Genomic DNA, 283,838 nt, shown 5'->3' with positions numbered 1-283,838 from the left:
GAACCCAATCCAAAATTTAGGTAATTTTCAAGGATGGGGGAAGGGGGCTCCAAGTTCGCCTTATCACCTCAGGGACAACTCACAGTAAATGGAGAACGGGACGGGGGGGGGGGGGGGGCACGTAGGGCAGCATCCTGGGTGGACGTCGGGCGTGCTCCTTCCCTGCAGCTATCCAATCATCCTCCGTTATAAAATGAAGGGGTGGGGCTTCTGATAGGTTTCCTGGAGAGAAGTTTCGCCAGTGCGGCGGGGCCACTGTCAGGACCAGGGTGGGGCTGAATCATCCATGGGCCTGTCACTCAAAATCAGGTATGGAACCGAGGAGATTCCGAGGAAGGACAGACAGGGTGAAGAAAGAAGACGGAAAGGCAGAGGGTGCCCGGGATGCTTTCGGAAACCAAGATTCTGTTTCCCGGGCCTGGCTGCCTACAAGTTTAGAACAATAGTGGAGAGACAGAGCTTCCCCTGAGACCATGAACCCACCTGCACTAGTAAATGTGCTTCAGACAAACCGGGCAGAATGGGCAGCCCTGGGCCAGGAGAGGGAGAACAATAAAGCAGTGACCAAAGAGGTCCCTGCCAGGATAACATAGTAATAATCATAACAATCATGGTAATAGTAGCTGGCGTTCGTTGGCTGCTTGCTAGTTCTTTTTGTTTTGTTTTCTACATTTTAAACGCACTTTCTCTTTTAGAATAGTTTTAGATTACCTAGTTATTTGATGCCCTTTAATATCTCATTTACTCCTGTCAGTAAAATTATTATCATTCTCCTCTTACAGATGTGGCGTCTGAGGCTCAGAGAGGCTAAGTCACTTGTCCAAGTCCACATAGCTCATCCATGAGGGAAGGGGACACAGGAGGTCTGGCTCCTGGTCGATGTCCTGGGTAGGAATGCCTGAGCCAGCCTGAGCAGTGCTGGGCACCCAGAACCCAAGCAGGCTCTGATCCTGTGGACGCCCTGAGCTCAGGGACTCTGCCTCACTGGGTTTTGTCCTGAGAGGTGTTTGGCTGTGTTCAGCAGTAGTGAGGAGCTGCAACTCTGGGTTTGAAACTTGACTCCATCAGCGATTAGCAGCATATTGGAGTGAGGGACCCCAATAGGGAGGAGTCCCCTTTCTGTGTCACTGCGAAGCTCCTCGCTATGGGGCTTCTAAATCGGTGCACAAAAGAGGAAGGAAGAGTTACTAACTGTCCTAAAAGTGATGGAATGCTGGGGCAGACAATATCCAATATCTGTTTCTCTTCTCTCTGCTAATGGAACCCTAATTTTGTTCAGAGCAGCCATGAACCCATCTTCCAACAACGGGTCATGGCTGGTTTCAATTATGACGATCCTGTTACACAGTTTCTCAGCCTCCCTTGCTGTTAGCGTTGATCTTCTGACCCATTCTGGTCAACAGGCATTAGCTGAAGTTGGCTGTGTGTGTGTGTGTGTGTGTGTGTTGGTGGAGAGTGAGGGTTGCGCTAAAAAAGTGTTTGCTTTCCTGATTAAAGGGGGCAGACACAGCTGCTACAGCACCAGCCCCCTTTTCTCCTTTCTGAACCCAGTCATGATACTTCAGGACTTGAGTGTTCATCTCGCAATGGAAGAGTCCAGCGTGAGGACAAAAGCAAGCAACTAAGAATGGACACTAAGTGGATAGAAAACCCTGGCCCGCTGATGGCACCAACATCAACCTACCTGTCCCAAGTGTAAAGCATAATAATGCATGAAACCAGCTCCATAAATACAGGTGATGGTTCTGTATGTTCTGCAACAGTATAAACAGAGGAAATATTTCACCAAAGTGGAATCTGAAAGCAAAGATAAGGTATGAATGCCACTTTCTGGAAAGTTCTATCAACTTTTCGGCTCTTGTGCCCCCACCAACCTCCCATTCCAAGTTTCTCGCCCTCCCTCTGCTCCCCACTCTTTCTCTCTCCATGTTATAACTCTGTCCAAGATTTACTAACCCTCTACCCTAAAAGATGACGTAGGATAGAAAAAAATAGTTTCGACATGAATTTCATGGCTTACAAGTTTTAAATACCTACTTTTTATTTCCTTACATTTCCAGTAGAAGTTTTTATTTGCACTCAACTAAAAAATTCCCATTTTAAAACAATGCTATTAATACTACTGTTGCAACATGGTTGCCTGGCACATATAGGCATTCTTATATATTTGTGAAGAAATGAATATCAACAGGGAAGCCCAAGCAAGATATGGCCAAGGTTGCCAGCGTCTGAGTCCCTTTCAACCACCAGATGGCAGCCTCAGCCACACTTCACTGCCTCACAAGGGTTATTCCCTTTGGACAAAGTCATCTGATGAAATGGACTGTTTCTGATACAACAGTTTTCAGTTTGGAGGATGAGTGGACTGCCCTTGACTCTTGACAGAGAAAGAGAAACGAACATCATTGGTACTTCCTCCTTGCCCATGAAATAGATCCAGGCAGAAGGTGTTATGGTTAAAAAATGGGCTCACCTTGGACCAGGGGCTCACACAGTGTAGGCCTCAACCACTCTAAGTCCACAGAAGACTTAAAAGAATCGAATTTTTACTGATGGTCCCTCAAGGGAACTGAGTGAGAGGCACATCACCCAAGGAAACTTTCTTAAAATTCTCTTTCCCCAGTTCTGTCCTCAAGAGTCTCACATTCCTGGGCTCCTGTTGTAATCTCTCTCCCTCTCCAAACTTCAGTGCTCTCCCACTTACAGAGCTGGGGCCCCCTGCTCACTACCCACACCCCCTACCCAGACAGCTTACTTCTTTCCACACAGGGTTGCCAAATTTAGAAAATAAAACTATAGGACACCCAGTTAAATTTGAAAATCAGATCTTGAAAAATATGTGTAAATCTGTAGTATAAGTTCTGACCTTATGGGCACCTGACTACCCTCTGGCCAATCAGAGGTTCCATGATTAGTTCAGAGGTGGTCACATGACCCAAGCTGGGCCAGTGGGAGAGTGCAATGTTTGGGATATACTTATGCTAAAATTTATTTGTCCTTTATGTGAAATCCAAATTTAACTGGGCATTTTATCTACCAACCCTACCTCCCTCTTCTATAAAAGCAATATTATGCCTTTTCAATTTTCCCTAAGCCCCAACCTGCAGGCCAATCTTCAACCTTCTTAGAAGGCAGGCTTCCTCTTTACATTTTTGTTTGATTGCGTGTGAAATATATACGTGTATAAAAATAGCCCACTGGCCTAGTAAGCAAGCTAATCACCTTTTCAAGCCCTCTAGTCCCACGTCCTTAAAATACTAATATTCATTGTTTGATGGGTGTCCTTCCACACCATTCCCCTTGCTCAGAAAAACACAAAAGTTTTTAGTTTTCCTCAAAAAAAGATAAAATTCTGCACCTTGCTTTTTTTTTATTGAGAGAGAGAGAGGGGACATATCTATCCCGGACATCTCACCAGGTCATTGCACAAAGCTCCAGCTTATTCTTTTAAAGCTGAGTTATAGCCCATGGGGTGTGACATCATAATTTATTCCACTTATCCCACAGAAATACAAGGCACCAGGGAGAGGATGCTTGTACAAGGTGGTTTATTGCAGCAGCATGTGTTGTGTCAAAAGCTAAAAAGAATGCCAAGGACAATCAGTAGGGAACCATTGTGCTTATTTATCTGAAAGGCTTTGCCAGCAGTTCCAGAATCCCGCTTTTCTTATATAAGTCGGGCTCTAACCCACGGTACTGCGGGATCCCACCTGCAGGGAGGCTCTTCTACCTGGACCTCTTCTCTACCGTGGATATTTACCCACTCTGCCTCAGTTCCCACCCCTGCCACACACACACCCCAGAGTCCCTCCTTCCTGAATTTCAACTATTTTCTACTGGAGGATTCTCTGAGCGGTTTATATAATCAAAATGATTTCATCAAATTATGTTGCAAGAACCATACTTTTATCCCCAAATCATGGCAACCAACCGTATGTCTCTTTAGGAAGACCCTGGTATATTTTGGTCTACATCCCAACATTTTCCAAAAGGAAGGTCCCTTTTTCGTTGCGGGCACGCCACATGCTGGTTGTAATGGAAATCTAGGCTCCCTTCCTTTAGTAATAGCGCCTCCATTTTACTTTGGGGAACCACGAGAGAGAGGGGATCTCAGTCCACGTGCTTGGGTGGAGCCACCCTACCAGCCTGACTCTGAGCACGTGACCACAGTCTGGCCAATCAGAGATTCCAGAATTAGCTCAGAGATGGTCACGTGACCCAATCTGGGCCAATGGGAAACAGGCTCACTCTTTGTGTGGGAGTTGCCAGGCTGCTGGAGGAATGACAGGACCTGCCGGCAGCCATCTTGCTGTCACGTGGGACAAGCCTGGCTGTAAATGAAAAAAAGACCAAGAAAAACAAATCCCAGAAATGGAAAAAAAGAGATTCCTGGTGATGTTGTTGAGGCTCTTGGATCCAACTGGACTGAAAGTCAGACCCACTTCCTCTTGCCTTTGCAATCATATGAACCAAAACTTCTCTTTGGGATAAAGCCAATTTGAGTTGGGTTTCTGTTCCTTGAAACTAAGAGGTATATTACTAATGGACTATTATTTGTATGTCGGGTAATTGAGAAAATATGTCTTGTGTAGGTGCCTCTCCCCCCAAACACACACCTGCAGTCATATTCACAAAGCATCTATCTACATCTGAAAATTTGTAATATTTGTGTAGTGTACCGACAATTCTATATTTAGTAATAACTTGTATACCGAATGTCAAGACCCACAGGTAAGAATTAAATACTCTACGTGGCTTACAGGGCATCTGGACGCGCTAGAGGGATATACCTGGGAGCAGTTCTCAGCCAATGAGGGATGGAGTTGAGGGATTACTATCCCAGCTCTTACTTCCCTTGGGAGGAACAACTGTGAGGTATGTTCTATGCTGTCCCCAGAGTTCCCAGTGCTCAATGACAATAATAAGACATTTTTATGGTCTTCCTTCCCTTCTGAGGGTTACTTACCCACTGTCCTTTGGTGCTTCCTGGTATCACCTCCCAAACAACCACTTTTAGTGGCATCTTAACTCAGGGTCTGCTTCTGGAGAGCGCCCACCAGGAAAGCTACATCCAGATGCAGGAGAATCAGAGCTCGCTCCCACCCCCAGGCTAAGAACCCCCGTTCCGGAGGACGTGACACATCCATCAAGTGGTGCGCGCGCTGCAGGGCAAACTGACACGGTGTGTTAGCGACTTCAGAGAAACAAACCAAACTTACAAAACCGTAATTCCTTGCACCGGATGCTTTCCCTACACATCAGATGCTGAATTTCTGAACTCTGCTCATTCCCGTGTCCCTAGGGCACAGGCAGGCTGTGCTTTTGGGGCCGTGATTTGTTGCTTCCTGCCAATTCTGCCCATACCCCAGTATGTGAAAACTCCTACATTTATGTGGAAGAGCCTTCCTCCTGTTTAAAGTCTACTCCCCTATTCATCCCTCTAATTTCCCTGCTCACCAGAAATCATGAAGCAGATGCTCCTTTCTACTGAGCCTCACTTTCTGTCTCCTGTTCCTTTCAGAAGAGCAATAGAGACAGACAGGCCTGAGAGTAAAGAATGAGGGCTCTAGGCCAACAGCCCTGGCTCTACAACTTAATAGCCCTGGGACTTAAGCCAGTGGCCTCAGTCTCCTCATCTGTAAAATGGGACTGGTGATAATAACAGCCATGCTGTCTAGTTATTAATGAGAATGAAATGAGATAATACACATAAAATGCTTAGCACAGAAAAGTACTTGAGAAATGGAGGGTTTTGTTGCCATATTTAAGACTGTAGCTACAGGCTAGCCGTCTTAAATATCTGTTGAATGAATGAATGGATGAATGAAGTTAACAGAGAAACCCAAGGTAGAGCCATTGCCTCTTGCCATTCCCAGAGGCTCTGGGGTCCTCGCTCTTCCACTCACTCGCATCTAAGTGAGGGGAGTAGGTGCCCTGCCTTTGGAAGAGCCCCATGCTTGGTTTAATGATCGGCTGTCAAGGTCTTGATAAATTTTGAACAAGAGGCCCCATGTTTGCATTTTGAAAATTATGTGCCCAGTTCCAGGCTGTCAGTAGCTCCCAGGGTCTTTCCAAAGTAGTGTCCTATGAACAAGCATTGAGTGCCTAGGAGAAGTGTCTACTTTGGGGCAGAAACTGGTGGGGAAAAAAGCTAGGACAGAATCAGATCCATAAACCTCTAACATAGCCTGGATACTGGGCTGGGGTTCAGGGCTTCCACAGGCATGAGATTATTGCTAATTTGGCGCTCCACCTGCCAGAGGAAAAATACAGGAGACAGAAATGGGGAGAGGTCCTCACTGGCTAATCAGATCCCTCCCGCCCCCGCCCACCTCCTCCCACCTCCTTTCTCTGCTCCCCTCAGCCTTTCTCTCATCTGTTTCCTTTTTCCTTTTAATCTTTGTCTCTTTCTCGCCTCAAGTTCTCCCTGCCTCCGCTCTTTCTCTCCGTTTTCTTGCCTCTCTCTTTTCTTTTCTCTTTAAATTAACAAATGTCCTCTTTTCTCCTTCTTTCTGTCCTCTCTCTCTCTCCTTCTGATTCTTTCGGTCTCTCTTTGTATCTCTGTCTCTTTCTGTTTCTCTCTCTGCCTTTCTCTGTGTGTTTCTGTCTCTTATTGTCTCTCTCCCTCTCTGCTTCTCTGTGTCTCTGTTTCCCTCTGTATCTATCTCTCTGTTCCTCCCTCTGTTTCTCTCTTGGTCTCTGTCTGTACCCCGCCCCCGTACCCACATCATCCCGGCACCAGCTCCGTCTCCCAGGGACCGGATTGTCAGGCTGCACACGTCTTGGGCTGCCCGGAAACCTGCCTTACACAGCCATCGCTGAATTTCTCCGGTGTCCACCTCTGTTAAAAATACCTTTTGACTTTTGAGATTCCAACAAAAAGAGCACATACACACAACTCATTCCTAAGCTTTGTGATTTTGAAAGACACACAACTGGAGGGTCTGGGAGGCCCCTGGAGGTCCCCATGGGTGTTGCCCCACACCCAGTCTTCCAGCTCCTCCCTTCCCACCCCCACTGTAGACTCCGGAGGTGAGCTGAGGTGGTCACAGCTTTGTTCTCTGGAGTTTGTCAACGTGTGCAGCAGATGTGCCCAGCAGTTGCTTCCAAATCCTGCTGAGCCATTTGCCACAAATCCCTCTTTTGTCACAATTTAGCTGTGAGTTTAAGAGAGTGACAAGAGTGGGGAAAAGGGGAGGAGATCTAGGCTGTGAAAGGATCCTGGGGAGGTGTTAAGAACACAGCCGGAGAGCTAGACATCCCTAGGTTCAAGGCTGGCCAGACACATAAGGTCTGGATAACCTTGGGCAGAGCGACAGCTAACAAGTGGTAAGCACTCACAATGTGCCTGGCGCTGTGATAAAGCTCTGTAGAGATGTTCTCATTTAAGCCTGCCAGCAACCTTGTAAATGACAAGCCAGTATAGGTAAGGAAGCTGAGGCTCAGAGAGGCTGGGTAACTTGCCCAGTGTCACACAGCTAAGTGATCACCCTTCAAACAGTCCGGTTTCTGAGCCCAGTGCCTGGAGATCTTTGGGGGAGGGTGGTTTCTGGGACCTCCCTCCCAGTGCCCTGACCACCACTGTAGTCCCCACAGGAATGTCTTGTCCATCACAGACCCGCGTCTGTGGGCTGTGTAGCTGCTTCTACTGCTGCCTCCCCCCGCTCACCCCCCACTCCCCCACTCAGTGGAATCCATGAAGTCTCTGCAAATTTGGGGACCCAAAGGACCCTGGTCGTCAGGAAAGATGAGTGAGTAGAGGGCATTTTCTGCAAGTGTTGGGGGAGACTGGGTCGGTTTCCTGAGCATCCAGAGCTTCAGCCAGCAGCCTCCCAATGCTTGTCCCTAGGTCACTAGAAAAGAGGAAAGAGTGCGTGGAGAGTTAAGCAACTCTCCCCAGGAAACACCTCTCCACTCTTCAGACAGGCTCTCCTCCAGGGAGGGCAAGATGGCCAGCAATGTAAGACATCTTTCCTTTTCACTTTTGAACATTTCTGAAATCAGGCTGTATCTGACAAATGGTGCCCTTTCATAACTACTTGGCAGTACTCTCTTTACGGTGAGTCCTACAGTCAAAGACATAGCCTTCTATTCCATGAACTGCGGTAGCACAAAGGCTGGCTCTCATTGGCCCAAGCGGATCACGTGCCTCTCGTTGGCCAATCTCTGCAACTCTGGTTGCTACGCCTTAGTCAGGGGCACCTCTGGTGTTAGGGGTTGCGGTCAGCAACTTCTAGCTGGAGGACCAAAGGAGGAATGGTGGTTTCTGAGAAGAAAATCAAAGTGTTGCGGCCAGAAGAGACAGCTGTGGATTCCAGGAAGGTAGAAACAACTGCTGCCTCCTCTACCCAGAGTCATTTTGAGATTCGGTAAGAATATGTGCGTGGAACAGTGGGCCCCTACTACGCGCCTAGTACTCCTGTCTGCTATTATTATTTAAAATGTTAAGTTGAGGGCTTCCCTGGTGGCGCAGTGGTTGAGAGTCTGCCTGCCGATGCAGGGGACACGGGTTCGTGCCCCGGTCCGGGAAGATCCCACGTGCCGCAGAGCGGCTGGGCCCGTGAGCCATGGCCGCTGAGCTTGCGCGTCCGGAGCCTGTGCTCCGCAACGGGAGAGGCCACCACAGTGAGAGGCCCGTGTACCGCAAAAAAAAAAAAAAAAAAAGTTAAGTTGAGATGTTTCACCTGAACCTATTCAGGCTTTTAGACAAAACTCCCAGTTTACAGAAAATACACAAGATGGACGAACGGGTTAAATGACAGCACCAGAAACTACTCCGGCAAATCCAAATCGTTGAAGCCAAGCGGAGGGCACACAGGTGTTCTGTGCTTTGTGTTCTTTCTTTAAACTTTTCCATGTGTTTCGGAACGGGCACACGGAAGAGGTATTTAGTGAGGTATTTCACACTCTCTAGGATAGGCATAATTTTAAACAGAAAATAGTAAGTAGTGGCGAGGATGTGGGGAAATTGAACCCCAGTATAACCACCGTGGAGATAGTTGGGCAGTTCTTCAAAAAGTTAAACACTGAATTATAAGATGCAGCAATTGCACTTCTAAGTAGTATAGGCCCAAATGAATTGAAACCAGGGACTCAAACCAGTTCTTGTACGTGGATGTTCATAGCAGCACGATTTACAATAGCTTAAAAGGTGGAAACAACCCAAATACCTATTAACAGACAAATGAATAAACAAAATTGGTGCATCTATACAATGCAATATCATTCACCTTAAAAAGGAATGAAGTACCGACACATCCTACAACATGAATCAACCTTGAAAGTATTATGCTAAGTGAAAGAAGCCAGACTCAAAAAGTCACATATTATACAATTTCATTTGTGTGAAATATCCGGAGTAGGTAAATACATAGAAACAGAATGCAGATTGGTGGTTGCCAGGGGCTGAGGAGGGGGTGGGGGGGAGTAACAGCTAATAGGTGTGAGGCTTGCTTTTGCACTGCTGAAAATGATTTGGAATCAGATAGAGATGGGGTTGCACAACTTTGTGAATGTACTAAATGCCAGGGAATCGCTCACTTTAAAATGGTTAATTTTATGTTAGGATGTGAATTTCACCTCATTTTTAAAAATTGGTGGGAAAATAAAATTAAATATATAAAAAGCCCTCCCAGGAACTATCCACAGGTCAGTAGGGAAATGAGTCAGGAGAAGAGAGGCAGTCAGTAAAAGGTGCAGTGAATAAGTGCATAACTTGCTTAATGAAATTCTCGGGACTTCCCTGGTGGTGCAGTGGATAAGAATCCGCCTGCCAGTGCAGGAGACACGGGTTCGAGCCCTGGTCTGGGAAGATCCCACATGCCACGGAGCAACTAAGCCCGTGCGCCACAACTACTGAGCCTGTGCTCTAGAGCCCACGAGCCACAACTGCTGAGCCCGTGCGCCACAACTACTGAAGCCCGCGCACCTGGAGACTGTGCTCCGCAACAAGAGAAGCCACCGCAATGAGAAGCTCAATCACCGCAAAGAAGAGGAGCCCCTGCTCGCCACAGCTAGAGAAAGCCGTGCAGCAACGAAGACCCAATGCAGCCAAAAATAAATAAATAAATAAATTTATAAAAAAAGAAATTCTCTTCCACCTGGGAACCCTTGGAGCCAGTGTAGACACACACCCTAACTTCCCCATTCCAAGCGGCGAGAGAGCAGAGATAATTGTCCCGTATATCCCTTCAGTTGGATGATGGCTGCTCTCAGAGTTTGTTAATTCCCTCACACACTGGCCTGTCACCTGTGCCAATAGCTGGGGCGCTCCAGAGAAAGCCTGCAGGACAAGGAACACAAGCACAGAGAAATGGTAAGAGCCTTGAGGATACGTGGCATCTCCTGCAGATTCTAAGTTGAGCATATCTGACAAGCAAACAGAGGTCTTTCTTCTGTGGCCAAGGCTGATAAAATCTAGAGTAAAATAAATGTAACAGTTTCTCCTTTTGCATTTGTGAGAGTGGCAAGGTGTTTGTTGAATCTCATTGAGGATTTCTTTTTTTTTTTTAAACACACGCCACACCCAGCTCCTTAGGAAGCTGGAGAGGGAGGTCACCAGCTCTCCTGCTGACAGTGCCCCATACCTAGCCCACATGTAATTGGACTTTTACAGGTGGGTCACACACCTACAAGGAATGTCTCCCCAAATCCAGCAGAATCTCAGGGTCTGAGAAATGTATGCCCCTCTCTCTCTGCTACATGCAACTATATAAAAACCATGAATTTTTTAAAATTTACAATGTTGTGTTTAATTTCTGCTGTACAGCAAAGTGACTCAGTTATACATATATATATATATTATTTTCCATTATGGTTTATCGTAGGGTATTGAATATAGTTCCCTGTGCTATACAGTAGGACCTTGTTGTTTATCTGTCCTATATATAATAGTTTGCATCTGCTAACCCCAAACTGCCAAACCTTCCCTCCTCAACCCCCTCCCCTTTGGCAACTCTCACAAGTTGGCAACTCTCACAACTCTCACAAAAACAGACCCACAAGAAGTCTTGTGGGTCTGTTTTTGTTTTGTAGATGTTCATTTGTGTTGTATTTTAGATTCCACGTATAAGTGATGTCATATGGTATTTGTTTTTCTCTTTCTGACTACTTCACTTCATATGATCATCTCTAGGTCCATCCACGTTGCTGCAAACGGCATTATTTCATTCTTTTTAATGGCTGAGTAATATTCCATTGTATATATGTACCACATCTTCTTTATTCATTCATCTGTCTATGGACATTTAGGTTGTTTCCATGTCTTGGCTATTGTAAATAGTGCTGCTGTGAACATTGGGGTGCGTGTATCTTTTTGAATTATAGTTTTGTCTATAATTTATACTCCTGGGGTATATGCCCAGGAGTTATATGATTTCTGGATCATATGATTGCTGGATCATATGGCAACTCTATTTTTAGTTTTTTTGAGGAACCTCCATACTGTTTTCTATAACGGCTGCACCAATTTACATTCCCACCAACAGTGTAAGAGGATTTCCTTTGCTCCACACCACCTCCAGCATTTATTATTTGTAGATGTTTTAATGATGGTCATTCTGACTGGTGTGAGGTGGTACCTCATTGTAGTTTTGATTTGCATTTCTCTAATAATTAGCGGTGATGAGCATCGTTTCATGTGCCTGTTGGCCATCTGTAGGTCTTCTTTGGAGGAACGTCTATTTACGTCTTCTGCCCATTTTTCGATTGAGTTGTTTGTTTTTGTTATTGAATTGTAGGAGCTGTTTGTATATTTTGAGAATTAAGCCCTTGTCGGTCACATCATTTGCAAATATTTTCTCCCAGTTCGTAGGTTGTCTTTTCATTTTGTTTATCGTTTCCTTTGCTGTGCAAAAGCTTATAAGTTTGATTAGGTCCCATTTGTTTATTTTTACTTTTATTTCTATTGCCTTAGGAGACTGACCTAAGAAAACATTGGTATGATTTATGTCAGAGAATGTTTTGCTTATGTCCTCTTCTAAGAGTTTTATGGTGTCTTGTCTTATATTTAAGTCTTTAAGGCATTTTGAGTTTATTTTTGTGTATGGTGAGAGGGTGTGTTCTAATTTCATTGATTTACATGCGGCTGTCCAACTTTCTCAACACCATTTGCTGAAGAGACTGTCTTTTCCCCATTGTATATTCTTGCCTCCCTTGTCGAAGATTAATTATCCATAGGTGTGTGAGTTTATTTTTGGGCTTTCTATTCTGTTCCATTGATCCATACGTCTGTTTTTGTGCCAGTACCACACATTTCAATGACTGTAGCTTTGTAGTATTGTCTGAAGTCTGGGAGGGTTATGCCTCCTCTTTTCTTCTTTTTCCTCAGGATTGCTGTGGCAATTCTGGGTCTTTTATGGTTCCATATAAATTTTAGGATTATTTGTTCTAGTTCTGTGAAAAATGTCATGGGTATTTTGATAGGTACTGCATTAAATCTGTAGATTGCTTTGGGTAGTATGGCCATTTAAACAATATTAATTCTTCCAATCCAAGAGCATGGGATTCCTTTCCATTTCTTTGAATCATCTTCGGTTTCCTTTGTTAATGTTTTATAGTTCTTAGCAATAAGTCTTTCACCTCCTTGGTAAGGTTTATCCCTAAGTATTTTATTTTTTTGATGTGATAAAAACCATGAATTCTTAAAGCAATGAACCCAATCTGAAATTTCCTAGCAAGACACATTAGGGTTCTTGGGAATGAATTCCACAAGGCAGGAAATGTCAGCCAATAGGCAAGTCACCTACCTTACCAGAGCTATCTCCTCTCTCTAGCCCAGTGATCACACAGGTTTCGCAGACAGCAGTCACCACATCTGCTCTGCTGGTGGCTTCAGAGTGGGAGTGCTGAATGACTTGGTGATGGAGAGAGGAACAGAATACAGACCCGAAATTCTGGGGGGTGGAGATGACTTTGTCATCATCATTCTGTTTCTCTTTCTTTAGAAGGTCAAGTTGGCCATGTCAGAGAAAGCCCCAGAAGGTGGTAATTTTGCCACTGACTTTAGCTGACATACTGACACACACTCCCCATGGTAGCTGGTTTGTGCTGAACCTGTCACCGCCTCTTCAAAACGTTGCTGGTTGCCATGGAAATAGAAAAGCACTTACTGAAAGAGCTGCTGGAAATTTCAAGTCAAGATGTCCAAAACTGTCCCTGCAATATATTTTTCTAAGACCTGATTCGAAAGAGAAACAATGGCACAACTTGGCAAAGAAGACAACGGAAGATGAATGATAATAAGAATGGCTTGACACAATTTCTAGATCCCGACATCCTATCTCGATTCTATCCTTTTAAAAATCGGTCCCAGGGAGATATTGGGTGAAGCAGATTCAGTGATCCATGGGCTCCTGACTTGAGACATGACTTTGTTATGGACGGCAAGCCTGTTTGCTGTTCTCAGCATTTAAATCTTGACAGGACAGTGTGGCAACATAACTCGGAATATACTTGCTAAATGAACCTCTTGCATGCCAATCTACCTCCTACTCTCTGAGCTAAAAAAGAGCCTTGCGACTCAGATGATTATGTATCTACTTTTTAAATCCAGTCTGTAAGGCGGTAATGTGAAACGAAAGATGATGCCTTTCTTGAACCTTTTTCAGATTGGCATACCAGAAGATGAGATTTTCTTTTAAACTCCTAAAGAAGATATTCAATTAATTTAAAAAATAGATTCAGAAAATCATTAGACAAACTGGAATTTTGGAAATTTCTCTTATGATATAAAAAGTGTCAACTGCATCCTCCTATTCTGGCCTTTGGATTCTGTTTGGGCCATTCAGAAACGATGGTCTTGTTGTCTTGGTTTTTCCCATGGTTCAAATAGTGGGAAACTTCTGCCTTCTCCATTTCACATGTTGGAATCGCCATCTTTGCTTCCAGTTACCCAGGGTAGAAACTTTGGAATCAACCTTGATTCCTTCTTCTCCCTCAACCCCCATGTATTAGTCAGCTCAGGCTGCCATAACAAAGTATTGGGTTGGCCAGAAAGTTCATGAGGATTTCCCATAAGATGTTACGGAATACCAATACCATAGACTGGGTGGTTTAAACAACAGAAATTCATTTTCTATTGGTTCTGGAGTCTGGAAGTCTCAGGTCAGAGTGCCAGCATGGTCGGGTTCTGGTGTGAGTTTTCTTCCTGACCTACAGATAGCCACCCTCTTGCTCTGGTCTCACATGGCAGAGAGGAGGGGGGCGGGGGGGGGAGAGGGGGAGAGAGGAAGAGAGACAGCTCTGTTGTCTCTTCTTATAAGGGCATTAATCCCATCATGAGGGTCCTACCCTCATGACCTCATCTAAATCTAATTGCCTGCCAAAGACCCCCATCTCCAAATACCATCGTGTTGGGGTTAACACGTGAATTGGGGGTCCACAGTGCAGTGGCAGATATCTATCAGGTTCTTTTTCTCCTCTCCATCACCACTACCACTATCCTAGTTGAGATGTTTATCATCTCTTACTAAGACAATTGAAGAGCCTCCTAGCTAATCTCACTGCTCCCAGACTTCAAATCTCTTTAAATCTACCCCTTTAAATCTACCCTCCATGTAGTAAGTAGCCTTGTCTTCCAAAAAAGTTGAGACCAGATATTATGGTCTGGAAGCCAGATATCATGGGAAGGCCTACGTATAAATGAGAAGTTCAAGAGGTAGATTGGACCACTCACAATTGATGCTCTGCTTCGTGGAAAGCCCAGCCACCATCACCACAGCTGAAGTTTCCACTGCCCCCCAGTGCTGGCTTCTCTGCCTCGCCTGGAGTGAGGCTGGGATCAGACACAGCGTCTGTTGTACCTGGCATGGTAGGAGCCCTGGCAGCTCTGGTACCCAGGTCCACGAGCACACCAGACTCTTGAAGACTCTGATCCTCCCATCACGTCGAGACTTGGATGAACCTCCATGTAGCAGGACTGGGGATCTGACCTCCCCAGCAGCTTCCCAAAAGCCTATGTGGGGACTCAATGCCCCGTGGGATAAACTTTGACCAATGACCATCAAGAGGCAGAAGAAAATTCCTCTCTCTTCCTCTCTTAGTGAACTGGTCTGAGGCACAGCGTTTCTGTACAGCCTGTTCACAAATGTCCCATGTGATAGAGCATCTGGCTGTGCTTCTCCACAGCCTCCTTGCACTTGTTTCATCTCGTTCGGTGGCTTATGGGCTGCCCTCTCATGATCACCTAACTGCCCACGTGTCACTCCCTCCATATCTGCTTCCCTGTCTTCCCACCATCCCTGCCCCACAAACAAGTTCAAAGTCAGGTACCCCTTCTCTCTACTTCCACAGAAATCTGAATTATTGAAACCATTAGCTTTATTGAATGCTCCCCCATCACTCTCCCCTACTAGACAGTGAACTCCGCTGAGAGCAGGGGCCGTGCTTTATTCATTTCTGTAATCCACAACACCTAGCACTGTGTCTGGAGATTCCGTGAAGATTGGCTAAACTGAAGAGCCCATTGATGTTCACTTGGTGAGGCCTAAAATAGTACACAAGATTTCTACAGACATGACACTAAAGGAGAGCGTCCCTGGACACAGAGACAACCTGAGAAAATGCCTAGATGCTGGAGTAGAGGGGATAAGCCTGGCCAGGTAGGTCGGGGCTCTCTTGCAAGGGCTTGACAACCGAGCCAGTGAATCTGTGTGTCTTTTCAGTAGATAAATTGGGAGCCTTTGAAACCAGGGAGTTGCTTTAGAAAGCTGAAATTGTCCATGATATATGGGGTGAGGGGGGGGAGGGGATACTGATTGGGGAATGGTGCGGATCGGAATTGCCGTGGTAGCCAAGAGAATGGGAAAGAGGGATGCTTGTGGGCGAGACAGTGGAGGTAGAGTCCACTGGGTGCAGCAAGCACTTGGGAGTGGAAGAAATCAGAGTTAGCTTCTAGTATTCAAAACAAGGTCTCTGGGAGAACAGTGGGGCCGGCAATGGAAATTGTAAAGACAGGAGTCGTCTTTGGTTTGGGGTTGGGAGGCAGAGCTGAAGGAATGTCAGAAGCATTTTCGTAAAAGATGAAACTGCTGCAACACACACACACACACACACACACACACACGCACACACACACGCACACACGCACACACACGCACGCACGCACACACACACACACACGCACACACACACACACACCCCCACCACCAGCAGCAACAGCGGACAGCAAGCCATGGTGGTTCTTTCATTTTTTGGCCACTGTTTTTATCATGAGCAATGGGCACAGGAGTAAAATAACATTTGTGCAAATTCAGAGGGCAAGAGCCATCTGCCCTGCAATTCCCCGTCTTTCCGCGTTGACCTAAACATTCATACTGTGGGCATGTACTTCCTGGGGCTAACTGAATAATTTCCTTTAGGGACAGATCATGTTATTGGGGCCGGAAGGAAAGCCAAAGAGTAGTGAAGAAACGTTTGGTGAAAGTCACATAACAATAGGAAAATTCCTCTTCTACCAAGTCATTGGTCTTCTAGAAAGGAAGGCACTTGGAGGCTTCATATCCAAGAAACCGTTACTGTTATCGCTGCCATCATTTTCATGTTTCAGGCAGTTATGCAGTGCCCAGCTGTGGCTGTTAATTGGCCAGTGAGTTAAAAGCATTCATAGAGCAGACTCTCGGACAGCCGGCACTAAGGGAAAAATGGAAAATAAAAGTTGCAGTCCCCGTCCTCCGAGAGTACTCTCTAATGTGAGTAATTCAAACACAGAAGATCATTTAGAAATAAGAGACTAGAGGCTTTGAAGTACTGAACAGTAAACAGCTAAAGGTTAAAATTTAGTATTTTTATAGTGTGCCAGCAAGTAGAACTCTTAGGAAGGAGTGTTTGGGGAGCCCAAGAGCAGCATCTTGGGATGGAGCAGTTTGGAGAAAGTTCTCTCTTCTTTTTCATCAAGTTATTCTGGGTGGGCTTCACCAAGGTGATGTATCAAGACATATATAGAGAGAAGAGCTATTAAGTCGAGTGCTTGGACATCACAGAGTGATTCTGAGATAAGTGAAGGGAGGATGATTCTAGGAGGGAGAGTGACTGGGGGGAATCCAGCAGTTTCTAAGGCCAGTCCAGCGCGTCTCCGCGGAGTCCTCAGAATATCTGCACCAGAACAGTCTGATTCAGCTGGTGGGAAGGGGCCAGACAACCCCCGTTCTAACCCGGCCCCAGGTGACCCCGAGGCACCCTAAGTTTGAGAACCATGGCAAGTCTTTCTCCCCGGCCCTCCCATCCCTGTAATGGCTCTCATGTATTCAATCATGTACGTATTCAAATATATGTACCGAGTCTCTGCTGTGTGCCATGCTCTGTTGTAGGGGCCGGCGATGCAGGAGAAAACAAAAGAGACCAAGTCCCTGCCCTCCTGGAGTTCATATCCTAGTGAAGTAGCCAAACAACAAACCAATAAATATACAATAAATATGCAATATGGTGATAAGCACTGCAGGGGAGCCAGGAAGGACAGTGGCTCAAGTGCTGTTGTATATCAAAGGACAAGGAGGTCCTCTCTGATCAGTGGCATTTGAGCAGAAACCCAGCCTTTCTAAGTGCCCTGAGACTGCTGGCTGATTTGCCCATTCCCTGAGTTCTTCCTCATCCTCCAAATTCATTCCTTCACCAATACTGAGGGCGTCTTGTGCGCCAGTAGGATCTCTGCAGCACCTGCTGCCCAGCCTCATCGGGGCTGCTTTGTTTTTGTTCCTGCCATTCTCAGCAGTTCCACGGTTTTTCACAGCCCCTGCTGATCGCCCAAGTCTCTCCCACACCCTCCCCACCCACTGTACTTCCAATCCATTGCTCTGAATTTCCATCTTCCCAAATCAACATGGTGCTCCAAACATCACACTCTGTAGGACACAACCCGCAGAAGGCTTGGCAAGGGGCTAGATGATGGCTGGAGCTCCAAGGAGTAGGGAAGTCTGTGAACAGCAATAAACTGCATAATCACGCCGGCTCCTCTTGTGGTTAAGCAAGATCCTGAAGGCAGCAGCCTGGATGAAAAGGGTTAAAATGTGTGAATAAGGAGGCTGGGAACAGGAGGACACCGGATACCTGCTAAACAAGACTGTGTAAAGGATTCATGTCATCCCATTGAATCCTTATAGCAATACTATGAGGTTGGTATTAAGCCCATTTTGACAGGTGGACAACTGAGGCTCAGTGAGCTTAGGTAACCTGTGTCTAAGGCCACACAGCCAGTGATGGATGGAGATGGGATTCAAACCTGGATCTGAGTCTAAAGCTCCTTGCTTTCTTCCATCAAGTGAAGTGTGAGTTTGTAAAGGAGAAAGTTCTCAACAGTGCATCTCAGGTTAAGGGAAATCATGACAACTTTGCCAGCTGAAGACTCAGAGGAACTTGGAATACAGCCCTTCAATTCTAGGTAGGTCATATGTGTCAACCAGCAGGTTGAGTTGATAACAATCACATCGTGACCTGACCACGCTCCCATGCCACTGCCAGATCAGCTAGATAGAATCTGGCAGGGCTGATAAATTTCTACCTTAGCCAGGTAGAAGCAAGGGAAAAATGCAGACCAAAAGACAGCAAAAAAGGAGCTTGCAACAAAACAAAACAAACCTAAACTAAACCCTAAAGCATCTGGTTCAAGCTGTTGCAGATTCCCAGATGCATGAAAACCAAGTTCGTTAATAAGAAATACAAAAAAGGGGAATTCTCTGGCAGTCCAGTGGTTAGGACTCTACACTCTCGATGCTGAGGGCCTGGGTTCAATCCCTGGTCAGGGAACTAAAATCCCACAAGCCACATGGCACAGCCAAAAAAAAAAAAGAAATGTGAAAAAGGCTTAGCTCCATGGAGCTGTCCTAAGTTCATTTACTGAGCCGGAGCTTGTAACAGTGATCAGGTGATTTCCAGTTGTGGCTCCACAGCACTCATCTCCTTCCTCTGGGAATGTGACCTGCAACGACAAGACGTCTACTGTCTGGACTCTTCCAACATGCTTCTTTTTCCCTGGAACCCAGGAAATCCTGGCTACCTGCAGTGTGCAAAGGCAGCTGGCCAGGCAAGGAAGCTGGCGCCAGGTCCCGGGGGCCCCTCCCTGGAGGGAGCAAAGTTTGCCTCTCAGGTTGCAGCTGCAGAAAGAGGGAGGAGACTAGGGGGATGGGTTGGAGAGCCGTGGAGGCAGTGGTTTGGACATCAACTCAGTGAGTCATGCCCGGGGCAGCTTTTTACAGGAGTTGCAAATTCCAGTAACAGCAGATGAGGGACATCTCTCGAGGGACTTCCAACCAATCGAAAGTGCCTCTTGCTCCATTTTGGCAGTCCTGAGTCCACATCCAAATAGCTTACCTTCAAAAGCAGATCCCAAAGTTTTTCCTTGCATGGGTCCCTGGGCTTCCTGAAACCAGGAGGCTTTTCTGCCCTGAAGTTGGAGATGTTGGGTGATAGCCATTGTCAGCAAACACTGCGCCTGAGTCTGGCCCCTCTTCCACATAGGGATGCGATTTCCATTTCCTGTGTCCTGGAGGGTGAACTGGGTGTTTTTCTTTTGCCCCTCCAGATCCACTCCCTGGCCTTCTCCCTGTTCTCAGCCCTGGGGAGGCTGACCTGTGTGATCTCCATCAATGGGCTCCCTCTCTTGTGGCGTCCAGTTGGTAGAGCCCCAGCAGGAGATGAGAAGGCAGGCAGAGAGTGAGGTCATTCTTCCCAGCTTCCTGTATGTGGGGTCCCACAGGCTGACAGGGTCCCTTATGGGAAGAGTACAGCCCTCTCTAAACAGTATCTCTGTCTCTAGATTCTGGTAACCACTCTCCGTGTCCTTTCCAGCCTAAGGGAGTAACAGCTCCCCCTGTTACTTGCTCTGGGTACTGCACCATCCTTGAGGTTTCCTTAAACTTTGCCCTCTCCCTTTATCAAACCCACCTCTTTATTCTGTTCCACGACAGTGATATCCACCACTCTGTCTTCCAGCTCACTTATTTGTTCTTCTGCCTCATTTATTCTGCCATTGATCCCTTCTAGTGTATTTTTCATTTCAATTATTTTATTTTTTTAAATAAATTTATTTATTTATGGCTGCGTTGGGTCTTCGACGCTGCACGTGGGCCCTCTCCAGTTGCCGCGAGCGGAGGCCACTCCTCGCTGGAGCACGGGCTCCAGGCGCGCGGGCCTCAGCAGTTGTGGTGCACGGGCCCAGCTGCTCCGCAGCACGTGGGATCCTCCTGGACCAGGGCTCGAACCCGTGTCCCCCACACTGGCAGGCGGACTCCCAACTGCTGCGCCACCAGGGAAGCCCCTTCATTTCAATTATTGTTCATCTCTCTTTGTTCTTTAAATCTTCTAGCTGTTTGTTAAACATTTCTTGTATCTTCTTGGTCTGTGCCTCCATTCTTTTTCCAAGATCTTAGATCATCTTTACTATCATTACTCTGAATTCTTTTTCAGGTAGATTGCCCAGCTGCACTTCACTTAGTTGTTTTTGTGGGTATTAAACCCAGTGGGAGTGTGCCATCTCCCCACTTCTGGGCACCTGAGTGATACCAATTATTTAGGTAAAAGCCATCTTGACCCACACCTCTTCTCCCCTGCTGTTACTGCTACTCTAACCTACCTCCGTCTACAAGGACTAATAACTAAGTGTCGTTCAAGAGCCTTTGGAGCCTTTGTGGCTGTCGAGCAGAACACATGTCAAGCCACTTAGAATAAAACCCAAGCTCCTTCCCAGGGCTTAAGAGGCCTGAGCCTGCTCTCCAAACCCCTCTCCCTGCACGCTCCCTCTCCCCTCCCCCAGCCACATGGGCTTTCTGCCATTTCCTAAACGTGCCGAGATTGTTCACACTTATAAGCCTTTTGCACTCACTGTTCCTGCCGCTACCAGGTCCCAAGGTTGTCAAGTTTAATCCTCACTCCTGCAAGTTCCCAGAGGCAGAAATTCATTTTTTAAATTTTTTAAAGTTTTTTTGGCATCGTTTCATTCCGGGAGCTACAAATTCAAGTGCCTGTGGAACATGTCAGGTAACATAAACAGGGGAAGTGGCCAAGGCTAATAAAAATCATTCAGCTCTCTTGGTCTGGCTTTTGTTTTCCCACTTTTGACAGAGACATGAAAGCAGAGAAACAGTTCTTACTATAAAAACACACACAGTGCAGAGTCAGTGATGGGGGCAAGTGACAGTCCTCCTTGGTGTTGGGGAGCAGTAGACAGCGGGTGGTGACTGCAGCAAACCTCCTACCAGCCAGTTTGCTGTTTTGCAGAAATCAGTCCCAGTATGACCAGAAATTGCCATTTTTCATGAGAAGCTGGAAATCCTGGTTTGTATGTGGTGTCTCCTAATTTTTTAAGGTTGACAATTCTTTAAAATTAAAGTGTAGTTGATTTACAATGTTGTGTTTCTGGTGTACAGCAAAGTTTCATATATGTGTATATATATGTATGTATACAGTACATATATTCTTTTTCAGATTCCTTTCCATTGTAGGTTATTACAGGATATTGAATATAGTTCCCTGTGTTATCTAGTAGGTCCTTGTTGTTTATCTATTTTATATGTAGTAGTGTGTATCTGTTAATCCCAAACTCCTAATTTATCCCTCCCCACCCTTTTCCCTTTGCTAACTATAAGTTTGCTTTCTATGTCTGTAAGTCTGTTTCTGTTTCGTAAATAAGTTCATTTGTGTCATATTTTAGATTCCACATATAAGTGATGTCATGATACTTGTCTTTGTCTGACTGACTTCACTTAGTATGATAATCTCTGGGTCCATCCGTGTAGTTGCAAATGGCATTATTTCATTCTTTTTATGGCTGAGTAATATTTATATATATATACACACCCCACATCTTCTTTATCCGTTCATCTGTTGATAGACATTTAGGTTGCTTCCGTGTCTCGGCTATTGTGAATAGTGCGGCTATGAACGTAGGGGTGCACATATCTTTTCGAATTAGAGTTTTGTCTGGGTGTATGCCCAGGAACGTGATTGCTGGATCATATGGCAACTCTCTTTCAGTTTTTTAAGGAACCGCCATACTATTCTCCATAGTGCCTGCACCAATTTACATTTCCACCAACAGTGTGAGAGGGTTCCCTTTTCTCCACACCTTCTCCAGCATTTATTCTTGGCAGACTTTTTGATGGTGGCCATTCTGACTGGTGTGAGGTGATACCTCACTGTAGTTTTGAGGTGCATGTCTCTGATTATTAGCGATGATGAGCATCTTCTCATGTGCCTGTTGGCAATCTGTAGGTCTTTGGAGAAGTGTCTACTTAGGTCTTTTGCCTTCAGTTTGACAATTTTTAAAAGCCCCTTGTGGGCCACACTGAATGTATATTCATGCTGGATTTAACACAGAGGCCACCAGTACTCAATCACTGCCATATATTCAGTGGGCACAGCACAGAGTATATGTTCAACAATTCTGTGTAGAATAAATAGTCTTCCCAGGTGACTTCTCAGCTTCCCTCTGTTGGGAATGTAGAAAAAGTGGGTTCAGAATGAGAGGACGCTTCTCCTTTCTAGCTGGGAGTTTCAAGATATGTCTGCTCCTGAGCTCAGAGGCAGCCTGGATGAGTTCCATGAATATGAGATTTCTCTACCACTTGGTCTGAGGCTGATGTGGCATTGATATGGCCGTGCCTGTATTTTAATAGTCTGCATGCATTCTGATGGTTGGTGCCATGATGTACTGGTTGTTAAACAATTTTAGTATCAACCCCCACTGCGTGCACAAATGGAAGGCTGTATTGGCCACAGTTTGTGTCCACCAACAAAGACTCTTAGAGGTGGGAAAGGAAGCAAAACACATGCTAGTTCATTTAGAGGTTGAAGTCTATTCCAGGTTTGGTAGAGGGCTGATTCTCCTAAAGACCTTATAAACCTGCTCATGCTTCTAATGGCTGTTTTTCCATCACAGAGGCTGATAGGTTCTCACACCTACCTTCCCTGCCCAGCCAAAGCTACTCCAGAGCTTCTGGAGATTGAGGAATGACTGGTGTAGTCCAGTGAGCCAGGTCAAGCGGGGGCTGGGTGGTGACCCAGTGGAAGACAGTGGCAGAAACAGGTGATGGCTTTGGGAAGAAATTTTAATTAATTCACTTACTCCAATGTCTAAGGCAAGCTATCCCAGCCTTCACAGCAGCAGGCTCACGCCTGGTTCTACCTGTTTGCACTGTAAACAGAAGTTCACCGTCTGTTCAAACGCAAAAGAGATGTTAGCGGCACTTCATTGGATCAGCTCAAGGTGATTTAGATTTCTTCTTGGAATCCATTAAGCGTTTAATAACGCGGAAGTGTGGCTCTGCTTTCTGGACAGATAGAATTACTCCTCTGTATATGCTAACCAACCAAAGTGTATCATCCAATGTGATAAAGCTATTTGGAGAGATATGCAAACTCATTCCCTAGGATTTCTGACTCAGGCTTATCCTAATGTTGCTCAGAGCACAGCTTCCCAGCTTTTTTTTGTTTTGTTTTATTGAAGTATAGTTGATTCACAATGTTGTATTAATTTCTGCTGTACAGCAAACTGATTCAGTTACACACATATATATTCTTTTTCATATTCTTTTCCATTATGGTTTATCACAGGATATTGAGTATAGTTCCCTGTGCTATACAGTAGGACCTTGTTGTTTCTCCATCCTAAATGTAATAGTTTGCATCTGCTAATCCCAAACTCCCAATTCTTCCCTCCCCCACTCCCGCCCAAAGCTTCCTAGTTTTTATTTGGGGTAGCCTAGGGCAATGGTATACAAACTTATTTTAGTTTTAGGAACTAAAATACAAGTACAGAAGCCAATGAAAACCCAGCTGCTCAGAGGCAAGCAACTAAGAGACCCTGGGAGTGTGCCTGTCACCCCACTATCTTCATCCCCTTTCTCTTGTTGCCCCTACCAGGGCTACTAGGAACCTCAAAGTTGGAACACAGTTGAAGCAGCTGTTCTGGAAAACCTCCAAGTAGCTCAAGTCATGTTGGAAACCTGTAACCCAGACCTTTAAAAACAAAGTTCGTTTTACCTAATCAAATTGCCTCCTTGGGCTTCCCTGGTGGCGCAGTGGTTGAGAGTCCGCCTGCCGATGCAGGGGACATGGGTTTGTGCCCCGGTCCGGGAAGATGCGACATGACGCGGAGCGGCTGGGCCCGTGAGCCATGGCCACTGAGCCTGCATGTCCGGAGCCTGTGCTCCGCAACGGGAGAGGCCACAACAGTGAGAGGCCCACGTACTGCAAAAAAAAAAAAATTGCCTCCTTATAATTTATAATTGTGTAATAGTTCAAACATTCATAGGGATAATAGGACAAACATTTATGTACCTACCACTTTCCTTTGCAAACTTAACATTTTGCTTTGTTGCTTTGGTTTTTGAAAGGAATAAAATATTTAAAATATTGTTGAAGCCCCCCCCACCACATACCCTTCCCCAATCCTACTCCCTCTCCTGTATGCTCCCTCCCTAGAAACAACCACTATCCTGAATTTGCATTAATTGTCCCCATGCAAGATTTTTACTATTAATACATATATTAATATATGCATTTTTCCTGAATGTATATATGTGTATATGTACACATATGTAACATATAATATTACACACATATTCCCCAAACAGCATATTGTATTCTTTGCATGAGTTCACACTTAATATCAGTATTATGCTATAATACCAATCTGTTGTTTCCTTTTCCAGCTCAACATTATATTTTGGAGATTTATCCATGTTGAAACATTTAGCTCTGTCTCAAGCACTTTACCTGCTATATCATATTCCTCTGTATGAATTTATGGGTGCATTTTCCTCTTGATAATGTTTGTTGCCTCCAATTCTTCACGAAATGTTGCAATGTATATCCTTGTATGTGTCACACTCTGCAAACTTCTCTAGGGCAAAGGCTTTCAAATTGGCCTGACTGCCACCCACTATCAGAAGTGCATTTTACACTGGGACCCAGTGCGACACAAACACACAGTACTCTTAGGACACTTTCAGAAACACTCTTTGTAATTTTTGATTGTCTGTTGTCTATTTCGTTGTTGCAGATCGTGGTCATGACTCACTCTGTCAATTCTACAACCATCAGTGGAACCCCCAGTTTGAAAATCAGTGCCCTGGAGCATATACCAGGAAGTAGCATGGCAGGATTGGGGGATGCGCACACCTTCAAACTTTACAAAAGAGGGCCAAAGTAGTTGTGCAAATTTACACTCCACCAGCAGTGTACAAGAGCACCTGTTGCTCCACAGCCTTACCAATACTTGGCGTCAACTGGCCTTTCCATTTTTGCCAAGAGGATGAAAGCAAAACAGCATCTCACTGTGGTTTTAGTTTGCCTTTCCATGATGAGCAATGGGCACGGCACCTTCCTAGTTGTTTACTGGCCATTTGTGTTTCCTCTTGTGTGACTTGCCTGCTCTTATCCTTGGCTCATTTTTATTAGATAATTTTATTTTGTCTTTAGCTTTCTTGGCCCTTTGCTTTTCTCTATAAATTTTAAGATCAGTTTATCTCGTTGCATGAAAAACATTGGGATTGTCATAAAAATTGATTTAAATTTTATAGGTCAGTTGGGGAAACTGACATTTTTGTGATGTTGTCTCTTTGGGAGTTTTTGCATACATTGTCATAATTCACAATTTATTCTGTGCCCTTCAATATTTTTATTTCACTTTTTTCCCCCATCTTTCCCATTTTAGTTAAATTCATTCCTGAGTTCTTTACAGTTTTGTTTTGTTGCTACTATGAATTTTTTTTTTCAGTTACTCTTCCAAATGCCTCCTATTTCTTTTTCTTGCCTTATTGCACTGGTGAGAAGGCCCAGTACAATGTTGGGTAGGTGTGGTGAGAGTGACCATCCGTGTCTTTTCCTTTTTTTAAAGTTAAAATACTTCTGTATATTTGCAAATGCATAGCATTTTCCTGGAAAAATGGGTAAGAAATTGGTTATAATGATTTTCTCAAGGAAAAGGAACTGGGTGGTTGAGGGATAGGGAAGAAGGGTAGTCCTAATAAGTCATTTGTCCTTTTTGCTTTTTGTTCCAGGAGCATTTAAATCCTTTTGAAAATATTAAATGAAGTTAAAACATTACAGAAAATGCTGGAATTCCTTTTGTCCACTGTGTCCAATTCTCATTCCTTCTTGACGTCCCTCTAAGTTGCTTTCTTTGAGGGATAGTCTTTATATTTACAAACATTGTATTACTTTAAGTTTTAAAAAGGAGGACATACTAGGGTATTCTGCCAGTGCTTTTCTCCTGCTTTTACATAAATATGTGTATACATCCACAGAAACCATAGAGTAACGTTTTGTGTATATGTGCATATTATGTAAATGAAATTATACTGCACGTAGAATTCTGCTTTTTTTTTTTTTTTGCTTTATCATTTGTTCAGGAGCTTTATATTGTTATACATACATCTAGCTCTTCCTTTTTAATAGCTGCCCAGTATTATATAACATGAAGATGTTACTATTACTTTATCTACCCTAGAATTTCTCTAGGGCAGATATAGAGGAGTGAAATTATTGGTTCTTAGGAGAAACAGATTTTTTGTTGTTGTTATTTTAGCAAATACTACCAAATTGCTCTATAAAGTGACTATACCAGTTTCTTTCACCCACCAAACAAGTATTTTGTCGAGGGTTTACACATTCCCCTACTGACTTGCTGTGACCTTGATTGAGCAGGGCATGTTTTCTCTCTGGACCCCTAGTGACTCCATCTGTAGGAGGAGGGAGTTGGGTGGACCCCACGAGTGTACGAGATGGTGTAATGATAGGCTGTGCAGCCTCAGAGTGGGTCGGGAATGACTGCCCTAGAGACAACGGGGAGAGGAGGAGGACGCGGGTAACAGCCAAGCTGAAGCCAGGCAATTTATAAGCACTTGGCCCTTATCTCAACTCCTCCATTAGCACAATGAACATTTATCATGAGCTTTCACCCCAAAGCCCCCTCTGGAAGGCCCGGATACCCTTTTCTGGGGGGAATTCACCTCCCAGGGTCCCCCAGAGGAAAGAATGGCAAGCAGGGTTAGCAAAACGTGTGTATGGTAATTTTGCCGTTGAACAAATAAATGCTCTTAACAAATACAGAGCGATATAATTGCACTGGTCAAAGATAATTACAAGATTTATAGACAATATTAATTCATAATGTACTACAGATGGTGTGGTCCAGCAATGGAACACACATTTACAACTGTATGAAGAATATTTTTCTTTTTCATCCCTGTCAGTGTGATGCAGTGACTGAGCATATGTGTCTTTGGAGAAGTCTAAATTTGAGCAACTTTCTGAATATGAGATGCACCAAATACCCTCCCATCTTCTCCACCCTACCCAGGCTCAACCATTCCGAGGCTGGCAGTGAAAAGATACAACATGTTTAATGTTTCTAAATCTGATGCCTGTGTCGATTACCCACACTTGGAGCAAATCCATATGCATTTTATGTTTTCCTAATGTATGCATCCGGAATAAAAGAGAAAAAAAGAAAAGTTCTTCCTCCTTTGGACTTAGAAAAGGGGGGAGATGACAGGGATGAAGTGGATTTTAAGACATGGTAAAGGTAGATTCTGGGCCACAGTAGATGTGGATTCTGAGCAATAATAGAGATGGTAGAGGTGGTTTCTGAGAGAGACAAGGTGGATTCTGGGACATCCTAGAGCTAGGCTCTGGGACATCCTAGAGGTAGGCTCTGGGACAAAGGTGAGGTGGATTCTGGGGCATGGAAGAGGTGAGTTCTGGGACAGGGACCAGATGGGTTCTGGGAAGGGGCAAGGTGGATTCTGGATCAGGGAGAGGTGGATTCTGGGTCGGGGGGGTGAGAGGTGGATTCTGGGAAGGGGCAAGGTGGGTTCTGGGACACGATAGAGGTAGGGTGTGGGGGTGGGGGTGGTGGGAGGTGGGGTCTGCGAAGGGGCAAGGTGGATTCTAGGACAGAACGGATGGACTGTGGGCTGGTCCTCCCACTCCGTGTTCCCAAAACCCACTCATGCATAGTTCCCCCGGAGCCCACAACACGACCCGTGGCCCCTGTTATTTGTCTCCCACAAGCCTTCGTTCGAACATCACTTGCTCAGAGAGGCCTCCCTGGAGACTCCAACCCCGCATTAGGCCCCCCTGTTACACATTCTCATCCTGTCCTGTCCTTTCTCTTGGTAACCACTCTGCCTGGTAGGTGACTGTAGATGTGTACCTGTGATTACTTGGGCACCGCCTACTCCTGGCTAGCCGGTGACTCCCTGCGGGCAGGGGCCACGTCTGGACTGCTCGCCAGAAAGCGCAGGGCCAGCCCCAGAGAGGTTGCCCAATAATCATTTGTATCAAGCGAATGAGTTTTTCTTCCATGAAACTTAAGGATCCTGTTTGATTTGCGGTTTCATTCGAAGTGCCTGCGAGGCCTCAAGTAGATGAATGAATCAATAAATAGGGTGTCAGGGCAAGAGGAAGTGAGGGAGGAAAGAAAAGGGAGGGAAAGTGAAAGAGAAGGAAAGGAGGAAATGTAGGAGGGAGAACCAGAGAAAAGAGAGAGACCAAGGGAGGGAGAGCAGACAGAGGCACAGAGGCAGAACCAGGAGCGGGTGAATTAACGCCCGCCGGACTTCATGAATTACCCAACGCCCGCCCGCCTGCGCGCGCCCTGGGACTGGGCGGGCAATGCGTCTCCCCGCTCGGGCCCACGGCCGCGCCCGCAAAAGCCACGCGAGCGGGCGGCGCGATCTCGGCCCCGGGTCACCCCGTGTGCTAGTAGCGCCGCTGGCCGCTGGGGGTCTCGGCCCCGCCCCTCAGGCCGCCGGCGCTGGCCCCGCCCCGCCCGCGCCCGCATCCCCTCCTCGAGCCTCCCGGCCGCGCGCGGCATTGTGGGAGTTGTGGTCCCCGCGGCCCCGCGGAGCGCAGCGCGGCGTTGGCACCGGCTGGGAACCGGCTCGGCTCTGGGTCGGGCTCCGGCGGCGTGGGCCGGGCAGCAGCGGGGCGGTGGCTCCGTGGCGTGGGCAGGGGGCGTCCGAGCGTCCGCGCCCTCGGGCGGCGGCGTCGCCCCGGCCCCAGCGGCCGCCCCCGCCGCCCGCGCGCTCGGGCGCAGGTAAGCGGCTTCTCCGGGGGCTGCGGGGCAGGACGGCGGCGCAACGGGACCGACCCTGAGAGAGGGGGAGGAGGCGGGGGCCGGGCGGCTGCAGGCCCGCGGTCCCCACGCCCGGCGGCGCGGCCGCGGAGGGTGCTCAGCGCCCCGCATCTCGGCCCGTACGAGGGGCCCCCGCCGCCCAGCGCTCGCTACGTGCTGAGCGCCGCCGCCTTGGCAGTGTACGCGGCCCGGGCCGGGCATCACCCTCCTTGTCCCCTTGCTTCCTCGAGACTCTGTTCACCGTGTTAACATGCCCCATCACCATCACCTTCTCGGTCACCATCCTCCTTGGTCCCTTCTCTTGTTGCTCTTCCCCTCCCCCCCATCCCTGTGCATCACCCATTTCCCTTATTTCCCGTGGTGACCCTCCTCCCCTGTTCCATGAGCCTCCTTCCCTAATCGCCCACTTTTCCTGTCAGTACCTTTCCATCGTCCCATTCCCCCCACCCCACCCCCACTCCCGCCCCGACCTCCTGGTGGTCACCATCTGTATTAACCTATTCTGTGCACTCCCCTTTTCCCCCACTCTCCTGAGTGGGTGGATACTGAAAAAGCTGGACAAGAAAGTGAGGAGGAGAGGTCTCCGGTTCCCCGCAGCAGAGGGCTGGCCCCAGGGCAGCTCTCAAGCTCCTGGGTGCATGCATCACACTCCTTGCCCTGCTCCTTGGGGGGCTTCTAGGGTACCCTGAGAGTGAGCAGAAGCTCTCTGGCACTGGGCAGCCTCTCGACTGGCAATGTGAACTGGATTAGACAGGTTTGAGCCGAGTGTCTCTCTCCCTAGGTGTTCATTGTATCAGAAGTTATATTTGATTGGACTTGCTCACCAAAAAGTGGCCATGAATTCGGACCCTATTCCCCAGAGCTGGCTGACTTTGAAGATCTGGAGTTGCGTATTATTAAAGTGCAGAACTGCAATGAGGTGTCCCCATCCCTGATGAGGACAAGAAATGGAAACAGATGTGTAAAGGAAGCTGGAAGTTACTGTGGTCACAGAGACAAGAGCGGGGGGGGGGCGGGGGGAGTGGGGGGGTGGAATTCATGCCCTCGCAGCTGCAGGGCTGGGGTCTATGAGGGGCAGATGTTTGAACCAGTACTTGATAAACTGGCAATCACCCTGTAAAGGTAAAGGTTTAATTTAGTGTCACGTTTCAGCTGTGAGCTTGTTAATCCACCTCCGGGCTCAGGGTCCTGCCAGCGTAGTTTGGGTAAAAGTAAGTGGCAGATGTGAGAAGTCCTTACTTGAGCTCTCAGTGCTGTTTGTGATCTTGTGAGCAGGGTCTGAAGCTGGGGTCCAGGGCCTGAGGATCTTCTGCGTTTTGTTTATAGCTCAGCTTAGGGAGCGTTCATGGCCGGTGTTGTACAGAATGAGGCTTCCCTGGGGAGAGGGTAAGTGGTGTGACTGTCCAATGGAGAGTTTCCCTCGTCATCTACCCGGTACTCCGCGTCTTCATTTTGATTGACTTAAACTTCAAGCAGGGCTGATGGGAACTGAAACTTAACAGGTGTTTGTTAAATGATCATCATGTCACTCTTAGAACATTTAAGAGAAACCTCTCTTCCTGAGAGACTGGGTTTTCAAAGTTCCAGTTAGGGCTTCAGCTCAGTGATGGGGGAAATCCTTTTAGTAAAAGTGCTTGTTATCATACAGATGTTAGTTTCACACTGAGCTTCCAGAATCCTGGGGTTCTGTTTGGCAGATGGCTTGCAAACAAAATACCTTTTGTCATGATTTTCCTTCCCTTTTCCTCAAGAGGAAACAGCTGCCAGTTATGGGAGGACTAGTCAAGAACCGGGGCCCCGGGGTGAGTGGGGGAGGGGGCCCGTTTCCATCCAGGGGGCCCAGCCTTTCCCTCTTCTCCCAAACCTGTGAAGACATGGAGAACGTATGAGGAAAAAATTTAGCTTCTAACCTCCCGACTCTTGTATTTTTCCTAGAAACATAAAAACGTCCGTGAATATTCAGCATATGCGTTTCTGACTGAATATGACAGCCAAGCAATTCTTTATCCAACCTAAGCTGGGAAGATATAAGTAGGGAGTTAAGGACAATCTAAGGTTTCCCTTTAATTTTAATAGCTTTGCACGTCTGGGGACCCGCCCCCCCAAAAAGATTCCTTGAGATGTGTGGCAACAAGAGTTTACCTTTGGCTGTTGGAATTCTCTAGACCTGAGATGCCTTTCCCTGATGGCCCACCTGTGGTTTGCTGGCTACTAGAGATGGGAATCCACATGCCACAGCGGTCACTAGCACATTCTGAACTGTCACCATGATGTGATCATCAGTGCTTTCAACCCATCATTCCCCTTGATCCAGTGAGAGGAGCATTACCCCATCTTAACAGATGAGCAAACTGAGACTTAGAGAGGGGAGTGACCTGCCCAGTTTGGGTTCTTAATGTCTCTGCTACGTTGCAAGAATGTTGGGGCCAAATTTAGTGCCCGGAGAAGGGGGAGGGTACAGCTTTCCTGTTTTTGTTAGTTGCCTTCTCACATTCCTGTGAGACAAGGGAGAGCATGGTACCAAGTGAAATTTCTGAATTATTCTGCTCCTCGAGGTGAGGGAATGTATTACACATGTAGTTGAACATAGACCTGGCTGTTTTCATCCAATTAGAGCAGGATGGACAGAGAGTTTCACCTGGGAAACACAGCCGGGGTTCTATAGACACAGGCAATGAGACAGCTGGGCTTCGATCATCTTTTAGGTTGTTAGGATAATCAACATGCTGGACACCGGCCCAAACCATCGGCAGGATACATGGCAAAGCACAGCACTTCTGTGTGTTTTGGAGACAGACCGGAAAGGGCTTCTATTTTCATTCTATCCATCATTTCACTTTCATAATCTCATGGGTGAGGCCAGTAGATAGCCTCCCAAGCGAGTAGACAGAAAATGCCTGGTGTCCGCCACAAATGTGACCCCGGGGAGCCCACTTCCTTTTCCAGCTTGATTTAAGCCCAACCTATGTCAGAAGGGCAAGAGAGATTAAATAAGAATGATGAAGTGCTGTGAAAAGAGCAAGTAAAATGGAGAATATGCAGTTCCAAATTCCTTTACCATTTGTAAGATGCTTTTGAATCCAGATTTCTCTTTAATAAAAGGTACAGAGATTTAAGGAGAATAAACATTTATTACATACCTACTATGCAAGAACATAGCAAAATGGATAGATATGGCTTTGAAGTGAGATGGGCTCTGTGTCCCTGCCCCGGCTGCATGAACTGGGGTGAGTTATAGGACCTCTCTGAGCCTCAGTTTCCTCATCCATAAAATGGGGATCACAGCACCTCCTAAGGATGACACAAAACAGATGGGACTACTGTAATGATCAAACAGTACTTGATGCAGATTAAACACTACTGGCCTTTTGGGAAAGGGGGTGGTGATAAAATGGAAGGAGAAAGTACAGGATTGAGAAGCGTGTCCCCTTCCAACAGAGACCTGACAAAACGAGCTGGGGCTTTGCGTTTCACTTGAGGACTTTTCCAGGAGTAAAAATTTATGCCGGTTTATTATTATTTTTTTCATCTCAGGTTTGGACTGCCTAAAAAAGTCATTTCACGGTGACCAGCCCCACTTGCCGACGTGACCTAAAGCTGCTCCTTTGCCCCCACCCGCAGTGACTTTTGCCAGGAGCGGGGGGCTGGGCACAGATGTCTGTCCATGCCACCCTTGGCAGGACCCGAGGAACCGTGGCAGCCATGCCTCCGCCTGCCCCAGCCGCCCCTCACCCCCTACGCTGACCTGCATGGTATGCATGCCCTCGGGACTCCTGAGGACTGACCAGCTGACCTCGCTTTGGATCCCCAACAGCTCCCCCAAAATGTCACTCGAGTGGCTGGTGGCCTGGAGCTGGTCGCTGGACGGCCTGAGGGACTGCATTGCCACTGGCATGCAGTCCGTGCGGGACTGCGACACCACGGCCGCGGTCACCGTGGCCTGCCTGCTGGTCCTGTTCGTGTGGTACTGTTACCACGTGGGCAGGGAGCAGCCCCGGCCCTACGTCTCAGTCAACGCCCTGATGCAGGGCCCCGACGCCACGGGGCTGCAGAACGGGTTCGTGTACTGCCAGTCCCCCGAGTGCGTGCGCTGCAGCCACAGTGAGGGTCTCAACCAGAAGCTCTACCACAACCTGCAGGAGTACGCCAAGCGCTACTCCTGGTCCGGCATGGGCCGCATCCACAAGGGCATCCGCGAGCAGGGCCGCTACCTCAGCAGCCGGCCCTCCATCCAGAAGCCCGAGGTCTTCTTCCTGCCCGACCTCCCCACCTCGCCCTACTTCGCCCGGGACGCGCAGAAGCATGATGTGGAGCTGCTGGAGCGCAACTTCCAGACCATCCTGTGCGAGTTTGAGGCCCTGTACAAAGCTTTTTCGAACTGCAGCCTCCCACAGGGCTGGAAAATGAACAGCACCCCCAGTGGGGAGTGGGTCACCTTTTACTTGGTCAATCAGGGGGTCTGCGTCCCCCGGAACTGCAGGAAGTGCCCACGGACGTACCGCTTGCTTGGAAGCCTTCGGACCTGTATTGGGAACAATGTTTTTGGGAACGCATGCATCTCCGTGCTGAGCCCCGGCACCGTGATAACGGAGCACTACGGACCCACGAACATCCGCCTCCGCTGCCATTTAGGTACGTGGCGGGGACAGGGCCTCCCGGCATGCGCTGTTCTAGTAAATACATCCCAGCCCGTCTGCCGGCCGGGAGTCCAGACACCACGAGCTGTAGTCAGTGGCCAGGATTGGGCTTTTTCACATGCCTCACTGTACCCTGATCAAAAATGGATGGGTCACGTGTGAGCAGTGTTGGCAGCAGAGAACTGAGTCAAAAAAGAAACGTGCGGTCAGTATAAACCTAATTTGTGACAGAAACTCCGTCCAAAGGAACTGTCTGCCGAGATGGGAATGGTCTCCATCTACGCTGTCCAGTGCAGGAACCACCAGCTGCATGTAACTTGAGTGCCTGAAATGTGGCCAGTGCAACTAAGGAGCTCAATTTTTACTTGAATCCAAATTTTAAAATATGACACTTGGCTACTGCATTGGACAGAGTAGTTCTAGAGCCAAAGGCTATTGGGGTGGTTCAGGAGGCTGAAAGATACCCAAGTGCCTTCCGAATCTCCAAGGACGAAGTGACGCTTTGTGTGAAGTTGATTTTATTCGGCTTCTAGGGAGGTTGGTAATATGCGTAGTGTGTGTAGCAGTGGTTTTGAGAACAGGGTCTGGAGTCAGATTGCCTGTGTTTGCGTCCTCACCCCACCATGAGCTGGCTGTGTTACTTTGGGCAAGTCAGTCCACCTCTCTGGGCCTCAGCTTCCTCATTTGGGAAGTGGAGGTATTATAAAAAGATCATCTTTTACAGAGTTATGTCGAGGCTCTGGCGTGATAACGCGCGTCGTGAGGCATTTGTTCAAGCAGAGCCTGATAGTACTTGATAAAAGCAGGCTCAAAAACTACTCGGTGAAGAGGGATGTTAGTTCTCCAGAATGCCTCCTTCCTAGTGAGTCATGATAACATATTGGTTACCAGGGCAGTGGCACCACTGGTTAGCATCCCAGACTAGAGGAGCTGCCAAGAGCCTGAGCAAGGTCCCACTTTGGAAGTCCGCCCCAGCTTTGTGTTGGAGGGACGAGAGGCGCACGGAGGAGCCCCAGTATAGCCTGGAGAAGGGGGTTCATAACCATGGTCCACAGGGCAGCCTCGGGGCTGCCTGGGGGACCTGAGCCCGATGCCCCGGGCCCTCCAGCCCCTCTTTGCCCAGAGCCCTCTGCTTCTCCCGCTCTCTCTGTGGGGACTGGACAGAGGGCTTCACTGCTTTAAAAAAACAGAAGGAACTAGATTCGAGCAATTGACATCGTTTTGAGCATTTCAAGAGTAAAAGCAGGACAGGGTAGGGGCTCTGGAGGGAGTGGCCTGGCTTCGTGGCTGGCTGTGAGACTTTGGGAAATAACCACGTCTCTCTGGGCCTCAGTTTCCACATCTGTAAAATGAGGAGATAGTACTTACTCACAGGAATGTTGAGAGCTTTCAATGAAGTCATATCTGCCATGGCTACTTGACACGGCTCCTGGCATGCGACGGCATTCGATAAATCGTAGCTAGTAGCTTTTATGATCAAACACTGTGTCGGGCAGTGTGAAAAATGACCCATAAGACATAGTCCCTGCCCCTGGGAAACAGTGGAAAATGCACAGACTCTGGAAGCAAACATACCTGGACTCAGATCCCGGCTTAGCCCCGTTTGCCGGGTGACCCTGGGCAGGCTCTGAAACTGAGCCTCCAATTTCTCCTCTCTGAAATGGGCGTAACACCTACCTGGAGGGCTGTTTGGAAGATGAGAAGTATGTCCTGTGTGTGAAGTGCTTGGCAGGTAGAGGTCAGTCAGTTAAAGGGGGCTCTGGTTGATCTAAGAAATGAGACGATCGTCTTAGTGATGATTACTGTAATAAAATCTCTGTGTGAGGCACCAGGGCGCACTCTGAGCCCAGGGGACGCGGGGGCTGCCTGTGGGCTGCTCCGGGAAGGGGGTCTGACCCTGCAGGACCTCTGGGACCGCCGGGGTGGAGCAAAGCGGGAGGCTTCCCCTGGGGCTGGGGCGCCGTATCTGGGCTAGCTGGGGAGCCCGCTGGTGGGGCTGAGCTTGACCAGCTCAGTGGGAGCAAACCGCAGGGGGCCTCCCTGCCAGGCTGTGGGCCTCGGGGAGCAATGCTGTTCTTTTTAAAGGTTTCCCTTGTAAGTTTTCTAAAAGCTTCAGAAGGACATGTAGGGAAGGGCACTTGAGCTGGGTGTGGTAGAATTCCGGGCAGGTGTGTTGAGTAGGAAGGGCTGGTGGACCTGCCTCCTGGGTGTTCATGCCTGTTGTATATGTGTGCAGTGTACGTGTGTGTGTGTGTGTGTGTGTGTGTGTAAAACATGTGCCCACATGGGCCTCTTTATGACCCGTCATTCCCTTCCCGGCCCAGAGAGTCACTTGCCACCAGAAAAACTGGGTCATCTGTGTCACCCTGGACAGCAGGCGGTGTTGGAAGGCGTCCCACTAGGCGTGGGCTGTCCCCATGGCAAGGGTGAGCGCCAGGGTTGGGTTTGCTCCGTTTCCTCCTCTCCTCTGTCCTTCCACCCAGGAAGGAAAGAGAGGGGTGTGAGACTCACGTGACCTCGTGTGTTGACATAGGGGGTGTCCGGAGAATGAGGTCAGAGGCAGGAAGGGCCTGGTACGTGCCAGCAGCCACACCTCCGCCAGTTACCTGGCAGACGTGGGGAGGCACCTGCGTTCCAGAACTGTGTCCTTGAAGTGCCCCGCAGCCTCCCTTTCTGCCTTCCGTCTTGAGTGGGGGCTGGGGGCGTCGTCCCAGCCGCTGCTCTTCAGCCGTCAGCGCCTCCGGATGGCACACGTTTGCCGAGCCTGCTCCGAGCTTCCGCTAGAGGTGGCATCGCTCAGCACCCCATCCATGCGGCCCAGCCGTCACCCAGCATCCTGTACGGGGCTGCGAGGTCCCCACCCACTGTCACGAACCTCCAGGGAACAACCTCTGAAACTAATGAGGCAGGTGTTAGCCAGGAGGCAGATACCGGTCCAGTGGCAGACCCTCAGGAAAGGGTAGATGAAAGTGTGTGAGCGTATCCAGATTCTCGCTACAAAAGCCCGTTAGGCTCTCATTTTCCTTTCATGAGTGTATTGTTGGATTTCTCGGCCGTCTGGCTGGGTGACACAAGCTGGTCAGCTCCTGTCTGCCTTGCCCACCCTGAGTGCCAGCTGCCAGCCTCCTGAAGTGGTGGACAGAGCCCTTTCTCCACCCGTCTTGCGCCTCTGTCCATGGGCATTGGGGACAAAGCAGTGAGCCCTAAGCCAGAGGGGGCCTGGGGATATGGGACTGGCCGAGGCCATGCGTGGGGCCTGTCTGTCCCCAGGAGCTGCCCGAATGCTCTCTTTGGGCGAGTGTTGATCATATCTGCCAGCCAGGCTGGTTTATGGCAGTAGGCGGGGATGGTGGGCCGCTGGAAGGCTGGGGCGCAGTGAGGGGAGGCGGAGGCGAGTGAGCAGGGGCTGGGAAGCCGGCAAGCCAGGCCGTTTTTCTGTTGTACCATTGGGGTGGTGATGAATCATTTCGTGGCCCAGAAAAAGGGGAGCTTCTTTTTGGAATCCTGGGGTGTTCTCTCCCTGCAGAGAACCACCTATCCCTAAAGGCCTTCTCCACTGAACCAAGTGGTGAGGGCACGCATGGAAAGATGTGGTGTGTGGGGCTCTCTCCATCCAGGCCAGTGAGCGGCAGGCGGAGCTCCTTTACAGCCCTAACCTCCCCCAGCAGTTGTTAACAGTAGTGGGAGATCCTGGTTCCAGAGGCAGAACGGACAGTGTCAGCTGGTTCAGTGAAATGTACTATTGGTAGTTGAAACATATTAACTACAGGCAAGTGGACAACCACTTAGCCTCACTGCTACCGATGTAACAACTAGCATTTATATCCTACTGTCCAGTGTTGTAAGAGCCTGTTCCACGGAGCCAGGACTAAACAGCGACTTCTAGCAGGTCACTTAACTTCTCTGAAGCTCAGTTGCTCCATCTGGAAAGTGTGTGAAGTGATGTCCGTAAAGTGTTTACTTAACACAAACCTGCTCACAGTAAGTCTTCAGTGATTGGTAGCAAGGACAGCGGTCACACAGCCTGGAAGGCAGGTGTGCTCATGGCCTCTCTTTACAGATGAGGAGGCTATAGCTCAGAGAGGTTGAGTGACTTGCTCAGAGTCACCCAGCACGTAAGGGTGGTCATCTGACCTGAAGTCCTCTCTCCTGCCCATTACTCCACGTGGCCTCTTTGTTTGAATTCTTACTCCATATGTGCCTCCTGGCGCCATCCACTTCTGGTTCAGAGGGTGTGTTAAATCCTCAGGCTGTTAGAGAGTACGGTGTTTCATGTGTGTCATAGGGACATTAAATCAGAGCGGGGATGCTGACTGGCCCAGGGTCGTGATTGTCAGGGTGGGTCACTGAAGACAGACAGAACGCCATGATCCCAGGCCCTCTTGCAGGGCCCACTTCCTCCCGGCTCAGGGCCTACCCAGCCTCCTCTGAGTCAGTTAGGTGGCTGTGCCGGTGCCTTCATTCACAGATGACCAGGTAGTGCCAGGGGCCAAGCGTTCCTTCAGACCCTTGAGTTAGAAATGGGGGTGTGAAAGTGCATGCACGGCAGCGTTTGAAGAAGACCCCCCTTTCCGGGGTTATATACCCGAGCTCGGGTCCCCCACCTGCATTTTGAACATATGGCTCCCTACGAGGGTGGCAGTCCATTTCCTCTGAAAGCTCAGGTGTTTCTTTAGGGGTGTCACCATTTTCCCAGAATGAGGCTGGGGAAACTTGGACTGTGAACATGCCATCCTCAGGCCTCACAGTGGGTTTAAACGTTGGACCCTAAAGAGGAGGGCACTGTGTGAGTCTCCGAGTCTTTAATCTCGACGGAAGCAGCCTTTGCCTATTGGGCAGGCAGGGTTCTGAACCTGGCCTCCCTCGGTTTCCGGGGCCCCACGACTGGGCTTCAGGAGTCTCACACATGGAGCGCAAACCTTGGTCTGTGCTTTAATCAGAGTAGTCCCTGGCCCAGAACAGATTAAGCCACCAGAGGAATGAGTTTCTCCAGGGAGCACAGTGAGGGTGCAGGTGCACGGCCTGCACCTGTCCTAACGGACTGCCTCCACCCACCCACCAAGCGGGGCTCCCGAGGGGTGAGGCGCAGGGTCGGGGCTTTGGAGGTCGAGAGCTCCCTCCAAAGCCTGCCACTCCCGACTTCCGGCGTCCCTGGCCTTGCCTGCCTTCATTTTCTTTTCTCTGCTTTGCCCCCAGGTCTGAAAACTCCGAGTGGCTGTGAGCTGGTGGTGGGCGGGGAGCCCCAGTGCTGGGCAGAAGGCCGCTGCCTCCTCTTCGATGATTCTTTCCTGCACGCCGCGTTCCATGAAGGTGAGTGTCTGTGTGCCCCGTGGCCGCCTTTAAAAATATAAATATATATATTTACATGTATCTTTAAACTTTCTTTTTAGAGCAGTTTTTGGTTCCCAGAAAAACTGAGCAGGAAGTACAGAGTGTGCTCCCTGCCGTGAGCCCCATAAATTTCCCGTCTCTTAGCACCTTGTAATAGTGGGGCACGCTGGTTACAATGGCCGCGCCAATTTCGACACATCAGTAACTCAGGTCCGTAGTTTACATGAAGGTTCACTCTTGCTGTTGTACACTCTGTGGGTCTGGACAAACGTGTGATGTCACGCGTCCACCATGACAGGATCGCACGGAGTAACCTCCCTGCCCTAAAAATCCTCCGCGTTCCACCTACCACGTTTTCGCCCTTCCCTCCCTCTGCCCGTTCCCTTGCGTGCACTCTGCTCACAACCTTCTGGGGTCTTCTGATAATGTTGTTGATCAGAGAGAAGGAGAGCTTGCGATCTGTGCCGGGGTCAGCAGGGGTCCCTGCCCGAAAGCTGACCGCGTGGGTGTGGCTCTGCCCGGGTCCTGGCTCCGGGCGGTTTGAACCTCTCCTCTCTCGCCGCCCTCCCCCAGGTTCGGCGGAGGACGGCCCACGGGTGGTTTTCATGGTGGATCTGTGGCATCCCAACGTCGCAGCGGCCGAACGGCAGGCCCTGGATTTCATCTTTGCCCCGGGACGATGAGAGCATTGGTCGTGCTGCAGTCGCCGAGAGTGGCCGCGGTCCGCCTGGGCAGACAGGGGTGCGGCCCGGCCCCTGCCCCTGCCCCTGTTCCAATTCCATGCCTCGACAGAATGCTCTCATTTGGGATTTGGTTTTTAGGTCCTGTTGGGTCCCTCTTTCCTTCGGTTATTGAAAGTGGGAAATTTTCAGCTTGTATTTCCTTAGATTTTTTTTCCCTTCCAATCATTTGCTTCTGCGATTCCTTTCTGCCTAAAAGCGCATTACTTTGCTCTGTGACCAGAGGCTCGGGGTCCCTGTCGTCTGTGTCACGCTGCTACCTGGTTTCGTCAGTGCTCTGAAATAGGGTCGCCAAATGGTTACTTGTCTGGATGTAATAACGTAAATCTTCCTGTCATCTTAAAAGAAAAAAACAAAAACAAAACAAAACACTGCAGATCAGAGAGCTGGAGGACGTGGCCTCTGCTGCTGTCACGGTCACCCTGGGCCTCAGACGCCCGGGTGGGGGGAGCCCGCGGTCCACATCCCCAGCTGTCCCCTGCTGGCTTCCTCGGCAGGGTGGCCCAGTCAGGGCGGGGCAGACTCACCATTGCTCACCTCACCCTGAACCCAGTCGGGTCCCTGATGGCAAGAGCATCGGGCTGGTGGCAATGGAGGCTTTTCTGTAGACGTTGCTTTCCGACAGAGCTGAGGCTGGTGTCTTCGAGAGCCAAGCTGGGGCTCCCTCGGTTCAGCAGCTGAACATGTGATTCGATTACCTCACTGCCTACAGAAGCCCTACTGCCAAGCCGGGCCTGGAGAATTCCCCATTTGAGCTGTTTGGAGTCCAAGGTGATGAGCATTCAGACCACCAGGCTGGCTGATGGGCGCCGAGGTGGGATAAGACCTCACTCATCCAGTGACGTTCTGGAAAAGCCTTTCTCTGGCAAAACTGGAATCGTAGATCTGCCCAAAGTGTCTGTTTTGCTTTGGAGTTCTGTTTCCTATGATTTCCCATTTGTCTGTACATAAGTGTTCAAACGCTGGGCTCAGAGATCATGGCAGAGGCGGCCTTGTGTCTCTGTCAGTGCACAAGGGTGTGGTGAGGGCCACCTAAGCCAGTGTGTGCACGTGAGGACACTGGGGGGACCTACATACCCAAAGGACCCACGGTCGCGGCGCTGGGTCTCCTGTGAAGGACGCGGCCAGTTTGAGGCACTAAGTCTAGAAACAGCCCCCCATTAGCCGATGTGTGAAGGAGTCTCCTCCAGTCACACTAGAGATGCCTTTTTTGAATAATGTATTACGGCGGAGTCAGGTTTATAAAGCCTTGGAGCGGTACGGAACATACTGCTTGTCCCCCGTCTGGGTCCAGTGTTTCTATCCGAACGGAAACCAGCAGCTTCTGGGAGGAACAACCGTCAGAAGTAAACGCGGTCTGAAGCGCACTAGGTAGTTACTAGCAAGTGTGCAAAGAAACCGTGTCTACATTTGAGTACAGTTTCTACACAGATATTTTTCAGCGATTAGAATGCAGGAAAGGGCAGAAATGTCAAACACACCTGAAGTCTTTTTACTTGTTAAGTTTCTTATTAAAGAATCACTGAGGTGCATGATTTCTATATGTACTGACTGCTCTACGTTTACAAAGCCAGCAGCCCACACAGGTCCCTGGCTACCTGTGCTCACGTGACGCGGTTGGGGAGCAGGGGGTAAATAAAAGATCTTGCTGAAAACCAGAGTGAAGTGGTAAAGCGGTCTGTCGGAGAGGTGACGTGGGACTTGGGCAGAGGCTCTGAGAGGGCCACTCGTTGCAGGCTCTTGGTTTCTGGATCGTGTCACAGAGACAGGCGGGCCCCTAATGGTGATCATGTACAGGGAATGAAGCAAGATGTAGTTCTCAGTAATGGGCACGGAGTGGGGGAAAGGAGCAGATGCATGGAATGTTCAGGAACTGCAGGTGTCACTCTGGACAAAGAACAAGGACTGTGCTTCAGGAGGGTTGAGGATTCGGGACTCAGTGCCAGGAACTTGCTCCCACGTCACCTTGTGCAAGTCATGGAGCCTCTGGGAGCCTCAGTTTCCTTCACTGTAGAGACAGTGCCTGGCACGTGAAGCAGCGAGGTTGGTTCCCTTCCTGACATAGCAGTGGTTCTAAGTAGTTACAGACAAACAGGTGAGGAGGAAGGATGGGTGAGGAAGAGATGGACGAACCCACCGGGTCGGTGGTAGAGGCGGCCGGGGAGCTGCGGCTTCTTTCTGTTGTCTGTGTCTAACCTCGGGGAGAAAGAAGCAGGGCCCTTGGTGGCTCTGTTTTGAATGTTTCCCCTTGTCTTAGAAGAAGGACAGGGAGTTCTGGTGGCCTGGAGCCCCAGGAGATGCCTGGCTGCCAGGTGTTTTCATAGCAAAGCTGGCCAGGCTGCCACAGCAGGTGGGAGGGAAGAGCACCGTGCGCCCTGGGCCACGATATTTCTCGCTCTCCTGAAGCGCGTGTTGCCAGCTAGGCAACTGCTAAAGTAATTTACATGTTGCAGCCGGGGATGCCCAAGGTGAGAGAAGGGAGGCAGCATGCCTGCCCAGCTTCGAATGGGAAGCCCTGCCTTCCACCCAGAGGCAGCCTGCCTCGGCTGCAAGGCCGGATCGGTGACTCAGTTTGACAAGGTCACCTCCCAGGTCTCCCAGGCACCTGCTCATCATCCCCCAGAGTCGCCTAGATTGTCTGGGCTCTGAGCCCTCCTTTGCTGACAGCAGCCACCCTGAGCAGTGCCCTGCAGCGTGTGGTGGGGAGGAGAAGGGCGGTCCTCACCCACCGGCTCTGGCTCTGGACTTCGGCTGCACAGTAGAATCACCCGGGGAGCTTTTGAGAAACACTGATGCTCACACCCTGCCCCCAAGGCATCTCAGTTCTCTGGCCAGGTCTCGGTATTTGTTTCACCTCATCTCCTGGGCTGACTCTAACGTGTAGCTGGAGCTGAGGGTCGACGCCCTGAGTAGCAAAAATGGCAAGGCCTTTGAAATCAGCCAGCTGGAGGTTCAAGGCTCAGCTGTGCCCCTGTGTGATACTGGGATAGGCCACCTAACCTTGGCCTCTAGGGGATGGTCACTGTTTCAGCACTCTCCTCCAGCAGTACTCTGACGAGCCTCTTGCAAGACCGTAACATTCCCCTTTCTCAGTCCTTGGATTTCCAGGACCTGACCCAACCCCAGCTGCAGGGCTAGGCACATGACCCACACCTGACCAATCATCAGAGCCTTCCAAACTCCTGGGTACTAAGGGCTGGGCACATGATCCAAGCTCTCTCCTGGGACCATTGAGAAAGAGAGGCTACTTTTCGAGGGATGGGAGTGGGGGATCCAGTGTAAGAAAATCTGAGAGTGAAACCCACAGAGGAGAGCAGGCCTCTCATCTTGTGGAGATCATCTGAGTCCTAATATAGCTTTGCCTGGAACCAGCCCTACCTCTGGACTTTTCCGTACATGAGCCAATAAACTCCCTTTTAACTCTTAAGTCTGAGTTGTGGTTTCTGTCTGTTGCTACCAAATGTCCAAATCCACTCTGTGAGCTTCATCTCGAAAATGTGCCCAGTGCTTCCTCTCATAGGCTTAAAGTGAGGTCTGAATAAGATAAGATTATGGCAAGTTGTGGGTGGGTGGGAAGTGCTTCTTACATGTTTTTAAAATGTAAATAGCATTTACATTTTAAATTTTAAAATGAGAAGCAGAGGCTAAGTACAAAATGCTGTTTTTTAGGACCATCATGCCCTCCTGGCAGCCGCCTCCCCGTGACATGTATGTCCCCGGCTGAATCTTGCTAACCAGATGTAAACACAGGGAACAGGAGAGAATAAGGCTATATACTTTAGAGCTGCTGACAGATGGCAGTGAAAATACTCAAGCAGACTGTAGCATTGGGTGGCAGGAGGCAACACACACAGAGATTGATTGACTTTCCGCCTCCTTCCCAGGCACACACGTTGGTCCTAACTTCGGATCACCTACCCTTCCCCATGTTTCCCACTTCCGCCGCGTTAGCCACCCCGGATTCAAGGTGAGTGTGTTTCGTCCTCGAGTACAGACAGCACTGTTCCCTCTGGAAGATTCTATTGTATACATTATTATCCCATAATGCTTGTGGCCCCGCAGGGGTGGGTGCTGGGACAGTTATGCACACTTAACACGAGAAAACGTAGGCTCGGGGCAATGGGCGAGCACAAGGCTGTGGTGCCGCTGGAGGGCGAGCCGGAAACAGAAGCCAGGTGTCCTAGCTCACGGCTCAGCATCCCCAGGCTTCTGAACTCTGGTCATGTGTTCAGGCCTCTCTCTCCACGGCGGGCAGAGGGACCCCCGTGGGGAGGCCGTTTGCCTTCTCAGGACACACAGGACACTGTTTGCCTTCTCAGGACACTGAGCCCCACTTTCTGTGGGTCCACGACTTGCCACACTTTTACGTACATCGCCTTTCCTCTGCATTTTAAAGAAGATACTGAGAGTTTCCAAAGCACTAAGTGGTAGAGCTGCGATCTGAACCCTGGTCTCACACCAGAGCCACATGCTCCTACTGCCCCAGGAACCAGTTGGGGCTGGTTGGAGAGCAAGGACGCACCCTCTGAGCACACGGGAGATGGAGTGGGGAGAGGGCTCGTCTCACCGTCCCCGTGCCCCGTGCCCTTCCCGGGGATCCCTCAGCCCCGCCGAGTAGGAGGGCAGGGCAGAGAAGGGCTAGCACTCAGCTTGGACCCGAGCGCACTCAGGCTCTCATGACATGGCCTCTTCTTGGCGTCACTTGACAGGATTCAAAAGGCACTCTGGGTTTTGTTCCCCAGAGAAACACAGCTGGTTTCAAGTTAAGACATTGAAAATAAACAGAGAGGAAGTGTCCTTTTTCAGCCTTGAAGCCCTTGGAATCTTCACCTTAAGCTTCCCAGTTCAGTGGATGTACCGAGAAGAGATCCAGCATGCCTTTTCTTCCTGAGCTACGATGCCGAGTGTGGACCTTACACCCCGCCCTCCCCAGGGGGAGGGGACAGGGTACTTCCCCTCCCGCTGCTCTTTTCCCAGGACAATCCACAGTGAAGGGGGTGTGTGTGTGTGTAAGGTGGGAGGGGGTGAACAGATGCTAGCGTTGCACGCAGTTCGAGAGCGTCAGCCATCGGTTCCCTGCTCACCCCCGGGGACCCCTTATTAGTAGGGGTCTCCCTCTCTCCCTCGTGGCTTCCTCCGTCTGGAGACAGTGCCTATCATAAAGCAGGCACATCCCTCCATCTGCCCCAAGTGAGGCGCTTCCAATCTCCCAAGTAGTCCCCAAACCTGCCCATCTCTCTCAGTCACGTCACCTCCCTGCTCCGCGCCACTAACCCTTCCCACCTGGACAGCCGCAGCCTCCTGGTGGTTCCACTCCTGCCCTGCTTCTCGCCCATCTGAGAGCCAGTGACGTTTCCAACGGGAACCAAATTGAGTCACTGCCCTGCTTAAAGGCTCCCCTTCGCCCAGTGTCTCGGCCACCTTGCAAGGGCCTTCACGGTGCGAGCCCTTGCTCCCGGCCCGCGCTCCGTGGCACCGCACTGTTGAAAGACAGAGGCTTGGAATGGCCAGAAGGACAGACACATCAAGTTTGCAGGGTGGGTGTGTTAGTTTCCCATGGCTGCTCTAACAAACTACTATGAACCTTGTGGCTTAAAACAACCGAACTCGTTTCGCTCATGCTTCTGGAGGCCAAAGTCCAGAATTGGTTTCGCTGGGCCTAAGTCAGTGTGTTGACAGAATCCTGCTCTCTGGGGTAGAGTCCATCCTTTGCCCCTTCTGCATCTTGTGGCCGCATCACTCAACCTCTGCCTCCGTCCTCACTTCTCCTTCTCTTCCGTGAATCACCTGCTTCTGCCTCTCTGACAAGCACACTTGTGAGGGCACTCGGATGACCTGCATCTCAAGATCCTTAATCACACCTGCGCGACCCTGATCACACGACGTAACGCTCACAGGACCTGGTTGGTATCTTTGGGGGCCACTGCTGGGCCCACGACACAGGGCCTGTGGTCCGGTGTGAGGACGCACACTCAGTGGGGAGCAGCCGCACCCCACTTCCTGCAGGATGGGTGTGAGGAACGCAGTAACTGGGGGAGTGTGCAGAGCGTCTCGGCCACATGAGAAAGGCCCACCATGGGGCTTCAACGCTCAGGAGAGGGTGACTGCAACCAAGAGCCAGTCCCCACTGGCTATACTGTCAAGGTGACAAGAGCCATAAGCCCAGATGCTTCCCTCCAGCGGGAGGCAGTTTGATTAGGCTCAACATCCCTCCGGGGACCAGAGAGCCTTTCCCGGCAGGAGTCTGATTGATTGCCACTGTTAATCACACCATGGGACCTTTTTCCCTGAGGTTCACAGAGCCTCTCACTTCTCTCCGTCCTCCCATGTTCCCCGCTCACTGGCGGGAGGCAGTTGTCCTGGATGGGGGGGGGGTGCCGTAAACCAGGGCGTCCTGCAGACACGCCGTCCCTGGGGGGCACCGGTGCGGAGGAGTGGGGCTCGCCCCCGTGGGAAGGATCGGACTCTGGAACTGGCAGGAAGAAAGGGGAGGGAGCGCTCGGTTCCTTCCTTAGTGGTGTGGCCCGGTGGGTGCTGGTGGCTGGATACGGACCGAGGCTGAAGGGTCCCCGGGCCAAAGCTGCAGGGAACCTGGTCGGGGGCTAAGATGTGGGCTTGCGAGTGTACTGTCTATTGCTGTAACAGATCACCCCAAGAGTGGCTCAAAACAACACACATTTATCATCTCCCACACTTCCTGAGGGCTAGGAGTTCAGAAGTGGTTCGGCTTGATGGTTCTGGCTGTTTCTTACGAGGTTGAGTCACATGTCGGCAGGGGCTGCAGTCCTCTGAAGGCAACCGGGTTGGGGGACCTGCTTCCAAGACGGCTCACTCACGTGGCCGTGGGCAGGAGACCCTCACCACGAGGGCTTCTCCATAGGGCTGCCCGGATGTCAGCTTCTCCCCAAAACAGGTGAACTGAGAGAGAGGTGGCAGCTGTGATGTTTCATAACCTACTCTCAGAAGTCACACTGTCATTTGTGCCACATTCTAGTCATTAAAAACGAATCACTAAGTACAGCCCACACTCAAGGGGGAGAATCAGGTCCCTAATTTGTAGCAAAGAAATTGTGGACTTATTTTAAAATGGCCGTCGCATGCAGGTCTCACATTCTGCTGTGCGGACCCGAGATCACAGGACCTCATACCTGTGATCGCTGAGACTCAGCTCAGAGGGAAGCACCGGGCTGCCTCGAGCACTGATTCTCAGGAACAAGCATTTTGTATTACACACATTTTAGGCTCAACAGCAGCCCTGGGAAATTAGATGGGAAGAGAGGTTTCTGAAAGCAAAACAGAGGAGATTAAGCTCTGCCAATGGCCTGACAGCCAGGAAAGGGCTCAGAGACAGGCAGGAGATTTCCTTGTGAAGCAGATCTTGTTTGGAAGAGTCCTTGAGCCCAGGTAGTTAGCTGAGGTACCGGGGGCGCAGATGAAAATGGGCTCAGGGGCTCCAAGTTCTGTCCCTGTGTCAACACGTAACAGGTCAGAATTTCACCAAACTCAGGACTTGGAGATCTCACAATTCTGGAGCATCAGTGGCAAGAGGAAAAAAGTGTGGATGCTTGAAAATACCTCAGGACAGAAAGGGAACATGTTCTGTGTAAGGCAGTCACGGGAATGTTCCGTGAGAGCTTGGCCCCGGGATTTGTAAGGGACTTTTCCTTGGAGAATCAGGCAGAGAAGTAGGACACTGTACATTTCTCCTAGCTTGAGGTGTGGTCCTCCTCCATCTGGGAAGCTCACCTCTTAGGCCAGCCAGTGGCAGGAGGGACCCCAGAGAGGTGACAGAAAGGGTGACATGGGCCTGGTGTGCAGTCCAGCCACGCTGAAGCTGGTGCTCCCTGGAACAGCGCGCCACCCTCGCGCGGACCATTCTGACATGCGCTCTTCCTCACCTGGCCAGGCTGGATCAGGCAGGGCAAAGAGAAACGTGACCACGTGAAATACACACATATGTACACATATACATACATACCTTCATCCTTACTTTGTCACTAGAGATGTTACTGTTATTCAGAACTCATTAGTGTTTTTGGCTATTTTTATTTTTAGCCCTTAGAAACTTGTTTCAAGAAAAAGACACCATGTCAGAAACATGAGATAATGGTTCACTGACATGAAGTTATTAACATCACAATTTTCAAATGGAATCTCAGGTACTTCAGTAAACATCTGGTTAGGATTTTGCGAAATATTTTCATCCTGTGACCTGCATCATATCATCATAAAATGTCAGGCTATAACGTAACAGAACTGATGTTCTAGTACTACTCCAGCCCAGAAACACACAAACGAATGCTGTTCCCTTTCATGCAGCCACCGCTGAAAAGCACAGTCCTGCTTTTGCACCAAAACCTTTTAGAAACTCCCGTTTGGGACACTCGCTCGGGAGGAACCAGCAGCACAACCCACTTCCACCCGGGGGCCCAGTCTGGCCTGTCGTCACCCAGCTCTCGGTCCCGGCACCCCAAACTCCCTTCCACGTCATTGAGATCTGCCCCCACTGCGGCTGAGCCAAAGAACAGGCTGCTCCTTTTGAATATGGTTCCAGAAGATCCAGACAAGGTGGTTTCAGCATCCCTGACTGCTTCACCGCACGAGGCGCCCCGCCCTCCCAGCAGGACTGCCGCTCGCTGACAAATCCGCCTCCTGGCTGGGCACTCACACCTCAGACCGGCCCCCTGGAGACAGGGCTGGACAAATACTCTAGACAGGGCCAACCAGGTTCTAGAAAAGATGCCAACCTGGGGTTTTGTGGTCCTAGTTAAGGCTGGGGTGGAACAGCAGCAAAAAATGTCAGGCGCCCGGGGCTCAGTGTGACGGGGGGCTCACTGGCCCTGTGCCCCTTGGGTGTAAGGACCAAGGCGCCCAGTCTGGCCGCAGTGCTGCCCACATCATCAAGTTCTTTACCACGTGCTCTAGGTCTGCTGACCCGGAGAGCTACCTCCTCCAACGCCAATCTGCAGAAGGGGCAACAAACACTTAAATATCATTACATTCCTAAAAACAAGGGGCTATTCCAAGGAAAACAAAATAGCGGGACTTTTCCATTTAACAGGGCAGAGCTTCCTTTGCTGGGATTCGATGTGAGAGGCATCTGCTGGGGTCATGAACCCACGGTTCAAAGTAAGTTCACCCCGTGCTTCAGCAGCTTCTGCTTGGCTTTGCCCGGGAGGCTGAAGGCGCTGTCCTGCGGACTCGGGAAGCCGGAGCTCCGCCCCGCCGGCGCCAGCTGCTGGAAATAGGTTTCCTGGACAGGGCTGCAGCAGGCGTACACAGCCGTGGAGGCATTCCTGTTGGAGGAAGAAAGGAGACCACAGTCCGACGCTGCCTGTGAGCCTTCAGAGCTCGGAGACCCGCAGAGGTGCTGTCAGTGACCCGGCAGGACGAGTCATGGACCAGTCACTACGGCCTTGGAGAGGGGGCACCTTGGCCTTCAGGTAACGAGCATGGATCTGGAGTCACACAGACCTCGGTGCTCATCCCACCCCTGCGACTTCCTGGCTGTGTGCCCTTGGCTAAGCTGCTCCAGCTTTCTCGTCAGTAAAATGAATATGACAACAGTAAATTCCCTCACTGAGATTTTATAGAGAGTAAATGAGTAGGAATATATACAAATTGCTTAGCCCATGGTGAGCGGTTAAGAAATGGAGCCTGTTTGTTCCGTTTCTATTATTCAAATGAGCTACGTATCCCAACGCTAAAACCCTCTCAGCTCCAAGGAAGATGAAATACTACAGGGCCACAAGGTGGGTGATGGATCTAGGTTGCCAGCGTGGGGCAGCTGTGACTTAAAGCCAGAGGAGACACATTTATTACGGAAGGATATACAGAAATATTGGCTGGAGGTGGCGCTGGGCAGCAGAAGTGTCCGCATTCCTGTGTGGCCGGTGACAGGCATTAGAACCTGGTCAGCACCAGAGCCGAGACCAGAGCCCACACGCCTCCTTCTCAGCCACACTGTCCCCGGAACTGGAAAGGTGTGCGGCCGGGGCATGTGCTTAGAGCTGAGACACCTGGGCTCAAATCCTGACTCAGCCTCTGAGTAAGAATGCGACCCTGGGGCGAGTCGTTCATTCTGTTTGTGCTTCAATCTCCTCGTCCATAAAATGAGGTTCAAAAGAATGCGCTGGACCAAATCATTCCAAGGACTTAACTGAATGATATACACAGAGCAGGCACCCCCCTTCTGACCCTCTAACTTGCCTTCTTTTCTGCTACCGGTTTCATAAGGGAAGCGTGTAGAGAGAAAAAGTAGAAATTCGGTTGGTTAAAGACTGTAAATGACAATAATAACAATAATCTAGATCTGCTGGTACAGCAGCGTTCAGGACATGCAACAAGGTGAAAAAAGGAAACCTGTAAACCAGCACATTAGTATGCTCCAGTTTTCTAGAAGAAAGACCATTAAATAGTCAAAAATTCGAATCGTCTTTTATATGCAAAAAATAAAAACGAAAACCAACGAAACCTGGAGTAACGTACACCGAACTATTAACTGTGGGTGTCTTTGGGCCATATTGCCGGCGAGGGGAGGGCAGCATTTGACTTGGGAGACTTGGTCATGAGCACGTGGGGCTTGTTAAGTTAGCAGATGGAAGACAGCACTTCAGCATCGTTTATGGCAGAGACCGAGGCCCCTCCTCCCTCCCCAGTGACGGATGGAAGCACTGAGGTGGTGACGGCCTTAGGTCTCCTCCCTGCTGTACCCCAGTGTGTAAAGCAGTCCGAACCCCAGGATGGGACCCAGCAAATACATGACATGGGAAGCATGGGGGCAGATGACAGCAGCCACCGGAGCAGATCAAAGAAAGCCCTGACTGGTTCCTGGACTGTCCTTCATTTGGTTATGAATGAGGCTCTGCCCAGACCCCGGGAAGGCGGCTCCTGGCGCAGGGCTGTCAGTGAGCTGGGGACGCTCACCTGATGGTTACTTCGTACAGCGCGGGCAGCCGGGCGAAGTCGGAATGCATCAGGCTGACGGCCTGGAGGAAGCGGCGGTCCTGGGCTGTGGCCACCTGTGGCAGGTTGGCTTCCAGAAGAGGACACAGAAGTCGTGAGTGGCAGACCGCCCCCCTCCAGCAACATCCCCCAAACCCAGAACCATAAACTGGGACAGGGTGAGGCCCCGGCCTGGGGTACAGGTGCCCAGGGGCAGCGGGACAGAGGCCGGGGTGCTGGGCCCTCCAGCTGCGCCCCGCCACGGAGCACACGCCGCCCCCGATGGTGGGCAACACCGGTCTCTGCACACGAAGGTCCGAATCGGGAGGCGGCCTCAGCACAGACATTTGAACGTGTGTGCTTCTCTCAAGATGTTGGAGAAACGGCCAAAATAAGATAAACGAGAAAAGGAGTGTTTGCCAAGAGAATTTAAACCCCGTGGGAGCTGGGCTCCAAGTGAGAAAGCAGCATCCTGACTGCAGGGCACTCACCCCGTGCGCTGGGCCCCGGTTCCCACTCCCACCCACTGGAGGCGCCCCTTACCCGCCAGCACGTTCTGGACGCGGTCGTAGTGCGCGAAGCCATAGGTTCTGGCCGCAGGGGCCGCCTGGTCCCGGGGCAGCGTCTCGTTCAGGTGCACCTCCAGCCCATTGAGGGACGCCAGGCTGCCGTGGTACTGCGGGGCAGGGAGGGGACAGGCCGCCGCTGAGCAAGCCACCCAAGGGATATCTGCGTGGCTGCCTGACTTAGCAAGAAGGACTCTGACCAGTGCTTTGACCTGTTGTTGGAGAAGTCCTGACTTCGGCCCTTATGTCCTAATGCATTTCAAACTTGTAGAAAAATCAGAAAATAGGGGGGAGCAGAAAAATAAAAGAAAAAAAAAAAAAAAAGCAAGGAAAACTGGCCCAGAGTCTCACCATCCAGGCAGAGCCACTGGTGGCGCCCTGGTGCATCTCCTATAACCAGGGCTGGCGTCTGTGCCCCGCTCCTCCCCCACCCCGTGCTTCTTGACTGTCTGCAGGGAGGCCACCTACCTCCCGTGTACCTAGAATGGTACCAGCCACTGTTCTCGAAGGACTGAGAAGTGTGGGTGAAATGGTTTTCTGTGCTCTCTGGCTCAGAGGAGGAACCCAGCTGAGGAAGGCTGTCCGGGAGGTGAGGCCCAAACACCTGTATTTTAAAACACCTCCCAGGGGATGTCACCTGCAGGTGCAGTTGGGAACACTGGACTGTCCCATTTTGTACGATTTGTTGTTTATAAACTAAAGATGGAGTCAGACCATAAATAACGACTGATGCTAGTTCTGTGACCTAACGATACAGCATGAACTTCGTCCTTCATCCGTGAACTATTTTCCCGCAACGTCATTTTCAAACGGCTGAACTCCATCTTGGGCCCCGCCAAGTACGTCCGTCACGTCCAGATGGACTCAGCCTGAAACAGGGCCTCCTGGGGCTGCCCCGGGCTGCTAAAGCCACAAGGAGGCCGCGGGCCCTGGGCAGCAGCTGGCGCCCAGGTGAAGGACCTCCTGGCTCAGCCTCTTCCCGACTAGATGACCCGGGGCAAGTTACTGGCTTTTCTGCGCCTCGCTTTTTTTCATCTGTGAAATAGGGATACTACAGGGCTGCTGAGTGGCTGAGGTCAAATAGCATCTATCCATTCTGTCCGCTCTGAAGTGCCGGGAGCGAAGGCATTTTCTTAAAGTCAAGAATATGAAAACTGTCGTTATTAAAGAAGTGGGACCTCTTCCATGAGCACTCGTCCCTGGACTAATACGACTTGTCTGTGGGTTGACTTATTTCACGACAGCTGTGTATAAAAATAAGCTCACACAAAAGGACCAGAGATGTAAAGAGAATGTTCTGAGGTGAATGTCATGAAACTCAAGTGTTATTTTGGGGAGTGTCCTGGACTTAAAATTAGCATTTCTATCCCATGTCGTAGAAATGGTACTTAAAGCCATTAGGTTTGGCACCAGGGTTTACGTGACACCCTCATCTCTGCGTCCCCAGGGCCCAGCAGCGAGCCTGGCTCCCAGGAGGTGCCAGTCAACAGCCACTGGGTGACTGGACAGCGAGTGTGACCGACACCAGGCACCGTCCACCACGAGCTGTGCGGGCTGAGTCGAGGGTCCATAGTAACGGAACAGGAGGACAAGCACACTGTCCCCTGCTCAGATCCCTGGAACAGCCTCACCAACGCAATTAACAGAGGCAGCTGAGGCTGTGTGTGTGTGTGTGTGTGTGTGTGTGTGTGTGTGTGTGTGTGTGTACAGGATTTACCACGAAGTCAAACCACAGCCTCGCTGAAAGTTTCTGGATCTCAGGAATCTGCAACAGTCATCCCTCCATCCCCAGCGGGTGCCCAGGGAAAGGGAAAACGGGGACAGAATGAGCCATGCCAAATCTTGAGCTTTCTCTGTAGGCACCGAGCCACTTCTGGAATCTTCTGCCTAACTTGTCCTCAGGATAAAATCACTTAACCATCAACGCAGTTAAATCACAAGACGCTATACCAGATGACACGTGGGCAATTTTCTACTGGTAAGCAAGTGCTTTCATATATACGAGGAGTCAGCAAACCATGGCCCGTGGACCAAATCCAGCCTACTGACGCTGTTTTAGATAGCCTGAGAGCTGAGAATGGTTTTTATATTTTTGTATGGTTAGGGAAAAAAAACTCAAAAGAATAATATTGTTATGTGAAAATTATATCAAGCTTCAATTTTTGTGTCCATAAACAATGTACTGGAACACAGCCACGCCGTTTATTTACATATTGTTTATGGTTGTTTTTGTACTACAACAGCAGATTCCAGGAGTTGTACAAAGCAGAAAACACCTGCTATGTGTTCCTTTACATTAAAGTTTGCCAACCCAAGACACACTACCACATACGAGAGCCTCACAGCAGCCCTAGGAGACACGGAGCCGGGGCTGTTCCTGGATCCTCCGCCTTCTAGTCCACAGCAAAGCAAGCGGCTCAATGTCAGTGTGTCCCCAAACACGCAGAAGAAACGATGCAGGAACCCACATTTACTCAGAAGCACCAGTTTCACGGGAGAGGGGTGCTTTTTTGTATTTTATGCTAACACACTATACCCAGGCTTTGTCTACTGTACCCATAGCTCCGTGTCCTACTGTAATGATGAATAATTGAAGGTCAGTGAGAGGATTATCTTGGGTTTTGAGCAGGAAACTATCAGCGGCTCTCTGCTGCCCCCTGGCGTGAGCCTACTCTGCTCCTCTGAACCAGTGGGTTGGCTTTTTCTAGACAGCAAGCAGCAGAGGGTCTGGAGGGAAATCAGGTCGACTGTTTTGTGTGCAGAACCGGGACAAAAAGGCAATGAAAGCTCTCTGCTGATTATAAAATAGACAGCCTTTGGGTCTGATCAACCGACTCCACTCACAAACCAGCAAGCTGATCAAAGTTCGTTAACGCCCTACTCTTCTTAGAAAAGACTAGTTTTCTTTTTCCATAAAATTGCGTTCTCTTTCCTGCCCAACACCAAACCCTACTTTCCATGAAAGCCCAGGGAGGTCGTTGCCCTGACAACAAGGATGGGCTGTGACAGACCAAGTCCCATGTCCGAGTATCAAGGGCCACAGAAGGCAGGGCCTCTACTCCTTCACCTTCCCACCTACCATGCCAAGGTCAGATCCGCGGGGGACAGAGGGTTGAGGGTGGGAGACAAGAAACAGGCAGAAATCCTGGGCCCCACCATGTGCATTAGGTCTTGATCTCAAAGAGGTGGTTTTCTTAAGGGCAAAATGGGAGTTACCGTGCCTGCCCCCAGAGCTAGCTGTTCCAAGGTTTGGCTAAAGTAGCAGATGTAAAGTATTTACATACAGCAAATGCAGAATATATCTTAATTTACCTTCTTCTCCCCGCGCAGCCTGCACTATTCTTTTTCTTTTTGGGGGGGAAAGTAAAAAAAGAGGGGTGGTATCCACTGTACTGCATGCCAACACTGGGCCTGCAAAATGCCGCATCTAAGCTCGGTGCTAAGCAGGACAGACCATGAAACTAAGGCATCGGCCGGGAGATGGATGCACAGAACTGCAGCCCTGGATCCCTGAGCTGTTGTGAGGAGGTGGAGATGTTGCTCAGAGCCTTGGGGAAGGAGGTGGCGGGAAGCCGCCACTCGGGGAGGGTGCTGCGGGGCCTGTGGAAAGGGGAGAGGAGCCAGGCAGGTGCGAGAGGCGCAGGCTCTGTCTCCAGGCTCCGCGCGGAGGACCCGCCGCCCTCCTCCACTGCGTTCCAGGGGACCCGCTCATGTACGGAGGGCCACGGGCCTGCCTGCTAATACGATGGGCTTAGAATAATATAGATTTAAGAACAGAAACAAGGCAAGCCCCAGGACACCGTTCACCCTGCAGCAATTTTAACCTGCTGTTTTTATCGCTGCCGTTGCCCGGCCAACTAAAGCAAGGCTGTTACTATGGCGACTGGATCCAGCGTGGGCCCAGGCCCCAGAGAAGGTCAGCTTACCACTCGAAGTGGGGAAGGGGCTGCAAAGGTTTGAGAGGAGCCTTCTGGATCCAGTTAGCATTTCAGACGTCCTGGGCCTTCTAGGAAGGAGCTCCAGATGGACGGAAAGTCAGGGCTGGTGGAAAACTCCCAATCCAGGCGGTGACACGCACAGACTCCGGCCTTACAGAGTCTAGAGCTGCCGGGCTAGGGAGTGAGGCCGTGTGTGGTCATGGCCTGCATGGCTGCACTGCACCCCACACTGCTGATGACGAACCAGAGGCGCTGAGAAAATGGAAGAAGCTGGAAAGGGCAACACTTGTTGATGCCTTTGCACTTGGCTCTGTGCTCAGCACTGGATGCTCACTCACCCCCCCCCCCACAAACAGCCGAGGAGGTGGGCACCACCGGCACCCCACTGCATGGACAAGGATGTTTGGCACGAGGTCACACAGCTGCTGGCCGAGCGCCCCTGCCTGTCCCCACTCCGAGGAGGCGGGGACGGGCTGCCAGGGGCCAGGGGATCTGCACACTCACCACGTCCTCGACGGCCGCGCCATCTCCCAGCAGCGGCTCCTCGGCCAGCAGCAACAGCGCCAGGCCTCTGACGCTGTGAGTGTAGAGGTTCATCCGCACGAGCCGCGCGAGGGACACGGGGGTCGCCCTGGATCCGGTTCTGTCTGCGGAGGGGCCGTCGCCTGGGGGGTCTGCTGAGCCCGAGGCGCGTTCCGGGCTGGAGGCTGAGCGGCCCTCAGGAACCCCATCGCCGTGCTGCCCCTCGCCTTGTTCCCCCACGGGCAGCTCAGACCCCGTCTGCCTCGAATCCAAGCAAGGCGACGGCAACGGCCCGCTCGTCGGGCTGAGGAGGTGGTCCCTGGGGACGGGGGCTTGGCTGCTGTTGCCAGGAAGGTCTCTGGGCCGTTCTAGGGCTCCATTCTGGGTGAGCATCTCAGCAGTGGAGGGAGGGAGGGGGCCGCCCACAGCTGTGCCCACAGGCAGGGCCTCGGGTGGCTGGCTTCCGGGGTTGCCAGAGTCACTGACAGATGCCCTGCAGCCAGGAGGCCCGCCATCGGAGGCAGAATAACCCAAGGATGCTCCCGTGTCCTGAGCTTCTGGAACGTGGATTTCAGACAAGTCCAGTTCCTCTTCCCCCCTGGACAAACCGGTTTCCTTCACCAGGGAGAGGCCGAGCCCAGGCCCCCGGCCCCCGGCGGCGTGGTGCGGTGTTCGGGGCTTGGTGCTCTTCACATCACAGCCTGACCAGTGTCCGTTCTCCCCCCTGCCATTTGGCCAGGTGACGTCAGGAGACGTGGGCTCAGGGCTGGTCGCTGAGATCCGAGCCGTGGATTCCACGTGTCTGGGGGCGTTTTCTTTCGGGGCAGATGTGTTCAAACCCTTTGGAGGGCGCTGGGCTGGGGGCTCCGGGAGTCTGGCTGGAGATGCCAGAGTGCTGGCGAACAAGGCGGGCATGAGGAAGGGCAGGCGACTGAGCGTGGGCAAGGGCCCTGCCCTGGGGGAGACTAAAGCAGTGCTTCCCTAAAAAGCATGGGCATTGGTGACAAGTGGGTGCTGAGGCCACAGAGCCTAAGAGGTCATGGTCAAAGCACAGGAGGAAACCTAGGGCAACGCCTAGCCCTCGGGGCTTCACACAGTGACACTGGGATCACCTACAGGAAACAGCAGAACCCACTGAATCAGGGACACCCACGTTTGGAGGCCGACTGTGAGTCAGGCCCTATACTGGGTGCTACACACATACTATTCCCAACTTTCGCAAGGAACCCGTGAAGTAGACATTACTGGGTCCATTTTACAGTTGAAAAAACTGAGGCTCAGGCAGGGAATGTACTTGCTCAAGGTCACACAGCTGATAAGCAGCAGATCTGGGATTTGAAACCTATGCTTATCTCACTCTGCCAGATACCTCTGATCTCTATACTGAAGCTCCAGATGCCCCTGCCAAGGCAGAGCATGGAGAAGACGGAATCAGTTATCAAATGCCAGGGGCTCACCTGGATAAATCCTTGAGAGGGAGTGCCCAATGCATGGGTTAAGAGGAACCCCTGTGAGCTCCCTTACCTGGTCGTGGGCTCCTGGGGGAACTCACGGAGACTGACAGCTTCCTCTTCCGTCAGGAAAACAGGCACAATCTGGACGTTTGGAGGGAGTGCTGCTCCTAGAATTGCAAAGCGGTGTGGCCAGGGCCCTCCCCTGGGCCAGAGAAGACAGAGGGGCAGGGACTGTTCTTGGGGTGACGCATCCAACCCAGAGGCGGGCTCAGAGAGCAGCTCTGGGCTTCGTTCCTCAACCCAGAACAAAAGCCACAAAACTGCAGCTACAACGTCAGCCATCAGCAGGGAAAAGCCCGTGTGGGCAACTCTGCACCCAGGGTGACGTTTGGTGGAAGAAGGTTTAGTGGCACTTAAAAAAAAGACAGAAGCTGGAAAAAAGCACTTCCACCTGACCAAACGGGTCTGCCCTGACTTACGATGCAAAATAAAACAAATCCCCCTCTTGGGGGCACCTGCACTGCTGCAAAAGGTCTTCCTGGCAGGGGCTGCCGATGGCAACCATTCCTAATCGTGACCTTCTGGAACTCGTCTGAGTAGTCTCATAATGGGGAGTTAAGGAGGATCTGAAAACGGGGATTTAAGAGGTGTGCCTAAAATTACGAGCTTTACAACTGGGATTTTGATGGGTAACTTTGTCCTTGAAGCTCTATATATTTTCCTAATCTCACGAGCTGATGGAATTACCATATAGGACTACTCGGCCTTTCACGTGACTTGGATAGGGCCAGGCAGCTTAAAGACCATTCCCAAGATGTAGCAAGGCACCTGATTGCTTACCATGTTCCTGCAGGGCATCCCCTCCTAGAGGTTTTCTCTGAAAATAAACACACAGAGAAGTTGGTGCTGGGCACCGCGTTCTCCCCCCCCCACCTAACCATCAGGACCGTGCGGTGCCATCTGTTCATGAAATGTAGCCAGGCCCAGGATGCTGGTCCCAGCCGCATGCCAACAGCAAAGCAGATGGAACAGAAGCTCCCCCAAGCTGCCTGCCCCCCGCCGTGGCTGGGGTCAGCCAAGAGCCAGGCCCACGCTGGCTGGGGCGGCCACACCACCCAGGCTCACACCAGGCTTCTTCCCGTTCTGATTTCTCAGTTTCTCCTCTCTGGGAATAACAGCAAGCATTCATTCATGTTAACCTCTCAGACCTCCAGGGAAGTCATCTCCTGGAATAAAGCCACATCTACCACAGCCCTGGCCTAGAGCTCACACAGATCCCATTATAACAAAAGTGTGAAGGGCCTGTGACCCTCACAAGGGAAGGATTCAACCTAAACCAGATGTGAGGTCAGATCTCTGGTTCTGATTTACAATCAAGGTGAGAAACCCAGGAATCTCCTCAAAAGAGCTTTCCAGCCATCTCCACCTAAAGGTTCCAAAAGGACCCACCAAAACAAAACAAAAACTGCTCTTCTCACCAAAATGACTTTCACTCCTAAGAAGTGTTGTGGCTTTCTTTTTTTCTTTACATAAACTAACTCTAGACAAAAATTCTTTTCCAAAATATCACATATAATTCCCTCACCCGCAAGCTAATCCTGTTAACATTGGGCACATTTTCCTTTAAGTCTATGCATTTTTTTTATACTCTGAGGCCACATTACGTAAAACTTTCTTTTCTGCTTGAAAGAGTGACACAGTTTCTGTCATGAAGGCATCTTTGGCCATTTGCAACGGCTGACCACAATCTTATGAAGTTTACAGTGGTGCAGGAGAATTCATCGTTTCCGAAAATAGTGAATATCTTCGGCTTTGCGGCCATACAGTCTCTGTCCAACTGCTCAACCTGCAGATGTGGCTCAGAAGCAGGCCAAGAAAATTCTGTCAGTAGGCGACTGGCCCACAGCCCACGGTCTGCCAGCTCCTACCGTAGACATTTAAGTTATATCTGATTTTTCACTTTCGTAAATCCTGTTGGGATAAATTTTGAGTATAAACCTCCTTCAGCGGTCAGATGATTTCCTTAGTATGGATTCGTAGTGCTGAACAATGAGGAAAAAGGAAAGGGCATCCTCAAGCCTCTCATTATCAAATAGTTTACCAGGAAGGCTGTTCTAAGGACCCCTGCATCACGGTGGGAAGGAGCCGGCTAGAGCCACACACGTGTTTTAAATGTCTACTGATTTAATAAGTGTAAGAAGGGCTTCCCTGGTGGCGCAGTGGTTGAGAGTCCGCCTGCCGATGCAGGGGACGCAGGTTCGTGCCCCGGTCCGGGAAGATCCCACATGCCGCGGAGCGGCTGGGCCCGTGAGCCATAGCCGCTGAGCCTGCGCGTCTGGAGCCTGTGCTCCGCAACGGGAGAGGCCACAACAGTGAGAGGCCCGCGTACCGCCAAAAAAAAAAAAAAAAAAAAAAATAATAAGTGTAAGAAGCTAGCCTGATGACACACTTAAAACCAGAGTCTCGCACAGTAAGAATCAACTAGTAAAACAAAAGAAAAAAGAACTCAAAGGAAATATGCCAGATGCTAGCAGTGATTATCTCTGTGCAGTCCAGTTGTGGGCAGTTTTATTTCCCATGAGCACATATGACTTTTCCTTCATTATAAAAACAGTTAAGTAAATATAAGAAGGAAGTATTTTTAAAGTTTCTGTTGTCCTAAGCCATCTTTTACAGTCTCTCTCTCTCTCTGAAAAATCCAACATCTCTTTGACATAAAGCCCATCCTTGAGGGAAGTCAAATTCTCATAGCTCCACTTGGATCGAAGAAAATCCAACCAAGTCTACCACGCAGAAGACAACATTTTCTTTCGGCTTTGCCAGTGACCTCACTCGAAGGAAACCACACGGATGGCCCTGGGGTCCTGAGAAGGACAAGGCAGCAGCAGCTGCCCCCATCCATCTAGCACGGGGATCAGCCTTGCCCGATATAAAGACAGACTCGCCGGATGAACCATCCCAGCCAGCAGGGTGGGCTTTGCGATACCTGGTCCCGACGTGCAGCTCGATGAAGCAGAACCTTGGCTGTGACAGAGGGTGGGAGCTGGGTACTAACGATCCTGGGGGGTCAGACACAGGAACAAGGACACCGTGAGAAGAAACACACTCAGGACTCTGAATTGGAAACATTCCTGACACCCTGTGGTGGCGAGGATCTCGGGGACACAGCTGGTGGGAGTTTCAACTGGGAGAGCCCCCGTGGAGGGCTCTTGGGTGCTCAAGCTCACTAAGAGGCCCTCCAGCTGTGTGAAGAGCTGCAGTGAGACCTCAGAGGCCAACTGGAGATGGACCCAGCCGAGAGGCTGCAGGAGCCTGAGCTGAAGCTATGGCCAGCACACCCGGGCCCTGGGCAGCAGAGGAAGGTGCTGTGGGCCTCCTCCATGCCCTATCTGAGAATTTCACGGATCTCTTCAAAGCTGCCTCTTATATTCCCAACTCTTTTCTGGACACAACAGTTTGCAATTTCCCAGCTCTGCCCAAAGACAGGCAGGGACCCTATATCAAATCTAAACTACCCGCTAGTTGCCCAACAAGACCACCTGGAACTGGCCACACACAGAGCTCCCCGCCCCCGATCGGGGTGGTCAGTTCTGCAGCAGGGGCAGGGCTGGAGGGGCAGGACCCGGCATTACTCACAGCCCCTTATAGAGGATGCAGCCGGCTAGAACATGGGGCGAGCGCTGGCAGGTCTGCAGAATGAGGGCCGCCTTCAGCAACAGCAGGGGCTCCACCTGTGCCGGGCAAGAAGCATGCCACGAAGTCAACACGCTTACCATCAGCGAAGGAGGAACAGGAAGGGGGCTCTGGAGAGCAGATGGACAGCTCAGAGCCCAAGCCTGGAGGGAGAGTGTGCCGCACAGTGACAGCTATGTCACGCCTCTGACACCCAGAACGGCTGCCACCACAAATGCCAAATTCTGGGGACAAGGAGGCCTCTCTGGAAGCTGGAAGGTAGAGCAGATATGGCATATGGCTCTTCACAGGCGACAGTGCAGATGGCCAAGGAGACCCTGACGATCAACGCTGAGACCAGAAGGCAGCAGGAGAGGAGAGCCTACCTCTCAAATTCAGGTCATGGTGTCGGTGAACCCACCCACCCGTCCTCCACCGTCGCCCTGAAGCCCAGGCACCCCTGTGACGCAGCTGGCTTGATGTCTGACCAGATCCCGTAACTCTGTTGCGTAACAGAAAATGATAACATCATGGCCTTTCACTCAGGAGTATACGCCTCAGTCCACGGTCCTTGTAAAAAGTCCCGAAGACCAGAAAAGGATCTGAGCCTGGTCAAGAATGGCCAGCAATAACCAAAAGCCTCTTCCTGCTTCCTGCTGGGCAGCGGTTAGAACCCAGTGCCAAGGAGCCAAGCATGCAGTTCATTCTTTCACGCCCTCAAGACGCGCCCAGGCCCAGCCAGCCAGTCTGGAAAGCTCTGGGCCAACTCCAAGAAGCCCTCCAAACAGGAGCGGGAAACCCGTCCCTGTTTCTAGCAACATCCCAGTGCCACATCCCTGTTAAAAGGGACACAGTCAACGACAGCAGCGAGAGCCAGCCCACACATAGTGGAAGGCTCCCGTCCCCCGAGATGCTCAGGGCACGGGCCGGCGGTTCTCGAGGGGCAGTGCCTTGCACCTCCCTTTGGCTACCTGACTGTGAGGATGTGATACTCAGCCAGATCAAGGCCACTGAGCAAGGGGCAGTGCAGGCGGCCGGGCCAGCCACGCAGGTGGCCTCCTGTCACCGCGTGCCAACGGCAACAGTGACAGCTCAGGGACAGAACGCCTCCCAGCCCCGCAGTCCCAGATATGGCAACCCTGGTTTTAAAATGTCAGCCCTGGGCCTTTTTGGATGTCGAGAATAATTAAATCACATAATGGTACTATCGAGAGGGGCCTTCAGATTACTGAGTTCAACACTCCTGGGCATTAGCAAAACAGTAACACCCTTTACTGAGTATCTGCTTCCTGTCATTTACGTACTGTCCCATTTCATCATCACAACAGCTCTGGGAGGCAAGCCTTATGCTGTGGCCATTTTACGGGCCAAGCCATTTTACTTGTCCAAGCCCACACGGCTCGTGAGGGCTGCATGGAATCTGAGTACAGGTCTTAACAACTATGCGCCCTGAGATACACCTCATTCAAGGGGGAAAACGTGTCCAGAAGCCCTATTCCTATCCATGCAACGAGCAGGGGGCTGAGCCTGTTACTTTCGTTCGGTCCAGGTTCCAGAGGGAGTTGAATATCTTATGCAGGTCACCGGTGTTTCTCAGGATCTGGTCAATGAAGGTGTCCCACTCCCCGCTCAGTTCTTCCCGAGAGCAGCTCTGAAACAGAACAGCTGGAAGTCAACACCCAAGATTCCAAGAGACACACTCTTCGGCAAGGACTCCAACCACCAACAAAATTGTTCCTACACGAAAAACTGGCCAGAAGGGAGGGCCTGTTCTGAGCTTCCCATCCAGGCGAGGCCTCACCCCATGCCCCTGATAACCTGCCCCCCACAGACCAGGGCCCCTCGGGGCGGGGAGTGGGGGGAGGGCGTGACCAGGCCCTGCTCTTCCCAGCCATCCTAGGAAGGAGGGAACGGGCATAAACATTTGGGTGAATGGGACTCAGGCCACCAGGGAAGAAAGGCATCTGAGAGGGGCTCCAAGGGCCCATGACCTTGTCGCTGACACGATATGTTTCTGTCAAGTGTACCAGACCCCTGGGTGAACGCTGTGTTCTGCCGATATCGATTTTGCTGAGGAGGTTCCTCTTAAGACTCCTCAACACCATACCTTGTAGGCCAGAGAAACAGGCCCATTGTAAAAATTAAAGAAGCCGATGAGCTGATCCAGAAGCTGCTTGCAGCTGACATCAGGGAGCTCAACAGCACAGCCCAGCACCTGTAAAGGAGGACAGGAATCTTCCTTTTCTCTGAGGCCAAGCTCAGAATCCTGGCATCCAGGGCTCACTAAAGCTGGACTCCACTGGCCCATCAAAATCCATCTTCTGCTGTGTGACCCCACACCCTCCGCCAGCCTTGCTGGTCTCCACAGGAAACAGATACTTTTTGTACCTACTCATGTTGCCCAAGCTGAAATCCCCCCGCCTCCCATTCTTGTTCATTTGCCTGGGACTCCCCCCTGCCTTCCCCCCGACCCCGTGCCCGCCCCCCCAGATGCCAGCCCCCGCAGGATGCCTGTTTTCATCACTCCAGACAATGCCGACCTGTTTCCTGATCCCTTGTATTGTTAGCACTGTTATTTGGACACTGGATGTTTCATTTGGGTTTCACAGCAAACACTGGACCCAGACCGTTTCATGAATGGCCATCCCGTCTCTCCAGCTGGATGGAGTACTTCCAGAACGGGGACCGACTGCATCATCGCGCCAGCCACAAAAGATAAACACTTGCTCAGTTAGGAAATAATCTGGGCCTATGTTTAAAGCGCCTGAAAAACCTTCGTATTCTTTGACTCAGTAATTCTGCCTGTAGAAGTCTTTCCTAAGGGACTTATCAGAAACTTAAAGCAACCCTGAAAGAAAACAAATAAACAAACAAACAAAAATGCTCTCTGAATGTAAGCTCCACCGAGGCAAGAATCTGCATTTTGTTCACTGATGTAATCCAAGTGACAACAGTCTGGCACCCAGTAGGTGCTTATGTCTCCCCTAATTAATCTATAGAGGGAATGAAATCCTAATAATCCCACCAGCTTTTCTTTAGAAACTGACAAACTGATTCTACGACAGAAATACAAAGGACCTAAAATATCCAAAGCTGTCTTGGAGAAGAATAAGTTTGGAGGACTTCCACCATCTGATTTTAAGACTTATTATAAAGCTACAGACATCAAGACAGAGTAGTACTTGTATAGAATCTTCAGAAAGATCAATGGGAAAGAATATTGAGCCCAGAAGTAGAGCCACACTTAAATGGTCATTTGATCTTCAACAAAGGAGCCACAGGAATCTAATAGCAAAAGGAAAGTTTTCAACAATGGTGCTGCATTAACTGGACACCCATATGGAGAAAAGGACCCTTGACCTCTGCTTCGCACCATACACAAAGATATATCCAAGGTGGATTACAGACCTAAATTTAAAAGCTAAAACTGTGAAACTTACAAAACCAAAAATTGGAGAATGTCTTCTCCAATGGGGTAGGCAATGGTTTTAGACAGAATACAGAAAGCAATAACCATAAAAGATAACACTGATAAATTAGACTTCCTTAAAACTAGGGCTTCCCTGGCGGTGCAGTGGTTAAGAATCCGCGTGCCAATGCAGGGGACATGGGTTTGAGCCCTGGTCCAGGAAGATCCCACATGCCGCAGAGCAACTAAGCCCATGCACCAAAACTACTGAGCCTGAGCTCTAGAGCCCACGAGCCACAACTACTGAGCCCACGTGCCACAACTACTGAAGCCCGCCCACCTGGAGCCCATGCTCCGCAACAAGAGAAGCCACCGCTGTGAGAAGCCCGCGCACTGCAACGAAGAGTAGCCCCCCGCTCACCGCAACTAGAGAAAGCCTGCGTGCAGCGACGAAGACCCAACGCAGCCAAAAATAAATAAAATAAATTTATTTAAAAAAAAAACTAAACTAAAAACTTCCCATCAAAAGACATTATTAAGAAAGTAGGCGCACCACAAACTGGGAGAAGATATTTTTAAAATGTATATCTGACAAAGAACTGGTATCCAGGATGTATGAAGAAACCTATAACTCAAGAAAAAAAGAAAACCCAGTTTAAAAAATGGGCAAGGGCTTTGGACAAATACTTTGCGAAGGAAGATATACAAATGGCCATGAAGCACACGAAAAAGCCTTAATATCACTAGTCATTGGGGAAATGCAAATTGAAACCACAACGAGATACCGCTTCACATCCAGCAAAATGGCTAAAATTAAACGAACTGGCCACATTACTGCTGATGGAGATGTGGCAGTATCTGGAATTCTCATACACTGTTGGTGGGAATGTAAACTGGTACAACCGCTCTGGGCTAAAGTCTAGCAGTTTCTTGTAAGATCAACACACACCTACCCTATGACCCAGCAATTCCATGCCTAGATATTTACCTATGAGAAATGAAAACATATGTCCACAAAAAGACTTGTATAGGAATGTTTCTAGAGCCTTATTCCTTTTTTAAATTTTATTTTCTTGAAGTACTGTTGATTTATAATGTCGTATGAATTTCTGCTGTACAGCAAAGTGATTCAGTTATACATACATACACATTCTTTTTCAGATTCTTTTCCATTATGGTTTGTCATAGGATATTGAATATAGTTCCCTGTGCTCTACAGTAGGACCTTGTCGTTTCTCCATTCTCTGTATAATAGTTTGCATCGGTTAATCCCAAACTCTCAATCCTTCCCTTCCTCTATCCCCCTCGGCATCTAAAACTCCGTTCTCTATGTCTGTGAGTCTGTTTCTGTGAGTCTGTTTCTGTTCATTTGTGTCATATTTTAGATTCCACACATAAGTGATATATGGCATTTGTCTTTCTCTTTCTGACTTACTTCACTTACTATGATAATCTCTAGTTGCATCCATGTTGCTGCAGATGGCTTTATTTCATTCTTTTATGGCTGAGTAGTATTCCATTGTACATATGTACCACACCTTCTTTATCCATTCATCTGTCGATGGGTTTTCACGTCTTGGTTATTGTAAATAGTGCTGCTATGAACACAGGGGTGCGTGTATCTTTTTGAATTAGAGTTTTGTCCAGATATATGCCCAGGAGTGGGATTGCTGGGTCATATGATAATTCTATTTTTAGTTTTTTAAGGAACCTCCATACTGTTCTCCATAGTGGCTGCACCAACTTACATTCCCACCAACAACGTAGGAGGGTTCCCTTTTCTCCACACCCTCTCCAGCACTTATTATTGGTAGACTTTTTTTTTTTAATTAATTAATTTATTTATTTTTTGGCTGCGTTGGGTCTTCGTTGCTGCGTGTGGGCTTTCTCTAGTTGCGGCGAGCAGGGGCTACTCTTCCTTGCGGTACATGGGCTCCTCATTGCGGTGGCTTCTCTTGTTGCGGAGCATGGTCTCTAGGCGCACAGGCTTCAGTAGTTGTGGCTCATGGGCTCAGTAGCTGTGGCTCAAAGGCTCTAGAGCACAGGCTTCAGTAGTTGTGGCACACGGGCTCAGTAGCTGTGGCTCAAGGGCTCTAGAGCGCAGGCTCAGTAGTTGTGGTACACAGGCTTAGGTGCTCCGTGGCATGTGGGATCTTCCCCGACCAGGGCTCGAACCCGTGTCCCCTGCATTGGCAGGCGGATTCTTAACCACTGTGCCACCAAAAAAGTCCCATTGTTGGTAGACTTTTTGATGATGGCCATTCTCACTGGTGTGAGGTAGTACCTCATTGTAGTTTTGATTTGTATTTCTCTAGAGCCTAATTCTTTTTTTAAAAAAAAATTTATCTATTTACTTATTTATTTATTTGGCTGCACCAGGTCTTAGTTGTGGCCTGCAGGATCTTTGCTGTGGTGTGTGGGATCTAGTTCCTTGACCAGGGATTGACCCCGGACCCCCTGCTTTGGGAGCAGGGAGTCTTAACTGCTGGACAACCAGGGAAGTCCCTCTAGAGCCTTATTCTTAAGTGCCCCAAACTGGACACAGTTCACGTGTCCACAAAAAGGAGAATGAATAAGTAGACTGTGATACATTCAGACTATGGAATACTGCTCAGCAATAAATAGGAATGAACCGCCGGTACACGCAACAATGTGGATGAATCCCACAAGTGTTAAAATAGAGGATAAAGGGATGAATATATAAATGTGTGATAAAGCAACTATAATGAAGTGTTCTGTAGAATCTAGGAGGTATGTGAGTATTCACCGTAAAATTCTCTCAACTGTTCAGTATGTTAGAAAATTTTCATAACAAAATGTTGGAAATAATACCTACGAAGGTGAAGATACTTCCTTACCCTTAAGCATCCCATCCCCTCAGGAATAAATTTAAAATAAGAGGAGGCATGAGACAACAGTACTTTAGAGTCTATAGTACTACCAGCTGTAAATTGTTCTTTTTTTTTCTTAATGGTTCTTTGAAACCTAACATATATGCACCAGTGTCTTCAAGTTTCTGGCTCCCTTCCCCAGTAAGCGTGGAGAGTATAGAGAGTAGAAGCAAGAAAAGATGGAGATTAAAAACTCAATTTGCATCACAGAGCAAAGAGAATTTCCAGAGGATGACCAAAAGAGAGGAGAAAGCAGGCGTGTGCAATGCAGGACGTGTTAGCAGTGTTTTGGAGAGAGCACTCAGTTCTGATGGGCACCTGCAGAAAGTGACACGAGAATCGCAGATGACCGGGGGTGGGGGGCAGCACACGCGGGGAGAGTAGGAGGTTCTAGGCTCAAGATCCATGGCAAGCATTATTTCTAAACCCTAGCATCGCAATACTTCTCACAAAGACAAAAGACTCTTGGTAGAGGCTACCCTGCAGGCACTGGTTCAGCCTGGTAAACTTACCCAAAGGTAATCGCCGTCAACCTTTATGGCGAACTTAAGTTTCCGCAGACGGACGATGGTGGGAGGAGAGCCGGAAATGTCAGAAATGCAGTGGACAACCCCGGCGATCTGTCCACAGAGCAGCTCCTGTTGGTCAAGCAGGGTCTAGGGAAAAGAGCCAATTCCAGACATTACGTTGAAGTTCCCGAACTCCTGTGTCATTCCTTAGAGCAGGGGTTGGCTAACTATAGCCTGGAGGCCAGATCGACTCTGCTGCCTGTTTTTATATAATCCGGGAACTAATGATGGTTTTTACATTTTTTTAAGGGTTGTCAAAATAACAACAAAGAAGAATACGTGATAGAGACCTTACACGGCTTGCAGAGACCAAAACATTCCCACATTGGCCCTTTTGAGACAAAGTTTGCTGAACCCTGCCTGAATTGTCACAAAACACCCACAGTGAATGCATAAGAACTACGTTTTTGTTCCTAGGATTATAGGCCTGTGCATGGGTAGAAGAGTGAGCCTTAATCCCCATTCAAATCCCCTGCAGAGTGGCCAGAGCAGCCTAGACTAATCCCCACTCTCCAAGTCAAGTGTGATCACATGAGTGAATACACAGGCCTCCTAATTGATCTTCACGTTGACTAAACTGTGGGGCAGACAGACATCATGTGATGCAACGGAAAACAGAGAACTCTTGACTGAAAGAGCTGAACTTGAACCGAATCAAGGCTCTAGATCTTACTACTAGTTTAAAGGAAATGCACTGGGTAGAAAGCATTAAATGATACCATCGTGAGGAAGTAATCAGCCCAGTGCAGAGTGGGGGACGTGCTGACATTCTGCTGCATAAGAGACCTGGTTTCTTCAATAATTCAGTGGCACAGGGGGAAAAAAGGACGTGGGGAGGGGTGAGGAGTGTTATATGATAAAAGGGACTTGAAACACAAAATAACCGAATGGGGTGTGTGGGCCTTGCTTGGATGCTGATTGGGAGAGGCAGGGGGAAGGAAGGAAGGACTAAGTAACATCTAAGATAATAAAGGCAAAATTTGAATATAGACTGTATCAGATGATACCATTGTTACTAATTACTGTAAATTTTGCTGCATGGGATGTTAACAAAATACACCCTTTTCAGTTAGAGATGTTACTTGATACTGGTGAGATGACACCATGTCTAGGATTTGCTTCAAAATACTTCAGGAACGGACTTCCCTGGTGGCGCAGTGCTTAAGAATCCGCCTGCCAACGCAGGGGACATGGGTTTGAGCCCTGGTTTAGGAAGATCTCACACGCTGCGGAGCAACTAAGCCCGTGCGCCACAACTACTGAGCCTGTGCTCTAAAGCCTGTGAGCCACAACTACTGAGCCAGCCTGCCACAGCTACTGAAGCCCCCGCGCCTAGAGCCCGTGCTCTGCAACAAGAGAAGCCACTGCAATGAGCAGCCCGTGCACCGCAAAGAGTGGCCCCCACTCACCGCAACTAGAGAAAACCCACGCGCAGCAACGAAGACCCAATGCAGCCAAAAATAAATAAATACATTTATTTAAAAAGAATACTCCAGGGAAAAAGAGTGGGGAGGAGTTAGGATAGCTCATATCACACTGGTCAAGTGTTGGTTATCGCTGAAGCTGATGATGGGCACGTGAGGGCCGATGATTCTCTCCTCTTTACTTTGGTATATGTTTGGAGAAAAGTTTTCAATCCAGCGGGGCAGACAGAAAATCATGACAGTAACAGAGAGCTAGAGAAGGTGGAAGTACTGGGCTGCCTGGGCACTTCAACACCAGAACAACAACAAATAATACAACTAAGAATAAGAGAGTAGAAGTGGCGAATGCCTGGACTACGCAGAGAAAGCTGTCCACATGTAACCCTCCCCAGACCTTTGGAAAAGTCACCACTTTGAGGCAGTGGGATCCCCACCAAACAAGAAAATGCTGTGTGGCTTACCTGAGGGGGGAAAAAGTAACAGATGGCAGCTCTGGTTGGATCTCCTTCTCCCTTCACCTTGGAACCATCGTAAAGGAAAAAATAATTCCACCTGTCAAGAGAACAGAAGGGAGCTGTGTTTCCTTCCATCCGGTGAGCAGGGCCTTGTAAAACAGCTTCCTTTTGCCCAGCCGGAGAGGGGCTCATGATTCGGCATTTAAAAAGCCCTCTGGTGGCCCCAGAGGAGAAGGGGCCCAGGAGCTACAAAGAGATAAAACCATTTCGTAAGTGCAGCCAAGTCAAACTAAAAATACGCCTCTATCCAGCCGCCAGACCATCTGCCCCAAAAGACAGAAGAGCAGCTAAGGAAAGACAGGGCACCCACAATGATGCCTCTTATTTGAGACACTGAACCTTAACTCCGTAACCATGTGGTTTGGTCAACTGTCTTTTAAGGCTCTGATAATGAAGTAAGTTAGGGATGTCTTAGTTGTCTTCATAACTGCTGGGCACAAGGTCTCTGGAAATTGCCCTTCTACCAGGAATTCATTTAACACACATTTGCTGAGGGCCTGCGGTGAGCGCTGCATGTGCCAGCCTCGGGGGCCATCGCGAGGAGAGGGAAACAGGACACATGCAGTTTGCCCGCAGGGCAGCGAGTCCATAACGGGAAAAGCGGGGACATCTGAGAGCTCAGAGAGGCACCACACCCCTCCTTTAACACAGTCCCTCATCAAACTTCTGATTCCCTCCCTGCAGAGGAAGCTCTCTCCTCAATACCCATAACCCTCTGCTCCTCCCTAAAGACTCGGGGTCTCCTCTCTGGTGTAACTACAATTACTTCTTTAAGACCGCAAAGCAGACTACCCAGGCTGGACCTGGGTTTTAACCTCTCGGTCTCCGAAAGCACATCCATCAGGCCAGAGCAGTGACTACTCTGTCACCTGCACTCTTCTCCCCTGATCTACGCCCTCCCCGGCTCCCACCTTATCTTCCTACGACAAGCACTAACTCTGTTTCTAGCACAATCCACTTTCCCGAGTTCTAGGTCCCAACGTGCAGCTGGCTGCAGGGCCCGGACAGATCAAAGAGCCTCAAAGAATGTTTCAAACCCAGCTTGGAAACCCCACTGCCAGGTGGTGAGCATACTGTAATGCATAGAAATAGCAAATCACTGTGTTGGGTACAGTGTTATAGGTCAATTATACTTGAAACAAACTCATAGAAAAAGAGTTCAGATTTGCAGTCATCAGAGGCAGGAGGTGGGGGAAGGGGGATTGGATAAAGGTAGTCAGGGCTTCCCTGGTGGCGCAGTGGTTGAGAGTCTGCCTGCCGATGCAGGGGACACGGGTTTGTGCCCCGGTCCAGGTAGATCCCACATGCCGCGGAGCGGCTGGGCCCGTGAGCCATGGCCGCTGGGCCTGTGCGTCCGGAGCCTGTGCTCCGCAACGGGAGAGGCCACAGCAGTGAGAGACCCGCGTACCACACACACACACACACACACACAAAAAGTAGTCGAAAGGTACAATCTTCCAGTTACAAAATAAATAAGTACTAGGGATGTAATGTACAACATGATAAATGTAATTAACACTTCTGTATGTTATATATGAAAGTTTTTAAGAGTAAATCCTGAGTTCTCATTACAAGGAAAACATTTTTTTTCCTTTTATATCTATATGAGATGATAGATGTTCACTAAACTTGTGGTGATCTTTTCATGATTATGTGTGTTACAGTGCTGTATGTCAACTATATGTCACTTAAACTGGAAGCTAGATAGATAGATGAATAATTGAATGAATGAATGAAACCCCACTGCTGGGCCCCATTCTACCGTTTCCTTATGTTACCTGGGTGAAAGTGACCCCACTCTTACAGGCACACAAAAGAAAACCTGAGTGTCGTTTTCAACTGCACACATATAATCAGTCATAAATCCTGCTCATTCTATTGAAACCATGCCTCTCACTTTCCTCTCCTTCATAAATGTTTGCTGAGCCAAATTAAGACACGCTTAACCCATTTGCGGTTGAGAAGGGAACTGAGTTTCAGGCAGACATTGTATAATACCCTTGAAGAGCCAGTCTGGCCAAACCTCTTCTCGTGGTGTAATTCTGCACCGCCACAGCTTCTTGTCTCTCAAAAGTGAAGACTTCAGTGCCCACGGTATTATCAAGGCCGGCTGCGGGATCCAGCCGTGGCTCTCTTTTCTACCTTCTACCAGAATGCTGGACTCGTCAAACCCTGCAAGAGGCTCGTGTGGTTACAGTACATCAGCTTTGGAGAGAAATGGCCCTTGATTCGCTGCTCTGAGGAAAATGGTTTTTTTTTTTTTTCTTAATAAAATCAAGACAGTCTGGCTGGGGATTCTCAGTTCACCCAAAACATCCGTGCGGCAGCCTGCAGGAACTAACCCCCTGCAGGCCCTGCTACTCACCAGGAGGCTGACGTGGTCTCTGTCGAGGTGGAGGTGGCCATTTACTCTTTGGTGGCCCTCATTCTCTTTATTTGGGTTTTCTTTTCCAGTCTGGCTTCTTTCTCCCCAGCAGTGACAGTTCCTCCGCTGAATCCGGATGTGGGACGTTTAGGTGTTTTCAGTCTCCAACAGTCACTTGTCTAGTTCTCATTCAGCATGAAAGTGCTTCTTCCCTTCCTTCCAGGCCCTTCGGTCCCGTCAATACCTCCAGCCTCTCAGAGCTCTGGGAAAAAAATCAATAAAGCAAGAGAATTCTACCAGAAAGTCAAATCCACCAATCTGGTTCCGTGAGCATCGTCTCCCTGGCCCTCTGCAGAACGACCCCTTCAAAGAACGACCCCTTTGCCAGGGAAGCCTGACAGGGCAGATGCATGCTGAAGGCGGTGCTCTGAAGCGATGTCTAGCTTGTCGGGTTCAAAGCCATTCTGAAGGTTTCTTTAAAAAGTTTTGAAGCTTTCCGTTCAAACATCAGTCCCTTGACCCTAAAATAAACACAAGGAATAGATTATTTCAGAATCCCATGAGTGAGCATGTGACCCAGCAGGGTTAAGCAAATGGTATGCTTCAAAAGAGTTTTCCAGAAAGCTGAAAAGTGTGTTTCAAAATCCAAAAGTGAGGGGAGCAAAACTTCAGAGTAAGTCCCATAGTTAATGTGAAGAGATATATCACACAGAAGATAGAATTAAATAACCGGTGTGAAAAAGCTCTGGGTGTCAAGGACAGCTATACAAATAAGGCGGTTGGTGTAGTAATAATGGAACTCAAATTAAGGAACTGTCACCTTGACAGCCCAAAATTAATCTTAACATGTAGAATCCCAGAGCTGGGCAAGTTTCCAAAAGTCAAAAAGAGAATTTAACAAGTGGCTTTCAAACTCCCACAAGAGGAAAGAGAACTCAGAGTATCAAGAAATTTCAGGCTCAGAAGGGACGCTGGCATCACACACTCTAATCCTTACTCTCCTTCAAAAACTACCTGGACTGGCTCTTGCTTACTCTCTCCAGAGACAGGCAGTTCTCAGTGTTCAATTTATCCTTCCACCAAGCTGAAACTGGCCTCGCAGTAACCTCCACACACTCTCCAGGAAAAAAAAACAAGGTCTCATCCTTCCACAAGTCAACCCTTTGGTCACTTCAAAACTGTATCCCTACTGTCACTTTCTCCAAGCTTAATGTCCCCAGCAACATGGTTTCGAAAGCTTGCTCACCATCTGCCATCCTCCTGGGAACACAAGAGAGTTTTTTTAAGCTCCTCTGGTAGAGGGAAGTCCCTAGAGAGGACACCACCGAATCTTTGATGGCCTGTAAAACCTCTGTCTTTTCTCAGCTCTGGATACCTTGGGGTGGGCCTCCCTAGGGTCATATTCATATTCGGGTGCCTGTGGAGGCGGCATCTAAGCCCGTGGAACCAAGGACTGCAATCTGAAACCCCCATCCCTTGTTCCCATAGGACTGGGCCCTGCACTGCCAAGGTTCACTCGCTTAACTCTGAAAGGTCCAGAAGAAGCCGCTAATGGTCCGTCGGGGACAGGGCAAGTGTTGGGATGTGGCCAGAGAAGGCTCTGGCCTGGGAAGTGGCAGTAACGATCGGGGGAGTCGAGACGTGGCCGGGGCAAAGGCCTGTGGGTGGTGGTGATGGTGTAGGAAGTGGCCTCAGTGTGTCAGCAGAGCAGGAAAAGGGGCGCTAATGAAAGCGATCGGTAACCGCCGGCAGCAGTGGGAAGTGTCTGGCCTCAGCTCCAGGGGGCTGGGACTGGTGGGCAAAGGTGCGGGGATCAATCGGGGCCGGGTCACAGCGCGGAGGGGCCGCCAAAAGGCGCTCTCGGCCGGGGTCCCGCCCTTTGGTGTCCCCGCGCCCCCGGGCGCCGCCCACCCGCCGGAGTAGCCAGGCAGCCTGGGGATACGGGGTCAAGGCTCGGGACTCGGGACCCTGAGGTCCCAGCGACTCCCGCCCGATACCTACGCGCGCGGCGGAGAGGCCCCAGGGTCACGCGCCACCTGCGCTTACCGCCCCCTAAAGTTCCCGCAGAGCTGGCGCGCGCCGATGACGTCAGAGACCAATGGCGGCGGCGGCGGCGGCGCTGGAAGCCTGGCAGGCGGCGTCTCGTCGGGGAAGGCGCTCGGCGGCTATGCGTCCGCGGCGTAGGGAGGCGGCGGCGGCGCCGGCGGCGGCGGCCCGGGACCCGGGAGCCCAGGACGAGGTGGACGGCGGAGACGTGCTTCGTCGCATCCAGGAAGCCAGGTGAGTACGGGCTAGGTCCTGGGTCCGAATCTTCACGTCCGTGGGAACCTCCCCAAGCCCTAGTCTCGCCATCTGTAAAGTGGGAATAACTGCAAACTCTTTAAGGGTTATGGTAGGATTTAACGGAGGTAAAGAGCTCGTTACAGACTGGAGCATAGTAAGCGCTCAGTAAAGTTTGTCATTCCTCTTATTGCAGTTGTAGCTGCGTGACCTTGGGCAAGGTATGTAATCTTTGTGCCTCAGTTTTCTCATTTGTGAGATGGATGTGGAAATAGTACCTATATAGGCTTGTTTTGAGGATTCAGTGAATTTAGTCAATGGTTTACCATCCCCAACAGTGTCTGGCGTGTGGTACGTGCAGTACCAGTGTTTGGTATTAATATTATGTTAATGTTGGTTATTAGCGGTTTTGCTCACACCGCGGCCGCAACCTGCACACGTGATTGTCATCTTCACGATTATCATCACGCGTTAATTGAGGAGCTGCTCCGTGCCTGGCGCTGGCTTGAGCTCTCTACACACTTTGTCAGAATGAACATCTCAGCCACGCTAGGATCCTGGCAGGGCGCCCATTCTCAGAGAAACATAGGTAATGTGTGGAACCAGGTTTCAAACCCATGTCTTCGGTAACTTCAAAACCTGTGCTTAAAAGCTCTCCGTTATTCTGGTTTATCCCACCCCTCCCGCCATCATTGCTCCGTGCCTTGCTGTGTACCTTACATAGTGTTGGGGAGGAAAAGTTTTTCCTCTACCCTTCTAGGTTCTTTTGGCTGGTCTAATAAGAAAATTGACACAAGACAGGTTAACAGGAGGGAAAACCAAATTTCATCAGGAATGTGCAGGAGTCCCATAATAACATGGCACCCAAGAAAGTGGCCAAATCAGGCATCTTTTATATCTTTCAGACAAGGAAACAATTATTTGTTAGAAAACAGAGGGGCTTGGACTTAGGGTAGCAAGTTCATGAAGTAACAAAGTGTGTTTATAAAGCGTCCTTAGCCTTGACTCATCTATCTCTGGCGATAAAGATGCCTTCTATTCTCCTGGTATTTGAGGATCCTTTCATATGCGAGATTTATTTCCTGCCCTCAGGGGAACAAAGTAGGGTCAAAGTGTTCTTGCAGTGAATGTTTCTCAAGTAACTATAATTCCAGATAATCAGTATGCCACAGTGGCATATTGGGGGTCAGCCTGCCCTGAACCCCATCAATAGCACTTAGAACAGTGCCTGACACCCAGGAAGCACTCAATAAATGTTACCCACTTTGGTTATTCAGCATTGTGCCTTTATTTTCAGTCCTTTAAGGGCTCAATCAATAATAGCTTTTGTTAGTGCTTCTTCGGATCAACAGCTGAAGGACCTTCACAACTGAGAGAAATGAGACTAATTTTATGTATTCCCCTCCCCCAGAATTACGGCCTAGAGTCAGTGGTGACTGAGCCTGAAAAAAAAAGCATCAGTGACTTTTTCTAGGATCTCAGGTGATGCCATTGAGAATGAGTGTGCCTCGGGGCTTGGAGATATCTTAAGAGGTGTCCTCCCTGTAGCCCCAGGTGTGGTGCAGTCCCCATTGCCCTGAGTAGAGAAGAGCCCAGCACTTTACACGCTGTCCTCCTGTGCACACACTCACCAGTTTACAAAGCACTGCCTGTACGTCACAGCCCTCCTTTACCCTCTGGGCAGAGCCTGAGGGCAGCCTCTTCAATTCTGTCTCCTCTCTGAGTCCCCTGAACACTGGCTTCTGGCTTGTCCGTTCAAATCCAACAAGTTCAGTTTTTTTTTTCTTTCAATTTTTTTTTTTTTTTGTGATGAGAGCTTAAGATCTGTCTTAGCAACTTTCAAGTACACCCTACAGTATTTTTTAACTGAAGTCGCGGTGCTGTGCATTACATCCCCATGACTGATTTATTTTATAACTAGAAGTTTGTACCTTTGGGACCCCCTTCACCTGTTTCACAGCGCCACTCCCCTCCCCCCCACTCTTAGCAACCACCAGTCTATTCTCTGTATCTGTGAGCTTCATGTGTGTTTGTTATATTCCTCATATAAGTGGGATACAGTATTTGCCTTTCTCTGACTTATTTCACTTAGCATAATGCCCTCAAGGTCCATCCGTGTTGTCACAAATGGCAAGATTTCATTCTTTTATGGATGAATAATATTCCACTACATATATATAAGTATAGTATGTGTGTGATATACATATATATGTATATATATATATCACGGTTTCTTTATCCATTCATCCATGATGAACACAAAGGTTGTTTCCACATCTTGGCTATTATAAATAGTGCTGCAGTGAACATGGGGGTGCATGTATATTTTCAAGTCAGTGTTTTCATTTTCTTTGGATAAATACCCAGAAGTGGAATTGCTGGCTCAAATGGTAGTTCTGTTTTTAACTTTGTGAGGAACCTCGTACTGTTCTCTGTAGTAGCTGCACCAATTGACATTTCCACCAGTGGGGCACCAGGGTTCCCCTTTCCTCCACATCCTCACCAACACTTACTATTTCTTGTCTTTTTGATATAGCCGTTCTAACAGGTATGAGGTGGTAACTCATGGTGGTTTTGATTTGCACTTCCCTACTGATTAATTATGTTGAGCATCTTTTCATGAACCTGTTGGCAATCTATATGTCTTCTTTAGAAAAATGTGTATTCAGATCTTCTGCCCATATTTTAATTGGATTGTTTGGGGTTTTTTGGTATTGAGTTGTGTGAATTCTTTATGTTTTGGATATTAACCCCTTATCAGGTATATGGTTTGCAAATATTTTCTTCCATTCAGTATGTTACCTTTTCATTTTGTCAATGATTACATTTGCTGTGCAGAAGCTTTTTAGTTTGATGTGGTTCCACTTGTTTATTCTTGCTTTTGTTGCTTTTACTTTTGGTGTCAGATTTTTAAAAATCATCGCCAAAAAAATAAAATTAAAATAAAAAATCATCGCCAATACCTATGTCAAGGAGTTTACTGCCTGTGTTTTCTTCTAAGAGTTTTATGGTTTCAGGTCTTATATTTAAGTCTTAAATCCATTTTGAGTTAAGTTTTGTGTATGGTGTAAGATAGTGGTCTAATTTTACTCATTTTTTGTATGTGGCTGTTGATTTTTCCAAACGCTATTTATTAAAGAGACTGTCTTTTCCTTTGTATATTCTTGGCTCCTTTGTCATAAATTAATTGACCATAGATGCATGGGTTTTTATCTCTGCTCTCCATTCTGTTCCATTGATCTGTGTGTCTGGTTTTAAGCCAGAACCATACTGTTTTAATTAATATAGCTTTGTAATAGAGTTTGAAATTAGAGAATATGATGCCTCCAGCTTTGTTCTTCTTTCTCAGGATTACTTTGGCTATTTGAGGTCTTTTGTGGTTCCATACAAATTTTAGGATTGTCCTATTTCATTAAAAATGCCATTGGAATTTTGATAGGGATTGCATTGAATCTGTAAATTGCTTTGGGTAGTGTGGACATTTTAACAATATTAATTCCAATCCCTGAGCAGGGATAACTTTCCATTTATTTGTGTCTTCTTCAGTTTCTTAATGTCTTGTAATTTTCAGTATACAGGTCTTTCACCTCCTTAGCTAAATATATTCTTAGGTACTTTATTCTTTTTGATGCAATTGTACATGAGATAGTTTTCTTTTTTTTCTGATAAATATTTTTTATTGAAGTATAGTTGATTTACAATGTTGTATTAGTTTCTGCTGTACAGCAAAGTGATTCAGTTATACATATATACACATTCTTTTTTTAAATATTCTTTTCCATTATGGTTTATCATAAGATATTGAATATAGTTCCCTGTGCTATACAGTAGGAACTTGGTGTTTATCCATTCTATATATAAAAGCTTACATCTGCTAACCCCAACCTCCCACTCCAGCCCTCTCCCAACCCTCGTCCCCTTGGCAACCACCAGTCTGTTCTCTATGTCCATGAGTCTGTTTCTGTTTTATAGGTAGGTTCATTTGTGTCATATGTTAGATTCCACATATAAGTGATATCATATGGTATTTGTCTTTCTCTTTCTGACTTGCTTCACTTAGTATGATAATCTCTAGTTGCATCCATGTTGCTGCAAATGGCATTATTTCATTCTTTTTTATGGCTGAGGAGTATTCCATTGTATATACGCACCACATCTTCTTTATCCATTCATCTGTCGATGGACATTTAGGTTGTTTCCATGTCTTGGCTATTGTACATAGTGCTGCTATGAACATAGAGGTGCGTGTATCTTTTTGGTTTTGTTTTTTATAAATTTATGTATTTTATTTTTGGCTCTGTTGGGTCTTCGTTGCTGCACACGGGCTTTTCTCTGGTTGTGGAGAGCAGGGTCCACTCTTCGTTGCAGTTCATGGGCTTCTCATTGTGGTGGCTTCTCTTGTTGCAGAGCACGGGCTCTAGGCGTGCAGGCTTCAGTAGTTGTGGCGCGCAGGCTCAGTAGTTGTGGTGCATGGGCTTAGTTGCTCCATGGCATGTGGGATCTTCCCGGACCAGGGCTTGAACCCTTGTCCCCTGCATTGGCAGGCACACTCTTAACCACTGCGCCACCGGGGAAGCCCCCACATGTATCTTTTTGAATTAGAGTTTTGTCCGGATATATGCCCAGTAGTGGGATTGCTGGATCATATGGTAATTATATTTTAAGTTTTCTGAGGAACCTCCATACTGTTTTCCACAGTGGCTGCACCAACTTACTTAACCACCAACACACCCACAGTGTAGGAGGGTTGCCTTTTCTCCACATCCTCTCCAGCATTTATTATTTGTAGACTTTTTAATGATGGCCATTCTGACCGCTGTGAGGTGGTACCTCATTGTAGTTTTGATTTGCATTTCTCTAATAATTAGCAATGATGAGCATCTTTTCATGTGCCTGTTGGCCATCTGTATTTCTTCTTTGGAGAAATGTCTGTTTAGGTCTTCTGCCCATTTTTTGATTGGGTTGTTTGGTTTTTTGTTGTTGAGTTGTATGGGCTGCTTATATATTTTGGAAATTAAGACCTTGTTGGTTGCATCATTTGCAAATATTTTCTCCCATTCTGTAGGTTGTATTTTCATTTTGTTTATCGTCTCCTTTGCTATGCAAAAGCTTATAAGTTTGATTAGGTCCCATTTGTTTATTTTTGCTTTTGTTTCTGTTGTCTTGGCAGACTGACCTAAGAAAACATTGGTACAATTTATGTCAGAGAATGTTTTGCCTGTGATATTTTCTAGGAGTTTTATGGTGTCATGTCTTATATTTAAGTCTTTAAGCCATTTTGAGTTTATTTTTGTTTATGGTGAGAGGGTGTGTTCTAACTACATTGATTTACATGCGGCTGTCCAACTTTCCCAACACCATTTGCTGAAGAGACTGCCTTTTCCCATTGTATATTGTTGCCTCCTTTGTCAAATATTAGTTGCCCGTAGGTATGTGGGTTTATTTCTGGGTTCTCTATTCTGGTCCATTGATCCATAGGTCTGTTTTGATTACTGTAACTTTGCAGTATTGTCTGAACTCTGGGAAGGTTATGCCTTCTGCTTTGTTCTTTTTCTTCAGGATTGCTGTGGCAATTCTGGGTCTTTTATGGTTCCATATGAATTTCAGGATTATTTGCTCTAGTTCTGTGAAAAAATATCATGGGTAATTTGATAGGGATGCATTAAATCTGTAGATTGCTTTGGGTAGTATGGCCATTTTAGCAATATTCTTCCAATCCAAGAGCATGGGATATCTTTCCATTTCTTTGAGTCATCTTCAGTTTCCTTTATTAATGTTTTATTGTTCTTGGCGTATAAGTCTTTTACCTCCTTGGTCAGGTTTATTCCTAAGTATTTTATTTTTGGGGGTGCGATTTTAAAAGGTGTTTTTTTTTCATTCCCTTTCTGAATTTCATTGTTGGTGTAAAGAGATGCAGCCAATTTCTGTATGTTAATCACGTATCCTGCTACCTTGTTGAATTCGTTTATCAGGTCTCGTAGTTTTTCTATGGAGTCTTTAGGGTTTTCTATATATAGTGTCATATCGTCTGCATATAATGACAATTTTACCTCTTCCTTTCCAATTTGGATACCTTTCATTTCTTTTTCATGTCTGATTCCTGTGCCCAGGACTTCCAATACTGTGTTAAATAGAAAAGGTGAGAGTGGGCATCCTTGTCTTCTTCCAGATTTTAGCTGGAAGGCTTTCAGCGTTTCACCATTTAATATATTGGCTGGGGGTTTGTCATAACTAGCTTTTATTATATTGAGATGTGTTCCCTCTATACATACCCACTTCAGTAAGAGTTTTTTTCATGAATGGATATTGAATTTTGTCAAATGCTTTTTCTGTGTTTATTGAGATGACCATGTGGTTTTTATCTTTTCTTTTTGGTTATGTGGTGTATCACACTGATTGATTTGCATATGTTGAACCATCCTCGTGAACTTGGGATGAACCTCGGTTGTGGTGTATGATCTTTTTTTTTAATTAACTAATTTTATTTATTTATTTATTTATTTATTTATTGGCTGTGTTGGGTCTTTGTTGCTGCACGTGGGCTTTCTTTAGTTGCGGCGAACAGGAGCTACTCTTCGTTGCAGTGCGTGGGCTTCTCATTGCGGTGGCTTCTCTTGTTGCAGAGCACGGGCTCTCGGCACACGGGCTTCAGTAGTTGTGGCTCGTGGGCTCAGTAGTTGTGGCTTGAAGGCTCTAAAGCACAGGCTCAGTAGTTGTGGCACATGGGCTTAGTTGCTCTGCAGCATGTGGGATCTTCCCAGACCAGGGCTTGAACCCATGTCCCCTGCCTTGGCAGGCGGATTCTTAACCACTACGCCACCAGTGAAGCCCATCTTTTTTATGTGTTGTTGGATTCAGTTTGCTAATATTTTGTTGAGAATTTTTGCATCTATATTCATCAAAGATGTTGGTCTGTCATTTTCTTTTTTTGGTGGTGTCTTTGTCTGGTTTTGGTATCAGAGTGATGGTGGCTTCATCAAATGTCTTTGGGAGTTTTCCCTCCTCTTCATTCTTTTTGGAAGAGTTTGAGAAGGATTGGTATAAGTTCTTCTTTGTATGTTTGGTAGAATTCACCTGTGAAGCCATGTGGTCCTGCATTTTGTTTGTAGGGAGTTTTAAAATTACAGATTCTATTTCACATCTAGTGATCAGTCTGTTCAAATTATCTATTTCTTCTTGATTCAGTTCTGGTGGGCTCTATGTTTCTGGAAACTTATCCATTTCTTTAGGTTGTCGAATTTGTCGGCATATAATTGTTCATAGTATTCCCTTATGGTTTTTTGTATTTCTGCCATATCAGTTGTTATGTCTTGTTTTTCATTTCTTATTTTGTTGATTTGTGTTCTCTCTCTTTTCTTCTTGTTGAGCCTGGCCAGAGGTTTGTCAGTCTTGTTTATCCTTTCAAAGAACCAGCTCTTGGTTTTACTGAGTTTTTCTAATCTCTATTTTATTTATTTCCTTTCTGATCCTTATTATTTCCTTCCTTCTGCTGATTTTAGGTTTTGTTTGTTCTTTTTATAATTCTTTTAGGTTGTAGGCTAGGTTGTTTATTTGAGATTTTTCTTGTTTTTTGAGGAAGGCCTGTATCTCTATGAACTTCCCTCTAAGAACTGCTTTTGCTGCATCACATAGATTTTTGTATGGTTGTGTTTTCATTTTCATTTGTCTCAAGGTATTTTTAAATTTCTTCTTTGATTTCATCATTGACCGCTTGGTTTTTTAGTAGTACGTTGTTTCGTCTCCATGTAATCATTTTATTCTCATTTCTTTTTCTGTGGTTAATTTCCAGTTTCATGCTTTTGTGGTCAGAAAAGATGCTTGACATAATTTCTGCACCATTAAATTTGTTGAGGCTTGTTTTGTGCCCTAGTATGTGGTCAATCCTAGAGAATGTTCCATGTGCAATTGAAAAGAATGTGTATTCTGGGGTTTTTTTGGATGTAATGTCCTAAAAATATCAATTAAGCCTAACATTTTCTGTGTTTAGGATCTCTGTTGCCTTGATTTTCTGGGTAGAAGATCTGTCCATTGATGTGAGTGAGGTGTTAAAGTCTCCTACTATTATTTTATTACTGTCAGTTTCTCCCTGTATGTCTGTTAGTATTTGTTTTATGTATTTGGGTGTGCCTATGTTAGGTGCATATATGTTGATGAGTTTAAAATCCTTTTCTTGTATTGATCCTTTTAAAATTATATAGTGTCCTTCTTTATCTTTCTTTATGGCCTTTGTTTTAAAGTCTATTTTGTCTGATATGAGTATTGCAACCTCTGCTTTTCAACCTGTGTGTGTCCTTTGCCCTAAGTGGGTCTCTCTCGTAGGCAGCATATTATAGGCTCTTTTTTTAAAAAAAAAATCCAGTCTGCCACTCTGTCTTTTGATTGGAGCATTTAGTCCATTGACATTTAAGATAATTATTGATAGATATGTATTTATTGCCATTTTAAACCTTGTTTTCCCATTGATTTGATGTTTCTTCCTTGTCCTTTTCATTTTTCCTTTTGTGGCTTGATGATTTTCTTTTGTATTATGTTTATGTTCTCTTCTTTTTGGTTTTTGTGAATCTATTGTATGTTTTTGATTTGTGGTTACCCTGTTTTTCATGTATGTTACCCCCTTCCTATATCTACTTGTCTTAGACTGGTACTCATATAGGCTCAAACACTTTCTAAGGAAAAAAAATTAGCATTTTCTTACTCTTCTTCCCCGCATTTTATGATTTTGATGTCCTCTATTACATCTTCACGTTCATCCTTTTGCTGTTCACTGTGGTTATCATCACTGTCACAGAAATTTTTTGATTTTTTTTTTAATCTGTGTACTGGCTTATTTAAGTGATTTACTTTCCCATTGTGATTTTTTTCTTTCCTATATGTTCTTACTTCTTTTCTATTTAGGGAAGACCTTTCAATATTTCCTTTAGGATAGGTTTAGTATTGCTGTATTCTTTTAGTTTTTGCTTGTCTGAGAAATTCTGTATCTCTCCTCCTGTTCTAAATGATAATCTTGCTGGGTGGAGTATCCTAGGTTGCAGATTTTTCCCTTTCAGGACTTTGAATATATCTTGCCACTTCCTTCTGGCCTGCAACATTTATGTAGAGAAATTGACTGATAGCCTTATAGTAGTGTTCCCTTGTAATTACCTCTTTGTTTTTCTCTTGCTGCCTTTAGAATCCTCTCTTTCTCTTTAACTTTTTTCCATTTTTATTATATGTCTTGGTGTAGGTCTGTTTGGGTTTATCTTGTTTGGGACCCTCTGTGCTTCCTGTACCTGCATATCTGTTTCCTTCTTTGTTTTTTTTTAATTTATTTATTTAATTTATTTATTTTTGGCTGTGTTGGGTCTTCGTTGCTGCGTGTGGGTGGGCTTTCTCTAGTTGTGGTGCACGGGCTTCTCATTGTCATGGCTTCTCTTGTTGCAGAGCACGGGCTCTAGGCACAGGCTTAGCAGTCATGGCACGTGGGCTCAGCAGCTGTGGCTTGCAGGCTCTGGAGTGCAGGCTCAGTAGTTGTGGTGCACGGGCTTAGCTGCTCCACGGCATGTGGGATCTTCCTGGACCAGGGCTCGAACCTGTGCCCCCTGCATTGGCAGGCGGATTCTTAACCACTGCGCCACCAGGGAAGCCCCTGTTTCCTTCTTTAGGTTTGGGAAGTTTTCAGCCATAATTTCTTCGAATTCATTTTCGATCCCCTTGTCTCTTTCTTCCCCTTCTGGAATCCCTGTTATGCATGCTGTATATTATCCTGTAGGTCTCTTATGTTGCTTTCTTTTTTTTTCATTTGGCTTTCTGTCTGTTGTGCTGATTGGGTGATTTCCATTATTCTATCTTCAAGGTCACTTATTCGTTCTTCTGCATTATTCATTCTGCTGTTCATTGCCTTTCGGTCAGCTTTCATATCTGTAAATGAGTTTTCTAATTTTTCTTGGTTCCTCTTTATAGTTTTACAGTACTCTGCATTTCTGTCAATAGCCTTTCTTAATTCCTTCCGTATTTTCATTATCCCATTTTTGGAACAGGTGTCTGTTAGACTGAAGAGGTCTGCTTCATTGTTCTCTCAGGGGAATTCTTTTGGTCTTTTAACTGGGAGTTGTTCCTCTGCTTCTTCGTTTTACTTACATTTCTCTTACTCTGTGAGTTTAGGAGAAGCAGTTGTCTACTGTGGTCTCGGAGGGCTATTTATATGTGGAGGCGTCCCTGTGTAGCTTGTGGGGTGTTCATATATTTGGTGCAAGGGTTGTTTTTAGTATGGATGCTTGTCGCCTCTTTCTTCAGCGTGTGCTAGGCATTGTCCCCTTGATAGGGGTGTACAGATGTGTGGTGGCTGATGCCTGGTCCTGGGGTTCTTGGTGGCAGTGTTGGCTTAGGCGCACCCCCCGAGCACACAGTGGGAGCGGAGGCGGCTCTCAACCGCTCCTGGCATCTGGGTGGGTGGCAGCGGCAGCTCACGACTGCCCCTGGAACCCATGCAGTGTCCTGCCCTCTGCGAACGCGCACACAGGGAAAAAGGCTACAGTGGTGGGTCCCGCCCCTCCCCTGTCACACCCCCCAAACAATGTCACCTGGCCTCTCAGGTGGTCTGGGCTTCCTCTGCATACACCCTCAGTTGTGGTCACACAGATTCCAGCCCCTCATGCCCCCGCCCCGAGCTTTTTTCCACACAGCCACCCCCAGCCCTCTCTCAGGGTCTGATTGAAGCCCAGGTTCCAGCACCCAGCCCTTGCCTCTGCCGGCGGATGCACATCTCAGGCTGGGGAGTGCAGGGCAACGGCACTGACCGTCTGTGAAGTCCTCTGTCTGCCACAAACCAGCTGCTGTGTTCTCCCCAAGGCTCTGAAGCTCTCTGTCTGTCCTGGCCGATCTCCCGACCGGTGAGGGGGCTTCCCAGGGTGTAGAAACCTTTCCTCATTCACAGCTCCTTCCCAGGGGCACAGGTTCTGTCCTGATTCCTTTCTCACTTTCTTTTTTTTTTTTTTTTCCTTTCGTCCTACCTGGTTACATGGAGATTTTCTTTCTCTTTTAGCAGTCTGAGGTCTTCTGCCAGCATTCAGTAGGTATTCTGTGAGAATTATTCCTCACGTAGATGTATTTTTTTTTTTTTTGTACTGTGTTTGGTCTTCATTGCTGCGTGCGGGCTTTCCCTAGTTGGCGGCGAGCGGGGGCTACTCTTCGTTGCGTTGCGCGGGCTTCTCATTGCAGTGGCTTCTCTTGTTGTGGAGCACGGGCTCTAGGCACGCGGGCTTCAGTAGTTGCCAACCCACCTGATCTTAAAAGGGCACTGGCCTCCCTGTCTTCCCCATTGGTCCTGGGAATCCTCAACTTCCAGGAAAGCCAGTTGGTCTCCAGTCACCTTTAGGACCTGGTGGACCTATTGGACCTGGAATGCCTCGTGGACCACCACCTCTACTGAGAGCTCTCTCTCCTTTTTCACCTGAGGGTCCAGGAGGACCTTGAATTAAAGTGATATTTTTCAATGTCTGAGAATGTTCCCAATCTTTTAGCCTGAAGTCATTAGTGATATTATTCAGTAGTTTCACTTCTCCTTTTATTTCCTGTTCCAAATGCACTTTTTTTCCCCCAGAGACATAATTTCTGCTTATGCATTGTACACGTGCTCCTTTAACGTACTCATCTCCTGCCACTATTCTGATGATAGGTACAAGAACTGCAAACACAAGGAGATAAAGGGCAATCAATGCAGCTGTGAAAGACTTAGTTTCTCTTGAAGGGCAAGGCCATTTTTAGGATTCAGAGGAAGCAAAGCTGCCACTGAGCAAGCATCAGACTTCACAAATTCTGAACAGCTATCAGTGTTCTCCTGTTGACTGGGAAAGCTATCCCACTGTGTCATACTTCTGAAGCAGAAGCCACTAGAGCCATAAACTGGTGAGGACACTTAAATGATCATTTTGATGAATTCCTGGAAGCTGAGTGAGGACTAGTGTGAGAGTCTCTGAGAGACTTCTGGGGGCTTCAGTCCTAGGGGCACCCCCAAACTTTCCTGGGCTTTACCTGCAGGAACCCAACCAGGGTCTTACAGTGAAGAGCCAAGAAAAATCACCTGGTGCCTCTGGCAGAGGGAGGGGAAAACTAACCATTTAAAATACATCCAGAGCATTCTTCATAACAAAGGCTTGCTCTCCAGTGAAAAAGCCATATGTATATAGCCTTTACTATGTTATGTTCCCTCTATACCTGCTGTGTTCAGAGTGTTTATCATAAATGGAGGTTGAGTTTTGTCAAATGCTTTTTCTGCATCTATTGATGTGATCATGTGATTTTTATCCTTCATTTTGTTAATGTGATGTATTACGTTGACTGATATGCAGTTGTTGAGCCAACCTTGCAACCCTGGAATATTAGATCCCACTTAATCGTGGTGTATGATCCTTTTAATGTATTTTTGAATTCGGTTTGCTAATTTTTTTAAAAGATTTATTATTAATTTATTTTTTGGCTGCATTGGGTCTTAGTTGCAGCACACAGGATCTTCATTAAGGCACGCAGGACCTTTCGTTGTGGTGTGCAGGCCCTTCGTTGTGTGTGGGTTTTGTCTCTCTAGTTGTGGTTCGCGGGCTCCAAAGCACAGGGGCTCTGTAGTTTGCAGCACGCGGGCTCTAGTTGAGGTGTGCCAGTTCAGTAGTTGTGGCGCACGGGCCCAGTTGCGCCGCGGCATGTGGGATCTTAGTTCCTTGACCAGGGAATGTGTCCCCTGCATTGTAAGGCGGATTCTCTATCACTGGACCACCAGGGAAGTCCCTGGTTTGCTAATATTTTTGATGAGCATTTTTGTATCTATGTTCGTCAGGGATATTGGCCTGTAATTTCCTTTCCTTATGGCATCCTTGTCTGGTTTTGCTAGGGTTATGCTAGCCTTATAAAATGAGTTTGGAAGTGTTCCCTCCTCCTCTATTTTTGGAAGAGTTTGAGAAAGATCAGTATTAATTCTTCTTTGAATATTTGGTAGAATTCACCAGTGAAGCTATTTGGTCCTGGACTCGTTTGTTGGGAGTTTGTTTTTTTTTGCGGTACGCAGGTCTCTCTCACTGCTGTGGCCTCTCCCGTTGCGGAGCACAGGCTCCGGACGTGCAGGCCCAGCGGCCACGGCCCACGGGCCCAGTCGCTCCGCGGCATGTGGGATCTTCCCGGACCGGGGCACGAACCCGTGTCCCCTGCATCAGCAGGCTGACTCTCAACCACTGCGCCACCAGGGAAGCCCGGGAGTTTTTTGATTACTGATTCAACCTCCTTACTAGCAATCAGTCTGTTCAGGTTTTCTATTTCTTCATGATTCAGTCTTGGAAGGTTATATATTTCTAGGAATTTATCCATTTCTTCTGGGTCGTCCAGTTTGTTGGCATGTAATTGTTCCGAGTGGTCTTTATATTTCTATGGTATCAGTTGTTATATGTCTTCTCTTTCATTTCTATGGTATCAGTTGTTATGTCTCTTTCACGATCTTCCTGGACCAGCCCTGTTTTTTTTTTTCTTGGTGAGTCTAGCTAACGGTATGTCAATTTTTATCTTTTCAAAGAACCAGCTCTTGGGCTTCCCTGGTGGCGCAGTGGTTGAGGGTCCACCTGCTGATGCAGGGGACACGGATTCGTGCCCCGGTCCGGGAAGATCCCACATGCTGCGGAGTGGCTAGGCCCGTGAGCCATGGCCGCTGAGCCTGTGCCTCCGGAGCCTGTGCTCTGCAACGGGAGAGGCCACAACAGTGAGAGGCCCACGTACCGCAAAAAAAAAACCAACCAGCTCTTAGTTTTATTGATCTTCTCTATTGTCTTTTTAGTCTTTATTTCCTTCATTTCTGCTCTGATCTTTTTTTTTAATATAAATTTATTTCATTTATTTATTTTTGGCTGCACTGGGTTTTTGTTGCTGCGCGCGGGCTTTCTCTAGTTGCGGACAGCGGGGGCTACTCTTCGTTGTGGTGTGCAGGCTTCTCATTGCGGTGGCTTCTCTTGCTGCGAAGCACGGGCTCTATCCATGTGGGCTTCAGTAGTTGTGGCGCATGGGCTCAGTAGTTGGGGCACATGGGCTCAGTAGTTGTGGCACACAGGCTTTGTTGCTCCGTGGCACGTGGGATCTTCCTGGACCAGGGCTTGAACCTGTATCCCCTGCATTGGCAAGTGGATTCTTTTTTTTTTTTTAATGTATTTATTCATTTAATTTTTGCCTGCATTAGGTCTTAGCTGCTGCACGTGGGCTTTCTCTAGTTGCAATGAGGGGGGGCTACTCTTTGTTGTGGGGCACAGGCTTCTCATTGTGGTGGCTTCTCTTGTTGCAGAGCACAGGCTCTAGGCGCGCGGGCTTCGGTAGTTGTGGCCCGTGGGCTCTAGAGCACAGGCTCAGTAGTTGTGGCACACGGGCTTAGTTGCTCCGTGGCATGTCGGATCTTCCCAGACCAGGGCTCGAACCCGTGTCCCCTGCATTGGCAGGCGGATTCTTAATCACTGCACCACCAGGGAAGTCCCAAGACTTTTCTTGTTTCTTGAGGAAGCCACTTATCACTATGAACATCCTTCTTAGAATAGCTTTTGCTGCATCCCATAAATTTTGGTATGTCTCTGTTTTAAAGTCTATCTTGTCTAATAGAAGTATAGCTCTCCCGCTTTCTTTTGGTTTATGTTTGCATGGAATATCTTTTCCTAGCCCTTCATTTTCAGTCTGTGTGTCCTTATGTCAGAAGTGATTCTCTTGTAGGTATGGGTCCTGTGTTTTAATCCATTTACCAACTCTATGTCTTTTGATTGGAGAATTCATTTCATTTAAATTAATTATTGACTGTGTTTTGCTCTGGTTTGTGGAAAACAGTTGACTTTAAAGAAAGCCGAGACACTTGGTTTTGTCCCTTTTACTTTCACCTTGGAATTATTTGTAATAACAAAGGCCATTTATTGAGTACCTGCTCTGTACGAGGCACTGTGTTGAGTGTTAACCCATTTCACTCCTACCGTAACCCTTTGTGATGGGTACGGTTCTTATCCCTATTTTAGAGATGAGGAAACTAAAGTTCAGAGAGGCTAAATCTCTGCATCTAACCACCAATTGTGGAGCTGCACCTGTGTGCCAAGACCCAGACCAACGTGTCCCCAGGGGTCAGGGGCCTCCTCCGGGAAGCCCTCTCTCCTGCCATCTCTGAGCCCCAGTAGCTCTGCTCTGGCCATATTCACCTGGTACCCTCCTCCAGTCTCACAGGTGGACTCTGTGTCTGAGGGTGCTCCACCATCCTCACATCCCAGCCAGGAGGAAGGTCCCTGTTAGGGCAGCCCTGAAAGGGATGAGAGATGACCACGCCATTTTTTCTCAACAGGGAGGACCTGCTTCTCTCTGATTTCTGGAGTTCAGCACTAGGTGGGTACCATCTGGCTCAGGCTGGAGGCAGTCAGGGTGGGAGGAGGGCCTGGATGTGGGCAAAGCAAGGAATCCAGCTCTCATTGGATGAGGTTTTGCTTCACAGAGTGGTGTGCATGCTGGGTTCTAATTCTGACTTCCCCCTTACAACTGTGTGTCTTTTGGCACTTAACTCTGGTCCTCAGTTTCTTTATCTGTGGAATGGACATGAAAGTGTGCATATCCTGTAGTGTAATTTTGAATATTAAATGAGGCATTCAGTAACGTGCTTACGACAGTGTGTGCCTGCTGCACAGGAGGCAGTAACTGTTAGTTGTCACTATCAGTGTTGTTACCTTCCCCTTGACTTTACATTGTAGACCCCACCCCCTGCTGTTATACTCTCTTCCTAAACATAATCTGTGGCAACATAAATATTAATACACAATGTGAATATACCATAGTTGTAATTTTTATTGAGGGACACCTAGTTTCCTTTTTTGTTGTTTTTTTAAAGTTGTACATAATTTTTCTTTTTTTAAACAGTAATCAAAACTTAAAAATTTGTTTTTAATTAAAAGAATTTTTTTAGCCGCACCGTGCAGCATGTGGGATCTCAGTTCCCCAACCAGGGATCAAACCCCTGCCCCCTGCGGTGGAAGTGCAGAGTCTTAACCACTGGACCACCAGAGAGTTCCCAATATACATAAATTTTCAATGAGCACCCTTATGCATAAAGTTTTTACCAAATTTAGGGTAATCTTCTTAGTATATATTCCCAGAGGTGGAAGTGATCAACCTGATATCCACTGTCAAGTTGTTTTCCAAAAAAAGCTTTTACTGATTCTTTGACCAGCATGGATGAAAAGAGCCAGCTTTTCGTGCAACCTTTCCTAGCCTGGGTCTTACATAAAGGTATCTTTGCTGATAAGTCAAAACTGGTATCTTATTATGGGAATATAGGGCTGTTTGCTTTTTGTTTTGTTCTACGTACAGATTTGTTCTGCTAAATTCAGTACCAGTATAAGAGGAGAGACGAGAACTCACCACTCTGTGAAACGATTTAGACAGAGTATTTTTCATTACTGTCTAGAAGCCCCAGCCTACCTTTTTTTCTTTTAGCTTTTTACACATTAAATATTCTTATTCCCAGTTATTTATAGTGTCATTTTGAGAGCTCTGCTCCTCTATTCTTTTTTATTGTAAAAAAAAAAAAAGTAGGTATTTCAGACCATCACTTGCATTTACCTGGTTGCCTCTTATTAAATTAGAATGAGTTGACAATGAGCGTTAGATGGAAACCATGCCCATGAATGAAACCTGATTTTTGCTTGAAACATTCTTTTCAGTTGTAGGCTGTGGGTAGCCAGGGAGTGGACAGCCATCAGTTCTGGGTGGACGTGGCAGCATGTCCCGGGCATGTTTGGGAGCGAGGCCAGCAGCCCTTTTCTCTGAGGAGCTGAAGCCTTTTCAAGCCTGCTCCTCTTCTCCCTGGGTCCATGGAGGATTTGGTTCTCAGGGTCAGAGCATGCCCTCTGACTGTACTGGGCCTGCTCTTTCAGAAACCATCAACAGGTGTCTTAGGAAGTATCTGGAACAGCTGAAGGCCCCTGTGGGGCCTCTTTCAGAAGCCCTTGGAAACCTGCATCTCGACTCATCACCAGGTGAGTCAGATGTGGCCCCTGGCTCCGTCCCAGAAGAGACCCCTGTCACAGGATCCTGCCGTTTGAAGTGTGTGTGTTACGGCGTTGGGAACTTCGCCACCTGCATCATAGCTAGAAACCAGCTCGCATTTTTGCTTCTCTTTCTGGAAAAGTGCCAGGTAAATCTTGGTATCCTTCTTTATTGTCTCTTTCCTTGGTCTTGTGCACACAGATGTTGACTAAGCCACTCATTTGCCCTCTGCAGATCCCCAGAAGTCACTGCTGGGTGTATGACCCTCTGTTTAGCCAGCTGGAAATTGCGGTTCTTAGCACCCTTGGTGTGGTTGTTCTCAGTGAGAATGAGGTACGTGGTTTAAGAGAGGGGAGCAGGGAGGGCTGGGCAGCTGCTCACCAAGCTGACCCCGGGCCCTGTCCCGGGGCGCCAGGCTCTGTGACTAGCGGTGCCTCCTCCCCAGGGCGTCCGTGTGTGGCTGGTCTGTTACCCCGTTTGGACCTATGTTGTGCCTGTCAGAAGAAAAAAATCACACAATGGCACAAACGTTAGGTTTGCAAAATTCTCGTTAAGAATTGTGTCCCAGTTTTATGCTTAGTTGGTAGTTACTGTTGCTGCAGGAGAATAGAAGGCACAGTCTCCGCACCTCAGACGAGGTCCTTCCGGTTGGAAGGTGCCCTGTCCTGGGGGAGGGAAGCCGTAGACCAGTCACACGCATAGCACCTGGCTGAGAGTTATGGCTAAGTCCTTGGCCTACCCTGCACCCCCTAAAAAGGCTGGGATTCAGATTTCTGAGACCTCTGGAAAAAACATCATTGCACAAGCCAAGGGCTGGAGCGACTCTATGCAGGTACCCCTACATTTAGTCAGGCATTGTCTTGGGGATCACAGAATCATCATTTTGTTCCTCTTGGTTCTGAAACCGCCATCTCATTGCTTATTATGAAACATGAAAATTAGGCCCAGCTGAGAGGAGAGTCAGTCTCTGATGTTGGCGGGGTCCTAAAACACTGCGGTTCAGCTCAGGTCCTCCCGAGCTCTGAGTGCCTGCTCTGTGCGAGGCAGGGAGCTCTGGGGAGCCCGAGGGCGGTGGGCGCTGCTCTCCGCCACTGCAGGGCACGTGGCTGTGAACAGGCGCATGACGAGTGGACAGCGAGCAGAGCCACGCCTGGGAACTGAGACGGAGGACACCTGTGCTCTTCCGGGGGTCCAGGAAGGCTTCCTGGGTCTGAGCTGGGATTTGAAGGTCTCCCGGGAGTTTGCTGAGGGCCAGGACTGCAGGCAGCCTGGGCGGAGCCGCTGCTCAGGAACCACGGCCAGTGTGTCATGGGCCGGGGAAGCTGCAGGGAGAGAAGAGAGGCCTAGGGTCGCCGGCGCCAGACAGCAAGGGCCAGGGGGCTTGTTCCCGCCAGAGAGGTGGCAGAGATGGCATAGAGCAGAGGTTCTCCAGAGGCGGTGACTGGACCCCCAGGGCACGTTTGAAAAGGACTGAGTTACGATAGGGATCTGCAGAAAGTGACTCAGGAAATCACAAGTACCTGAGGGACAGTGACCTCTGCTGTCCCTCCTGCCCTGCTGTCACGGACCCAAGCTGCCCCTTCATTAGTCCAGAGCCTTCTGCGTTCATGGGACACGCATTTGTTAAGTAAACACGCATTTGTTAAGTAAACGTGAGTTCTTTCTGGACTTCATGATTTCTTGACTTTTAGTCCCGTATAATCCTATAGATTTCACATGCACTGCTTATGTAACTATTCCACAAGAGAATGTAGTAGTTTTTTTCCATTCTGATGCTTCAACTCGCCTTCCCCTCAGCTCATCATTTGTCCAGCTACATTGACCTGTGGTGACATGTAACGTGTAAGTTGAACGTGCACTAGTTGATTTGATGCATTTTTTTGTAAGATGATTGCAAGCGAGCTAACACATCCTTCAGCAGCACCACACAGGATTACATTCATTTTTTGGTGGTGAGAACTCACAGCTCATTATCACTCTGCCCTTCCCTCTCCCTCACCTTGTTGTAAGAAGTGTGTTTACACCTGTGCACGTTGTACCCCAGGAAGGAAAACGGAGTGTGTACGGTGAGCCCACCGTCTTTTACATGCTCCACTGTGGGACGGCACTCTACAACAACCTTCTATGGAGGAACTGGTCCATAGATGCCCTTTCCAAGATGGTCATCGTTGGAAACAGTTTCAGAGGACTCGAGGAAAGGTAAGCCTGGGAACGCCGAGGTGCCACCAGGCCCCGACGTGAACCCATTCCTCAGACTGACCTGCAAGCAGGAAACGTTTCACACTTGGTGGAAAGGCTTTTCCACGGGAACCTGGACAGGGGGTTGGAGCTGGGAGATGTGAGCCCTGAGTCAAGCTGGGAAGCAAGTTAAGGAGTCTTTCTGCCAATAATTCCTCCCTTCCCTTAGGACAGGCAGAAACGGCTTTTTAAAATGGGGGAAAAAACGTTTGATTTCTCTTCTTAAAGCTGCATAACATCCTCCTCCTGCTTCACGATGCCTCGGTGTCTGCTGTCATTTTTCCCTGATGAAAATGGGCAGTGACTGGGGCGTTCACACCTTCTGCTAAATATTTAACCTACTCTGCATCCCACGTTTTTAAAAGATTTTTTGATCTATTTCAGTCACCTTGCCCCTCTGTGTCTTAAGTTGAATGAAACCACTCTCAAACCACCTAATCAGATTTTAAAAAAAATTTTTGTTCTAGGTTGTTGACAAGGATTCTGCAGAAACATTATCCGTATGTTGCAAAGGTATCTGCCTGAGTGAAGGGGCTGGGGTGGGACATCATACATACCTCTCCATTACCCTGGAGAATTCTGCCTTCACCTGTAGCAGCGGGAGCTCCCGAGGGGCTAACCGAAGGCACAGCGAGGTTACAGCACCGTCAGCTCTCGCGAGGGGTCTGTGTTCCAGAAAGCTAGGACGTTTTAGTGCATCGCTTCATTTTTTCTTAATTATTTCCTCTATTCTTAGTATCTGGTCTGCAGTAGGCACTGCCCTTGGGGCTTCCAACTCATTGCACAAAGCACTTAAAATACCTTACTCCTTATTTTTTAAAAAAAGGGAGGTGGGGGTGAATAGTAAAACGGGACTAACCCAGGAGGGTGGGCCTTACTGGGACTCTCAAGGTTTTGTTTTACTTCGAATTTTCCCGCTCAGGTTTTGAAAGGACGGGAGGAGCTGGCATTCCCTCAGACGTCACAGTACACGGACGTATTTAATGACACCTCCGTCCACTGGTTTCCTGTACAAAAGCTAACACAACTCTCCACGGACACTTGGGCCTTCCGGGAAGAACCGGATTACCAGGACTGTGAGGGTCTCGAGATCATCAGGAACAAGACAGAAGAAGACCCTTCAGCCACTGACTTGAACCCGCTGTGAGGTGTCGGCAGAGGCGGTCGCCATGGAGGGACTGCAGTGAGTCCCCGTTCAGACAGGGCAGGAAGTACGTCAACTGTGATTTAAAATACTGTTTGTTTATTCACCAGTCTGTCCGTGGCAGGTGCTGCGGTCTACTTGGCCATGTCAATCAGGCTCTGCAGGGAGGTGGGCACCCAGGTCTTCTCCCCCTGCACGAACACCACGCCCCTATCGATGTAGATGACGATGCGGCCGAAGGTGTACAGCTGCTTCCCTTCGTGTCGCTTCCCGATGACGGGCATGAAGACGATGTTGTGCTCCTCGGCCTTGGTCTCAATGAGGTCTTTAAAGTTCATGGGCACGGAGCTGGCAGCCACGCCGATGCCTCTCTGGGCCATGTTCTCAGCCTCTCGTCGTTCCTGCATGGCCTCGTACTGGAAATCCTTCCTCCGCTCCGTGTGGGTGAGGTAGGCGATGTTCTCCCGTGCTCCGGGCTGCATGTAGGCACCTGGCAGATAGAGGGGGGTGAGGGACAGGTCCCAACATGACAGAAATGGAGAGGCCGACTTGGCCTAGGGCTGGGTATGCCACAGGCGCCGTCTCCTAAGGCCTCCTGGTGCCTCAGAGCACGGGTTTAAAATGATCAAGCACCTTGGGGGAAATGTGGCCAGCTGGCTGCAACCAGAGATTATTAAATATTCCACATAATAAAGAAGCATCTATTCTTATGGGCCAGAAACCTTGACAGTCATTAGCCACTGTTCTGTTCCCTTCTTGCTAGAGTTTTCACTCCACACTTCCCCCAGGGCAGCTTTTAGAACCCTGAAGACAATGGCCTATACATTTAACTTACCCATACAGGCCCCTAGCCCTGGAAGAACTTTATATCCGGGGAGCTGAAACACAGATGTTTCAGCTTCACAGATGAAGGGATGATACAGGACCATATTTGCCTCATTAAATGCAGTATGTGTCTATGAATTCTAACTCTGTTTTCATGTAATAGGCTAAGTAGAAAGAATTAAAGCCTCGCCTCGGGAAATAGAAATTACAATCCCAGCTGCCACTCTGTAGTTCTGTGACCTTGAATGAGCTCTTGACCTTCTCTGTGAAACACGGCTAGACTAGGTGCTCCATTGGCCTTTGCTTTGAGACGTGAGCACACTCTTCACAGAGGACTGGCTGAGTGGCTCCCAGGCAGAGGGACTTGCCTAGAACTGAGTAGTTCGGGAATAGATTAGATAGTAAACGAACCAGCTGCCTACTTCTGACACACCAAAGACACCATCTACTGAGTGCCATCCACGAACAGTACGTACCTTGGTCCCCCTAGGTGCTTAATAAAAACCTGGAAGTGGGTCCTTACTACTGCTTTACAGGTGAAGAAAATGGGCTAAAGAAGTTAAGCAGCTACTAAGCGTTAGACTGTCGCCCAGCTCCACACCATGAGCTGTTACACTGGAGTGGCCACAAAATGCCGGCCGGGCAGACATGCCGAAGAGCCCAGATGGAGCTTAAGTGAGTGCCCATTCAGGAAGAACGCCCCTCCCAGCCCCAGGAGGTGGGGGAGTGGCTGCTAGCTAAATAAGTAATGTGATGGGTCTTGTGGGCAAGAGTCTGTGTGCCCTGCAGGCGACGGTGAGCCCACTGGTACCTGAAAACTCTGTCATTTCCATGCTCAGAAACGTGGAGCTGGCCCAGGATCTCCATAAAATGGAACCCTCACTCACCGACATTGGAGGACACTGCCCTGTTCATGATATCAAGTGCCTCGTTAAATTTGTCCTTGACGGATGGGTGCGCCAGCACTTGGTCTGAGAACATGGACTTCCAACCCAGGTACCACTTGGTGATCTCCTCGTAATTTGGGCTGTTACTGAGCCAGGAGCACAGCACCTGCCAAAAGGGAACAAATATGAAACCTGCATCCACAGTGGCAACGAAGGGGAGCAAAACTTCCAAAGGGGCCACTTGTTTTGTTTGGGTCCTGCTCCTACAAGCTGATGATACCTGCAGGGGGTCAGCTCGGTAGCTAAGTGCCCTGCATGTAAACTGCATCTCGGCCTCCCACCTACACACGCGATAGCAGTCCCCACATTACAGGGCTGTTGAGGAGGGGGTGGTAATCAGACCCAGTGCTTAGAACAGCATCGGGCACATGGCAAATGTCCAATAAAGTGGTGCTCGCTGTTCCTGCCCGCCTCATTCTTACCTTGCCGTGTAGTTTACCTTCATTGTGTGGCCACAGCACTGCCACCCAAGGCTCCAGTGACTCCCTCCCTGTCCCCAACGCACCCCAACAAAGCGAAACAAAGCGTACCTGAAGCCACTTGGGGAAGAAGTGCTTTTCAAGAAGCCCCACCAGGCTGGAGACAGAGATCATCCCTTCCCAGTCGATGACCCAGTAAAAAGCATCCATGTGCTGCTGGTGGGGGTTGATGACCAACTCCCCGAGGCACATCCCTGGAAGAGAAACCCAGCCTCTAAGGCAAAGCCGCATAGCAGTGGCATCACCAGACAATGTCGGCTTTCGATCTGCTTTTAAAGGTCAAGTTTAAGCTCCTGTGGCAATTCTTAAAAATTGTTTTCTTCTCTAATCCAGAAATAGCTCTATTTTTAGAATCCAGTACGACAGAAATTTCAGAATACCTGTGGCTATACTGTCAGAAAAGGCCCGAACCGGACCAATCAGGAGGCAGGCAGGGTCTGATGTGGTTAGTGCAGAAAGGGACCTGGTTAACATTTATATTCGGCCTCAGCGCACAAAACGCCACCTCTTATACTGAGAAATATGCGCTCAGAGCTCAAAGGCCATGTTTTTAAGCAGCACCGTCATTACCGCCAGCCACAGAAACCAGGCACCGAAGCTGCATCTCCCCGTTTCCTTACCCAGTTTGGGCACTATGTTCTTGACCATGAATGCTTCCCAGGAGCCGGGGGTGAAGACATCTTTCCAGGGCTGGAGGATGAGCTTGGCCGAGGAGTCGCTGGGGTGCCACTTCTGCAGGGCGCTGGCCAGCTTGCTGCGGATGGGGGAGTAGAGCGGCTCCAGGCGCGCCTGCATGAGAGGCAGCCACGGGTGGATCCACGAGTGGATGGGGACGGTGTCTGTGAGCGGGTTCCAGTTTTCCACCTGCAGGAGGAGTGGGGGAAAGGCAGCAGTGAGAGGATGAAGAGAAATGCGAAACGAGCCCCCGTGCTTCCTGATGACAACCGTTTCCCACACCCGGCCTCACCTCCTTCTGCAGCTTGGGGAAGACGAGCTGGTCCAGGATGTTATCCAGGATCCACACGGGAATGATGTGCACCCAGCTATCCAGAAAGTCCACCATCGGGTCACAGTTCCTCGGTTGCCAGTGAGTGACGATATTTCGAACAAACGGCATCCAGACTTCCCATATCAGCCTACGCGAGAAAGGCAGGGGGCGGCTGGCTAAAAGCACTGACTGGTTTCCATGTGTGCAAAGTACATCGCCACCTACTAGAGTAAGAAAGAAAATGGCAACAGCGGGGCAATCCAGTCACGGAAAACCACCGGACCGGCCCATGTGTTGGCCAGACGTGCGCCTGCCTCGACCCCGCTCTCCTGGCCGCCCACTCAGCCTTGGGGCCTGTAGCACCTGCCGGGTCCCACCCTCCAAGCGTCGTGTGCTTCCCCAGCTGGAGCTCTATCTGCACAGCCAACGCCCCTCATGCTTTAGGGTCACAGCTTCAACGTCACCTCCCCCGAGAGACCTGTGCCCCCCCCCCCCCACAGGTGTGCACCCTTGTCATTCTCTACTGCTGGACCCAGGTGGCAGCCTGGATTTATCTGTCCACTTCCTTGGTTACCACCTGCCTTTTCCCCTCACTGGAAACAGGCTGTCTCTTCACTCCCAGGGTAAGGCAGCACGGAGCACAGGCAGATCCTCAACGGCAACTTGACAGGTGTGGGGTGAACTAATGAATGAATTTAAATTCCCCGAGCAGCATCGGCACGTGGCCAGGGCTCATACAGGCATTGCCCCCCCGTCCCCCCCCCCCCGAGGAGCACCTGTGGAAGGCATCTGCAGAGAGGTCCTGCCCCCCGTGGGACAACAGCTGGTCGTTCTCCAGGAGGCTTTTCCACTTGGAGATGATCTCGGTGCCATACGTACAGTCCTGAGGAGAAACACAGCAGCTGAGAGGCAGCCGGCTGATGGCCCCCTTACCCCCGGGCCTGCCCCAGAGGAGAGGCAGCGCGGCGGACTCCCCGCCCACTCACCTTGAGGGGGTCCCACTCCTTGAAGTAGTCCTTCATGAGCGGGTAGACGATGGCCACGGCCAGGTCCACGCGGTCGGACATCCTGTACTCCTCGTAGTACTTGTCCTGCAGGGTCTCAAAGATGTGGGCGCACTCGTCCAGGGTGAGGGGGTCACCGCAGCCGGGCTGCAGGCGCCGCTCGCACTCCTCCACGAGCCCCAGGACCTTGCTCAGGTTGGAGATGGCCCGTTCCTCGTGCTCCAGGACCTCTGACACCTTTTCCAGCTCGTGGGACAGGTTGACCACCATGTCTCGCTCGTACTGCAGCTGCCGGTCATTCTGGATGATCTCCTGCTCTGTGAGGTCGATGAGCAGCTGCAGGTTGTGCTCCAGCTCCGGCAGTGCGAAGCCGGGGGCCTTGGCCTCCTTGCCGGGCTGGGGCGGCTGCTGTGACTGCAGCGGGAGCCCGTCGTCGGGGACGCTGTGCTTGTGGCTGATCTGGCTGTAGCTGTAGTAGACCTTCTGCTCCCGGCCCGTCATGTCTATGACCTTGGAGAAGGCGGCAGAGGGCACGTGGGTTAATGCTCACCGCTGCTGCCCCGTTAGACACACACCTGAGCCCGGGGAAGGCACAACGCTAGTGGGAACGTGTCAAAACCACACCGTTCAGCAGAGCTGGAGAAGGGCGGTGTTTCTCAAAGTGGGGCCTGGGCTGCGCTAGATTGGAAGAGACTCCAGGGACAAAACAACCAACCGGTTGTTGATTCGGTCCCTCTGGACCAACCGGATGAAGACGACTTTTTAGCAAAACTGATGAAATATGAATGTGGACTATTTAGTTGAGATGAAAATCTATTTTCATGGAAAAGTAGAGGCTGTACTGATCAAAGCAGAAAAAAATGCATATTTAGACAAAAACACCTGGAAGGACGTACATCACAGGTGTGAAAACCAGTCATTTATGGGAAAGGAAAGTTATTTCCTAATTGTCTAAAACGTACTGCATACTGCTCTGTAGTAATAGTTTTTTAAATTTAAAAACAACATGAAACATACAAAAGGCAACCGAGGAAATGAGCTAACTTCAATGTCTGAAGGAGACTGAGGAAACGAGAACGTGGCTGTGCTGAAACAGAAGCATCGCCATCACCTGAGGTGAGAGTGTAATCTCTGAACCACCTGTATTACAAATACCTGGGGGAAAATAACGGAGCATGAGGCCTCAGGCCCCATCTAGATCTACAGCCTCAAAATCTCCAGCTGTGACCTGGACATCTGCGCTTCTCACCAGGTCCCCAAGTAACCTGATACACAACACCCTGACCTTTGAGAACCCACTCGACTTTCTGTAATACACACACACTGTATCTCCTACGCTACGTCCCCTACAACAGACATCTGTCACCAATGTTCTCTGGCCACTAGGGACAGTAATGGAAAAGCTCAGAGACTATCCGTACAGAACAGTGGTAATCATCTTAAATGCGATGCTGGGACGCCCTGAGGGCCCACTCCTGCTCGAGAAGTGAGTTAGTGCAACCTTCCCACGATTTAAGAGCCTTGATGACTTTAACCTGTGACTGCACTTCTAGGACTCTATCCTTAACAGCTGTAAAACAAAGACAAGCCTTTATACACAAACTAACCTGCCCCAAACCAAACCGGAAATGTTAAAGGTCTAGCAACAGAATGACAGGAGCATCATTAAATTCACTGACAGCAAGCTCCAGAAAGCTGGGGACACTGTTCGATTTAGCACTCTCACGCCACAAGGAGCGCTTGGCACAGGGGTGGGACGGCGATGAGCCTGAGCGTGGGTGCGGGGAGGGGGCACAGGCTGCTTCATGCCACAGATGCAGCGCACACAGCCGGGATGGAAGGCCCGCGGGAACCTTACGAGCAAATGTTCGGTGACTGCTCTGGTGTGTGGGATAACTTTGTGTCTTCCAAGCCCCCATCCTGGACCAGGCATCCACGGGCCCCATACCTTGACCTGAGAAAGCTCCTTCTGGGGAGCAGCGAGCTTCTTGCTAATCCTGCCCTTGGCTTTCAACTCTTCCACTGTCTTGTAAGAGTATCTGGGCTTCTTCTTGCTTCCACTGGGGTCTTTCCTCCACTGGCTCAGCTCCTTCTGAAATTCCTGAGTCAGAGGGATACAGTCCATCACAAGAAGGAAGAGCCACTTTTTACCACAGGTGGGGTCGGTGAGACTTTCACAAGGTTCTGTGCTGAGGACCGTGCTGTGTTAACACTAAACCCAGCCAAGGACACTGCTTGACACCCGCTCCCCGCCCTTACCAATGCTGAGACCCCTTCCCCACACACCCAACCTTAAGTTCTCCCCAGGACTTCCTGCAACCACACTGCGGTTACTTGTTGACCGCGTCCCTGTCCACCAGGCTCCACACCCGTTCAGCGTGGGACACCAGCCTCCAGCACGGCGAGTGGCACGCGGTAGCTGGGCGAGTGAGCGAGCAGATGAACAAACACCAGTTGAAAGGGGCACAGACAGCACCCGGCCCGTCTCCTGACTCACCTCCTCGGCTTCTTCTTCGGAGTCAGCCATGGGGAAGTCTTGCAGGGGCTGAGTGGTGCGCTCCGAGCCGTAAGCCCCCACGGCGCCCTTCCCCTTTCTCTGCTTGGCTTCGATTGGGTTGATGATACCTGACAAATTTCAGCAAAAGACAGAGACTTCAGGTCACGGCAGTTGCCATGTGTGTGAGCCACTCAGGGGGACCACACTCCTGGGTCCTTACTCAAGACGACGCACCACCCAGGAAGGAGAGTGCACTTCTGCCCTCATGACGCTGTTCCGCTCCCGGGTGACCGGAAGTGTCTGTGCATTTATGCCGCCACAGAGCAGGGTGCGGATATCACCGTACGTATGTCCTGAACACAGATTTCCATTTCCACTTGGATTCATTGTTTTAGTGGATGGGAATATTCATTTATAACTGGAAACTCTGGCATACTAGAGTCTACACTTCGTTAATTTGGAAGCCTATTAATACAGAAAGGGCAGAAATTCAGATAATATATTAATTCTGATTAAAGTAAGGTGAATCTGCCGTTTAATATGAAACTCCATCTATTTTACTCAGTACTTCATGTCTCCCATGCTTAACTTGTTCTATAACATGTTTAAGCCTTGGAAATAAATGTGTCTTTCCTATAAAAAAGACACACAGGACTACAACATTTCAGTGAAGAACTGCCCTCACTCCAAACTTCCCACCACACCCCTTCCAGCTAGTACCATGGAAATGCCACGTTAGAACGTCCCTCATGCATTCCAGGTCACCTTTTCCATCTTCACTCAAGTCCATGGATTTTTCATACAGCTAACAGTTGCCTGTCCTGCCCCTTTGTGAGCAGGGACCACAGACTCCTATGCCTTCAGGGCCCAGAAACATTAACAGGAACAAGGAAAGTGGGCTGGGGTGTGGAGAAGGCTTCCAGAATAAGGCCGTGGCTGCTACCTGGGGCAGGAAGATTCACCGAAACCACTCACCGCCAAGCAAATCTAGAATTCAGATTTTTAAATACTGGCAACCAGTTTGATTTTTTTAGAAAACAATGGGCGGGCCAGAAAGAAGCCTGTTTTCAGCCTATCAGCCTGCAGCCTATTTGAACCCTAACCTCTCCCTCCTGCTAAAAATAAGTGTATTTTATGTGACTTGAGTTCTGATAAAGTGCAGTGGCTTGGAGCACAACTGTCACGTGCTGCCAGAAAAGCGAAAAGGCAGAGAAAAGGCAAACCACGCCCCAGCTGCTCTTCCGGCCTCTGCCTGGCCGCCCTTGTGTGAGACGGTGGAGTGGGGGTACCACACCTTGTGCATTCTTCCCGAGGCCTCTTCCAGGGACATAGCCCATCTTCTGAAGAAGCTTCTGTCCAATTCCTTTTGTGTGTCTTTCCCAGCTGCCAAAATCCATGAAAGACTTGGTTCCTCCTGCAAAACCTTTCTGGCTGGGTTTAAAATTGCCACCCTGAAAAGAGGAAGAAAAATCAAAAGAAGGAAAAATCTAAGGAAGAAAGGTTGGCTGATGGGAACATGGCTGGCAGTCACAGAGCATTGTGAAAAGTATCCTATTGTACAAACCAAACATATCTGTGATGTGTCTCAGGAAAGAGACAAGACTGCACTGCACATATCACCCCTCAGGGAAACCTACCTCACAGGGAGAGACCCACACAAGCGGCCTCCAGCTGAACCCCTCCCCCAGCAGATGCTCGGGCCAAAGTGATCTTCCAGGGGTATTACTAAGGTCACAATCCTTCAATAAAAATGCTACCGTTTTTAACTTCTTTGGTCCGAAATCCTTAGGAAATTCATCCTGCTTAACAGGTTTCTCCTCATCGTCGGAGCCGTCCAGCTCCGGCTCTTCTGCCGCCCCTTTCTTGAGCCCCGCGCTGATGAAGTTGACTGGCGCCGAGTAGTCGCGGGCCCTGCGGGCAAACACAAGGCCCCACGGGTCCATGAGAACTCTCTGCAGGCATCCCTTGGAGCAGCTTTGCTGGCCAGAGAACTTCCTTAGGGCGGACCTCGTGGGATCCACTTTAAAGACCAACCCATTGACTCGTATCAAAAGGGCCCCAGTAATCACGTTTGGCATTTTTGCCTGATGTGTTCAAGTCAACTCCGTGGCTTAAGAGTTACCAATAACAGAGTTGACTTAAAATTGTAAATATGATGTGACTGTCCACCTTCCTTTTACGTTTTTAAAAAATTAACTTACTTTAAAAAGCATTTGTGACATTGAGTCGAGATGGCATTCCCCCCAAGACGCCAGGAGCACATGTACAAATGGAGCGGCTCTCAGAGAACACCTGCTGGACACCAGCAGAGGACCTTGGACACCAGAAAGGACAAGAAGGAGCTCCGCGGAACCAGGGAGGACAAAGAAAGACAAAAAAAAAAAATGCAGCAGGACAGGACCTGCGCCCCTGGGAGGGGAGGTCTCGTCACAGGCGGAGACCTGCACCCCTGGGAGGGGAGGTCTCGTCATGGGCGGAGAGATCAGCCGGGACAGAAAGGGAGCTTCGGAGGCTCAGAGAAGAACGCGGCAACCGGTCCGTGACAGGCAGGACAGAGTGAGAACTAGGCGGACGGTCTGTGCCACAGCCCTACACACCCCAGCCTGAGGCCTGTGCCCGCTGGGACGGGCAGGGGCTGCGTGCCCGAAAGTGGGGTTTAAAGAACAGACCCGGGAAGAGGCCTGCTGCTGGCTGTGCAGAGACGGGCTGTAGGGGTGGGAGTGCAGAGCTCTGCAACCAGGAATGCTGGTTAAAGCAGCCCAGGCCACCACAGAAGTGAAGTGCCATTTTTAAGAGGCACACAAAGCGCAGGGCCACCACCGCAGCCTCTTTCCCCACGCACGGCCCCTGCCTCCCCGGGCTCTGGGAGGGGCTCCTGTCGAGGCAGCCCGCTCACCCGAGCCGGCTCGTGCGCTCCAGCAGCCTCGGGAGCAGATGCCCGTGGGTGGCCCGCACGCAGAGGTGGGGCTGAAGCCACAGCTGAGCCCCAGGGGCCCTGAAACTACGGAAGAAGAGCTGAAGTCTCTCGTTGCAGCTGCGCGAACTGGATTTACACCTCCGCTGGGGGCTTTATAAACTCAGCTCCTGCTGAATGTCCAAGAGGACATCCGAGAGGACAAGTACCCCCTCGGCTGAAACAGGCCTGGCTTCAGCAGCCGAGGGCTCCGTGGGCACATACACGCGGGGCGGGGTGGGGCTGGGCCAGGCCGGAGTCGGAGCTGCCCCCACAGCAGGTCCAGGTGCAGCACTGCTGCGGTCCTGGGACCTGAGTTCAGTGCATGTGCACTGCTGGCCTGGTGAAAACAATGCCTGAGCGTCACCGGGGCCAACTGCCGGCTCACCGCAGTTAAGGTGGGACCAGTGCCAACAACAGCGTACTTTGTAAGCCCACGCAGCGAGGGAAGAGTGACACCACAGAGCACATTCACAGGTGAAAGCTCCCATGGAGGAATACTCAGTGGCTCCTCTCCCAGTGGGAGTGCTCCAATCCCACCTACCTTGCACCGCAGATCAGAAACAGCTCAGAAACAGATCTGGGGGCTTCTACTCCAACAGCTAGGGAGTAGACCCTGCCCCTGACCCGGCAGTGACAACCACAGAGCAAAGAGGAGGCCTCACTCGACAGCCAGTGTAGGCTCTGGTCACAACATCAGTCACACCACCTATCGAAGGGATAACGGCCAGCATACACTGAGGAAAGAGGTGGCAGACATCCATACTAAAGGCAACACTTGCACTAAAAACATATTAAACCCACGCAGGCTACACAGGGACATTCCCACTTAAAAAGAGCCTTCCAGGGACTTCCCTGGTGGTCCAGTGATAAAGAATCCACCTCGTAATCCAGGGATGTGGGTTTGATCCCTGGTCGGGGATCTAAGATCCTACATGCTGTGGGGCAACTAAGCCTGCACGCCTCAACTACTGAGCTCACACACCTCAACCAGAGCCCACATGCTGCAAACTACAGAGCCCAGCCCTCTGGAACCCGTGCACCACAACAAGAGAGAGAAAACCCACACCCACAACTAGAGAGAAGCCCACGCACCACAACAAAGAGCCCGTGCGCCACAACGAAGATCCCACGTGTGCCGCAACTAAGACCCAACACAGCCAAAAATAAATAATAAATGAAATAAATAATAAATATTGAAAAAAAATTGCCTTCCAAGACAGTCTGAGGGCCTGGCGTCAGGAGGAGGAACCTCCAGGGCATTTAGCTTTGAAGGCTAGTGGGGCTTGAGTGCAGGAGTTCCACAGGGCTGGGGAAACAAGAGACTCCACTTTTGAAGGGCACACACAAGGTCTCACATGCACTGGGACCCAGCACCAAGCAGTACCTCCATAGGAACCTGGGCTAGACCTACTTACAGGTCTTAGAGGGTCTCCTGGGGAGGCAGGGGTCAGCTATGGCTCACTGGGGGGGCAAGGACACTGGTGGCAGAGGCCCCAGGGAACACTGGTCAGTGTGAGCTCTCCTGGAGGTCCCCATTTTGGCACCAAGACCTGCCCCCACCCAACAACCTGCAGGCTCCAGTGCTGGAACGCCTCAGTCCGAACAACCAGCCAGATAAGAACACAGCAGAGAGGCTGCCTAAAGTACTGAGCTTAAAGCCACCTCTTGACACAGCCCTCCCCACCAGAGGGAAAACACCCAGCTCCACCCACCACAGGGCAGGCATCATTCCCTCCCACCAGGAAGGCTGCATAAGTCCCTGGACCAACCTCACCCACCAGGGGGCAGACACCAGAATAAAGAGGAACCACAATCCTGCAGCCTGTGGAAAGGAGACCACAAACACAGAAGGACAAAATGAGATGACAGAGAAATATGTTTCAGATGAAGGAACAAGATAAAACCCACAAGAACAACTAAATGAAGAAGAGATAGGCAATCTACCTGAAGGAGACACTTCAGAGTAATGATAGTAAAGATGATCCAAAATCTCAGGAAAAGAAAAGAGGCACAGACCGAGAAGACACAGAAATGTTTAACAAAGAGCTAGAAGATCTAAAGAACGAACAGATGAAGAATACAACTAAAATGAAAAATACACTAGAAGGGGGACTTCCCTGATGGTCCAGTGGTAAAGAATCCGCCTACCAATGCAGGGTACACAGGTTCGATCCCTGGTCAGGGAACTAAGATCCCTCATGCTGCAGGGCAACTAAGCCTGTGCGCTCCAACTACTGAGCCTGCGTGCCTCAACGAGAGAGCCCACGTGCCGCAAACTACAGAGCCCACGCACTCTGGAGCCCATGCGCCAAAACTAGAGAGAGAAAACCCGCACACTACAACTAGAGAGAAGCCCACGCAGAGAGAAGCCCACATGTCACAACGAAAAGCCCGCGTGCAACTAAGGCCCAATGCAGCCAAAAAATAAATAAATAAATAAATATTAAAAAGATACACTAGAAGGGATCAATAGCAGAATAACTGAGGCAGAGTAACTGAGGCAGAAGAACAAATAAGTGAGCTGGAAGACAGAGTGGTGGAAATCAATGCCATAGAACAGAATAAAAGAATGAAAAGAAATGAGGACAATCTCAGAGACCTCTGGGATAACATTAAACACACCAACATTTGCATTATAGGGGTCCCAGAAGGAGACAAGAGAGAGAAAGGGCCTGAGAAAATACCTGAAGAGATTATAGCCAAAAACTTCCCTAACATGAGAAAGGAAACAGTCAACTCCAGGAAGTGTAGAGAGTCCCATACAGGATAAACCCAAGGAGGAACCCACTGAGACACATATCAATCAAACTGACAAATACAAAGAAAAAATATTAAAAGCAACAAGGGAAAAGCAACAAATAACAAGAGAATCCCCATAAGGTTATCAGCTGATTTTTCAGCAGAAACTCTGCAGACCAGAAGGGACTGGCACGCTATATTTAAAGTGACAAAAGGGAAAAAAAACCTACAACCAAGAATACTCTACCCGGGACTTCCCTGGTAGTGCAGTGGTGAAGACTCTGTGCTCCCAATGCAGGGGGCCTGGGTTTGATGCCTGGTCAGGGAACTAGATCCCACATGCAAGCAGAACTAAGACTTCACATGCCACAACTAAGGAGCCAGCAAGGCTCAACTAGGGAGCCCTCAAGCTGCAACTAAGGAGCCTACCTGCCACAACTAAGACCCAGCAGCACCAAATAAACAAACTAATTAATTAATTAAAAAAAAAAGAATACTCTACCCAGCAAGGCTCCCATTCAGATTTGAGGGAGAAATCAAAAGCTTTACAGATAAGCAAAAGCTAAGAGAATTGAGCACCACCAAACCAGCTTTACAACAAATGCTAAAGGAACTTCTCGAGGCAGAAAAGGCCACAAACAGAAACAAGAAAATTATGAATGGGAAAGCTCACCGGTAAAGGAAAACATACAGTAAAGGAAAGAAATCATCCACACACAAATATGATATCAAAACCAGCAACCATGAGAAGAAGATAGTACAAATGCAAGAAATGGGAAATGCATCTAAAATATCCTTGTGTGTGTGTGTGTGTGTAGGCTGCCATATCAAAACCTCATGGAAACTGCAAACCAAAAAACTACAATAGATCCACACACAATCCAAAGCAATCCGAACACAACATTAAAAACAGTCATCAAAGCACAAGAGAAGAAAACAAAAGGAAAAAGACCTACAAAAACAAACCTGAAACAATTAAGAAAATGGCAGTAAGAACATACATATTGATAATTACCTTAACTGTAAATGGATTAAATACTCCAACCAAACACTGGCTGAATGGATACAAAAACAAGACCCGTAAATATGCTGTCTACAAGAGACCCACTTCAGATCTAAGGACACATAGAGACTGAAAGTGAGGGAATGGAAAAAGCTATTCCATGCAAATGGAAATCAAAAGAAAGCTGGGGTAGCAATACTCGTATCAGATAAAAGAGACTTAAAACACTGTTACAAGAGACAAGGAAGGACACTACATAACGATCAAGGGATCAATCCAAGAAGAAGATATAACAATTGTAAATATTTATGCACCCAACATAGGAGCACCTCAATACGTAAGGCAAATGCTTACAGCCATAAAAGGAGAAATCGATTTTACAGCCCCCTTTAATCAATGGACAGATCATCCAGACAGAAAATCAATAAGGAAACACAGGCCTTAAATGACACATTAAACAAGATGGACTTAACTGATATTTATAGAGCATTCCATCCAAAAGCAGCAGATTACACATTCTTCTCAAGTACACATGGAACATTCTCCAGGATTGATCACATGCGGGGCCACAAAGCGAGCCTCAGTAAACTTAAGAAAACTGAAATCATATCAAGCAACTTTTCTGACCACAATGCTATGAGATTAGAAATCAACTACAAGAAAAAAACTGTAAAAAACACAAACACATAGAGGCTGAACAATATGCTACTCAACAACCAACAGATCACTAAAGAAATCAGAGAGGAAATCACACAACATCTAGAGACAAATGACAACAAAAACACAATCCAAAACCTATGGGACACAGCAAAAGCAGTCCTAAGAGGAAAGTTTATAGCAATACAGTCTTACCTCAGGAAACAACAAAAATCTCAAACAACCTAACCTTACACCTAAAGCAACTAGAGAAAGAAGAACAAACAAAACCCAAAGTTAGCAGAAGGAAAGAAATCATAAAGATCAGAGCACAACTAAATTAAATAGAGACAAAGAAAACAATAGAAAAGATCCATGAAACTAAAAGCTGGTTGTTTGAAAAGATAAATAAAACTGAAAAACCTTTAGCCAGACTATCAAGAAAAAAAAGGAGAGGGCTCAAATCAACAAAATTAGAAATGAAAAAGGAGAAGTTACAACGGAAACCACATGAATACAAAGGATAAGAGATTACTACAAGCAACTACAATTCAATAAAATGAACAACCTAGAAGAAATGGACAAATTCTTAGAAAGGTACAATCTCCCAACACTGAACCAGGAAGGAACAGAAAATATGAACAGACCAATTGCAAGTACTGAAATTGAAACTGAAAAAAAAATTGCCAACAAACAAAAGCCATCCAGGACCAGATGGCTTCACAGGCAAACTACATCAAACATTTAGAGAAGAGTTAACATCTGTCCTTCTAAAACTATTCCACAAACTTGCAGAGGAAGTTAACATTCCCAAACTCACTCTATGAGGCCACCATCACTCTGATATCAAAACCAGACAAAGATATCACAAAAAAAAAAAGAAAAAGAAAGAAAATTACAGGCTAGTTTCACTGATGAACATAGACGCAAAATCCTCTACAAAATACTAGGAAACCAAATCGAACAATACATTAAAAGGATCATACACTATGATCAAGGGGCACTCATCCCAGGGATGCAAGGATTCTTTAATATCTGCAAATCAATCAGTGTGAAACACATCAACAAACTGAAGAATAAAAACCATATGATAATCTCAATAGATGCAGAAGAAGCTTCTGACAAAATTCAACACCCATTTATGATAAAAAAAAAAAAAGAACTCTCCAGAAAGTGGGCATAGAGGGAACATACCTCAACATAATAAAGGCCACATATGACAAACCTACAGCTAACATCATACTCAACGGTGAAAAGCTGAAAGCATTTCCTCTAAGATCAGGAACAAGACAAGGATGTCCACTCTTGCCACTTTTACTCAACATAGTTTTGGAAGTCCTAGCCATAGCAATCAGAGGAGAAAAAGAAATAAAAGGAATACAAACTGGAAAAGAAGAAGTAAAACTGTCACTGTTTGCAGATGACATGATACCATACATAGAAGATCCTAGAAAACTACTAGAGCTCATCAATGAATCTAGTAAAGTTACAAGATACAAAAATACACAGAAATCTGTTGCATTCCTGTACACTAACAAAAGATCAGAAAGAGAGATTAAAGAAACAACCCCATTTACCATCATCAAAAAGAATAAAATACCTAGGAATAAACCTACCAAAAGACCTGTACTCCGAAAACTTTAAGATGCTGGTGAAAGAAACTGAATATGACACAAACAGATGGAAAGATATACCATGATCCTGTACTGGAAGAATCAGTATTGTCAAAATGAATATTCTACCCAAGGCAATCTACAGATTCAATGCAATCCCTATCAAATTACCAATGGCATTTTTCACAGAACTAGAACAAAAAATTTTTAAATTTGTACAGAGACACAAAAGACCCCAAATAGCCAAAGCAATCTTGAGAAAGAAAAATGGAGCTGGAGGAATCAGGCTCCCTGACTTCAGACTACACTACAAAGCTACAGCCATCAAGAGTATGGTACTGGCACAAAACCAGAAATACATATCAATGGAACAGGATAGAAAATCCAGAAATAAACCCACACACCTATGGTCAGTTAATCTACAACAAAGGAGGCAAGACTCTACAATGGAAAAAAGAGTCTCTTCAATAAATGGTGCTTGGAAAACTGGACAGCTACATGTAAAAGAATGAAATTAGAACATTCTTTAACATCATACACAAAAATAAACTCAAAATGGATTAAAGACCTAAACGTAAGACCTGATACTATAAAACTCTTAGAGGAAAACATAGGCAGAACGCTCTCTGACATAAATCGCAGCAATATCTTTTTCGATCTGTCTCCTTGAGTAATGGAAATAAAAATAAAATAAACAAATGGGACCCAATTAAACTCAAAAGCTTTTGCACAGCAAAGGAAACCATAAACAAAACGACAACCCACAGAATGGGAGAAAATATTTGCAAACGATGTGACTGACAAGAGATTAATCTCCAAAATCTACAAACAGTTCATGCAGCTCAATATCAAAAAAAAAAAAAAAATCAAAAAATGGGCAGAAGACCTAAACAGACACTTCTCCAAGGAAGACATATACATGGCCAAGAGGCAACTGAAAAGGTGCCCACCATCGCTAATTATTAGAGAAATGCAAATCAAAACTACAATGAGATATCACCTCATACCAATCAGAATGGCCATTATCAAAAAATCTACAAACAGTAAATACTGGAGAGGGCGTGGAGAAAAGGGAATCCTCCTACACTGTTGGTGGGAATGTAAATTGGTACAGCCACTTTGGAGAAGAGTACGGAGGTTCCTTAAAAAACTAAAAATAGAGCCATCATATGATCCAGCAATCCCACTCCTGGGCATGTATCTGGGGAAAACCATAACTCAAAAAGATACATGTACCCCAATGTTCACTGAAGCACTATTTACAATAGCCAAGACATGGAAGCAACCTAAATGTCCACTGACAGATGAATGCATAAAGATGTGGTACACACAATGTTCACTGCAGCTCTATTTACAACAGCCAGGACACGGAAGCAACCTAAGTGCCATCAACAGATGAATGGATAAAGAAGATGTGGCACATCTATACAATGGAATATTACTCAGCCATAAAAAGAAACGAAATTGAGTTATTTGTAGTGAGGTGGGTGGACCCAGAGACCGTCATACAGAGTGAAGTAAGTCAGAAAGAGAAAAATACCGTATGCTAACACATATATATGGAATCTTAAAAAAAAAAAAAAAGGCTCTGAAGAACCTAGGGGCAGGATAAAGATGCAGACGTAGAGAATGGACTTGAGGACGTGGGGAGGGGAAGGGTAAGCTAGGACGAAGTGAGAGAGTAGCATTGACATATATACACTACCAAACGTAAAACAGATAGCTAGTGGGAAGCAGCTGCATCGCACAGGAAGATCAGCTCGGTGCTTTGTGACCACCTAGAGGGGTGGTATAGGGAGAATGGGAGGGAGACGCAAGAGGGAGGAGATATGGGGATATATGTATAACTGATTCACTTTGTTATAAAGCAGAAACTAACACACCATTGTAAAGCAATTATACTCCAATAAAGATGTTAAAAAAAAAGATGTGGTACCTATATACAATGGAATATTACTCAGCCATAAAAAATAATGAAATAATGCCATTTGCAGCAACATGGATGGACCTAGAGATTATCATACTAAGTGAACTAAGTCAGACAGAGAAAGACAAATATCATATGATATCACTTATATGTGGAATCTAATTTAAAAAATGACACAAATGAACTTATTTCCAAAACAGAAACAGACACACAGATCTGGAAATCAAACTTATGGTTACCAAAGGGGAAACGTGGGGGGAAGGGATAAATTAGGAGACTGGGATTAACATATACACACTACTGTATATAAAATAGATAACTAATAAGGACCTACTGTGTAGCACAGAGAACTCTACTCAATATTCTGTAATGACCTATATGGGAAAAGAATCTGAAAAAAAAAGAGCATTTGTTTCAGACACTATTTCAAGTAGAAAAATCAAACAAGAAAGACATTCTCATAAATAAAAATCATAAATAAATAAAATATATTAAGAGAGATTATATGAATGTAAATTACATTAGCAATTATATCAATCAGATTCTTAGAAAATCTCATGTCCATTAAATTTGTTTATGAAAACTAAAATACCTAAGAGGGACTTCCCTGGTGGTCCAGTGGCTAAGACTCCGTGCTCCCGATGCATGGGGCCCAGGTTGGATCCCTGGTCAGGGAACTAGATCCCACATGCTGCAACTAAGAGTTCGCACACTGCAATAGAGATCCCACATGCCACAACTAAAATACCCCACGTGCCACAACTAAAAAGATCCTGCGTGCCGCAACTAAGACCCAGCGCAGCCAAATAAATAAATAAATAAAAATAAAATATTAAATAAATAAGTGAATAAAATACCTAGGAAATTAACTCCGTGAGATGGAAAGTATTGATTTTAATCCTGAATGCCTCAAGAACAGTAGTTACAATAAGTCATTAGCAACAGTTCCCTTCTGTATGAACTGGAGCTGATAGCTTTCTATTATGTAGTTAAAGGGAGAGAAAAGATTCCAAAGAAAAGCCCCGGGAATACAGCAAAATAAGGCGATGCTTTACAAAATGACTAACGTAGTAAATAAACATCCCCATGGCAGCAGTAAAATTCAGAGAATTTTTTCCTAAGAGATGCAATATAAGAGCCCAACTCTAGAGTCAGACAGGCCCAGATTCTCAGCTGAGCTGCGTGACTTTTGGCTGCTGTTTCTTAATCTGTAAAATGGGGTGATAATAATGGTACCGTTCTCGGACTTCCCCGGTGGTGCAGTGGTTAAGAATCCACCTGCCAAATGCAGGGGACACAGGTTCAAGCCCTGGTCCGGGAAGATCCCACATGCTGCGGAGCAACTAAGTATGTGCACCACAACTACTGAGCCTGCGCTCTAGACCTCGCGAACCACAACTACTGAGCCCATGTGCCACAACTACTGAAGCCCGCATGCCTAGAGCCCGAGCTCCGCAACAAGAGAAGCCACTGCAATGAGAAGCCCGCGCACCGCAACGAAGAGTAGCCCCCACTCGCTGCAACTAGAGAAAGCCCGCGTGCAGCAACGAAGACCCAATGCAGCCAAAAATAAATAAATAAATAAATTTATTTATTTAAAAAATAATGGTACCATTCTCATAAGGTCAATGAGACCAGGCCTGTTAAGAACCCAAAGATTTTGGCTGCTATTATTATCTTATGATCTTGCAATTCTTGACCCCTGATCTACTCATCGTCTGATGTTAGATTTCTTGCCAGAAGAAAAAAGGTTGAACTGATCTCTCCTCTTTCTCCCCAGTTTCTTTTGTGAAAAATGTACAATATCAATGGGCTGGAGCCTCCAAGCCTCAGGTGGGGACAGGGAGACAAGCCCAAATCTACTACCCACTCTGGTCAAGTGAGTTGCAGCCAACACACACACGACTTCACACCAAGGAGGAGGCTTTCAGCCTGAATCCTCATCCCTGTGCTGCCATCTTAGCCCAGGTCTCCCGCACCTCTGCCAGGACCACTGCCTGGGCCTCCTCACAGAGCCCCCTCTTCCACTGTGGCTCCCCGCCAACTTTGCACATGAGCAAAAGGGTCTTCAACCCTTCTCCCCAGGTCATACCCTCTCTACACAAACCCACGGCCTCTTCTCAAACTATACTCCCCACTCTCCCCCCGCTTCAGCCCACAAAACCTCTCATATCCTCGTGGGTGCCCTGCTGCCTCCCATCAAGGGCCTTTGCTTACTTGTGCCTCCCCTACCGGCCAATCTTCCCTGACCTCCCAGAACAGGTCATACTCCCTAAAATGTGTTTCCCCTCAGGTCCTAAATCAGTTACACCCTTCCATTGTGTGAGCCTGTCTCCATCCACTAGGGTCTGGGCTCCTGGAAAGCAAGGACTGGGTCGACAGCACAAGGCTTAATATACATAACTGCTCACTTAACACCAACTGATGATCAACCAGTCAGAGAGCAGCGCTCTAACCTAAAGCGGAACTGGGCTCCCGAGCTGATGCCCCAGCTAAGGGACTCAGTGAGGCTGGGAGAGAAATTTACTTAGCTGGGTAGCTCCCCAATTCTTAGGGAAGCAGCCCATGCCAGCCATACCGTTTGCCTCCAAAGCTGGGCCTCTCTTCATCCGAGTCTCGCTCTGCCCACACTCCGTAGGTGGCCTCTTCCTTGGTCTGCCAGTGGCGCTGCCGGTTGGGGTTGAATTCATTCTGGAGATCCCAGTCGGTGATCTCAAAGTTCTCCCGCTCGTCCTCGTCATCCATGAGGCCTTGGCCTTCCCCGTCCCGGTACAAGTGGGACAGTGACATGCCCTGTCACTAAAGGGAGGGATAAAAAAAGGTACAGTCTGTGACAAGTCCTGGGAGCAGCAGCATGCTCCCCTCTGAGTTCCCACTCCTTGCTGCCTTCAGAACTTCCTCCAAACTAAAATTCACTAACATCATTGTTACAATTCAATAAAGCAGACACTAAAAACATATTGTAGAAAACAACAGGTACTAAAACAGGTGGAACAAAAGACCGGTCACAACAGTCCATGTGATTCTTAAGCATGTATTTCCTTGTCAATGTCGTAAAACATCACACACACTCACATACACACAATCCACATAAAAACAACTAAGGAAGTATGTTGTTCTATGTATTATTGCCTCAGAAATGAGGCAGACATCTTCCTGGACCCCAGATTTTATTAGTTTTTTCTATTATCGAGTAAAGGGTTTCAACTGGACCTCTGACAGTCACAGCACAGTGAGTTTTTTTCGAAGACGCTTTCTGAAACACATTATTTGATGAAAGCCTCATCAAATGAGCCTTAGTTTTCTTCACAAAACATGAACCTCTTCTGAGGCGCCAGAAGGCAGTAGTAATTATGAACACGACCTTAACATTACACAGCTGTGAAGTGGAATACAGCTATCATCTCAGGGTAGCTGGGTGATGAGATTCAGCTGTCTCTTAAGTGGATTAACTGCAGTACCAACCTTAGAGCGTGCTTGTAAGGCAGATTCAACGAGATGGTGCTTTAAAATCACTTAGCTCACAATAAGTGCTCAAGGAAGAGCTTGTTATGGTAATTCCATGATTAGGTTCATAGCCCTTCCTATTACTGGATTCAGGAATGAGCCGAGCAAAGTGGCTGTGAAACCAGCTGCTAAAATCACAGCCCGAGTTCAAATCTCCACTCTACCAGGTACTCAGTGTATGAGTATTAAATGCAGATGAAGTGCCACGCATGGGCCACCACACAGCAACACATTCAATATATGACAGCACTGTGATTCGCCTCTAGCAGTTGCTGCAAACAGCCTTCAGGGACGCGGGGTGGCTACTTCCCCAGGCGGTGTTAAACTCTGGTCAGCTCTGTTTGAAAGTTTTCCCTGCTTACTCTACTCACTGGTGCACTGGTTGGGTGCTGCCGGTCCCAGCCTCATCCAGGAGCGCAAAAGAGGGAAACATTCTCAGAGGAGGCGGGGAGTCCCAGATACACGGGAGTCACTAACACCGCCGCCTCCTTGGGCACAGAGCATGGGGATAACCACATAGTTGTCACGAGTAATAGAGCCCCCGGGGGGTGCTAAGCACTTGCTGGACACTTCAGGCCGATAATCTCACATAGGAATCAAGACACTTCTACGAGGAAGGTACTACTAGCGTCCTCAAGCTTCAGATTAAGTAAAGTGAGGCTAAGTTAAACAATTTGCCCTAGGTTCCACGGCTGGCGGGGCTCGAAACCAGGTGGGCCTGAAGCCGGGGCTCGGGTGTCTCCCTGCCATGCTGTCCAGGCCCCGCGGCGGAGACTCGGTGCCTAACTCGGCCCAGGCCCCGACTGCCCGGTGACCCCGCGCGGCCCGTCCCTCTCCCCGCCTCGGCAGAGCCGTCTGCGAAAGGGAAGCCCAACTGGCGAGGCCGAGGCCCACCTCCCCCGAACCGGAGCCCCCACTCCCACCGGCACAGAATCCCCCGAGTCCCCTGCCCACTCCCGGGAGCCGCTCACCTCTCTCCTGCTCAGCGTATCAAACACAACTGCCCGCACCGGGTTAGAAGCGCGCCGCTTGGGGCCGGAACCCGGATGTGCCGGGACAGGCGCGCCGGAAATGACATTTCTCGACAGCGGAAATGTCGCGCAGGTTGCCATGGCAGCAGGGGAACGCTAGGGCGGCTTTGGATCTAGAGTGGCTGAGCTACCAGGGAGGGTTTTCAGGGCCCGGAATGGAGGAGGGCTGATTTCCCTGTTGCGCCCGCTTCGGGGCGACGCCCAGCCTGTGACGACGGGTGTGGACGTCGTCAAGCCACCCTAGCCTAGGGAGACTCCTTTGCCAGCCTGAGATTCTAAATCTGCAAAATGGGGATATAGGAGTAGCTCATGGGATAGCTGTGTGTGAGACATTTGCGGGGGGCGGGGGGGCGAGTTAGAGGTGGGGACGAGACATGGCATTCAAATAGAAATAATGAAGGTCAAAACTGTCTCCTGGATCTTTGGGTCTCTCAGTATAAGCACTGTCGTTGGCACAGATCAGTTGCCTTATACAGGTGTTTGAGGGAGTGAAGGAATGAATGGGCAAACTCTAGAATTCCCAAGTATTCCCGCCAGAAAATCTTTCCATTCTCTTCCTTTCCAACAGGTTGGCAAATAAATCCATTCAATGATCTAATAAAAATGTACTGAGGGCCTACACTGTGCTAGGCTCCAGGGATCCAGGGAACAAATAGGCACCAGGCACTCCCAGGGAATCCCTCACCAGCTCTGGACTCTGTGTGGGTACACAGACTCCAGAGTTCTGGTCTCAGCTCTGCCACTTACCAACTGTGGACCTCGGGCAAGGCATTACATACATACATCTTAAGCCTCAGTTTTCTCTTCTGCAAACGGTTGAGATAAAATATGTAAGCAATTAAAACTGTACCTGGTACATAACAGGTGCTTAGAGAGTGTTAGCTGCTAATTTTTGCTTTGTTTTCTCTCACTCTCTCTCTAAGATGAAAAGATCCAGGAGGCATTGTTAGAGTATACACAGAGCACTGGACTTGGAGTCAAAAGACTTGGGTCTAAGTTCCCATGGTTGTTATTAATTAAATGAGAACCTACATGAAGCCAATTACATGCCAGCCTCTTGCGAACAGGGACTGTGACTTAATGGTCTCTGTATCCCAGTGACATGTCCAGTCCATGTGCCTTACACATAGACACACACTTACACATAGTATGTACTCAGGAAAGAATCTGGAAAGTGAGGTTTTAGTAGAGGAGAAGGCGGGGGAGAGAGTCTTACAGACTGAAAAGTCTACTACGGAGCAGAGTGAGGGAAACACGGAGACAAGATAAACCATGTTGAGCCTGGGCCTGAAAATGTGTATGCTTCTATTTATAAGTCAAAGTCAAAAATAAAAATAAGCCTGGCTTCTCAGTAGCTATGTCCATAGCTCTACAGCAGATTTTATGGATCTGAGTTACTTTGCTCTTGACAGACGGATGCTAGTGGATTTGTTTCACCAAATGGACCCTACCATGTGGCTTCTGGAAAAGGAAACCTTCTGGATGGTTGTGGGGTCATTGAGAATACAGGCTCTGATCAAGTGTGTGTCCCCTAGAATGGGGCAAATGGGAATCACGTGATAGGATGTCCTGAGAAGATGGAAGCATCACTCCTGTGATTTCCTGCCAAGCTGCATAACCTGAATGGAGTCATGAGGATACAGAAGACAAACCCCATTAAAGGGACTTCTACAAAACCACCAGTCTGTCATCTTCAAAAGTGCCAAGGTCAAAAAAAAAAAAAAAAGTGCCAAGGTCATGAAAATGAAAGACCCTACAACTGTTCCAGACTGAAGGCGACTGAAGAGACATGACAACTAAATGCAACACATGACTCTGAACTGGATCTTTTTGCTATAAAGGAAGTTATTGGGGCAGCTGTCAAAACTTAAATGGGGTAAGCTGAGGTTTCCATGGTAGCGATGTGTCCATGTTCACTTCCTGATTTTGATGGTTGTCCTGTGGTTACGATGGAGAATGTCACTGTTTGTTGGAAATACTAAAGTATTTGGTGCAGGGTGGAGGGGCATCACATAGGCAACTAAGTCTCAAATGATTAAGAGAAATAATGTTTTCTCTATGTACTTAGAATTTTTTAAAAGTGAAGGTTCTGGAGTAAAACTTTAGGGATCCAAATCTCCACTTCGCTGCTTCCTAGATAGGGGACCTGGGGCAGGTTGCTTTGCTTCTCTACACCTCAGTTTTCCCACCTCTAAAATGGAGATAAAGATAGCACTGCTCTAAAAAGGTTGTTCCCAGGACCAAAATAAAAGGGGGAAGGCTAATTAATGCATGTAAAGCCCCTGGCATAGTAAGATCTCTTAAATGGTTGTGGCTATTTTCATTTAAAAGACCCAGTCTCGTCTCTCTGCATAGATGGTCTCTAGCCTCAAAGATAGTGGTTTTTCCAGATATTTGGACTCAAATGCACAGCCTCAGGAAAAGAAAGGAGAGAGGTGGCCAGAGGTGTAGTTTCATGATCTCATACCCAGCCTGGTCTCCTGGCACTGCCCAGATAAACCCTTGATTTGGGACCCAGGGACATCCAGGCCCATGTCTAGATTCCCAATGAGGTGCTCAGACATGTAGCCTTCCCAGGAGGGGGTTGCCAGGCAATAAGGTCCCTCAGCAGAAGCCTGGCAGGGCTCTCGGACAATCATTGGTCCAGCCCTCCCTTCTCACAGAAGAGGCAACAGAGGAGGCCATGCCACAGGGGAGGTACCAGGGACACACAGACGACTGAAGGACACAGTCAGACCAGTCCTTTCTTTGCTACACGGTGCATGCACCCACCCACATCATTTCTGTCCACTTACTTGAGCTAATACTTATAGGGTGACTACTGTCTGTTCAGGGTCACAAAGACCTCTGCATATGTCATCTCTTCGATTCCTCAACCTTCCAAGGTCGTTTCTAAGCCGAATCCACGCTCCTAATCACCCCTTAGGCAGCTCACACCGTACAGCACTGTTTCCGTATCGCCTTCAAAAGATTTGGGGGGGGGATCCTCACTCAGTTACAACTTTAAATAGGTTGGTACCATAGAAACAATCTGTAAGTGGCATTTCAAAGATGATATATTTAAAGCCTAGCACAAGTACCTTTTCTGGGACATTGACATTCTACAGTTGCACATGGCTTAGTCTTATTTTGAGTTTTGTTCAAAAAATATATATATCATGTCCTGAACTTGGCAGAATTGAAGATCCAGATCAACTGAGATTAGCAAATTTGGTTTCCTTTCAAGTGTTTCTTACAGATGGTTTCTACCCTACTTATCTTCCAAGAATTTGTGAACACTATCCTTAGATAGCAAGCTGGGACAAGGTTCTGCAGGCCTGGGACATTATCTGTAAAGCAAGCGTCCTCAAAAGGACACAGGTGAGGTGAAGTGACACTGCACCAGCTCCAGGCATATCCCTTAACTGCGTGGCATCTACTCTGGGGGAGCCCAGCCGCCATATAAGGAGTCTGCCTAACCATGCTACAAGGAAGTCAAGGCTCGCCATGTGGAGAGGCTACATGATAATGACGCCTCCAAATCCTCCAACCATCCCCAGCCCAGGCACCAGACATGTGACTGCAGGAGCCTTCAGTGGACAGAAGCCCCAGCCACCATCTGACTGTGAGAACCACTGAGCTCACTCTAGTTAACTCCTAGAACTGAGAGATTCAACAATAAATGCTTTTAAGTCACGAAGCTGGGGGCTGTTGAGTCATGCAGCAATAGATGTGTAGAGCAGTGAATGAGGCCGGATGTCTTCTGCTAACCCTTGAGGGGTGATCATGAGCTTCCTGTGTCCATGACTCCATCAGCTACCCAGCCCACCTCTGTCTCAAGACAAGGAGAGACAAGAGCTGCCTCACACTGCGGGCTCATCACACACCAGGCACCACAGCCCACGTCACCCATCGGCCCCTCCCAATAAACCCAGGAAGTTCTACCTTCCTCATTTTACAGATGAAGAAACAGGGGAGCCAACCACACAGCTGGTACTTCGGCCTGACTCCAAAACTCCATACCCCACGCCACTGTGAGTCTCACTACCTTCCCAAAGCCTCACTACTGTCAATGAGAGCTAAGGCAAGGCAGTGTGGGTAAAACAGTTAACCCTTAAAGGATAACAAACTATTCTGGGCCTGGTTGATCCCTAAGCATCTGAGCAGCCAAGGATGAAGTCAGCAGGCTTGGAGAGTTCCAACAAACCCTGCATGTGACAAAGGACCAGCCTGGACCAGCTCCTGGGAGCTCACCTCTGAGCCCTTGGGATGTCCTCACTAGAAGGAGTGCCTTCGAATACCTAGGACCCTGGACCACAACAGGCCACAGAGTCTATGTTAACAATGTGATTTATGGGGGGTCTTGGATCACACTGTACCATTTGACCCCTGGAAGGGCTGGAGACCAAGTAACTATGGTCAGTTGCTGCATACGTTTGTGACTGACGCCAAGTAAAAAATGCTGGACACTAAGCCTCAGGTGAGCCTTCCTGGCTGGCAATACTTCATACGTGTTGTCACACATTGTTGGTGGGAGAATCGAGCGTGTCTGTGAGACTCCAGTGGGAGAGGACATCTGGGAGCTTGTGCCTGGGCTCTCCTGGACTCTGCCCTATGCGCCTGTTTCCCTTGCTGATTTTAATCCGTATCCTTTCGCTGTAATAAACTGTAACTGTGAGTCCACCAGGTTTTCTGAGTTCCGTGAGTCCTTGTAGCAAATCGCCAAACCCAAGGGTGGCCTTGGGGCTCCCTGACACAGGAGTTCAGCTGTGCCCTTGTGTGGACCTATTCTCCAGCCTTTGTTCATCATCAATCCACCTGACAACACTCGACATGGAAGAAAAAAATCTATTCACTCTGTAAAGTAAGGCACAGACAAATGAGTCCCTGTTCAGTTTATTCAAATAATATATATATATTTTTCTCTGTGAGTAAAACTGAGGAGGAATCAAAGAAAGTCTCATATATTAAATTCTTAAATAGATTCTTTGAATTCAAAAGTAAGGGTCAACAGGAGAGGCACGAGTGGTGGGCCTTGTCCCAGCAAACAAAGCCACCAAGGCAGTCCTGCAAATTAAGGAGGATGGCAAATCCATTTCTTAAAAAAAACTTCTCGAGGGGAAAAATATAAAATACCTAAGTTTCAAAAGCCGGACTACCTCCACACTCTTGGTTCTCTACCCCAGACTATCCTAAGATAGAATGTTTCAAGGTTAAGTTTTCAATGATTCAGCTTTTGCAACCATATGCAAATAGATTCCTCGTGAGCAGTCCTGTTTTGGCGATTAATAGCAAGCAATATGCTTGGATTTGAGGTCCGATTTCCACTCAAATGCAAAGATTCTTCTCTTCTGGCAACAAAGCCACTTGCAAAGATCTGAAAGGGGAGAAAACGGGTGTTAGGCCCAGAGTCGCAATTCTGAAACAGATCTTGTATATTTATATGTGTGATTGCAGGACAGATGGTCTTCATGCATTCATGTAAGCATGTGAGATTTTCTATAGCATCCAGATGGCTGGAGAGAATTTACCTTTAAAAATGTTTCTTGGGTCCTTACCCACATCTCAACCTGTCGCCACTTGACCTCAAAGATATCACTTTTCTGATTTATGAAGAGCAGATGGCAATGATTAGCTAAAGTACCCTGTCTCTGGGCCCTCATCTAAAGAGTAAAGCGAGAAATAGATCCTGGTTTTCGTCAACGAGAAGGTTCAGGATTCTACTAATGAACCTGCAGAAAGAGAGAGAGGGAAATCGAGTTGGGGAAAAACTTGGAAAAAGACTGCTTTCAACGTGAGACTTCTTAGGAATTAAACGGAAGTCCTGGATCTTAGCACAACTCAAGATGGGAATGCTGAGAGTCAGGGTGACTTCGTGTCTCCAGCCTTGTGGGCTGGTGCAAAGTGGATTTCAAGAAAAATGAAAAAATATGCTGATTATTTAAAAATAAGATAAGGAAACTAAACATCGACTAGAGGCTAGAAGCTCTTTTACAGTTTAAAAGAATAGGCCAAATACCCAGGCAAGTTGGTCCTGGCCTCTCTGACTCCCCCAGGTTTCCCTGAGCCTGATCAGAGAGGCTGGGGAGCATAAGGAAGTGAGCTCACTCGCTGGAGCCTTAACTCCAGGGCCCACGTCTGCCGCGAGGTCCCAGCGCTCCCACCCGGGCCGGCTCACTTCATCTCACGACCACCCTTGGAGGCGGACAGTGATGAATCCCCATTCTCCAGATGGGGAAAACAGAGGCCAACAGGAGTTGAACCTCGAGTGAGTCCTTAAATCTTTGACTTCCCAAGTTCAGAACCTGTTTCCCTGCCCCTTGGCAGAACATGGATGGATAAATATGCACTTAAAATCGTTTGTTAAAAGCAAACTCTGGGGGAGATGACTTTTGGTGGCCCTGTGGCCTTAGGCCAGTCAACGCCCTTCTCTGGGCTTTGGTTTTCTCCTACATAAAATGGGACAGTCATGTCACCTGCCTCCCAGGGATGCTGAGGGTTAAAGGAGTAACACAGGAAGAGCACTCAGCCCAGTGCAGTAGGGGTTATTCTTAGACCAGAACTGCTTGCGACTATTACTACAACATTAATTGCTTTGGGCCAACCTGATGCTGTTTATAGAAGCTGGGTTGGCAGACAGCATTCTGTGCAAAATGGTTGTAGAATCCCCCCATCACACCTGTCCTCTGTACCCCCTCCCCAATGCCAGATAAACCTTTTTCTGGCTGGTTCAGCATTGATCCCTGCCCACACCCCCGATCCAGAGCTAGGAGACTAAGCCTTGATTCTATAAGTAGCTCCCCAGGCTGGGGCCAGGGAAACCTCCTGATGGGGCTGGGTCAGCCCACCTTGGTGGCCACTCCTCCCCAGGGAGGCTCAGGAAGGACAAGCTTTTCAGAAAAGTGACTCCTGGGCTCAGAAGTGTCGGAAGGTCCCGGCAAAGTCCGCAGGCCTACCTGGAAATCATGAGCTTCCTAGGTGGGAAGAGGTGCTATTCTGGTTCACCTGGAGGAAGACAACACACAGAGGAAGGGTCACAGCCAAGTGGTGGTACCAGGGCCTCACTGCCCTGAGGTTCAGCCCTCAGCATCACTGAATCGGGCACACTCCTCACCGAGTAGCTACTGTACACCTACTATGTGCCGGGTGCTGGGGCTACTGTGAACATGATAGACCCTATCCTATCCCCACCCAGCTCACATTCTAGTGGGGAGAGCCTGCTCCACAAACATATCCGTAAGACACTATTAAGTCCAGGCAATACAATGGGCTGATATGAGTGACTGGTGTTGGGGCTCCTTCCGATAAAGTGGTTCGGAGAGGCCACTACAGGGGGATGACATTTAAGGTGGAGTGTAATGAAAAACCTACATGTGTTTGCCCTTGGGTTCCTGGCACCAAGCTCCTAGAACCCTTGGAATCTCCCTAGTGAGAAAAAGCATCTTTTGTATGCAAATGAGATGACTGATGGCTGGGGGCCCCTGGCTTCAGGATGTGGGCTTGGTAACCAAAAAGGCTAAGGCATGATTAAAGGGCTGGAAATTTCAGCGCCCTCCACCCTAACCTCTGGGGAAGGGAGGAGGCTGGAGGTTAATAACCAACAGCCAATGATTTAATCAACCATGCCTACTTAATGAAACCTCCATAAAAATCCATAAGTGATAGGGTTCAGGGAGTCGGGGTGGGAGATCACAGGGAGGTGCCGGGAGGGTGGTGCACCCAGAGAGGGCATGGGAGCTCCACGCCCCTTCCCCCATACCTCGCCCTACACATCTCTTCCACTGGGCTGTTCCTGAGTTACAGCCTTTATGATAAGCTGGTGATCTAGGAAGTAAAGTGTTTTCCTGAGTCCTGTGTGGTGTTCTAGTGAATTACCAAACCCGAGTGGGGGTGGGGCATGGGGACCCCGCAAATGTGTAGTTGGCTGGGCAGAAAGGTAGGTAGCCTGGGCATCTGAAGTGGGGGCACTTTTGTGGGACTGGGCCCTTAACCTGTGGGGTCAGAGGCTATCTCCGGAAATCAGTGTCAGAATTGAACTGAATTACGCAACACCTAGTTGGTGTCCAGATAATCAGAGAATTAGTTGTTGGTGTTGGAAAACACCCCATAAGCAAAGAGCTAAAAGATGAAAACGAAGCCGGCCATGCACGGATGTGGGTAGAAAAGCATTCCCAGCAGAGGGATTAGCAAAGCCCTGGAAAGGAGAGGGTGTTTGGAGTTTAGGGATTGAGTATACATTTTTGCATGAGTTGCCATTCTAACGTGTGAGCAGCTTTGTTTTGCTTGCTTCCTATCTTCCTATTTTTGGGGTTTCACGATTACCATTTTTGGATGGCTACATAATATTCTATACAATGTACACACCACCATTACTCAACTGTTGCCCTAAGATTGTTTCCAAGTTTTGCAATATCCTGCAGGAGATCACGTGCACAGTGGGGGACAGTGGAGGAGAAAAGGGCAGAAAGTAGGGGTTTGACGTAATTTGTGGGTCAGCTCTCCAGAGGGTGGGACTGCTCACGATGATGGAGCATATGCTATTCCTCTACATTTTGCTCCTAAGAGAGCAAAAAACAGTCCCAGGCCAGCTTGAATACGCCACACAGTGCAGGAGAGTGTAAACGGGTCCAACTCTTCTGTAAAGCAATTTTAACCTTGTAGTTCAAGAGTCTCAAAAAAGACCCTCCCATGGGGAATGCCCCGGTGGTCCGGTGGTTAAGAATCCACGATTCCACTGCAAGGGGCACGGGTATGATCCCTGGTCCAGGAACTAAGATCCCACATGCCGCACGACCAAAAAAAAAAAGACCCTTCCATCCTCTGATTCCACTCCTTAAAAATGTATCTGGGGACTTCCCTGGTGGTGCAGTGGTTAAGAATCCACCTGCCAATGCAGGAGACACCGGTTTGAGCCCTGGTCTGGGAGGATCCCACATGCCGCGGAGCAACTAAGCCCGCGTGCCACAACTACTGAGCATGCGCTCTACAGCCCGTGAGCCACAACTCTACGGAGCCCGAGTGCCACAACTACTGAAGCCTGTGAGCCTAGAGCCTGTGTTCCGCAACAAGAGAAGCCACCGCAATAAGAAGCCCACGCACCGCAACGAAAAGTAGCCCCTGCTCGCTGCAACTAGAGAAAGCCCACGCGCAGCAATGAAAACCCAATGCAACCAAAAATAAATAAATTTATATAAAAAAATTGTATTCGGAGGGAACAATTCCATAGAGGCGCCCCCAGCCCTCGCCCCACAGAAGAGAGGCAAAATCAGGATGATAGGTGCGTGACATCATTTGAAATATCGCAAAATATTGCAAAAATTACATAGGGCAACAGTTAAGTAATTGGTGGCACATAATGGATTCCAGAGAAAACTATGTAGCCATCCGAAATGGCCACGTGAGACCCCCAAGATGGAAAAACAGTAAGAAAGTAAAACAAAGCAGCTCATACAATGGAATTGCGAGGAACATAAAAATGGATATCCAGGTGGGCAAAAAAAAAAGACTGTATGTAAAAATGAAAAGAGTTTCAGACTGTGGCTAATTCCCCTTACCCCACTTCTGTTTGTTGTTCTTGTTACATCCTCTTTGGGCTAAAACAAATAACAGATTAGTGCTGATTAATTCTGGCAATATTTTTTCACAGTGGCAAGAGATGGGTTTCTGATTCCCACAAAGGGAGTGTGGACTCGTCCCCAAAGGACCAAAATCTCATTGCCCGACCCGTCAGTCTTGTGAGTTAGATGATTAAACTGGGGATTAGCATAGCGTGACCCCAACCTTTCCTGGCCAAGTTAAATAAAACACACACACGAACTGAAACTACTGGTTGTAGCATCACCACCCTTCATTTAAAAAGGAGCACTTTGGCACCAAAAGGAGGATGCTACGTCAGTCCTGGGAGCGGTTCTTCTTGACAAGATTCAGGGACAGCCTCCATGGACACGCCCAGGATGCATGGGAGGACAGCCTGTGGGGATGCGTGTGGGGACACAGGACTGTATTATGTCTACATTTGCACACATACCTGCATCACATGACCCTCATTTTCTGGTAGACTGATGAAATTTTTGTGCTGGGCTGGGAACTGCCACTTCATACTTTTTTATTTTGGCCACACGGTGCGGCACACGGAACTTCCCTGACCAGGGATCAAACCCACACCCCTGCAGTGAAAACACGGAATCTTAACCACTGGACCTTCAGGGAAGCCCAGGAATTGCCACTTTAAATGAAGCTGAATTTAAGGCTAGAGGCAGAAAGTTTGACAGCAAATCCCCACTAAGTTCCTCCAACTGCTTTCAAGCCAGGGGACAAGGAAGGGGCTCAGGCTGAAGGGCTACTGAGATGTCGCTCCAGGTGGATCAGACACTTGAGAGCCTCTGACCGGAATCCCACCCCCATCCAATTTTCTGATGGACAAACCATCAACCATATGAGAGAAGTGAAGCGTTCAAGGGCACAGAGGAAGCTAGTGGTGACGCAGAATTCCCCCTGGGGTTTCTGACCTGAAGATAGCCTTTCAGATTGGCTGGTGTTTTATAGTCCCCTTTCAAGACCTAGGAAAGAAAAAATTATTGCTATTGTAGAAATGATCAAAAAATAAAATTTAGTCCATCATTTGCACACCCACCCATCCATCCGGGTACCCATCCATCCACCCTCCCATCCATCTACCTCTCCATCCACCCACAACCCCCCCATCCACCCTCCCATCCACGCCCCCCATCTACCCTCCCGTCCACCTACCCACCCATCTACACACCTATCCATCCATCCACCCAACCCACCCATCCACTTATCCACCTGCTCATCCATGCATCCATCCAACAAACATGTATTAATAAGCTCCTCTTATTCCGGCATTATTCTAAGCTCGGGGGTGGGGAGGGGGTTGGGGGCCATTACAACACTGCCCAGACAATTAGAAGTCCCATCCTCCTGGAGCTTCCGTTCTGGAGTGGGGAGGGCCAGACAATCCACAGGTGACAACAAACACAATTAAACAAGAACATATCAAACCATGGGAAGTACTACAAGGAAAGTATGTGATTAGGAGTGCCCAGGGGGCTTCTTCTGAATGGGTGGTCAGAAAGGGCCCCTTGGAACGCATGGCCTTTGTGCTGAGACCTGAGTGACAAGGAAATCCTGCCAGGCTACGCTCTGAAGGAGAAGCATTCCAGCCAGAGGGCACAGAGAGGACAAAGGCCGTGAGGTGGGAACCAGAAAATTCCAGGCCTTTCCACTGTCTCTCGAAATACAAGGCACTGGATAGACCAGCACTGTCCAATAGAATATAATGTGAACCTAGTCTGTAATTTAAAATTGTCTAGTAGCCACATTAAAAAAAAAAGTGAAACAGGTGAAATTAATTCTAGTGGGTTTTTTTTTTTGGCCACACCGTGCAGCTTGTGGGATCTCAGTTCCCCAACCAGGGATGGAACCTGGACCCTCAGCAGTGAAAGCATGGAGTCCTAACCACTGGAACTACAGGGAATTCCCTCTAGTGGTATTTTTTATTTAACCTGATATAGCTAAAATATTAATACCTCAACATGTAATTGATGGGGTTCAGGGCAGGTCGCCCCCAAATCTACCATTTTGGCATATTCATTATTTTGAATTAAAGTTATTTAAGAAACAGCCGGTGCCAAGACACTCTGACCCTCCTTTGTGCCCTTGAGAGCAGGGAATAAATCTCCCAGGTGAAAGGTACCCTCCCCACAACAGGAGGTAGAGAGCCATCCTTATCACCAGAGATGGAGAAATCAGGGCCAAAAGGGCTGTGTACACAAACCTTGTTACTTCTTCAGTAATTTACTACCCCAAGCCCAGATGTCTTTGTCTTATCAGTACTTCACAAATGTATTCTTTCTTCGTCTAAAAGGTATGAAAGATGCCGGCTTTGGCCCCTTCTTATGAATCTCCTATTTTTATGAGCCCCTGTATGTACGATATTAAATTTGTTTTGTCTCCTATTAATCTGTCTTATGTCAATTTCATTATCAGACCAGCCAAAGAACCTAGAAGGGAAAAAGGGAAAAGTTTTCCTTCCCTATGTAATCAATATAAAAATGATTAAGGAGAAGTTTTACATGCTTTTTGGGGGTACGAGGACCTCAAAATCCAGTGTGTGTTTCACACTTACACGGCAGCTTTCAATTTGGACTCATCACATTTCACTGGCCACACAAGCCTAGTGGCTGCAATGAACAGCACAGGTACAGACAGTTTCATTAGCACTGGGATCATTTCAGAACTGAGTGTACTGCCTAGAATCCAATACAGGAACATTCTGTGCCTTCAGTATACACACACACACGCACACACACACGCACACCCTTGTGGCTTTCAACGAGGGGACTTATCTTTGTAGTTACAGCAAAACCACTGTAAAGACTAAATAAGGTGTCTGGCACTTGTTAAAACTTGTGGAACCCCCAAGGAGTAAAGCTCTTTTGTTTTGTTTTTGTTTTTCCTTTTTTTGCTTTCTTGATTTTATTTTAAAAGTACACAGGGTCTGGGCTTCCCTGGTGGCGCAGTGGTTGGGAGTCCGCCTGCCAATGCAGGCGACACAGGTTCATGCCCCGGTCCGGGAAGATCCCACGTGGCGCGGAGCGGCTGGGCCCGTGAGCCATGGCCGCTGAGCCTGTGCGTCCGGAGCCTGTGCTCTGCAACGGGAGAGGCCACAACAGTGAGAGGCCCGCGTACCGCAAAAAAAAAAAAAAAAAAAAAAAAAAAGTACACAGGGTCACAAAACTAGAGCAAGTTTTTGGCTTTTTTTAAACCCAATTTAGTTCTTACAAATGTAAAAATCTGCACCGTTGGGTATTTAAGCCAGAAACTTGAAATGCAAAAAATCACTTTTGAAAGTGACCCTATCAATTCTCTACTTGCATAGATAGATGAAGTGTCAAAATATTTCTTCTCAGTAGTACAAGTGTATTTGTCACAAAAATTCACAGTTAGGGATGAGAATAAGTGAATCAGGGAATTGTGGTTCTCTTAACACTTGTGTCATTAAATAAGTTAGTAGAAAACAGAGTTTTTCTTTGGGGAGTAAACCTCTTTGGAAGAAACCCAGAGACATCTGCTGTTTTAAATAAACAACAGAGCTCCAAACAGCTGTTCCTACCCATCACTGCTCATCAGAATTTTTTTTATACAACACTCAAGGTCAGGCCTTGCTCTGGGAGCTTCTGACCCATAGTCTAGGACCTGCCAGGGGCCTCTGCCTTTTAGAGGGACTTCAGAGGAGCTGGGCCCCTGGCTTAAAAAAGCAGGTAAGGAGAGGCCAGCTTTCTCTGATGCCCTCATCCTGTCCCAGCCACCCCTTCTGAGAAGCATTTGGGGGCTGGATTTCAAGGTCATCACCAGTTGCTGCTGCTTTTTTAAGCCCGTTAATGAATTTTTAAAAATAATATATTTATTTATTTATTTTTGGCTGTGTTGGGTCTTCATTGCTGCGCGCGGGCTTTCTCTAGTTGCAGTGAGCAGGGGGCTTCTCTTCGTTCCAGTGCGCGGGCTTCTCATTGCGGTGGCTTCTCTTGTCGTGGAGCACGTGCTCTAGGCACGCAGGCTTCAGTAGTTGTGGCGCACGGGCTCTAGAGCGCAGGCTCAGTAGTTGTGGCGCATGGGCTTAGTTGCTCGGCAGCATTTGGGATCTTCCCGGACCAGGGCTCAAGCCTGTGTCCCCTGCATTGGCAGGTGGATTCTTAACCACTGCGCCACCAGGGAAGTCCCTAATCCCGTTAATGAATTTTTTATTATGAAATATAGCATATATACAGGAAAGTATATAAAGCACCTAAGTACAGTTTAAAGAATGATAACTATTATTAAATAGTAAACATTAAAATTAATAATAAATATTTAAAACAAAAATAATAAAATCATAAAAATAAGCCACATCCAGGTTGCCAACACCTACGCTCTCCATGCACTCTGGGTATCTACCTTGGATCCCTGAGTATTTCCACAAGTAGATGTTTACAAAATCAACTGATGTCAGGGCAAGAGGAAGTAATGAGACCTATAGATGGGCTTGCATTTCAAGGACAAGGGCAGAGCCGCCTACGCTCAGTGTTAGTAAATTCTCTCCGTTAAAAAGAAAGCTTGCAGGAATTCCCTGGTGGTCCAGTGGTTAAGACTCCGCACTTCCAATGCAGGCGACACGGGTTCGAGCCCTGATCAGGGAACTAAGATCCCACATGGTGCACGGCGTGGCCAAAAAATAGAAAAAGAAAGAGAGAGAGAGAGAGAGAGAGAAAGAAAGAAAGCTTGCACATGTTAAAGACTTGTTGGCATCAAATGGAGTCTTTCTCCTTGAGTCCACTGAAGAATTAAAGGAGAATAAAGAGTAATGACTCTCTTCCTTTCTGATTCAATACAAGAACTGTTGGGTTGGGGGGGGAGGTGAAATGGGTGAAGGGGGTCAAGATAATATACAATAAACAAGCCACAGGGATGTAATGTACAGCACAGTGATTATAGTTGGTAATATTGTACTGCATATGTTGTAAATTTGTACAGTGACAGACAGTGGGTAACTAGACTCAAATTGTAGTGATCGTTTTGCCATGTGCACAAATATCAAATTGTTCTGTCATACACCTGAAACTACAATAATATAATAAGTCAGTTATAAGGCAATAAGAGAAAGAAAAAAAAGAACTGTTTACTTTCTAAAATCAGCATGTGCTCGTAAATGCCAAACTCGGGCTTCCCTGGTGGCGCAGTGGTAAAGAATCCGCATGCCAGTGCAGAGGACACGGGTTCGAGCCCTGGTCCAGGAAGATCCCATATGCCACAGAGCAACTAAGCCTGTGAGCCACAACTACTGAAGCCCATGTGCCACAACTACTGAAGCCCGTGCGCCTACAGCCCGTGCTCCGCAACAAGAGAAGCCACCACAATGAGAAGCCCGTGCACCGCAAGAAGAGTATCCCCTGCTCACTGCAACTAGAGAAAGCCTGCGCGCAGCAATGAAGACCCAATGCAGCCAAAAATAAATAAATTAAATAAATAAATTTAAGATGCGTGCCCTTTCTTCTCTAGTTCAACAGACCAAACACAAAGTAGTTCTCTGAAAGTAGAATCAGAGGACTTTAGAATTAATTTTTAAAAAAATGAGAAAAAAAGAAATGCCAAACTCAGCCTAAATTAAAACTCTGGGTCTCAATGACATAAGGGGTAGGAGGGCTCTTCCTCAGGCCTGGGTCCCATTTTCAGATATTTTCATTAACTTCGTGTCTCTGAGGAAGTCAGAACACAGCAACCAGAGTGAAGGAGAAGCTGTGACAGTGACATGTAAATAATATCGACTTGGTAACTGTTCCACACCCAGGATTAGCCTACTTTTATGCTCCAAAAACATCTTCTCAAAGTCATTTCCCCTTGACCACCTACACTAAGGACAACTTAAAAAGTAATTTAACCACCCTAAACTTACATTTGTCTGAGAAGTAAATATTAAACCTTATGGGGGCAGGGACTTCCCTGGCGGTCCAGTGGTTAAGACTCTGTGCTTCCACTGCAGGGAGCATGGTTTCGATCCCTGGTTGGGGAATTAAGATCCCACATGCCTCGAGGCAGGGCCAAAAATAAATAAATAAAATTAAAAATTAAACCTTACGGGGGCAATAAAGGGACCCATCGTTGATTTATTCACACCCAGTCTCAACAGAGACTTGAAGTGCTTTACAAACAGACGAACAAACAGCCAGGGAAGCAGGGGGAAAAGGGTAAATCAAAGTAGAGAAATAGGATGGAATTAGTGCATGAATGGGCCTGCCGTGAGATGCTATACAGTGTGAGAGGCAGCCTACCAGTTGGTTTTGAGCTTCCTTGTGGCCCAAGCAAAAATGGAAATACAAGCAGCCGTACAAACCACCGTGTCCCTGAGACAGAAACAGACCAGCTGCATAGGAATCAAGAAACTGTTTTCTGGGGTAGCTGGAGCCTCCACCCCCACCACAGCCTGAGCACGCATCTCCCTGTGTGCATGTGCACTCACCCGGTGTGTGTTGTTGATGACGATGGGATCGGGGTTGCCGTAGTTGGGCGGGTTTGCATAGGGGTCATAGCCAAGCCGAGCCAGCATGGGGGCGATCTGGGCCATGTCCCTCAACACATCTCCAGGGATGTGGCCAGTCCACTTGGAGAGAGCTTCCAGGTTCACGGGCTTGATGACCTGGTCTGTGGATCGCTCGATCCTGGGGAGAGAGGACGGGCTGGACGGGGCACGGGCAGACCCAGGTGGTGCTCAGGTGGGCTCCCTGCTCAGGGACTCTGGGGCAGCAGGAAAGGTTGGGGGGACTGGTCCCCAGGGCCCACTCGGCTCTTATCAAGTATAAGAATGTGGGCAAGTCATATGGCCTCATCATACCTGCTCTGTACAATGGGGATAAAAGCATGGGGTGGGAAGCTGGGAGAAAGGGCTAGACAATGCACACCACTTCAGTGGTGTTGAAATTCTGCTTCCTTGACCTCTCTGACTTTTTAAAAATTACTTTTTATTTATATGACTAAGATGAGTATTTTGTTCTTGGGAAGTAATTCTAAGACACAAATGGTAAGGCGAATAGCCCCTGGGGTCACCACTCTGAGTCCTTCAGCTCCCTACAGGGACCTGAGCATAGCATTCTGAAGCGTACCCTATCGATCTGTTTTCTGTACTTTTAAAAACAGAGTGGCTAAGCGCAGACTCAGGGGCCAGACTGCCTGGGTGCAGATGCCAGCTCTACCAACACTGGCTGTGTGGCCTTGGGAGACTGACTGAACCTCTCTGAGCCTCAGTGTCCTCACCTGTAAAATGGGAATCATAATAGTACTTACCTCACGGGGCTGTTCTGGGGAGTAAATGAGTTAATAATAAAAGAGTATCTGGTACATTTTAAGGTCTCAGTATTAGCTCTCTCTTTCTCTCTCTCCCACACATGTACACACTGAAAATCTGTGGTTTTGCTTGCAGATTTAAAAACAGAAATTATATACTATACATAGTACTGGTTTGTAGGTGGGGTTTTTTTTTTTTCCCCGCTCTCTCAATACCTCATTCTTTTTCCATTCCCCTAAAGATGGATATTTACGTTGTTTTCATTTTGCTGTTAGGATGAAACGGTCATCATCTTATATGTGCTTCCTTGCTCTCCCATACAACAGGGTTACCAAGCTGTGTGAATCATGATGATCTTATCAATTATAGTTCAGAGGCTTTATAGGATACAGGGTGGGGAACTCCTAGGATCGAGGACCTATTTCTAGATGCTTCCATCCCAACTAAGAGATAACTTGGGAACAAAGAGCAGAAGCAAACAGATGGAGCAAAAGGAAGATGGGAGGGGGGGGTGAGGGGAACTGGGGAGGGGAGAGGGTGTGGACTGGTGGGGAGGGCATGGATCTGGAGTCTGAAGACCCGGATTTAAATCTCAACTCTAGCCAGTGTGTCAAAAAATCACAAATACGGTTCTAGGTATTTTCACCATAAACATCCTCACTGCAAACAGTTTCACCCCACAATTGGCCATAAGGCCATTCTGCCATAAGGGATAAAATCACTGGTTGACAGCTACGTTACACGAGAAAGTGATAACATATCAGTTTCTGCAAATCCTTCGGTGAGCTACTCTAAGCCAGATTCTGTTAGAATTTTCACCGTTTTCAAGGCACATCAGGGATCAAGTAACCATTCCTTTCTGAGGGGATAGGAGGAGCTTGGTTCTTCTTTTGCCTCTTTTTTTTTTTAATTGAAGTATTTACAATGTTGTGTTAGTTTCTGGTATACAGCAAAGTGATTCAGTTATACGTACGTACGTGTGTGTGTGTGTGTGTGTATTCTTTTTCATATTCTTTTCCATTATGGTTAGTACAGGATATTGAATATAGTTACCTGGGCTATGCTGTAGGTCCTTGTTGTTTACCTATTTTACATACAGTAGTGTGTATCTATTCATCCCAAACTCCCAACCCATCCCTCCCCTACACCCTTTCCCCTCTGGTAATCCTAAGTTTGTTTTCTACATCTGTGAGTTTGTTTCTTTTTCATGAATTAAGTTCATTTGTGTCATATTTTAGATTCCACATATAAGTGATATCAGACGGTATTTACCTTTCTCCGTCTGACTTAATTCACTTAGTATGATAATCTCTAGGTCCATCCATGTGGCTGCAAATGGCGTTATTTCATTCTTTTTTGTGGCTGAGTACCATTCTATTGTATATACGCCACATCTCCTTTATCCATTCATCTGTCGATGGACACAGGCTACTTCCATGTCTTGGCTACTGTGAGCAGTGCTGCTATGAACACGGCCTCCAATGTCTAATACTGTGTGATAAATCTGGCAAAGATGGCCGGAGGGAGAAAGTAAGTGTATCTAAATTAGCTAAAGAATCATCATTAACGCTCTCAAAGGCAGCTGTCCCTTTCCTATGAACCACAGCTCAGTAACCTTTTGGTTTTGACAGGTGGGAGGGATAACTGTGCTCAATGAAGTATTTGCAGAAACTGATACGTTAACATTTCCTAGAGTAATGAAACCAGAACTGTCAATCAACCAGTGATTTCATCTTTTATAACAAAACGCTTGCTGCAAAGATGTTTACAGTGGACATACCAGACATGATCAAACACGTACCTGGCCTTTGCCACAACCCTTGTGTCTCCAGGGCTTCACAGGACAGAAATCACACAGGTACATCCCAGAACTTGGATAGGAGCCAGGCTTGATACGAGTCAATAAACGAAGTGTCCAAAAGTAGATGTTAAATAGAATATGGTGATCGTGTAGTGGAATATTATGCAGCCATTCAAAATGATGTCACTGCAGAGTGCTGGGGCCCATGGGCAAGCGTCCCAGATACAAGGTGAAGAAAGGTTACACAGGAACATGACCAGCAGGACTCCAGTTTTATCAATATGCCCTGATCAAGGACGAGCAAGCCACAAATCAAAATCTGGGTGTTGGGATTATGGGTGGGTTTTCTTTCCTGTTTTATGGATTTTCCCAATTTCCTGCAATCAGGAGGTATTCCTTTGGTCATCTGATGTCTTGTCATGATGATTTACAAAAATCCCGGCTCCAGCACCAACTGGTGGGGGTACCCAGCCCATGGGCACTTCGCTGCCAGGAGCTGCTGAGAGCCTCCCGCTCTGCTCAGGGATCAGGAGCTCTTGGGGGCAGAGCCTGGGAGGGTCCAGCCATGAAAGAAATGGGAGGCGTTGTCCCAGGAAGGACCGCCCTTCCACTGGGCTGTTAAAGATGCTTGCAACTGACCAGGATGGAGACATGGGGATGGCACACTCTGGTGCTGCACTGTCTCAGGAAAGGGACAGCCTCCTCAAAGGAAGAAAGCAGACAGCAAGGGACAGAAAGGGAGGGAGGATGGGTCCCAGCCACGGAGGGCTTGAGAACACAGGCACTGGAGTCCAACAGACCTGCGTTCAAATCCTGGCACCACCCTTTGCTAGCTGTGTGGCCTTAGGCCAGTAACTTTCCTGAGACTCAGTTTCTCCATCTGTAAAATGGGGATAAGAGCAGTTCCTATGTTCTAGGTGGCTGTGGGGATTAAAGGAATAATGATTGTTTGTGGCTGCACTCAGTGCTGGCCACACAGCAGACACTCAATAAACGAGAGTGAAGGTGAGCCTGATGAGTATTCCAACAAAAGCAAGATCAACACTGAAACGATGATAACGGGAATAAACCACCTAACGTGTATTAACCCATTTGATGTTCACACGTGAACATAGGTAGATTCTATCCCTATGCTACAGATGAGGAAATGAAAGCACAGAGAGGGAGAATTACTTGCTCAAGGTCACACAGCTAAAAAGTGGCAGACCTGGGATTCAAACCCAGACAGCCTGGTTCCAGAAACTATACTCTCAACCTTTACCTGCTACAGCTCACTACAAAGCATATTCACGGTTTGGAGAGGAGTGACTGCCCCATTTTTTGGATAATAAAGCCGAAATTCAGAGAGGTACAGTGACTTATTCAATGCCACAGAGCTATGAGGTGGGAGATCTGGTTCAAGGCTGTGCTCTTAACCACTCTCTTCCCAGATCTTCTCCAGTACAACAGAGGAGGCTCAGAGAGGCACAGTGACTTGCCCAAGGCCACACAGCTTGGAGGGGCAGAGCCGACCTTCCCACTGAGCGTCTCTGACTCCGGGATCAGGGGTCTGAGCGGAAGGTGGGGGCTCCACTCACTTGGACAGGGAGACGCCGCCGGGCTTGCCGATGAGGTCCTCATGGTGCAGGACGGCGTCGCTCCAGGAGATGCCGAGGAAGTCGAGGATGAGCTTGAGGGAGCGCCGGGGGTGCAGTACCAGCTGCTCGTAGTACACGGGCAGGCACTTGTCCTCGCCCACTTCCATGCACTGGGCGTACATCACCTCAATGGCCTTGTTCCACTTGGCAAGGCAGTCACGGTAGCTGCTGAGGTCGAAGCCGGCGATGGTGACCTTGCGGGTGATCATGGAGTGCACGGAGGCCCGGCCGTCCCGCACCATCAGCAGGAACTTGGAGTTGGGAAACAGGCGCGACAGGTAGACAGAGGACTTGAGCGTGAAGGGGTCTTTGTTGCAGAGGACGCGGGCCGGCTCTCCGTGCTTGGCGATCACCTCCAGGATGAAGGCCTGCATGGCGGCGTCCAGCACCTCGTCTGTCACACCCGCCTCGTCCAGCCGCAGCTTCTCCCGGCCCGACTTGGACCAGGCCTGGCGCATGGCCAGCACGCGGGGGATGATGCGGGTCTCCTCCCCGCAGCGCACCTCGGGGTGGGCGTCCAGCATCGCACGCATGAGCGTGGTGCCACTCCGGGGCACGCCCCCCACGAAGATGAGCGGCATGGCCTTGCCGTAGCGGTACTCCACGTGGTCCGTGCCCACCATCACCAGGTCCTCCTGCTCTGGCCGCATGGCCCGCCGGGGGCCCCGGGGGCCCCCCAGTGCCACCCGGCACTCCAGCACCTGCTGCCCCAGCTGGACCGCCAGCACCAGGGCCAGGGCGAAGCCGGCTGCCAGCAGTGCCCTCCGCACCGACAGGCGCATGCTGGGCCCGGGGCGGGGGGCGCGCTTCAGCGACAGGTGGGCGGGAGCCCCGCCGGGCTCACATCTGGGGAGAGAGAGGGACACGGACGGTCAGGGAGGCCTGCGGGCTGCAGGTGCTTTACCATCCAGACCCCAAGAGCGGCAAGTGTGAGGGTGCTGACGTTCAGAGCAGAACGCTGCGGGGCACTGCATCCATCTTAATTCATGAGATCCTCCAACAACCGTAAACGTAGCTGCTACTATTACCTCAGGGGGCCCGATGGCCTGGGTTCAAATCCCTCCTGTGAGATCTTGCCCAGTTCCTTAACCACTCAATGCCTCAGTTTCCCCAACTGATAAATGGAAAGAGTAATAATTCTTTCAAAAATGGACTTTCTTGAAATACATTTATGTGAAATTCTTTGAAATGTGAAAATAATAAAGCACTAGAACCTCAGATTTCAGCAGCACACTCGTTTGATAAAGACATGGGTTTTGCCTGTTTTGTTCACGGCTGTCTCTCCAGCTCCTAGCACGGTGCCTGGCCCCTAGTAGATGCTTAACAAATATTTACAGAACGTGCTTGGGTCCAATGAGCGGGGCCTGGCCCAGAGTAAGTGCTAGGAAATGATTATGGTACAGCGAGGAGGGAACCAAGGTACAGAGCGACTGTTCACCGTTGTCCAGCTGGAAAGCGGCCAAGCCAGGGTCCATGATTTTGACCCAGGCCAGCAGGCTCACCAGCCGGCTCTGTGTCTGCTCTGAGTGACCACAGTCTGCCTCTGCAGGAGAGGCTTTTCAGAAGGTGCAAAATATCCTGGTCTGGGCTTCTTCCAGAATCGCCGTCCGTTCGTTCAGCCTTCACTCGGAAGCAATAAAAAGGTTTCAGGCACCTGCTCGAGGCTGGAGACAGGACAGTGGACGAGACAGCCCGGCCTCTGGCCTCAAGGAGCTTACAACTGAGTGGGGGATGTGGACGGTACACAAGCTACCGCCAGACCGTGATAATGGCTTGCAAAGAAATAAGCTGGACACCATGAGAGAGATCAAGAAGGGGAAGGAAGAGGGAGGTTAAGGAGGACTTCTTGGAGGAGGTGACGTCCAAGCTGAGACCTGGATGAGAGGGAGCTGGCGGTGTGAAAATGTGTGGGAAGGGTGCTCCAGGCAGAGGGAACGGAGAGTGCAAAACCCCAAGATGGGAGAGAGAGGGTTTGGTGTGTTCAAGAACCTGAGAGGAGGCTTCTGGGGCTGGAGGGGAGGGAAGGGGAAGATGGGGTGCAGCTGCCAGGCATGTCCTCAGGGGATGGGGAAGGAGCTGGACTTACTCTACGGGCAGCCCCTGGGGAGAGGGCCTGCAGGGGTGGGAACGGAGGCGGGGAGGTCAGTCAGGAGGCTCCTGCCCGTGTCCTGTGGAGACTTGGGGATGCTCAGACTGGGGGGGTGACGTGCGAACAGGGGGAGGGGATGACTTACGACATGAATTATGACCCTGAGCCTAGCTCCTCACCCCTCCCAAATGTCACTAATAAAGATGATGAGACCTCAATGCCAATTCTTTAGGTAGGGGCTGTTTTCAAAGAGTAGGGGTCCACCCAGCCCAGCCACCCCTTCTCTAGTCACTCAAATGCCAGATCTATCCTCCTCCCCAATTCACCCTCAAGGCCCTTTGATTACGCAACCTCAGCCCAACGCAAAAGGTGCAGACCCAGATGCTGGTCAGACAGCCCACCTCCGACCACCCAGCCCTTCTCTGCCTCACCCCCGCTGTGTTTCAGAGCCTTCGTTTCCTCTCTCACCTCTTTCTAGAATCCAAGTGAGGGCCTGAGGTCTCTAGGCATTCAAGGAGTCAGACAGACCTGGGTTCAAATCCCAGCTCTGCCATTTCCTGTGTGGCTGTGTGAGCTTAGGCCACAGACTTCACTTCTCTGAGCCTCATCTGTAAAATGGGTCTAAGAGTGTCCACCTCAAAGGGCTATTATGAACATTAAATGACCCCCTTTAAGAACTTAAGAATGTGCCCGGCACATTGGGAGCATTTGAAAGAATATTAGCCATGATCACTGACTGGTTATTCATTTACCCCAACATTTCATGAGTTCCTACTGTGTGCGGGAGTTGGGCTATGGAGTTAAGAGACACAGCCTCAGCCCCCCGAGTCCACTCATACTGTGGACCCACACTAGGGAGGGGGTGACAGGTTCGACCTGTGTAGGTGAGGGAAGGCTTCCTGTAGGAGGCAGCCCTTGTGCCGAGTTCTAAGCAGTGGACAGGGAAGTTTTGAACAGCCAGGTGGAGAAGAGAGAGAAGGGAGTTCCTGGCAAAGGGAACAGCCAGTGCAAAGTAACAGGCAGGAAAGAGCCCAGCATGCCGCGGGGCTTCAGGTGGCTTGGCGAATGGGACAGGGTCTGAAGGGAAAGGAGTGGGAGGTGGCTTTCTTCTTTGGATGGGAGGTTTACCGGAAACCACTACAGGACCCGGTTGGCAGCTGGACCAATCCACCCACGAGGGCCTGGGCTGCCTGGGGCCCCTCAGGCCATAGCAAGTGGAAAATAAACATCAAAGCTGAAGAAGCACACAGCCTCGGGGCCTGGGGTCGAAACTGCTAAGAGGCCCTGGCATTTCCTGGCCATGTGTCTTTGGGAGAGTCACTTCCTCCATCTAAGCCACAGTTTCCTCAGCTACAAAGACGGGTGGGTCCACTGACCTCAAAGGCTGCTGTGAGGATTCTAGAAGCAACTGACAAAGCAAAGATGAGTCTCATCCGGGGGTTGCTGGCTTCTCTGAGCATCAGAAAATAGCTGGGGACCCTCTCCCCAGAAACCTGAGCCTCTCATATGCTGCTGAAACTGTTGGCAGTTAATGTGTACACTGGATTCATGTCTGGCATGGGGAAATCTAATTCCAGGGCTACTTTCAGCGGGGAAGCAGGCTGGACAGGACACAAAGTCCCTCAGAAATCCCTCTATGGAGCTCTCGGCTTCTTTAAATTCTCACTGAAATTCTCCCCTTAGACCTGAGAGTAGAATTCTGCCAATGATTATTATTTCAGTGTCAAAAGCCTGGGGGACTGTCAATCACACTTGAGCTTGAATTAGTACAATCACCCTTTCCTCCTGACACTTGGTGGGGCGTGAGAGACTGAAGCTTTGGGGAACAGATGGCGATGGGGGATGCAGAGAAAGGGAGAAAAGGGGATAATTTGGGAAAGTGGTTTCCAAAAAGGATAGACACAGTGTGCCTGCCCGTGTGTGTGTGTGTGTGTGTGTGTGTGTGTGTGTGTGTGTGTGTGTTTGTGTTTATGTACTCTTCGAGCTTCTGTTTGGGGTTGGAAGTGACTTGGATACTAAATACCAGGGGAAAAGGCCTGGAAGAAGGGATAGACAGAATTTTTTTAAATGTTATCAACTCATGAGTTTTGCTTAATACAGAGCATTCATCTGGCTACAGCACTTCAAAACAAAGCAGTGAGTTGTGTGTTTTTACATTGACTGAGCACGTCCTCTGCTAAAGCTTATTCCATGCCTCACGTAGCGGGATCCGCTCCGCCACCTCTGGGGTAGGGATGCCTCCTGCCCAGCAAGCAGCTCAGAGAGAAGAGGCAACTTGCTCGAGAAGGATGGCATGGCTGGAGTGGCAGGCCTGGGTCAGACCAGGCTGAGGCTGAGCTGTTCACTTTCCTTGGACAGCACCCAGCGAAGGGCTCATCTCAGTCGCCAGGAGAAAACAGCTCAAAGCAGGCAAGTCAGCCGTGAGGAGGAGACTGCACAGACCTGGAGGATGGCTTGAGAAGCAAAGGCAGGGCCACGTGGCAGAGGGAAAGCAGCTGGGAGCCTACGACGCAGAAGGTGGCTTCCTGACCACCCAGAATCAGAGACTCCGCCCATTCCAGGAAGGGCCAGAGGGCCCAGCCCAGGGACTCCGGCCTGCCCTCCGTCCCCACCACCCTGTTGGACCCTGTTGAGGGAGGTGTCTCGGCATCCTGGCAGTGAGGATGGTGGCTAAGACCCTCAGACTTGGAGTCTTACAGCCCCAGGTTCAAATCCAGCCCCTGCCACTTGCCAGCTGGAGAGCCGGACAAGGGACTTCGCCTCTCTGAGCTTCTGTTTTCTCCTCCAAAAAAAGGGGGGATGATAAGAAGCTTTTCTCAGGGAGCTATTATGAGGTTCAGGGAGCTTTTGTGTGAAGGGCAAAGCAAGCACGCCAAGAACACTGAGGCTGGAAGGTGGCACGCAGAGGGCTGGATTCTGGCCGTGCTTGAATCTGCCCACTAATGCCGGGTAAGTCCTGCCTGCTCGGGGACTCAGCCTTCTCCCATCACCAGGAGAATCACTTTCCTAAGGGGTGAGGAAGAACAGAGGCCTGCCCTCTCCATGCTGCTGGGATCCAGCTTTGTCTGGATTTCTAACAGAGGAGAGAGCTGCCTGGGGGAGTTTGCTCGGCTGCCCAATCAGGAGGCTGGGGGCTGTCCCTGGAGAAGCCGGGTCTCTGGGGGACCTTCGGGAAGCACTTACCTCCCCTGGACACTATCATCCCTGGGATCTAGCCCTCGTGGCTGCTTGCTAAGACTCTCCACGGGTTGAGCCCTGCAGAGGCAGAAGAGACGCTGCATTAGGTGCATTAGGGGTGGGTGCTATGGAGAGGGGCTGGGCCCCCTCGGAGGGGCAGAAGGGGATGCTGGGCTTCCCAAGGGTGCCCGACAGTGACTCTGGGAGACAAGCGGCAAGGCAGGGACAGGCCACCTCCGCCCAAGATGTTGAAGCTGGGGTCTAAATTCACTGACTCAGCCAGGGAGTGAACTGGCCCACTTCTCAGGCAGAGGGGTGTCAGCTGAGAACCTAAGCTAAGGCACTGCTGCCTTAGGAAGTAATGGGTCTCTTACAACTGGGCTCTCCCTTCTTGGCCCAGGGACCTTGGGCTTCAGGAAAAGTAAATATAACAAGAAGCAACAACCACCACCACTGTACCACGAATCACCATCTGAAATTGCTGGGTATGGTTGAACAGGCTGTGCACTGCTCAACTCCAAAGGGCACTGCGTACCCAGCCTATGACAAATATGGCGCCCCCTGGAGTTGGACAATGCCGTGCTGCCACTGCCACCTAACACTGACCAAATGCCTGCTGTGAGTGCCTTGTGCCATTTAATCCCCCAACGAGGAAAGTACGATACTCCCAATTTTACAGGTGAGGAAATGACACCAAGAGGAAGAGCAATTGACCCGGGGAACCAGGATCGCCATCCACATCTGTGAGACTCTGACGCCCAGCTCTTAACCACTGCATTAAAGGAATGGGCCGTGAACTCATGGGGTCTGGCATGAAGCCTGGCTGATGTGGAACCAAGGGGATCTTGGTGTACATGTCACTACTATGTCCTTACCATTTACTGGGGGAGGGGGTGGGTGGCAGATTTTTAGTCCAATTCTCGCCTTCTCCCATTTTACAGATGTGAAAATTGAGGTTTGGGAGCAAAAATCTCTTCACAGAGTCACAGAGTCAGGCTCATCTTCCCTCTGCTTAGTCCCAGCCCAAGAGGTGGGGTAGGGGGGTTTAAGGATGCAGCTCTGGAGTTGGATGATTCCCTGACTAGGTAGATTGTTGTTCTTCCGAGCCTCGGTTTTCCTATGCTGTAAAATGGGCTATCGGGAGGTTTAAACAAGACAATAGCAAATACTCAAAACTCTCAGCAATTATTTTATTTGTGCCATGATGCAAATACATTGGGCGTAGGACCATTTTTGGGGTCCTCTTTCCCTTCCTATTCGCTCTCTCCTTGCCTCCATACAGTTTTTTTTCCTCTCCCTGAAATACCAGGGATTAGTATATTTAACCCCAGGAGGAGAAGGGTTCCCAGACCCTCCCCCTCCTCCCAGCTACAGAATACACAGGCTTGGCATTCCCAGGGCACACGGGTGGCCAGTGAAGAGAAGCCTGGTTCTTGGAATAACAACAACAAACACAATTAGGGACCAGGGCCCTTGAAGCTTTTCCGGAGACGAGATGGCTCAGGCCCAGCTGCCCTCAGGCGGCCCTTGAAATGCCAAAGAGTTCAAGAGGCCTGCCAGGCGGGCAGCTCCCACGGCCCCTTTCAGGGCGGTGAAACGGGGCCGTCAGAGCCTTCAGTCACTCAGAACTGCAACGCCAAGACTCCGACATGACGCTTTAGCCACAGGTCAGTATTTAAATTTAAATTAAGTAAAATGGGGACCTCCCTGGTGGCGCAGTGGTTAAGAATCCACCTTCCAATGCAGGGGACATGAGTTCGAGCCCTGGTCCAGGAAGATCCCACATGCCACGGAGCAACTAAGCCCGTGCGCCACAACTACTGAGCCTGCACTCAAGAGCCTGCGAGCCATAACTACTGAGCCCACGTGCCACAACTACTGAAGCCCACGCATCTAGAGCCCGTGCTCCACAACAAGAGAAGCCACCGCAATGAGAAGCCCATGCACCTCAATGAAGAGTAGCCCGCGCTCGCCGCAACTAGAGAAAGCCGGTGCACAGCAACGAAGACCCAACGCAGCCAAAATAAAATAAAATAATTTAAAATAAATAAATAAAGTAAAATTAAATAAAATTTTAAATCCAGCTCCTCATTGGCACTAGTCACAATTCAACAGCCCAGTGGCCCCCTGGGGGCTACCATACTGGGCAGAGCAGATTTAGGATGGAGTCCTCACATGATGGCCCTTGGGCCAAATCCACCCCTCAGCCTGTTTTGTAAGGCCTGTAAGCTAAGAATGACTTTTACATATTTTTTTTTTTTTTAAGGGAAAGAGGAGGAAGAGGATGCAGGGCGGGGCTGGGGGGAGGGGGAGGGGGAAGCAGCAGCAATAAGAAAAATTCTACGTGTTCCGCAAAACCTGTAATATTTACTATCTGGTCATTTATAGAAAAAGTTTTCAGGCCCCTGATCTAGAATATTCCCATCATTCACACAAAGTTCTATTGGACAACGCAGACTTGGAAGACACATGAGAGGCATGGGGAGGGGTCACTGAGCCCTCCTTTTCTTGCAGGAGGAACATCAGCATTTATTAAGCACCACTGTATATTTAACACCTGACCAAGGGAGTTCCACACCGCTACCTCATTTTATCCTCACAATAACTCAATGGCAGGGCAGAGGGGGGAGGGGGCGCCTTGGTTCTCCGATTTACGGATGACAAAGGCCCATGGGGGTTCAGGGTAAGCATGACTGTACCAAAAAGCGAAACCACCAAGTCAACCGAACCAACCAGCAAACACAAACCCCATGTACGAAAAATGAGAAGGGAACAGACTCAAAATGCCACAGGGGTGGTAGGTGATAATATTTTTCTCCTAAAAACACATGGTGCTGGGCTTCCCTGGTGGAGCAGTGGTTAAGAATCCGCCTGCCAATGCAGTAGACCTGGGTTCAAGCCCTGGTCTGGGAAGATCCCACATGCGGTGGAGCAACTAAGCCCGTGAGCCACAACTACTGAGCCTGTGCTCTAGAGCCCGCGAACCACAACTGCTGAAGCCTGCGTGCCTAAAGCCCGTGCTCCGCAACAAGAGAAGCCACCATAACGAGAAGCCCGCGCACCGCAACGAAGAGTAGCCCCCGCTTGCAGCAACTAGAGAAAAGCCCCTGAGCAGCAACAAAAACCCAACGCAGCCAAAAATAAATAAATAAATAAATTTATTTTTTAAAAAAACAAACAAAAAGAACACATGGTGTTGTTATATTAGCTTGATCTATATAATAATAAAATGGCTAATATTTTTTGAATTGTATGCCAGCCATAGTAGGGGGTCAGACTGCTTGGGCTCAAATCCTGGCTCCACCAGCTACTGGCTGTGTGATCTTGGCAAGTCACTTAACCGCTCTGAGCCTCAGTTTCCTTCTGTACAATGGAGATGACAACAATAACTCCTAGGAGGCTCATGTACGGCCCCAGGGCACTAGAAATGTGGCCAGTGTAAATGTGGGACTAGCCTCATATGAGTATTGGGAAGTATAAATGTTAGAACGTGTTAGAACAGAACCTGGCACATAGCAAGTGTGCCTTACTAAGAGGGAAACCCAGTTTCCAAATCTGGTTCTGTCTTAACAATAACATCCTTGGTCTCGTGTCACATGGCTCATAAAATGGGGGCAGCAGGAGAGGATGGGAGAGGACTTCGCTCCCTTCCCACTGACCCATGGGCTGCCCTGAATGACCACTGAAAGGAAGGGGAGGGGAGGGGGGCTTGTCAGTCTTCAAGATGCTCTTAGGCCGGATTCATTCATTCCCCAAATGTTTACTGAGCACGTACTATGCTTGGAAGTAGATGCTGGAACACCTCAAGGGCGGCACACCAAGGCCTCTGCCCTTAACGGAGATGATGTTCTAGTGGGGATCCAGGAAACCAGCACATCAGATAATCACGACTGTGATTGTGTAATGCCCTCCGTGGGAGGGGAAGACATGCCCTAAGGGGTCAGACTCATTTGAACTTTCCAATTCTGCATGATTTCTCCAAGCTCGGCAGATCAAGAGGTTCCCAAGAACCTCTTGAGCATAAGAAGCACCATGGGGTGGCTCAAGAGGAAAGAAGAAAAGCCAGGCTGGAGCGCGGCCTTAGAAATATCAGCTCATACTTACCAAGCACTTTCTGTGCACCAGGTACTGAACTAAGGGTTTTACATATATCACGGAATTTTGTCCTCACTACCCTGTCCATGATCCCATCTGGCTCTCCCTTATTAACCATCTCTTTTTTTTTTTTTTTTTTTTTGCGGTACGCGGGCCTCTCACTGCTGTGGCCTCTCCCGCTGTGGAGCACAGGCTCCGGATGTGCAGGCTCAGCGGCCATGGCTCACGGGCCCAGCCGCTCCACGGCATGTGGGATCTTCCCGGACCGGGGCACGAACCCGTGTCCCCTGCATCGGTAGGCGGACTCTCAACCACTGCACCACCAGGGAAGCCCCCTTATTAACCATCTCTTTACTGGGGCTCAGAGAAGTAGGTTCACCTGCCCAAGGCCACACAGCTGGTAAGCAGGGGAGTAAAAGGAAAACCCAAATCTTCCTCTCTCTCCATAGCCCATGCTCCTAGATCTCTCCTTCCTGATGAGCTTTGCATTTTTTTTTAACCTAAAATGATCAAAGCTGGACCCCCACGTGCCACCCTGCCTCCCTCTCAGAGGCCCAGTTCAGCACCCTGTTGGCACAAGCTCAGGGTAGGGAGTGATGAGGGCGGAGGTTACTTCTTGTACTCAGAGGCTGGGTGTCCTGCGTCAATCCAGCTCTCCAAGCCTCAGTGTTGCCATCTGAGAAATGGGAGTAACACTTGGGACAAATAGAGTCATGAGGAATTCCATAACTTCATTGTGCCCAGCACGGACGTGCAGAAATGTCAGCACTGAATATTATGATCATTGTCATCACAGCACGCGGATGAAGACTGGAAGGAACCCGAAGACGAAGAAGCCAGTGGCCCGGTGAGGCAGGGTTGGCAAACTTCTGTGAAGGGCCAGGAAGCCAATGATTTTGGCCCCGTGGGTCAGAGGGTCTGTAACAGCTACCCACTCTGCCTCTGCACCGTGAAAGCAGCCAGAAACAGCACATCCAGTAACACACACGGCTGGATTCCAGCAAGACTATTAACGAAATCAGGCGGCAGCCTCGATGCGTCCCTCAGGCCATCGTGGGCCAGGCCCCTGCTCTGTATGAGCTCCCAGGGGAACTAGGACAAACTCACAAAACGCAAATGCCGTGAGTGACCGTGGAAGCCGGTGCATATTCGGGTTCTGGGCCCAATCTCAGAAGGCCTAGTGGGAGGACTCAGGCAGCCGGCCTCTGGTGAGAAAAATGGACAACTCGGGAAAATATTTGATATTTTTTAGAAAAAGAAATGCATGTATGCACACAGAATCATCCGGTGTCTGGCCTGTTGCCAAGTAAAGATTTAAGCAGAGACTTGTGTGTGCCTGGCACTTTGCCTCTAACAACCCGGGGAGTAGGGTGAGGCACGCTTATTAGCCCCGTTTGACAGAGGTGGAAGCTGAGGCTCAGAGAGGTGAAGCGTGCAGCCCGAGGTCACACAGATAGGAACGGTCTGAGCCTGAAGTGGAACCCAGCTCGGTCTGATGCCAGAGGCCAAGCTTTTAACCATCACCCCCAAACCTCTACCCTGCCCAACTCACGGATGGGGGCGATGCATGTCCAAGGTCATGCAGCTGCCCGGGGCAGTAACCAGCTCAGCCTCTTGGCTCCCATGTCCCAGCCTTGCCCCCAGTGCCTGGTGCAGCCCTCCCTCTGGGCTTCCTGTTCGGGAACACACGGGCCCCTGCCTGATCAAGAGTATAAACAGGAAAAGGCCAGGGTGACCTTGCAAGGCCCGGGCTTCCTTCACTCACGCCACACAACACACACACACACACACACACACACACACACACACACACACACACACACACACGACCTGTCTCCATTCCCCTGTCTAGAAGCTTCCAGAAGTAGGGGTTGGGGGGTGGGATGAGCACTGTAGTGGGAGTTGTACACACTGGGCTTGGAGTCCGGTTCTGGTGGTTACTAGCAATGCAGCCTTGGTTGGAGCAGGAGAGGTAAACAGCGATGTTACCTAACTCCTCTGTGCCTCAGTTTTCTCATCTGTGGGTGCTAACGTGAACTGATAGCGCTCAGAGCTTTGTTACTGTATCACTGTTATTTCTCCCCTTTAAGGTGGTTTGAAACCTCTGCGTGCATCAGAATCACCTGAAATTCTTAAAAGGCAGATTCCTGGGTCCTGCCCCCAAATATTCTGATTTGGAAGTTCCCCGACGGAGCCCAGGGATCTGCATTTACCGAGCGCTGCCCCTCCCCCTGAGCTATGAAACACTGTGTGGGGCACTGAATTCAGCATTTGAGGGCTATGTACTGGCCAGGCTCGGGGACTGCAGTGGTCCCAGCATGGAGGCCAAGAGCCGGACAGGCCCAGGTGCAATCTGGGCTCACCCACCCACTAGCTGTGTGACCCTGAGCCAGCGACTTCTCCTTTCTGGGTCTTACTTGCCTCCTCTCCAGAATAAGGGTGCAAGGCGCACCCGCCTGGTGGGCTGTCGTGAGGCTGGCACACCGCGTGAGCTTAAGTGACATCGTTTCTTAGGAGAGACACAGGTCTGCCAGTGAGGAGTGTCAGGGCAACAGACACAGGACAGACAGACAAGCCACCCAGAGGGGGATGGACCCCAGGACAGGGAGCGTGCACATCCGGGTGCTAGAGCTCCCAGGGCCACACCCAACGGTCAGCCGGACGGAACCCGCACAGGGCAGCGTCCAGCACCATCACTGACTCTCCCACAACCCAGAGGGAGAAAGCACCTCTCTGATCAGGGCACAAATAAGAAATGCAGACTAGGGAAGCAGCTGCGCATGCTCTCAGGGCGGTGCCGGGCAGCGGTAGGACTCGAACTCACGCCCAATGGGGTCTTTGACCTTTCTGCTGCCACGGACCCTGTCAGCCATCTGGTGAAACCTACGGACCCCTTCCCAGAAGAGTGTTTTTAAATGGAATCAATTACGTAAAAGGAAACCATTTATAGTCGAGTCCGGCTAAGAACACACTGATGAAGACGCTGTGATACTGTCACCTATACGCTGCTTGATTAGAGCCATGAATAACCAGATCGAGCGGTGGGCCTCACAACGACCGTCATTTGCGTGTTGTGAAGGGTAGAGGTGTCTGCGGCAACAGGAATATGATATGAAGATACATACGGTTTCTATTGGTGACCAAGGCCCAACTACTGCTGCTACTACTATGACTGCCATTTGTCACCTACACTGATGCCTGGAGATGTTAATTAGTATAAATAAAGATGTCATTTTTTTTCCTATCCAGATTCCCGGGCCCCTGGGAAACAAAGACTGTGACTCGGGGAGCCAAGAGCTGCACCCCTGCCTCAGGAGGGCCCTGGGTCCCATTCCTCCCTCTCCCTGCCCATTTCCTCGCTCCACCATCAAACGAGAGCATGGGAAGGGTGTGTACCAGGAAAAGCTCAATGGCATATTCTGGGGTGTGGTTTAGCCGTGTTGATTTTATTTAAAAAATAAAAGACACTTCCCTGGCGGTCCAGTGGTTAAGACTCTGCGCTTCCACTGCAGGGGGCCCAGGTTCGATCCCTGGTCAGGGAACTAAGATCCTACATGCCGTGTGGCACGGGCAAAAAATAAATAAATAAATATTTAAAATAAATAAATAAAAATCTGAGACAATGGAACTATTATGAAAGGCATGTGACATCCACCCATGCTGGCCTCACACACCAGCACGTGACCTTGGAGAGTAACTCCAGTCAGAAGTGGGTGGAGGACATCAGGGACCGGAGTGGGGGTGACCTTGGCCTCAGACACTGCACACAGGGCCCTGAGGGGAACCAGGACAAGGCGTGTGCACCTCCATTGCCAGCAGAGGACAGAGTCCCAGGTATGTGGTCAGTCGGCCCGGGTGTACACCTGCCTCTGCTCCAGGCCCCTAGTGGTGTCCTCTCCTCTCCCTGGGCCTCAGTTTCCTCATCTGTAAAATGGGTCCACCAACTCTTACTAGCAAGGCTGCGGCGAGGATTTAAGTGAGATGGAGGCTTAACTGTGAGAAAGCACATAGGGCTGAGGCTGATGCTGTAGCTCTCAGATAAATATGGGTTCCACACGAACATGTGAGACAGAAGTCAGCAATGAGGGGGCAAGAGGGTGGGCAAAGGAGGTTGGCGGGGCCCAGGCTGCAAGTAAGGAGCTTGGGGTTATCCTGGGGGCAGTGGGAAGTGGTGAGTGCTGGTGAGGTTGGGGCTCTGGGGGTGGACACGGCTTTTTCTAGTGTAGGATGGCTTAGTAGACGAGGGCTGGAGGCCAGGTGAGAGGTGCCGGGGGATCCAGGGACCACCTCAAAGGAGAGGAGAAGGAGGACAGAGGGAAGAAGGTGGCCAAGAGGCCAAATGCTCTGGGCCAGAGGAGGTGATACAGAGACCCCACTCTAGCCTCAGGCCAGGCAAACTCACAGCCTTTCTTGCCATGGGCCTCACCAGCCTCATCTGCCCAATGGGAGCCGGAAGGGGGAAAGTGGCCAGGGAGCGCCTGGCCACCCAATGGAGAGCGAGAGGTTTGCCTGGCAGGGTCGGGATGATGAGGCTTTGACCACAAAATTTAAGGGGGTGCCCCCAACTCAGTAATCAAGATCAATAACATTTTAATGCAACGTTTAAAAACGAATGCCCAAAAACAATGACGAACAAAACATCACATTTTTAAATAGGATAAATAATGGCGCTATGCTAAGCTGTATTAGAACCCGAGGCAAAAGGGAAACAAATCAGTAATACTGATCCTGTCTTTGTTTAAAATGTGGACATATTGTTCATCATGGATATTTTTTCATCATTTAGATTTTTTTTTGCTAACGGCTTTACTGAGCTCTAATTCATATATTGTAAATTCACCTAATTAAAGTGTACAATTCAACGGTTTTTCGTGCATTCACAGAGTTGTGCAAACATCACCACGATCAGTTTCAGAGTATCTTCAACACCCCACGGAGAAGCCCCGCACTCAAGCTACACCCCCTACCTCTCCTCCCCCCAGCCCTTGGCAACCACTAATCTATTGGGTTGGCCAAAAAGTTCGTTCTAGTTTTTTCATAACACTTTAGGGAAAAACCCGAACAAACTTTATGGTCAACCCAATACTTTCTGTCTCTATGGATTTGCCTCTTCTGAACATTTCATATAAACGGAATAACATAAAACAGGGTCTTTCGCTCCTTTCCTTTAGCATAATGTTTTCAAGGTTCACCCGTTGGTTTTGATTTTTTTTAATTTGCATTAAAATAGTATTTATCTTGATTGCTGAGCTTTGGGGCACTCACTCCCTTAAATTCTGTACCCAAGTCAAGTGCCTCATATACCTAATCTCAGCTCTGGGTCTTGGGATCCCCCCAGACTAAACCCAGGTATCTGCAAACCCTGAATTGAGTACACAGTTCTGTTCACACTGTACCCAGGAGCCGGGGAGCTTGGGACACCCCCCAAAACACTCCCGGCCTTGACAGCAGAGGCTGCCAGGAGTCCCTTGAGGAAATCCATGTGGAGTGGTGGAAATGGGTCCCCACAAAGCCCCACTCCTCCTGGAGTGATTCTGTCTCCACCTGCCCTGAGAAATCCTACTGCAACTTCTGCTTTGAGATGAGCATTTACTGAGCTCTGGCTGTATACATCATGTGTCACCTCTCCACACACTGGGCTCAGTGGGCAGCCACTTCATTCCCTTTCCTTGGACAGTCACAGCGCACCCACCTCAAAGACACAGGGCATCTGAGAACACGGGAGGTGAGGCACATGGCAGGGATGCCCAGTGGCTAAGGGCCTGCATGGAGGGCTCGGGAGGGGCTGGGGCCGCATCCGGCTCTGCCAAGGACAGGCCAGGAGACCTGGGCCTGGTTAACGTCAACAGCCTCAGTTTCCTCATCTGTAAAATGGGGCTGAACTGCCCACCTCAGAGGGTTGCTGTGATGACCACTGAGGCAAGTGCTTAGGGCAGGACCCGACAGGAGGATTTCAGTAAATGTCAGCTCTTAATTTATCATCATCTCTAACTAGACACCCTAGTGTCTAGTTAAATATTCCACGGTACAACAATAACAGACCTGTTATTTTTTACGGATACGACCGTAAAAAAAGGATTCATTACCCTATGGGTCATCTGGGATGTGATGTTAGGTGATAAAAAGGTTATCTGATTCCACTCTGGTAGACATTTATGTTGGGAAAATACTCCAGAAAGGTATACCCTAAACTGCTAACTGGAGCTTCACTAATTTCTCCTTTTTTCCCTCTGGATTTTCTAACTATTCTACAGTGGATGTTTATCAATGGTGTGATGTAAAATAAAAGAATGGAAAAAAGAAATTGGGTGATTTCTAGGTTTGTTGCACAATATTGAGACCTGAAGCCTCGGAAGGTAGAGCTGGCCTTGGAGGAAGCCTGGTGAAAGCCCGGAGAGTCTGGCCAAGGTCACACAGCAAGGTCATGGGGCAGCCAGGCCTGGGCCCAGCTCTCCAGACACCCTGACCCAGGCTCCTCCCTGCTGGCATCATGCTGGTTCATTCTCCTAGTAAGATGAGATAGGCTGGCCTCTTGGTTAAGAGCCTGGCTCTGGAGTCAGGCTGCAGATCCTGGCGGGGCCATGAGCTATGTGACCCTGGGCAAGACGCTTAACTTCTGTGGGCATCAGTTTCCTCCTCTGTACAATGAGAATCAGACTTGCAGCAGTGCCATAGGGCTTTTGTAAGAGTTAAATAAGATAATGCATGAAAAGCATTTTGTACCATGCCTACCAAACAGTAGGTACTCTAGGCCCTATTATTATTATTATTATTGTTACTATTATTATTACTACCAGTATTAGTATTTGGAATCTAGCAATGTCATAGAGAATCTTTTGTAGGGCATGGAATGCTAACTCAACAGGAAGGAAATTTCGACTTGGGTACTAGGGAGCCATGGCAGGTGTTTGAGCAGGAGAGGAGCAGTACGACTCTGCAGCTGCACAGGGCTGGCAGCCAGCGCCCACTGACAGGGACTGTCTCCGCCAAGGTCCTCCATCACAGGCTCCACATCCTTGGCAGTCCTCCCAGAGTTGCTGGGCCAAACCACAGTGCAACTGCCACAGGCTACAGCCCTGCCACCTCCGGCCTTGCCCGCTTCCTGAGTGCCAGTTGGGCTGGTGAACATCAAGTGATCAACAAGCTGGGGGACTTGAAGCAGCCCACACAGCCTCACACGTGATGATCAGGAGGTCCAGATGCCCGGCAGGGAACACAGGGTGGCAGAGGAGAAGTGGCCCCTACATCAGAGCCATGAAGACCTATTTTCAGTCAAGCCTAGTTCCTACTTTGCTGTGTGACCTTGGGAAAGTCCCTTCCCATCTCTGAGCTCAAGTTTGCCCATATGGAAAGAAGAGCTTAACTGCTTCATATGCTTAGGGGCTGCCAGAGGGATGCAACACAGTAAAACAACGATGGTTTCCTCTGACTGCGCTCCTGCTAGGTGCCAGGCGCTGTGCTGAGCACTTCAGGTGTGTACTCTCACTAAATCCCTGCACTCTAGAAGTGGGTCCCTGGACCATCCCTCTTTTTAAATTTATTTAATTACTCAAGTCACACTTATAACCTCCATATTTAAAAATAATAGAAAAGGCTTAAGTCTCCTTGGAGCAAAATCTCCAGTCTTGTCCTCTTGCCTCATTTCTAAGAGGTAACCGCTTTCTATCATCTTAGGGAGGAGCCCCCCACACCTGCTTTCTATGAAGTTACAGCCAAAATCACATCTGAATGGAAATCACATAAGTCCTCTCTCCCACCCTCCCTGCCACCCATCCTTTCGTCCTTCCATTCACCCTTCCTCCTTCTAGCCACATACTGTCCTATCACACAGTAGATCTCACCTCGGCCTGATTTTGCCCCTCTGGGGCCAACTGGCGATGTCCAGAGACAGTCTGGGCTGTCACAACTAGGGATCATCTGATGGGTAGAGGCCAGGGATGCTACAATGCCCAGCACCCACCACAAAGAACCATCCAGCCCCAAATGTCGGTAATGCTACTAGGGCTGAGAGGTCCTGAATCACACGTAACCTGAAACTGGCTCGGTTCACTCCACACCAGGTTGGGGAGATTTTCCCATGTCAGCATACTGATTCTGTCATTCAGTAAACACTGCCTGAGCACCTACTGTGCGCCAGGCCCTGTTCTAGCACGGGGCCACATCAGTTAATGACACAGGCAAAGCCCTGGCCATCCTCTCGGGAGACAAGACACATCAATGTGCAGGACCCCAGTGGGTCTCCCTCCCTCTTTGTAATTGCTCCAGAGCATCCCCGGCAGGGATGGCTGACCATTCAGCCATCACAAAGGGACATGCCTCCTTGTGCTCGTGAGTGAGAGGCACCCCACGGCCTTGACAATGCATCAGCAGGGTTCCCTGGAAGCTTGCTAGTCCCACTCCAGAGGTGCAGGATTAGAGTCTGCATTTTACCCAGCCCCCAGGCATCCCCACGCACATTAAAACTTGAGAAGCACGGCTCCACTCTAAGTAGCCACCTAAAAGCAGTTGGCTGGCTTGGGGGCCAGGCATCCTCTACGTTTCAGCAGAAGTGCCTTCCAAAGACCCTCCTGCCAACGGTCTGCAATTTCCCCGTCTGCACCAACTCTGTATTGTCAGATGTTACTGTTTTTGCCGATTCCTCCCATTTTCCAGATGTGCAGACTGAGGCTAGACAACCAAACCCCGGGGCTGATGACTTCTAAGGCCTCTGCCATCTCTGGCTTTTAGGATTTGGCCACATCCTGGGCATGTGCCATGCCAGCTTCCCTCCCAAGCACTCTGGCTCTCAGAGAGCAAAGCTGCTTACCTAGCAAAGGAAAATGTCCTGCGGGAGAGCAGCTCTGTAGAGGGAAGGGGAGCTTCTGAAAATACCACCGGGGAGGCTGCCCTGTGCCCATTCATGTCCAGTCATCCAGGACAAAGGACCAGCTGGATCCTGGTGCCCACTTGCCCTTTAATGCACAGGAGGTGACGCCAGGACTCTGGGATAAGGGCAAGGATGGGGGAAGGAAAGGGCTCTGGAGCCAAGGAGCTGGTGGGGACCCCAGCTTTGCTCTCACATCAGTTTCCTCTCCTGGAAAATGGCTCATGCCACTCACTTCGGAGAGCTGCCGTGAGGACTTATGTGCAGATCAGTCACCAAACAGCAGCCGCCATCTGGAGCCCTGCCTTGGGCTGGCACTGCGCTGCTGCACTCAACTTACGACCGCTACACGGCAGTCGGCTGTGCTCAGCATCGCCATCCTCCCCACTTGACAGATGAGGAAGCTGAGGCTCAGAGAGGTGCCGCACCCTGCCCTTCATCACACACTGAGCTATGGCCATGAGAGCGGTGGCCGTGGACCTTATAGGTCAGGCTCCTCATAAAAAGCCTGCCTCTGTTGTGCCGTGTGACACGGGGCAAGCTGCTTCGCCTCTCTGAGCTTTAGCTTCCAAAGCTGTGAAATGGGAACGTAGTGCAGGGATCGGAGATGGGAAACCCCTGCAAACTGGAGAACGTACAAGATGTTCCTCCCCCCCGGGCTCCATGCTGTCATCCCCAAAAGACCCAGCCCAGGAAGACCCATCACCTGTCAGCATCTATAATCTCTCCTGTACTCTCTGTACAACATGGGTGAGGTCAGGCAGAGCCGGTGGCCCGCTGGGAGGGAAAGCCACCTGCTCAGGGTCGCACAACTGGTAAGCAGTGGAGAGCAGGGCCAGGCAGCAAGAGGCGGGGTATCCAACCTGAGTGGGGTGCAGGCAGCAGCCAGCGTAGGGGTGCAGGCCAGGCCGGGGCTGGTGGGTGTCTGGAGCGGTGGCCACCAGGAACAGGTGGACCTGTACCGGCTGAGGTCTCTCCTACCGGCTCTTAGCAGTGAGGCCCCTTTGAAGGACTGGTCAGTCCCAGGACGTGCCCGCTTCTCCCCAAATGCTCCTCCTCCCTGGGGGCCCAGCCTGGCCACCTGTTCATGGGCTGGCAGTGGACACTACCTGTCTGGGACATCACAGCTCAGGCCTTCCAGGCTATTCGGCCTCCCTGTGGCTGGTCTTGACCTGTTATCTGGAATCTTCTCTCACCACTGTGGCCAGACGGTGTAGCTGCCATGGAAACCTGACCATGTCCCCCCCGTCTAAACCCTTCCATGAGCCCTCAGCCTCGGCACGACGCTGCAGCTCCTCCCCACGGTTTATAACAGCAACATCCAGTAGAAGTTCAAGGTCAGCCACACGGTGAAAGTCAATTTTCCAGCAGCCACATTAAAAAGGTAAGAAGAAAAAGGTGAACTTAAAAACTTCATAATAGATTTTATTTCACCCAGTATATCCCAAAATATTATTAATCAACATAAAAATGATTAATGAGACAATTTACGTGCTTTCTTAGTACTAATTCTTTGGAATTGGGGCTGTATCTTCTATCATCAATGCATCTCAATCTGGATGATCAACTTGTCAGTAGAAATACCCAATCTGTAGCTAAAGTTCATAAAATTCACAGATGGAAAAGTACATCCACATCCCCGAATAGTTCTACACATATTTAAAAGTTTGCCAAGAATGGAATGGAGTATCTGTTTTGAAATCTAAATTTAAATTATATTAATAGAAAATTCAGTGCCTCAGCTGCATTAGCCACATTTCGAGGGCTCAACAGCCACAAGAGGCTTGTGGCTCCCGAAGCAGACACACAGGTTCAGTCCTTAACTGTCTGGTCCCCACAGCCCTCTCACACCTCCTTTCCAGGCCTGGCCTAGACACGAGTGGAATCTCCAAGCATGCCCTGAGCTCACATCACCGTGATTCATCCGCATTCTTCCTCGGCATCCCCCATTTCCTGCCAATTCCACTTCCTTCATCTGCGTCCTTCCTCGGCATCCTGCACTTCAAGCCCTCTCTGACATCCACTGCACAAGATCACATTCCCGGTCCCTCTGCTCATCCCATCACATGGCATTGGCATTGGCCATCTAGAGGTTCCCCAACCTCACCACTATCGACATTTGGGCCAGGTAATTCTTGTTATGGGGCTGTCCTGTGCATTGTATAGCAGCATCCCTGGCCTCTACTTACTAGATGCCAGTAGCGTCCCCTCCCCAAGTGGTGACGGCCAAAACTATCTCCAAGTGTCCCCTGGGGACACAATCACTCCTGACTGGAAACCAGTGCCTGGAACACAGAAGGCACCCAAGCGTGCACCTAAACAGAAGAGGCTTACCCAAGTATACTCCACTATGAAGCTCGCCTACTCTGGGAAGCCTTCCATGATGCCCTAGCACGGTTAGTGTTCTTCTGGGCTCCCACAGCCCCCCGCACTCACCCTGGTGCAACCTCCTCCGAGGGCAGGAACTGGGTCTTGTTCACTGCCATACTGTCAATCCCTAGCTCGGCGACTGGTATATAGTAGATGCTTAATAAATATTTATAGAACTGACCCAAGAAACAGGGATGACTTATGCTGAAAAGCCCCACGGGGCTAGTTTTGCCTGTTTTAGTTCAGGGCTTTCATCCCTGCAAAGGTGCTAATAACAGTCCCAGCTCTGTTTACACACCAAGCACTAGGCTAAACACTCCAGCCTAGCAGAGTGTCGAGAGAGGGAAACTGAGGCTCAGACAGGTGAGCGCTTGACCTGTGTTCAAATTAGTGACTTGGAGGCTCAAAACTCCTGGTTCTACCTCTTACTGATCAAAAGAAGTTACACATAGAAGAAGATATTTGCAATATATATGGCAAACAAGATATCTGTATCCAGAATATATAAAGAACTCTGGGAAATCAATAAGAACAGGAAAGGCAACCCATTAGGAAAAGGGGCAAATTTTAAGAGACACTTCATCCAAGACGTTATCTATATAGTTAATAAGCATGTGAAAAGGTGCTCAATCTCATTATCCAGCAGGGAAATAAATGCAAAATAAAAGTACAACGTGGGGCCACTATACCTCTGAATGGTTTAAAAAAAGAAAACAAAGAGCGTAATACCAAGTGTTATTAGCAAGGATGTGATTCGATCAGAGCTTTCATGTTCCACGGGTGGGAGAGTAACCTGGCACAATCTCTTTGGAAATACTCTTTGGCATAAGAGACAAAAGCTGACCTTGCACCTTCCCTATGACCAGCAATTCCACCATTAAGGACATATCATCAGAAATGCATCTAACTGTTCACCGCAGAGCACATGTCATGTTCCTGGCAGCATTATTTGCAACCGCCCCCAACCGGAAACCACTCAAATGCTCACTAACAAGAGGATGGATAAATAAGCAAATACAAATAAATCCATCCATACTGAACAGCCAGGAGAGAAAACAAGCCAGAACTTCACAAAATATGGGTAAATCGCTCAGATATTATGCTGAGATATTAGCCCCAAAAGCCAGTACAAAAGAGAACATAAGCTTTTATGTATGTAAAGCATTTTTATGTATGTAAAGCACTTTGTATGTAAATAAAGTACAAAGACAGGTGAAATTAATCTCTAGTAGGAGACTTTGGGATGGTGGTCACCCTTTGTGGAGCCTGGAGGGGGCACAGATGTCTTGGGGGGCGGGTGCCGGTCATGTGTTTTTCTTGATCTGGGTACACACGGGCATGTTTATCTTTTGAAAATTCATCGAGCGGTCCTCTTATGATGTGTGCACATTTCTGTATGTCTGCTTGACTTCAATAAAAATAGCCTTAAAGAATCACACTTTGCCAAATGCAGCTGGGCATCCTCCCACCCACACCTTTCCTGTCTGTTCCAGAGGAACACACAGGACTCCATTCATTCATTCAAGGACCTCTGGCTGCCAGACACTCTCCCGGGGCCCAGTTTGGTGCCAGGTGCCAGGGACAGAAAAGTGGATTGAGCCTTGGCCCCCGATTTTGCCACTCACACCCCAGTGCCTGGCACACATACGCCCCAAACCCACACGCAAAAAATGAACCACCAGGCCGGGGCGGCTTCTGATCAGGGGCCAAGGAGGTGATGTCTGCTTGTTTTGCTCTCTCTCTCCCACTTGGTGCGAGAAAGTTTTCAGGCTTTTTCCTTATGCTGGACCAATCCCGGTCATTCTGGCACAGGTAGAAAGGTTTCGTACTCTGCTACTTGTCTGCCACCGTCTTCCCTCCCTCCTGCCAGGCTTTCCTCTGCTCCCCACAGGATGATGACTCCTGTGTTGTCACCTCCAGCCCAAATCTCTCTCCTCGACACCAGACCTGGCCAGCAACTGACTCCGCGTCACCTCCACTTGGCGTTGAGCTGGGACTTCAAACTTAACGTATCCAAAGCTAATCTCCTCGTTTCTCCCCCTAACTCACTCCACTCCAGTTGTGGGCAGCTCATTATGCCCGGGCCAAAAGCCTCAGAGGCAGCAAGAAGGCCTGACCCCTCTCTGTCTCTTCCAACCCAACCCAACCTTGCGGCCAATCCTGTCAACTGCACCTTCAAAACAGAGCCAGGCAATGATTTCTTGGATCTGACACCAAAGGCACAGGTAATAAAAGAAAAGAAATAAACAAACTGGACTTCATGAAAATGAGAACGCTCTGTGCTTCAAAAGATACTATCCACCGAGTAATAAGGCAAACCACAGAACGGGAAAATAATATTTGCAAATCACACAACTGATAAGGGATTCATATCCAGAATCTACAGAGAACTCCTAAAACTCAACAACCAAAACCAAGCAACCCGATTCAAAAACTGCTGAAAGACTTGAAAGGACATTTCTCCAAAGAAGACATACAAATGGCCAAAAAGCACATGAAAAGATGCCCAGCATCGCTACTCATCAGGGAAATGCAAATCAAAACCACAATGAGATGCCACCTCACACGGATCAGGATGGCTAGTGTTAAAAACAAAGAAAACCCAGAAAAACAGAAGATAACAAGTTGGTCAGGATGTTGAAAAACTGAAACCCTTGTGCACTGTTGGTGGGGGATGTAAAGTGGTACAGCCGCTGTGAAAAACAGTATGGAGGGTCTGCAAAAAATTACAAATATAATTACCATATGATCCAGCAATTCCAGGGCTGGGTATCTACCCAAAAGAATTGAAAAGCAGGGTCTCAAAGAGGTATTTTTACTCACAGTATTACTCACGATAGCTAAAATGTGGAAGCAACCCAAGTGTCCATCGATAGATGAATATATCAACAAAATGTGGTAGTTTATATAATGGAATATTATTCAGCATTAAAAAGGAAGGCAATCCTGATACATGTTACAACATGGATGAAGCTTGAGGACATTATGCTAAATGAAATAAGCCAGCCACAAAAAGACAAATACCGGATGATTCCACTTATATGAGGTCCCTAGAGCAGCCAAATTCATAGAGACAGAGAGCAGAATGGTGGCTGCCAGGGGCTGGGGAAGGAGGATGCGGAACCAGTGTTTGAAGAGTACAGAGCTTCAGTTTACAAGATGGATGAAAGAGTTACTGGGGTGATGGATGGTGGTGATGGTTGAACAGCAATGTGAAGACATTTAATACCACTGAACTGCACATTTAAAGATGGTTAAGATGATAAATTTTATGTTGTGCGTATTCTAACACAATAAAAAAAGAGAAACCCCCCCCCCACCAAACCAGAGACAGAACCCACTTGCTCCACATCACTCACACTTGCTGGGCGTTTGTATTTTGTGTATCCATGTCTCATCACCCTGGACCAAGGTACCCAGGTCTCTTGTCTGCCTAATTCCTAACTGGCCTCGCTGATTCCACCCTAGTCTCCTCCGTCCATTGTCAGTGAGCAGCCAGTGACTGGATGAACATGGAAATCAGCTCTCGGCCCCTCCTCTGCTCTGAATCTTCCCATGGCTCCCACTTCACTCGGGAGAAGCCAGTCCCCACACGGCCCACAGGCTCTGGAGGCTCAACCCTGCCCACTGCCTTCTGTCCTCATTCCGCACCTGCCCTGCCTCGCTCTCCGCCAGCCACACGGCCCCCTTGCTGTTCCATACACACACGTGTGCGCACACACACACGCACACTGCCCGGATGCCCTTTCCCCAGACATCCACTTGGCCTTCCTGTCCTCGTTCATGCCCCTGCCCCATCACCCATTTCACACTGCAACCTGCCCCCAACAACACAGCACCCCAGACCCCCCTAACCTGCACCATTTGTCTTTCCTCCCCAGCACTTCCCAGTAGCTAACACGGCCCGTAACTGACTTCCCATACTTAACTGTCTGGGGTCCTTGAGTGCTTTGCTCGCCAGAGTGGAGCATAGTACATACTTAGCACTAAATACTTACTGAACAGAATTCTCGCCCTGGGCCCCTCTCCGAGCCCCTCTCTGCACAGCAATCATGAAATACCCAACTTCCCAGGGCGACCTCAACTCACCATGTTATCTCCTGACCTTGGTTCCCTTCCAGGCTTCCCTGTCGAACAAGATCCCTGTGAACCCCTTCCCTTCCATGAGCCTGATCCAGCTCACCACTCAGCCCTGTCCAGCACCCCAAACCTGGCCCCCAGCTCTTGCCCATCTCTACACAGCGGGCCTGTCACTTTCTGCTTGTACGACACTGCTCAGACTCCCCAAGGCTCCCCACTACCTTCAGGAGGTAATTCTTCACATGGCTTATGGGGGCCTCACCATCTGACCCCGAGCTCTGGCCAAACAGAACTACTATCAGCCCGGAGGGTGGCACGCACACCTGATTTTCCTATCCACATTCTCAGTCTACCTTAGACTCCAGGTGCAGACACCTGACCCGGGCCTGGATAATGATAGCATTCTGCTCCCAGGTCACAGTACTGGTTCAGGGATGGATACATGACTCAATCTAGGTCAATGGCAGTTGGCTAGAGACTCTTGCAAGATCCTCTGGGGAGGCGAAACAATTAGGGTACAGGGCCATTTCTAGTCACCACTTCAGAGCCTTCCTGAGACTGAAGCCAACCCAAGAACGTGGTGCTGAGAGATAGAGACATGAATCACTGATATTAGTTGGGCTCCTGGATCCAGCCATGCCTGAAGCCATCCCTACCCCTCAACTTTTTACATGAGCCTATAAATTTACTTTTTTGCTTAATTCCATGGAAACTGGGTTTCTGTCTCTGTTACTCAAGAGCCCCAACTAACTGGTACCTACATACCCTCTCCTCATCCTTACCTTGGCCTGTTTGTTATTGCCTTTGCTTAAGCATCACCTTTTCCAGAAAATCTTCCCTGAACACCCAGCCTGTAGTAAGCACTCCACTATGTCTCCCAGTCCCCTATGTCTACCCCTTACCATTCTCTATGATAACTGCTGTTTGCACCTCCTTGAATGTCGGGAGCTCATGGACTGAGGGGTCCTGCAGTCTTAAAATAATTTTTTTTTCTCTTCCCAACCTTAACACAGAGCTTGGCCTACCCAAAGGCATTCATATTTTATTTTTTGAGCTCACTTTGCAGGTTACTAAGTTTCCCCAGGTATCAGGGAGCTGTGAAAAAAAATGCGTTCTGCAGGAAGATGGAGGTGAGTTTAAATTCTCCACCTGTCAGCTTTGTGACCTTAGGTGAGTCACTTAACCTCTCTGAGCCTCATTTTCTTACCTGTGAAAGAGGAGAACAACTAAATACACATAAAGGCTTTAATACCATATTGGAGCAGATTAAATACTCCATTAAGGGCGGTGCCTGCTTCCACTTTCTCCCCCAGGACATAAACCCTGCCTTTTCCTTTCATTGTTGCTCCACCACTGGTGTGGGCATCTGTCAACCTGCCTGCTGAGAATGCATTCTCCAGTCTTCTGGGATCTGTCCTTGTGACTGGGGTAGGGCTGACCCCATGCCCAAGACCAGCAGCTGAGGTCTGGTCAGTAAGAGGGTACAGATGCTCATGGATGGGTAAGAGACTCCAGGTGGATGAATCGGAATCAATCCCAGGATTTGCAAGAATTATTAGAGAAATAGTTCTCTTATAGCTGAGATAGCTAAATTAGCAGGATGTATGCCTGGAGATGTTAGTGGGGAGAGCATGCCTGAGAAAGAAGCCGTCACAGAAGAAAGCCCATCTGAGAGACAGAGAGCAAAAGAGAGAGCGCTCTGAGACAGTGGAGTACCTGGATACAGCTGTACCTGAAGGCAGTCTACCTTTGGACTTAACCATTTACCTAACTCAATAAATGCCCTTATTTTTCACCTTAACTATTTTAAATTCGGATTTTACCACTCAAAGCCAACTGATACAGACACATAACAGGCTCTTTTTGACCTTTGCACACTTAGTACTCAAGTGGTCTTCTCCCAGGCCCTAGCATGACTTTTTTAAAAATTTGTTTTGACAATCTAAGCAACATTGATTTCCAAAGTCTTATTTGAAGACTCACAGTGATGGCTGGAGCCAGCTAACCACTCTCACTTCTGCCCCAAGGGTGTGGATCTGAGTTTTCCTCAAGCAAAACTAACCAGAGAATATCCTTACCAGACGTCAGAAAGTTGCTCTGATACTTCATGCTTAGAAAGTCTTTGATTAACTTCCCCCTTCCCCTGCCCCTTAATTGTAGTTTATGGCTTTTCTGATTGCACTTCTTTGTTGTAGAGGTTTTGCAGTGGCAGACAGCCAAAAAGGTAGAAAGGCTTGACCAAGAACAAAGCAAGCGGGTAATAAATACTTGCTGATGTAATGTTCCCAGATAAGACAGGTCTTTCGTCCAGGTGATCTTTAGGGCATCTGAGCAGGGGACAGGGGTGGGATTTGGGTGGGGGTCTTAAGAGCACAATTTGCAAGCAGCACATCCCTGGGAATCTAGTTTCCTGGGACATCAACCTGCCCTGCTGCTTCCCTCTTGGACAAACACAGCCCAGGACTGGGAGACCCTCCTCCCTCTCACGTGCTCCTGAAGCAGGTGGAAGAGAAAGAATTTCAAAGAGCTTCAAGAGCTGCTCAGAACAAGAACACTTCAAAAATCAAAGGGAGGAACCCATGAGGAGAACCGTCTCCTCACAGTCCACTGACTTCTGGAAGCCAGATTCAGAGTGAGTGAATGGCCTTTCCTTAAAGGAAAATGGTTTGGGGCTCTGAGGGGGCCTGGGACCTTGTTGGAGAGTATCTGAATCTGCAGACTTGCCCAGACATCAATAGGAACAGAGCCAGGGAGCAAGATGTGGTGGAGAGAGTCCCTGAACTTCTCTGAGTCTCAGTTTCCTCATCTATAAAATGGGTGAACAACACAATCCTTATTGCTGTGAATTACTGAGCATGTCTATGCATCAGGCACCACATAGCCTTATCTATAATCGTGCCAGGAACTCAAGACATGGTCACTAATATGATCCCCATTTTACAGGTGAGGAAACTGAGGCCCAGAGAGGGGAAGGGGCTGGCCCAAGGTTTCACAGCTTGTGCACGAGCCAACTCAAGTGCGTCTGACCCAAAAGCCCCATCTTTCCACCAAATAAGGGCTCCTCTTGATGGCTGCCTCATGGGTCTTTGTGAGGGGTCAATGACATCACACACAAAAAGATAAAGATGCAGCTGTTTGCTCAGAAACTGGCAAGTCATAGGGATTTAGGTATTTGAGAAATGGATGGATGGAGACACAGAGAAACCTCTTGAGTCCTCATTACCCACTTCATCTGGGCTCCTGCTGTCCCTAGTCCTAAGTGGAGGAGGTCCCAGACAGCAGAGCTGGGAGACAGTGACAGTAAGCAATCACATCCTTTCAGTAAAGGTGCACACACCTGGGTGTCCTCACCCTCCACAATGTGGGCTTTCCGCCATGGGTCTGGCTGTGCCCACCACTTCCTGCCACACTCCCAGCCCCATGGGGAACTTGCCACCCACCAGCCGACCTCACCAGAAGCGGGCCAGGGAAGAGCCATCCCTTCTCACCCATCCGTGTGGGGCTTTACCCCACACTGGTTTTTCTGGACCATAAGATGAGAAGATGATGTGCTGTGGATCTCCCCGCCCCAAGCAGCCCAGGACCACCCAGGGTCTCCAGTAGGAAGACATGCTAAACGACCTCTGGGGTTCAAGGCAAGAGTCCAGCCTTCCCCACCTGCCCCGGCCCCACCAGTTTCACCTCCCACCACTCACCTATGGAGCCCGCAGGCCCCCCGAAGAAGGGCCCGGTTCAAATCCCATCCCTCCACTTCCCCAGATAAGAGGCCCAATTCCCCTCATCTGAAAATGGGGATAAAAATGCACCTCCCTGGAGGGTGAGATGACTTTTGCCCCTAGGAGGCCCTCAGCGGAATACCTGGCACACACTGGGGCATCAGTAAACACTGGCTACGAATATCATGATTGTGACACCAAATGCCTTCTTGTCCCTATACTGTCACTGACACTATATCTTCTTCCTATGACACTTCCCTTCCCTTCTCATCTCCTCTAGTAATTACGGTAATAACAATAGCAATAATCACAATTACCAATTGCTGAGGGCCTCTTATTTGCCAGACTGTGCCCAGAGTTCTTCACACGGACCACCTCCTTCCCAGCACGTCCTCCTGGAACAATGCCACTGTGATTCCTGTACTTCTCCTGTGATGGTTAATTGTATGTGTCAACCTGTTAATTGTAGGGGCAACCTAAGGGATGCCCACATAGCTGGTCAAACATTCTGGGTGTGTCTGTGAGGGTGTTTCTGGAAAGGATTAACGTCTGAATTGTTAGACGGAGTAAAGATCGCCCTCAGCAATGTGGGTGGGGATCGTCCAATCGACTGAGAACAAAAACATGGAGGAAGGAATTTGCTCTTTTTCTGCTGGAGAGGCACCTGCTTGACATCCATCTCCTGCCCTCACACACAGATGCTCCTGGCTCTCGGGCCTTCAGACTCGGACTGAGTTACAACACCGGCGTTCCTCGGGCTCCAGCCTGCGGATGGCAGATCATGGGATTTCTCTGCCCCCATAACTGGGTGAGCTAATTCCTGCAATAGATCTCCTCTTAAAATACATCTCTCGGGCTTCCCTGGTGGCGCAGTGGTTGAGAGTCCGCCTGCCGATGCAGGGGACACGGGTTCTTGCCCCGGTCTGGGAAGATCCCACATGCCGCGGAGCGGCTGCGCCCGTGAGCCATGGCCTCTGAGCCTGGGCGTCTGGAGCCTGTGCTCCGCAACGGGAGAGGCCACAGCAGTGAGAGACCCGCGTACCGCAAAAATAAAAAAATAAAAAAATACATCTGTCTCTCTATATAGGTCCCATTGGTTCTGCTTCTCTGGCGAACCCTAATACATCTCCCTGTGCATCTGTCTTTCCCCCTAAAACGTCAGCGCCCCAAGGGCAGGGATGGTGTGTCTCGCTCACTGCTGGATCCCCAGTGCCTAGCACGGGGTCTGGCATACAGAAGGTGCTCAATATTCACTGCATAAATGAGACCCCATTGAATCCTCACAAAAACCTACTGACATCAATGATGATAGTGTCACTTTAAACTGAAGATATGAAGGGTACAAATAACTAAGAAAATTACCCAAGGCGGCACAGCACTGAATGGTAAAACTCAGATGTGAACTGGGGCTTTCAGACGCCAAGTTCGTACTCTTACGAATTAGGGAAATCTCACATCCAAAACAGGGCTCCACCTTGCAACCTGGGAGGCTGCCGATGGGGCCGGCCTTCTTGAAACACATCAAGGCTGTACTTTGGGGGTAACGTTTCCAAGGGGACCTTCCTCGTGCCATCAAAGCCTGGAGAAGTCGGCTCTGAAGGAACTTGTGGGTCACCACGGGAGACTGATGCCCAAGTAACTGGATGACGGGCTGAATGAAGTGAGAGCTGGATTAGGGAAGTAAGTCATGTGATCAGGGAAGTCAGAAGGCTGTGGATTCTGGCTGGGGCGTGGGGTGGGGGGCGGTGTGTGTGTGGGGCGTGGTGAGGCCCAAGCAGGAATCTGTGCTGAGTCTAAAAGGATGGGCTGCGTTTTAGCAGGTGCAGAGGGGAGGGGAAGCACCCCAGGGGGAGGGCAGAGCTTGATCACAGAGTCCTGGAGGTGTGAATTTGCGTTGGAAATTAGGAGACCGGCAAAGGATTCCCCGTAAGCAGAAGTCTGGGGGTGGAAGTGGGGGAGAAGCGAAATTATAATTGTAATAAAAATAACAACAACAGTAATTGTAATAACAGCAAACATGGATATAGCGCTTACTCCGTGCCCGGGCACTGTTCTAGGCAGTATACACGTATTAGCTCATTTAATTCTCACAGCTAATCTACGAGACCGGTGCTGTTATTATCCCATTTTACAGACGAGGAAGCCGAGGCACAGAGAGGTAAGTCCTCGCCTGAGAGCTCAAGGCAGGGAGATAGTGGAGCAGGGTCTTAAGCCTACACTACCTGGTTTTAGAGCATGCACTACCATGGTGGTTCTCGAACTGGGTTCCCAGACAGCTGCATCCTGCAGCACCTGGGAACCGGTAAGAAATGCAAATTCTCGGGCCCCTTGCAGACCTGCTGGATGGGGGATTCTGGGTATGGGGTGCAGCAAGCTGTGTAGAACAAGCCCTCCAGGGGGTGCTGCTGCTTGTTCAAAGGCACTGCACTACCAGGAACCCTCTCACAAGGGGTGGGGAGGCGACAGGCGGGCGGGAGCCGATCTCGGGGCCTGGAGTCGGGGGAGGAGGAGTATCCCTCAGTCCTCTGCAGGCAACAGGGAGCTACGTCTTCTCCTGGGTTTCCCCAGCGAACCCACAATAGGCCTGTGATTACAACAGCATCCTCCGTGTGACGCAGACCAGGCAACATATAACCAGAGGACTGAGGTTCCCAAGGCCAGGGCAGCCACAGACCCTGCTGAGAACAAACACGCTGTCCACCCGCTGTGAGGTCAGCGGCCTCTGACCCCAGAGACCCGACCCCATCTGCAATCCCCAGGACTGTGCGTCATCACCTGGAGGGTATGTAGAGACAGAGAGGACCTCCAGGGAGGAAAAGCTTGCCCACGGTCCCCCAGCAGGAGGGCAAGGTGGCCTCAAACCCAAGTCTCCCGCCTCCTAAGAGGTGGTTTTCACAGGACACCTACAGAGGGCCACCAGAGCACCCACCTGCTCTCCCTGTCTTGCTGGGGGTCGGGGACCCAGACTCTGCTCTGTGCTCCAAACCTGTCTGCATGACCCTCAGCAAATCACCTCAACTCTCTAGACATCAGTTTCTGCATTGGCGAAAGGAAGGGGCTGGACCCAACCTCTAATCTGGCTATGCTCCCCCAAACTCTCAGCCCTTAAATATGCACTGCTGGCCTACTGTGTTCTCAAGGGGAGCCAAGGACACACTGCCTGGTGCCTGCCCATGGAGCTCACAGCCTCTCGGTGGCCCAAGGAAGGCCGAAGGCAACATGCCGTGGGCCTCGCACCTACTCCTGGGAGCCAGGATCCTCGATCAAACCCAAAGCGGCATTCAGCCCTCTTGCTGTCAACCCAGGCTTCCTCTCCGCACCCCGGGCCCCCACGGCCCTGGGTCCAGCTGGGCCGGGCGAAGGGCCCGGGGCCAGGGCTGGATTCCAAACCCTGGACTACGGCATGGCCTCCACAGACCTCCTAATCTCCCTCTTCACGGGGGACGTGGCCCACACCAAGTCTCCCACACTTCCACTGGGGATGCTTGGCCGCGTCCCCGGGCTCTGCAAGGGCTCTGATGGTTCTGAGGCAGGATATCACTCACGGCCAAAGGAAGTGGGACGGAGATGGAGGAAGGGAAAGCAAGGAAGAGTGGTGTTAGGGTGTGTGCGTGTGGGGAGGAGAAGGGGAAGCAGTGCAGGTGGGGGAGGGAGACGACAGACAGACAGGGATAGAGATGGGGGAACCAGGGATGCGGAGAGACAGAGGTGGGAGAGAGATGTGGGGAGAGAGAAACAAGGAGAGACAGAGATGAAGGGAGACAGAGGCAGGGGAGACAGAGTCAGGGGAGAGACATAAACAAGAGGGAGACAGGGATCGGAGAGACAGACAGGGAGCAACAAAAACAGAGACGAAGACAGACACACGGCGTGGGGGAGGAGCAAGACGCGGAGAGGGAGTAGCCTGGAACAGGAACCCCAGCTGCCCAGCGAGAACCAGGACCCGCGCCTGCACCACCATGGCTAACGGAGTCCTTCCCCACCCCCACCCCAGGTCAAGGCCCCTGCGGCTTCAGAGAAAGAGCAGAATATTAAGAAGAAGGCTGCTGCTGGTCTGGCCCCCTCCTGCCACGGGGCTCCCCAAATTCCCACCTGCTGAAGACCACCTTCATTCATGACGCTGGCTACAGCCAGAACCCCCTTTACTCTCACCTACTTTTTTTGTTAAATGGATTCAATATCGTTAAAACATTTTCAAAGGAAACTCTACCCCCCAGCTTAAATTAAAAACACACTCTAATTAAAAAGTAACTGCAAAAACACATGCAAAGGAAGCGATCCCTCTCCCTTCTAGCTGGAGACTGCCGCCTGCCCAAGGACCCCAGGGGGGCCCAGTGGGGGTCTGGGGTCCACAGGACTCTAGAGAGAAACATTGAGGTAGCACCTAGTGAAGACTCTGTCCAGGGAGTCATCAGAGGGTAGAAGGGGACTTGGAGAGGAAAACTCTTTTTCATTCTCCAGGGTAAAATCCAGGTTCTCTGACCTGGCCAATTTTAACACCCTCCCACCCCCAACATACACACGCAAACATACTAAAATCTCAGTGCCATGAACTCTAACCTACAAAGCCCACAGTTTTGTGGCTGTGGTTCCCTTCCCCTAGAAAACCTTTCCTGCCTTCCTCTACCCAGCTAACTCCTATTGGTAAATTTATACCCCCTCCTCCAGGAAGCCTTCCCTGACTGCCTCCCATTCTTGCGTCAATGGGAGCGCTTAGCAGCCTGCATGGCCTCCTGCACCGCAAGGCGAAGGGCTAGGCATCCCCCACATCTTCTCAGGACTCAGCAAGGCCCCCAACTCCCAGCATGGGCTGCGAGGATATTTGTTGACTCAATGGAAGGACAAATAAAGAAATGAGGGTACCTGAGCACCCTTGGATGGGTTGAAATCAAAACAAAAGCTTCTCTGTGCTCCGTAAAAAATGTCCAGGCAGAAGCTCTCATGTAAAAAGAATGAGCTGACCTGGTTCCAACCGGCCTCACCCAGCTCCTGACCCCCAGTCTCTGGGCCAGCGACCCAATCCCTATGAACCTCAGTTTTCTCACCTATAAAATGGATACAGCAGTGAACTACCCGTAAAGAGCTAAGTACCCTGGAGGCCCTCAAATGTTAACTGCAATCATTCTTTTTATCACCACCTTATACTCACCAAATCACAAAATATTATTACTTGAAGGAACCCAAGAGATGAGTAGATTGAGACTGCCAGACTTTCTGTAAATGGCCCAGTAATTGTTGTATTTTCAGTCCTGTGGGCCACAGGGCCTCTGTTGGAACTACTCTACCCCGCTGTTGTAGCATGGAAGCAGCCACAGACAAAATGTAAGTAAAAGCGTGGCTGTGTTCCAATAAAACTTTACTTACACAAACAAGCAAATGGGCCGGATTTGGCCCAGGGGCTGTAGTTTCCTGACCTCTGATATAGGCTGTCACTGCTCCAAGTGTGGTCTTTAGACAAGCAGCACTGGAGCCTGCTAGGAGCTGGCAAGAAAGGCAGTCATAGGCCCTGTCCCCACCCGACTCAATCAGAATCTACACTTTGGCAAGAGCTCTAGGCGATTCGTGAAAGTGTTTAAAAGTTTGAGAGGTGTGGTCCCCAATTTCCCAGCTCAGCACCTCGGGTCAGAGATGTGATTTACCCTTTTTCTTGTTTGCTGCCTCCACCAGAAGGTGCACTGCGGAAAAAGTGGGACCTGGTGGCTTCCTGAATCCTGCACCCAGCCTCTAGCTGAGAACCTGTAGCATGTCCCTATTCAGCAAGTTACTGAGTGCCCAGTATGACCCAGGCCCAGGGCCAGGTGCAGGGGACACGCCAATTACTGCAGACATCACTCCGTGGCTCTCCGTGCAGTGATGGGATGGATGGATGACTCGCTCGGGCAGCCAGTGGAGTTGGGCAGATCTGGGTTCGAATCCCGGTGTTGTCACTTCAGGCCTGTGTGACCTCGGGAAAGTGACTTGAGTCTCAGTTTCCAGGAAATGGAGTTGTCAATAACAAAAATGTCTCCCTGTGAGGACAGGGAGAGGGTATGGGATGGTGTCCCAGCAACTGTGCAGCTGGTGTGGATGCGCTGGTACACAGACACACACCCGCCAGTGCTCATGGCACAGGGACCTCGGCTGGCCCCAAGTAGCTCCGTGGGTTAAGCAGGGACCTGGACCAGGTAAGGCGGGACCCTGGGGCCCAGAGACAGGGGCTCCTCACCCGGGGAGTGTGGGACGGGGACAAGGGTGTGTTAAAAGCCTTGAGGGTTTACAGTGGCAGAAGAGGTATCAGAGGCCTCAGACAGCCTCCAATAACCTAGAAAAGCAGAGCTGGAAAGACTCTTGGAGAACATCAAAACCAGTGGTTTAAAAAATATATCAATTTTTTTTTAACTTTCTTTTTTAAATAATTAATTAATCATTTTGGCTGTGTTGGGTCTTTGTTGCTGCGCGTGGGCTTTCTCTAGTTGCGGTGAGCAGCGGCTACCCTTCATTGCGGTGTGTGCGCTTCTCATTGCGGTGGCTTCTCTTGTTGCGGAGCATGGGCTCTGGGGCGCTCAGGCTTTAGTAGCTGTAGTGCGTGGGCTTCAGTAGTTGTGGCTCACAGGCTCTAGAGCACAGGCTCAGTAGTTGTGGCGCACGGGCTTAGTTGCTCTGCGGCATGTGGGATCTTCCCGGACCAGGGCTCGAACCTGTGTCCCCTGCATTGGCAGGCAGATTCTTAACCACTGCACCACCAGGGAAGCCCTATATTATTTTTTAAAGCAACGGATCTGCTTGTTCAAGTGACACCCAGGCAGGTCCCTGGCGTCCTCAGAGCCCTGAAGGCGTGCACTGGGCCAGGGGGCTCTCGGGGCCAGGGGACCGTGGGGAGCGACCAGGACAGCCCAGGCCATCGATGGGGCAGCTTCAGGCCACTCTAGTTTTGCCCAAGCTCTTGAGTTTCCATAAGAAGTGAGACACTGGAATTATTCTCTAAAAATATTTGAATGTTTTCTCGTTTTAAAATACAGCACTAGGGGCTTCCCTGGTGATGCAGTGGTTGGGAATCCGCCTGCCAATGCAGGGGACGCGGGTTCGTGCCCCGGTCCGGGAAGATCCCACATGCCGCGGAGCGGCTAGGCCCGTGAGCCATGGCCGCTGGGCCTGCGCGTCCGGAGCCTGTGCTCCGCAACGGGAGAGGCCACAACAGTGAGAGGCCCGCGTACCGCAAAAAAAAAAAAAAAAAATACAGCACTAGATTGGGATTGACACATATACATTATTGATACTATGTATAAAATAGACAAATAATGGGAACATACTGTATAGCACAGGGAACTCTACTTAATGCACTGGTAGTGTCCTAAATGGAGGGGATATATGTATATGTATGGCTGATTCATTTTGCTGTTCAGCAGAAGCTAACACAACATTGTAAAGCAACTACAGTCCAATAAAAATTAATTAAAATAAAATAAAATACAGCACTGTGGGAGCGACACAAAAACCAACCTGCAGGGCAAAGCCATTGACTAGCAGCTTGCTACAGCCCTACCTGCCCATTTCACAGGTGGGGAAACTGAGTCTCAGAGAGGGGAAGCACCTTGCCCAATGTCACACAGCAATGTGGAAGCAGAGCTGGGACTCAGTTGCCTCCAAGCTCTTGTCCAGCCCCCAACTGCTCATGAGAGTGGGGGGAGTGGGGGGACATTGGGGAGGGGGGTAGGAATCTAGTCTTCACAAGCCAAGAGCCCTGCTTGTTCTGTCCGTCCAGGAAAGAATGTGGGCAAAGAGGCAGGAAAAGGGATGAACAATTATTAATAACATAATTTTACAATCATATAATATGTAAGAATAATTCTATAATAATGTAATAATAGCAACTGACATTTTCTGAGCGTTTTCTGTGTGCTAGGCATTGAGACAGGGTATCAAGAAGGGGGTAAGATGAAAATTAAGAGTGTAGACTCTGGATTCAAACCCTATCTCTCCCACTTCCTAGCTCGGTGACCTTATGCAAATTACTTCACCTCTCTGTGCCTCAGCATGTACATCTCAGAGGGCTGCTGGGAGAATTAAATGAGTTCAAGTACATAAAGTACCTAGAACATTGCCTGGCACCCAGTAAGCCCTGTTGACATTTTATTTATAATTATTGCCTCTGGACAGATGGGGAAGCCGAGGCTCACAAAGGGACACGTTCAAGTGTCTCCGAAGATCCTGTCTGACCTTGGGGCCTTGCATTTTGCCCGATAGAAGGGTAGGTATTAGGTTGGCGAAAAAGTTCGTTTGGGTTTTTCCATAAGATGTTATGGAAAGGGACTTCCCTGGTAGCGCATTGGTTAAGAATCCGCCTGCTAATGCAGGGGACATGGGTTCAAGCCCTGGTCCGGGAAGATCCCACATGCCGCAGAGCAACTAAGCCCGTACGCCACAATTACTGAGCCTGCGCTATAGAGTCCGCGAGCCACAACTACGGAGCCTGAGTGCCACAGCTACTGAAGCCTGTGTGCCTACAGCCCAAGCTCCACAACAAGAGAAGCCACAGCAATGAGAAGCCTGCGCACCACAATGAAGAGTAGCCCCCGCTCGCCACAACTAGAGAAAGCCTGTGTGCAGCAACGAAGACCCATTGCAGCCAAAAATAAAAATAAATAAATAAAATAAAATTAAGAAAAAAAAAAAGTTACGGAAAAACCCGAACGAATATTTTGGCCAAGCCCAATACTTTATCCCCAATCCCTCCCGTCAACAACTGCAGGAGGTAGGTCCCATTTGCACTTCTGTTCTGCAGATGAGAAAACTGAGGCATAGGAAGGCAGCTAGGGAACCCAGACCCATTGCCCCTAAGTGGACTGGCCGGATTCTAACACAGGCCTGAGCCCTGGAGGATGCTATCACCCAAGCCCACTTTCTGGCCACCTGCCCACCTTCTGGCTACAGCCACATGGGTCAAAAGTCTGGTTGATGCAAAATTCACTTGGCAGCCAGGGCAGCTGCCCTGCCCTTGCTGCCCACCTTCTGAGCATGCAGGATAACAAGCAGCTTCTCCGGGTGGCAGCCCCAGACGTCCCCCAGGGCACGTGGGCACTGCCCTCTTCGGTCCTTCCCTGCAATTTTTGGCCCAGCTCTCGGGCTGCTCTGAATGAATCATTCCCACAAATCATCCTCGGGCCGCAGCAGCCCAGGGTGGAGGAGACCCAAGCAGGGGCATGGGAAGGGGCAGGCATCCCAGAACCTTCTCCGGAGCAGCCCCATTCAGGGTGGATGTGTCTGCAGAGAGCAAGGGGCTTTGCTGCAGGCAGTAGGAACGGGCGGTAAGTGGGGAGGCCAGGAGCCAGCTACCCAGACAAGCTTCCACGCCGCCATAGGGCAAATCAAAGCCACAAAGGCCACACCCGGGCTTTCAAGTCGTCAATACCAGCCACTTCTGATCTGCCACTCCTGCTACAAATTGATCCACAGAGTCACGTCGATAAAGCATCTGAACACTTTATGATTCCCAAAGTGGTACTGCATTCAGTCCATGCCCATTCCCCAGCAGGGTACACTGAGGCCCAGCAAGGGGCAGCCCCTTGACTAGCCTCCTCAACCCTGTTTCCGTTTCCCCAGGCTGCCTTCTTCGTGCACAGGAAATCAGGACTTTAAAAGGCCAAGAGAGTGAAAGTATGCACAAGTGAATAAAGCGGGAGGGGCTGTACATGGCCACCAGAAGGCCTGGTCTCCACAGCCCTCCCAAAGAGCAGCTGCCCAGGTGGGAGGAGGCCGGTGGCTGGGACCCGGGAACACAGAGCCCAAGGCTGGTTGAAGTTCCCGAACCAGCAGGTTACAGGTTGAACCTCGTGAAGAACGGATGACCTTCAAGCCCCTTTGTTATCCTGTGATGCTGCCACCCTCTGACCTAGGATCTTCCCTGCAGCCTGGCCTCATGGAAGGCAAAGAGCATGTGGGAAGAGGTGGGCGTCCCAGGTGGGGGGACGACACCCGAGAGGAGGGACGGGGGTGTGTGTGTGTCCAGCGTGTCACGGGTGGGGCATCTGTCGCTCAGGACTGCTGGCCTCAGGCCTAGGGGTGGCAGCTCTGGAAATAAGCAGTGGCTCACTTAGGGTATATCTAAGGGAACCACGTGGCCACCAGGGGAGGTCACCTTCAGAATGAGCATAGAGTAGCGGGTGGAACACAGGCAGGACCAGACCCCACTTCCGAGCCAAGGGACAGGCCTTCCCTTAGAGCTGCAGTCTAGGAAACCCGCCAAGGGTCTCCCTGGCCTCCACATGGAGTCTCAGCTGTCAAAGGACCCCCGCTGGCCTGGTGTGGGAAGGTCTGAGCTGTCCCCGCCTCCGCTTTACCTTCATCCCATGCAGAGGTCCCTAAAGGCACCACCAGATCCTGTGCTGGGTCCTGGGTTGGGCACTGCGAGCCCCTGGGTTCCTCATGGCCTCCTCTGGTCCCGCTCAGGAACAGAAGGGACACAGTGCACACGTACCTCGGCTAAGAGGCCCACAGGCTTGATCTGTTTCCCTAACTGATGGTCCCAGAGGCATTCCCAGTTACTCTGCTAAGGAGGAGCTTAATTTCATGTGTGTTAGTTTCATGTACGTTAATTTCATGTACATTAATTTCATGTGTGTTAATTTCTAACTAGCACATCAAAGCCAGTGATTTCAAAGATTAGGACTGCTGAAGACTAAATTTGTTTAAGATTATACCCCAACCCTCATATGCTGCTGCTGGGATTATAAAATGGTGAAGCTGCTTTGGAAAATGTTTTAGCGGTTCCTCAAAAGGTGGAACACAGAATTATCATATGACCCCCCGATTCCACTCCTAGGGCTGTACCCCAGAGAACTGAAAACATACGCCACACAAAGACGTGTACACGAATGCTCACAGCAGCACTACTCGTAACAGCCCCATAAGTGGCAACAACCCAAATGCCCAACAACTGATAAATAAAATGTGGTATAACCATGCAATGGAATACTCTTCAGCCACTAAAAAGAATGAAATGCTGAAATAAAATAGTAATGAAGTACTGCATACTAGCATACGGACAAACGCTGGAAACATTCTAAGTGAAAAGCACCAATCACAAAAGGCCATAGTGCATGATTCCATTTATAGGAAATGTCCAGAACAGGCAAATCCATAGAGGTGGAAAGTAGATTAGTGGTTGCCAGGGGCTGGGGTGGGGGGGTGGGGGGATTAGGAGTGACCACTGATGGGCCCAGGGTTTCCTTTTGGGTGATGAAGATGTTCTAAAATTAGACAGTGGTGACGGTTGCACAACTCTGAAAATCCTAAAAACCACTAAATTAAATACTTTAAAAGGGTGAATTGTATGGCATATGAGTTACATCGCAATAAGGCTACTATAAAAAAATTACATGAGATTTAAAAAAAGGTGATATATATATTAAGTAAATAATAGTATCAATATTATACAATTGGGATTCGATGAGTTAAAACGGTTCATTTATAAATGACACAATAAACCCGATTTCACAGTCATGGAAACTGAGGCTGAGTGAGGGGGAATGACTCGTCCAGGCCACATCACTATTAAACCAGAGTGAGTCACACCAAAATTTGTCCAAACACAGAAGCTTGGCCTAACCATCTAGACACACAGCTGAATGAAGGGATTTGAGATGGGATATGGGGAGAGGTGCCCACAGCCCAGAATGGGGGACAGACCTGCAAAGAGGTTAATAAGTGAGGGAAAGGGCCAGATACCTCTGTGGGATTCAAAACACGAAGCACCCAACAATGCCTGGGGAGTGCCAGGGAAGGCTTCCAGGAGGAGGTGCTGCCCAAGGAGGCTTCTGAAGGATGAGTAGGAGTTTACCAGCCCTCCTGCCCCAACACCTCTATAAGACGCATGAAGTCAGGGGGCCTAAGGGTGAGTTTCAGCTCTGCCACATAAGGGTGAGTTTCAGCTCTGCCACATCCTAGCTGTTGGACCTAGGGCCGTGGGCACAAGACCTCTCTGAGCCTCAGTTTCCCCGTCTGTAAAAGGGGAAGTAGACAAGGTGATCAGCCCTTCTAACTACTGCACTCAATCGGATGGTTCCCACCCTTCCTCCCGAGGGGACCAGCCTTTGAGTGGAAAAGCCAGACCTCGACCTCTGTCCCACATAATAATAACAGGCTTTGCCAGGTCAGGCGTGCCCAACCTTGATGACCATGCCCCCTTTCCCTTGCTGCCACTCACGTCCCAGCTTTACAAGGCACCTCCCGTTCAGCTGTGCACACTGAGAAGGGGAGGTTACTGGGCGGTGGGATCCTCTGGTCAAATTCCGCCCCCCCCTCCTTGCGGGTGACCCCCAAGTTCACCAGGGCTGCCCCTATCCCATGCTCTCGTCGCCCTCCTCCCCAGGCAGCGATTTCCTACCCCCACCCCCTTCACTTTACATACGCCTGGTAACTCCACGGCGGCTGCAAGTTAACTTCAACGCGTCCCCCGCGCGTCCAGGCGCCCGCGTGTGGGGCGCGCCGGGGAGGGGTCCGGGGCTCAGACAGCGGAGACACGCCGCCTCCCCGCCAAAACACACGCACGCTGAGCGTCTCCCCCGCGCAAGGTCCGAAGCGAGAATCGCGGTCACGGGGGCCGGGTGTCCGCCGCACCCGGGGGAAAGCGCTCGCAGCGCCGGGCGGGTGAGAATTCGCGAACCTCCCGCCCGCCCGCGCCGCCTCCCTACCAGCACCCAGCCGCGGAACCCGAGCAGCTGCGCCGGGCCCGGGAAGAAACTGCGAGGGCCGAGGGCTCCCCGCCGCCCGAGGCCGACCCGCAGGCGGCCCCCTGCCGGGAGCTGCAGCTCTGGCCCCCCCTCGCTGCCCCGGAGACACCTACCACGAGAGGCACGGCGCGGCAGCCCCGCGTGCCCAGCGACTCAGTGCTTGCCAGCCGCCCCGGCCGGGGGAGGCGGGACCATGGCGCCGTGACGTCGAACGGGGGCGGTCCGGGACGTGGCCCCGCCCCCAGGTCCGCCCACGGCCGCTCCCCGCGCCTCCCGTCCCGCCTCCAGACCGCGCTGTGGGGCGGGGCGTCCATGGCAGCTGACTGCCCGCCCCGGAAACTCTGGTCGGCCGGCCGGCTTACCCACAGGGCGGGCAGCTCATCGCTTTCCCCACCCCCTGCTACTACTCTGCTTAAGAGAAGTTCCCTCTGTCTACAAGCAGGGGAGTGGAATGATCGCCAAGAAGTGGTGTAAAAGAAGAAAACTAGACCCTGAGCAGCGAGTTTTAATGCTACTGTCTGTAGAAAACAAAAGGAAAACGGGGAAGGGCTATCATACAATTCATATACATCACTGGTTCTCAAGGAGGGTGTGATTTCGCCCTGCGGGCCACCAACCTCCCAGGGAGACATTTGGCAATGTCTGAAGACATTTTGGGTTGTCACAACTGGGGGGTTGGAGGGGATACGTTTCTACTGGAATCTAGTGGATAGAGGCCTGGGATGCTGCTAAACATCCTACAATGATCAGGACAGCCCTCCACCCTGCCAACCAAAAGCCATCCAGCCTAAAATGTCAGTAGTGCAGGGTTGAGAAACCCTGTTAGATAAGAATAAAATAAAACTCCAGGCTGGTAGAGCTCAACTCAGTCTAACCTCTCTGTGCCTCTGTTTCTCCGTCTGTAAAACTGGGAAGATAATAGATCTATCTATGCATCATATGCATATGCATTGAATACCTGAAGGAAGGGGAGGAAAGGATGAAGGCTTACTTCTCACTGTGAACCTTTGTTCTTTTTGAATTTTTTTTTTTTTTTTACCATTTGTATATATTACCTATTTAAAATAAATTTCTAGGACTTCCCTGGTGGCGCAGTGGTTAAGAATCCGCCTGCCAATGCAGGGGAAACGGGTTCAAGCCCTGGTCCCGGAAGATCCCACATGCCGCGGAGCAACTAAGCCCATGTGCCACAACTACTGAGGCTGTGCTCTAGAGCCCGTGAGCCACAACTACTGAGCCCACGCGCCTAGAGCCCGTGCTTTACAAGAGAAGCCACCGTGCTCCACACAAGAGAAGCCACCGCAATGAGAAGCCTGCGCACCACAACGAAGAGTAGCCTCTGCTCGCCGCAACTAGAGAAATGCCGTGCGCAGCAACGAAGACCCAACACAGCCAAAAATAAATTAATTTTAAAAAATTAAAACAAAAAATAAAATAAATTTCTATAGTAGTTACCACCATAACAGCAAATGCATATATATATATTATATCTCTATAATTACCTTTATAGTATATCTATATAATTACATACTATTTAGGCATTGCTCTAAGCACTCTATATTTACACACTTAAACCTTTAATAACCTTGTGAGAGGTCTATTATCATCCCCATCTTACAGATAAGGAAAAGATGACATACAGATATGAAGTATTTTGTCCATGACCAACCATATGTTTATTCATAGCTCATTAATTCATTCATTTATATGTCTAATAAATAGTACCTGCCATGTACAAAGTGCTGGAACTGACAAAATGAATTCGCCTGCTTCCATGGAGCCAGCTGTTACTGGCCTGGAAACAACGGAATAATGTTATATAGTGTTTATTGTGCACGTATCACAGGCTTTGTATGACTCACTATGGGGTAGCCCTGCTGGATGTTTTATAATGTCCCTTTCTGGGTGGAGAAATGGAGATCAAAGGAAGAGGTCTGAATGGGGCATGTGTTTAAGAACATTCTAGCAACATGCATTTCCTGAGCGCCCTGTGCTGGGCGTTGGGAGTCAGCAGGTAACAGGAGGTCTAGGGTCCTGCATCCAGTTGGGGTAATCTGGACCCTCCAACAATGGAGTTGGGAAAAGGGTGATCAACCTGGTCCAAGGAGGGAGGGCCGGGGGTGTTTACACTGAGGCCTGAAGCACGGCTGAGGGTTCATAGGAGATTGTGCTAATCACAGGGCCCCGCAGGTGCAAAGGTCTGGCAGGAAGGACCTTTGTCAAGGGGCCCTGCATGAAGTGCAGAGTGGACAGGATGTGGGGCGGGTGAGAGGAGGTTGCGGGGGTCTGCAGGGGCTGATGCTGCGGGGCTTTGTGGGCTAGAAGGAGTCAGGACTTTATCTTGCAGAGGTGGAGAGATATGGAAGGCGTTCAGCGGTGGAAGGACGTGCCAGCTTTGCTTTCTGCAGAGATCCTCTGGCTATTGTGCAGAAGAGGACAGGCAGGGAGACTGGTTTGGAGGCCGTTAAAATTCTCCGGGGGAAGCTGGTCAACCCAGGTGGGGCTGGGGACATACTCGGGTTCCAGAGATGTCTGGAAGACAGAACTGGCAGATCTCAGCGGCGGCGCTAAAGAAGGGGACCAGAATGATCGCCTGGTTTCTAGGTTGCACCTCTCCTCTCAGCACCCCAACTCAGCGAACCCCCTCAGGTCTCAAGCTGGCTGTCCCTGCCTTGAGGAAGCCTAACCCCACCTCCCCACCCCTGACAAATGTCCTGATGAGATGGGCACTGGACCAGGCAGCCGGGGAAACTGATGTGACGTTGAAGGCAGATGAACAAGCTCATTACTGTTTGCTCCTCCAGCCTGTGAACAACTGGGTCAGGGGCCTCTTCTCTCTTCCCCAACCTGTCTCCCCAGCTTCTAGACAAAGCCTGGCATATGGGAGCCCCTCAGTCAATATTCATCGAAAGCAGGAAGAATAAATGTAGCATAAAGCACATGGATTCTGGGACTTCCTGGTGGTCCAGTGGTTAAGACTCCGAGCTCTCAATGCAGGGGGCACAAGTTCAATCCCTGGTCAGGGAACTAAGATCCTGCATGCTGCACGGTGTGGCTAAATCAATCAATCAATCAATCACGTGGATTGTAAACCCCTTTCCATCTCGGACATTCAAGAAGATGATGCCAATGATGATTCAGACGCTTGCTATGCTCTAAGCACCTTATAAGAATTACATTCAAGCTAATCGTTTACTCCTTCCAACAACCTCCAAGATTCTATTACCATTACTCCCGTTTTACAGATGAGGAAACAGAGGCTCCATCAGGTAACTGGGCTTGACCAAGGGCAAGAGCTAGTAAATGTCAGAGCTGAGATGCAAACTCAGGACAGTGGGGGAAGGAGGTGGTCCAGCAGCAGGCAGGAAGCTAGGATAGAGGGGCAGGTTCCCTCCTCTTGCTGGAAGGATGTGGGGTTATCCTTCCTAGTTGGGTACCCAGGCTTCATAAAGTACCCTGATCTTGGGTTCTTGATCCAGATGACTGGCTGTCATGGCAACATGGCCCTAAAAATATGTTCATCTCTCTAAAACCTCCTCAGGGCACCCTGGCACCATGCCCTCTTTCCAAAACTCAGTTGCTGTGTATCCATCACCATCTAGCGCTGGCACAAAAGGGATCACGCCTCAGGTGGTCCTTCCGTCCCCATCCTGCTCTTGCACACACATCGCTGACTTTGTGTCCATGTCTCTATGCCCAAAAGGCTGTGGGCTGCCTCTGATCACTGTGGGTGCGAGATGATGTTCCATAACCAAGGTGCTTTATTTTCCCAAAGGCCTGAGACTCAAAGATTCATGAGCTGAGATCTAGCGTGGAAACATGGTGACGTCCCAGCTTGCCCAGGCATTGCATCCTGAAGCCAGCGTTTACAGCAAAACTCATGCAGAATCAAAACAGCGCTGAGAAGCCCCTGAGAAGGCTGTGAGCACCACGGCCACTCAATCAAGTCCAGCTCTACTGCTATCCTCCAGCATCGTACCCATCGTCACTTCTGCTGAGCACCTGATGAAGTCGAAACTGAAAGTTTCTGTTTTGAGGCAAATATGTGACATATTTAAGCTCTGAAATTCTGTTCCAGGTGGTAAGATGCTCACATTTCAAGAGACGTTTTGGAACTAGGACCCACGGAAGGAACCATAGGCTTATAACTCTCATGTCACACTCCTGGCCCTTTTAGATGTTCTTTTCTTTTACTTGTTTCTTTTTATCTTTGTTACTTATTTTTGCTTGTAATTTTTATTTGTTCTCTGTTTTCTATTACCGTGTTTCATTTATTCATAAATTCAGTAGCAAAAGTTACATAAATGTATGGATAAAACAAATTAAATATAAAATAATTGCTTTGTCATTTTCTTCCAAGTTATGTTGGTTTGTTTTGCCAAGTGTGCATATTGTTTCAGCAATGCTAACGTGCATATTTTTTATATAACACCTGTGAGAAAATAAGGACATCAACAGCTTTGAGTTGAAAGCAATCTGGAAGGTCTAGACTATGAATGCAAAGAAACTTAAGGACTCACTTCATTGATGGATGTCTATTGTGTTTTTCTTTTTTTAAATATTTATTTATTTATTTATGGCTGCATTGGGTCTTAGTTGTGGCGCATGGGCTCTTCGTTGTGGCGCACAGGCTCCAGAGTGCGTGGGCTTTGTAGTTGTGACACGTGGGCTTTGTAGTTGTGACACGTGGGCTCTCTAGTTGTGGCACACGGGCTCAGTAGTTGCGGCGTGCAGGCCCCGCGGCATGTGGGATCTTAGTTCCCAGACCAGGGATCGAACCTGTGTCCCCTGCTTTGGAAGGCAGATTCTTAACCACTGGACCACCAGGGAAGTCCCCTATTGTGTTTTCCTTTTATAGGACTCACAAGATTGATACACTGAAAAAGTTATGTCTAAATAAGTTTAAAATAGTTCTTTCAATAAGGACGAAATAAAAATTCTAAGTGATCAGAAAGCAGCTGTGTTATATTTGAATGGATAGTAATTCTCTTTTTCTTTCTCAAATCATAAAATCATGGGGCATCTTGCCATCGATGAAGTCTTAGCATTGAAGAAATGTGAAAGTTGGTTTTGTGTGATTCCACCACAGTAGAATTTTAGAGCTGTCCTCACACACCTTAGGAATCGAGGATGGGAATCTATGTAGCTTGACACCAGAATCAGAGAATAGTGGACACTTAGACATAAATTACAGAATCTTGGAGAATCACAGAACTTTGGAACCATAGAATCCCAGCATCAGAATCTTGAGGCTGGATGGACATTGGAGCTGTCATTTTACAGATGAGAAGAATAAGTCCCCGGGAATGGAAATGATTTGCCCAACACTTGGTAGCTTCTAGCAGTAGAGCAGGGCTGACACCCATATCTCCTGATTCCTACCCAGGAGTCCTATCTTCTGGTCCAAGACAAGACAGCCTGTCTTCTAACACAAGATGCTGGTCAAACTGGAGGGTGGATGTTGGGAGAACTAGGGTGGGAAGAAGATGGAAAATGCATGTCTCAGAAGGTAAGATCTGAGGTGGTGCTTCAACTTTGAAGCTCAGCAAAACCACGGAGCGGGGTGTCATGAGGTCCCACTTTTCTTTCCGGCTTCCTCTTCTGCCACACTTAGCATTCCCTTCCCACCCCTGACATCCATCCACACAACCACCAAACTACTCCTCCCACCTTAATAAGCTTGGACCCACCACAAGCTCTCTCAGCCTCTGTACCTTTGTGCATGTTGCTACACGGCTGCCAAGTACAGCTGTGCAGGTTGGGCACTGCACAAGGGTACCATAATGACATCGTAGACATCACAGATTTATTCCAATACTTTCTGGCAGATGGCCGTCAAATGTCCTGAGGAAGTAGCATATTTTTATCATTTGCACAAAGGTGCCATATGGGGTAGCAGGGACCATACTGTTTGCTCTGCCTGGGATGTCATCTCCCTCATTCGCCACCAGGCAAGCTCCTACTCCATCCTTCAAGACCCTCTTCAAATATCCCCTCCTCCAGGAAGATATCCATGGCAACACCTCCCCTAGGCTTTCTGCATAGATTAATGGTTAATAACATCAATCAATGCTACTTGTTGACTCAGGAGTCAATACTGCCTGATGGAGATTTCCAGAGCAGGGCATGTGCCATTTGTAGCAGGAGAGATGATTCTAGGTGGAACTTGGACCCAGGATTAAATAACACTAAATCAGATACAAGGAAATAAGCCTCTTTTTACTCTTCTTTGATTAAACCAGGGAGAAACATGTCAGTTTGGGCAAGCGTGTCTTTCAGACCTCTCTCTGACTCTTGCTAATCACCCATTTTGTCAAAGAGCAAGCGGGATGCAGGCTAAAACCTTCAGCAAGCGGTGATGTCTGCTGAGAATTCAATACTTGGCCTTTTTAAATTGTATTTACTTATATGACTGCTTTCTATCTATACCATATGATGCCTGTTTTCCACATCCTGTAGAGTTATCAAATTTTATTTACAAGTCAGTGCATTTAAGCACACAATATTATTTATTTAAATAAATATATTAAGTAACTAACAAAACAGGTGGTAAGCAGAGAAGGCAAAAATCAGGAGAGCGGTACCTGAAGGAGTAGAATTTGAAAACACAGATTTGTTTAAGAGCGCGGCTCTGGAACCAGACTGCCTGGGTTCAGATTTTGACTTGACACCTCTGTGACCTTGGGCAAGTCACTTTCCCCCTCTGAGCCTCAATGTCCTCACTTTTTAAATAGGAATAATTATATAGTACTGACCTCCTAGAGTAGTCCAAAAGATACACTAAGAGAATGTAAACAACTTAGCAGTGCTCACTGTTTTGATTATTATTATAATTATCAAGACAGAGGAAGTCGCATGCCAGCAGTGACAGGGGACCTTGAGGCATCCATCTGTTCACAGACCCAGGAGACATTTTGGCTTCAGGAACTTTTATTTGCATGGGGAAGATGAGCCTCCGGAAGGGTGGGTCACGAGGGAAGAGTGGTGTGTAGACTCACTTGGGGGGCTCAGCAGCCAGCACGGGGAAGCAGCCTTCACGGTGCCACTGTCTGTCACGCAGGCGGCGCACAGCCTGCATCTGTGGCTGGAAGGCTCCCCACTCATTCCAGTGCCGGAAGTCACCAGGCTCCAGGAGGTACTGGTACCCGCGGTAGCCGGGATACTGATAGCCGACCCAGCTGGTAGGAAAGCAAGGACAGCATGGAGATGGCTAGCCTCACTACCTGGCACTTGGACCCCCACCTTGACCAGTCAGTTCTCCATCCATCCATCCATCCCTGCAGTTTGCTCTCCATCCCTCACCTGTGAGGGTTTTGGCTTGGGTTCACCGGGGCCTCCTCTGTCCTGGCTTTGCCCCTTCCTGCTGGCTTTGGCCAGTGATCTCACCTCTCTGACAGATCTCAGTTTTCTCCTCTAGAAAGTGGGGATGGTCATGGGAGCTGGTTTATTAGGGTGTTTGGGGGCCAAATGGGAAAATGCATCTAAAGTACTTACTAAGTGGGTTACATGTACATGGTAGGGAGATTAATACACATCCCACTGAAAGTGGTGACCCAGAGCTCAGAGAACAGGATTAAAGGGAGTGAAGATAGGGCTTGGGGACTGGTTAGCAATGAGGCAGATAAGAAGGGGGAGCTTTGTTTCAAAAAATGGTTTCCTTTGTATGAAAGTGAATTTGCGTGTAGTGGTTGGGATCACACATTCTGGTATTGGATATAATCGGTTCAAATCCTAGCTCTGCCACTTACTAGGTAATGACTTATCAGAGCACCAGCTTGCTATCTATGAAGTGGGCATGATGACATACCTGCCTCATTGGTGTGTTGTAAAGACTCAATAACTATTCATTGAAAGTAGTTAGTGCAGTGCTTGGTCCACAGTAAGCAATTAATACCAGTTATTATCCATGATTTATTTCTAATTCTGTCCTTGCCTCTGCTGGGAGGGTTTTTCCAGGCCTCTCCCAGAGCCCCTGCCCATCTTTCAAAGTCTGATTTAAGTTCCAGCCTTGCCAGATAAGCCTCGGACCCACCCTCCACTCCAGCACACATACCCCGGTCCCAGAAACCAACCTTCCTCCTCTGACCTCCTGTGGGGACCATCACTTACCTATTATTGTTGGACATCATCTCACAGGTGTACTGACATCTCCCTGCTAGACTGAGTAAGCCCCCTGAAGGCAGGAACTGGCCCTTCTTCATCTCTGCCTCCCCCAGTGTGCTGAGCACAGAGCCTGGCTCACAGGCAATGTTTAGTAAATTTCAGATTGCTTGAATGCAGGGATACTGGGTTTCAGGGAAGGAGAAAATAGCAAGAAAAAGGTCAGAGCCCTGACGGTGTTACAGGAGCTCAGAAAGAGTCTGGGGTGGAGAGGTAGACACCTTACATTTGCCTAGAGGAGACCAGGGGTGTCTGGCATGGTTGTTTGGAGGCAGGGGCATCGATAAAGTGACCTCCTTCGGGTATCCGGCCCTTCCCTGTGTTCTCATGGACATGGGGACGTGGGGCTCTGTTTTGAAAGCTTCAAATCCTGAGAGTTCAGAGCAGAAGGAGTCCTTCGGAATAAGGAGTCTGCTGAGCCCATTGTATAGATGGCAACACTGAGTCACAGAGAGGGCATGTGGATCACCCAGGTCCCACAGTGCATCAGTGATGGGGTTAAGGACCTTTCATTACACAGTCTCACCTCTCAGATGTCATTCTACTCACGTCCCTAGAGGCTACAATTTCCCTGAATATTCCCTTTCCCTAGACACATCCAGACTCATCTACTCACGTCAACTCTGCCCCTTGCACTTAATTATTCCTCCAACCCAAATACAGGGTTAGAAGCCGCTATTCGCTCCATCTTCCCACTTTTTAGAACAACTTGCTAGGTCTGTTTACATTGACATGTAGTTCGTCAACAAATAACTCCACTCCCCAGAGGGATGAAGCTCTCTTTGTGGAATCCCAGCCACTGGCACAGAGAGAATTTAGGAGGAGCCGGGGCCTTTCCTGTATGTCTGATGTCGCATCCTGTAAGGGGAACGGCGTCCGAATCTGTCTGAGCTTGAAGCAGGGGATGAGGGCCCACAGGAGGGACTCTTACGTTCCGCTGGCGACCTTCACGCTGCCCACGCGGTCACAGAAGCCATAGACCCAGAGACTGGGCACATCGTCCTCCTGAATCTCCATGGTGTTGCCCTTGAAGTTGGCACCTTCAAACAGGCAGAGCTTGTGCGCCTGGGCGTCCTAGGGAAGGAGAGACTGGGTCAGGGCTGTGAAGTATGAATGGGGCAAAGAGAAGTGACTTAGCAGGGCCTTCTGGGTGTGGAAAGAGAGAGCGGAGTCTGCTCAGGCCACCATGGGACTCGCCCAGGATGGCAGTTGTCCAGCCTCAAAGCGCCCTCCTCATCTGGGAAAAGGGAGTGTCAGCCTCTACTTCCTGGAGTTAATCCATACAGAGCACTTAGCATGATGTCTGGCATACATACACCAAGTGCTCCAAGCAAATTTATTATTTTTATTATGATGATCAGGGATGCAGAGGCTCAGAGAAGTCAAGATTCTTGATCAATGTCACACAGCCAGCGAAGGGCAGAACCTTCCAGAGAAGGATTTCATTCTTCCCATCCCATCTTGCACCCTGTTCCCTTCCACTCCCTCTGCTGCAGCCACAGTGGCCCTATTTTAGTTCCTTGGTCCCACCCACTCCACCTTCATTCCAGGAACTCTGCCCTAACTGTTCCCTGGGAGACTGTTCAAATGGCTGACTCAGTTCCCATCCTTTGCAAGCTGTCTCTCCTGATCACCCCTGACCCCTCCCACCCCCTCTTCCCCAACATCAGAGCTCCGGTTTCCTCTTCCCCTCTCCTAGCACACTGCATGGCCCCCGTGCAGCACGTGCAACAGCTGTTCACCATTACAGATTCATTTTTGTGATGAGGTTTTCAGTAGATACCTCCCACGAGGGCAGGGACCTTGCCTGTCCCAAGCACAGCTGCACACCCAGAGCCTACGACACAGCCTGGCAGAAACACATCAATGTGTTTGTGGTTGAATGAATGACTGTAGGTGGAAGATGGTTGAGATAGAGATCCCTCTAACTTCCCAGGAGAGAGGGCTGGAAAGGAGTCAGGGAACCAGCTGGCAGGGAGTTGGAGCCACTCAGGTATGAGAGAAGATGGGCCACGTTAGGATGGTGGCAAGGATACAGAGGAGGAATTAGACCAGTGGCTCTCAGCCCTGGCTACCCAGAGACTACCTAGGAGGCATGAAAAGATATCAGTGCCTGTGACTTAGCCCCAGAGATGTGGATTTAATTGGTCTGGGGTGGGGTCCAGGCATTGGGAATTTTTTCTTTGTTTTAAAATTTTACTTTTATTAGAGTATAGCTGATTTACAATGTTGTGTTAATTTCAGGTATTCAGTTATACATACATATATTCACTCTTTTTTAGATTCTTTTCTCATATAGGTTATCACAGAATATTGGGTAGAGTTCCCTGTGCTACACAGTAGGTCCCCGTCAGTCATCTATCTTATATGTAGAAGTGTGCGTGTGTTCATCCCAAGCTCCTCATTTTTCCCTCCCCCTCGGGGATTTTTTTCTAATAATATATTTTATTTAAGCAAATGTGTCTAAATTATGATGATTTCAATATGTAGCCAACATGGCAATATTAATGAGGTATTTTACATTCTTATTCTTTTTTTTTACTATGTATTCAAAGCCTGGCATGTCTGTTACACACCTCCATTCAGACTAGCCAAGATTCAAGTGTTTAGTAGCCATATATGGCTATTATATTGGACAGCAAGGTTCTAGAAGCTACTGGAAATGCCCTAGCTGATCGCTCTTCCAAACAAGGTCCGTTGACATAGACCGCCTTATAAGGACCATTGACTGAGAGATTTCTACGAATTCTTACGAAGAGTCCATTAGTAAGGCTGATAAGGTTCTAGAAGCTACTGGAAATGCCCTAGCTGATCGCTCTTCCAAACAAGGTCCGTTGACATAGACCGCCTTATAAGGACCATTGACTGAGAGAGTTCTACGAATTCTTACAAAAAGTCCATTATTAAGGCTGATAATTCAGCCTCAATTTGAGAAAAACACTAGGAATGATCGGAATGGATAATCCATTAAGGTAAGTTTGGTGGTGCCAAAACAGCTGGCTGTGGGCACATGATAGCCTCAAAAGGACATGCATGAAAACTCTTCACGGGGCTTTCCCGGTGGCGCAGTAGTTGAGAGTCCGCCTGCCGATGCAGGGGACACGGGTTCGTGCCCCGGTCCGGGAGGATCCCACATGCCGCGGAGCGGCTGGGCCCATGAGCCATGGCTGCTGAGCCTGTGCGTCCGGAGCCTGTGCTCCGCAACGGGAGAGGCCGCAACAGTGAGAGGCCCGCGTACCGCAAAAAAACTCTTCACGAAAATTCCCATCTCAGATGGCAAAGGTTGGTTACCATCAGATACTAACATTGGTGCGTGAAGATGTGGCTGGTTCATGAATCACCATCAACATAATTCTCGAAGAAACCTGTGATTGGCTTGGAGATAACTCCACCTGTTTTGGCTTTGAGTCTTGAAGTTATGCTACCTACTTTAGTTAAACATTATGAAGGGGCGAGTTCAGTATATAGTCTTATCATCAGGATAAGGTGCCTTTCATGGGGCCTTTCTACAGTATCCCTCTTTTCGGCTATCACACGAGCTTCAACCTGCATGTCTGATGATTTGGATGGACCTTGGGATTTTTCGAAGCTCCCCAGGACTGCCTAATGTGCAGTCAGCAATTAGAAACATTCCACAAAGAGAGTCAAGGAAGACAACAACTGAGAGGTTCAGTCCATTCTTGACAGCAGCAGAGAAGGAAAAAACTAGGTTCCATTGGCCCTGGGCTCCTAGTAGGAGCTAGACACACGATGAGTGTATCAGGGATGCCTTATGAATTGTTGAGCACAAGAGCCATTGCCCTTGGACAACTCAGAGGTCGCTGCGCCTCCCTGCCCACCATTCCTTCTTTATTTTTCTTGCTCACCTGACTCCTTTGCTCTCCTGGCCATCAGACCTCACGCTTGCTGCTGCCCTGCCGCACTAATCCCTCAGGCCCGGTACAGGAGCCACTCACCATCCTGATGGGCCGGAAAGACATGAGCCGGTCGCTGCGGTAGCTGCTGGACCACGTGTCCCATCGCGGGTACTCGCCCTTCTCCAGGATGAACATCTCCCCCCGGAAGTTGGACTGCTCAAAGGCAACCCAGCTGGACATGAGAGAGATGGGGAGGGCGGGGAGAGTCAGGAGGGGCAAAGGCAGAGGGGAGAGGAATCCTTAGCAGAAGCCCCTCCCACCACTTGCCTTCCGATCTTCCCCTTGCAAGGCAGCCCCGAGGCCGGTGGGTTTGATCCCAGGCTATGCCACTGACTGGCTGTGTGACCACAGGAAGTTGCTTCACTTCTCTGAGCCTCGGTTTCCTCATCTAATACGCCTATTTTCTTGAAGTTGGTGAAGGATTAAATGAGACAATGTGTGTAATGATACGAGCAAAATGTTTCCGCAGATGTAGGATTTACATATAATTTAAGTATTATAAGGACTTGGGAGAAATAACACACAAGAAGACATTTTTAAAAAAATGGATTCCAGCTAGGAGAAAGCCTTTGTTGGATACTAATGTGTCTTTAACACTTATTAATCTCTCTTTGTAGCAAAGGAAGAACAGGCCACCAGCCCGGAGCCTTGAGCAGGCTATTATACTGTGTTCATTGTATAAATTTGTTTACGGATACCTTTTACTTATAGAAGATGATATCAGCTGTCCATTTGTAAAAGTGATGCAAAGGTTCTTTTGATATATGTTTACTTGTGTCAAAAAAGGGTCATTTAAAATGAAATATATTAAATAAATAATAGTCCTGGAGGTATGGGGGTAGGGAAAAATTGATACAGGTGCTTGAATCACCTGTTTTTTTGGTAAAGACCTGCCTGGCATACAGAAGGCAGTAATCGGTATGAGGGCAGTGGGAGGGAAACGATAGTAATATTCACCTCTCAGATACCTATGAGAATTAAATGTGATTGCGCATATGCAGGTGTTCAGTTCTCTAAAAGGACTAACTAAGCTTGATGTCAGATGGGGGCTTTCTCAGTGCAGCCTGATTGAGAATGGCAGTGAGCTTGTGTTAGAGGGACCAGGGATTCCGGGGGAGATAAGATGATCCCCATTTCATAGATGAGAAGGCTGAGACTAAGGAGCCTCTTGAACTTTGCTCTCTATGTGTTCAGGAGTTCTGAGGGAACATGAGAGGGCTGAGGGGTCACTGACATTAGTCTTATCTCCCTGGGGGCTGCTGGGACCTTCCTCTACCCAGAAGGAGATGCGGCAGATGGAGGAGGGATGGGCTACCACCACAGGCTGAAACAGAATGTGTCCCAGGAGCCTCAAGTCTTGTCTGAGGAATGCACCAACCCACACTGGAGTGACAGAATTGAAGATGCAGACTGATTCTTCCAGAATAGAGGTGAATCTGCCTCAGTCCTCCCTAGTCTAGAGTAGAGGAGAAGAGGGGAGGAGGGAGGGAGGAAGGAAGGAAGGAAGGAAGGAAGGAAGGAAGGGAGGGAGGGAGGGAGGGAGGGAGGGAGGGAGGGAGGGAGGTTAAATGGATGAGTAGATAAGTGGATGGACAGGTGGATGGGTAGGTGGATAGAAGGATAGATGGCTGGATCTATGGATGAGTGTATTGATGGATGGATGCATGATGGAGAATGGATGGATGGAGGGAGGGGTAAATAGAGGGATAAAGAAATGGGTGGAGAATGAATGGACAGATGGATGGATGGGTTGATCTACAGATGGATGAATGGGTGGATGGGAAGGGAGCCTTGGAAGATGGTGCCTTGTAGGAGTTAAGAACATAGACTTTGGAAACAGATGGACCTGAGTTCTAATCCCAGTTCATCATTTATTTTCTGTATGACTTCCGGCAAGTCACTTAAGCTCATTAAGCCTCCGAAAAGGAGAAGAAATGATTGCATCTACCTTGTCAGGAGGTTATGAGAGTTTAAAAGAGAAAGCATAATCAGTAATATCTTTCATGACTAAAGAGGAAGGGAAGCTGCTGGAGATCTGAGCTTATGGAAAGACAGACACTGATGTGGTCCTGCCACCCTGCCACCCTCCCCCAAAACTGTCTTATTCAGGAGTCATAATGCCCAGTGAGGACCTGTTACATGAGTGAGGAATTGTCAATATTTATTTTAGTGCCTTTTCTCATCTCCTACGGTTCATTTGAGTCTTACAAGCAAGGAGAGAGGTAGGGCAGAAATCTGAATTCCCAGATATGGAAACTGAGGCTCAGAGGGGCTAAGTCACTGGTCTAAAGTCACATGATGGTGTCAGGTGTCAGTTGAGGCCTCCTAGGTTTCAGGCAGGCATGCCTCCCCTCCCCATCTATGTGAGGGCACACCTCTCCTCCCCTCCCCCGGCCCACCTCATCCCCTCATTTTTTTTTTTTCCACCACTGTTTTTCCCATGACTCTGCTGGTCCTGACACAGAGCCAGGGCCCTGGAACACAGGATCTTTTCTCTCCCATCAGGTGCAGTCCCAGAGCACACACCAAAGACCAGCCGCATCTTTGCTTGAGGAGAGATACTCTGGGTTTGAGTCACAGACAATGAAAAAAGCCTGAAAACCCAAACTGGCCACATCCAGCAGCTTCTGCTCCCAGCTGGGCAGTCTGAGGGTGGGGCTGAGGTTACCAGCCTACCCTGGCCCAGGGTAACTTGGCTAAACTCACAGGGCAACAGGGTGGGTAAATAATCCTCACTGCCACCTGCCATGTTTGGGCACCCCCAAAGTGCCAGGCCCATGCTGCATTATCCCCTTCAGACCTTAGAATAATCCAGTGGAGGGTAGCGAGGACCATTACTCTGCCCATTTCAGAGATGAGGAAACTGAGGCTTGGACACTGAACAAGGCAAACAGGGGAGCTGGGACTCAAACCCAGACCTGTCTGACCTCAAAGCTTATCTCTGCTCTTTGTATGCTGGGTGTACAGGCTGATCACACTCCTTGAGGGCTTTTTTGCTGGAGAGACAAGAGGCAAGGGGGCCCTGTGGGTCTTATCCGGGGGCTGGCCCTGCACCCTGAGCTTAGTGCACAGGGGCTGAAGTTGGTGCAGCCACTATGTCCAAGGGACAATTATTCTTGTTTTATATGGGGGTCACTAAGGCCCAGAGAAGCCCAGAGAGTTAGGGGCAGGCTGTGGAGCATGGTGATTAAAGCGCTAGAGATGAAACTGATCAACCTGAGTTGAACCCAGGGTCTACCACTTACCACTAGGTGACTTTGGCCAAGGGACTTAACCTCTCTGAGCCTCGGGTTCCTCATCTGTCAAATGGGAATAAGAATCGCCCCTACCTCATACAGCACTGTAGGATCATCTAGGTAAAGCCCTCAGTCAGTGCCTGGCACTAATGGGTACTCAAGAGATGCTTATTATTACCTTTAAGGCTGCTTGATGCCCAGGAGAGGGGACAGCTAATGGACACCTGGCTCTTTGGCCTCCTCCTGCTATCAGCGATGGGCAGGGTTCCTTCTATAGCAGAAAAAACATCTCTCTAGAGCCTGGAATCATGACTTACTGTCAGTGTGACCTTATGTTAATCAAATCACCTCTCAGAGTCTCAGTTTCCTCACCTGTAAAATGGGAAGGAGAATCATACCTCTCTTTCCTCCCTCTTGGGTTTGAAAGAAGTACTGGAAATAATATACAGTTGGCCCCAGTACCCATGCATCCAACATCTGCGGATACGGAGGTTCGGCTGTACTACGGGGACTTGAGCATCCGAGGATTTTGGTATCCACTGCGTATCCTGGAACCAATCCACCTCGGATACTGAGGGATGACTGTATGTGTCTCTAATAGCATGGTGATAGGCATGGAGTGGAGCGGGTGGCCAGTGAATGGCAGCTACGGTCGTTTTCTTATTACTTTACTAGGGCTGTGGGAGCGCCCTTCCACTGCCCAACACTCACGGTCCTGAGATGACAATGAGGCTGCGCACTCGGTCGAAGCCGTGGTCTCCCAGGTTCAAGCACTCCCCGGAGAATTCCACCCGCCGGCCCTGGAAGTTCTCCTGCTCAAAGACCACCAGCTGCAGGAGAGAAGCCCCAATGTCAAGGGGGTAGAGTGAGCAGGGAGAGGCTCCAGGTCAAATATGCATTAAGTACCTATGTAAATAAGAGCAGGCTGTGCCCAGATCACACGAGAGCTTGCCATGAGCCAAGATCTGTGAACTTAATATCTGTACCATCTTTAGGAACTGATGGATCTTCCTTCCAGGCCATTATCTGTGCTCTTTCTCCTGTCTGGGATGCCTTCTTCGTCACATATCCCCATCCTGGAGCTCATGTCCCCTGTCCTGTCCTAGGCTCAGATGTCACCTCCTCCAGGAAGCCCTCCCTGATACCCTCTCCCTGGGTGAGCTTGGTTGAGTGCCCCCCCCCCACTGTGCTCATCCCATCAGCAGCACAAGTAACTGCTGCTTTGCTTCTGGGTATCTCTATGCACCCCTCTCCCCTTTCACTCAACCCTTCCAAAGACCAATGGGGTGGATCCATTTCTTTATCTCCAAGCCCCAGCCCCTGCCACAGAGCTGATGCTCAGGAAACATTCACCAGTCTACCCAACAAACCATAGGGGAGGCCAGAAGCAGGGGCCCCTGTGTAAACGTGGGCTAATCCCCTCCTCTCACTAAGCATCCAATTTTGGTTTTTATCTGTTTGTTGTCCCAAGTTGGGAAAACGCTGCCATTCACTTGGACCGAGGCAAGTGGATGCCTTCTCTTGAGCCTCAGTTTCCAGCTATAAAAGGGAAAGAGGTTCACATACCCTTGACCCAGCCCTTCCACTCCTACACTTATCTGCCCAAGAGAAACTCTTGCAGGTGACATGGCTGAGAACACCCTGACCAAGCCGTTCACGACAGCAAAGTTACCAATCACCCAGGAGTGACGGTCACACTCTGAAACATCACACAGCAACCAAAACGAATGACCCACAGCAGTGCACAACAGTATCAGTGACTATTAGAAATCTCATAGGAAGAAAAAAGAAAAATCCAGAAAGATTACATATGGTACATTTCAGTAAGTTAAAAACAAATAAAATACACATGTATACTTTTAAAGGGACAATGCATCAAAGTACATAAAAAAGCAAAGCAAGCAGATAATGGACGGGGTGAGGATGGCAGTTGCCCCGCGTAGGGGAGGAAGGAGGTGGGCTCACGGGACGGTGCGGGGCGGGTAGGCGGCTGGAGAGGTGGGAACGGAGTGGGGCGGGAACACTTTGAAGTTAGATTGAGGATGTTTACCAAGTCCTGGCTTTTCACACAAGTGGTGGTTTGCAGGTGCGTGTTGTATTATTAAAAATTAAATTGAAATTAACCGTTAAATAAGCGACTACATAAATAAAATCTGGCCAGGGGTGGACTGCATGACAGCCTGTCATGAACCAAGGGTGGTGAAATGACCCAGTTCTGTGCACCCGAGGTTGAAACCCAACCCAACCCAATCCGAAGGGACCGGATGCCTCGCTTTCCAGGGGCCCTTTCAGCCTGACCGACCGCTTGGAACACTTTTCAAGAGGGTCTGAGGCCGGCCTTCTGCCCTGGAGGACCTCCTGGGACAGCCGTTTCCTGCTGCTAAGCCAGCCCGCTTTCTCTCCTTCTCCATCTGTTTCTTGCATGCGACAAACTGCAAGCAGGTGCAAGCCGGTTGCGCAGACTGGCGGGGAGGGGAGCGGAGGAGGGGGAGGAAGAGGGAGGGGAGGGGTAAGGGGAGGAGGGAGAGGAAGCGCGGGGTGGAGCCCAGCCACCCCGCCCCCAGGTCCTCACCTTGTAGCTCCCGGGAGGCAGGTCCCCTTTGGCAGCGGGCACCCGCTGGGCTGCGGCCTGGGCGGGGCCGGAGCCCGGGGCTGAGCCCTTCCCATCAGTCCCTGGGTTCACCGCAGCTGTTGCCGAGGCCTTGGCCGCTGGCTGAGACATGGTTCCCAGCTGCAAAAGTCTGTAAAGAACCCTTCGGCCTGGGTTCAGTCAGGGATGGCGCCCCCAAGCTGCCTCCCTGGCTCTCATCCCCCATCACCCTGTGTGCTCAGGCTTCTCTGAATTCATCTAGTCTTTCTCCTTCTAAAACAGAAGCCTGAATGTTTTCTGTCCCCATCTCCCTTTGCCGTCAAGGATTTCCTGTCTGGGGACCACTCATCCCTGTTATGCTTTTCTCCAGGCCTCAGACCCTGCCGGTGCCTCCACCAAGCCGTGTCCTCGCTGTCCCCCTGTATGTCCTTCCTCTGCCCCCCCGGAGTCACTTATCATGCTTCTCACCACTTATCATGCTTCTTGGCTTGGGCAACCTCCACTTGCCTCAGCAGATTCATAACAAGAAGTCCCGTTTGGGAAAGCCTAAGGGAGGCCAGGCTCTGTTGCATTCATGAATGAACACATCCGTCCCTCACCGTAACCTCTTATCTCCTCTGAGCAATCTGAGGCTGGTGGAGGTGGTGGGGGTGGTGGGATGACCTGCCCAAGGCCACATAGCTACTAAGTGGTAGGACTCCAATTTCAGTGCAAGCAAACCCAGCAACTGGGCTTTGCCATTTTCTTATTCGGATTGATTCATCCTTCCATCCCCAGCACCTGGCTCAGCACCTGGCCCACAGGAGATGCTCAGTTAACATCTGTTCAGAGATTGCATGAATGCATGTTCCTCTCTCCTTTCCCAGTCAAACTGCTCCCTCTGGTACTGCCTGGGAACGGGTGTGTGGGTGCAGACACAGGCCTGGGACTGGGGCGTAAAGGAGGCTCCAGGAGGACGTGTTTAGCCCATGGCAGGGTTCTAAAAGGAGGCTGTGGCTGTGTAGGCTTTGGGTGGAGAGGACTTTGGTCAATTCCAGTGGTTCCTCATTACTTTGGGGTCATGGATGCCTTTGAGTGTTTGAAGAACGCCTTGTCCTTGTCCCCAGGGGAAAAAAAATGCCCCCTTTAATTTTGGAGACAATTTCCAGGGGGCTCCAGGACTCCCTGATGGCACAGATCATCAAGACCCTCTGGCAGTGGATTCCTGAACACTTTCTGTAAGAAAGAGCTGGTTGGGGCAAGCAGATCCCTCCCTGAGTCTCCCCCTGAGAAAGACTGCGGTGACTCTGGGGTGCTCTGCCCACGATGCGCAAGGCCACACATCTGGGCCACATCTGTGGCTTCCAGGCGCTTGCTTACCCCCACCCTGACCCCGGCCAAGTCCGTCTATGAATCAACATTCCCCTCGTATGGTAGCTGGGTTCCTTGCTTTCTGGACATGTGCTCATTCCTTCAATATCCTCTCTCTCCCCCCCCCCCCCCCCCCCCCCCCCGCCCCCCCCCCGCCTCCTCCCTTTCCCCTCCCCCTCCCTCTTGCTGCCTTCCTGTTTATTTCTGTTTTTACTTCTCTCTCTGCCTATGCTTCTGTCTTTCTGTTTCTCTCCCCAGTATCTTGCTCTCTTTATACCTCTGCATCTCTCTATCTGTTCTTTGTCTTTCTTCTCTTTCTTTTCCTCCCTCCCTCTCTTCCTCTCTCTGCCTGTCTCTATTTTTATCTTTTCTCTCTCTCTTTCTCTCTCCCTCTGCCTTTCTCCTGATTACCCCGTCTCCCTGACTCTTTTCTGTCCCTGATCTCTCTGCCTCCCCCTCTCTCTGCCTCTGTCCTGTCCCCTCCCCTCCCCTGGGGCTCTTAACTGCGGTGGGTCCCCTCTTACCTGGGGCCCTGCTACTTCCTGCTGGAGGGCAGGCAGGAGGGCAGGCTGGTGCAGTGGGTGACGAGGGCCCGACCCCCCATTTTATAGTCTGGCAGACACCAGACCCTGTGGTCTGTGGCACAAAGGGGGAGCTGGCTCAGCAGGCCCAGGCAGAGAGTCAGGGGCCTCAGAGGCCTGACCCTGCCGGGTTCCTGCAAAGAGCAGCACTTCCCATTGTGAGCCCGGCAGGCACAGCAGAAACCCTGGCCAGTAGCCACATCGCTTTGCCTCTGCCCATTCCCTGCCCGGGTGCCGCTCTCACAAACCCCAGCCGGGGCTGGGCCCACAGGGTCCCCACTGGCTGCCAATCCTGGGGCAGGGAAAAGGGGAGCCCCCAGAAGGTAGGGGACCTGGGTTTGAGTCCAGGCTCAGTCACTCTGCACTGTGTGGCATTTGGCAAGTCTCTATCCCTCAGGGCCTCCGTGTCTGCAGTTATCAGTGGCGCAGGTGTCCCTATGGGGTGCTGCACAGGAAAGAAGGGGCCGTGAGTAGCGCTAAATGCATTACCGCTGCCCTCTGGTCAGGTCCCAGGACGACCCACCTTATTTGGCACTTTCATTATACCCATTTGGCAGATGAGCAAAACTAGGGTACAGAGAGGTCAGAGTCAGGAACTGGCCCGGGTAAGGGGGAGCTAGGGAAACCAGGTTGGAAGAGAGAAACAGGGAAACAGATTGGGAGAAGTGGAGAGCGACAGAGAAAGAGACATGATGGAGATGGACATACAGAGGGGCAGACGGACGGTGATGGGGAGAGAGACAGACAGAGAGAGACGGATGTCAGGTAGAGGCCCGGGTAGAACAATGGACTTCAACAAGGTCACACAGGGCGAACTCATAGTAGAGCCAGGGCTGGAGGGACCCAGGGGCGCTGCTGGGCCAGACCAGCCTGCAGTCTGACTCCCTGGCCCCAGGTGGTGGGGGGGCGGGGAGAGGGGATCCTGCATAGGTTTTTGCTTCTTCTATGGGGGTCCAGGAACCCAGATTCCCCGCGGAGCCCAGCTGCACATGGAGGTCACCGTGGCCTGGGGCCAGCTCTGCCTTGTGCCCTTCCACCCCCGCCTCACTTCCTGGCCTCCCCCTCAGCCTTTCATCCTGGGCCAAGGCCTGGGAGGGGGCCAGCGACCGCAGGATGGGGCAGCCACTGTAATGGGGGCCAAGATGCCTGTGGTAGGGGCCACCCACAGGTCTGGGTTTCAAGGTCAAGATGTCTGGGGCAGTTCCATGATCCCTGTGGCAATGGGCTGCCAGCCAAACACTGAGGGCAGACGTAGGGGGTGCACGGCCCCATGCTGGATGGCTCCACTGGGAGCATCTAACTGGCTTGGCTCCTATAATCCTCATTATGATGGTGGGGGCTCTGCGATCAACCCTCTTTGCAGATAAGGAAACCGAGGCAAGTCCCTTTCCCCTCTCTCAGCCTGTTTCCTCACCTGTAAAATGGAATTAGGACTCACATCTTTTTTTTTTTTAAGTTTTTTTTTTTTGATGTGGACCATTTTTTAAAAAGTCTTTATTGAATTTGTTACGATATTGCTTCTGTTTTATTTATTTATTTTGGTTTTTGGCCACGAGGCATGTGGGATCTTAGTTCCCCAATCAGGGATCGAACCCACACCCCCTGCATTGGAAGGCGAAGACTGAACCTCGGGACCACCAGGGAAGTCCCAGTCACATCCTTTTAACTCCTGAACCCAAGCTCTTAAAAACGATGCCCTCCTGTATTTAAGGGTAATCATGTTCCCCAGCTTTAGTGAAATATAAATGACACACAACATAGTGTAAGTGTAAGGTGTGCCATACGTTGATCTGATACATTTACAAATTGCAAAATGATTGCTACCTCCATCCCATCACATAGTTACTATTTATTTTGTTGTTGGGAAACATGTAAGATCTGCTCTCTAAGCAACATCCAAGTATACGATACATATTAGCTGTAATCACCCTGTTGTACATTAGGTCCCCAAACTTGTTATTCTTATAACTGGAAGTTTATACCCTTTGAGCACCATCTCCCTGTTTCCCCCACCTCCCAGCCCCTGGCAGCCACCATTTTACTCTCCACTTCTCTGATTTTGTCTTTTTAAGATGCCATATGTAAGTGAAATCATACAGTATTTGTCTTTCTCTGTCTGATTTATTTCACTTAGCACAATGCCCTCGAGGTCTATCCATGCTGTCACAAATGGTAGGATTTCCTTCTTTTTCAAGGCCGAATAATATTCCATTATATCTATATACCACCTCTTCTTTATCCACTCATCCATTGATGGATAATTAGGTTATTTTCACTTCTTGACTATTGTGAATAATGCTGTAACAAACATGGGAGTGCAGACGTGTCAATAGTAATTTTTTTTTATTAGCAATGATGATGGAGACACATGATAAATGTTATGTTCCAGGCGAGGTTCCGGAACAGCAAGTGCTGTTCATGTGTAATTCACACTTACCCTCACAATACCCCTGTCTCTTAGGTTAAACCCAATTTACTTTGTTATACTCATTTTACATATGAGGAAACTGAGGCTCAGAGAGATTAAGTAACATACTCAAGGTTACTGAGCCAACAAGAGTGGGACACAACCCTGGGCGGTCTGGCTACAAAGCCTACATTCTTAGCCTTTAATCTTCATGGCAAACTAATATTAAAGTTATGCTTTTTTTTTTTTTTTTTTGCGGTATGCGGGCCTCCCACTGTTGTGGCCTCTCCCGTTGCAGAGCACAGGCTTCGGACGCGCAGGCTCAGCGGCCATGGTTCACTCTGCGGCATGTGGGATCTTCCCGGACCGGGCCACGAACCCGTGACCCCTGCATTGGCAGGCGGACTCTCAACCACTGCACCACCAGGGAAGCCCTAAAGTTATGCATTTGATAGGGCTACCTTTAACCCTCTCAGGAGGGAACTAATATTGCCATTTTAGATGCCATGAGCTGACCTAGGACATCCTCCAGGTCACCCAGAGCGATCTGGTTTCCAGCCATGCTCTTTCCCATGCTGTGAAAGCCCCCTCTTAGGCCAACTCAGAGGGTGGGAGTGTGGGGAGAGGGCGCACAAAGCGAATTCTACAAACCCTGGATATTCAGCGGGTGTGGTACAGTTTGCAAAGCATGTTCACACCCACCAGCTCCTTCATTCTGTCCACAGAGCCCTCTAGACTCCTCTCTGAGCTTTGTGGGCCCTGGAGGCCCTGGCCCAGCCACCTTTCCTGCCTGTGTCCCTCTGCTCTCCTTCAGGGTCCCTGAACTCCAGCACCATCAGGCCACCAGCCCCATATTCCTACCTCTACAGCTTTGCCCAGCAAAAGCATTTCCTTCCATCTCACTTTGTACAAATCCTCCTCACCCTTCAGAGCCTAGTTTCAATGCCCCCTCCACCATGAAGCCTACCCTGATCGCTCCCACTGGAAGAGGAAGGGACCTGGGAGGGGGAAACGTATAGGCATTTGTTGAATGTCTGTTCCAGGCATGTTACATAATCTCACACCAGTCCTGTGATATAGTTTATTCTTGTCCCATTTTCCAGGAAGAAATAGGGGAAACGACCTGCCCCAGGTCACACAGCTAGGAAGGACGAGGTTTTTAGACTCTGTGTCTACTGCTTGTTATCCCTCTCCAGTCAGGAGTCCCATGGAGCTGATTAAGGCAGACCTTCCTCCTCTTGCCTTCTTCATGGGTAATCCCTGAGTGGGAGCAACCTGACCTTTCCCTCCCAGCCGAAGCCAATGCTGCTGACACCTCTCTATTGCAGTTCCAGCCAGGGCTGGCTTTTGTTCCCGTTGCTCGCTTGCTGAGTCAGGGCTCTGTCCCCCAGGGGCCCTCTCTCCTCCCTGCCTATAAGAGCCTGACCTCCGCTGGTGCCAGGTCTGGCATGTTCTCTGGGTCCACCTCGGTAAGTCCCAGGCTCGGAGAAGGAGTGGGATCTGAGCTCTGGGTGAGCATCCTGGGAGGGAGGGGAGCCCAGGTCCCCAATCCTGGGGACATCACTGTGCCGTCCTGAATGCCATCCTAATCCTAACCAAGGCATCCTAACTAGGATCCAGACATCAAGACCAGTACCTGCAACCCCCATTTAAAACCAGAATTATTCCTGCAATCCTGTTGCCTCAACTTCCACTATTAGAGTTCCATTTTTGGGTCAGATGCTGTCTTTGGGAGGCTCTCTTAAGCTGAGCACCTTGGTTCTTGCCTGGGGTGAAACATCCGCCCACCAGCAGCTACAGAAAATTTCCCATAGTGAGCAGATAAAACAATACAGAGCAGGGCTTAGAGGAATGGGACCAAGAATGGGTACATTTTGAGATAGCGGTAGGCTGGAAGAAAAGGAGATGGTATTGGTCACAGATGGAAAGGGTAGGAGAGGGACAGGCCAAAGCCACACTTTGCCCCCAACCTCAGGCACATCTGGACCCCATCTGGATCCCAATCAGCCCAAACTAGACTTCAGCCTCAAGGAGGGGAGCAGAGTCAGGGCAGAAGCTTATCACGTTCTTCTCTTGTGTAGGAAACAAGCAACATGTCTCTGCAGTGCACCAAGTCAGCGGGACACTGGAAGGTAGGAAGAGGCATGGGAAGGGGGCGATGTCTGGGAAGTGGGAAGGCACAGGTCGAACCCAGATCCTGGGGACCACCGCCCCCACCTTCATTGAATCCCCACCTCACCCCTGGCGGGCGGTAATGAGGGCCCATTTCACAGAGGATGCAATCAAGGCTCCAAGAGGGAGAGGGTCTTGCCCAAGTTCACACACTGGGGTCTTGATTTGAACTTGTGTCTTATGGTCCCAAATTCAACCGTCTCTCTGGCAGAGATGGCAAACTGGTAATGGCACATAGTCTCTGGGCATGATTGCTTTGACTTCCTCTGTGTTAAAAAAGAGAAGAAAAAAAAAACCCAACCTTTGAGTTTGTCATCAGCCTTTGAAAACATGGAAGATCCACAGAAAAGTCCAGATATAGGGGTTGTCTTGGGAAATTTAACAGTTGGTCGCATTATCATGTGGCAACAGTAGGTGGCGCTGAGCAGATGCCGCCCACTTCCACAGGGCCTATGCTCCTGGGTCCTCAGCCCTCACGCTCCTTTCCTGGCCCCTGGAGGCATGTGAGTTTGCAATCCCTGCTTTACCTGATCTGCCCCACCCTGAGTCCTGGGGTGAAGTCCTAACCGCTCACGGGACTCTGATGCGCGTCTCCACCTTTTCTCTCCGGCATAGATCGTGGTGTGGGATGAGGAGGGCTTCCAAGGCCGGCGGCATGAGTTCACAGCTGAGTGCCCCAGTGTGCTGGAGCTTGGTTTTGAGACTGTGCGATCTTTGAAAGTGCTGAGTGGAGCGTGAGTCCAGGGGTATTGGAATCGGAGTGGGGGAGACAGGAGGTGATCTAGAGAGGGGTGCTGGGACTTTTAGATGTTCTAGGTGTTATCTTCCCAGGCTCTAACTGTACCGGTGTGCCTTCCTTGTGTCTGAGATGCTGGGGAGTGTGCAGGATGGCAGTGTAAGGTCGTGCAGGTTGTGCACTGCTCAAATGTAAGGGGCGCCATTCACGCAGAGCCTTCCCACTGGATGAGGCAGCCCTGCGGGGGCAGACCTTTAAAACCCAGTGTTGCATCTGAAATGTCCCTCTTAGGCACAAATCAAAAGCCAATATCACTCACCAAAAGTAGAAGGTAACTATAACTAAATATAGTAAAAATAATAATAGTAGCATTCTGTAGTTGAACATTGTTGCCTGACTGAGGCTCTGAGCATGAGATATGTTTTGTTAAGAGAGAGAGAGAGAGTCATGAGATGGCCAAGGCTTAAGTCAGCATGTGGTCAAGCCTCATCAACATGGCCTAGAGGGACACGTGCAAGAGTGCCAGCTACCTGCACGGAGCCGGTCCCCTACCTACAGTATGCACAGCGAGGCAGTGGGCTACTAGGTCTAGATTGGACTCCTCCATGTCAACAGGCTGGATGTCTGGGGCCGGGTAATTCTGTGCTGGGGGGCTGTCCTGTGCCTTGGAGGACGTTTAGCAGCATCCCTGGCCTCTACTCACTAAACGCCAGCGGCAAAACCCTCTGCTCCCTCCTCCCAGCACGAGGACCAAAAATGCCTGCAGCCATTGTTCCATGCCTCCTTGGGGGCCAAAGTCACCCCTGCGTGACAACCACTGGTCCAGAAGTCAGGGTGGGGGCCTCTTAACCTCTTGCTCTCTCCCCTCTGTCCGCAGGTGGGTGGGTTTTGAGCACGCCGGTTTCCAAGGGCAGCAGTATGTGCTGGAGCGGGGTGAGTACCCGTCCTGGGATGCCTGGAGTGGCAACACGTCCTACCCCGCCCAGAGGCTCACCTCCTTCCGGCCCGTGGCCTGCGCTGTGAGTCCTGCCACTGCCTGAGCCTGGGGTGGCCTGAGCCCCTCCAGTGGGGGTTTGGGAACCAGATGTCCCAGAGTTCAAATTCTCATGTCACTGCTTCAAGTTGTGTGAGGTGGCAGTCCCTTCCCTGAGCCTCAGTCTCTTCATCTTGAAATGGGGCCGTAGTACCTATGTTGTGGGGTAAAGGGATGTACGTATAGCATCTGGACAGAGCCCTCCACAAACATTCTGCCCATTGCAACTTTGGTTATAATATGAGCTCCTCCGTGTTCTGTGTCCTTCTTTTCATGACTGAGGGACAGTGGGAGAGTCTGGGTGCCAGAGATGGCAGGGCAAGTGAGGAAGAAGCGTTCTATTTCTTGTTCCTAATTCATTATCAGTGTTCTTGATTTTATATTTTTGCTACTGTTTACAGAGCATGGGTGGAGGTGGGCATTATTACTCCCATCTTACAGATGAAAAAACTGAGGCTTGGAAAGGTGTACTTTTTTTCCTTCAAAAACAACTTTTATGGATTTTAAATCACATGGCACACATATTTATCACTTAAAGTTCAGGGAAAAACCTGATATGGCCGAATAAGAAAATAAAAGTCACTTATACCCACACCTCTGAGACAAAAGCTCACTGTTGTCAGTGCTGGAGATTTCCTTGGTCTTATATGCCACCCACAGATTATATCTGCAGTGTTGATATCAGTATCTATGTCTAGATCTGTATATCCATCTAGATCTATATATCTATACATGCGTATCACTCGGTTATAAAAGTTGAATCATAACGAACCTAAAGTTTGGAAACCAGCTTTTCTCCCTCTGCAAGTATATCACAATCACTCTCCCAGATGATTAAATCTCACCTGTGGCATCATTTTCCATAGCGCCCTAGTATATCATTTGGTGAATGTTCATTTGTTTCACAAACGGCCCAGGCGTTGCGCCAATGCGGGGACTCGGAAGGACTCTCACAGATGCAATCCCTACCTTTACCCAGTTTACGACTTCTGGTTTCATTTCGTTCTGAAAACAATCCTGAAAAGCAGATGTGGTTAGTTTCATTTTAGAGATGTGGAAACAGGCTCAGAAATGCTGTGTGACGTGTTTTTGTTTTTTTTTAAAATAAATTTATTTATTTTTGGCCGCGTTGCGTCTTTGTCGCTGCGCGCGGGCTTTCTCTAGTTGCGGCGAACGGGGGCTGCTCTTCGTTGCGGTGCGCGGGCTTCTCATTGTGGTGGCTTCTCTTGTTGCAGAGCACGGGCTCTAGGCGCGCGGGCTTCAGTAGTTGTGGCACGCGGGCTCAGTAGTTGTGGGTCGCGGGCCCTAGATCGCAGGCTCAGTAGTTGTGGCGCACGTGCTTAGTTGCTCCGCGGCATGTGGGATCCTCCCGGACCAGGGCTCGAACCCGTGTCCCCTGAATTGGCAGGAGGATTCTTAACCACTGCACCACCAGGGAAGTCCCCATACTTTTTTTCTTTAGATGATTAAGCTTAGTCAGCTGCTAAGTGGAGAGTCAGGATTTGAACCCAGCTCTCCACACCCTTCTCTTAACCGTAGTGCAATATCCCAGTGTACCTGATCCTCTGTTATCGGGTATTCAGGTTGTTTTTTCTCTTCTCTTCCCCCTTCCCTTCCCTCCTCCGCCCCCTCCTGTTATCAACAACGCTTCTTTTCTCCTTGATTATCTTCTTTGTGTAAATTTCTGAAACAGGAATTTCTGGAAGGACAAGCAGTACACCTCTTGTAAGGTTTCCGGTGCCTGTTGCCTTACTGTCCTTCCAGAAAGTTTCAAGGAAGGCTGATTTTGGAGACAAGAACAGGGGTGTAGGGGCCAGAAGAGGCTCCTGGGTTTCCGACTGAGGACCTGATACTCTGACTCTGTTCCCTGTACCTGCAGAACCACCGCGACTCGAGGCTGACCATCTTTGAGCAAGAGAACTTCCTGGGCAAGAAAGGAGAGCTGAGCGATGACTACCCCTCCCTCCAGGCCATGGGCTGGGATGGCAATGAAGTGGGCTCCTTCCATGTCAACTCGGGGGCGTAAGTGGATGCAAGGCTCTGCTTGGCAGGGACAGGGAGGATGTTGAGAGGGATGGGGACACCTCCTGTGAAAACAGTATGCTGGGGACTTTGGGGATCTGATGCCCACATTCCAGAGGAGGATACTGAGGCACAGGGAGCTATCAGGCAAAATTTCTGGATTGAAAGTAGTGGACACCCAGATCACACTGATATTGAGCTCAAAGGTTATTTATTGGCCCCTGTAACTAGCTTCAGGCACAGCTGGATCCAGCTGCGACAGTAGGGATCTGTCTTTCTCCCCCTCTTGCTCTGCCTGCCTCAGTGTGGCTATATTCTTAGGCAAGCTCTTCTCATGTGAAGATAAGATGGCAGCTTCATCCTTATATTCCAGCCAGTCCCAGGGAAAGAGAGTGTCTTTTTCTCAGTGATTCCACGAAAAGTTCCAGGAAAGGCTCTCATTGGTCCAGCTTGGGTCACAGGTTCAACTCTAAACCAATCACCATGCCCACAGGAATGGGGTGCTCTGGTTGGCTAGACCTGGTCACGTGCTCATTGCTAGAGTGAGGATTTTCCCACATTGACTGAGGCAGGTGGATGTGACAGGGTCTGTCACCAGAAGAGGAGAGGATGGATTCCCAGGAGTAAACAAACAGGTGTGGGTTAAGCAACTTGCTCCACATCCAACAGCAGGTAGGTAACTGAATCCAGCTTCAAGCCCAGGACTCACTGACCCTTCCCACCCTTTTCACCCAGGGGATGGCTGAGGTGTGAGATCCTCAGTTATATAGGATATGAGAGTCACCTTCTGAGGTACCCCTTGGCTCCTGGCTGGCAGGGACAAAGATGGGAGGTAGGGTTACTTTATTTTTTTAGTTTTCTCGGGAAGCACCAGAGGATCTTGTTTCAGAGTAGGATGGACCTCTTGTGATTCTTGAGTCCACTTCCCTCTTACAGAAAGGGAAAGGGAAGCTCAGAAAAGGAGACACCAATCCTTATCTAGTCCTGAACAATGCAGGGGTCGATGAATTGAAAGAATAGCCTTTTCCTTGGAGGTACCCCTGAATAAGGCAGGAGGGGGAAAAAATAAGACTCCCCACTTCTTTCTCCCTCCATCCATCCCTCTGTCCTTTCCTTCCTTCCTTCCTCCCTCCCTCCCTTTCTTCATCAAATATTTATTGAGCTCCTCTGTGCTGGGTGTCATGTTAGGCACTAGATAATGATGAACCAGCACACACACCCCTACACCCAGGAGCTTCCTGTTGGCAGAGGAGCCTGACATTTTTACAGATCATCTGTTAATTACCTAATTACATGAGCGCTACAAAGGTTCAACAGGGGACTGTCAGACCGCCCTGATGAAGTGATGACTGAGCTGAGACCTGAAGGATAAATCCAACTTAACCAGGCAAAGAAGGGTTGGAATGGTGTTACTGGCAGAGGGAACAGCGTGATCAAAAGGACCCAGTGGTGGGGAGAGCAGGGCACATTCTGGGCAGGAATGCCAGGGAAGGAAGTCCAGGATGGCTGGAGTGTGTTTGCAGCATGGGGTCCCCTTGTCCCTGTCTTAATCACTATGCTGGTGCCTCTTCAGGGTAACAGTCTGCCTCTTCCCTTTTCCAGCTGGGTTGGCTCCCAGTTTCCTGGCTACCGAGGTTTTCAGTATGTGCTGGAGTGTGATCACCACTCAGGCGACTACAAGCATTTCCGGGAGTGGGGCTCTCATGCCCAGACCTTCCAGGTGCAGAGCATCCGAAGGATCCAGCAGTGAGCAGGGGGTCCAGCGCTGAGCAGTGAACATGTGCTTGTCTGGAACAGAGGAGCTTTGGAGGCTGTTACATGCTCTCTCCTCTGCCTCCCCCTGTAACCCGTACGACCCCAGCACCCATGTGGGCAAGTCCATGCACAGTCAGCACGAAAAACTAAAAGTAATTAAAAAAAAAAAAGTCTAGGGTTAGCCTGTGGTTTTCAATTTTATTAATCCCTTCAAAGAACCAACTTTTAGCTTTGTTGATTCTTCTCTATCATTTGTGTTTTATTTTACTGAGCTTTGCTCTCATCCTTAATGTTTCCTTTCTTCTATTTACTTTGGGTTTCCTTTATTCTTCTTTTTTCCAGCTTTTAAAGGTAGACTCTTGGGTCATTAATTTTGGCCCCTCTTTTCTTTCCCCCCAATATGGTCGTTGAGAGCTATAAATTTCCCTGCAAGTACTACATTAGCTGCTTCCCAGAAATTTTGATTTGATGTGCTTCCATTATCATTCAGTTTGATATTTTCTAGTCTCCCTTGATTTTTTTCTTTGACCCATGGGTTAAAGGTGTGGTATATAAATATTTATTTTCTAGATATTTTATTGGGATTTTCTAGATAGTTTACTGTCATTGATTTGTTATTCAAGTCCATTGTGGTCAGGGAACATACTCAAGATTTCAATATTCTGATGAACGGAAACTTATTTTATGGCCCAGCTTATGGTCTATTCTTGATAGACTTGAATACTGTTTAAATCCTGCAGTTGTTAGCTACAGTAAGTCCTCTACATACAAACCTTCAAGTTGCAAACTTTCAAAGATGCGAACGTGCGTTCATATGTCGAGTCACGTCAGTTAGTTCGTGTGTCTGGCGTACGTTGTCACATGCGTGCATCCTCGACAAGTGGTTGTGTTTCTGTGTACTTTACTGTACAGGACTGTATAGAGTATAGTAGTGCAGTGTCTTTATTTTAAGCCCAGGATGTCCAGAAGCAAGTGTAAAAGCAGCAGTATATAGCTGACTGTATTAGTTGGGTACCTAGGCTAACTTTGTTGGACTTACGAACACACTCTCGGAACGGAACTCGTTCGTATGTAGGGGGCTTACTATATCGTGTTCTACAAATGTTGATTAGGTTGAGCTGGTTCACAATGTTGGTTAAATTTTTCTATATCCTTTTGCCAAATTTTTAAAAAAATCAGTTTTTCATCAATCCCTCAGAGAGGGCTGTTAGTAACTCCCACTATGATTTGGCTCTATCCGCCTCTCCCTTTAGTTTTGTCCAATTTTGCTTCCTGATTTGTTTTTTTTTCTTCAAGAATCTTGATGCTCTGTTATTAGGTGCACATATATTTGTGATTGCTGTCTTCCCGATAAATTGTCCCAAGCTTGTGTTTCTTAAAGCCACGCATGGAGGGAGCCAGTTCTCTCCCCTAAAGCTTCTCACATTCCTTTTCTCTCTCCCCAGTTCTTTCTCACACATACTACCCTGGAGTCTCATTTAACATCTTCCACCTGAAAAGTTTTTAAAACAAAGAAATAAACTCCTATTCCATTTGCAGCCTGAGTGGCAAGATCTACACATACGTTCCCCACCCCCACCCTTGCTTACTCTCTCTCCTGGTTCTGTACGTATAGATTGTCTTAACGATCATAAGCCACTTGGCTATTCTTCTAGACAATCTTCCTCTGTCATAAGTAAGTCTGACAGAATCAGGAAGGGGTGGGGTTCTGAACAGCCTGCTGGAAAATGTAACATTCTCTGGCTCAGGAAGGGGAGGGGAGTGTTTGGGAACATTTGCACTTCGGTAATTTTTAACCCCTCTTTGTGGCATCCCATTCATTCAAACAATTGTTTGCTTGGGACCTACTGTGCACCAGGCCCTGGGGAATGGTAAACAACCTACACAAAGTCCTTTCTCTCATCCAGCTGGATGGGGAAGACAGACAAGTCTACAGTGGACTGTAGTATCCTGCGATACGTGCTGTGATGGGGAAGCACAGGTGTGAAGGGTAGATAAGAATGGGCCTGGGCCGGATGATGGGAGAGGGATGGGGAGGCAGTTCTTCCTTGGAGCTTGTCTCTACTCAGACCTCTCCTCTGAACTCCATCCCTGAATATCAGCTACCTCCTTGGCGCCTCCGAGTGGATGTCTAATGCACAGCTCAAACAGAACCCATCCAAAACCAAGCTACACTTTCCCAGCTGTCTGGGCCAAACCTTTGGAATAATCCAAAAACTCTCACACCCACAATCCGATCCACTGGCAAATACTGATGTCTGCACCTTCAAAATGTAACAGAACCCAGTCCCTTATCACCATCCCTATTGTTCCCACCCTGGTCCAAGCCATCCTCCCCTCTCTCCTCAGTCTCCCTGGTCCCACCTTTGCCTTTGAACAACCTGTTCTCCGCCCAGCAGCCAGAGTGGTCCTGTTAAAAATGTAAGGCAGATCTTCACTCCCCTGCTCAAAACCCTCTCACTCTGCCCATTCCACTCCAAGAACGAAACAAAACATTTCCTAGTCCTACAAGGCTGGCCATCATTTGCCTCCCCTGTGATCTCTCTGACCTCATGTCCCTATAGCGATGCTTCCTTAAACATCCAAGGTGTATTTGTTCGCTATGTTTGCCAAGACCAAATAGCACAGACTGGATGGCTTCAACAACAGAAATTTACTCTCTCACAGTTCTGGAGGCTAGAAGTTCAAGATCAACGTGCCATCAGGGTTGGTTTCTGGTAAGAGCTCTCTCCTTGGCTTGCAGACGGCCACCTTCTCCCTGTGTCCTCCCGTGACCTTGCCTCTGTGCGTCAACCCCTGGTGCTTCTTTCTCTTCTCATAAGGACCCCAGTCCTCTTGGATTAGGGCCCCACCCTAAAAGTCTAACTTAACTACCTCTTAAAAGACCTTTTCTCCAAATACCCTTATATTCTGAGGTATTGGGGGTTGGACTTCAACTTGTGAATTTTGGGAGGAAACACTTCAGTCCATAACACCAGGTTTATTCCTGCCTGAGGTTTTTGATTCTTGCTGTTTCCTGTTCGCTCAGACATTTCCCACCAATCCTTTCACTTAGAATCAGGGATTCACAGACTGTCAGACCTAGAAGGAACCTTCTAGATCAAGCCTAGTGTTTCTCAAGCTTTTTTTCATTATTGCCACCCTCCGGAGTCTTTTTAGACATTGTTTTCCAAACTGCCACCCCTCTCCTCCGTGGAATCTTAATACCACAGATATAATGTGTATCTGTGTATGTCCAATATGTATATCTGTGCTTTATACATAAAAAGAATAAAGTTTAGGGGGTTTCTTTGGTTTGTTTGCTCCTCAAGAACCAATTTTCACCTCTTTGGGGGCACTATTGCCCCCACTGTAAATGTGTAATGTAGCCTCATCCGTTTCTTACATGTAGGGAAGTGGAAAACAGGGAGGGATGGGGACTTGCCCAAGGACATACAGTGAGTTAGAGGCAAAGTCAGGATTAGAACACAGACCTCCTGACATTCTCCAACTCACCTCCATTCATTCATTCATTTATTCATTCAACAAACTTTTATCAAACGCCTACTATGTACCAAACACTATTACAGGCACTGAGGATCTAAAAGGGAACAAATCAGATACAAATCCCTTCCCTTGAAGGATTTACATTCTAGTTGGAGGGACACTGATGTTATCCCCACACTCCAGGGTTCCTCGGTTAGGATTTATCAGTGGCCGTTTGGGGATATTGTTACTTTGTTCCTTGAAAAAATATTATGTCCTATAGCTTTGGGTACCATTGGTGTCGACACTGCAGGAGTTCTCACAGCTTGCAAGAGTTTAATGTGTATTATGACTCTCTGGAAGGGAGAATAGAGTATTCAGAGTTTCCCAAACTTATTTGACCACACAACTATTATTATCTTTTATTTTTTTGGCGGAGCATCTTGCATCATGAGTGACCTGAGGAATATAGGTGGGAAAATCGGCAGTTAGCTGTGATAGTCATTCACAGCCTAGTATGAATTCGTTTGGGGGGCGTTTAGGTCCCGGCATTCACCAGGGCTTTAGTAAAGGCACTGTGGAAATGCTAAGTGCTGCTGTGGGAACAGGGATACTATCCAGGAAGTGGTTTCATGGTCAGTCCTAGGGAATGGGCATTAGAAAGACATAGGGATGAGGACAATTTAGAGAGAGGGTCCTGAAGTCAATCTCTGTGGATTCTGAGGTTTTGCTGAGGCGTAGGATGGAGGTTGGGCCTGGTCACCATCTTCCAAACAGAAGTGTCTTCACCCTGAGCCCCTGAGACCCTAGAAGGCACTGGATGTAGGGAGGTTGTACCCCTAAAGCTGTACCCACCATGCAGGGGCAGCTGTCTGACCCTGACAGCTCTGAGTCGGTACCATCCTCTGAGGCAGAGGCCATCGCAGCCCTGGATTTGCATCCTGGGCTTACCAGCTTGTCACCTCAGTTTCCTCATCTGTTACCGGGGGAAACACGATACCCACCTTTTTGTTTGTGAAAAGTTAAATGACATATTACACATGCCTGTGCCCAGAACGTATACAAGGTACTTGGTAAGCTCTCAGGAAAAGCTGGTGGAAGTTGTTGGTATCATTCTCAGTATTGTTATTAGTATTAGTCTACCTTTCTCTGTCTTTTTGCTTTCATAGCCCCCATCTCCACCTCAACCCCCTTACCTGGGGTATGCCTTCCTCATAGTAATGAGGATGGTGACATTGATGATACATATTGCGTTGGTTTCTTTCACATGGGATATAATTTAAACCTCACAATAACTCCTTGACATTATTATTATCCCTATAAAACTCATCAAGAACTTGAGGCTCAGAGAGGTCAAGCAACTTGCCTGAGGCCACCCAGCCTGTATGAGCATTGAGCTCACTACGGGTTGTATAAGGTTTCATGAAGTATTAAAGAGATACTAGGCACGAATGGAACTTATAAAGAGTAAATTGCTAGGTTCATGTCCTCCTTTAAAATAGTTAAGAAAGTAGCCCCTCACACTTCAGTATGAATAACTAGGGGACTTCTCATCTACCATAGGAAAGCTGTGGATCCCTGGGGTCAAAGCAGGCAACATTTGCTTAAGGAATGAATGAATAGGGGGAGCCTCATTGGCATTTGATGGCGGCCCTATTAAGAGTCAGCCCCAGTCAGAGCCAAGAGTGAGACTGGCAACTACAAAACATGGGACCCCAGATGCGAGATGACGGCTGGAGGGACAGGCAATAAAGAGACAATTTTTCAGGGATGATCTTGGGAGGGAAGGAAAGAGAGCGTGAAATTATTTCTCTTATCTTGCTGGGAGACAAATTCTCCCAGGTTACAGAGGAAGGGGAATTTGCATTACTGATGCATTATTGATGCATTATTGATGCTATTTGTCCAGAAGTAAGTGGTAAGCACAGAGCACCCACCATCCAGAATTCCACACTTGGAGAACATGACCGACCAAAGGGGCTGGGACTGCGGATCTCAAACCAGCGTCCTCTCAGCCCAGATAGGGAAAGGGGCTTGTCTAAGACCACACAGCAAGCACTATCCACGTGGCTGGTCCAAAGCCTCATCGCCCAGATACTCCCACCCCAAGTGGGTGGCATGGCACAAAGGATGGCAACACATTTGGGACTGCACACACCTAAGTCTGAATCCTGGATCCCGAGTTTTCCAGACAGGATGACCTTTTCTGTGTGTGTGTTGGGGGAGGGTGCTTTGCCTCACTGAGCTTCAATTTCCTTATCTCATAAAGGGGAAACTCATACTTGAGAAAGTGCTGTGAGACATAGAAAGCAAACTTATGGTTACCAAAGGGGAAAGGGGAGGGATAAATTAGAAGTTTGGGATGAACAGGTACACACTACTTATATAAAATAGATAAACAACGAGGACCTACTGTATAGCACAGGGAACTATATCCAATATCTTGTAATAACCTATAATGAAAAAGAATGTAAAAAAAGAATATATAGATACACACACATATATATGTATATATGTATATATGTATAACTAAATCACTTTGCGGTACACCTGAAACTAACACAACATTGTAAATCAGCTATACTTCAATTAAAAAAAAAGTGACAATACCAGAAAAAAAAAAAAGTGCTGTAAAAAATGAGATGGGACATTGTGTGCCGTTTCTCTTTCTTATTCTTCACTTGCTCTGCACACCCGCCCCCGCCCTTCCGGTTCTTTCTCTGGTCTACAGGGTCCTCACAATACTGTCTTAGCAAGCAAAGAGGGTGTGACAAAGATGATGGTGGGAACGGTCAGAAGTGGAAGATAGATAGATAGATAGAGAGAGAGAGAGAGAGAGGGAGGGAGGGAGGGAGGGACGGAGGGAGGGACGGAGATATTGGGCTTTTTCCTGCAAATCCCGCCATAAGCGGCTGCGTGGAACTAACAAGGACCAAAGCAATGGTGATTACAGTAACAGAGCTCATCACCGCAGCCCTTTGTAAAGAAACAGCATCTATTGAGGTTTGCATCAAGCTGGGCACAGGGCCAGGCATTCAACCATTTCCTCCCCCACTCAACCCCCAAGCAGGCCATCGCCCCCAGATCACCAGCTGAGGGACTTGAGTTTGGGAAGCCGCCACCCAGCCACAGCACCCGGGGTGGGGGGCGGAGTCTGGCACAAGCCCACTCGGTGGGTGATGACCGCCCCCCATCCCTACTTCCTGGGGCTGTTTACCTGTCGCCTAATTACAAGACTAATGGAGATGAAATACCTCAAGGTGCAGAGGCTCTTTCTTCTCTTGACACAAAACCTCGGGGAGGCAAGCCAGCAGGTCATGACCTTTTCCTCCCTGAGGTGGCAGTCTGCCCTTTTCACCCCCGTTTCGGTTTAGAGAATTGCCCATTCTCCTCTCCGAATCAACGCATCCAATGAGGTTGACTCACATGATTCCAGAGGTGAAGACACCAGCGACCCAGGTAACAGTCACCGTGATTGGGCCAAGGGATGGGCACGTGACCCAGTGGGAGCCAAATGACAGTCTGCTCTGGAAGTTTGGTTGGAACCGTTCGGAAAGAGACGCTTTCTACGTTCTGGGCTTGTGAAATTTACAGGTGTAAGCTTGTGACCTGCCTTTGAAGGCAGCCCTGAAAGCAAAACCAAGGTGGGGAAAACCCTAGAGGCCAGAAACGGAGAGAATGAGTCCAACCCTCCTGTTATGCAAACGTCGCCTGTGCTCTTCATCACATGAACCAAAAAACACCTTCTCCCCGTTTTTTGTTTTTTGTTTTTGTTTTTTTAAGACATTTTAAGATGGGTTTCTGTAATTTACACTTGAAAAAGTCCTGGCTCTTCCAAACCCACCAGAGGGGAAACAGAGAGGAGTTGACCACTTCCCCTCCTTGTCCCAGCAAGGGGCCCTGGTGGCTTTTCTTTCGGGGAATGTGGGCCCCCTTTTTTTCTCGCCCGTAGCTCAGAAGCTTTCGGTCTTTTACCCTCTGGCCTTTCTCGACCTTAGTGACCACGATCATTCTCCATCCCGGTCTCGGTCTCCTCTTCCCCCAACAGGCACTATTCACACCCTTGCTCCGGTGAGAAGACTGAGGCTGGGACGTGCAAGCTAATGTGCTCCTTTGCAGAGCACCGGAAGCAGAGCTGGGACTCGAACTGGGGACTGACACTCCGGCCAGGGTTCTTCTTCCTTCCCCCTGTGGGGAAGCAGTGCAGCCTAGCTCTGCCGAGTATGAGACCGATTTCTTCGTTGAGGTTCAACCAAAGTCTGGGCACCAACTCGTGGAGGTCCCTCAGGCACCTCCCGGCCTCTTCAGCCCACCAGGCTGCCTCCGGATCTAACAAACGTCCACCCAAGACCTGCGCCGCACCGCCACCTGGTGGTCACATATAAAAGCACACGCTCCAAGGGGTTGTCAGGAGATTGTTCTGCCCTGGGGCGGATGGGATAGGGAAAGGGGTGGTGGGATAGGGATCGATGGGGCAGTTTCTAGGAATTTTGGAATCTGAGATTTGATTAGGGGCCTGAGATTCCTTCTCTGTTTCTCTGCCACACCTGTGTCTCTATACTCTTTTTTTTCTCCTTGTAGTCCTTGGACACCTTTGAAACGAATTGCATTCCCTCTTTGCCTTGGCTGCCAGGATGCTCAGACCAATGTACAATCCACTACTGGCAACTAAATTACCATGTGGCAGGCATCTGGAAGAGGAGCTTAATCCCTGACTCCATATTCCTTTCTCTGAGCCTCATTTTTCTATCTTATTTTATATTTAGTTTTCTGCTTGGGCTGAGGGCATCCTTATAAACCACCTTAATTCCCCTCTTTGTGGGGAAGAGGGATGAAAAAGCAGGATTAAAAATTCAGAAAGCACTTCCTACCTTCTGCAAGCCTCAGTTTCCTCCCCTGTAAAGTGGGCACAAGAATCCCGGCCCTGTAGGGTTTTGTGTGGGTTTGGGGAGATGCCAGGTAAATATTAGTGCCTGCCTTATTTCCCATCTCTCCAACCCCCTGCCCTGGGCTCTCTGCTGCTTGCCTAGGGCAGGCCGGGATGCAAAGGGGATCCAAAGCACAGATCACTTTGCCTGCAGACCCACTCTGTGCTCTGTGGACCTACTGGGTGCCCCTGCCTGAGCCTGGCGCCCTGAGCCCAGTCCCTGTCTACCTCCTGGAAGACTTTTGGCCTCCAGAACCTTCTGCCTCCTGCCTGAAGACGCTGCAGCATTCCCAGCTGATTTGCAGAGAGTCCAGGTACATCTAATAAATAAAGTATGTACTCTTCCTGCAGAAAGGCTGCAGCGTGGCTGCGCGGGGGTGAGAAGCCTGGGTTAGAAGGAGCCACGGGAGGTGGGGAGGACTCTATGTGCTTCTGGTCCCATACCAGCGGCGGCTTGGGGGTGGGGGGAACGCTGAGAGCCTAGGAAGGTGTAATGGGGCCAGGGTGGGGAAGAGGCTCCATGAGGGCAGGAGCTGGATGCAGCCTGTTGAGGCTGAATCTTGGTTCAGACACCTTCTAACTGTGTCCCTTAGCTTCAATTTCCTCATCTGTAAAATGGGGATAATATCAGTACCGGTGCCATTGGGCTGCTATAGCCATTGCACTTAAAGCATTTAACTCATGAGCTGGAACACAGTAAATGCTCAGTAACTGTTATATTTGCCCCGAATTTCCTTAGTCTCTTCCCCAAGAGCTTTGCATTGCTTCTGCTCTGGGGAGCAATGAGGATGGGGTTCACACTGCGCCTGAGTGTGGGGAGAGGATTACAGGCTACAGGAAGGGTAGGAAACAGGAAGAGAGGCTCAAGGCGACAGGAGCAGGTGTTTGGAACAAGAGATGAAGACACAACCACCAACACACAAGGGCCTGACCAGTTCCGGAAAGGGGACAGCATTTCTGCAGCCATTTCTGCGTAGGTGCTTGAACTGCTTGATTGGCTTCTAAAGGAGAGTGTGATCTTTGGAAGACAGAAGGAGCTGGGGACCCTGGGGACATAGATTACACCGTTAGCACGGCTGCATTGGAAGAGAGGCCTTGGGTAAGTCACTTTCTTTCTCTGGGTCTCTGTTTGTCCATCTATAAAATGGTTTCTGAGAGGCATTCCAGAAGTGTAGCATTTACACTTCAAGGTTCACAGATGTACTTCCGACAAACATACATGGAGGGCCACCTGTGAGTCAGACCCTGGGCCAAGCTCTGGTGATGCGATGGTGGAAAACCAGCAGGTTCCTCCCATGAAGGATCTTGCGAGCTGGTGTGTGCGTTGTGTGTGTGTGTGTGCGCGCGCGCGCGTGTACACAACAGACAAGCAAATGAATGTATAATCTCAAACTGAAATCAGCCCTGAAGGAGCGGGACGTGGGTCAATCAAGGAGTGTGTATAAATAATGGCCTTGACTTTGACCAGGAGGCTGGAGAAGGTTTCACTGGAGACAAGGATGCTTGGGCAGGGCTGGGGGCGGCCGGGCGGTGCATGGCTGGAGGAGGAGCTTGGTGAGGGATGGATGTGGAGCCATGATCAGGAATCAGCCAAGGCAGGGCCTTGCTGGGAAAGGTAAAGAGCTTCCTCTTCATCCTGAGACCCTGAAGGGCTGTGGGCAGGGGGAGTGATGAGGTCAGCTTTGCATTTCGAGAGTCTTCCGGCTGGAGTGGGGGGAACAGATTGGAGGGCCCTGGCGTGGAAGCTGGAGGTCCCAGCTGGGGACGATGCAGGGAGAGACCCTGGTGGCAATTGGTGGGGTGAAGAGGATTTGGTGAAATGACAAGAGGATGCACTGATGGGGCTGCGGGCGCACTGCATCTGGGAGCGAGGCTCTGCAGGGCTCATCTCCCCCTTTCCAGTTCCGTCCGGGGCCCATCTCTGGCTCTGCCAGCGTCTGCCCTTACCGGAAAGGAGCTGAGGTGGGAGGGCCGGGGCGGATGGGGAGGCAGCGGCTGCGCTGGAGGCTGCAGGCGGCGCCTTGCTCTCCACAGCAGCAGGAGAGGCTGGCTGCAGCCCCTGCTGGAGCGGCTGCGGAGCAGGTGTGGGGCGTCTGGAGGGGCTCTGTTTGCAGATGGATCACGAGATGGGATGGATGAGAATGGCACACACGCTGTCTGCCTTCTCTGTTGTCTGGACACAAAAACCCAGACAAAGAAGCAGCAGGGACACAGGGCACAGCCCCGCAAGGAGGCAGGCCCACACGGCACGTACACACCGGGGACAAAGGAGAGGAGGGCAGAGGCAGGTCTGCGCAGAACAAGGAGCGAGGGGGGGGGAAGGCTCGCGTGACCTCGGGCAAGGCCGCCTGGTGTCTGAGCCTTGCTCTGGGCACCGTAAACAAAGAGGCTGCGGGACACCAGTAGGCCCCGGACCTTGCCAGTCCGATGGTCTCTTCCTCAAAGGAAAACCGATCGTGGACTCCATAAATTTGAGAGTACACTTTCAGGCCCTGTGGTTGGTGATGATAAAGAAAGTGACCGTGAATGTGGTGTGGGGTCCACGTCAACCTGCATTTAGTTAAACCAACAGCTTGGACACACACACGTGAAAGAGCAAGTGATTTGTGGATAGGACTTGCTACTTATACGCTCTGCAGACAGGGTTGGTGTCTGTGGTGTTTGTAAGACCCACTGATAATAATTTCCCAGGCCTAAGAACTCCAAGTTTTGTATAGTCTGTAATGGTCCTTCCAACTGAGAAAGAGAGAGAGAGAGAGACAGAGAGAGAGGATGTTTACTAATCCCATAACCATGCCATGTGTTTTCTGCAATCAAATCACTTATTCTTTGGAAAGCCCTGCAAGACAGGTTGTGTTATACCGATTTTACAGAAGAGGAAACTGAGACCCAGAGGGACGTCGCATACTGAGTAAAGGGCAGATTCAAACTCAAGCCTGCCTGACTCCCGCGTCTATGTCTTAGCTGCCAACCGAGCTGAGAGGAAGGCAGAGAAAGGAAATAAGACAAGGAACCGAGTGGCAGAGAGCCTGGCAGTCTTTAGTGAGTGCCTCCCCACTGCTGGAGAAAGATGGATGCCTGGTAATGTTGTTTGGACACCTGGATACAGCTGTGCCTGAAACCATTATAGTGGTGGACTTATTTCTGCCACTCGAAACTGAAAATGTCCTGAAAAAGAATAGTTATACTTCTTGTGACTTTCAATTCTCAGTCCCTGGTACAGCGTCTGGCACTCAGTAGGCCTTTTGACTTCAAAGACAAGTGGGGTCACTAATGTATATTCCCATAAGCTCCCTGAACTTCTTCCATGATGGTTTGCTCACAGTGACTTCTGCCCTCTCCTTGACTAGGCTGCGAGCTTCTAGAGGGCAGGACTGTGTTACTCACCATCCTATACCAGGTTGGCACATAGAGGGTGGAAGCTCCTCAAACTGGGGAGACCTTGGATTCATGGAGCCCAGGGTGGGCTCTGCTGAGTGGCATTGGGCCGTGGTAGGTGATGGGAGTCTGCATGATCCATTGACCCCATGGGATGTCCCCTGGACACTCACTGTGCCCAGGCACACCAGTGGCTTCGTACTGCAGGCCCCTGTGACTCCCTGCTGACGGTTTTCTCTGGCCAAGGGCATGTGTTTGGTCTGCACCAAGGGCAGCCTGGAGGTGGCAAGGGGTTGATGCATGGGGAGCATCCTTCAACCATGACAGATAAAAGTCGGTGAGTAAGTACCCTGGTTTCCTGGACCTCAGGTGGGACAACTCAGGCGTGTCCCACCCAGTCTCCTAGAGGGACCCCAGCAGGACTGTGTCCTAGTTGCCACAACAACTTGGTTCTTGTTATGGACTGAATTATGTCTCCCTAAATTCATAGGATGAATTGAATATGACCCCAATGTGACTGTATTTGGAGACAGGGCCTTTATGGAGGTCATGAAGGTTAAATGAGGTCAGAGGATGGGGCCCTAGTCCAACAGGACTGGGGTTCTTATAAGATGAGGAAGAGACACCAGGGGTGTACACACAGAGGAACGGCCAGGTGAGGACACAGGGAGAAGCTGGCTGTCTGCAAGCCCAGGAGAGAGGCCTCGGGAGAAACCAGCCCTGCTGGCACCTTGATCTTGGACTTCCAGCCTCCAGAACTGTGAGAAAATAGTGGCTGTGGCTGAAGCCCCCTCATCTGTGGCATTCTGTTACAGCCCTAGCAGAGTGATGCACTCACTAATCCACCTAGTCTGGCTTTTTTCTCTTCCTTGTCTCACTACTTTACTCCACTCTCAGTGTTTCCTGGGATCACCTCCCAGATAAACTACACGCACTTGAATCCTTGTCTTGGAGTCTGTATCTACGGTAGTCCAGGCTCAATCTCCTGTCCATGCCTTATCTAGCGGGACTGCTGGCCTTTGCACAGGAAGGCAGCCACTGGGGGCAGGACAGAGATAAAACTGGAAAACATGAACTCTACTCGCCCATGGCAATGATCCTGAACCAATGATGTGCTTCTTGGACGGATATTAACCGTTGCTGTGCATGCCCAGGGCAGGACAATGAACGGACCCCAGCAAGGTGGTGGGGCTGAGCTGACTGTGGGCCATTGCATCCTTCCTAGGGGAAGGATAGGGTGAGCGTGAATGCAGATGGTTTTTTCAGAGATCTGAACGCAGCTTTTGGAAACAATGCTGAGTTTGAATCACAGCTTCAACACTTTCTAGCTGGCTGACCTTGGGTAAATCACTCCCCCTCTCTGAGCCTCTCTCTCCTTATCAGATGGAGATGATGTTGACATTTCCTCAGACAATGCCGGGGGCAGGGGATGTGGGTAAAGCCCTCTGAATAGTGTCAAGTAAGTGGGCCAGGGGTTAAGTTCATTGCTTCTGAAGGTGATGACAAGGGAAGGCAGAGGTCACGGGGTGGGGGGGGAACTGTTGAAAAGCATATGCTATTCGGGGCCACACCAAAGGCACCTCTCCTCTGCTGTACAAGCACCTTCCCCTGAATTTAGGGAGCTCCACCCTCCCCCCCAGCGAGGATGAGTCAAAATGAAATTTCTATCTGAGTGAGCTGGGAGCTGCTGGCTCGGGGAATAGCCCTCAGAGAGAAGCTCCCCTGAGGCCCCGACGGATGCACACAGGCTTGGTTAATATCTTGGCTGGAGGGCAGATGAAATCTGGCTTTTCTCAGAGCCCTTCCTTAGAGGGTACGGCAGGTGTGGCCAGGAAGAGAGGTGGTGCTGGGGGGGCGGAAGGGGTCTGTGTGATTCGTTTAGGTAACAAGGTGATGAAGCCCATCTTGTCACCGTTCCAGAATGCCCTGACCAGGTGCAGGGTCAGGGGGGTATAAAAGGAAATGAAGCATGGAGAGGCATGTACCCAAAAGACTTGAAAAGAGGGACGCAAACAAATCCTTGTCCGCACATGCTCACAGCAGCATGACTCACAGTTGCCAAAAGGTGGAAATAACCCGCGTGTTCATCAACGGATGGGTGGACACACAGATATCCTGTATCCATATGATGGAATACGATTCATCCATAACAAGGAACACAGTGCTGGTATGTGTGACAATGTGGATAAACCTCAAAAACATTATGCTTGGTGAAATAAGCCGGAATCAAAAGAACACATATTATATGATTCCATTTATAGAAAATAACCAGAATAGGTAAAGCCATAAGAGACGGAAAGCAGATTCAGGGTTGCCAGGGCCTGGCGGGAGGGGAGAATGGGGAATGACTGCTTAGTGGGTGTGGGGTAGTATTTGGAGGGGATGAACATGTTTTGGAACTAGATAGAGGTGGTGGCTGTACAACACTGGGAATGTGCTAAATGCCACTGAACTGCTTGTTTTAAAGTGGTTGGTTTTACATTATGTGAAATTCCCCTAATTTTTTTTTTAGGTGCAGCCACTATGGAAAACAGTATGGAGAGGTTACTCAAAAAACTAAAAATAGAGTTGCCACATGATACAGCAATCCCACTCCTGGGCATATACCCAGAAAAAACTATAATTCGAAAAGATACCTGCACCCCTATGTTCATAGCAGCACTATTCACAGTAGCCAAGGCATAGAAACAACCTAAATGTCCATTGACAGATGAATGGATAAAGATGTGGTGCATATATACAGTGGAATACTACTCAGCCATTAAAATGAATGAAATAATGCCATTTGCAGCAACATGGATGGACCTAGAGATTATTATACTAAGCGAAGTAAGCCAGAAAGAGGAAGACAAATACCATATGATATCACTTATGTGTGGAATCTAAAATACGACGCAAATGAACCTATCTACGAAACAGAAACAGACTCACAGACGTAGAGAACAGACTGTGGTTGCCAAGGTGGGTGTGGGGGAGGGATGGATTGGGAGTTTGGGATTAGCAGATGCAAACTAGTGTATATAGGATGGAGAAGCAAGGTCCTGCTGTATAGCACAGGGAGCTATATTCAGTATCCTGTGATGATCCATAACGGAAAAGAATATGAAAAAGAATATATAGATCTATAACTGAGTCACTTTGCTGTATAGCAAAAATTAACACAACATTGTAAATCAACTATGCTTCAATAAAATCAAAAAATTAAAAAGCTTTTTTGAAAGGAGGCACAGTGGGGTAAGTGACTACTCAGAGGCACCGGGCAGGCTGATGACAGAGTTGTAATCGGAACCCTGGACTCCTGGACCACCTGAATGTCTCCAGGGGCTGTTCTAGGGATAAAGAGAAACCGGAGTCCCCTCTCCTGGACATGTTACCAGCGTCAGAATTCCCTTGGAAATCTTGGGCTGCGGGGTGGGGGGTGCAGGTGTAATAAGTCCAAGACTACCTAGGCTTGCAGAGCCTCATGTGAATAGGTGAGGTAACCACCTGGTCCAGCTTACAGGAGGAAACTTTATTTTGAAATGGATCTCCAGAATGATGGCGCCTCTTCCTGTTGCCATGGCAACCGGCACTCCATTATAAGCAGCTCAAGCCACTTTCAAGACAGGCAGAAGAGAAGGCACTGACACTTCCCTTTGGGGTGCCATCTGAGGCTCTTATCCTCTTGCGGGTTGCCCGGGGCCCAGGTTAGCCCCGTAAATGTCCCCTGGAGGTTGGGGCTCTTGGTGAGTTGTGGTGAGAATGACACCTACCATGTTGGGGATGTACTCTGCCGTGTCATGGGTCTACCCGCAGGATAAGGTGAGGGTTAGAGACAAGAAGGATGCCAGCTCTCGATATCAGACGAGGCGTGGATCCCAGAGGAGGCGGCAGCGGTGCCTGGAGCATAAAGGAGATGACGGAGACCACCGTGGGTCCCTCCCCTTCCCAAGATAATGGAGAATTCAAGGGAAGGTTTTGTTCACTGCAAAAGTACTCAGCAGGTGGACAGAGGAAAGGCAAGGGACCAACTGAATCCCTCAGGAGAACCCGTTTGAGCTACCCGTGATAAAGAAATTAGAGAACCAGGGACAGAGGGCAGCAGGCAGGACCACACCTCACTGGTTTCGGTACCCGCTGGACATGGGGTCTGCCTTCTCCCTGCATCATTCAGTTTATGATCCATGCTGAATCCACGTGTATCAGACACGGTGTCTTCGCAGCAAGTCCACAGTAGCTTCTGATGACTTTTTTGCCCCTCTCCTCTTCCCGCTGCTCTCCTTGAAAAGATATCCCTAGAACCAAAGATGCTTGGGAATAGGATCACAGGATCATTATTGTTCATCTTTGAGGAGCCCCAGAGAACAGGAGAAGCATTGAAAATTTGTGAGCGGCGAGTGCCTTGATTTTCTTTCCCCCCAAATGGATATTGGAAATGACGGGCGGATCCTCAGGAGGATTTGGGAACTGATTATGAACTAGGTGGTTTGGGAACGCTTAACAAAGAAAGAGTGATCCCTATGCACCCCTTGTGTTAATTTAGAACCTGTCACGCTGAACCCCATTTCCTCTTTTGTTTGTGGTCTGGTGATAGAGGGGAAAGTCGTAGACCTGTAATGACAGCAGTTTGGCTGTGGACTCTGGGCTATGCTGTGACCAGACCCCATCTTGCCTGTTTTCTTACTGTTCCACGTGAGTCTTACTTCTCTGGCAGGACTGCCAGGTCTGTCCGGGTGGAGGCAGTATCTCTGGCCTCCCTGGGATCTTCGTGGTTCCTGCAATGGCCTTGGGCTCTGCACACTGGAAATGCGCTATAGGTTTGTTGAATTGGGTCTGGATTTTCTGAAGATCAAAGCTGGGGGTCCCAGCAAGAGGTGTGTAGTAGAGTGAATAGCTAGTAAACCTGGAACCTGAAATGGTGGGTTCAAATCCCACCTGAATCCCTTACCAGGGACCTGGGCAGCTCTGGTTGCCTCTCTGAGCCTTAATATCCTTTTCGGAGCAGAGGAGATGATAAATAATATACACAGAGGGGTGAAAATTAAAGGAGATGTCATAGTATTATAGGAATAAAAATATGTTTTGAGCCCTTGCTAAGTGCCAGGCTCTGTGCTAAACATTCCTCCCACCACGTATTCCTGCATTTAACCCACACAACCCTATGAGGAGGACTCCGTTATTATCCCTACTTTGTGGACTAGGAAACTGAGTCTCAGAAAGGGAGTGAAGCTTGCCTAGGGTCATCTGCTAAGGGGCATGGACAGAGCTGAAACCTAAACCCAGGATAGCCTGGTTGTAGAGGCCACTGGAATTGTCTAGCCACAGTAGTTCTCAAGCATCAGCATCCCCCGGAGGGCTTGTTAAAACACAGATCTCTGGGCCCGCCACGCCAGCGTTTTTGATCCAGTCGCTCTGCGGAGAGGCCTGAGTATCTCCATTCCTAGTGATGTAATGGTGCCTGTCTAGGACCCGGTCTAGAACGACTGCTCTAGGACCATTTTCTAACATTGCTACTCTAGAAAAATAGTAGGTACAAAGGAGTGGGCAGTTTGGGGGGAAAAAAAAAAAGCCACACTTATAAGAGCTGTTAGGCCAAGCGGTATAGTGGCACGAACACGGGCCATGAGGTCTCAGACATGGGTTCGGATCTTGACTCCACCATAACCACGTGCAGGGTTAATTGAGAGGCATACACCCAAGTCGTGCTGGTTAAGCACCTGGTACTCCGGCACCAGCCTCTTCGTCCTCCCATGCGCGGCTCCAGGCTTTTGCTCCCCGTGTCCGCAGTCATGCGCCGCTCGCCTCTCGTCTCTCCATCCCTGCGCGCTCGCGCTCCGCTGTCGAGTCCAGCCTGGCAAGCGTTGCCATGGCACCGCTGCTGGCTGGGACGCTGGAGGCAGAGCGCGCTGCCCGGCTCGCCCCTTTGTGCCGCGGGGGTGGCTGTGCGCTCCCCCCACGCCCGGCCGCACCCCGCCTCCCCGGCCCCGACCCCCGGGAGGGGGTAAAGGGTAGGGTGGGGGGTTGCAGAGGCGCGGTGAGGCAGGAGGAGGGCAGAGGCGAGGGCCGGGGGTGGGGCGCCTCCGCCCGCCAGCCGCTCTCGCATTAAAATTTCATGGGCGCTGCAGCAGCTACAAAGACGACGCCGGCTGCGCTCGGGGGACCAGAGGGAGGGAGGCTGCGGACGAGTGCGGGGAGGAGTTTGCGATGGGAGGCGCTTGCAGGGGCTCCCCCAGTTCTGCGCTGTGAGCTGGGGCACAAAGAGCCCTCTGCACTGGCGCCGCAGGACCGCGGACCCGAGGTAAGCCGCCGCCCCATTCTAACAGCCCTCCCTTCCCAAGCATCCTTGTCTGCACGCTGGGAACAGCCTACTTCCCCGAGCTTGGGGTCCCGGGCAGGGTGCAGGGGTGGCAAACACTGCCTGAAGTGCCCCTCATTTGTTGGACGAAGAACCTCTCCAGCCCGCAGTTGTCAAATGAAGCCAGGACTCCGGTCTGGGTGGGGCATAGGGGTTAGAGGTGGGGAGGTTCGCAATGGAGTCTAGTGCCCATGGGGGTCTTGCAGTCATGATCTGAGGGGGAACAAAGACCCTCCCCTCCCCCCGCTACCAGACAGAACAGGAGGGGTGCCCCTGGACCTTTTCCACCCACCGGAACTGGCGAAGCCTTGGAGGGACCCTCAATGGTATCAGAACTGCAGATGGGGGATGGGATGGTGGAGCAGGGTTCTTGAGTCCCTGTTGTTTCACACCAAACCCCCCACCCCGACCCCCCGCCCAGCACCTGCCCATGCTCCACTTCTGGGACTCAGATTCTAGATGTTCAGCTTCCAAAAGGATGGAGAGGGTCGGAAAACCTCTTCATTGAGCAGAATAGTGATATTGACAATGATAATAATAATACATCAGTTTATGGAGAGCTTTCTGTATGCCAGCAACACGCTGGTTGCATGCATTGTCACAACAGTCCCAGGAGATGGTAAGAACCCCATTTTAAAGATGAGGAAATTGAGCTCCGGAGAAGGTTAGCTACACGTCCAAGGTCACACAGACAGTGATTTTGAATCTAGATATGTCCAACTCTAAAGCCTATGTTACATCCTTAAAACGATCTGGGGAGACCTCAGAACCCACCAGCTGCCCACCTATTCCTCCCCAATACACTCTCTAGAGAGGCTGGGAATTTAGGAGTGAGGGGGTCAGATCTCTCCTCTCCCCCACCGGAGGCACGGCTAGAGAAATTGCTTCTCTGCAGCGAAAGGGGAGGCCAGGGGCCTAGATTCCTCACCGTCATCCCAGACGCCAGACCAGTGGCTGCCCTGCTCCGGGATTGCTGGGGCGCACACCCCACTGCAGTGCCGCGGCGGGAAGCGGGGGCGGGGAGGGGGAAGGTGGTAGTGCGGGGAGAGGTGGGGAGAGAACGGCTTTGTTTTTCTCGGTGCCAGCCTCAGTCTGAGTGAGGCCCAGAGCCAAACGCTCATTCAGGCTACGGTGCTCTACCTTCCAAAGCGCAGTGCCATTTGGGAGCGCCTGGGAGCTTCGCGATTGCCTGGGCTGGTGGGGGAGGGGAGGGATGAGTAATTCCTCTTGACAGACGGGGAAACCTGAGGACAGTGGTTCTCAGACTTTAGGGGCGTTGCTTCGGATACGCCGATGTCCAGGCCACGTGGCCAGGGGGGTGAGTCAGCAGGACTGGGGTGGGGCTGGGCATCTGGATGTTTACTCAGACCCCCTCCTCCCCTTCTTCATGGAGATGATCACACCTCTCCCCTCACCCCAGCCCAGAACCGTGTAGCACTCTGGGCAAAAAGGTATCCTCGGGGACACTTTGGCAGTGGTTAGCTTTGAGTTTGGTTAATTTCACGATGAAAGAATTTTAAGGGTAACATCTCCTATGCCTTCCTTGCCCACCTATTTTCTTATTTAATGACCGTTGCCACTGAGTAAGTTTCTGAAATCTACCCTATATCCTTCTTGCTGCATTTTTGGCCCATCTCTCCACTCCTTCAGGGAGGAGAGCGGTGAAGTGTTCGGAGCCCCCCAGAAGGAAGCATAACTTCGGACCACGAACTTTAGAAGAAACACTATGCTGGCATTCAAAATGAATTCAAAAATGTAATTTTTTGGTGATCTTTAAAACGACCATAGTAAGTTTAATAGAATGCATGATAACTGTAGAAGATTTGCAAACGACTGAAAAAAAAAAGAGATGAAAACTCCATCATTTCGTTACCCAAGAATAACTACCGTATCGTTAACCAAGAATAACTACCGTATTTACTATTTTCACATATTCCCCTGCAGTATATTTTCTATTCCTGAAGATACTAATTGAAATTGTGCTCTATGTATACTGCTTTTAAAAAGTTACATCAGAGGTGTTTCTCTGTGTTTTCATGCCCTTGGCAGAAATCATTGTAAGTGGGTTGGTGTTTCCTTATTATTGGTCCTGCCAGTTGTTTTTTTTTTTTTTTTTTTTTTTTGCGGTACGCGGGCCTCTCCCTGTTGTGGCCTCTCCCGTTGCGGAGCACAGGCTCCGGACGCACAGGCTCGCCGGCCATGGCTCACGGGCCCAGTCACTCCGCGGCATGTGGGATCTTCCCGGACCGGGGCACGAACCCGTGTCCCCTGCATCGGCAGGCGGACTCGCAACCACTGCGCCACCAGGGAGGCCCCCTGCCAGTTGTTTTTAACATCTCTGCGTTTAAGATCCTTTCTCTGGACCTGATCCCTGCTTCCACCCAGGGCAGGATTCTGCTCTTTGAATTGGTCCCTCCTGGATGCATTGCGGTGTGGTAGAAAGAGAAGGCATCGAGTTACACGGATCTCTGCGTGAATCCTCCTCCCCACCTACACGGTGTCAATTTCAGGAAGTAATTTCCTTTCTCTGAGCCTCAGTCTCCTCATCTGTCAAGTGAGAGTCATAAGCCCTGCTTTCAAAGGCCGTTGTGAGGCTCTGAACCCGCGTGTGTAAAGCGCCCGACACCCAGTAAAGGCATTGCCGCTTTAATGCATGAACTATCAGCTCAGGTCACTTCTGCCGCCCCTGAATCTTGTAGAGAAAACTTCGTTATTTGCTTTTATTTGTACGGGGCTGTCGGTTCCTCTCCTGGGTGAAACTCGGGCTGTTCGAGCAGCAGTGTTTCTGGGGCATGGGGGCCGTTGTGCAGGTTCAATGGGCTGGTGAATAACTTAAAGGCTAGTCCTTTGTTTGGAAACGATCCTTCCCTGTGTCTCTGAGGCCTGGCTCATCTGTCAGCTGGAGCTCCGTGGAACAATAGCCAGCGATACTCAGGGGCAGAGGCAAAGGCCGGCTGAGGGTGACATGTCTCCCCATCCCTCTCCAGGCTGATTGGATCAGATGAGGCAGGTGTTCCTTGCTCCCTTGTCGTGCCAGGTGGGCCCCTCTGGAAGCTACCAGGTGAGTCATGGAGGGGAGGGATGGGCTGAGCTATCCTGTAGTCAGGGGTGTGGAGTAGATGAGTAATGGTGACTGACTCCAGCCACCATTTATTAACCGTTTACCAAGGTTCTTGCTGGGTGCTGCCTCTTGGAGACCCCACAGTAAGGCTGGGAATTGGGCATTACGGATGGGAAACTGAGACTCAGAGAGGTGAAGTGACTAACTCAGGGTCACACAGCATGTTAGTTGTAGAGCCAGGATTTGAACCTGGAACTAGTATGGCTGTGAAATGTGTCTGTGCACCTATCGCACTACGCCACCTCCTCTCCTAAAAGTGAACATTATCAGTTGCCTCAAGACTACAGAAGCCACTGGAATAAACTGACCCAGATGGTTTAGCCATCATCCGGGATTCCCTCACAGCAACACTAACAGTGATGACTACTGTTTGCATTTGACGCATCCCTTCCTCGGGTCTTTTCTCCTTTAACCCCCACCCCCATATCTGAACAGGAGCCTTCTGCCCCTTAGGGGTTCAACAGGCCTGGTTAGAATCCAGAGGCATCATTTTCTAGCTGGGTAATCGTGGAGCAAGGCACTGGACTCTGAACCTCAGTTTCCTCATCTGTAAAATGGGAATAAAAACCCCACTCATTGTTTTGTCAGGTAAAGGCATCCCCCACCCGCAGTTCGGGGGGTTCCCTTGTTTGAGGAAGAGGTGAATACTGAAGCTCCTCTTTTGTGTAGGTTGTATTTGAATACTTTGTGAAACAGTATGTTCTGCGCATGTGCAGAAGCCCCTCCTGTGCGAGTCTCCTGCAAGGCGCCCTGCACATCCGCTTATTCCCAGGAACTTCCGTTGTGTCTCAGCACTCCCTCGTCCACAGCAATTTAGGCCAACGTCTTTCCTATGCCTCAGCTCTCTGAGCAGCTATTTTATTCCAGAGTCAGGGAAAAAAACAACAACCCCAAACCCAGAGGGATCCTAAGATGCAACCAAATGCATGTTTCCCTGGCAGCTGGTCGTCTGTTACCAGGAACAGCACAGATTTTAGGGGAAAAAAATGAGTATCCATGGATGGTATTAATGAGCACTGTGGACAACGGTAGTCATAATAATATAAGATCATAAGAGAATGCAAGCTAATAAATAATAGTTACCATCTCATGTAATCCTCACAACAGCCCTGTGTGGTGGGCACCATCATTATCCCCATTGCGTGGATAGGACGACCAGCCCAGGGAAGCAGCGGATTTGCTAGAGGTGGCAGAGCAGGACGGGAAGCCACACCGTGAAGCCTAAGTCCTTTCCAACGCACTTGGATGTTTTGGTTGGCATGGGCCCCACCGAGACACCTCCTGGTTTCTCATTTCACTTCTGATCTGCACCCGAGGAGATCAGTTTTGGCAAATGCTGTGATTTCAGAAAAGGACCCTGGCATCTATTGTCCGATGTGTCCGTGGCTACATCTTTATCCCCCCATCCCTCTTTCTTTCTTTCTCAATGACAGATGGAGGCATCTCCCTGCCCACCCATGTGGTACCAGACACATTCACGTGGCCACCAGGACCCTAACAGCATCAAAGGAGTAACCAAGGTGACCCTTCCTCTCCTTCTGTGCACCCCTGGGGGTGATGGAGACCAGCCTCATGCTGTGTGGTCAGGTCCACCACGAAATCCACACGCACAGGAGACCTTGTGGATTTCAGCAGTAGGAGGGACCTCTAGGATTCTCTGGTGTCCAATCCCTGGATCGAAGCTTTCCTGATGGGGCCCCCGACCTTGGTTTGAAGTAGGGGTGGGGTGGAGTCTGTCTGGGCTAGTGGGAGCTGAGATGCTGGGACCCGGGAGCCCACCACCAGGTCCCTGTGTGGCCTTCGATCTGACCCTTCTTGATTCTTGCCCTCTGTCATCACATCTAAGTGAGTTTTGAAGAGCGAACTATATTGAGGTATAATTTATGTGCAGTAAAAATACACCCATTTAAAGCATCAATGTGTTTCGATAACTGTATACACCTGTGTAGCCACCACGACAATCAAGATATGGAACATTTTCATCACCCTAAAATGTCCCCCTGCCAATCCCCTCCCAGCCCCTGCCCCAGGAAACCACTGACCTGCTTTCTATGCCTATAGATTTGACATTTTCCCTAACGTTTCATTGTTAGGGAATCTTTTGTTCTTGGCTTTTTTTGCTCAGCATAATGTTTTTGAGGTTCATACTGTTATCACCTGTGTCAGTAATTCACCCTTTTTTGGTCTAACTTCATGGAGGCATATCATATAACTTACCCATTTCAAGGGCACAGTTCAATGTTTCTTTTTCGTAAATTTACCAAGTTCTGTACCCATCACTACACATCAGTTTTAGAACATTTCCCCTGGCCCGGTAAGATCCCTCACCCCCACTCGCCGTTAAACCCAGCCAACCCCTAATCCCTGGCAGCTGCTAATCTGCTTTCTGTCTGTATAGGTTTGCCTTTTCTGGACATTTCGTATAAATGGACTCATACAGCATGTGACCTCTTGGGCCTGGCTTCCTTCACCCTGTATAATATTTTCGAAGTTTATCCTTGTCATAGTGGGTAGCAATAGTTTGTTCCTTTTTACTGGTGAGTAGATTTCATTATATGAGTGTACTACAGTTTATTTATCCATTCACCTAGACAGGGGATTTAAATTTAATCCGTGCCTCCTAAGTGGGGTGTATACACCCCCCGCCCCTGGAGACATATAATCCTGAAGGATAAACATGGCCCATATTTCTGGGACATCAGTGTTACACAAAGATTTACTCCAAGTTTAAATCATTAACTGGGGAAAATAAATTTTGGAACATGCACTGTGTGCCAGGCACTGGCTAAGCCTTTGAGAATAATTAACTTTGAGTCATACATCGGGTACGTGGGGTTTGGAAGCCATAATCTCACCCATGTTTTGTTTGACCTCAGAGCCCTTTATACCCTCCTAGACAGCTGTCAGCTTGATGCAGGAGCTAAAGTTCCCCTTGAAACCCCTATTGCCTTATTCATAACAGGGATTCTGGGTCCACAGGGTGAGGGGAAAGGGTTTTTGTGTTTAAACAATGTTCCTCTGAGCAATGCAGGGTCTCTTTACAGAGTGCAGCAGGTTCCTGGGATAGAGGAGAAAGAAAGGGATTTCCGCTTTCTTCGGGACCACACTGGGAAGCAGCCTTGCAGATAAGTATTCAAACTTAGCAGCCCACAGCCTACCAGCCTGCCCTCTCCTGGTCCGTACAGGAAAGTACAGCATCCCCGAATCCCCAAGTCGGGGGAGAGATCAGTGCTGCGGCTCATTCATTCACTTCTGTGCCACAAAGAAAGAGCTTGTCCCCGCTTTATGGGGCCCCAGAAAGTAATTTTCCTACCCCACTTTTGGCATCAAGGCTAGAATTTTACAAACTCCACCATCGGGAACTTCTGAGGAACCGAGTTTAATGACTTCATCTTGAGCACCTGTAGATCTGGTGTCAGAAGGAGACTGGGGACTCCTGGTGATTTGGGCTGGCCCTTCCCTTCTCAGTTCTGGCCCTCTGTCATCATGTTTATAAAACTTGGCTAGGACCCCTTTGCCTGGCAGTCAAGTGGGGACCTTGGCACTGTGACCCTATGGCATGTGCTTCGCCATGTAAGTGTCTGAGTACATCTCCAGGTCTGGACCCATGCCCTAAGTCCAGGTGCTGACAGCAAGCTCTGAAAATATGCCAAGAGGGCCCCTGACTCTCCTGGCCCAGGTCTGCTAGTGGACTGGAGACCTGGGGTAGTCATCAAAGAGCCCCAGCCCACCATCTGACTCCCCAAACTTTTCTTTTTCTGGGGCATCAGAAGAGAGAATGGGAGATGAGGGCGGGGCCATAAAGATAACTGAGGCTGAGCAGAAGGGCGCTTCCTACGTCCCATCCACTGCTTCAAACTACGGGTTATTACTGTGCGCTTTGGGTGAGTGTCCGGACGGGCTGGGCTCCACAACTCAGAGAGAGGGGCAGACTTCCCACGGCTACACGGGATGCCAGAGCTGGGAGCACATCTCCAGATTCCCGGCTCTGTTTGCCTGTCTCACTCAAGCTGTTTCCCCTTTCTCTGGGGTCCCATTCCGCTGCCAGCAGGGAACAGGGAGGCGGCTGAAGGGAGCCAGGGGTGTTCTGGGCTGGGAGGGAGGGAGGGAGGGGGCGCGGAGCCTGGGCCCGGCCTCCCTGGCTCCTGGGGCGGGGCCATCTTGTTAGCAGAGACTCGCGGCCCGGCCCGGGCTGGGGAGGGGCCTGGGTGCGTTTTTCTCCCGTGTCGTGGTTGGCTCTTTTGTCTTCCAGGATGGACCTGTAGGGTCTGCGTGGGGTAGGAGCTGGGAGCTGCACGCTGCCAGGTAAGCCCGGGTAGGTGTCAGGGAGGGGTTCCGCTGCGCTTCGTTTCTTGGAGGCTGATTCTCCCCCCATCCAGGCCCGGGTACCCAGGTCTGGCCCAAACACTCCTGCCGTTGTGCGTGGTCTCGTGGAGGTGGTGGGACTGAATCAAGAGCACTGCGGGTGGCTCCACGGCAGAGATTTCAGCACATGCCTTTATCCAGCGCAACCACGGACCAAGCGCCTTCTCCCAGCTAGAAGCTGAGGATCCGGAGGTCAGCATGAGATGCGGTCCCGCCCTCTCAGGTCTTCATGTAAGAACGTGCTTTATCACAGTCTCTGTGAGGGAATGAGCTCCCCGTCCTGGGAGGGGTGTGTGTGTGTGTGTGCGCGCGCGCGCGCACGCATGTGTGTACGTGTGTGTGTTGGGGGAGAGGCGTACTGAGGTCCCCTCAGCGGGACTATTGTAAAGGGAAGCCGAGCCTCCCGAGGACTGTGAAGGCCCTTTCTGCCCACCTGGACACTTGCTGCTTGTCTGCCCGTGAAGCCTGTGGGCCGGCTCCGGGGCCCCTTTATTGCTTTTACACCCCTTATGCGAGCCCTGCCAAGATGGGGCACCCTCTGTATGCGTTATGAGCATCCGAAGCCCTCACGCCGCCCTGTCTCAGTCTTGGTGGCACAGGAGGGAGACTGGGGGTCTTTGAAGGGCCCCCTCAGAGGTGCGGCTCTGGGAAGCCGGGGTGCAGGCTAGGCCCCCATCCTCACGTGCTGTGCCTGCTCCGGCTGCCTCTCCAGGATTCCCGGGTGACCCTGGACTCTGGCCACGGTGACACAAGGAGCAGCCTTTGGTGGTTTTCTGGAACCCTGGACAATTCCCCGGAGACCTCATCCTTCCCAACTCCTGGGCTGGAGACCCTGGGGATAAGGGCCCCCTCCTTGTTGGTGCTCAGCCGAGGACAGGACCTGGCTCTGGAGGACAGCGCGAGGGCTGTGAGGGAGGCTGGCAGCTCACCGTACCCTCCGCTTCTGTCTGGACCTGCCTGCTGGGCCCTACGGTCCAGGCCTGGAGGCCCTTCCTGACCCCGTGAGGACTTGATTTCTCCTTGAATCCCTGCCAGCGACCAGGCAGAGTTGGGCCTGGGCCAAGGCCCCGCTGACCACACCCTCGCCAAGGCTGGGTCTCCAAGGACCCTACAGGACAGGGGCAGGAACCTGGGACAGGAGTCGGGGAGGAGCTCCCAGTGGGATGGAGGGTGGATGCAGCTCCCGGGGCGCCACTGGCTGGAGTCTGTCTTGCGCCGTTTGCTGTGTGAGTGATTCTCGTTTTTTGTGGGAGCTTCTTGGACGGGGCTTTTCCTTGCTTCTCTCCCTGATGGTGACCAGGAGGGGGCAGGTGGGCCTGGGGGGAGCTTGGGCCTTTCCCTAGTGTTACGGAGCTCTGGGAGGGGCTGTCCTGAAAGGAGAGAGTTTCCAAGAGACCCCGCTGGAGGCAGGGGAGGAGTGTGCATCGTCGTGGCACTCAGCAGAAAGAGACAGACACCGGGCCTTGCTCCCGACATCCAAAGGGAATGGTCTGGAATCAGCCTCACCCCAGCCCAATCTCAGACCCTGCCCCTTGCCACACCCCTGTCCCTGGGGAGCAAAGGCAGGCAGGGCAGGCTCCCCACACATGCAGCTTCCGCATCACGCGGCGCAGACTCACTTGCACGCCCCCCTCCTCATCCTCCACTCCCTCCAGTCCCCGCAGCGGGGCCAGTCCCAGTGCTGGCACAAGAGCTGCCTCGGCTTTCCTTAGGCAAGTTTAAGAGCCCCAACGTCCTTTTCCCAGGGTGGGGAGGGGACCTGTTTTAGTCAGCTTGGGCTGCCATAACAGAGTACCACACTGGGATGGCTGAAACCACAGAAATGCATTTTCTTATAGTTCTGGAGGCTGGAAGTCAGAGATCAAGGTGGCAGGGATGGTTTGTGGTGAGGCCCGTCTCCGTGGCTTGCAGATAGGAACTTATTGCTGTGTTCTCACATGGCCTTTTCTCTGTGCATACAGAGAGAGAGAGAGACAGAGAGAGACAGAGAGAAGTAGTTATCTGGTGTCTCGTCCACTTCTTATAAGGGCACCAGTCCTATGGGATTAGGGCCTCATCCTAATGACCTCATTTAACCTTAATTACCTACATAAAAGCCCTATCTCCAAATATAGTCACATTGGGAGTCACAGCTTCAACCTATGAATTTGGGGGGAAACACAATTCAGTCCACAGCAGGTGGTCACCACAAACATGGACAGCTGGAGCCAACTCCCCTTTAGAATTCCCACCCCCAGTAGGGAGGAGGAGGAGGAATAGAGGCCTGGGAAGTAGAAACATTGGGAGATTCTGTGCGAGGGTGGCCCTGGAGGCCTCGGGGAGACACCGGACCCAGTGCAGCAAGGAGGTGCCCCCAGCAGAGGGCTGTTACGGGAAGAGCTTGGGCTTTGGAGTCTGAGGGTGCGCAGTCTGCCGTACAACCTTGGGCAACTCACCTCACCCCTGTGAGTCCAATTTCCACTCTGAAACTGGAGCCATCTGCTCACCTGGGCGTGTGTGTGTGGGGCGGGCACAGGAAGAAGTCAGTGAGATCATGCACCTGGCACAGCGCCTGACTCTTAGTAGGTGCTCAATAAACACTCCTATCCATCTTGGAGTTTAGATTTAGGGCTTCTCTCTTTTTGGTACTCTGGACTTTAAACTCCTCATCTTTGATCCAGAGGCATTTCTGACTCTTGTATTTTTAATATCCCTCTCTAATCAGATTGAGGAATTGGCTGCATTGCATGGCCTCCATAGTAGCTCCAAATGCTTCCTGGGGAATTTAATATCCACCCCTCTCATCAGAATTGAGCACCTACTGTGAGCCCTTCCCTGTACTACTCGCTTGGGGGGAATATAAGTGAAGATATGGCCCTGATTCAAGCCTGCAGGATTTCACAGCCATGCCGAGTGGGAGAAAACCAGCTCACACAGAGAATTAGGGGATGGGGCAGGAAACAGTCGACAGAGGCACAGGTTCTCGGTGCTTGAGTGGGTGGGAGTAAGACCCCAGAGCAGGCTGAAAAGGCTTCCCAGCGAGGCTGAACTAATCAGGACCTTGGAGGATGAGAAAGGTGTGGTTTAGCTGAGAGTTTCCAAGGGAAAATTAGAGCAGAGATGCCCAAAGTAAGTTCTAGGAGACATCATTGCTCTTTAAAAAAAAAAAGTTCAAATTCAGTAGGTTTCTGTAGTGCAGGGCTTATCAGAGCCTCTGAAAGTGCTGATGGGAATTGTGAATACTCAAGGATAGACAGAAGATTAAGTGTTTCCCCCCAAACTTTACTGGCAACAGAACCCTTTTCTTACAGAGCATGAGTTAGAACCGTGGAGAGTCTACATGGGGGTTTATGTGGGAAAATTACAACTGTGAAAAGAGATGACAAAACTAGGGCACACTCAGGTGCTCTGTAGCAGCGGCTGGAAAGGCAGCCCTTTCCCTGGGGTTGGGAAGTCTGAACTTGGTTCCAGGAGCCAGGTGAGCTCTATGCAGTTTTAGTATTTGGGGGAGGGCAGGCCATTGGTTGGAGTAGCCAGAGGCCTGGCAGTAGGGGACGAAGAAGCTGTCCACTGGACCCGGCGGCTCTAGGGCAACAGACTTTCTGTGGGAAGATGCTGGTGTGCGCGCGCGTGCGTGTGTGTGTGTGTGTGCGTGCGCGTGCCTGAGTGTGACAGGACCCAGCCTTCTGGGAAGGGGATGGCCAGAACCGGGCAGGGGGTTTCCAGCCAGAGCAGCAGGGCCCATTTTCAGGGGAACTGAAGTGTGTGGGAGGGCCCCTGAGGCCCAGAGCTGAGAAGTAGGGAAGCCAAATTCTTCTGGGCAGGGTCTACGTGGCTAACCTTGATTCTGGCGGGGCTGAGGAGCTGGGAGGCAGACCCCCTGCCCTGGTCAGACCCGGCTCCCTGGCTGGTGGGGGCGGGGGGCCTCTGGAGCTGCGGCTGGAGGGGCGGGGGCAGTGTTGCACGGTGTGATTAACCTACTAACACAGGGCTCGGCCGGGGGACGCTGTGGCGTGTGACGAGGTGCCTGGCCTTCTGCCAACCGACTAACCCACTAACCAGGCCCGAGCATGCCCTACTAACCCCCTGCAGCCAGACCCTACTAACCTTGCAGCTCGTGGGCCTTTCCCGGGGCAAGGATGTGGGGCAGACGAGGCTCCGGAAGCCCCTGCCCAGGGCCTGGGATCTCTGTGCAGACCCACATTCCAGGACAGGGCGCGCAAACAGGACTCGCCAACTCTGCTGCTTCCTGCTGGGTGACTCTGAGCAAGTCCCCTCACCTCTCTGAACCCGTTTCCTCGGCAGTAGGGTGGGAGGCCCGTTCCTCACCTCGCCGGTGGCAGTGAGGATTCCCAGGAATATGAAGCTCTTGACACATGGTAGATGCTTAAAACGTATATATGAGACCCAGAAAACCCAACCCATCATGTACCCTGGCAGACCCTGGTCGCTCTGGGTGGTCTGCACACAGACCCCTCTGCCTGGGGCTGGACACTTGCTTTGAACCCCTAACCGTCTCTTCCCCACACTCTCCCTCCTCTTCAGCTTTCTGTCCGTAGACAGCTCTTTTTTTTCAATTACTAACCCGTCTAACCCCGGGGGGTCTCAACTGCACCCCGACCACCCCTTAACAAACTAATGGACCTGTGTGTGTTCTTCCTTTTCTGCTAGCGACTCCCAGTGTGTGTCTGCTGAGGTGCCCCTGTCCGCTGGTGCTGTGCTCTGACTTACTAACCCAGCCCCTACTAACTCTGTTTTCTCTTACTAACCGCAGCCCTGCCGAGCTCTGGCCCCCCGGGGCTGGTCCCCCTCCTTTCGGCAAGCGGACGCCCTGGGGCTGGGCTTGCAGACAGATGCCCCACTTCGCTGCCCCGATCGCCTGTGAGTTCAGAGTCCACTGGGCCGGTTCTCCTACCCACACCAGTGGCCCAGAGGAAGAGGCGGTCCTGCGGGTGCGGGAGGGAGGCCGACCCCTGAGCACAGCATCCCTCCTCTGTGCACAAGGCTGGTTGCCACTGGGAGTGGACGGGAGCAGGGCAACTTCTGGGGTGTGAGTGTGGAGGCCTGTGGGTCTAGAGTGCGGAGCTCTGGGCTCCTCCCAGCCACGGGAGCAGAGAGAAGGCGCCTGTGTGTTCTTCTCTGGAGGGAAGCGAGGGTAGAATCTTCTACATTGGCGAGTGGCCGGTAGAGGCGCGGTGCAATTAATGAAAGGCGCGTCCTGCACAGGAAGTCAGCAAAGGGGCGTGTCTCGCACAGGAAGTTAGTAAAGGGGTGTGTCCCACACCGGAAGTCAGTAAGTGAAAACTTCCCCACATTGGAAGTCGCTGAAAGGGTCTTAAACCACAGTGGAAATCAATGAGTGGAGCATTTAGTACGGGAAAGTCAGCCAGAGGGGGCATTTCCCACATTTGAAGGATGGGAAGAGGGGTATCTTTTACACCAGAAGTCAGGGAGAGGGGACTTTTGGCCTTATCACAAGGTGCTGAGAAGGAATGGCCAAGAGATCAGTGAGAGGGGCCTTTCCTAGAACGAGAAGTTGGCTAGAGGGGCCCTTCTCATCCCTGGAGCTGGGAGACCCGGGTTTCCCACACTGGAAGTAGATGTGGGCCTTTTTTCCTACTGAAGTCATTGAGAAGGGCAGTCCACAGGGGGAAGTTTGAGAAACCAGGCAAGAAAGCAGATCTTGGGTTCGGGGTTTGCAGGAGAAAGCGGGAAGCAACAAATGAACCCCAGGCGCCCACAGAGCCCTGCAGACCGTCGGGCCAGCCAGAAATTCATCCCTGGCTCCCCGTCCTGTTCACACCCATGTCCCTACACCAGCCTGCCTCCCCAGAGCCCGCCAGCTGCTAAGCCAGGGCCACACCTGGGGGTGATTTTATGCCTCACCTCCAGTGGGCACCTTGGTCTCTTTGGGCTAATCTCTGGCTCCTTTGCACTAACTCTTGCTCTCACCCAGCTAATCCCTGTCTCGCCCTGGCTGCCCCAGAGGGCTGACCACTAACAGCCAACCTACCCATCTGGGGGCTCCAGCCTCCTGGCCTGGCTCTGACCTGCTCTGAATGAACCCCTCCTTCACCTGACTAACTCCTACCCTCCTGATCTGTTCCTTTCAGCAGAAACTAACGGCTTGTGGATTTCTTTCTGACTAACAACAGGTCTAACCCTCCTCAGTCACTATTACTATTAACAGCTTGGATGTCGGCATGGCTGGGACTGGGCTAACACAGGTTTGGGACTTGACTAACACAGGGAGAGGCGGAGCTAGTCGTGTTGGACGTGGTCACTGCTCTGGGGAAGAGCTATCTGAAGTCAGGAAAGTTCTCAGTGCTCTAAAGGAGGGGCTGGGCTGTGGCTCAGGCCTGATGGAGGAGTGGTGTCTGCTGAGGTGGCGTCAGAAACACAGTCAGCCTCCCAAGATTTTGGCCACTGGACATACGCTATCAACCCCTCATAACCTGCGTTTGGGCTCTGACTCTTTTAAACAATAGCCTGACAGTTGCCATAGTGGATGCAGCGTTTGTGGCCCTAAAAATGCCCGTCTGGTGTGTACAGAGGATATGCCATTGCGTATGGAATTATCAGTCATCAGGTGAGGGCCTAGACTCCTTGATTTGGGGACTTTAGAGCTTTGGAAGCTCTAGGACATAAAACTTTAGATTGGAATAGTCAGACCGGTTGTAAATCTATCACCCGTTTACACCCTGGTGTAAATTAGCTCAGCTTTCTCCTCTAACTTCTGTGCAATTTAGCTGCCCTGAGATGATGAGAGTTTGGCTGGAAGGGAGTTTGGATCTCTTCAGTGCTGGGGGAGGGTCCTCTGGGCGCAGAGAGGAGAAGCAACGAGTCCAGGGGTTCTTGGGTGGGAGTAAGAGGGGGCACCAGGTGGGGGGCATGGGAAGAGGGGGCAGTTTTGCTGGCTCAGTCTGGTAGTCAGGGTCTGTGGGAGAGGACAGCTCAAGGCAGGGCCTGGAGGACTGGATCAGCTCAGGGGCAGGGTCAGAGGCCTGCCTGGAGGCCTTGCAGGCAAGTTGCTTGGGTCACTGAATACTGCTCTGGGGTTGAAAGCTTCTCTGATAGGCAGGGACTCAGAGCTAATTTAGCGGAGCTGGCGGTGAGGGCTGAAGGGTGATGCAGAGGCCTGAGCTGCAAAGGGAAGGAGAGGACAATGCATCCGGAGGACCCTGCAGAACCGGGGCTGGGGTGGAGCCTGCACTGGGGAAAGCGCGTGCCTGCTGCCCTCTAGTGGCTGCCTTGCCCCATTTCACTCGAAGCATTTCCCATTCCGGGGGCCTTTTTATTCAACCACAAACAACACTTGATGCTGCTGAGGACCTACTATGTGCCCAGCACTGCTCTGGGTCTGGGACCCACGCACGGGCTTTTCCACAGTGCTCGTCTAGCTCGGTGGGGGAGATGGAGAAAATACACAGGTAATGCAGTAAGATGGGTGCCATGATAGGGATGGTGGGGCTGTGAACGCACCCAGGAGACAGACAAGGATGAGATGCACCTACTGTGTGCCAGGCACGGTACTAGGCGTTGGGGATGACTGGTGATTAAACATCACACAATCTTCAGGAACTTTAACGCTAGCGTATTTAGTGGGGGCGGGGTAGAGTGAGGTGTGGGCAGTCAGGGTACATTTTCTAGGAGGAAGACATCTAAGCCGAGCCCTGGCTGGGCAAAGTGTAGTGGGGATGAGTTCCAGGAAGCGGGAATGGCGGACACAAAGTTCTGGGGATCAGAGAGGATCGAAGAAATTCTGGAAAGGTCGTGGAGAGCGCAGCAGGAGGCAGGTGGGAAATGAACAAATACCAGATGGTGCTGCCAGAGAGTTTATCCCGGGGCAGTGGCGGTGCGCTGTGCATGTGATCTGCGGAGGTGAGAGGTTAGATTTGAGTTCTAGGCTGACCGTGTGACCGTTTCAGCCCAGGTGGAATTCTGGGGAGCTTCTAATACGTTCTGGCCAAATTTTAGAAAACTGGTTCGAAGTGCTTGAAAGGAGGAGGACCCTCAAATCCACCTTAAGATAAATAAGGTGGGCCATGCTCCTGCCAGGCGGGGGCCTGGTGGAGGGAGCAAGGACGGCTTGGAAGGAGAACAGCCTTAAAGGCACATCATCCCCAGCCCCTGGTGTCTCCATGCCACAACAGGAGAAGATCTGAGGGCATGTGGTCACTGGCTGGGAGAATCTCACTGGAGAGGGACCCTGTTAGTCCTGTGGCTGCTAAGCGGGGGCAGGCAGGCGTGGAGGAAGCTTCCGAGAGGCTGGTCCAGGGGAGGGAAAAACGCGTCTTGGTGGGTAACGAACCTTCTGGAGGCAGAAGGATTGGGACCAGGCCACCTTTGAGACTGACGATGGTGGTGGGATTCTAGGATCCTGTGTGAGTGCGTGTGTCCTCGACTTCATACTAGAGGAAGCTGAGCGCAAGAAGGCAACTCTGTCCTCCACCCCCTGACCCGGCTGTGCTGATGCTCACCCTGGCCTTGACTCCACTGAACAGCCAGCTCGTTAGGAGCAGGACCTCGGGAGCTCGGGAGCTGGCCTCCCAGCTGGAAGGGGAGGCTTAATCCTTTAATAGGCAGCGTGGAGGGACTGGCGACTGTGGTCCCTGCCGGGGGGCTGTGCTTGTGTAGCTATTCATAGTGTACATATTGAGCTGGAGGTATATGTTGCAGGGGATGGGGCTGGCCCCATCCCTACAGAAGACCCCAAAGGCCCTCTTGAGAATCTACCCAGGGACCCACTGTTTTACTTGAATAGACCAGAGATGACATTTTCCACGTCATTGCCTCCGGGGACGCTGAAGGTGGGGACAGAAATTCTGCTGTTGATTAAAAACAATATTTTTACGTGGATCCAGCAACGGAGTTTGAACTTGGCATTTTGTTTTCACCCACGAATGTAGTTTCTTTTGTTGAAAATACCATTTTTATATTAAAACTAACTCACACCCAAAGGATGACTGTGGCTTAAGAGGCTTGGAGGCGGGGTGGGTGGGGAGGGGAGAGCCAGTGGCATTTTCAAGGAATAGGAGTGGGCTCTGCCAGCCTTTCCTCAAGACCGTGACCTTAAAAGTCAACACAATAGGGTACAGATTTCATTTGTAATTTGTGGGAAAACACACAAAAGTTACCATCTTAAATAAATTTATTTTTAAAGTGGTTATTTGATTTTATTTATTTGTGGCTGCGTCGGGTCTTCGTTGCTGCGCGCGGGCTTTTCTCTAGTTGTGGCGAGCGGGGGCTACTCTTCGTTGCGGTGCACGGGCTTCTCATTGCGGTGGCTTCTCTTGTTGCGGAGCACGGGCTCTAGGCACACGGGCTTCAGTAGTTGCGGCTCGCAGGCTCTAGAGCACAGGCTCAGTAGTTGTGGCGCACGGGCCTAGTTGCTCTGCAGCATGTGGGACCTCCCGGGACCAGGGCTTGAACCCGCGTCTCCTGCACTGGCAGGCGGATTCTTAACCACTGCGCCACCACGGAAGCCCTACCATCTTAATCATTTTTAAGTATACAATTCAGTGGTACTGAATTACAAAGTTACAATGGTAACACTGTTGTACAACCATCACCACTATCAATGTATTTTTAAAATAGCACTACTTTGTGCCTAGGACAGTGCCTCAGAAAATCCATCTCTCTGCTCACCTTCTCTCTCTTTCCTTCTCTCCCTTTATTCACCTAGAAACCATCCACTGAGTCCATCCTGTATATCGGGCACTGCCCTACTCTCTGGGATGCCAGGATGCCTGCTTTTCTGTTTCTCTAAGGCAACCATCTTTTTCTCACTCCAGGATCTTTGCACTGGCTGTTCCCTTTTCCCATGGCTGACTTCTTTGTGGCCCTGAGGTCTCAGCCGAATGTCACCTCCTCACAGACATCTCCCCTGACCACCCCATCCATAGTGATTCTATCGTTTTTGTTCTCAAATATTTTGGTCCTAGGACCCCTTTATACTCCTATCATATAGTAAATGGTCACCCCCAAGTCCTCTTGGGCTCTGCCCACTCACAAGGCTCAACTGGTTTCCCATTTCATGCATTCAACAAAACCTCCTAATGGCCGAAAAGCACATGAAAAGATGCTCAACATCACTAATTATTAGAGAAATGCAAATCAAAACTACAGTGAGGTATCACCTCACACCAGTCAGAATGGCCATCAGCAAAAAATCTACAAACAATAAATGCTGGAGAGGGTGTGGAGAAAAGGGAACCCTCTTGCACTGTTGGTGGGAATGTAATAGTTGGTGCAGCCACTATGGAAACCAGTATGGAGGCTCCTTAAAAAACTAAAAATAGAGCTACCATATGACCCAGCAATCCCACCCCTGGGCATATATCTGGAAAAAAATGAAAACTCTAATTCAGAAAGATGCATGCACCCCAATGTTCATAGCAGCACTATTTATAATTGCCAAGACATGGAAGCAGCCTAAATGTCTATTGACAGATAAATGGATAAAGAAGATGTGGCAATGTATATACAATGGAATATTACTGCGCCATCAAAAATGCAATAATGCCATTTGCAGCATCATGGATGGAGCTAGAGATTGTCTCACTGAGTGAAGTAAGTCAGACAGAGAAAGACAAATATCATATGAGGAATATTATATGAGGAATCTAAAAAAGTGGTACAAATGAACTTATTTACAAAACAAAAATAGAGTTCCAGATGTAGAAAACAAACTATGGTTACCAAGGGGGAAGGGGGGAGGCATAAATTGGGAGGTTGGGATTGACATATACACACTACTATATATAGAATAGGTAATAGGTAATAGGTAAAGGACCTACTGTATAGCACAGGGAACTCTACTCAATACTCTGTAGTGACCTATATGGGAAGAGAATCTAAAAAAGAGTGTGGATATATGTATATGTATAACAGATTCACTTTGTTGTACAGCAGAAACTAACACAACATTGTAAATCAACTATACTCCAATAAAAAATTTTAAAAAGATCTTCTTATCCCTACTGTGTGTGAAGCACCACCTTGGGTCCCCAGGGCACAGGCAGAAGCAGACAGGTATCACCCCTGCCTTTGTGGAACTCACAGCCCAGGGGAGGCAGCTGTGCTTAGCTCTTCAAGGACAGGGAACACCTCACAGGGAGAAAAAGAGGAGAGAGAAATCGGCATAGAGAGAGTCTACCATATTATAAATTAGAACTGAGATGTTTTAGAAAGACTGGTTTATCCATTCATTACCATAATAGAAATGAAAACTGAGACTTTTAGAAGACTTGTTTATTAATTCACTAAAAAAAGACAATAAAAATAAACATTGCATGCAAACACAAATAACACTTTATGAAAAACAACTGTTTCCAAAACAAAGTTAGTGAGAAGACTCTGTTTTTCGGTAAATCTCTTTAATGTCTGGCTTAATAGAAGACAGAGTCTGTTGGATTCTGATATCTGCTTCTGCATTCAATCTCCTGCAATATCATATGTCCATGTAGCCCCTGCAAAACTCCACCGTGCACTTGTGAGGGAAGGAGATGAAATGGACAAATTAATTTCTCTCTGGTCCCCAGACCTCAGGACTGCACCTTGAGAACTACTGCTCTGTCACAGAAACCTGTTTATTTCTTGCAGAAAACTTGTGCCCATCTGACATGACCTTGCTTACTCCTCTGATTCCTTGTTTACTGTCTGTCTCTGGTCTTGTTTATTGTACGTTCCTAGAAGGCAGGGTCCCAGAGCCCATTGGAGGTGCTCTAAGTGGCTGAACCAGAGCTGCAGTTCTCAGGCATGGCCAGCAGGTGACGGCATTGCACCAAGACCACCGCACTCTCTACTGGAAACTTGGTTCTTCTCTGGGGCTTTTGGGGGAGGCTCTGTGGGGATACTTTTTGGATTCCAGAGTTTCAGGGCATTGGGTGGGCCTGGGTGGGGGAAGGGAAAAGGCGGGAGAGAATGGAGTTTTGGACAGAAGCTTTGGAAAATCTTTGCTCATTTCTGCTGAGGGCTTCTGTTCTTAATAGAAGCCAAGCCAAGTGACTTCTCTTGAAGCCTGTTTTCTTCTCTGCAAAATGGGCAAACTATGATTTTGGCTTCCATTTCACCATGGTCCTCTCGGCAGGGGTCACTTTATTTTGATGACACTGGTGTTTCTGACAATTCAGGGTCCCCTAAGATTCTCCCCCTAGAGTATTCCGAGAACCAAGCTGATGCTGTGGGCTCTGCCTGCAGGCAAGACCATTTCTCCTCATCCCACCTCCAAACCCCATGCTTCAGCCCACCCGGGTTGACATAAGATGGCCGTTGCCATTTTCCACGTGCTTACTGCGTGCCACGATCTGTGCTAAATGGTTCCTACGTGTTGGCTCCTGGAGCACTCACAGTATTTGAGAGGTGGGCTTCCTTACCCCCATTTTTATGGGAGGGGGGCACTGAGGCTCAGAGAGGTGAATAGACTTGCCCAGAGATGCACAGCTGGAGGATGGGGAATCCTAGGTCCAAAATGGTTACCATGGCGACAGGGGTACATCATCCCCAGATGCTGAGTCCGTCTTCCCAGTAAGACTGAGCCCAGTCACTGTCTCTACACCGGCTTCTCTCTCCTGTTACTCCTTTTCCCTGCGAGGTGTCCCCTGTCCTCGGAGAACTGAACCTAGTTTGTGCTTTCATATTTGTTTTGCTCATGTGCTGCCTCCTCCGGTCGGTGAATTCCATAAGGATAGGGATGATGCCTGCCTGCTTCATGGCTATACCCTGTGCTGCACCCAGCATCGTGCTTGGCACAGAGTTGGGAGTCCAGAAGATTTTGTTGAATGAATGAAATGGGGAGCCAGTGGGAACTTGAAAGTGGGCGGTGCCCCAAGCTGACTCGGGAGCAGCCAGCTCCACCCCTCGCTGGCTGCATGACCTCCAGCTAGTGATCTCCCCTTTTCACGCCTTAGTTTCTTCATCTGTAAAATGGGGATAACACCATGTCCCTCTAAGAAGTTGTGAGGATTTGATAAGAGGAGATGCAAAGTATCAGCACGTGAAGGGTCCCCAGTCCCTTTTCCCCACACCTGTGGTTTCTACTGGCGCCGGGTAGGTAAGGTTTGCCAATGGAATCCTGGCAGAAGGTAGACCAGCCTGAGGATCTGACGGGGGAGCAACTGGGCCAAGTCACTGAGCAAACTGACAGGCAGCCCAGCTGGGGCTCAGGCCGCCGTGTCCTCCCAGCTCCTGAGCCCACCTGAATGCAGGCACCCCAGGAGCCGCGGTCCTGGTGGTCAACTCCCTGTGGGCATTTCTCACCAGCCCGTGGCAGATAAACAGAATCTCCAATGCCAAGTGGTCACAACAGGGTCAAAGCCACACAGCTGGGGTCGGTGGGGAGACAGAAGCCGCAGTGGAGAGCTGGTGCTGTTTAGCCTAAAACACAACAAACGAGCTTTCCAGTCCTCTCCTGTGGGAAGGAGGCCTCCTCCCAGAGAAAAGCCCTGGAATGTAAGGAATGTTCTGGAGCCTCCAGCCTGGGCCCCAGGACAGGAGCGCCTTGGAAGCACAGGGCCGTGGGGGCACTTTCCCAGGGATTATCTCAGGGCCGCTGGGCCACCGGGGAGCTCATACCAGACATCACCTTTTGGCATTGGAGTCAGGCCTCAAATGCCTCGAAGCTTTCCCAGGTTCTCAGTCTGGCAGCGACGGAGCTCCTGCTGGTCTCGTACTGTCTTGGCTTCAGCCTCTCATCCAGTGCCAGCCCCCTGGGGTCTGGGGCCGGGTCCTGTGCTGGGCACTGAGGGGTACAGAAAAATCAGACTGAGCTCTGCTCTGAGCCAGCTGCGGGTGGGAAAGATCCAGTTTCAAATCTGAACTCAGATACTGTGTCATGTGGGACAAGTCATTTCACCTGTCCAGGCCTGTGTGTCCCCATGTGTAAGATGGGGTTAATAATGGGACCTCCTTCTTGGGATTATCATGAGGGTGAAAGGACCCCATGCATGGGCAGGTCCTGGTGCAGAGTAAGTGTGCAGCAAATGTTCGTTATTATTGTCACTGTCGTTGGTTGTATTTTCCAATCTCTCCCATCCCCTTCCATTCTCTTGAAGCTCAGTGGGTTTGTGACCATGGCAGAAGTGATGGTATGTGATTTCCAAGGCCGAGTCCGGCTCACTTGAAGCCTAGCCACCATGCTGTGAGGAAGCCCAAGCAGCTGTGAAGAGGCGTGTTGAGGACCTAAACCCCCAACCCCTTTCCCCATCCACAGCCCTGGCTGAGCCCCCAGACCCATCAACTGGGCCATCTCAAAGGCAGATCCTTTAGCTCTAGCTGGGCTGACCCAGCTGACGCTGCATGGAGCAGAGACAAACGGTCCCCACTGAGCCTTTCCAAAGTTGCAGGTTCAGGAGCAAAAGAAATGATTCTAGTTTTAAGCCACTAGGTCTTGGAGTGGATCCTTATGCAGAAACAGACAACAGATACAGTTCCTTTTAGGAAATGTCTTTGCTTCTCTCTTGCCTGGACTCAGGATGTTTCCTCCCTCATCCTGGTCCTCTGCCAGCATCTCCCATCTCAGTGAAGAGCCCCACATCTCACCTCCGGTTGCCCAAAGACGAAATCTGGGAGAAGTCACAGATAGCTCTTGATTCTGTCCGTTTTCCTCCATACCTCTGCCATTCCCCTCACCCACGCCTCCAGCACTTCCGTCTTGGGCAGCCGGGGCAGCTTCCTTTCCTGACTCCCATTTTCTTACACAGAACAGGAATCTGATATATAAATGATGGGCAGAGTGGGTAAATCACAGGCTTACAACTTCATCTGCCTGGAGTGCTGGGTCTCAGCTTACAACCTTCATCTGTCTTTTCTTGGCCTGTCTTCTTCCTGGCCTTTTCCCCAAGGCCCAGGAGGAGGCCACTCTGGCCACCATGTCCTGTCTGCGCACAGCACCCTCAGAGGTCAGCGGGGGAAACAGACATGGAAACTAACACGTGAGGTACTTCCGGCCATTCACTGCTATGGAAGAAGTCGAGGAGAGCAATGGGGAAGTGTGTCTGGGAGGTGGACAGGGTCAGATGGTGGCACTGAGCTGCTGGGAAGGAGTCAGCCATGTGACATCAGGAGGAAGGGAGTGTCAGGCAGGGGGAAAAGCAGGGGCAAAGGCCCCAAGGTGAGGATGGGTTGGTGTGTTGGAGGAAAAGAGACAAGGCTGGGGTACAAGAGGCTGGGACTCAGGTCATGAGGGTGGGGTAGGAGGCAAGCAGGGAATCACGTGGAATAGAGAAGGTGATTCAAAGTTATTTTATACACTTGTTTTCCCAACCAGGTTACTAGCCCCTTGGAGGGCAAAGAGACGCTGATTGTCTCCCTGGTAGGGACAGCCAGCCATACCACTGGTGGTGCCTGTTAAAAGTGACACTTTGTGGGGGCAAACTGCTCTTCAGGCTCACCTTGGAAATTCCTACTCAGTGCCAGTGTCACCTGCTCTGTGAAGACTCCCAGGTTCAGCTGACCTTGCTTGCCTCGTGTCCCGCTGGACCCTGGAGCAGCTTCCAGCCCGGCACCCAGCGCTCTGACTTTTGTTTCCTCATGTGGATCTTTTTTCCAACCAGGCCATTGTGTCTTAAAATGAGGTTCCCCCACTGCCTCTCAATCTCTGAGGCTGGGTGGGCTTGTGAAAAATGCAGACCCCTCTGAATCAGCATCTCGGAGTGGGCTCAAGAATCTGCCTTTCTAACAAGGCTGCCTGCCAAGTAACTTTTTTTTTTAACTTTTTATTTTATATTGGAGGATAGTTGATTAACAATGTTGTGTTAGTTTCAGGTGTACAGCGAAGTGATTCAGTTATACGTATATATGTATCTATTCTTTTTCAAATTCTTTTCCCATTTAGGTTGTTACATGACATTGAACAGAGTTCCCTGTGCTATACAGTAGGTCCTTGTTGGTTATCCGTTTTAAATACAGCAGTGTAGAAGCAACGCATCCCAGAATGAGGTCCTGAGCATAGGGGCTGTATCGAATACGGTCCCCAGGCTCCCTGCACAAAGTTCATCCCACTCAGGGTGTGTTGAGTGAAGGAATGAGGTTCTAGCAGGCATGTGGGGAGAGCAACTATCCCTCTTAGGACCCTCCCTTCTCTCATGCATAGTCCCCAAGTAAGCAGGCAGTCTCATCATGTTTTTCTGCCAGGGGGAAACTTCTCCAGTAAGAATTCCCCTACCTCCCCCACTGTATAATCTTCTCATTAATACACAGTATTGTAAAAGTGATCTATAATTAGATGCTAACCGAGTTTGCCCGTAAAATTGGGTGGGCGAGGTCAGCAAAGCAAGCCGGGAGCCAGCTGATTGTTATGATCAATCAATAACCTATTTATTTCCCAACATTTCTATTAACCTCTACCAGCCAATCACGGTTTCAATTTGAAAGGCTGGGCTCCGCTTTGCTGACTGGACACGTCTGATTGAAAGCGGGACCCTGACACGACCCCGAGGGCAAAATCCAATTAAAATCATTTTCACTTGTAGATTAATATTTTTAGCATGTTCTACATCCTGGGATTCATCATTCCTGGCAATAACTAATGTCTTGAGACACGAGCAGGTGGATTGGCACTGCCATAAATAACAATTGTGATTAATTAGCTCATCACGTCCTAGGATGGCTTTGGGGCGGTGGTCGGTGCAGCTTCTGAGAACTTTTCCCATCACAGGCTGGTTATGCGGTCCTCTGAATCCTATCATTGGATGGCCTTTTCTAAGTAGGAATGGAGTTTGTCCCTGGGTCTGCCTCCCTCTTGAAACTGAGCTCCCTGAGGCCAGGTATCATGCCTCGTTCATCCCAGCAAGTCACTTATTGTTTAGCATATCCAGTTCTCCTGCTCTGGAGATGGTCCCTTCCTCTTTACATCTACCTTGTTACGACAGGAATCGCCATGTTTGTGCAACATGGCCCCACCCCTGGACGCTGTTGATTGGATCAGGGGTAAGGCCCAGCTCAAGGTGGGCCAATGAAAGCCTTTGGGAATTTGGAAGTAGGTTTAAGGGAAGTGGTCCCTTGGCCCAGCATGGGTATTCAGGGGAGTGCTGACTGCCATTATCTGTCCTGTGGGCTGGGAAGTAGTTATAAACGAAAGCAATGCCAAGAGAGGAGAAAGGGTGAGAGAAGGCACAGAGAAGGGATACAGGTTTCCTAGCACACCCTGATCCCTATTTCCAGCCCTTTTCTGAGACCTAGTTGCGTTCCAGCTCAGGTTCTATGAGTCACCCCTGCATTTAATAATAATTATTCTTTCTCCCTACCTCCCCTGCTTGAGTTAATTTGAATGTCAGTTCCTTTCCAACAAACGTATTCCTCAAAATTCAGAGCCCAAGAGATGTCCAATGTCACACACAGGCTGGTGGTAGAACCATCCTCTTTCTCCTGACTCTCTAATGAAGAGCCCTTTGGGGGAAGAAGGGAGTAAGGAATAACTCCCATTTATTGAAGATCTACTCTGTACACATCTGCTTAATCTCTCCCATCCTGGGAGGTAGATTTTATTCTATCTGTTTGCAGGTGAGAAATCTGAGGCTTGGAAGTGAACAACCTGTCCAGAGAAGAACTGGGGATTTAATGATTTTGACTAGTTCTGTGACTGTCCAGCGCCCTATGCTGCCTCGCTGTAAACACCGGGGTGAGGCTTGCTGGGAGATAGTTTGCCCATGGGAACTCCAGGAGGAAATCAGCCAAAAGTCAAGGTCAGCCCCTTGAAATCCTGCAGAGGAGACACAGGGCCACGAGTTCAGACATGACCAAGACCCCCTATCTTTTTTTTATATATATATAAATTTAGTTATTTATTTATATTTATTTTTGGCTGCATTGGGTCTTCGTTTCTGTGCGAGGGCTTTCTCCAGTTGCGGCGAGCGGGGGCCACTCTTCATCGCGGTGCGCGGGCCTCTCTTGTTGTGGAGCACAGGCTCCAGACGCGCAGGCTCAGTAGTTGTGGTGCACAGGCTCTAGAGCGCAGGCTCAGTAGCTGTGGCTCACGGGCATAGTTGCTCTGCGGCATGTGAGATCTTCCCAGACCAGGGCTCGAACCCATGTCCCCTGCGCTGGCAGGCGGATTCCCAACCACTGCACCACCAGGGACGCCCAAGGCCCCCTATCTTTAAAGACCATCCCCTATAGGACCCACTCATTGCTGTGATCGCTTCAGGACCCCGTCAGGGACCACCCAGGCAGCCCCACCTCCAGCCTCTGGATGTCTCATCGGCTGCTGTTGTCTCAGTGTGGCCACTGAGATCATGCCAGCATCTGCACCTGTGTGTTAGGAAAAGCAAAACCAGATCTTCCCAAAGAGGCTCTGCAAAGGGGAAATCCAGAGGACCAAGGTGCATGATCTGCTCTGATGCTCTCAGTGATTTTTGTCTCCCGACACTGGGCTATGGTTGTGTGTGTACCAGGCTCTCTTTAATATGCACACCTGGATTGGACTGGGATTCCCACAGCAGATTTCCTAATGGGGAATGGATAGCAATAGGGAAATAAACACAGCTAGGACCAGGTATCCAGACTAATGTATACTGAAGTGTTTCAGCACATATATTCAGGAGTCCAAGAAGACTGGGAAATTCCTGTAGTCCCTGTCTGAACTTGGGCTGCTAGAACAAGACTGGATGGTATATAAATGGAAATTTCTCATAGTTCTGGAGGCTAGAAGTCAGAGATCAGGGTGCTAGCATAGTGGGATCCTGGTAAGTTCTGGGTTGCAGATTGCCAGCTTATATCTTCACATGAGGAAAGTGAGCTAGCTTTTTTTTTTTTTTTTACCCCCCTTATAAAGGCATTAACTCCATTCATGAGGACTCCACTATCATGACTTAATTACCTCTCCAAACTCTCATATCCCAGTACCATCCCAGTGGGGACTAGATTTCAACACACGAATTGGTGGGCGCGGGGGGCGGGACCACAGACATTCCAGTCCCTAACAGTCCCAAATTCTAATCTCCAAATCATTTTGGCTGACCATTAAAAAAACCAACCAACCAACCAAACTGGAGGCCTTGTAACACTGCAGTTTCCTTAGCCTCACTTCTGGGGGATTCGGATTCCATAGGTCTGTGGTGCATTTGTCCTTCTGAGATGCTTCCCAGAGGACTCTGACAATCAGCCAGATTTAGAGAAGCCCAGGGCATATCCTTACATTAAAGGCACTGATAAGTCCTTCAATAGATACACCTGTTAATTTCACTCGGCTGATTAAAGTTACTTAACGTGAAATAAATAAAATATATAAAGGGATACGTAACACCTGTTTGTACAAGGTCCACTGTTCAGAGTCTACCAACATTTTTCCTTAATAATTCTATACGCATATCATAACTCCAGTGATTCTTTCATGTCTATCCCACCCTTTTACTGAATCCACTGGGCTGTTCTCTCCCTAAGGGTAAGTATAGTATCTGCCTTACAGTGAAACCAAGAAGGACCCTGCAGGGCCCTGCCAGGTACAAAAACCCTTCTGAGTCCCCTCTCTTACTAGTAGAAAAGCTGTAGTCTCCCGGACCTCGCCTGAGTCCCAAAAGAGCAAGTTCAAGCAGTTAATAATTAGGGAAATAGAGTCACAGAATCTTTAGTTCTTCCCTGAAGGACATAGATAAGTGTCTGAAGCCCACTCCTGAGTTGTTTTACGGATACTAAAACCACCTCCAGAGGGAAAAAGCTAACTGCATGATGACCAGACTGTAGCCATGACATAAGCTGCTCCATCTTGCACAATTCCAAGAACTGGTCTCAAGGAAATGGGAACAAACCAACCCTGGAGCTGAAGATTAACTGCTCTTAAGACAATCAAGATGGCGCTGACCAGACCACCACGTGATCAATTTCAAGATGATCGACGGAGCCGAGTGTGCCGTTCTGCACGTAAGCCCTGCCCGCACACCCTTGAAGCTTTCCTTTAAAAGCTCTTGCCCCCTGATTGACAATGGGGAGCTGGTTTGGGGGGATGCTAGTCTGGCATCTCCCAAGGTCACCGGCTTCCTGAATAATGCATCTTTTTCCACCAATCCTTGTCTCTTAAACATTGACTTTTGAGCAACGAGCAGGTGAAGCTGAGTTGGGTTCCAGCTCTGGCTGGTAAAAACATCCCCCCCAAACAGAGCCTAAGCAAACTAATGTCTCTCAAAATCAGCTCTGAACAGGAGACGTGACCCCCTTCTCCTCTTCCTCTCTTCCTACCAATGGCAACACTGATCTCTGGGGGAGAGATTTAGAGCATAGGGATGACGATTTCCCCTTGATCTTCCCAGATGTGAATCTGATTTTCACCCTACAGGTGGTCATAGTTGGGACGCCTATAAAAGTGCTTTTGGTTGGCTGGCAGCGTTGGGTGTTGGGTGCTGGCCACCCGCCTCATTCTCCCGGGTGTGTTCTCCCACTGCTCTGGTATTTGCCTCTGAACAAACTGGTTCCCAGGTATGAGCCCTCCTGAGAGAAGCGGTCAAGACAAGAAGTTTCCCGTTGCTCCATTTCCTGTGCTTTCAAGCCACCAGGGGATTGAAGAGAGTGGTGCCAAGGCTACTGAAATGGGCTTCTCTGTGGAGGGAGCTCTTGTGTTGGAAATCAGGTAAAATTCAGCACGCATAAACCATTCACAATGGCACTTTACACCCCAGGAGCACTAAGATCCCACTAATCTTCAATCAAAATAATTACACCATGAAAGGTGGCGTATACATCCCAAAGGCACTTGGGCATCTGGAACTTAGGGAGAGACCGAACCACCCACATTTGGGGCTTTGCCTTTTAAGGGGTGCAATGACAGGGCAGGACACCGGAGAGCCAGAGGATTCTGCTGGGTGTTGCGGAAAGGGGGCCTGGTCAGCGTCAAGTCCACTCAGCCCACCCATCTCTCCCTCCGAGTAGGGAATGGTTAGCATATGCAAGGCACTTTAAATGCACCATTGGGTTGCACCTGCAGGCCTGTGAGGCTTGTAGTTACCCAGCCTCGAGACCGAAGAAAGAGCCAGGACAGCGAGAGAGACGTCAAATGACTTGTTGGACGGGGGATCTTACACAAAAGGTCCTGGAGCAACACGTCACCACGTGCAGCCAACGGCAGGCAGGACATGGCATCTTCTCCAGCTACTTGGGGGAGAAGGAGGCTGCCCTTTATAGGGGGGAATTGACGTCAGGTCAGTTAACAGGGACTTAAGGAAGCCCTATAATGAAGACGACTGGGTGGTCATGTGAGTGAAGCAGGGGCTGGTCGAGCAGGGGGATGGACACAGAGCAAGAGAACATCCATCTTGAGGGGCCTGACCCTACTCTCCACCCCTACAGACCCCACACGACCCTTGCAATCCGGGTCCACCCCTCTGCCCCGATATCCCTGGGGTCAGGCTGGGGTGCACTGCAACCAAACACCACAAATGCAATCTAGACACCAGCAGCTAAGGAGCATCACAAGTACGCCAGGTGCTTGTCGGGTCAGTTTTTCATGTAAGTCCAGCGGAGGACCACAACGGCAGTCAGACTCATCTCGCAGTGAGGCCACCACTGCCGCCCCGTCTGAGAACAGATTCCCTCCACTCAGACTAGGGTCGAAACGTAAGCTTCAACAGGCGCAAGACAGGGAATATCACGACCATCGAGCAAAATACAAACAGTCACGGCACTGAGACAACCCACCTGCCTGCAGGCCACACCCCCTGTCCACCCTCGGTCCCCACAGCCGGCGCTGAATACTGAAGAGGTGGTTAAGCAACAGGCCACAGGGTTAATATAATGGCGCCTTTCTCCAGGAGGGGCCCAGGTTAATTACCTTAGCAGCCCTAGGCGGGGTCGGGGAGAAGACAGGGGAAATCTGTAAGCCCCTTTCTAATGCTGTTCCCCACGAAGGCGCAAACACAAACCACCGGGACTTACCTGCCAGTCCCAGGCCACTTTATAACTGTTCCCCGGGGATAGATCCTGAGTCAAGGCCAAAAGTGAGTTGTTGCCCTGACAGGTGGCTGGCAACGGTCCTTTGGTCCCTCGGTGTCAACAGTTGAGCTCGTGTTGACTAGTTGCCTCTAGGTTAACACGGCGTAGGCGCCGGGACGATGCTCCGGGGACGCTCAGTGATATTTCGCAGGGCTCAAGTCAGCCTCCTGGTCCATGTGTTGAGAGCAAGCTCCCCTCTCAATCGTTGAAGTGGTCCCGTCATAGCCCCGCAGTGGTGGGGTAGCAAGGCAGGTGGAAAAGCGAGTGTATGGCATTTTTATCAGCCCATCCCTGGGCTTCATGGTCCTTGGTGGCTATCCATGTCCACGGGGGTCCTGTAGGTCACGCACAGCTGTTCTAGACCCTGAATAGTGGTTGTGATGCTCGATGACTTGGGTCAGCTCCCACCTGTGGTAACGCGTTGTAGACGGCCTGTAGCTGTGGTCCCATCCCCCTATATCGTTGCTCTGCCCCCTCCCATAGCTGGGACCAGAAACCCAAGGGTTCTCTTATTATTTTGCCATTGCCACAGACCCTAACCAAACCCCTCTGGGTAACTGGCCGCGTCCAATTCACAAGGCTGTCCCTGAGTTAATATCCCTAAAGCCTGTGTCTGTAATTGCGTTGGGGTGCTGTTTCGGGGTAGGCTTGTCTTACCCGTCCAGATAACACCCAAGTATCTGATGGATAATCCAGGTCCTTGTGTTTCCTCATTCACCAGCCATCCCCGTGCAGTCAGATGAACCCCGAGGGTGGAGCTGCTACTTCTAAACTGGAAAGAGACTCTGAGTTGAACAGGGCATCCTCAATGTAAGGAAGAGAAAGGCGGCTCTGGTGGTGGCCAGCTGCCACAGGGCCCCGCGTGCTAGTGGACGGCCGCCTCGGGATCACCCCCCGCAGCTTTCCGTTCCCGACAGCTCGGCGCTCACGGGAGTTTCCTCGGCCTCCTGGTTGGCCGGCCAATTGTTGGGCTGCACCAGCGGGCCTGTGAGCCTTGTAATTGCCCAGGCTTGAGCCTGGTACATCAACGGTCACTGCACACGGGACCTTACACGTCCGAAGCAAAGGGTCCTGGGGCGACACCCTGCCATGCGCAGCAGACAGCGCGCAGAACATGGCGGCACTCTTTACCCCGGGTTGGGGGGGGGGGAAAGGAGGCTGCCATTTATACGGGGCTCATCAGTTACCAGGGAAGCCAGCAGCTTGGGCACGTCCCTCACGGCCCTCAGGTTAATGAGCACCACAAGGGCAGGTGTTTCCCTTTAATAAACTAGCAGGTGGAGCCGCTCTGGGCTAAGGATTAGGACAAGCACTAGCTGGGGGGGGGGGGGGGGGGCAGGTACGGTCACGTGAGCAGGTGCAGGTGAAGCAGGGGCTAGTCGATCAGGGGACATAACAGAGAGCAAGAGAACAGCCATACATGCACTGCTTCATTGCACCCTTGCCATAGCTTTGTCACCGTTATCTCCTATTACAGGTGAGGAAACCGAGGCACAGAGAAGTTAAATAATGCACCCTTCAAAGCCCCACAGGAAATGTACCCCACAGATGGTACATTCGAATTAGCCTAGTTTAATAAAGGTACCATTTACAGAGGTCAGGGTAGTGTATTCGTTTTCTATCGCTGCATTAAAAAATAGCCCCAAACTTCGTGGCTTTAAACTGCATCCGTCTGTCAGCTCACAGTTCTATAAGTCACCAGTTCAGACATTGTGTACTTCGATTTTCTGCTCAGGGTCTCCCAAAGTTGAAATCAAGGTGTCGCTGGGGCTGTGGTCTCATCTGAGGCTCAGGGATCTCTTTCAAGTTCATTCAGGGTGTCAGCAGAATTCAGTTCCTTGTAGTTGTAGGACTGAAGTCCCTATTTTCTTGCTAGCTGCTTGCCGAGGGACAGCTGTTGTCTCCTAGAGACCACTCTCAGACCCTTGTCATGTGTCCCTCTCCACAGGCAGCTCATGGCATGGATGTTTGCTCCTTTGAGGCCAGCAGGAGACACTGTCTCACACTTTCAATCTCTCTGATTTTTTTAAAGGATCACCTGATTAGGCCAGGCCCACCTGGGATAATCTTTCTTTTGATGAACTCAAAGTCAATGGACTAGTAACTGAGTTACAGTGTGAAATCTCATCCTATTCACAAGTCCAGCCCCCACTCAAGGGGAGGGGATTATATAGGGTGTGTTCACCAGGAAGCAGGAATCATGCGGGGCATCTTTGTATTCTGCAACCAAGAGGCAGGAGATCAGAAACTACCAGGCTTTGTGGGTTCCCTGGGGATAGTCATGGAGGGACTTGCTGACCATCCCTAGTCATGAATAGATGAGAAAAGGGGGTGGTTATAGAGCTGGGAGAGAGGGATGGCTGTGGGGGAGGGCTACCTAGCAGAAGCTGGACCTCTAGTTGAGGGGCACAGCTGGTCCATGACCTAAGCATGGGCTTAGGGTGTCAGAAAGATCAGGACACAAAAGGGATTAAAAATAACTTCAACCAATGGAACCAGGAAATCTAGAAAGGAGTTCATTTAACCTCCGCATGTGCGCACATTTTGTGTTTTATGGTTTACATTGTTTTAATTTTGATTTACATAGGGGATCACATGGGGATCCATAATCTTTTCTGAGCGTAGGGCTTCTGAAGATCTGTACCTGCTCCTGCCCATAAACAGCAGGGCCAGGGGAAGGAACTAGGAGAGTCCCTCATCTTAGTGATCTAGGATGGATAAGAGCATCCCCTTTTCCAGAAGGAAGAAAATGGGAGGAAGGTTGCTACTGACCCCCTTAGGCTCCCTGCATGGTGCTTAAGTACATGGCTTTGGGGTCGGGCTGCCTGAATTTAAGTCTTATTTCGCCACTTACCAATTCTGTGATCTTGGACATGTCATTATTTACGATTGAGCCTCAGTTTCCTCATCTGCAAAATGGGAATGATACCAGCTTGCTGCGTCATTGTGAGGGCAACCAAGGCAAATGCACTTAGTAAACACTGTAAAAAGATGGATAATCACTCATTCCTTATTTATTGTATGTCTGCTATGTGCCAAGTTCCATGAGAGGCACTGGGGATGCAGAGGTGACCAGGACAGACTAGGTCCTTGCTCCCATGGAGTATATTGTATTTTCATAAACAAATAATGAGTCAGGTTGTGGTAAGGGCTACAAAGAAAAAAAAAAAATCAGGGAATTCCCTGGTAGTCCAGTGGTTAGGACTCAGCACTTTCACTGCCGGGGCCCAAGTTTGGTCCCTGATCGGGGAGCTAAGATCCTGTAAGCCATGCAGTGTGGCCAAAAAACAAAAATATAAAATCACAGAAGAAAAGTAATCAGGGGAACAGACTGGAAATTAATGGTGGGGCAGGTTCTATTTTAGAAGGTGTATTGGTCAGGGTTCTCTGGAGAAATAGAACCAATAGGATCTATAGTTTATTATAAGGAATTGGCTCACGTGATGTCCCACGATGTGACATCTGCAAGTCGGAGACCCAGGAAAGTTGATGGTGTAGTTCCAGCTTGAGAACCAGAACCGGTGCTATAAGTTCTAGTCCAAGTCCAAAGGCCTGAGAACTGGAGAACCCATGGTATAAATTCCAGTCTGAGTCTGAAGATCTGAGAACAGGGGCAATGATGATGTAAGTCTAGGACTTACAGGAGATGGTATAAGTCTTCTGGGGGGCAGGAGAAGACTAGGGTCCCAGTTCAACAGTCGTACAGTGGGAGAAAATTCTCCCTTCCTCTGCCCTTTTTGTTCTATGCAGGCCCTCAATGAATTAGATGATGCCTACCTGCGTTGGGGAGGGTGCTCTGCATTACTCAGTCTACTGATTCAAATGCTAATTTCACCTGGAAACACCTTCACACACACAGACACACACACACACACACGGAGAGAAATAAATAATGTTTAACCAAATAAGTGAGCAACCCCGTGGCCCACTCAAGTTGACACAAAAATTAACCATCACAGAAGGGACAGTCAAGGATGGCCTCTCTGAGGAGGTGACATTTAAACAGAAGCCTGAGTATTAGTTATCAAAGCTGTGTAACAAATCACTACAAACTTAACGTACATTTATTATTGCACAGTTTCTGTTGGTCAGGGGTCCAGGCGCAGCTTTGCTGGGTGCCCTGCTTCAGGATCTCATCTGAAAGCTACCATCAAGGTGTTCGCTGGGGCTGTGGTCTCATTTGAGGTCTCATTGTGGTCTCTCTCTTTTATTTTTTTCTTCCTTAAAGCCTTTACTTTTCAGACATGACGGAAAAATCTTACAGGTACACATGGAAAAGCAATACATGATCACAGCTGAAAGTGAAGACAATCTAGTCGGAAAGCTTTTACTCCTGTCAGCTAATGTTGAAGCTGAAGGATCCACTTCCAAGCACACATGGCTGTTGGCAGAACACAGTGCCTTGCGGGCTGTAGGACAGAGGGCCTCAGTTTCTTGCTGGTTGTCAGATGGAAGGTGCCCCCAGTGCCTTAGCTGGTTGTTGGCTGTTGGCCACCGTCAATTCCTTGTCCCATGGGCCTCCCCAGCATGGCTGTTCGCTTCATGGAAGCCAGCAGGGAGACTCTGCTGTAAAGATGGGCATTACAGTCTTATATAATGTCATTATGAACTTGATGGGGACATTTCCCATCCTCTTTACTGTATTCTATTGGTTAGAAGGAAGTCACAAGTCCTGACCACATGCAAGGGTAGGAGATTATATGGGGGGGGGATAAGCACTGGGAGGTGGGGATAATTGGGGGGTCACCTTAGCATCTGTCTGCCACAGCTTATATGAAGTGGATGGAGCCAGCCAAGTGGAGATCTGGTCTGCCAGAGGGAAACGGCAAGAGCAAAGGCCCTGAGGCAGGACCCTGCTTGGTGGGTTTAAAGAACAGCAAGAAAGGAGGGTGAGAAAAGAGGTTGAAAGGGTTGTGGGGAGGGGGTCAAATCACGTGGGTCTTGCAGGTCAGAGCAAGGCTTTTGGATTTTATTCTGAATGTGACAAGGAGTCACTGGAGAGTTTTGGTCAGGGGAATACTAAGATCTGATTTATTAACTTAATTTTTTCCTAAATTAAAAAAATGCTGTAGAATACACATTACATAAAACTTACCATTTTAAAGGGTGCAATTCAGTGGCATTTAGTACATTCTCAGTGTTGTGAAACCATGACCATTATCTAGCTCCAGAACATTTTCATCGTCCCCAAAAGAAATCCTGTACCCACTACCCGTTACCCACTAGCAAACACCCCCCATTCTCTCCTCCTCCCAGCCCTTGGCAACCAACTAATCAGCTTTCTGTCTCTGTGAATTTACCTATTCTGGGTATCTCATGTAAATGGAATCATGTAATATGTATCTGGATTTTTTCATTCAGCATAATGTTCATCCACGTTGTAGCATGCATCATGACTTTCATTCCTTTTTTACGGCTGAATAATATTCCACTATATGGACATACCACATTTTGCTTATCCATTCATCCATTGATGGATATTTGGGTTGTTTCTACCTTTTGGCCATCGTGAATAATGAATAATGCTGTTACGAACATTGGTTTACAAGTGTCTTTCGGAACACCTGATTTCAGTTCTTTTGGGTATACGTCTATACAAATAGCAGTTGAATTGTTGGGTCATATGGTTACTGTATGTTTAACTTGTGCCAGACTGCTTTCCACAGTGGCTACACCATTTTACATCCCCACCAGCAGTGTATGAGTGTTCCAATTTCTCCACATCCTTGTCAACACTTATTATTACCCATATATATATATTTTTTGCAGCACGTGGGCCTCTCACTGTTGTGGCCTCTCCCGTTATGGAGCACAGGCTCCGGACGCGCAGGCTCAGCGGCCATGGCTCACGGGCCCAGCCGCTCTGCAGCATGTGGGATCCTCCCGGACCGGGGCACGAACCCACGTCCCCTGCATCGGCAGGCGGACTCTCAACCACTGCGCCACCAGGGAAGCCCTGTTATCCATATTTTTGATTCTAGCCATCCATGTGGGTGCAAAGCAGGATCTTCCTGGGCCTTTGATTTGCGTTACCCTGATGACTGCTGATGCTGAGCATCGTTTCATGTGCTTTGGGTCACTTGCGTATCTTCTTTGGAGAAATCTCTGTTCAGCTCCTCTGCTCATTTTTTAAAAATTGGGTTGTTTGTCTTTTAGTGGTTGAACTGTAAGAGTTCTTTATATAGGTTTTGTTTGTTTGTTTGTTTGTTTGGCTGTGTTGGGTCTTCGTTGCTACATGCAGGCTTTCTCTAGTTGTGGCGAGCGGGGGCTACTCTTTGCTGCAGTGCGTGGGCTTCTCATTGTGGAGCAAGGGCTCTAGGAAGCACAGGCTTCAGTACTTGTGGCATGCGGGCTCAGTAGTTGTGGCTCGAGGGTTCTAGAGCACAGGCTCAGTAGTTGTGGCACACGGGCTTAGTTGCTCTGCGGCATGTGGGATCTTCCCGGACCAGGGCTCGAACCTGTGTCCCCTGCATTGGCAGGCGGATTCTCAACCACTGCGCCACCAGGGAAGCCCTATATAGATTTATTTTTATGGAACTATTATCACTGCTCCCAGTAGGGCTCTGCCTGGATCCACAGGCATCAGGAGTGTCCTCTGCTTAATAGGAAAGGGGCTAGAAATGTCCCTCTCCTTGAGCTGCCCACTCACTCACTAATCTCCATCAACTTCTCTCCAGAGAGCAGAGCCAATAATCCCTTCTCCCATCAGCCTCAGGCTTCGTTGAAATTTACTGTGAAGGTTCCTAGGGGTCCTCTCACCTAAATGCCTCCCTGGGGCACTGCTCAGCCAGCTTTGTGGGGAGCTCTCCAGCTAAGAGGAAGGGGTTCTCTGGGGAGGAGTGTGGGTGTACAGCTCCTGTCTCACCTCCCACCTTGTGGGTTAGAGACTCAGACCCTGGGGTCAGCCCAGAATTCTGCCTGCATCAGGTCTCAGTGACGTCATAGCTTTTGCCGAGGCTTATGGACAAATTAGGAAGTTAATCCAGCCAGGAGAGCCTGGGAGCCCCCTAGGGCTTTTGGTCTCTGGTCTGCCACCATGGAGCTCTGCGGCTTTGCCAAAGTCACCTGGAGTACTTGGGCCTCATCTCTGAAATGGGCCTGTATCCCTGTTAGAAGGAGTTGGTTTGAAACTTTCAAAACAGATTCTGTGATAGATTTAAGAAATGTCCCATTCAGGGCATCACCTCCTCCAGTAGCCTCTGACCCCTCAGATTACATCAGGCGACTGCCCAGCTACCTGGATTACCCTACCATCCATATCTCTGTTTGGTTGTGATTGCCTGTTACATGTCTCTTACTCTCATTGGCATGTCCCACCACCTTGAGGGTACGAACTGATCACGTCAGTTCCTGCTCAGAACTCTTTGAAGACTTCCCATCGCTTCCCAGCTCTTTGAAGACCAAATCCTTACTTTGACCCCAGATCCCTGCATGGGTTTGCATTGTCCCCCTCTTCTGTGTGAACTTGCACAGCCCTTTCCCTCTGTTCCAGCCACAAGGGTCACCTTCAGGTCCTTTATGCTTCCTACCACAGGGCCTTGACACATGCCATTCTCTTTGAATGGTTGCCCTTCCTTTCCCTCCTCCCTTAATCATGCCCACTCATCCTTCAGATTTCAGCACAAGCTTCACTTCTCCAGGGATTAGGTCAAATTCTCATTATCAGCTCTGAGGATCCCTCCTTCCTAGACTAGTCATTGCTTTCATGATTGGATAAGCAACTGTTTCCCCTTGCAGAGGTCCTGAGAGCAGGGACCATGCCTGTTTGTCTTCCTTTGTAGCCCCAGCGCCTTGCCCAGTTCCTGGAGCAGACTAGGCATTAAGTAAATTATGTTAAATAGCGAAGGAATCTTTGTGCTCTTGGAGTCAGGCCCTGGCACGTCGCAGGTGCAAGATAACTGGTTCCATTTGTGCTGAATAAATGAATGGGTTCTCTGTGGTCTGGTGGATCCCATCTCTGCTTCTATGTGGTGTCAATGGCACGGCTTTGGGGTGGACAGACCGGAATTTGAATGCAGCCTCTTCTACTTTCCAGCTGTGAACTTGGCAAGTCTCTTCCTTCTTTTCCAAGAACCCATTTCTTGGTCTGTCCACTGAGGGTCTTCATTGGGGGCTGCAGAGAGGATCTCACGGAGGATGGTTTCAAAGCCCTCGGTTAACCAAAGTCCTTTGCAAATGTACTTGGAGAAATACCGTTTCCCCCAACATCCTTCCATGGAGATCAGTGGTTCAGACCCTGCTGAGTGAACCCACTTCTGGGCCTGGAGGCCAGGGCTGCAGTCCTCAAGTCTCCTCCCTTTCCTGACCCTCCTCTGTCAGAGATGCTTGATAAACAGTGGCACTGGCCGAATTTCCTGGTACCCTGAGTGATTGGGGTTTGTGGTCACAAATTTGAACATCCTGGATGTAATTCCTGAGTCTGGTCACCTGTGTCTTGCAGGAGGGAGGAAGGTGGACAGATTTAGCAGTGGGATGTGCTGCAGCTGCTCTGGGTCCTGTCTTCTTGCTTTATGGGCGCGAGTTCTGAAGCACGGTCACGTGCATGCAGCTCCTTTCTCCTCCACTGTAGTCCATATGGAGCTTCCCCCACCCTCATCCCCCAACTAACTTATCTATTTTTATTGTTTCTTATCTCTTAATTATAACAGAATGCATGCTTGTTGTTTAAAAGAGGTTTCAAACAATAGAAAGTGAAAGCTCTTTTCGCCCCACTCGAATCTCACATTCTAGGGTAACCAGTGCAGAGTGTGGTGTGGGTACCACCAGCCCCTGTCTCTATGACACTCTTAAAACTTGTATGTGTGGGCTTCCCTGGTGGCGCAGTGGTTGAGAGTCCACCTGCCGATGCAGGGGACACGGGTTCGTGCCCTGGTCCGGGAAGATCCCACATGCTGCGGAGCGGCTGGGCCCGTGAGCCATGGTCGCTGAGCCTGCGCGTCCGGAGCCTGTGCTCCGCAACGGGAGAGGCCACAACAGTGAGAGGCCCGCGTACCGCAAAACAAACAAACAAACAAAAAACAAACAAACAAAAAACTTGTATGTGAAATGCTGGAGGGGGTGTGGAGAAAACGGAACCCTTTATGGGAGCAAACTGCTCTTCAGGCTCACCTTGGAAATTCCTGCCCAGTGCCAGTGTCACCTGCTCCGCGAAGACTCCCAGGTTCAGCTGACCTTGCTTGTCTCGTGTCCCGCTGGACCCTGGACCAGATTCCAGCCCGGCACCCAGCACTCTGACTTTTGTTTCCTCATGTGGATTTTTTTTCTAACCAGGCCATTGTGTCTTAAAATGAGGTTCCCCCACTGCCTCTCAATCTCTGAGGCTAGGTGGGCTCATTAAAAATGCAGGTCCGGGCTTCCCTGGTGGCACAGTGGTTGGGAGTCCGCCTGCCGATGCAGGGGACACGGGTTCATGCCCCGGTCCGGGAAGATCCCACATGCCGCTCCAAAAAAAAAAAAAAAAATGCAGGCCCCTCTGAATCAGCATCTCAGGGGTGGGCTCAAAATCTGCCTTTCTAACAAGCCACCTGCCAAGTAATTCTTTTTTTTCTTCTACTTTTTATTTTATATTGGAGTATGGTGGATTAATAATGTGTTAGTTTCAGGTGTACAGCAAAATGATTCCATTATGCATATACATGTATCTATTCTTTTTCAAATTCTTTTCTCATTTAGGTTGTTACATAATATTGAGCAGAGTTCCCACTTCTTTTTCATTTAACAATGTATCTGGAAAATTGTTATACCTCAGTCCATATAGAGGTCCTGTGTTCACATTTATTTATTTAATTTTGAGGAAGTAATATATCCACTGTTAAAATATATAATAAAATATATTAAACGTATTTATGTGTAAAATATATAAATATATTTGAAGGAAGACAGTGAGAAATCTCCCTCCCATGTCTATGCAACCCCTCCCCCACGAATAACTATGATTCTTAGTTTTTTATATCTTTCCATATATATATATCCAGAGTATATTTATATTCTTACTTTACCCCTCTTTTTTACTCAAGAGTGATACACTATATATGTGTATTTTGGAGATATTTCCATTTTAGTACATAAACAGTTTCCTCATTCTTTCCTTTCTTTTTTTTTTAAACAACTGCATATAGCACAGCATTCCACAGTATGGATAAATCAAAATGTGTTCATTCTTTTAGAAACTATTATTTTAATTCACTAAATAAGTGATACAGCGTAGGTATAAAACTCAAGGTGCAGAGGGGTAGCCAGTGAAAAATCAGTTTCTCCCACTTCTGTCTCCAGATTACTCAGTTCCTCCATCTGGAAACAAACACCATTCCCAGGGTCACACTATCCTTCTTGAGTTGGGCTGTGTAATACGTGGTGTACACACACACATGCATACATACACACTTACACTTTTCCCTTCTTTTTCAGCCTCAACCAATGAGGCAGAGATTAGCCTGCACAAATACCTCTGTTCTCAGGTGTGGACGGATTGGGACGTGTCATCACTGAGTTCAATGCCAAGGGCATTGCCAATTTTGATGGATGTTTCCAAGTTTCGTTCCTAGGAGGCGCCATATACATCTCTACGTGGATCCTTCAATGCCCAGGGTCTGGGCTGGCTCTGAAGGGATGGGAAGCCAAGGGGAAGTCTGCCTCCTCTTCTTTGCTCAGCCTTACCCTCTGTGTCCCTCCTTCCAAACTTTCCCCCAGCTCCGGCTTCACGGTCAACCTTTTCTGGGCAGTGTGCTTGCTCCTGTATCCCCAACAAACTGAAGCTCCATTCACGGGTCTTTCGTATCACCAAGTCCATATGTCCCAAAGGGTCTTCTCTGCAGGTGAATAGGTGGAAGGGAACCATTTTACTCCTCCAGTCAAATACATAGTTTCACCAATTCGGGGTGAAACTACGTTAAAGCGGGTCTCTTTACTGCAGGACTTTTCAGTGCCTCTAGTATGCTAACATACACTGGGATCTCTAAGAGGTCTTAGAGTCTGTAGACTGCTTTGACTACACAATTTCAGACATGCCAATATGGTTTCACTGCTTTATTGTCATGAAGGGGAGTCTGAAGCCCAGAGAGGGACTGCTACTTGTCCAGTGTCACACATCGATGGTGGAGATCTGAATTTCTAGCCTTCCCGTGTCCGTGACAGCAATGTAGTGAGTCCTCAGTGCCTTCTCCCTGCACCAGCAGCTCTAAACGTGGAGCATCAAGGTGTCCTGGTGACCTTCAGGGACACCAAGACGTGTAGATTCACTAAATTTTGTTTTCTGGGCCACGCCACGTGGCTTGTAGGATCTCAGTTCCCCGACCAGGGGTCGAACCTGGGCTACGGCAGTGACAGCGCTGAATCCTAACCACTAGGCCACGAGGGAACCCCCTAGATTCATTAAATTTAAAATAACTGCATAGGATCCTTCAAAAGTGTTAAGATCACAAAAACAAGGGAAGGTGAGAAACTGTCACAGACTGGAGGAGAGTTAGGAGACATGACCACTAAATGCAACATGCTTTCTTGGGGTGGATCTGCTTTAGTGAAAAACCAGGTGAAATCCAAATAAAATCTGTAGTATAATTAATAGTATGGCACCAACGTCAGGTTCTTAGTTTTGATCAGTGTACCATGGTCATATACGATATTAACACTGGGGGGTGCTGGGTGAAGGATACACCAGAACGCTCTGGGTTTTTTTGTTTTTTCTTTTTGCGGTATGCGGGCCTCTCACTGTTGTGGCCTCTCCCGTTGCAGAGCGCAGGCTCAGTGGCCATGGCTCACGGACCCAGCTGTTCTGCGGCATGTGGGATCCTCCCGAACCGGGGCACGAACCCGTGTCCCCTGCATCGGCAGGCAGACTCTCAACCACTGCACCACCAGGGAAGCCCCAGAACACTCTGTTTTATCTTTGCAGCTCTTCTATAAACCTAAAATGATTTCTGAAAAGGAAGCTTCACGGCCTGCAGAGTGTGGGTGGCTGCTGCGTTCCCGGGGACCGTTGTCCGCGATACAGCAGTACAGCCATGGCAGAGCTGCAGCCCACGTCCAGCAGACTCACCGACGAGGCCGCCCTTGTCTGCTGCACCTACCCGGACCCCAGCACCAAGGATCTTCTCTTGCAGCAGACCATGCTGCGAATTAAGGATCCTAAGTAGTCACTGGATTTTTATCCTAGAATTCTTGGAATGACACTACTCCAAAAATTAGATTTTCCCACTATGAAATTTTCACTCTGTTTCTTGGCTTATGAGAATAAAAATGACATCCCAAAAGATAAAGATAAAAGACTAGCATGGGCCATTCTCCAGAAAAGCTATGCTTGAACTGACACACAACTGGGGCACTGAAGAGGATGAGATGCAGAGTTACCACAGTGGCGATTCAGACCCTCGGGGATTTGGTCACATTGGAATTGCTGTACCTGATGTTCACAGTGCTTGTATAAGATGTGAAGAACTGGGAGTCAAATTTGTGAAGAAACCTGATGATGGTAAAATGAAAGGCCTGGCATTTATCAAGATCCTGATGGCTACTGGATTGAAATTTTGAATCCTAACAAAATGATAATTTTATTTAGTTCTGTGAGAATGCTGCTTTGAGATTTCAGTGAAGACATTGTGGAAGGTGAAAAAGGAAACAATGTGATTCAAGATATTCAGTTAAGGGCTTCCCTGGTGGTGCAGTGGTTGAGAGTCCACCTGCCGATGCAGGGGACGCGGGTTCGTGCCCCGGTCTGGGAAGATCCCACATGCCGCGGAGCGGCTGGGCCCGTGAGCCATGGCTGCTGAGCCTGCGCGTCCGGAGCCTGTGCTCTGCAACGGGAGAGGCCACAACAGTGAGAGGCCCGCGTACTGCAAAAAAAAAAATAAATAAAATAAAATAAAAGATATTCAGTTAACAGAAACATCTAGGACTGATGGATTATTGTCTCAATTCAAATTATTCTTAAGTCCATTTCCCTTTCCTATTTCAGCTATGTTTTTCACCTAACTGTTCAGCCATTCTAGTTTTAAAGTAGTGGTTTGTCTTATGTCCTTGAATGTAGTTGTATAACTTTTTTTTTTTTTTTTTTTTTTGCGGTACGCGGGCCTCTCACTGTTATGGCCTCTCCCGTCGCGGAGCACAGGCTCTGGACGCGCAGGCTCAGCGGCCATAGCCCACGGGCCCAGCCGCTCTGCGGCATGTGGGATCCTCCCGGACCGGGGCACGAACCCGCGTCCCCTGCATCGGCAGGCGGACTCTCAACCACTGCGCCACCAGGGAAGCCCTAACTTTACTTTTTTTAGGCAATAATTAGAACAGTTCCTTTCAGGGGCTGCATTTGCCTTCTATCTCCTGAAGAGATACAAGTCTACAAGTCTGCCTTTGAATCATCATTTTCAAAAAAAAAAAAAAAAAAACCAACACTTAATATGTTTTTGTTGTGGTTACCTTCTGGGGTTTCAGTTCCTCAGAAGTAACTTTTCAGAATGGGAAGTAAAGAACCCCGAACGAAAGTGAAGCTTCATGTATATTTCCAAAAAAATAAATAAACAAACAAATAAAATTATTTCAAAATAAAAAGCTAAAAATGCATATATTAGTTATGCCAAATCAAACTCCATCCTGCACTGGATTCAGCCATAGAAAAACAGAGGCAAGCCCAAAATCTATGTTAGAATGCTGTAGGAAAATATCTTCGGGAAATATACCCAAGCATGCTGATCATCTTGGTTACTTGTGAGCAGGGCCCCGGGTGGCTACTGTAAAAGGAGGGAGACTTTTCACAGTTGATTCTTTAATACCTTTTGGATTTTGAACTATGTACCTGTATCCTCTTTCAACAATTAAATCTTAAAAATAATTGAAGAGAGAAATTGGAAAAACATTACTTCGGACTTCTGGGGGCAAACAGAACGAATGAGATAGTAACAATACTGCTCATTGCTGTTAGTGTTTATTGGAGGTCCTGTGATGTGCTTGGTGCTGTGGTGAGCACGGAACAGGGAAGAACTCATTGAATCCCCTCAACAATGCAAGACCCCCGTTTTATAGAAGAGCAACCATTTGTTCAAGCTGTCATGTAGAAAGTGACAGAGCTGGAATTTGAGGTCAAGTCTGCCTCATTCCATCACCTGAGCTTTTAATCATTCTTTCTACTACTGTGGGATAAATATGCATGCAGGAGGCTATGGGAGCAAACAAGATGAGGCATGCAGACGTCCATGCAGCGTCCATGCAGACGCTGTTGGAGTCCAGCCCATAGTCCCTTGCCCTGCATTTCTTTCCCTGGGGTGGGGAGATGCTCTCTCTGACCATTGGACCTGCGCTACCCATGCTCTGGTCAGCTAAAAGAGCTGGTGAATTACGCCCCAACCAATGACTAATAGAAGCTGGTGTATAGATAACCTAGCTCCCTCCCCTCTGGGTGACACCCTGTGTCATTTGAGTGACAGGATTGAGCCCTGTTGCCCGCGGTGGTAACCTGCTTGATAACATATCCCTTCCCTGTCTCACTTCTCTTCTCTCCTGCCAAATAAATCACCTGTGTGCAAATATTCATCTCTGGGTCTGCTTCTGGGAGCTTCCAGGCCAAGAAGAGCCCCTACTCTAGTCTGGAGGAGGTAGAGAAGACTGCCAAAATAAGTGAATTTTATTTATCTTTACATCCTTAAAAATGAGATGTATTTTACATTTAGTGAAATCTTGGTCTTTAAGCATATAGTTAGATCAATTTGATGGAGGCGTACACTTGTGTAACCCACATACCCATCGAGAGAGAGCATGTCCGCCACCCCAGAAAACTCCCTTGTGCCTGTCTCGGGCAATCCCTCCATCCCCAGAAGCAACCCCTTATCTGATTTCTGTCACTATAGGTTAGTTTCTTCTATTCTAGCACCTGTAAATGGAATCATACGGTAAGTGCCCTTTCGCATTTGGCTTCCCTCACTCAGCAGAATGCTTCTGAGATGTATCCATGCTGTAGCATGTGTCAATAGCTCATTTCGTTTCTATTGCAGTAGAATATGAATATCTCATAGTATGTTTATTTATTCTCCTGTGGATGGACAGGTACCTGAGGTATTTCCGGGTTTTGCCTATCATGAATACAAGCTGCTATGAACGTTCTCGCGCAAGACTTTTTTGAGAATCTATGTTTTCATTTCTTTTAGATAAATTTCTTGGAGTGGGATTAATTGGTCACATGGCAAGTATATATTTAACTTTTTAAGAAATTGCTCAATGGTTTCCAAGTGACTATAGCATTTTTTATTCCCAACCATAATAAATGAGCACTCCAGTTCCTCCACATCCCTGCCAACACTTGATGTCATTGGGCTTTTTCATGTTATCCATTTAGCTGGGCCTGTAAGGGCAAACTGGACTTCGGAGGATGGGGGAACACAGGCCCCCAGAGTGTCAGGCATTACCCAAACAGCATTACAGTTGCCAAATATGGGTGATTTCTTTGACAGTTTCAGCAAGCAGTGAAGTCCTCCTGTAGAGAGCCAACTCTGAACACCTCTCCTCTTTTTCCCACTCTGTGCTTGCAGCAGACAGCATGCCTCTCAGGCTCAGACCAGGAAGTCTAGTTCTGAACTCTGTCTCTCGGGTGTGAGCAAGTAAAACAAAATTTTTTGTTTGGCTTTAAACATTTTTTTCTTTCTGAGTCTGTTGGACCAAGGGAATCAGATTATTTACAGAGTACAGGCGATTTTATGAGAAGTTTAAAAGCAAATTCATCTGTGCTAAGCTACAATCTGGTGATGGGGTCAAAGCTCTGCAGTCACACATCCACTGAGCGCAGAAGGAGACGTTAGCACCAACAGTGACAGATCTTAAATCCTGATCTTCCAGCTTTTTGAAAGCTCATTCCCCTGCTTGAAAAGTTTTATTGGCTCTCATCACCAGAAGACTAAAATACACACTCCACAAACCCTTGGGTGGAGAGTACTCTCCACCTACTTCCTCTCTGTTCCGGTTCTACTGACTCCCTTGGGTGTCTCAAATACGCCAAACTCACTCCTGCCCAGGGCCTTTGCATGTGATATCTCCTCTGCCTAGAATGCTCTGCTTCCTGCTCTTAACGGCTGGACTTCTTAACCCTGGGTCTCAGCTCTTCAGCATTTTTGCCACCTTTTCAAGAGATTACTTTCCCTAATCACCAAATCAAAGTCGTTTCTTTACAGAACTAGATCCCTCATCTTTCTGTTGGAGAAAAAGAATCTATGGGAGTCACAGACCTTTCCCTCCATCCACCTGGAGGGAGAAGAGAGAAACACCAATGACCCACCTCTGGTTTGTCTTTCTGTCGGGAACACAGAGATGTGCGTTGCAACATCATTCCAAGGGCAGTCCACCATCAGGTATAAGATCATCAATCCAAATGCCATGGTTTTCTTGGGAAGTTATTTTTACAGGATGTGGCAACCATTTCTAAAGTCTTAAGAATTTTTCAAGACCCTTTTGCTCTCTGTGTACTTTCAAGACAAGTTGTTAATAGTTATAAATGTTAACTTGTACGAGCCTCCACGTGGCACTGAATAATGAGATCGTGTGTTCCTAAGATGGTCCTCAATTTCACATCTTCTCAAATCTGGCTCTCTGAACTTTGTTTTCTAATGCAGGAAGAGATCTGTGCCTTGGTCATTGCAGGGGAGAAGAGCCTTTTCTTTCATCTCCTTCTGGGAGGACTTAGTAGGAACATGCATGTGCGTGCAATAACTGGATGGATGCACAGTGGTGAAAGCTAAGCTGAAATGTCTGATAAATTGGTTGGAGGCCCAAGGGCACAGGGGGCCTGCAGCTGTGTGTGGGTAACTGTCCCCAATGGACCAAGAACCTGCCCTTCCGGGTACTTCCCCGCTTGGTGCAGACACCACAGTGGCCAAGTGCAGACTGAGGTCACTTTCCTGGGCAGAATAGGGGAGCAGGGAGGCATTGACAGTGGGCAGAGGGAGGTCAAGGGGCAGAAGGGCTCTGGGGAGGAGGATTCAGCCTCAGCTCAGACCCCTGTCTATTGTCCCAACCATGAGAGATGACCGTTGTCACCATGAGTCACAAGATCTATGATGTAGCCGTCTGGGCCCTTGATGGAAACTCTGCAGGAGTTCCCAGGCTAGGAAAACCCTCTTTCCTGTTTTAAAGTTCTTTCTTTACACTTCAGAGGGTTCATTCCCACCACTCACCCCTACACGGGATTTATCACTGTGTCCCAGCTGAGAAGCTGGGGATGCCAGGCCTCGGCCCATGAAGATGCCCCTTAGGGGGCTTCCTACATGGACACCAGGAAGTCAGGGTGAGCCCCCGGAGCTGTGGCCCAGGCTGCCCAAGTGAACAAAAGTGACCCGTTGACCATGGGAGTGGTTTCTTGCTTTGGAGGATGGGCAGTGCCACCCATTAGACATCGTGGCTCTCGGAAGCCAAGCTGTCACCAGCAGGTTGGGCAAAAAGTCAAGAGTGAAAAGAAAGATAGAAGTATTTCCCCCAGCACTTCTCTGGGTGGGGAAAATGTACTGGCCAAAGTTCTTATATTCTGGGCTGCGGAAGAATAAGAGAATAAGGGGAATGCCCTTCCTTATATACTTCCTCAACCTATGTCTTGGCTTAGCCAGTCCTGCTGTTGTATTGTCATGTATTGAAGGTAGATGGAGTCCTGTCTCAGTCTGGGTTCCCCCCACAAAGCAGAGCCCAAGATGAGGGTTTGGATGCTGAGGTCTAGTTGGAAGGAGGTGCAGGAAGCAGGAGAGAGGGGGCGGGGACGTGGGAAGGAGGAGAAGCCAGCATGGCGGGCTGTAGGGAGCCGGTGTCTCTCTGGGCAACAGGGCTCCGCCCTGTGAGACACCCTCTGAGGAGCTGTGCTGAGAATGCCTCAGAAATGTCCCTCTGAGGGACTGGGGCAGCATTCATCCCCCAATTCCTGTCCACGCGCCCCCCCCCGCCCCCACCGCCAGTGGAGGGGGAACTCCCCCTACTTCCTGGCTGCACCTGCTGGAGAACTGAGCTGTTTCTGCAGTTTGGGGAAGACCCATTGGCAAAACAGTGGAGCGATTCCCTGGCTTGTCCTTGAGATGGGACACGGCCAGTGTGCATGGAACTGTCTGCCACAGAGACACCGAGAGGATGTGATGCAGCCCCCACACTCTCCCTTTAGATGTGGCTAATAAGGATGGCAACCAAGTCAGTCTAGAATCCAGGTGGCCTCTGGAGCCAGAATGCCTGGGCTGGAATTCCAGTGCCACTCTATGGTGTTGGGTCAGTTCCTTAGCCTCTGTGAGCCTCAGTTTCCTCCTCTGTACAATGGGAACAACCCCAGGGCCTCAGTCCTGGAGTGAATGTTGGCTGGAATAAGACACAGGAGGCTCTTCGCTCAGCCACAGGCACAGAGGAAGTTCCCCGTAAGCATTTGCCGTTGTGTGTATGGTTCCATCGTGAGCTTTGAATTCTATCATGATGGAGCCCATGGTGGGAGGAGGTGGCAGGTGTGGACATCTTTTAGAGTGCTCTGTGATGCGCAGGAAAGTGTGGGAACAAAGGGCAGAAGGTGAAAGGCAGTTATGGACAAAACCAAATGGACCAGGAGGGATTTTGCCCTTTCAGGCACTTTTTTCTGGCTCGGTTCCCTGCCTGCGCCCCAGAGCTTCCGTGATTCACTGGGAGCACCAGGCACTCTCCCTCTGGCCCCTCCCCGCCCTCCTCTCCGAGTGCGCACCCATCTCACGGCCCCAGCACCTCAGCCGATTCTCCTTGTTAACAATAAACACAAATCCTGTTATCTCCCCTCTCTCGCAGCACTTGCCCCTTGATTTAAGCTGCCTTCTCTTCCCCTTTCATCAGCCCTGGGGCCCTCCTGTCCTATATCTTGCCTTTATCTACTTCCCCAGCACTAGGTAGCCTTGCGCACAATCGATTCGCGGGCGGGGGGCGGGGGGGGGGGGGGGGGGGGGGGGGAGATGGCAGGACACCTGCTCGGCCGCCGAGGCCCGCTGTTCTTCTCAGGAGCCCGGGCCAGTATTTCTTGTTAAGCTTCTGTCTGGCCATATTCGGTTTCTCATAAGGTTTCTGGCCGAGCTTGGTAGTATTTCTTGCTCCTCCGCGGCACAGCCTGGAGATCCCTAGTAATTCTTAAAGGGCGAGATGGAGAGGCGTACCTTTAGAGCGCTCTAGAATCCATCTGGCCTGTGGCTTGAAGTGGCACGCGGGGGTTTGTGGGCGGAGGGATAATGGGGAGTGGCTCCCATGATGGGGACTTGGTGGGTCCCTGGGTCACACTGTGGGTTTGCTCCTGTGCCTGCTGCGGCCACCTCCCCCTTGCGTCTCTGCATCAGAGTGTCATCACAACAGTCTGGGAACGGGTTCTCCGGTGCCAGCCTCATCCCACGCCCGCTGGAAAGACCCCAGCAGCTCTGCTAATAATCCAGGTGTGGCAAGTTCTTCCTATCCCCAACTCAGTTTCCTCGCCTGTGAAATAAGTTGGTTTCTCTTTCTTTTGTTCCTTTCTTCATTTATTTAACAAACACGAAAGATGCAAAGAGTGTTCATGATGTCCCAGGTAGTGTTCTAAATACTTTACAAATATTGACACCTTGAGATTCTCCTAGCCACCCCATAACAAAGTTTTACAGATGAGAAACCATGGCACAGAGAGGCTAAGCGACTTGCCCAAGGCCACACAGCTAACAAGTGGCAGAGCAGGGATGCAAACCCAGGCACTGGCTCTAGTGCATGTGCTCTCAAGAGATGTTTCCTCTTCATGGTCTTGTGGCCTCCATCCAGTTCCCAAACACTGCTACAGTTGATTCTTGTTATTCAAGCTAGTTAAGTTTTATAAAGTAGTCTCAAACACTGAACTGGTGAATATCGAACCATTGCTCCTAGGGGACATACAGGGTTAGGTTCCTGAAAGCCTCTTGTCACGACATTTTTATCAACTGATCAATACATAAACTTGTTTTATGTGTGTTTCTGTTTAAAGACACCTGAGTTAATATATATTGTTGATTCATTAACATTGAACTCACAGCCAATAGCACTATAGCTCCTGCCTGAATAAAGGTTCTCCAACACATGTATTTTCTCCATAAGGTACATCACAGCCTTCTTACGCTTAGGAACACTAGTTAGCTAAACAGCAAAATGAAATGGACAAAGAAACAAGAGCAACAAAATCACCAACGAAAAGCCTACAAATGCAAAAAATGTGGCACCATTTAGACCACAAAAGGACACCTGTTCACAGCATGAGAGCTGAAACAGGAAGGCAGAGCGCCACCTTGCTCAGCCCAAGCTGGGGATGTTCACAACGGGTGACTTAAATTTTTTGCTGCTCTGCACATGACCACAAATGACTGTGGAAATTTATCTGGGGGTTACAAGTATATTTTAGCAAGTAGGCGAATTTGCAAATACAGAATCTATGAATAATAAGGATTGATGGTATTTTGTATTACTCCCCTGCTTAAACACCTGCTGAGGCTCCTTACCATCTACTATGTCAAATGAATAGAAACTTCACCTGCCTGCCTTTCAAGGGTTTTAATAATCTAGCCCCATTCCATCATTCCAACGTGTTTCCCTTTACTCCTGGGGCCATCTCCTTTCTCCCTGGGCCTGGTTCCTCTTCCTTACTATTCTGCCACAACACCAACTCACTCCTAACTTCACACCTTTGCTCTCTGTTTCCCCTCTGGGCATGTCCTCCCTTCTTTCACTTATCTACCAAATCCTACCTACAGTTTAAAGGTCAGATCAAATTTCTTTTTTCTTTGTATAGCTTTGTCCCACTGATTATCCTTTCCTGGATGTTGTAGACTCATACCATACTGGAGGTTCATTTTTTTAAATGTCCTTTTGTGATTCTCTCACAAACAGCCTGCATGCGGGGAATTTCCCACAAAGCACTGTTTGATGACACTCTCAGAATAGGAGGCATCCAAGTTACACTGATCACGTTTGAGCTTGGATAGTGAGGATGTTTTGGTTACAAGTGTAGAAGGAGGGATAACGTTGTACCCACCATTGAGACCTGGCTGGAGGAATGTGTTAACTCTTCAGAAACACCAATCGGTCTCCTTAGATAACATAGAACAGTGAGCCGAGGATAATTAGACCATCAAAGGGGTCTTATCTAGAATTGATCTGTTCAGAGAGGTAAGCCTCTGCTTCTAACAGCCTCAGGGCGAGCTGGCCACGTGTGCAAGGAGCGGGGGCAGGGTGGGAGTTCTGAGATCTCAACTTGGGTAGGGGCTGGTCACCACAGGAGGACTTCAAGCTCCATCTCTGGGACCCGGCTTAGCCCTAATGATGCTCGTCCCCCTCTTCCACCCTCCACGGAATAAGTAACTGGAAACGGAGCCCAGCAACAGCTGGTCCAAATCATAGTCTGCGAGGGGTATTTGTCTTGCTGGTTTTCCCATGTCTTCATCCTGAGGGAAAAGACCTCCCCCAACCCCAGTGCCTTTGCTCTGGGGCACAGATGAAGGACAGGTGAGATGGGCAGAGGGTGCCGCCTCTTTCTGCCCATTACGTATACCTTCCTTTCCTCCTTAAAGTGGTCCTTGTCAACAATATTCAGTTAGGTTGAAACCTGCCGATCGACCAGAGTGGGTTTGAATAAACTAGTCTTGAATTCCATCAGTGAATTGGCGGTGTGCAGACCGTCAGAGCTAGGAGGAAATTAAGGGGGGGATGGTGGTCAAGTTCAGCACTTTCTTCTTGAAAAGAAACTGAGGACCAGCTCGGGGAAGATCACACAGCTAATTCATGTCATAGAGCCTCTCAAAATTGGGGCTGTCCTTCAAATGTCTCCACTTTCTCTTTCTACCTCTTTGGACATTTCCCCCTAGGCTTAGAGTAGTTTCCCCAACCTTAGGTGTTAGTAGGTGTGATGGAAAGTAAGACAGGATAGGCATTAGGGCAGAGATCCAACCTGGCCCTGTGACCCATCGGCTGTGTGACTTTGAGCAAGTCATTTACCCTCTCTGAGCCTTGGTTCCCTTATTTGTAAATATAAAGTTAGTGACGCCCACCTCACGGCCCTGTTGTGAGGAATAAGTGATACGATTTATGTGATATTAAACTAATATTGACTGAGTCCTCCTAATTGAAGGCCCATAGTAGATGCTCAAGAAATGTTGGTCCCTTTATTCCTTACCCTTGACGTGTCCCTACATCCAGGTAATTTACACACATTCTCTGTTTTCCACTGAGGAGCGTGTGTTATCCTCTGTACAAAAACAATTCTAATGGTGGGGTTTCAGGCTGGGGGTGTGTGTGTGGGCCACTTTGAGAGACTCTCCTGTCAATTCTGAGCCCTTCTCAGGAACTAGACTGACCTTGGCTTCTGCATTGTTTTCATTCCAGCCAAAAATGTTTTGAAATTGGGGCCCAAACCTGGCAGATCCGAGAGGCTTGTGCCCACCCCCTGCACTTCTCTCCTTGTTCTGTCTCAGGTGGACGATCTGGCCACAGAGGATTTTCCTTATGCTCACAGGATGATGAAGAACCATGCACTAAGACACTTCCCTGAAGGGTGACATTTTTCATGGCCCCGTCTTCTCTGAAGCAGGGGGAGAGGGGGGAGAAGGGGAGAGGAGGAGAGGTGCTGGATTCAGTTCTACACATCCCGGGTTCCAGTCCCAGCTCTGGCTCTTGCTGTGTGATTTTGGGCAGGATGTTCCATCTCTCCAAGCCTTATTTATCAAGTAGGGGTAACAATCGTTCCCACCTCACAGCTGTTAGGGGATTCAGTGATGGGATCTATGTAGCCAAGGGTCCAGCACCCAGTAACAGCTCACTAAATATTAGCCATGCCTAGAAACAAAGAAGGCAGGATTCCAATTGTAGAATCGACTTCCAGAAGGTTGCACTGTCTTAAATATTGGGCAAGTCCCTTTCCCTCTCTGGGCCTCAATTTCCGCATCTGAAAAATAAGAGTGGGACAGATGGAACCAGAGGGCAGGTGTTTACATGGGTCCAAGGAGCTCAGGCCACTGGCCCCACCTCTGCCACCTGTAAGACTCTACCCTCCAGCTGGCAGGAGCCCTGTTTCTCTCCCTCCCCAGTGCTTCTTTAGCCCCCAGCATGCGGCGTCTGGCAGAGGACAGACACCAGACAAATGCAGGTTGCATGGATGGAGGAGCCCTGCCTTGGTATGTTTTATCTACTGGGTTTTTGCATATGATTTTGTCTGAACAAAGAATCACATGGTTCATCAGTCAGTCCCCAGCAGGAAACACACAGCACACACAAATCGGGATAATTCAAGGAGAGTTTAATAAAGGAATTGCTTACAAAGGTGTGGGCAGGGTATAGGGAAACCGCATAGCATAGTAGCTGTGTCTCTGGGGTCTAGTTACAGAGCATCATTCCTAGACCAGAAGATGTGACCAGGGAGGGATAAGGGTTACGTGGTCTCCAGGCAGGGGCTGAGGTTCTCAGTGAAGGGATGCAGCCACCTCCCAGAGACCCTGGCAGGTAGGAGCAGAGGGGATAAGTACCCTGACCTCCATTCCCCCTTCCACCACCCACCTCTCATTTCCTTCTGGCAGAGCCCAGCCAGAAGGCAGAAGGCAAGACAGTCCACCGCAGCCCATACGCGTCAGCCTCTGGGGTAGATAGTTGGGGGAGAAGCGTAGCGAGGGGATGGGGGTGGTGAAAAAGGAGGATGCCCGCGGCCAACACCCCCGACCCTGCAAAACACACGCCAGGATTAGCTCCCAGATCGCCGCTTTCCAAGGGTCCTTCCAGGTCTATCGTGCACAGACTCTTCAATATGTCCAGCCTTACCAAGGTCCCATTGTAGCAGCTCAGAGTTGGAGGGGGCTGGTCTGGTACCGATGGCACAAATTTGTTACATTAGGTCAAATAACGCCTATATTCAGATGTCAGGTTTTTGGATCATGGGATTTTTCCTCTTTCCTTCCTCCTTCCTTCCTTCCTTTCCTCCTTCCTTCCTTCCTCCTTCCTTCCTTCCTTTCCTCCTTCCTTCCTTCCTCCTTCCCTCCCCACTCTCCTTCTCCCTCCCTCTCTCTTCCTTCCATCTCTCTCTCTCTCTGTATTTTCTACACATGAACAGATATTCCTCCTGCCGCTCTGGGATGCTGATACTGGGAGCAGATATACAGCATTTCTGCCATGATATAAGGGCTGCTGCAGTGCACAGCTGTCTCCTACGAAGGCGCTGCTGGGTGTAAAACTGCACTTCCTTGTCAGCGTTGGTTTTCTTGGCTGTCTACTGACTTTTCCAGAAATTCTTGCAGAGCAGAGTTTCTCAAACAAGGGAAATTTTGTGCCCGTCCCCTTCTCCTGGGGGACACGTAGCACTATCTAGAGACATTTTTGGTTGCCACAACTAGGGGTTTGTTACTGGCATCTGGGGAGTAGAGGCCAGGGATGCTGCGCAACATCCTTCAATGCACAAGACCGCTCACCAGCTCCACCCAAATAATTATCCAGTCCAAAATGTCAGTGGTCCTGGAGTGGAGAAGCCCTATTGTAGAGGGAGCCTCTTCATGTGGCTTTGGTCTTGGAGTCTCCCTTTTCCTCAGTTCTCTGTACTACCTTCTTGCTATGTGATTATGAAGACTCTTGGATACCTCCAGCAACGGGGAGCTCACTATCTGTTTTGAAGCCAGTCAGGCCTGGTCTTGATCTCGGCTCTTCCACTAGCAGCCATGGAACTCTGGGCTTCCCCACAGGTGGGAGTGGCTCCACCACTCTGCGCCTAAATTTTGTCCAGGACCACGGGATCAGCAGCAGCCCTGCCTCACAGGTCATATGAGGCTCAGATGAGTTGACGCTCTTAAGTGGCCAGCTCAGCACATGGCACAGGGTGAGTCCGCTCGGTAAATGTTCTCAGCTATGAATGGCCCGCCCTGGCTGGTTTCATCACCTGGGTCGTGGGTGCATCAAGGGAAGATGAACTGCAGGGTCTCTCATGCCTGGGAATTTTCAGAAATCTAGAGAAGTTTAGCACTGAGTGAGGAAGAAAATATAGGCTCTTGGGGGGACCTTTTCCTTTGGGGTTGTTTCCGTTTGGGGGAGGGGTGGTCTCTGCAGATGCTCGGAGGAGACCTGATAGCAAGGATTTGTTTGTTTGGTTTTTAAAAAAATTTTAATTAATTAATTTTTGGCTGCATTGGTTCTTCGTTGCTGCGCACAGGCTTTCTCTAGTTGCAGCAAGCGGGAGCTACTCTTCATCGTGGTGTGCGGGCTTCTCATTGCAGTGGCTTCTCTTGTTGCAGAGCATGGGATCTAGGCGTGTGGGCTTCAGTAGTTGTGGCACATGGGCTCAGTAGCTGTGGCTCGCGGGCTCTAGAGCACAGGCTCAGTAGCTGTGGCGCAGGGGCTTAGTTGCTCTGCGATGTGTGGGATCTTCCCAGACCAGGGCTCAAACCTGTGTCTCCTGCCTTGGCAGGTGGGTTCTTAACCACTGTGGCACCAGGGATGTCCCAGCAAGGTTTTAGGATCATTTGTGAAGGAAAATCAGAATTGCTAATGAAGGCAATGGCAGGCACCAGTTAAGTTGGCAAGTGGACGGTTCTGACCACCATTCATTCCATTTCCCTGCAGGGCTCAGGACTCCATAGCGCACCCCAAAGGTGGGTACCAGTGGGACCTACCTGAAGAGGCTCAAAGGTGGTGGGATGGAGAGGGAGGAGGAGAGGGAGGGGATGACCCAGGTGAGCCCAAACATCTCGGTCCAGAGACCCTTGCACCGCCGGAGCACCACTTAGAACTGTCCCTCTGCTCTCCCCAGTGCATGACCTTGGAGGGATACGTAGGGCTTGGGGAGTAGGTGTGCATGGGGCTTAGGCCTAGGTGCCTGGTCTCTGAGTGATGACCTCTCCCACCTCCATTCCTATAATGCTAACAGGTAGAAAGCTCTCATACTGTTCAGGCTCCACGCTAATTCTCTCACCTGGTCCTCAGAACATCCCTCTAAGTCGGGGTCTCCATCCCCATGGAACGGATGAGGAACTTGAGGCTCAGAGAAGTGAGGCCCCGTGCCCGCGGTCACACAGGTGAGGAGGGGCACAGGCGGGACCCACTGTAGGCAGCCGGGTTCCAGAGCTCGACTGCTCAGTCCTCTCCCAAAGAGCTCCCGTCCGACTCCATCTATCTCCCCTCAGCACAGGATCCCCTAATCTATGTGAGAAACCGACTGTTGGCGACATTTCATCTTGCTTGGAGCCTGATGGTGATAATTTGCAGCCTTGCCAAGGTGGGGAGATTATATATATTATTCAAAGCAAATATAAAGTAAGGGATGTAGTGTAGAGGGCAGTGTGAACATGGATGTGGAGCCTGCAGGACCAGGGGCCCAGATCTGTGGAAATAGCTACTCATCCCGGCTCACCCACCCACGGCTCCCTGGACCAGGGTCTAGTCTATGGTCACATGACCATACAAACAAATACAGAATCATGAACTGTGATGGGTTCTGGGAGAGATCAGAGCAAGTGTGTCCGACATCCCCAAGACAGCCCTCAAGTTCAATGAATGAGTTGCATAGAGTCCCTGCAAGTGCTTTACTAGAAAGGACGCATGGTTACAGTTTATTACGTGAAAGGATGCAGATTAAAATCAGCAAAGGAAAAAGGCACATGAGGCAGAGTCCAGGAGAGATCTGGCGTGAGCTTCCTGTTGTCTTCTCCCAGTGGAGTCGTGAGGACGGTGCTTCTTTCTCCCAGCAATGGTGTGTGACAGCACATATAGAGTATTACCACCAGGGAGGCTCACCTGAGCCTTGGTGTCCAGCATTTTTATTGGGCGTCAGTCACATTGGCATGGAGCACCTACAAATTGACCTTAATAACTCAGTCTCCTGCCCCTCCAGAGGTCAGATGGGCCCTCCATAAATCACATTGTTAACGTATGCTATCTGGCCAGGTGTGGCCCAGTGTCCCAGGTATACAAAGACACTCCTATTAGTGAGAATATCTCAAGGGCTTAGAGGTAATCTCCCAAGAGCCAGTCGAGTCCCTTCTTTGGATTATTCAGGGTTGAATATGCGAAACCTGCTGAGTTAACCCTTTAATGCACGATAGGATTCTACAGGTGAGAACAATAAGGGCTTTTCAAACTTGGAAATTTGGATATGGTGTCAGTGATCTTTACCTGAGCAGGTTCCTACCTTTCTCAGTGCCATGTTCCTACCATTAGACTTATGGTAGTTGATAATTATTCTATTTATTGGTTTACTTGCTTCTGTCTGCCTGTTTTGCTAAACCAAGAGTTCCGTGGGGTAATGTGTGGGTCTGTCTGGTTTTTGTTGTTTTCACTAATACTTGACATACTTTACACACTGCCCTGCAGGACCAGGACTGGGCTGGAGCAAGCAGGACACTCTCCGGGGTGCAAAATTTAAGAGTGGTGGACACATACAATCTCAGCCATCAAGATAAATAATGTTTTAATGCAATATTTTAAGAAATCAAAATTAATACAAAAATTTACAAGAAACAAAGTATTAAAATTTTAAACAAATACAGGGTCAGTGCTATTGCTGATCTTTTCTTTGGTGTCCAGCTCTACCATGGCTTGGCTCTGTTTATGGATCTTGTCTTTGTATACAATTTTGATGTTTCGTTCATTATGGATTTGGGGCATTCATTTTGACTTAAAAAATATTGTATCAAGAAGTTATGTATCTTGGGGAATTCCCTGGCGATCCAGTGGTTAGGACATGGGCTTTCACTGCTGTGGGCCTGGGTTTGATTCCTGGTCGGGGAACTATGATCCCACAAGCCACGTGGCTCAACCAAAAAAAAATTTTTTTTTGTAAGGAGTTATTTATCTTGAGGACTGAGTGTTTTGGTGCCCCCTTAAATTTTACACTCAGAGAGAATGCCTCGCTCGCCTCACCCTCATTCTGGCCTTGCTGCTCCCTGCACAGTAGGCCCCCAACAAATATTTATTGAATGAATGAAACACCCACCTGTGAAGTGGATAGTCATATGTCCGTTTTTAAAATGAGGAAAGGGGGACTTCCCTGGTGGTGCAGTGGTTAAGAATCTGCTTGCCAATGCAAGGGACATGGGTTTGAGCCCTGGTCTGGGAAGATCCCACATGCCGCAGAGCAACTAAGCCCATGCGCCACAACTACTGAAGCCCGCGTGCCTAGAGCCTGAGCTCTGCAACAAGAGAAGCCACCGCGACGAGAAGCCCGCGCACGGCAACGAAGAGTAGCCCCCGCTTGCTGCAACTAGAGAAAG

General features: G+C 49.4%; 7 protein-coding genes, 1 long non-coding RNA gene and 1 pseudogene across 24 annotated transcripts; 5 read left to right on the top strand and 4 right to left on the bottom strand.

Moving 5' to 3' along the window:
- The first annotated feature begins 29,009 nt into the window (after nt 1–29,009).
- ASPHD2 (aspartate beta-hydroxylase domain containing 2) lies at nt 29,010–43,863 on the top strand. 2 transcript variants are annotated; one of them, XM_029225229.1, is made up of 4 exons: nt 29,010–29,032; nt 32,606–33,703; nt 38,905–39,018; nt 39,613–41,432. In XM_029225229.1, the coding sequence occupies exons 2-4, from the start codon at nt 32,821–32,823 to the stop codon at nt 39,720–39,722; spliced, it is 1,107 nt and encodes a 368-aa protein (XP_029081062.1). In that variant the 5' UTR covers nt 29,010–29,032; nt 32,606–32,820; the 3' UTR covers nt 39,723–41,432. The 2 variants fall into 2 exon arrangements, with proteins under 2 accessions (XP_029081062.1, XP_029081052.1); XM_029225219.1 differs by lacking the exons at nt 29,010–29,032; nt 39,613–41,432 and adding an exon at nt 43,664–43,863 and having other exon boundaries at nt 32,708–33,703.
- Nucleotides 43,864–47,814: 3,951 nt separating this feature from the next.
- HPS4 (HPS4 biogenesis of lysosomal organelles complex 3 subunit 2) lies at nt 47,815–74,115 on the bottom strand. Of its 3 annotated transcripts, none has more exons than XM_029225194.1 (14): nt 74,050–74,115; nt 72,049–72,569; nt 69,630–69,720; nt 67,688–67,831; nt 62,983–63,090; nt 62,410–62,526; nt 60,840–60,934; nt 60,190–60,262; nt 58,044–58,080; nt 57,274–57,370; nt 55,732–56,644; nt 51,267–51,399; nt 50,706–50,814; nt 47,815–49,075 (listed from the first exon to the last, which is right to left on the bottom strand). In XM_029225194.1, exons 2-14 carry the CDS (start codon nt 72,087–72,089, stop codon nt 48,904–48,906), a joined length of 2,130 nt encoding a protein of 709 aa, XP_029081027.1. In that variant the 5' UTR covers nt 72,090–72,569; nt 74,050–74,115; the 3' UTR covers nt 47,815–48,903. The 3 variants fall into 3 exon arrangements, 2 of the variants coding, with proteins under 2 accessions (XP_029081027.1, XP_029081036.1); XR_003793936.1 differs by lacking the exon at nt 47,815–49,075 and adding an exon at nt 55,216–55,497 and having other exon boundaries at nt 50,735–50,814; XM_029225203.1 differs by lacking the exons at nt 47,815–49,075; nt 50,706–50,814 and having other exon boundaries at nt 51,273–55,497.
- Nucleotides 74,116–74,146: 31 nt separating this feature from the next.
- On the top strand, nt 74,147–94,783 carry SRRD (SRR1 domain containing). The gene is made up of 7 exons (XM_029222652.1): nt 74,147–74,328; nt 89,642–89,682; nt 91,224–91,483; nt 91,570–91,668; nt 93,380–93,534; nt 94,041–94,086; nt 94,496–94,783. The coding sequence occupies exons 1-7, from the start codon at nt 74,147–74,149 to the stop codon at nt 94,718–94,720; spliced, it is 1,008 nt and encodes a 335-aa protein (XP_029078485.1). The 3' UTR covers nt 94,721–94,783.
- TFIP11 (tuftelin interacting protein 11) lies at nt 90,112–116,891 on the bottom strand. 5 transcript variants are annotated; one of them, XM_029222630.1, is made up of 14 exons: nt 116,810–116,891; nt 114,910–115,130; nt 103,215–103,368; nt 102,752–102,908; nt 101,458–101,585; nt 100,909–101,061; nt 98,943–99,470; nt 98,733–98,839; nt 97,936–98,104; nt 97,589–97,832; nt 97,020–97,162; nt 96,430–96,595; nt 93,335–95,207; nt 90,112–93,158 (listed from the first exon to the last, which is right to left on the bottom strand). In XM_029222630.1, the coding sequence occupies exons 2-13, from the start codon at nt 115,119–115,121 to the stop codon at nt 94,852–94,854; spliced, it is 2,517 nt and encodes an 838-aa protein (XP_029078463.1). In that variant the 5' UTR covers nt 115,122–115,130; nt 116,810–116,891; the 3' UTR covers nt 90,112–93,158; nt 93,335–94,851. The 5 variants fall into 5 exon arrangements, with proteins under 5 accessions (XP_029078463.1, XP_029078471.1, XP_029078475.1 ...); XM_029222638.1 differs by having other exon boundaries at nt 90,112–92,657; XM_029222642.1 differs by having other exon boundaries at nt 90,112–91,829.
- A 4,816-nt stretch (nt 116,892–121,707) lies between these two features.
- On the bottom strand, nt 121,708–178,395 carry TPST2 (tyrosylprotein sulfotransferase 2). 9 transcript variants are annotated; one of them, XM_029219191.1, is made up of 7 exons: nt 142,396–142,788; nt 137,064–137,969; nt 132,864–133,062; nt 127,357–127,407; nt 126,403–126,441; nt 123,805–123,853; nt 121,723–122,225 (listed from the first exon to the last, which is right to left on the bottom strand). In XM_029219191.1, the coding sequence occupies exons 1-6, from the start codon at nt 142,500–142,502 to the stop codon at nt 123,812–123,814; spliced, it is 1,344 nt and encodes a 447-aa protein (XP_029075024.1). In that variant the 5' UTR covers nt 142,503–142,788; the 3' UTR covers nt 121,723–122,225; nt 123,805–123,811. The 9 variants fall into 9 exon arrangements, 8 of the variants coding, with proteins under 8 accessions (XP_029075033.1, XP_029075024.1, XP_029075040.1 ...); XR_003792876.1 differs by lacking the exon at nt 121,723–122,225 and adding an exon at nt 126,876–127,014 and having other exon boundaries at nt 123,817–123,853; nt 142,396–142,800; XM_029219200.1 differs by lacking the exon at nt 126,403–126,441 and having other exon boundaries at nt 121,708–122,225; nt 142,396–142,761.
- A 6,741-nt stretch (nt 178,396–185,136) lies between these two features.
- CRYBB1 (crystallin beta B1) lies at nt 185,137–196,255 on the bottom strand. Its single transcript, XM_029216470.1, has 5 exons — nt 196,106–196,255; nt 194,245–194,363; nt 190,337–190,469; nt 187,312–187,454; nt 185,137–185,398 (listed from the first exon to the last, which is right to left on the bottom strand). The coding sequence occupies exons 1-5, from the start codon at nt 196,253–196,255 to the stop codon at nt 185,215–185,217; spliced, it is 729 nt and encodes a 242-aa protein (XP_029072303.1). The 3' UTR covers nt 185,137–185,214.
- CRYBA4 (crystallin beta A4) lies at nt 195,956–208,715 on the top strand. Of its 2 annotated transcripts, none has more exons than XM_029216492.1 (6): nt 195,956–195,967; nt 202,543–202,593; nt 203,249–203,367; nt 204,247–204,388; nt 206,282–206,424; nt 208,027–208,715. In XM_029216492.1, the coding sequence occupies exons 1-6, from the start codon at nt 195,956–195,958 to the stop codon at nt 208,172–208,174; spliced, it is 615 nt and encodes a 204-aa protein (XP_029072325.1). In that variant the 3' UTR covers nt 208,175–208,715. The 2 variants fall into 2 exon arrangements, with proteins under 2 accessions (XP_029072325.1, XP_029072316.1); XM_029216483.1 differs by lacking the exon at nt 195,956–195,967 and adding an exon at nt 201,909–201,930.
- Nucleotides 208,716–226,103: 17,388 nt separating this feature from the next.
- Nucleotides 226,104–240,591, top strand: LOC114901817. The gene is made up of 7 exons (XR_003795295.1): nt 226,104–226,226; nt 229,271–229,344; nt 230,838–230,924; nt 232,449–233,288; nt 233,657–233,709; nt 233,784–234,000; nt 234,482–240,591. It is a non-coding gene; the product is annotated as an uncharacterized LOC114901817 (long non-coding RNA).
- Nucleotides 240,592–267,665: 27,074 nt separating this feature from the next.
- On the top strand, nt 267,666–268,241 carry LOC114892967 (annotated as a pseudogene).
- The last annotated feature ends 15,597 nt before the right edge of the window (nt 268,242–283,838 follow it).

This window comes from Monodon monoceros, unplaced genomic scaffold, assembly GCF_005190385.1.
Source record: "Monodon monoceros isolate NGI ecotype Baffin Bay Population unplaced genomic scaffold, NGI_Narwhal_1 Super_Scaffold_1, whole genome shotgun sequence".
NCBI classification, from domain to species: domain Eukaryota; kingdom Metazoa; phylum Chordata; class Mammalia; order Artiodactyla; family Monodontidae; genus Monodon; species Monodon monoceros.
This window is presented reverse-complemented; position numbering and strand designations above follow the sequence as displayed.

Bases quoted from the DNA above. Each gene is read 5' to 3' on its own strand.
- ASPHD2 (XM_029225219.1), top strand. From the start codon at position 32,821: ATGGTATGCATGCCCTCGGGACTCCTGAGGACTGACCAGCTGACCTCG. The intron at 33,704-38,904 runs GTACGTGGCGGG...CTTTGCCCCCAG, and splicing joins CCGCCTCCGCTGCCATTTAG to GTCTGAAAACTCCGAGTGGC. The intron at 39,019-43,663 runs GTGAGTGTCTGT...CCTCCTTCCCAG, and splicing joins GCACGCCGCGTTCCATGAAG to GCACACACGTTGGTCCTAAC.
- HPS4 (XM_029225194.1), bottom strand. From the start codon at position 72,089: ATGGCCACCTCCACCTCGACAGAGACCACGTCAGCCTCCTG. The intron at 62,527-62,982 runs GTATGGTGTTGA...GTTCTGTTTCAG, and splicing joins CTGTTTCTCTGGCCTACAAG to AGCTGCTCTCGGGAAGAACT. The intron at 56,645-57,273 runs GTAAGGGAGCTC...CTTGTTCGCCAG, and splicing joins CCCCAGGAGCCCACGACCAG to CACTCTGGCATCTCCAGCCA.
- SRRD (XM_029222652.1), top strand. From the start codon at position 74,147: ATGGCGGCGGCGGCGGCGGCGCTGGAAGCCTGGCAGGCGGCGTCTCGT. The intron at 74,329-89,641 runs GTGAGTACGGGC...TTTTCTCAACAG, and splicing joins CGTCGCATCCAGGAAGCCAG to GGAGGACCTGCTTCTCTCTG. The intron at 91,484-91,569 runs GTAAATCTTGGT...TGCCCTCTGCAG, and splicing joins TCTTTCTGGAAAAGTGCCAG to ATCCCCAGAAGTCACTGCTG.
- TFIP11 (XM_029222630.1), bottom strand. From the start codon at position 115,121: ATGTCACTGTCCCACTTGTACCGGGACGGGGAAGGCCAAGGCCTCATG. The intron at 101,586-102,751 runs GTGTGGTACCCC...GAAATTTGTCAG, and splicing joins CCTCGGGAAGAATGCACAAG to GTATCATCAACCCAATCGAA. The intron at 95,208-96,429 runs GTGAGTGAGGGT...TCTATCTGCCAG, and splicing joins GGCAGTGTCCTCCAATGTCG to GTGCCTACATGCAGCCCGGA.
- TPST2 (XM_029219179.1), bottom strand. From the start codon at position 142,502: ATGCACCTAATGCAGCGTCTCTTCTGCCTCTGCAGGGCTCAACCCGTG. The intron at 137,970-142,395 runs GTAAGTGCTTCC...CTCTCTCCCCAG, and splicing joins GATGATAGTGTCCAGGGGAG to ATGTGAGCCCGGCGGGGCTC. The intron at 127,015-127,356 runs GTCAGAAACCCC...TTTTCACTGCAG, and splicing joins ATCTGAAAGGCTATCTTCAG to GGGTGTGGGTTTGATCCCTG.
- CRYBB1 (XM_029216470.1), bottom strand. From the start codon at position 196,255: ATGTCTCAGCCAGCGGCCAAGGCCTCGGCAACAGCTGCGGTGAACCCA. The intron at 190,470-194,244 runs GTGAGTGTTGGG...TCTCATGTCCAG, and splicing joins CTCATTGTCATCTCAGGACC to CTGGGTTGCCTTTGAGCAGT. The intron at 187,455-190,336 runs GTGAGTGGCTCC...CTCCTTCCCTAG, and splicing joins CTTTCCGGCCCATCAGGATG to GACGCCCAGGCGCACAAGCT.
- CRYBA4 (XM_029216483.1), top strand. From the start codon at position 201,910: ATGTTCTCTGGGTCCACCTCG. The intron at 201,931-202,542 runs GTAAGTCCCAGG...TCTCTTGTGTAG, and splicing joins TGTTCTCTGGGTCCACCTCG to GAAACAAGCAACATGTCTCT. The intron at 202,594-203,248 runs GTAGGAAGAGGC...TCTCCGGCATAG, and splicing joins AGTCAGCGGGACACTGGAAG to ATCGTGGTGTGGGATGAGGA.